This window comes from Netta rufina, assembly GCF_964035555.1.
Source record: "Netta rufina genome assembly, chromosome: 2".
NCBI classification, from domain to species: Eukaryota; Metazoa; Chordata; class Aves; order Anseriformes; family Anatidae; genus Netta; species Netta rufina.
In genome coordinates this window covers 116,138,811-116,427,168 of record NC_140124.1, presented here as the reverse complement: position 1 = coordinate 116,427,168, position 288,358 = coordinate 116,138,811, and the positions used below count along the sequence as shown (strand labels likewise).

General features: G+C 39.2%; 1 protein-coding gene across 1 annotated transcript; it reads right to left on the bottom strand.

Annotated features, from left to right (window-relative positions):
• Window positions 1-107,192: 107,192 nt before the first annotated feature.
• CDH2 (cadherin 2) lies at window positions 107,193-226,143 on the bottom strand (the record flags this gene model as incomplete). Its single annotated transcript, XM_084306887.1, has 16 exons — window positions 107,193-107,399; window positions 114,666-114,830; window positions 125,451-125,590; window positions 127,306-127,539; window positions 127,842-128,075; window positions 129,298-129,440; window positions 130,912-131,168; window positions 133,412-133,597; window positions 133,961-134,098; window positions 138,965-139,137; window positions 140,192-140,336; window positions 142,052-142,207; window positions 143,276-143,422; window positions 145,275-145,501; window positions 215,445-215,556; window positions 226,069-226,143. 16 exons carry the CDS (start codon window positions 226,141-226,143, stop codon window positions 107,193-107,195), a joined length of 2,739 nt encoding a protein of 912 aa, XP_084163013.1.
• Between the last annotated feature and the right edge of the window lie 62,215 nt (window positions 226,144-288,358).

Sequence of the window (288,358 nt, the reverse complement as noted above, 5' to 3'; positions counted from 1 at the left end):
AAATTCTTGGCAATGACATCAGCTGAAAAGAACATGTATTAACTTGAATCTTTTCCCCTTCTCAACACCTCATTAAGCCTTATATTTTCAATTGGGCTTGACAAAAATCCAAGATAAAACAAGGTATCTGACTCTTTAAAACTACAATAAAACAACACAGCAGAAGCCCACAGTAGCAGTAAAAGCCCATATTCCTCTAAATCCAAGTTCTAGTACATGAGACACAGCAGTTCAGGGACGAAGGAGAGAAATACAGATAAATATGTACTGTATCTCAACAAAGACAACAGTAGGTGTTTATAAATCATTTGCAAGGTCTCCAACTCCTCCAGTCCCCTATGACTTGAGTTTAAAGACCATTTTAATTCAGTTCCAGGATCTAGAATGATAAGAGTCTATGACAGAAGTGAAAAGAAATACATTATTAAAAATATTCATGTGTGTCACTTATCTGTAAAAAATACAGTTAGTATCAGAGGTAATCTGTATTGCTGTTGCATCCAGCTATGATTGATGCCCATAAAGCAGAGGAGAGAGGGATACCAGGGAGGCCCAGTAAACCAAATGCAGTGCCAAATCATTTTACATCCTGCCTGATGAAGTTCTCTATTTCTCTATTCTAAGATACTCAGTTGATACGTAACTGGGTTAGTCAGGTACCCATAAACAGCCCCTGTCACAATTCTGTGCCCCAGGATCTTCAAAGATCTGATTGCTACAAAGAGGGGAAAGACTATGTCACAGCACTTCTTGCTTTGAGGCTGGTACCACTTTCATATCCAAAGGATGTGAAACGGTACATTTTTACAAATAGAAATAAGGAACAATTCTGAAAATAATAATATATGTCACAGATTTATATTATATAAATAGTCCCGGTGACATCATTGAAAAATGCACAGTTAATGCCCAGTCACTGCTGGAAAGCAGATGTAAAGGTAAACCCTTATACTAGCTTGGGATTGATCTATGCTCATACGTCAAAGGGCAAACAGAATGAAAGTAGCAATTTCATTACTGTGTCTGTCAAAATAATGTTTTAATTGATCCAAATTCTTTATTGTCTTTAATGGACTGAGCTGCCAAAGAGAGTTAATGCCTCACATATTTGGGTGAATTATAGGTTAGGATGCTCAAGAACTTGTCAGAAGAAAAATGATACCTTCACAGTGAAAGTGGTGGCTAAGGGTAGCTCCTTCAAGTGCTAAAAAGAGATAATGCTATAGGAATATTTTTAAAACAAAGATGTGTTTAAAACAAAACAAATCAAAACAAAAAGAGCAAAACAAAAATGCTTTTCTCCTTTCAAATCTTTATTTAAATACAGTTTCTTCAAATGTAAAAATTCCTTGCACAAACATTCAAAGAGCAATTGTTCTTTGAGCAATTGTTCTACCAATTGTAGAATGGTATTTGAAGGAAAGATGTCTTCTGCATGTACTAGAAGAGTGCACAACTAAACATACAGTTACTCACACTGAGCTTTCCCATTATTTTCTTACAAAATAAGAAAATTCCGTGCTTAGAAATAGTACCTCTCTATGGTCAAATCCAGTAGAAACTGAGAACACACATGTTCATAGTGAAAGATGACACTGACTGATCCTATGTATGGACATAAGAATAACTTTTTGTGTGTGGTTCAGAGTTTGAGCTTCTCACAAATTCACAATACTAATGAATGCTCAAGGACAGGCAGAGAACATGTCTGGTAAAGTGGGGAGTGCATGGATGCAGTGTGTGAATCTTTCATAACAAATGCTATTTTCTATATAACTACTACTATCTGCTTCTGCAATGCTGTCGTTATAAAGGCTTTCTTTGATTGCCTTTCCTATTCTGCTGTCTCGTGCTTGTGGCAGGACTTGCTTTATTTTGTTTTGTTTGTTTGTTTTGTGTTTTGTGGTTGTTGTTTATTTGTTTGTATTTTGGACACAGAGAGAAAAAAAAAAAAAAAAAAAAAAAAAGCCAAAGAGAATTGGGTCTGAAATGCAAATATGCTTTTGATGTGTAGTGTTATTTGTCACTCTTCCCTCAAAACAGCACAAGTCTAGAAAATTTCAGATGTCTGGAAAACATTTTCTCACCTCCTAACTGAAAGTGCTTATGATGCATGACCTGCCAGCAAGTTAGATTTTGGTGTAAAAAAGGTCATGCAGAAACCAAACATTTTTATTTAGCAACAAAGATTCATCGCTAGAGTCAGCTAGCTGCTCTCCTTTATGCAACTAGTTTCTAATTGGAATTACACCAATGATCAGAAGTTATACTTTCCTCTGTGAAATACCTGCCCATGGGAAATTGCAACAGAGCTTGTTCAGTTGAGATTTCTGAACCACAGAGGAAAATGCAAGCAGGAAGTCCCTGAACTGTAATTTCCATGCTATAAAGCAATAAATAAATAAATAAATAAAGGTAAATAAATAAATAAAAGATACCTGAATCCAAGTCTTCAAATTGGCAAAAATCAAACTTTTCAGTCAATTATTTATAAATTTTGCAGACTGCAGTCAGTATTTACACACATTCATTTCAATTAGTTGTTGTCACCACTAGAAATGTTATCAAAGGCAGTGTTGATGGAAAACATCTGTTGATTCTTGTCCATCTTCTCTCAGACTTCTCTTGACAGAGGACTTTGGCTTTGTAGATGTGCAGTGGTAACACCCTGATCTTGTCATCTCCCTGCAGTCACTCTTAAGGCACGAGAGCATGAAGACTGGCAGGGTGGAAAAGCAGCAACAGTGGTTCCCAGGAAGGAAAACCATGCCAGCTGCCTTTGTTCCTTCCAGGATGGGGTGGTCTGGGATGATGCATGCACCCTGACAGTCACTGATAGTTTGTTTCTTTCATAACTGGAGGTCTGGAGTTTTCAGGAGTTCCTGGACCAAAACAACTTATTGCTTGCATGTGAACTTCTCAAGCACTATGCATAACTAACAAACTCTTTACACTTGCCCTAAACTTACAAGCTCATTGAACTCCTCGCATTATTTCACACTACCTTACATACTGTTAAATAGGTAAAGATTGTCACTTGAAACCGTTTCCATACGTTAGCAGTCTCTTAGAGGGGCTGACATTGAGTAATGGATGTCACATCTTGCCCTGTGTTCACAGTGTCAACTTGAATTTTTGAAGACAAATTCAGTTTTGTCCACAGGCATTCAGAATGGGTGAATCCAGTATGGTTCCTGGTCACTGACACAAAAATCCACAGGAAAACAGGTGGACACTGATATCCCCAAGACCTGTTCTGTTCCTGGATTCAAAACTGAAGAAAACCATGTTCAGTCTAAGCAGAAACTACAGCGGGTGCCAAGAAAAGCAAAGGAGAAGCGGACTGATAGCTCTCCTAGCTGCCTTGTTTGGAAGATATGCAGCTGCATCATAGACCAGCTAAGCTTTCACAGGGGTTATTTTGGTATATCCAAGGAGAAAGGATTGCAATAATCCATATCACAGAAAACCAAAACTTGGATTACAGAGTCTTGGTTCACCTCCAAAGCTGTGTTTCTTTACTATCCACAGTCATTCCTTACAGTGACTATAATAAACATCCAAAAATGGAGCAAAACTTGAGGCAGAATCCAGTACTATAACTTAAACAGGGAATAAGAGCAGTCTACCTATGAGGCGATGCCTGCAGCTTTTCCTTTTCATCAAAGTAGTTCCCTTTTTAAAAAAATTACAACTCTTATTTCTTAGCTTTGAACCAGGCCCTTTTCATCTCAAATCCCATTTTTCACTGCATTAGGGATCACTCGTATTTGACATTTAAGACACTACAAATGGACATCATTTTCTGTAAAACAGTATTACATATATGCTCACTGAGATGGAGAACAGTGGCATTTAACAGAAGTTTTCCAGGTGAGAGCTACTGGGCGAGGAGGTGGAGGAAGCTCCTACTAAACAGCTTCAGACTTGCAGAGAGAAATGAAAGAAGGCATTTTGAAAGGACAAGATCTCCCCACTCTCCCAAGTCTTTCAGTAAGTCAACTGCCTCAAATGCCAGGTAAGCTAAAACTGTGATAACACTGAGGTCTCATCTGCCTGTAGTTGTAAACTACAGTGGCAAAGGGCTCTCTTTACATCTAAACCAACATGATGCTTCACCAGCACTCAGCGAAGTCAAATGTTGCAAAACCTAGCCTGCCACCAGCTAGCTACTCATTGGTGATGTAAAGCAAGACATGTCTGGGGCTGTGGAGGGCACTGGTGTCTTCTTAATTAGAAGCTGGAGTTATCAGTTAGCAACTGGGAAAATCACCAAGGAAGAAAAGAAAGCAAGGAAAAACATGAATGGTTCCAAGACTGCTGACTGATCTACTGGTTTTTCTGTGAAGCTGAGAAGACCTGAGGCAAATGAAAAAAAAAAAAAAAAAAAAAAAAAAAAAAAAAAAAAAAGCAGGAAATCTTATCTTAATAGGGTAGCTACAAGAAATATGCCAGTGAAACAATGTCTTGGAGGAGTAGTAGATGTCCAAGTTTTCAAAGTGACAATGAGAACTCATTCACCCAACAAGAAAACACATGCCCCAACCACTGAATTACTCTGTCTTTATTCAATAGCATTTCTAATTATCAACTCTGTCCTGAGTTTAAAACTCAACTGTAAATCTTAAAGTAGTGACTGAATCTAGTACAGCCTCTAATTATTAAAAACTCTTTGTGAATTAGATCTGCAAGTATTGAAAGCCAAAGCCTAGATATCTTATCAATGACTTTGCAGATTCAGCTTCTGGAAAAGTGGTTGACCCATGTCAGACAGTCATTTTCAACTTTCATGCTTAGAAAAGTGCTAAAAGTGAATTAGTACTAATGCTTTTCCAAGGTTTGTTAACCTTGCTTGCTCAACAGCTGCTCTCTGTTCATTATAAGTCTAAAAAGGACCTGTAATGGCCTTGGCATTGCCAGAATTTGGGGAGCAGTGCTCTAAAAGCTTCCGAACAATTTTCCCCTTGGAGAAAGATGATTGGCAAACATTGGCAGTCTGAGGACTTTTACATCATGCGATGATGAATGCCACAGACGTACAGTAAATAGGGCTGCTGCGAAATTTAATGGCTGCTTTAGATGCTTCATTTCTTATTAGAAAAGGTCACCCATTGTCCTAGCTCACATGATTAATGTGAGCTCCTGTATCTTTATAGGATATTTCTACAATATGTGCTTTGCAAGTAACTGTTTGTTCGTCATTTCAGACTATACCAACGTTTGCTACTCAACGTGAATTTAGATTTGTTGTTGAATACAAGCATTTTTCTGGTAGGCTTGTGTAAGCTGTCCTACTGGGAAGAGGCTTATGACTGGGGCCTAAACAATGCATGTAGCCCACTTTAGTACAATTTGCTCCAGCAGGATTGCTGAAATTCATGTTTGCAGTGCCATTTTAAATAAACAAATTACGAAATCCATGCAGCACTTCTTTACCTATTCTGTAAATTTGATACAGGATTTGTTATTTTTTTTTTAATCATCATTATTTCCCTGAGCCTGGGTGGCTTATTGCCATCCATACAAACAGAAAACATTAACAAGTTCTAGTTTCCTTATTCCAAAGTTTTTCATCTTACACCTATGAGCCCAGTGCTTCACAACAGGTCTTGTTACTTATTAGGGATATCTGGCATCGAAAGGCAGACCTTTCTTCTGTCATGAAACAGCAAATGCCTTTGACAAAGACTGGGACAGACTTATAGACAAAATCACATTTGATTTAGGAATCCCAGGACGTGTATATCAGTCAAATGTAGTTCATTCTTGATCTTAAGTATTTAGTCTCACTATCCTTTACTCAGAAGCCCAAAAGTGGACAGCCAAATGGGGATTCAGAAAAATAGGAGCAATAGATCATTCAAAAAGGGAAAAGAACAGTGAAATTAAAAGGCATGAGATCACTAAATGGGCTGAATTTCCTGAACAATTCATATTCCATAAGTTATTCCCTCTTTTATATTTCATATAAGGTCTATCCTTCCGACAGCCCCTAATTCTGTAATTGTTACTAGCATTTTCCTGTATGTTTCAGTTTTTTAAGAGGGAAGGCATTAAACAAAGAATCCTAAATAATTGAGCTAAATATCTACAGCAGATGTTATCCTATATATATGAGGTATATGCAATACAGCTACATGCATAGGATAAAATGTACCAATTTTACAACAAGCTAATGCCACTGACAGGCTATCCTCTCAAACACCTGAATTATTAATAGATATGCCAAACCCATGAGGACTTCTAAAAGGTAAGCATTTATATAACAATTTTCAGATTATTAGGAAATAAAAATAGAAACAGGCATGAGACATTTCATCTATATTAAATATGACTCAGAACCTAAGAATCTGTAGCTGGATTTTGCTTCTGAGTTTCAACCTCCAAGCTTTGTTTAGCCTTCATTTATTGCTGTAGCTGTCCATATACCCAGACCAGCACAAGCATTAAAGCAAAAGAAATGTCTGTCAGCAATTGAAGGCTTTTACCCAATATTCTGCAAGGTTTTACAACTACATCTTCCATTAAAATAAGATTAGCTTATGTTGGTATACTAAACTGCTGAATATGGAGAGCAATTATTTACCACAATTTAAAGACATTAAGAACTTGTCAGAATCAAATCAATTCTTGGTTAAGTAAGGTACATTAATAATTGCCAGTTGATGAAACTAATATGGATTTTATTTTAAACTGAGAGAGAAAGAAAATATTCATCATCCTTGTCATTTTTATGGAGTTATTCAGAGAATGAATTATTGATTATAGGCACGGGATGAGTGAATAGACTGTAGATGTTTAGGTACTTGTCAAATTAAGAAGTATGATTACAACAAAATGCAGAATTATGACAAAAATAGGTGCAGTGTCTGACAGTTCTGTACCAGTGAAGAACAGGTACAGCTGATTTGTATAGAATCAGGCAAAAAGAGAAAGGTCCAAGATCCCTCACTGTTCAAGAACATAAAAATCTCTAAAGCTAACCTCAAAATATTACAAAAAATACATATGTACCCTCCTCTGTCTTTCATTAATTCTGGGGTAACTTACAATGCCTCCATTTTACACACTTGTGCCTTGACCTCTATACTAGGGAAAACGTCACACCTCCTCACACAGGACAACTGGGCACCCCAGAGGATGCAGTGCAACCTGCATTGCCGCAGTAAGAAAAGACCTCAGTCACAGTTGGGGCCCCAGTGTCGTGTACCAACACTGAGCTTCTTACCTCCACACAGCAAGTAGACAAGGGCAGGGAGAAGGCAGAGCCTAGGGGGCCATGTGCTCTGAAGCTTTGTTTTGACACTGCAGTGTTTTGACGAGTAGCTCTGCATGTGAGTGAGCTGGCAGCTTCTCCTGGGAGGGAAGGCATGCAGGCATGCACTTGCATTGCTGCAGGACAGTGTATACGGATTAGGGATCGATCATTATACTTTGTGCAAGTACTTTTCTTCTTCTTTTTTTTTTTTTTTTTTGATTAATTATATATGAGGGAATTTCAGTATTAGAAATAATTTACCTTCAAATGTTTCCTTTCTATCAAAAGCCTTCTGAAAGCCAGGTTCTCTGCCTTTTTGGTTATATGTTGGTAGTCAAGGTCTTTCTTTATAAGACAGCCTCCCCAGCTAATTTTATCTTTCAGCTCTGCTTTATAATAGTCACATGCTGGTGTGATTTAGACAATAAAATGATGATAAAATATATTATTACTTTTGATTAATGTTATAATTTGTTGGTGCGGTTAAGCTTGTCTGACTCAGTCCACTGTGTTCAGAATGTTGTATAACAAACATAACCTTTGGTCATTTTATATACTAAAAAAGATCATAATATTGACATTTTATCTGGAACATTTTCATGGGGTTACAAAAAATAGCATACAAACTGCTCTTTGAAAGGTCTTATATATATATATATATGTATTGATTTAATATTTAGTGATGCTTTCAACAATCAAGAGACACGGGATTCTGTAGGTTTCCTTTTAAAGCTCCACATGGGTTACTTTTAGAACTGCAAGTACTGTGTTCACAATGCTAAATAAAAATTGTGACTTTATTTTAATTACATATTTGCCCTTTAAGAAATATTGAGCATTAGGAAGAAATTCAGGCTCTTTTTTATTTATTTATTTTTTTTAATGAATTTTAGTAGCTAGACTACAAGTCCACTTTTGGCCACTGATTGAGTTAAGTGAGTCATATTTTACTGTGAAGAATGTACACCACAAATAATGTGTTATATTCCCAATATATTTCAGACCACTGAACTGAGTTTCTTTAAGCTGACTCTACAGATATACAACTGTATTCATTTGAAAGTTTAAGAGATGATTTCATAGGAGTTTACCATATAATGAGGAAGCTTTTAAAATTTCATTCACACAAATACCGTCAAAATGAGATAGTAGATGCTTGTCAGTTACAAGTAAATAAATCCTAATCCTTGAGGGGAAAATGGGCATTGGATTATCCACTGCTATAGCTCACTTGTCAGCCCTTTGGATAAACTAATGATTAAGGAAAAGCACTTTGTAATGCGTGGTTTAACCCTGCTGATTTCATTATAATGATCTGAATGAGACATGTATGATGAAGTGATTAAGATCCATGAATCTCTAGACTGAATGGAGAACACAGACTCTAAAAGGGGCCCTGGTGAGACATCCCTCATAGTTTTGTTATGGAAGAAAGTGCTAAGTTCTGGAGTCTAAAGAAGTCTTCATTGTCATAGCAGTGATGTTACATTGTTTAACTTGTGCTTGGCCCTTCAAGCCTAGTCCACAAATCTAACTTCAATGACAACACAATACATAGGGAAAACGGGTGCCCAAGAACAAGGTTCACAAAAAACCTCCCACTCAGTTCAAAATCCCTGCATGAAATTCCTCCTCTTCTTTTTAAAAGTCCAGAAGAAAACCATTTTATTACTCTCTTGTGTGCTAATGTTAATCAGATCCTGTTGCAAGAGTGCACCAGCCTCTATCCAAACCCCTTTGAGCTGGGAGAAAGAACTGGTCCTGTCCAGTTCTGGGTATGCTCTGGGCTCTGTACTGCTTGACCCCATCTCCTACATGTTCTGGTTATACTCAAAAGCAGATCCTTATTCATGGGGAGCCTGCAGCTGCAATTTTCCATTTAGAAACATAAGTTATGCCACTTTTGAGATCTACATCTAAGTTTCTTTCTGAGATTTTCTCTCCAGCATCCATATAACTGGAGGGTTTTTAACCTCTGTAAAAAGGCCACTGTGGGGAGAAATAGCAGAATCTGCCCAGGGAATGGAGACATGGATGAAAGAAGGGGCATAGCTGGCAGGGGACATGGGCTGCAGTACATCTTAAGACTGTAATATGACTTGAGGCTGCAGTAGTATCATTGCCAGTTGGCTGTGTTTCCATACCAGTCTTCAGCTGGCACAGTCTTTCTCTTTGTAAGCTCCACAGAGGTAAAGTGTAAGTAAGCATCCTTCCCTCATCTGACCCATCCACTGACATCACATACCACCCTCATTCAAATGTCTCTGGGTGCAAACCATCATCTGTCACAGGGTGTGTATCTACCTGCAACATATTTTTCATGGGAGGAGAAGAGAATTTGCACATGGATACATTTATTTGGGTATGTATCTTGTAGGGTAAAGTCTAGGCCAAAAAAAAATGTATATTATTCCCTTCCTTTATATGCACTTTTAGTATTTCAAAACCTGTCCACCTTCCCTACTTTTTATGGCTGTTTTTCATGTAACTTTTAATTAACAATAACTTTTCACATTAAAATTTAATTAATTTTTCCCCCATAGTGAATCATTGGTCAACAATTCACAGCAAGTCTTATTAAAATCCGATGTAATTACTCTCTACACATCCTGAGAACATTACAAACATTTAGTTCTTATGGTCACAATGATTAAAGAATTGAATTTGCTGAACATTATTGTTAGAGCTTATACATCCACAGAGTCAAATGTATTGGTGCTTTGTGCTAGACTTGTAAAACTATACTTTACCCAGCCAAGCTACTCAGCTAAATCCTTTTTATCAGATTGGAATTGGAAAGGACTGCAGAGTTTGTAGGAAAATTTGTAAGTGCCATTCTTCTTTTTGTTCTTAGTGCTTGGATTGCTGATTGCATTCTCCCCTGGCTGCCTCACTGGATTTTCCACCAGGGATTTACAATAGCTCACCGTATAAAGAAGGAAATAACAAAATTATTAATGACCCATTGACGCCTGCCAATTTTGAAGAGGTTTTTTACCTGGGGCTTTCAAGTATTTCATAATTATTTGACACTACTGACTGCTTTTGCCAAGTCCACATATTTCCTTAAGGCTGCTGCAGAGTGCACAAATACATTCCAGGGTTCCAATTATGCACCAGCTCAGCCCAACATGTAGCTCTTCCACTCAATTTACGATGCTCACAGGTGTTCCTTAGGATTCAGCATACACTGCACCACTCATCACATACCTGCCATCACTTCTTGAGTGTCAAAGGCTCATTTTGCCTCCTTTATCCCTCCTCACTCTCTCTACTCACACATAAATCACTCCTATGTTAGCAGTGCACAAATAATCTGCAAGATTTTTGTCATGATACTTCACAGAGGCTACTTCTCAATGAGTTTAGAAAATTAACAGGTTGAAAATTGATTATTTAACATGCAGAAAACCTCTGATCAATGTTTCTAGGCACTGTCCTACATTTACAAAGTGAAAGCCCTATTTAGCAAAACAGGATTAAATGCACAAGAGATATTTTTGGCATTTGTTTACTAGATAGCTTTTGAGACAGAAGAAGCCCCACACTGTCACATGAGGATCAGTGACTTCCCAAGTCTGAAGGCAGATTGCATTTCTTCTCTTTTCCCTATAAATCACAGGTGTTGCAGACACTTCATACCCACCCACCACTGGGCAGGTATTGACAGTAAACCCTGGTCTCCATTCCAGATGGGCTTGATTTGGGTTGACTGTAACCTCCACAGCAGCAGTGAAGGTGCCCCTTTGGGTGTTAGTGCAGGTGATGAGGACAGCTGAAACCCAGTTTTACAGAAATGTGGATATACAATCTCATCTCCTTTCTCAAGTTAGTAGTGAATCTCAGATCTATTTGCACTCCACTATTCTGACAACAGCATATTATATTCCAAGGAGATATCTGATAGGAAAAAAAAAAATACATCAAGACTGTCACACTACTAAAGAAAAAGGAAATTAATATATGTTTACCTTACAGGACTAGTGACCTGTTTCGGGATTTGAGTTCAAAGATATAATGCAAGGACCTACTTGTTTGTTCAAACAATTCTGAAAAGTGGCCGGCCAAGAAGTAATAATATCCTTGACATCTGTAGCTCTTTAATGCAGGAATTACATTAGAATAACTGACAAGCCTTTGCACACACACAGCTTCCCATATGCTAGGTGTTTCTTTTAAAGTAAAGAAAAATCATTTTCCAATTTTTATCTAACTGCCACTTCAACAGGCAGGTTTTCTAGGACAAAATTAGAGTGCATTTATCAAAAGATGACTAAAAGATGAAGGAAAAAAAAAAAAAAAAAAAAAAAAAGAACTGCTAAGTCACACAGCTACAAAGCTTTCTTGCAGTCAAGGTCTCACAGAATGTACAAAACAAGCTGCCATGGGAAACCTTTAGAGCCAGGTTGCGTGCTTCTTGGTGTTGTTTTCCTTCTCACCAGTGCTTCAGCTACCACTAATGAGACTGTTCCTGACACAGCAGCGTAACCAGGAGCTGTATTTGGACAGAGCACAAAGAAGTGGAAATGCAGCAGGGGAGGACAGGAACAGTTCATAATACCAGGACAATTTTGCACAGTGGTGCTCTTTGGATCAAGGGAGTAAAGACTGTGGGGAGGACAAGGAGTTGAAAAGGGAATTATATTAAGTATCACATGACAAATCAGTTGCTACCAGAACCTTAAATTAACAAATTTGTCCCTTCTTTTTTACTGCTGAAAGGTATTGCATATTTCTTCTAAATCCAAAAATTGGCTCACTTGTTGGCAGGAATTTTTACTCACAAAAAGAAGAACAAGATCTTTTCTAAATCACAGCCAGTATCTAGCATATACATTTGCTGATAAACAGAAGAACTTGCACTTCCTTTGAGGACGGACAGAAAAGTGAGATGACAAAAGCTGTGTGAAACTTGAAAACAACAACAGCTACAGTCTGTGTGACTGAAGCAAGAGTTTTAAGCTGCAGATTTAGTTTTGAAAGTTACACGGCAAAAATTACAACCTTCAGCTGTGAATGAGAATTCACAAAGACACTGTGAGGCCACAGCAAACTTTCTGATGTAGAAAATCTACTCTTCCAAATCTACTAAGCTAGACTTACAAACAGCAAGCAAAACACATTCCAGCTGATTAGGTCCTCCATCACGTGTTTTTTGGCACAGGCACTCGTGCTTCCTTATAAATACTTTCACAGTTAATTTTAATGCCTGTCACATAAAGTATTAATAGCAGGACTCCAAAATGGTGCCAGCACAGCTAGTCATAAGCCACATGATTATATTGCTAAATACTAAGTGTAAATATGAAAATGTGATTGGAACCTGCCTGGCTCAGTGTTGCTTAACACTGAGTTTGAATTCTCTTCTTCAGAAGCCATGTAACACGTTTTTCTTTTCATGCTACTCTTTGCTCATGCTTCTTTGATAGGTAGGTAAATGCACTCTCTAGCACTGACGAAACAGGTGTTTGTGTAATATCCTCAGGAGGGCCACCACAATGTTTTTCAGAGGGGAATAAATGACAGCAGTGGCAACTGCAAAACAAACATGAGTTGACTACTGCAGTATTGTCACGGCAAGGATTAGTCTTTATGAAGTCTATTGTGGTTTGTCATGTTAGTGACTAGGCAGCTGTGGAAATCCTACACAGGGTTTCCATTTCTTGCCAGCTCACAAAAACAAAGCAGTGTGGCACAGGGAAAGGGGGGCACAACATAAGTGATGTGGTAAAGCTTAGCAAGCGTATTCAATATTATGGCATACTGCGTGAGGGAGAAGCTCCAGAGGTTTGTGGTTATCCAGTTCTCCAAGGTGACTAGGTTGGACATCATTCTCTGCTCCACTGAGGGAGCTCTTCTTTTAACATTTACAAGCTGGAGAGCTGGAGTGATTTCAGCATGCAAACTCCCAGAGCCCTTCTTCATCTAAAAGCTGGGTGGCACCTATTGCTCATTCCAGATTCACAGCATGACCCAGACCCATCTCTCACTTCTTGTTTCATGGGCTGGAAATGCTGGTTGTGTGCAGATGGTCAGCGAGTGGCTCGAGCACGTGGTTATTCTCACTTCCCTTCTGTGCCTTCCCCACTAATCTCACCACTACTTTGATTGCCTGGTGTGGCTGCTGAAGAAAATCAGCAGATGGAGACAAGCTAAACGAGTCTTCTTGAAGATAGGTATGAGAATTTCACTGCAGTGCCTTCATCCCTATTTTCAGCCTTGAGGGAGCAGCAACCCAAGAAGAAAAGCACAAGGTGAATCAGGATGGAGGGAAAAAGTGGTCACTGTTGACTACAGACAGCCTTTAGTTCTCTGATTTCCCACAAATATCTACAATTCCCCCTCCCCTTGTAATGTGTGTACAGATATCTACCGACCTACAAAACCATATGATTTTACTAATGCAGCTCAAAAAATGCCCAACAGTAATTCTTGTGGATTTTGTTTCATTTTGTTGTTGTTGTTTTGTCTTCCTTCCTTCCTCTATCTTTCTTTCTCCCTCTCTCTCTCGTTTCTTCTTTTTCTTTCTCCCTCTCTCTCTCATTTCTTCTTTTTCTTTCTTTCTTTCTTTCTTTCTTTCTTTCTTTCTTTCTTTCTTTCTTTCTTTCTTTCTTTCTTTCTTTCTTTCTTTTCTCTCTCTCTCTCTCTCTCTCTCTCTCTCTCTCTCTCTCTCTTTCCTATGGATGGACTTTCTCAGGAGCTTATTTGAATGGGTTTCCCAAGGAAATACAGACAGCCATGATACCTGGCACCTTCATTTCTCCCATAAGAAGTGTACAGTAGCTTGTGTTCAAGTGATAAAACCAAACAAAAAGGAGAGACTACTGTCCATGCTTTTCTGCAGAAGAACAAAACAAATAGATGACAGATGGTAAACACATTGCTTAGGCAATGTGGGAAGCTGCTCACAGGCCAAGGTTGTAAATGAAAAATAAGACTCTGTGGAATAGAAAATAGAATTAGAGGCTGATGATTGTTCTGGGGTGTTGTTGATTTTTAGTTGTTTTTAGGAAATTGGAGTCATGTTCCCAATATTGAATTCATTAAATGGCTTCATTTTTCCCTTTTCTTCTGTTGACAATGAACCTGAAACCTATTTGTATGGGTTTGTTTTATTTTATTGTATTTTCCTGATTTCAAGACATTCCTGATTTCAGGACAGGTGGCAGAAAATCTAACCAACATAGCCTTAGATGATCGTACGATGTCCTGAAGTACCACTGAGCTACTGTGCATTTGCTACTTTCTTTTAATGAAGTCACTGCAACATGGCGTTCTCTCATCCAGAGAAGCAAAAGCCTCATTACATGCTGAAATAATTTGGCTATTTATTTTTAGAGTTAATATATTCCCTCTCTCTCTCTTTTGTTGTTGTTCTGCTTCTTCTGTTTGGTCATGGTGAGTGTCTACATTAGTAATTTAGTTCAGTTGTTTCACTCCACAGATCTGTTCCTACTGGGCTGTGCTCCCTGACAAATCAGCAGTACCCAGCACCAACTGTTAGATTTGTCCCAGTTGTTTTATTGAGCTTGCCCTGATACTCTATGGCAGATTATGTTCTGCAATACATTGCCTATTTTTCACATCTGTTCAATGTATCATGGATCTTGCCTACTTTGGTTTTGCAGGAGACCCTATTATTAGTGGGACTGGTTTACATATTTTTTCCACATATGTTACAGACTATAAAGCAGTTACAACAAATATGCCAGTGAAAGCTGTTCCCTGATCAGTCCTTTTCTCTGCTAAAGACAAGAAAGTCTTTTTTAAGGATGTTTTCACTCAAGCAAGGAAAACAGTGAGCAAAAGGTTAGATCAGAAAAAATAAGTATCAAATAGAACATAGCAGAGGACTACAGATAAATTACAGAATAATTGCTGCTAATAACATATTATTCATTTTATTCTTGCCAATCTAACGGATTTTCATTGTATAATATTGAGATAAGAGATTACTGTTGGGAATTGCAAGAATGAAGACAGGAAGGATAACATCCAGCTAGCCAGACTGTAAATTGTCTCAAAGTCAGGCTGCATTAGCAATAACCTGACAGTGGAACCACATTAGATTATACTAAGATGGTGAGAGCAGTATAGAATGCCCTGAATCAATCCTATGTACCTGTCTACCCAACTGGAGGCTAAACAGTGACAGATGTAGGGCAAGGACACATCAGTCTCCCTCAGCATCTCCCAGACTGCAAACAAACCTACCTAACCACAGACAGCAAATAAGGTATTTCCAGATCAGAAAGCTGCTGGGAGATGTGCATCCCAACCCTCCTCATGCATATTACAGAGTCATGCAGCAGTGAAAACTGACAAAAGATAGAAGTAAAGCTCTACGTAAACTTCCTGGTATCAAAAGGAGGTGTGGATTTCTGACCAGTCCGTATCACAGATGACTATCGCTACTGTCTGGCAGACCAGCTTGCTTGCAGATTTTGCCCCGTCTGTGACCCTTTGTGTGATGTTAAGCCTAATCATATGACATGCAGGCAAGATCAGACCCAGAGCACCCTGGATTCAACGAAGGCTTTTTGACTTTCAGGGAATGCATGAACTTTAATACAGTTCTGCTAGGAAAAATAAAAATAAACAGAACCACACTACTATTTGTTTTTAAAACAAGCAAGGAAGCAAACAAACATCTGTGCTCTTCGCATCTCTGAAGCAGTGGTGAAGAAATGATGTGCATTTGGCAGGTTGTGCACACGCTCTCCACAAGAAGGCAGATACCCCAGCAATGCATCTGCCTCCACAAACCTGGGGGCTTTTAAGGAAGCTGAAGCTGTCATCCAGCCATGCCATCCTCCCCAGAAATGGTCACAAACCACCCCATGGTGGTTGGGATGGGTGGGTGGGATGTTTTATATGGGCTTTATGCAAAGGTGCAGATACATCACATGAAAAATTCTTACTGCAGTGTCTTGGGTTAGCAGAGTACATTAAACCTCAGACTTCCATGAAAACTACCAGTGTTCCAGTTCCCCTCCTGATGAATCCACCAGCATTAATTCAGCAAGTAATTGCTGAAGGCTACCTGGCTTTGAAAATTCATACAGCCACAGTAACAGTCAAGTGTTGTGTAGGAACTTCAAATGCCAACTTCAGATTGGGGTCCATGTTGTGCACCAACAGAAGATAACCACCAGGGTGAGATGTAGGCTCAAAAATGTTAAACTCGCTGCATAACATGCAGATAAACTATAAGACCCGAGCACAAAACTGGTTGAAAAAATGTGTCCAAGGGAGTTACTAATAGCACCAGTATGCTCCGTGAGGATTTCACTTGTGTACAACACCTTTCAGTATACCTATTAATAGACTGGATAAAGGAAAATATAGTATTTCCTAAATCTACAAGTTTTACCAACACGGAAAAGATGAATAGGAAGAAATTCTTACAAACTGGGAACACAAACTGGAAAAAAAGAAAAAAAAAGAAAGAAAAAAAAAAAAGAAAAAGATCAATTTCATTAAAAGCAAATAGAATTTTCTAAATTAGGCAGAAACAATCACCTGTATCGCAGCTAGTGAACATCTGGACAGGTAGGTGTTCTACAGAAAAGAACCTGGGTCGTATGCCACATGAATAAATAATATTGGGCTGTTGCCAATAGTAATAACACATATACATGTTATATATGTGTGTGTATAATATCTAATGTATAGTACATTATATATAATGAAATACAATTAAATAAACAGGAGCAAAACCTGCAATAACAGGACATTTTTCTTTTCTGTTCAGTAATTCTAAAGATTCCAATGAAATACTGTTTTCAATTTAGGTACTGGGTTAGAAAAAGGAAAAAAAAAAAAATACAAATACTAATAGACCCAACTTGCAACATGAGAGAATTAGCATAGACATCAGGGGAAAACTTTCTAGTGGTAAGTATACCAAGGCACAGGAACAGATTGCCTGGGAAGCCTTCCTTAATAGGTTGGCATCTGTCAGCTAATGATGTAAGTATAGTTGATCCTGCTGTGGGTAAAGGGATCGATGGGATGATCTCTTGATTTCTCTAATTTTGACAAAACACGGTATTAAACATACATTTAAGCAGAAGCAAAAAAATATTTGATGACCCAGGGGCCTCCCTGGTGCCTCATGTCTCTCTGTTAGCAGCTACGTTACCTCCTGCGTTGGCACAGCAGCAGTCTTCCTGCAACTTTTATTATTATTATTATTGTCATTTAAAGGAAAAAAAAAAACAAGCACAATGAGATATTAGCATTTAAATGAGTCCAGCTGTGTACTGAAGCTCACGTCTTGCAGGGAATAAGCAAGGTCCACTCTCTGATTACTAATGTTTGCATGAAGACAATTTATCTGTGCACTTGCCTGTAATCTCACAATGAAAGAAAACCAATGGAATATGAAGAATAATGGAGAACAAAGTGCTGAAGACAAGTGTCTTCCTTCACTTTTTTTTTTTTTTTTTTTTTTTTTTTCAGATAGAGGAAGGTCTGTCTGTGTGTATGTGAAAAAAAAAAAAAAAAAAAAAATCAGCAGTTTTATGCATATGCCCATGAATAGATACAGTCACATTGTATCAAAGCTGTGTTTTATTGTTATGTTATGTTTTGTTCTGGTTTTGGTGGTGGTGGTGGTTGTTGTTTCTTTGTTTTGTGTGTATGTCTGTCTGTGTTTAATGATTTTAAAGGACTCAGGCTTTACACCTTCACACTGGTTTAAGCAGCTGATCCCAGTTTGAGTGCGGTGGCCCCAATACCAGCCTCTCATCCACACAGGCAGAGAAAATTTTTACAGAGATGGCTGCAAGTGATTCTTTGTAGGGAGTTACAATCTAAGCAGAACACTCACTGAGTACACACAGAGGTGGTCTTATTTTAAGCCTTCTTCCTTCATCTCCAGCCAAAGAAATCTTTAGCAATTGCTATATCCAGGCCAAGCTTTCATCTTCAGCTTGTTGTGCAATATTAAAGTGCTAGAAAAACATAGGCAGAATATTTGGATAATGGATTATATTTTTCAACCTGAGGTAATTCAGAAGGTTGGAGGGATTTTGCTCAACATTACATCCAGTAAACAGGCTATCACCTTTCAACACAGCCAAGAATGGAAATGTTCAGCTGAAAATGTAAACATGTTAGTAAGTTATGAATGTGAAGAGAGGAAATTATACTGCTTTGCTATAAAGATTCAAAATAACCACTGAAATTACTTTAAGCAAGCCTCAGATCTTCCAGTGACATACCATTCTCAGTGTTTCTTATTTAGTTTGCCATTAGGAATAAAAAAGGAAACAGATTTTTATATGAAATCACTTCTCTCTTTCAGGAAGATTCCAAAATGTTTTATAGGCTCATACATAGCAATCAAAACAGCCATGGAGTGAAGCCACAGTTTCACAAGTGTACAGACTGCATGTGCCAATTTTTCTGAAAGTTTAACCAAAAAATGAAGTAATAAATCCAATAATGGCACAGGTTATCACAAGGGGGCCTGGAAGAACATTCTGTTACTGCAACACACAGCTACCGGCTCCAGGGTAGTGGCAGGTCTTGGTTTCAAATCGTGTCAAGGATCCCTTGATTAAGAAAATAGTCAGGCCATGAGATCATTTCAAATTCCCCCAACCCTTCTGGTATTTAAGATTTCACATAACACAAACCTGAGCCAGGGTGTAGGTCTTGCAAGCCATTCTACAGATATGCCTGCAGCCATTAACTGATAATGCCTTTAAAAATGGTGATTTTTGAGTGCTCTCTTGATGGCAGTTTATTACACGATAAGCTGACAGCTGGTTCCTGCTCCTACACCACTCACTAACACGTCTGCTCATGTAGGTTCCTCCCATGTGTGTGCACAGAGCCAGGGAGATGTCTGCTGGAAGGTAGCTCTGGAGGTCATTTAACCCTACTGCTTGCACAGAGCATGGTCCTGGCCAATCCTAGGTCAATACAATGACCTAAGATAATAACAAGTCATTACACAGTTGCTGTAATTTTCCTTCCTACTTTGTCTCAGATGGGCTTCTGAGGTGGCCAGGAACTTCATGACTACTCAGACCTGCAAAAACACATGCATGGTTTTCTGCACCACACACTGCAGCCTGTATACAGAGTTATCACAGAGCCATCTATGTGAATAAATGAAAGGGCAATACATTTCGTTATTAGGTATGTATGCATGGCTGCTCAGGTACGCAGAAGAGAGTGGAAATTTTCACACTTGGACCTACAGGGCTGTCAAAGTGACCTCTTAATAGACTGGCAGGGTCTGTAAATATCATTCATTCATTTTATCAGCTTATTTGTTAGAGCTTTCTGATATGTTTGCCTAGACCCAATTTTCAAAGGTCATTTTGGCTAGTATGAATCATATTCATGATTCACAGAATTACAGTCCCCTGTAACACTGCCAAGAAAGCAAGCTGAAGCACTGTATAACAACCCTAACACTAACATTTACTCTTTACCAGTTATTTGGGGGGCTATCTCTAATGCTGCCTGAATAAAACACTTGCTACCGTGAGTAACAGGGAGATTCAAATTCTGGTGAGCAAGCTCTCTGAGCAAGCTTGAGCAGTTGCTGTTGTTCATCCATTAACCGTAGGTCTAGCTCATACTGTCCCTTCATGCTTACTGAGTTTTGATTGCTTTGGCTGGGTGTAACAGAGAGATTGTGGCTGTTATCAGCAAACACTGCCGATCAGCTTATTTGTTGACTTTGGTGCAGAAATTCACTGACTTGGCTTTGTACTACATACACAGCCCTGGTAGTGCATCACTCTGTAAAACAAATGTGTTCCTCCATATTTTTCCTTTTTGCTGCCAAATCTCATCGATACTGAAACAGTGTCCTGGTCTATGGTGATAGAAAGCACTACACAGGCAACACATTTAATCGACAGTATTTTGTTTCTTCATTTTCAGTTTACTACCAGCTGTTTCCAAGTGATGGATCTATCAGTGTTTACCTTCAAATTAAATGCAACCACTCTTATTGTAGGAATGTGCAATAACTGCTTGGAATTTCACCACTAGATATGAAAGCCCTGTAGTAAATATACTGCCTTTGGATATGAAGTTTAATAAGCTAAGTGCAATTGCTTTGTACCATTAGGGATTAACTTGAATACTGCCATATTTCTAGATATAGAAACATTTGTCCACTAATTGCCTGTTTAACATTATGTATTAAAAACATTTACTGAAGCCTGGCATTAAGGTAAGTAAATACTATTTTCCCCTCCTCAATGCAGTTACCAAACAGCACATTTCATTAGCTTGCTAAAGACACCCTGACTGTGGCCACATAGCTCAGCTCGCCGAGCATCCCACAGCCTCATGCAAGTGATAAGCATCAAAGAGGTGGGGGCTCTGATTTGGAAACTGCCACAGAAGCATGGATACCCAGCCTCTCCCCTCTGCTGTGAGACTCAGTGCTCATCGTGACCATAGTGTTCCCTGCTTGGTATGACATACTGTTTAAACATTCCTATTTTTCCTTTTAATGTTAGCCAGGATGCTGCACAATGTTATTATTCCTGAGTGTATCCCTCTTTTCCAGGCATGCCTGGCTGCCTGCAGACACATTCCTTGGGAATGTTAAGTGCCAATGAACTGTATTTTTTTGTTCCTAATGGCCCACTCAGACAGGCCACAGTGGAATTAAGAATCAGTGTGGTGATATAATTGGCCAGCTTGCTTTATTTTCTGGACACGGACAATTTTTTCCTCCATCTGCTTTCATGGGACTCAAAGCGATAGTCCTTACACAGAGGACTCAGGCTGAAATTGGTGCATTTTACTAGCAACATTGCTGAGTATAAATGGAAAAGCCAGTTCCTGAAGAATATTAGTTCTAGGTGTTTCTCAGTGATTCAGGATGAGTGCTGTGAAATGTTTTTCTCTTTCTTACTTTGCCACAAGCCAGGAATGCGTATTCTTCAATCAAACTGCACATGGTGGCATCTAAACCTGGGTGTAAACCCCCCTTGCCTGATTCAGAGAAGCTCCTGAGCTCTTTTACCATGTCTACCAGTGTTACTCCTTCAAACTCCTTTTCCACATTTGCAAGGCCACAGAACCCCAAGGTTTGCTGGCAATTTACAGTGCTAATATTTAGTAGTACCTTCAGCAATAAGAAAGTATAGAATTTTGCTAGATCCCTTCCCAGCTATGTTTAATGATAGCTAAGCCTACATTTCAATACTCAAAGCATATTCTAACATCAAAGCATGTCAGAACTGAGGGCAGAAATTGGTTTAATCACATGGAACATTTTATATGAAGAAATAGTCCAATGCTACTTTGACTAAGCCAAGATAGCATTAAATCAGAGATGTTATCTTCATGTAGAGCTAATCAGGTCTATTAAAATCCTGTTTTATATAAATTATCTTTTTCTATGGCAAAATATCTACTGTTAGACTAGTTCAATTTTATTCTCCAGTCAGAAAAAAAGAACTATGTCTGGATTGATCGAGAACATTTCCAGTTTGAACCGCATTACTTAGCAGACATTGATTTTATTAGTCACATGGTGTTGTTCCTATTACCCAGCTGAGTGCATATTCAAGCTCCTTGAGTAACAGTGCTTGTCTGGGCAAAATATAATATTTGGTTTCCAAGGACATTTTTAAATAAATTGCTAAAATTGCTTTTGTATGAATGTGGAGGACAAAATCCTTTTCTCTTGAATGTTCACAGAAAGCAAGAACAAAGGGGCAGGAACAAACACTGTTGCTTTTAAACCTCCTCTGCCTTAGAGTGAGTGAACAGAAAATGTTTTTACTGTCTCAAAGTCCAAGATTTTAAATATCTCCTCTTTATGTATTAGGAGAGGAAGAAGACATCAAACTAGAAAAAGAGGCCTGAGTGAATGGTGGTGAGGTTCTCTGGTTTTGGAAGTCTCAGTTACCAGTTTGTTAGCTCTACAAAACAGAAGTACTACAGGAGGAAATGAGTGAACATTATCACAGACAGAGACAGAGTTATGTTACTGATTTGAATTAGTAACTTAAATCCTGAAGCTTTTAGTCCCTGGTCCTTGTCCTAGCATAGCATTATTGCTTATCCTGGAACATATGCCTTGTTCTTCCCGGAAACACCTACTTCCATTAGAAGAAGAAAAAAAAAAAAAAAGTCTAAAAGAATTACAAAATCCTGATAAAAGATAGTTTTGACAGATAGTTCCTTGAGGGGCCACTCAGGAATAAAACAGCCTTTGGCCACCTTATTGAGGCTGCCATCCTTTCAAATCCCACAACCTAAGTAGAATGAGGCTTGGGAAATATGTAGATAAGAGACATTTGGTTAAGTCTTGCTTCAGAAAGTAGATCATCTAACAGATCTGACAGTCAGAGTTACAACTCTTTAAATTTATACTAAACCCTTGTCCTGGCATGGTGCTGAAGTGCTGAAATGACATGTTTTCTACAAGGTGCAAACCTAAGGGTTCTTAAGAGGTAAAAAGAGAAGAAGTATAAGACTAACCATACTACTACCCTCATTAGTTATTACATTTCATTTAGTTATTTCCCAGTTGCTTAAACTTTCCTGGAGGTTTTTGCTGGGGTCTGTGTTCCCCATATCTGCTCTGAACAGATGTGTCCTCTGCCTCCAGAGCTGCTATATTCTGGTCCAGAAGAGCTCTGAGATGGAGGGGCAGCAGTCAACAGCAAGGTGGATAATAAATACACTACACATGTATGAGCATTTAAATATCCTTAAATGTAAGGATGTTATTCTAAAAAGAAGAGACTGTGTACTGTGTGCAGACCACCTTCTTATACCCAATCTCAAGTTTTTTAGTGGATTTTGCCATTCAATTCTGAATGAATGTAAGCATGGCACAAAAAGTTCCTTCTCAGAGGAGGACAAACAGCATTTTAAATTGTGTTAAATACAGATGGCTGACTCTATCAGGATGATTCTTCACCTTAGAGACTGCATAAATTCAGCCTCTCTAGGACTCAAACTTTCTATTCATCCAAAGGGAAAAGACTACAACTGGTATAAATTAGAAGGGAAGTCCTCAACACAGCAACCACAGTACAAATACATTTTCTTTTTTAATTCTGAGTATCTCTAAGCATTGCTATTTAACAGATGAAACCTCTTCAGATGCAAGGCTTTGCACAGAAAACAGGCACCATTAATAAAACGTGTGTCATTTGGTATATCAGGAAACTTCTGGACATATTAATCAATAGGGAGCAATCACTTCAAAAAGTCCATGTTTCTGACTAAATACAGTGTGCTGAAATTAATGCAAATGGATAATAAAATATTTTCACACTGTACTGACAAGTAATGGTAGAAATCATTACCCTAATGGCTTATGAACTTTTTATATTAGAGAGTGATATACATTGGCAATATTATGATTAGTAGCAGACTTTCTATTCTGCACTTGACATAATAAAGTAGTAGAAATTATTAATGCACAGCATTTCACTTCTGTGTATATTTTATGTTAACTCCAGAGAAAATACAAATCAAGTTCTGTATCTCAGCAAGTCTTAACCTCAAACCTTCATCTGCACTAGTGTAACAGTCTTTCTAGCTACAACGGAATAAAACCAGCACACCTTCTCTAAAGTGGATGCAGTCAAATTGTTCAGACCAGTAGAGCTGTTCCCACATGAGGAAAAGAATAAATTGGTTTTGTATCTTATCCATGTCCACAGCTGTGCATAACAACACAGCCTTCATTTATTGGTATGTGTAATGTGATTGGCATTTATAGTATATATGAACACTTTCTCTGTTTGGATCAAAATCAGTTTATAAATTGACATCAGTATTTCTCCACCACCACCTTCTTCTCCTATGAAGAAAGGCTGAGAGAGCAGGGGATGTTGAGCCTGGAGAAGGGAAGGGCCCAAGTTAATCTCACTGCAGCTTTTCAATACTTAAAGGGGGCTTATAAAAAGAGGGAGAGAAATTTTTCTTAGGAAGACAATGACAGAAAAATGGAACCCAGTATCACTACAACTTTCACCACTTCTGCTCAAGCTGGTACTGCTAGTAAAACCCTAACACAGCCTAATAACCTTGCCACTGCAGCTTAGGCTGTTCTGCTACTTCACCAGAATGACCTACTCATTATGTAGGACTAAGTTGTAGTCATAGATGTATACCATAGATACACAAATTAGATAGAGTTGAACCTTTATATTCATAGATCTGCACTCATATTTTTGGGGAAGGGGAACCCTTATACAAGCAGAGTTAAAGTCAGGTAGAGGAATATGATTTTATGGTCCATAAAATAAAATATTTTGGAGCCAACTGCCTCAAAGTAAGGAATAGGAGGGATCTGAATTGTCCAGCACTTTCCTAGCTGCTTACAAATAAATTCTTGAGCAATTGCAACACTTCAGTTAGACTGAGCTACTACTGAAAGGAAAAAAGTTTGGCATTCAGAGCCTCTCTTCCAAACAGGATCCTCACTGGCATGTCCTTTCAGACAGGTCATGGAACGGATGGGTCAGGAAAGCTCTGGTGCTGCTTGCAAGGGCCTGCTCCCAGCTGCCAGAAGACAGAGGGGAAATCACCTCTGAGGGTGCTGACAGAAACAGACGTTTGCATTTAGGGTTTTGTTCTTATCAGCATGAAGACGCCTTTGAGGAATAAAGCATAGATTACACAAAAACATAAAAGCAAATCTCTCTTTTCTGTCTGTGGGTACTTTCATTAAAACAGTTAGGGCCTGCTGCTTGCAGAAGCCTCTGCATAAATGAGTCTGCCCTCACACACCTGTGGCAGAAGAAAGGAATCTCAAAGCAGAAGTTAACATGCCAGTTTTAAAGCTCCTTGCAAAGGCCATAAGGATAGCAAAAACCATGTGCAAGACATTTGTTCCCCTCGTGTACGTACACACATACACTGCATGTGCAGCTTGCTGAGCCCGTGCTCTGCCCGGGGCAGCCACAACTACATTCCAGTGACAAAGGCATGCAGCAGTGCTAGCCTGGCACCACAGGCAGATGGACAAAAATTTAATGGATTGCATGGCTTTCATGTGAGGGTTGACTCACACCCAGCTTACTCAGAGCACAGTATGCTTCCTGCACTTAGCTTTGTTAATGGATCCTCAATGACACTGCTATTATAAACAAGTAAATACAGATAAATAACTTTCTTTTTTGAACTTCTCTTCCTCCCCTCATAGCAGAGTTCTTTTGCCCCATCAAACCCCCATGTCTTTTTGTCTATTCCTCAGCAGGCAGGAGAGAGTAAAGTTAGATTCTCTTAAGGACAGACTAGAATGAACACATACATAGTACTTCAGAGGAAATAATAAAAAAAAACTTTTCAGCTCACATAAAATCAGATTTTTAGTTAAATACATATCCTCCACAGTTATCACTGCCTACTGTTTCATCTGACTCAGCTATTGCCTATAAATCTAACTGTTGCTAATGGCTGCCCAGTATCAGGAATGGCCACTGAACTCGGAAAAAGGATGGAGTCTTGCAAAAACATGACCAGAAATACAGCAGCATTTAACAGAATATAAGGAAGAAACAAAGCAGTGACTTAGTGTCCAAAGACTTCCCAGGTAGTAAGCTACCAAGTGCAGCTCCATTCACTGAAAGAAGAAAATCTGCTGTGTATTACACAATTTGAAGAACAGGACAACAGTTCTTTTTTTTTTTTTTTTTTTTTTTTTTTTTTCATTTTCTTTAGCTATATAACAATATTGGACAGATCAGTGATGTGACCAATATATCTCAGATTTTCCCTGAACTGGTGCCTTGACAGTTGAGTCACCTGACTAACGCAGGAGGGCAGTAGATAGTGATGCTGCTCTATTTTACAGTGAGAGCAGACAGGCAAAGATGATATAATGCCTTCAGGAATCTGACATGATTGATATCTGCCCCTATTCCTGAGTGTAACAGTGCAAAATAAAAAGACAAGGAAGTAAGCTCTGATCAGAGTGTACCGTAAGCACAGCAGAGCTAGCTACATCCCTGCTTTGTGAAGGCAGGGGGGATTGGCTAATGCACAAGTGGGCATGCTGCTACCTAGCTAGCACAAACAAACCCTGCAAATGATGTCATTAAAGAAAAGTAAAAAACACAGCTAAACAGTCTGTCAAAGTACTATCAAGAGAAGAGAAACATCGAGTCAGTGTCAGTCTGGTTGCCACCAGGCATGGCTTGATGTTTGTGGAGAGTGACATTGTGAAATGCTCCTGAGAAATCTCCCTTTGGCATCGGGGAGAGTTTTCACATTTACCCTAGAACCACTTACTGAGCTATTTGCACTCACTGCCACAAGAGTTTCTGTCAAGAGGACAGCTGGGAGCTTTGGCAGGAAAATGTTTCTTAGGGTGCCATTCACTAAGAAATACATGATACAAATAATCCAACTTTTCTGAGTTGTTTCAACCATAATGCAAGCACTACCCATTCTGAAAACACAAAGATGTTCTGGATGGAAAACAGAATTTTGATGAGGCCAAAGGGGAATCCAAACTACCGTATGGCAGGAGAAAAATGTGTCCCTTTTGTCTTGCAAGGCAAGGATGCTTCAAGAGGCTCTCTCTATTCTACAGTTCCAAATTGTAACAGAAAGGGAGATAAAAATATTTTGGTGAAGGTGAAGAGGAAAGAGAAGCCTCATTTTCCTATTGTTTCAAAAAATTAACTCTTTGGAAAAAAAAAAAAAAGAAAAAAAAAGAAGCAAGATGATGAAGGGAGCATATACAGAAACATTGTTTTAGAGACAAATAATCTACTGCTTGGTTTTCATAGATCCCAATATCTCATCATGTTTCACTAATGCTCTAAATCTGGGAAAACATAATTAATAATAATAAATAGTGAAGGTAATTACTGGGTGGTGTTTGGCAACATAATCTCATCAACCTTATCACACTTGAGAAAGTTATGTGTGCCTTGTTTTCCTAGGCTTTTAACTATAGAACCATCAAGGTAGCTCTTCTTGCAGAAATATATATGTTTAAGCATTGTAATTTATAGCCCAACTGATGTGCTGAAATGTTAAACACCTACTTAAATATTTCTGCTCAACTAGGTCATGCTGGATTGTTAGCCAGCATGTTATCTGACTACACCAAATTTCATCCTCTGAGTAGCAAACCTTCCCATACCTTTGGATGCAGAATCAAGCTTTCAGATCAAATTGCACATCTTCTGCAAAATTATTCTGCAGAAGTGGGAGGATTGCAGCTCGGCATGTTAGACAATGCCTTGCATTTCAATGCTCCCTCTCTTTCAGAGTTCCCTTTTCTTTTTTTCTTTAAGGAACAAAATTATCTACAAAACACGCTTTCTTTTCATTAAGACAATGATTTTGGCCCTGCTGCCCTCCCTGCTTCATTTACACGAACTATTGAAAGTTGCTCAGCTAATGCTAATCACATAGTGCCTTGTTGACAATACAGCTAATCTGATTTGCTGCTCAAGTAACGCACTTGGGTTGTAAAAACCCTAGATTTCAAACGTCTAGCGCATAATTCAGCAGTACCTGCAAGCTATTATTCACTAGTCTGAGTGCCTCATCAGTACAAGGTATTAGTTAACTTTTTAGAGATTGTCCTATCAAAAGAGCATCAGGTGATTGCTCTTTTGAGGCACTCATCCCAAATCCTGGCTATACATTTCACATGCCTACTGCATACGCTGTCTGGATTATAAAAGGAAAAGCATTAGGGTGTATTTGCAGTTCTATAACAGTGGGAATTAAATGCATAAATCCTATCACTGTGCAGAGGAGCTATGTAACTTAGTCCCTGTTAAGTATATGGAAAATTTGAACTAATCAGGCCATCACAAAGAGGTACTATTTGCAGGGGGCCACTCAGTATAAAATGTGTTAAGACTTTTCAGGTTCATTCCCTCTTCCATGAATTTTAGACTTTTTGCCTTAGTTTGACCCTATCCAGCTATTTAAAGGATGTTAAATGCTTTGTTCATTTCAATTCTCAGTCCATAGCTCCTATCTTTACTTTCATCTCTGAAAAGAAAGACAAGAAAAAAGGGGAAAAAAAAACCCTCTCTGTCCTCTGTACAGTCATGTGGCTGATGCTAACGCTTTTTACAGAAGTGTCTCACCTGGGATGTTCTACTTGCTCCCCTTCAACTTATGTTATTAAAGGTCTTTGGAGATACTTTTGTTTCATCCTTCTGTTCTAGTTTAGCAAGGGTGATGACATACCAACTGAAATGTCTGGAGGCTTGTTAGCAAAAACCCTGTCACTGGGAGGAATCAAAGTGTTTTTGTGCAGAGTCCTTAGGGCACTGATCCTGGCAATACAGCTGGACTCAGATGCGGCCTCCACATGGTCTAACGTGACAAGCAGCTGGATCCTCAAGCCAACAGACAGGGAGTTGTTTTCTTAGGATGAAAAGTATTTCCCAAAACCAAGGGGTGAAATGAGCACCAGTGCCAGAAAAACTTGCTTAATTTCTTCCAGCATTTTTTAACTTTCAAAGAGGGCAAAAAAAAAAAATAGATTAACTAGGAAGAAGAAACTGGTTCTTCTCACTGCAAAAAAATCAGAATGAGCACTGGAGCAAACTCATCGCTGCAGATCAAATTTTGAACAAGATGGGAGTTGGGAACAATTCCTTTTAGTTAGGCCAGCCCTCTGTACAGATAAGCAATCGTTTTAAGCTGAAAATAAGCCTGAGAGTGCCTGTCAGATGTATATGTAATCATTTGCAGTCTAGCTGGAGGATGACCCACAAATACAAGCTGGCTATACATCAGTAATCAAATAATTGACTGGCTGACAACTCAGCCCAGTGCTTGGCTTGATGCCCCTGACTAGACAGGAAATGGCATTTCCTGCGTCTTGATAAAGCAGATGTCACTTGGTCCCTCCAGCAAAATACATGGCACTGAGGGTATCTTTAGAAAAGGTTCCTTCCCACGCATGTAATATTGGCCAGTTTAAAAATATGCTCCATCCCCCATGAAGCTTTATCAGGCAGTAGCTTTTAAGAAGCTGAGAATTTAGGGGAAAAACTTCTACAAAAGATGATGCCTTTATAACTGTGTAAGTCTGCTGCCATGCTGCTTTCCCTAGCTGGTGTTCCTTCTCTTATTTAGGCAGTGTCCTTCCCTGAGGACACACTCCCTTCCTGCCCAGAAATGCAGCAAGAAAGTAAGCACAAGACATGGACTCGTGGGATTGGAATGACTTGCAAGTGAGCAGCATCTTGGACACTCATAGTCTCAAGCAAGTTGTTTTGCTGCCTGTCTCAGTTTCCATTAATTTAACTTAAGAGGGGTCATTCTTTTTGTGGTTTGCAGGTATACAAACAGTAGCTGTTACTGCACTAAATAACATGTGATCGATGTTTTCCGAGTTTGATCTTGTATTTGTGAGTAACGTGACTTTATCTGGCAGTTTACTATGTAGATATGGATTTAACTTAAATCACTAAGCCATCTTGCATGTTGTTTACTTCATTGCCCAACACTCCAGAAAGTAGCAGAGACAATAAAGTTGGCTTCCCTGGAGGCTGTCAGAAACTGTGAGGAAGCAACATACAATGTGTGAAAACATCAAACTCCTCCATTTCTATCATTAGTTTTCAGCTGGTTTAAAGCCTGGGACAGCTCACCTCAAAATCACATGAACGCCAGCATGGAGGGAAAGACTGAATGTGAAGAAGGGACAAGGGAACAACAGCACTCTCAGCCTGTAGCTGTCTCTGTGACCAAAAGATCAGGCTCCCAGCAGACCTGTCTTTATAGCCTTTCCCAAGAGAAAAGGGGGGGTAGTTTAGCTCTGTCCCCTGGGACAAATCACAGTATTGCCACCTTGCCAGAGCTAGGTGCTGCCAGTCTGCTTTGCCAGGATGCATTTGGGACTGCAGAGGAGATGCTCCCTTGATTAAATATCAAGAATTTGCATTACCAGATTATTGCCCTAATCCATCCAGCTCCATTTTCTGTCCCTGACAGCAGCCAGCACCAGCTTCTTCAGAGACCAGAGTAAAGTCCTCATTATAGGCAATTTTACAGTTAATAAAAACCTAAAAGCCTGTACGCAGACAAATCCCTGTGGTTTTCACATTAGGAGTTTGCCAGAGTTAAAACTGAGAACTGACCATAGGATTTGGTGTAGCAGAAAATGTCAAACCCCTGTTATCCGCAGAGCTTATGCTACTAATAAACAGTGAAAACACAAGAGCAGAACTGGAGTTATCTGCACAATAACAAAGCCCTATCCTTAAATAATATAGCCCTTAGAATCACATTTTAGAGGAAAGAAGGGTATATCTGCAGAGGCTGCCTTTTCCTGACACCCCAAGTGCAGATTTCTGCAATCACCTCTCCAGACTGAGTGCTGCATGCAGAAGTCAGGATGCAAAACCTAACTCCCGTGTAATCCTTCAGGCTGGTTACAGTGCTTGGTATGCTGCAAAGATAGCCAGACTGAACTTAAGGAGGCAAAAATCAATTCATAAACAACTTTTAGATTTGATAACTGTCCAAACGTTCACCGCTTGGGTGAAGATAATTGTACTTGCATGCATTTCTGAAATCTATGGCCAGGATGAAAATGGGTATCATTCAATAACTCATCTCTCAACAGTGCCTGTAAATACACTGGCTGATCTATAAAGGTGGTTTGGATTATTTGTTTTGTATTGCTTCCTCCACTAGTTCTCCATTACCTCCTGTTTCTGTTACTCTCCACATCTCCTTGTAATTAGTTTTAATTTACCCAGTCCCTGTAATACAAGCTTGTCATACGTTTATACCACAGCCCGTTACCACCCAACATGATGAATATGAAAGGCTCAAGCTTGTTACAAGCATTAACACATGCAGGCAACACCAAATATTGTGTGATTAGTGCTCTGGAAGGTGGAGACAAGGTCTAGGAGGCTTTTCATTCCAGATCAATAGGACTGATAGAGATTTCTAGGCAAGTCTTTGGGCTAGACAGTTGTTTAGGCATAGTCTGTAAGCAAGGGCTGTGTACAGATCACTTCAGCAGGGCCAGGAGCAACACAAAGCTCAGAATACTTAATAATGCTGTGATTCCTCAGCGGGTGAGGTTGACCCAAGTCATCTTTGCCCCAACCCAACCTTGCACTCAGCAACTCTGCCCCTAGCTGTATTCTTGCCCCCTCCCTTGCACAAGGATTGATCCCTACACAGCTGCATGTAGAGCACTTTTGGGGAGGTGAAATTATCTATAAAACTATAAAAAATGTTGTGAGTACATTACTTGTTTCAGATCATATGTCATGATCTTGCAAGCAGCAGCAAGAAAAGGAAAGGCAAGATCATAGAACTGGGAGTAGAAGTGATGGAGGAACCAGAGCAGCCTTGTTTTAGGCTAGTTTATGTGGCATAACATTACGTTCTCACTTACTTCAGTGACTTACAGCACTTGTGGGGGGCAAAGAGATTTCATCATACACCCTTGAGTCTCAATACCTCAGCACATTTGGGTCCCACTTGCCTCCAAGGGAAAAACAAAATGTGCATCATTGAGGGAGGAATCTGGCTTGGACTTGGGCTTCTGGTAACTCTGAGAAGACAGAAGGGGTCTGGGGGTTTTGGTGCCCCCAGTCTTGGAGGGGAGGTATAGCTGGAAGTACAGAAAGGCGTCTTCACTGTCTGACTGTGCATCCCTGCTCCTGCAGTTCTCCTTGTCTGTGTGTACCTAACATACTGCACATACTTAATTACTCTATATATTTGTTTATAAATTCTCTCCACAACTTTTACTGACCCATCCATTAAAGCAATTTGCAATCCATGATCTGCAGAAACCTGGCAGTCTGCATCACCTAACAATAGTCCACAAAGCAATTGTGGCACTATGGCTTAAGTCAGCATAACCTTATATCCCTTCCAGCTAATTACTATGACAGCAGATCTGCCCACTTGGCCTTCTCATTCCCATCCCCATGTCATTTCTTCTTTTGCATGGGCAGCAAGAAAGGATATGGTGCAGAGGCAGGACCAAACACTGCTTTATATGGTAATGGTTCTGAAATTGCACTGTCTGCAAGCATACATGAAACAATAGCATAATAAAGCAGGCATATTGCTGGAAGCTTAAATTTGCTGTTGGAGGACCTCCTGCCCCTCTGAAAATGTTGTCTGTGGGTTCTCAGAATAGAGAAGGCTGTAATGGCATGGCATTACACTATTCTGTGTGTATCAGAGCTGCTCCAAAGAGGAGGAGAACTGCCATCTGACACAATGCAATCAGACCTCTGGCTTCTCCTCCATGCCTTTGGGATTTAAGGTCTTTTTCTTTTTTTTAACCTTCAGTCCTCCTGCAAACCTAATCTCTCTCTTATCCTACACAACCATGTAAAGGTTAAGCTTGAGTGACACGGAGTTCATGGAGAGGCAAGCATCTATTATGACTTCTAAACACCAAAAGTCAACTTACTTCTCTACTATCCTCATGTTAACGTTTCACCTTTGCTTAACACAAAAGAGTTCTGCAAGGCAGCACAAAACACATGGTAGGGGCAAGGAGTATATGCTGAAGCAGGTGTATTCACTGCTATCTTCTTGTACTGCATGTAAGGTACAAGCAAAATGTTGTGTCGTTTTGTTCATTAACCTGATTTGTAGTGGTATGAGTGACTATGTGGGAAAAAAATTATTTGGGGGGGAGAAGAAATACAGAGATGCATTCCTTACCTGTTCCTCTCCAACCTGCAGGCTGATGAACAGCAATAGCACAGTGTTGTATTACTGACAAGAGACTGCCTAAATCCTGGATTAAACAATCATGGACTGGATTGCTGACTCTGTAACATTCCTGTGCAGCCCTGTACCAAAGATACCCATCCTGTAGTCACTTCTGTTTAATGAAAAAAGCCCTTTCTGCTTTGTATTTTGCTAGATTAAAAAAAAAAAAAAAAAAAAAAAAAAGAACATTGTGGGTGCAAAGTCAACTGTTCAAAGGTTAGGAAATGACAGGTTTAAGATTTCCTGCCTCCCTTCCATTTACAATACAGCCCTCAATTATAAGACCACATGCTATTTTTTCTGATGAAACACTGTGGCTTTCTCAGTGCAATAGATGGTGCCAATGCACAGCTGTGCAACATGTTGCTTCATTCCCTTCACCTACCATGTAGTTTCAGGCTCTGCTTAACTGTACGCTAACCAAATCTCTTCCCTCTGTATAAAATAATTTATCTCTTCATGGGCTCTCCTGTGGTGTTCCTCAATATGCCACTTGAATGCCTCGGAAGCAGAAGTTAATTTATCTCTAAATTAGAGAGGAGTTTATATTCCCTCCATTTTCAAGATGGGAAGCTGTAGCTGCAGTGAGGCTGCACCTAGAAAGCACAGCAACCCATCAAAATGTGCCCTTGCACCCACGGTGTCCCATCAGCCACCCGGCACCCAGGCTGGAGTGCATGCCACCCTCATGGTCTGCATGCAGGGTGGGTGCACACCTTCCCACGGCCCTCTTTCTTTGTGGATGCCTGTCCCTAGAAACTTTGGGAAGGCAGGCTTTTCCACTGCATCCCTCTGTAACTAGATCAGCAGCAGAAAACACCCATCTCCTCAGTTTTCAGTGTGTTTTTTGTTTGTTTGTTTGTTTGTTTGTTTGTTTGTTTGTTTTTTGGGGGGGAGGAAAGGGAAGGTTGAACCAGGACACAGCTTCCTGTGCCCGGACGCTTTCATTTCACCCTCAGGTTTCAGAGCAGTCTCTCCTATTGCCTCACTGGCTCCTTCCGAAAGCTCTTCCCTTTCTGCTGTTCCTCTCCCATCCCTAACAAGCTTTGTCCTCTCAGTCCCTGTGAGCCCATCTCAGGCTTTCCACCTCCCTGTACCCACCTCCTCCTTGTTCCCAAGTTTCATCCTGTGCTGGTGAGCAGCAGGGAGGCTGCTGCCCTCTCCCTCTCTGCAGGGGTGCTCCGCAGGTGATTCTCTCCAGCCTTTAGTGAATTTATTTGTCATTTAGTTTTACATTCTCTGTCCTCCTTTTAACTTCCCATGCTCCTAACGCTAATGTTTGGGCACATTTTCATGTACTCCCCAGATGAAGGCTGCTTTTCTCAGTTCTGAATCAGTTCTCTTTTTTCAAATTATATATATATGTACATATATGTATATACATCCATCATACTGCTGAAATGAAAACACCCTTGTTTTGCATCACCCAAAACCAAAACATGCAGCTAGCAACCTCCCCAAAAGGAACCAAAGTGCCCGATGAAGGCATCCCCTTCCCTTTGCCCATAGTTACTTTTAACCCCACAGAGCAACCTGTTTCCTTTCAGTCCCCAGTTGCTGCCGAGGCAGCTGCACTGTGGCATGGCAGGACCCAGGGAAATTTTTTTGCATGGGGCTTGAATGTAACCCGCAGCTGTGTGTACAGCCCGGCACAGGTGGACAGCAGGGCTCTGCACCTCCTCTTCCTGCTGTAAGCTCAGGTTGCTTGAGGGCCAACAGAGAGCAGGATAAAGTTTTTTTTTTGCTGGTAAGGGCTCAAGAAGAGAGGAGAAGAGAGAGGAAGCAACTGATGAAGGAAGGGAGAGAGAGGTAGGATTTTGGGTCCAGAGGCAGTGGTGGAAGGAAATAAAGATAAAGCTCACCCCAAAATTTCTAAATAGTGCCATACCCATCCTCCTACCCCCAAGCCCAGCTTATTCCCTACCACAGCAGCTAATAGTTTCACCAGAGTGATCAAGAAGGTAAAGGGGAGAAAAGATGGAAAGCTAGAAGAAAAAAGTGTGCATAACCTTGCGCTTCTCTCATATGTTGCCTGCCACTGGTGCTTTAAGATAACCTTCCCCCCTTCTATTTATGCAGAAACTGCCTAATCCAGTCACTTCATCATATGGAGCAGGCTGTGACACCCCCACACTCCCCAGTGTGAATATTTTGCCTTCCTCCTTCACGTGGCAGCAGCAGGATCTCAAAGTATTCACATAGTCCCCAGCTCTCCACCCAGGGCTCAAAAGTCATATTTCACTGTATCAAATACTAAACATTGGATGACATTTAATTTTCAGCACAGGTTATATACCATTGCAGAGCACTCATCTATAGAGCTAACACCCTGATATGTGCTATATACCTGTGCAGCATATAGCCAGGCATTTAGAGGAATATCATTAACCAGCCATCCAGCTATTTAAAATGAATTAAAAGCAGCCTCAATTTTCACATCTGCTCCCAAACGTCCTTGTCAATTTGCAACCTCAGTTTCCATAGACACTTTTTTTTATTATTATTATTCCTTCTCACAGATATCACCTTTCTTGGAGTACAAAAGTTGCAAGTTAACAAATTAGAACTGATTATTCAGAGAGAAGCTGTGTGAGTGATCATTCTCACACATACCTGGCACTGGCTGTCCTACCTTTTGACGGGACACAGCCCGTACAAAATCGTTTGGGTCTCACCTTACTACATCTGGCAGATTTGAAGACTTCAGAGTCCAAACAGAAGCCAAACCTCACCCTAGCTTAAAAAATGCCCATTCCGGGGGTGCAGTCCATCTACATATTTGAGTCTCTTAGTGCATATTCCCTTCCCTCCACCCCCAAAAGGTTAATCCTAATCTTTCTGGCCTCGGACTCCTTAATTCTGTTGATTTATGCAGAGGCATCCAAGGAACTCTCAACGGTCAGCTCTTGCATGTTTTTTCTGCTCCTGAGCTGCCGCACTAATGGTTTGAACCCTTACAAAGAGCACCACAACAGCCGTGCTTGGGTCAGATCAAAAGTCCAGCAAGTCTCGTACCCCATCTTTAACAGGAGGCAATAGCAGATGCTCATTATAAGCTGCTATCAGTTTACATTAATATGCCAGGCTGCACAAATCACAGCTGAAGCCTCTGATTCATCATCTATCTTGGATGGAGATGCCCTTGTTACAACCCCCACTCCTGCACTGAGGAGTAGTTGTGGTAGGGAGAAGGTAATCTGTTTAGCTGCAGCTATGTATTAGGGAAAGTGAATCAGAGCCTACAGATTCTTCCACATGTTTTCAGTGTGTGCTCTCCCCTTTCAGTCATAAACTGCACCAAGTCTACAAATTGATACAGATATCTGCCTACCCTCATTCCCCTTTCCCTGTCCCCCAAAATGAAAGTATTTACTCTAAAGCTTTTTGTGCACTGTATATTTGACTGGAGAAAAAAATGTGGCTGGACACATAAAATAAACCATAGAAATAATAAAAAAAAAGGTTTGTTTCTATATATTTGACAGTCTGAGCACGTAGGTATTTCTTGCAGTAATAAGAGGTGGAAAAATCTTAGGTCAAGGTGACGTTTAAATTGGAAGGTGTCCCTTAGATCTCTCCCCCTTAGAGGACAATTTTACACATTTGAAGAGCTATTAAATCCCATCGAAATCCTCATGGATTGCGACCAGTGGAGAAGGCCATGGATGTACAGCTTCTTGTAGGACTGGCATTTTCATTTGGAAATGCATCAGGACAGGTAATTTAGACCAGTGTTTTCTATTGGAATGGAATAGAAATAGCTTGATTATTAGCAAATGGCAGGACAGGCTAATATTTTGACTTCAAATTCATAAACTTTATGGCAAATAGTGTATCTTTAGTGCTGGGCCTGAAAACATCATTATTTTGTTCTTAGTTCAGACTGATGGAAAACTACAGAAGAAAAACACTAGTGAAAATGTGAATGCAGTATTAGACAGAAAGATGAGTTTTCAGTTAAAATCACATGTTTGCAGAAAGTACCTAGACTTTTGTAATTTGTTTTTCATCATCAAAATACTGAGTGCTTGGACAAATGCAAAACTCTCTCCATTTATCTCCGAAAACTGTTCCTTCTCCTACCCTCCTTTCCCCAGCAGAAAAGCCCCACATTTTTCCAAGCATGGAACCTAGTTTTCTAACCAAACTCTCTAATAAATCAAAAATTTTTACTACTACACTTTGCATATGTGTAGACAGCAGTGTGAAGTAATGAAGACAGGGGCTGAGGGACTTTTGTGTACTCTGATTTTTCAAACCCATTATCCTCCATGGTTGCAGCATTTTATTCTGTATACTCCTTACATTATTCTGTATATTCTGTATACCTCTTTTTGCTACTCTGCAAACACAGAAAAATACTTGAAGACAAAATTCATAACAATAATAGATTGGAACTACTGCCAGGTTTTAAAAACCATTGTTTAATTGAAAAGTTATAAAGTAAAAGCAAGTACATGAATAGTTGAAATTGTCTGCATGAAACATTTATAGTGAAAAGCCCTATTCCATGAAGATAGATGGAAGGACATCTCTTATATGCAAAAATAAAACAGTTTATTTGTCTGCAAAGCTGGCATCTTGTAAGCTTGCCTCTGGAGAACAAACTGGAACACACAGCTGCGGAAAAATGCAAACCTTACTTGCTGAAGCATTCCTGCATCCACGAGTGACCTATGGGAGGGGATGGGGAGCCAAGGGTGGCACTGAAATGTAATGAATTAACCTGCCTCCTCCCATGTGAAGAAGTGTAAATAAAAATCAAAGGGATCTTTATCCCACTGACAATATGGTATGCAAGGTCACATGGCCTAATATTTTAAGAGGATTAGAGCTAAATCTCCACAAACTTTGAAACGGCCCAACCAAGCCTGTGAGCTTTTCAATTTAAATGGGTGCACAGCATGACTTCTACGATCAGCTGGAATTTGGCAGGAAGAGATATAGTGAAGTGGACTCTGAAACAACTCAGTCCTGCAGTGATAGATTTTACAGGGAATCTATTAATTTGTAGCTATGCAGGAGGTGGAAACAAAGCAGGTCATCAAAAGAGCTCAATACTTAATTGTGTACAAAATTAATCGTGAAAATAGGGGAAAATACCCTTTTTATTTATTATTCACCAAATCAGGAGCACCATTTCTGTAGTTGTGTTTCATTTCTAGGAGAAATGCAAGGACCACAGTCTAGCTGAAGCATCACGAACCACTTAAACAGCACTTCCATCGATCCGAAAAACCATAGTTCCCTGAAAACATGCAAAACATGCAGGAGAAAGCCCTGTTCTGGATAGTGAAGAACAGCCTTTCACCAAAACATCTCTATTTGAGTCTCAGACATTATCACATGCAAGATGCATGCGGAGTAAATCTATTCAGCAGATGGGGAAAATTGCTAATTGTCCAGCAGAATCCAGCCACCAGCTGGCAGGCAGCTACCATCACATGAACAAGAAGCAATCCCAATAACCGCACATAAAAATAGCATAACAACATGCATTCAACCTGAACCATCAATTGTCGTTAGGGGCACAGCTGACAAAAGAAAAAAAAAATACATCTGCTCAGGAAGCAAAGTGTGTGAATTCGTGTGCTTGTGTTTCAGGAGCACTGGAAAATGTTTCCGTGCTAAAAGCAGCGGTAGTAAAGCAGCTGGGGAGCTCCATTCCCCGTAATGCTGATGGTTGCCCTTTGGAGTTCAGACTTGATCCTCCGCATATGGAGAGATGTAAACATTTGCTTCCCAGAGCAGTGCTCTTCAAATACTTATGCCTAGGCAGTACCTGCAATTACCCAGGGACGGGACTGCTTCTGCTTGGCCAGAAAGATTGGAAATATCCAACAGTTTTAGTGGGAGCATGGATTTTACTAGACCTCAATGTATTATTTAAAATAATAATAATAATAAATTTAAATTATTTGTGGAAAATAAGCAGCTGATGAGCTCTGTTTAGCTCTATACCTGTCATCCCTTGTTGCAGAAGTGCTGATGCGGAGATTCAGCTTTCCCTTTTCTTTGCCACAAACAATGTTTTTTTTACAGCTCTGTCATGTCCACTTTCTTCTAGCCTTCCTGTTGCTTCTACTAAATGAAGTCGTGAGTTAGCCAAAAGGCCCTTGGGTGAAATGGAAAACTCTGTGGTAGAGACAATGAATTTTTCAGTAGAAAACATAAAGAGTTTTTAACCAACCACAAGACCTGCTCGGAAGGCAATGTTCGGTGCATGTGGACTTAGATTCTCTCAGTAACCTTTAAGAAAACAAAAAAGATGCTGCTTCAAAGGTTTTTGTTGTTGTTTTTTAAATGTTCAGTGCCAGTGCGTTCCCAGATGCTTCCCCTGCAAAACACATACAAGACAGCAGGACTGGGAACTGCACTGTAGGCTCAGAGTTCTCCAGCTGCAGTTCATTAAATCAGACTCTCCCCCATACACCTGTGTGTCCCTGAGAGGTCAAAACAGAATTGGTTTGGTTTATTTTTTTTTTAAGTAAAAAAAAAAAAAAAAAAGCACTCAGGAAAACTGCATTTTTAGAAGGCAATAAGTAAGCAAGATTCTACATAATAACCCAGTTTTAAGCACCTATCTGAAGATCTTAATTAGCCCATTCTACTGCTAATTTCACATATCCCCTCATTGCCTTCAGTATCTTTCTGGAACAATTTACAGGCAACTGAATCTATGTTTAAACCCGTATCCATCTAGGCAGGATATGATTATGATTATTTATGATTAGTTCTTCAAGCATTCCCACTTGATCAGCATATGAACACTGAGAAGTTAACTCCCTGCATACTTGCCCCTAAGTAAGCCCAAGCACCCTACAAAAATAATGAACAGTTCAACAAACCATTTCTGTGTGTTTGTTTTGTTTGTTTGTTGTTTTTTTTTTTCTTTATTTCTGATATATTTTTCTGATATATTTCTGATATTTTTTTTTTCAGATTTTTACAGAACATTCTCAACTATGCTTTTATTTGGAAGATCATTACTATCTTATTCTTAGATATTCCTGGGTCCTCTTGGCAACAGTCTAGACCCCTGTGTTATGGTCAGAAAAGGTTTGGTTTATTCTTCTGCTCCAGCTGCGATGACCACATGCAGATACACACAGGCTGCTTACTGGATTTTGTACATTATTATTCCTTTTCCCATTTTTGATCCTCTCTTCTGCTACCCTCATACATCCCTTTGACCACACCATCACAGTCTCCTCACAAATAAATAACTGCTCTTTTTTTTGTTTTGTTTTGTTTTGTTTTTTGTTTTTTTTTTTTTTTTCTTTCCCATGGGTGCCGGTTTTACTACATCTGCCCCCAAATAAAGTATTACTGATACAGTTACTGAGGTACTGCTGTCCTTGCAGGACTGCTGCAGGAGAAGTCCTCAGCACTCCCATTACATGCCAAGCATGGCCACTTCTCACACAACTCCCTCTTAACCACCTGTGAAATCCAACTGTCCCTCATAGCTCTGTCTCTAACTTTTGTCGGCTCTTTACATGGCTGCCTGTCACATCCATCAATTTCTCATGTTATGTCCTGTACTTTTCCCCTGAACACTCTGATCCATTGGCTCAGCTGCAGCATGGGTCCCAGGTATCATTTGCCTGCAGCCTCAAAAATCAGGAGAGGAGATTCCAACGTCTGAGCTATTTGTCTCTCCCAGAATGAAGCATCCTTTTGTGCACAAAAGATACTGTAAACTCGTGTTCAGCATTTCCTGACCAGTCCTTCCCCAAAGGCCATTCGTAAGGCATGCTGTGGTGTGATGCAGCACATTTGGCAGTCTATTTTCAAATTAGATATTTTCCTTTACCTAGTGCTTGAGTACTTTTCTGGCCTCTGGCTTATAGCTCCTTTTTCTGGGCCATAACTGAGAAAATACACTGCACTCTTTGGCAGAGTTACTTTCTGCCAACAAGCTTAACAGCAATGTGCTTGTGTGAAATGGGTCACGTGAAAATAAGAGGCCTTTCATATCTTGAACATTGCATACCTATGGAGCAGTCTGTCTGAAGGTCAGCTGCTCAATGAAACAAGTATAAAATGAAGTCCCACATTACAGATAAGCCAATTGAACAGATTCTGAAAATACAGTCCCTGTTCTTCTCTGCTTCCCTACAATCTCTCCTCCTTGCATCAGCTTTGCTGTCCATCTGACCCCACATCAGGCTGTAGCAAGTGGGAAATTAGAGCAAGAAGCTCTTTAACAGTATAGGTAGCAATTCACTAATGCAAGCTTAGTTGAGGCTCAGTTCATTTTTGACTTAAATCACAGTTGGAGACGCCTCTTCACAGTAAATGCAATCTGGAAGATGCAGACTTCTGCACCCACTCTGGCAATCAGTGTGCAAAGCCAGAGGAAACACCACCTGTCCCAAGTGTGGAAGACCTCTCTCACCAAATGGACACTTCCACAAAACTCAGTTCTTCACGTGTGGCCACCGCTGCTAGATGACTTCTCTTTGTGGAAAACAGATGTGGCATTTTGTCTCTCAGCTGCTCAGCTGGTTTTTGCTTTTCCATAAGTAAGGACAAAAGCTCTACCTTTCCAAAAAAAAAAAAAAAAAAAAAAAACTGGCTGCCTCCTAGATTTCTCTGGTTAGTTACCTCAAAAATGAATGCACTGAGGGGAAAAATATAGTCATTTCTGAAAGGACCTGATATATATGTTTATTTTAGAACTATATATATATTTGTTGGACAGCACAACAAAATAACATCTAAAGGAAGCCAATATATTTTCAACACTGAAAAGGCACAATACTTCATACTAAAATTACAATATATTGAATTTGCTGCCATTGGCTTTTTCATTCATAACCATTTGAAGCACTGTCTTCTGCTGTGGATGTCCAGACGGTATCTTTATAGAGCAGAAAACGTTTTGTCTTGTAAATTTACATGATATCAACATAATCCTACCTAACAAAATGCAAGGGGAGGAAAATAAAAGCTGTGAAATTAGTTTTTCTGGTATCAGAACTGCATTATGGGTAGCAATTAGAAAATGCCTGCATTAACCATGAACCAAGTGAGCAGATTTAGCGCATCACAGTAATTAATGAGTCTGCATGTAAAAGATGATAGCAACTCTTTCCTTGACACTACCTCCTTGTTGGCAGCACAGCAAATGCAATTTAAGTTATTGAGGCCACAGAGACAGTTCTCCCTGAAATGTGGAGGGAGATGAATGCAGGTGCCATGTTCCTTAATGCAAGGGCTGCAAGAGGACCCTCTGCCCTAACTTGCTCTGACTTTCTTCAGCTTGACCTCTCTTGTCAAGGGGATCCTAGATACAGATCCTGTATGTTTTAAGTGCTATATTCCAAGCAAGATATCTTATGTATGATGAAATTCCTTTCATGCCATGGTTCTCCCTTCCTTATCTTAATGGCATTTCTGGGTAAGTTCTTTCTCTACTGAAAATAATAATAATAATAATAATAATAATAATAATAATAATAATAATAATAATAATAATAATAATAATAATAATAATAATAATAATTAATAATAATAATGAAGTTGGAAATGGACTAGCAAAAGGAATGAAAACAGAAAGCTGAAAAATAAGACAAAGCACAGCTCGCCTTTGTGTCATCAGGATTCCCATGCTGGTTTATTTCCAGCCAATATTGAAGCTCCCCAGGCCACATTCACATGCTAGAGATAGTCTGCTGGGAATAAACAGCCCATCTCCTCACTGAGAAGCTGCCACAGGGCCCAGAAAACAATCAAGCACAAGAGAGTGGGATAAAGTGATGAGAAGAGGGTAGGGATCGCAGCATTAATAGAAACACTGAAACAAGAGAAAACAGAGGAGTCTGGAGCATCATCACCCCTTCTGGAAGGAACCCAAAGGGAGAGGGCTAACAATGCCCAAGGGAAAAGCCTCTGCTTGGATGCTCAGCACAGGCTGGGGCATGAGGTAGGTCCCTGACACAAAGCAACTGCTTTTCAAGTTACTTTTCTCTAATCAAGCAATTGGCCCTCTTTCTTGGTAGGAAGAAGAAGCTGAGGAGTGCCAAAAAGGGTTAGTACAGAGAAAATGAAAGCAGAAATTAAACAGCCAGAAGTCCATGACTTAACGTACTGAAAAAAAAAAAAAAAGAAAAAAAAAAAAAAAGCACACAATCCTGGTTGTTATCTCCCATCAAAGAGACAAATGTCCAGGGAATAAGAAAATTTCATCATATTGGTGCCCAGGTCTTGTTACAAAGAGGAGGTACAAGGTCAAGAGTCTGCCTGAAGAGTGGTGAGTGGAACACTGCTCTGAATAGAAATATGTAAGTATATTTAAGAATTAAGATTCATTAAAGGAAGTTTCTCCTTTTTCTTCTTGTTCTGTTATCTCCAATGTCACTGTAGTTCTGTTGTGAGAGGATGTGTTTCTAAGGGCCTTTTTCCACAGGGATTCTCTTTCTTTCTCAATGTGGCCTTTTCTCATTAATCACTCCCAGGCTCTCCTCTCTGTCCTCTAGATGTCTTGCTCCAACTGATTGCCTTCTCCCTTCTCAAACAGTGGCTCCCTCAGCTCACGCTGCGTTCACACCTTTCCCCATCTCCTGCAGCCTGCACAACTATGCCCTGCCGCTCCAATCACTCAAATCCTTCACACCCACAGCAGTCGTCTTTCTTCAGGGCGACACCCAACCGCACCGTGCAGAACTGTGAAATCCAGGAATTAAACACGATATTCTGCAAGCAAGAGATTAGAAGAGGACTGGATGTTCATCCCAAATAGGACTGATCGCAGTAATGTACCGTTCAAACAAGGAAAGGTGACGGCAGGGATGTGTGCACTAAACATATTGTCATGGGGATTGGAGCCCCCCTTTTTAAAAGCCTTAGTACTCAAGAACAGTTGAGTAGCTTTCTTCGCCTCTGACAGAGTCTGCTGCTTGTCTGCCAGCTGTCATATTGTCCCTATCTGCTTTTGGGAGCTTTTATACTTGGAGCTCATAAGATATACTTCTGAGGAGCGCTCTTTGCCTTTATAACGAGACAGATTATACTATGCTGCAGATATTTTCAGACATGTTCTCAAAGAAGAAATAAATCCAACACTCCAGAGAGAAGCTTCACCTTCAAACTGAAGCTGGATATCTTTTTGCCAGAATTTTGTAGTGCAGTTCTGCAGCAAAGTATTTTCTGGTCAGTCTTTAACAGTTGATTTTGTGTCCATAACTATGGGAGAGGTGTATGTGTTTTGCTTAAGAGAAGAAAAATACTTTAGCAGTTCCCCTGTCTCTGGTACCCAAATACTTTATTTATACTGAACATATACCACTAGTGTAGCATGACATGTTTGTAAGAGGCTCTGGTATGACAGAATCTCATCACCAAAATGTACAACCCATGTACTGTTACAAGCCATGAAACACATCGTGCACTAAAACTGTGCTCTTACCAAAGCAAGTGGAGGGATGAAACTGTTAAAGTATTTGCTATCCAGTAGCTACAGCAGGGCAACTATACCTATTTTTAACACCTCCACACTTGAAAGATAGCTAAGGGGAAATAAATAAATAAATGAATGAATAAATAAATATGCATATAATTGTAAATAAGGACAAATTATATCAGTTTAAAAACTTACACAAACAACAGCTCTCACTTAACTGCATCTCACATAAAAAAGAAACTCATCCAAAAGTTGGTCCCAGACTTTTACTCTGTACAGATTGCAGGAAGCACAAACAAAGCTACTGAGGCCTACAGAGGAGAACCACATCAAATCATGTGTCCACCCATTCCTCCAAGCAGCTCCGTAGGCAAAGCCTAACCAGTGCTGTATTGACTTGCCATAAGACAAATCATGAAGACTACAACCACACAGCAGGAGAAGGGGAATAAGATTGTCTCCAGCTTCCCCTTCCACCAAAAACACCCCCCAGGCCGGGTTCAAGTTAGAAATGAAAAAAACAATAGCAAGAAAAGTACCGTTTTACAATTATTTATGACTGTGGTGAGAAGAAAAGCAGAGTTATGATGCTACTTGTGCTATTAAATAATTCCCAAAAGCATATCTATTCTATTCTCACAATCAGAAACCCCAAAAGCTCCTTTCCCAGCCATTTGCCTTGTTCTCTGAGTAAGCAGTCACACTTGCCCGAGAAATCATTATTTTTTTTTTCAACAGAAGAGGCAGAATATTACCCTTAAAATGCTCTGTTTGTTGAGGTGCTCTTGCAAGATGTAGGCATATGAAGTCACTGACTCTTCAGAAGGGCAGTGCACAGGGGCATCTGATCTCTTGTGTAGATGCAGTCACCACTATGTAATCGTATAATACTGAGGGGGCACTCAAAAACTCAATGCTTTTTAGAATATTTTGCCAGAGTCACTAATGGCAAATGTGAAGAGCAGGTGCATCAAGGAAGTGGCCACAAAACTCCCACATTCGTAGTTCTGAACAAATTTAGGTGGGAGATAACTGCTGAAGTACTTTTACAATGACAGTATGGCAGAAGCTCTGGGAGAGAACAGAGCAAACTTCATCACTGCAGTCATATTTGAGTTCTCAGATTCCCAGGTCCCAGAGCACTTTCCTAGCAGCAAGTGCCTTCCAATCACAGAAATACACTGGCAATCAGATGGAAAAGCTGATTTGTCTGGACAATCAGGGAGCTTTATCCTGAGGGTGAGATCCAGCATGTTAGTTGGGATGTGGCACTGGCGAACTTTACACAAGAAAACCTAACTACCTTCAATTTTTCAATTGCAGAATGGGACAGACTTTAGACAGATTTTTTTTTTTTCTTTTCTAGTCTTAGAACAAGTCTTTCTGTGGACTTGTGTTTTTGTCATGTAGCTATCTGGTCCTGTATAAAAGAGGGTATTTCTGACATTCCTTCATCCCTTCCAGTGCCTTGGACAGTGTCCAAAGACAGGTCACAAGTCTTGTCAAACCTTACCTCACACTTGCCCAGGCAGACCCTCCTGGCCAGATGGTGTGGACAGGCAGACAGCTGGGTCTTCACCTTCTAAAAGGAAGCAGTAGACTTTTAATACCTGGCAGACTATTTGCTTGGGCTCAATCCTTTGATCTGCTGTACAGTTTTATAACTTTGAAGCTTTTTGTAGATGTAAATGAAAAGGAAGGTAAATGAAGCTGCTGTAGTCCCACTGCTGTGCGCTGGAAAGGTGTAATGTTCAGCAACTGAACAGCTCAGGATAAGCTGGCAAAGGGTCCACAGGCTAGCCAGATAGTAGTTGAAGCTCTTGCTTTGATTTTCTGGGCACTTGATGGGATAGGCCCCAAGCCATCTAAAAAGATACTCAAACTACCTGGAATGAGTAAGCCTGTGTTAGCCCACAGTAAAATACAAGATAAAGGGATGGGTAAATATTTCAGCAGTTACACTGCTGGCTGTACCTTTGGTGAGTTAGTTTAAGGCCATCTTACATTTCTTTACATAAGTACAGACCTATCCCGCACTACCAGCAACAACTCATAGTAATTAGCATCCATGTTCATTTTAATTATCTATACATATTTTGAAAGTTTTACCATGGAAAGATAGAACCTGCTGGAGAAAGCTCTTTCCACCAGATAGTGCTGATACTCATGAACTACTGGTTTGCAGATGCAAGAAGCTTGAATGTATATATGTATATTTGACATAATTTCATATACACATATATTTATGCCTATATATGATCCATGTAAGGTAATAACCAGCCTGACACACTCTCTCCCTCCAGATAATTTGATTTTCACTTAACTGAAAAGCACTTGCATAGGGCAGACAGGGGCCAAAGCTCACTCCAAATGTCTTGCTCTTGTGCCACTGACTGCCACAATGATTGTACCTTTTTTTCTCCAAATCAAGTTGTAGAAGACTACTCACAGTCAGTTTATTCACATAAGTTTCTGTCTCCTTGCTCAGATTCCAGTCAACTGTGGTACAATTAAAAAGATGAAATAACAGACTTTTCTCTTGACAATGCTAAAATACTAGCTACTGGAAAGGAACACCGTTTTAAAGAAATTCATGACAAAAGCAATGCTGCTGATCTATATCAGCAGAAAGACATATCATGCCAAGTTTTATTTGTGTATGTTTTTGTATTTTTTTTTCTACTGTTCTGTCAAGTACCCTGCAGCACAGTTCAGTGATAGCGGGTAGTATTTGAATGAGTGGGTAGTGGATGTCAAACTGAGTGTACAAAAATGAAAGCATTGGCCTCATCTATGGAAGGTCTGTTCAATTTTAAAAGCTAATTCAATGATACAAGCTTTCATTCAGCTAGTTTGCTGAAAGTATGCAAGCAGACATTTTCTCTTCTTTTTTCCCTTTTTTTTTTTTTTTTTTTTTTTTTTTTTTAAATGTCTGGTGCAGGCCCCATGCATCTGTTCACAAGCTATCTCTTTTCTACCACATAGAAAAAGCTTCTCAACGACCTGAAAAAACAGCTAGGACACCATGCTATTCCAATTACCTGTGAAAGAGTTTTCTTGCTTCCTTTTAGATCCTAGCAAGCCTTTTTGTCTGCCCCAAGTCTCCTAAGCCTCCCTCAGCTACATTGCCTCAGGACACAGCTTGGTACAGCACCATGTGGGATGCTTGGCGTTTGCCTCTGATCAGTGCTGGTCCTCTGTGAGCTGGCTGCTGTGCAGCGGGGAGGACAAGGCGGGTGCAAGGCAGAGAGGAGAAGTCTGGCTGCTCTGGGATGGAGCCCATCACCTCCTCATTAGTCTTGCTTCCAGCCCGCTGGCCTGCAGAATGACAGTCTGGAGGTCACTGGCTGGTCTGGATCTCCAGCTGGGCTCGTCATGACACCTAGTCAGGAGCTGGTGCTGTCTTGTCCTGTTATAATTGGATCAGTCTTCTGGCTTGTCTGGGCAATGGAGGAGTTCTGTAACATTTTCATGAATATTCTGATACCGTCTGTACTTATTTATCTTGTCACAAGTAAAGTGACTTAGTCACAAAAGAAGAAAGGAAAAAAATAAATCCTTCAGAACCTGCAGGATAAAAATGGCCTCCTTGAATCAATCTTCATCTGACGGTAGTGTAATTATGGATTATTTACCAAGATCCAGTCTCCTACTCAGAGCACAAAAATTGCCAAGGTGCCTGGTGCTAGTAAATTAGATAACACACAGGGTGATTTGTCATTATTACAGATCATTAGTTCTTTTCATGTTTAAACTTGCCCTTTCCAAAGACAGACTTTTTTTGGGTGTCTGGAAGATACAATATGCTTCAATCATGACTCAACTGGTATGTTAATCATTGCACTGCATTGATTCTGCACTCCCCCAGAAAAGAAAACAGCATTAAAAGCTTTATAAAGTGAGAGCAAAGAAAGGAAGGCACAAATGAACAAATATGACTTTGCTAATAGAGACAGTGAGGGCAGGAACTTTATCTGCAGCCACAATGTGAAAGTTACTGCTCCTTCAGCTAGTCCTGTGGCTGGCACTGTCCCCATCCTTTGCTTCTCAGGCCTTCAAGTAAAGAGCTCTCTTAATGAGAATGAAATGCTTGGAGGTGTGACAGAAGCCTGAACTGGGCCACTTGGAGTTGATGGCATCCTAAAATCCTTTTCTTCGCAGGTGGGAAAGTGTTACTGTGCTGCCCTCTAACGCTCACAGCCTTGCATGTGCTCACGGATGGCAAGGTTTAAGGTTAAAACTGCTGAACAGGCACAGCACCGTTTTGCCGTCTGCTCTCATTACATGAAATTGGAAAAGCAAGACTTTATACTACAGTCAGTGTCGCTTTCCCTGTGCAAGCACACTTGTTATTACTTAGTGAAAGCATGAATTACTGAGCGCTTTGGGGCTGTAATCCAATTTGTGGATATTTCATTTAAAGTGTGCCATGAGTGAATTGTCCCACATTGATGTATTGATAGGCCGTAGGCTGATATTGTCACTGAGAAGTAAAATAAGGCAACTCAGCATGACTGGAAAAGATAGGGGAACTTTACTTGAATGAAATTGTGGTGTGACATGTTGGGTTCCTGTTCCTTTAAATTTTAGACCGTACAAATATGATGCTTCCTGGTCTGTTATAGCTTGCAGAACCATTTCACAGGATCACTTAAATCTTTTTCAGGAGCTTCCCTGCCCTGAGTTTCTTATTGTTCTCCTTCTGCATCACCTAAAACCCTGTCAAAACTTAAAACCGCTCTCCTAATCCAAGATTGACCGCCTGAGCTTTGGGCTTCTGTACATCCTGTTTTGCACTTAAATAGGCACCAGCAGCTCCCCCCTCTCTCTTCTTCCCTGTAAAGAGGTACAGAAGGGGGTGTATGTGCTCAGCAGCGTGCAACCTGCTTGACCTTGGAGCTTGGGAGCTGCGGCAGAAGCTGCACAACTGCTGCCAGGCTCGGGGCAGGAAGAAGAGGAGGGAGGGGAGGGCTGCAGTGGAGGAAACATGTCCATGGAAACCCAGGGCTGGGGTCTAAATGGGCTTATCAAGCTGCATAAATATTAATCGCGTCGTTTAAGCCGACATTCTGCCCCATCTGCAGAGCTTCACTGTAAGAGGTTTCTCTAATAGGGCATGATGTCTCCAAGCTCCTTTTATTAATAATTAAAATGTATCTCGAATTACCACCCAGTTCATGGAAGATAACGCTGTGTCGGCAGTGTCAGTCGGGGAGATCCCAGTGCATAATGCCGAGGTGAAGGGGTTAGGTATGCAGCCTCCTGCCTTTCTCTTCATTATTTACATTTCAGTGCTTCCTAAAAGCCGTGAGATCATGCCCTTCATGTGCTAGGCTCCTACTCTCTACCTCTTTTCCTCATCTATAAAATGATAACGTGTTCACTTGTCAAGCACTTTGAGGCCTACCAATGGAAAGCATCGTGTACGAGCTGGCCTGAAAAAGGATGTGTATGCACAAAAGCTTGTTTGTCAGAATATACCAGCGGGGTTATTCTATGCCAGTACTGATAAATCTTCTCTGTTTCCTTAGTCTATCACAGGCAAGCTCTCTCCAGACACATATTAAGAGGTGGTTCTGGAAAAAGAAAATAGATATTTAGGGATGATGAGTGCCCTTCTGGCAAGGAGGGGCAGACGACAAACACAGCAGAGTGATTCAGCAGTGCTACAGCCAGGAGAGCTGAAGGGCACCAATGAGAGATGAGTGGTGATAATAGGGGAGTGTCAGTGCTTTGGACCAGCCAGAAGAGTGGAAGGGTAAAGCACTGTCTCGTCATCTGCCTTTTGGCACGTGGAGATGTATGTGTGACCTGCCAACAACCCTCCTTCAAGGATCTCAGCTACAGGGAGCAGCAGAAGAGTCATAATTTAAAGGGAAGATGTAATCAATCCAGATACAAAATATTTAAAATGTGAGTTTGTTCTGGTTTTCTTCGGAGGCCAATTTCCATCTGGCAACAGGCATTAAAGCCTGTGCAAAGGCACGTCTGTGGCTACTGGTCTGCCATAGTGATAAAGCGCAGGGAATGAAGTAGAAATAGCACAGGCAGGACTCAGCCCACACAATGCAAACCAGAGCCTGGCAAAAAGACATCTCAGATGATGACAATCCAAGCATTAATGTTTACATGTTATAACTCATACTGTAACAAGATTATAAGTTTTGGTCTGGAGGTGTAGCTTGAGCAATCAGGGCTGTTGGGTTGTGACATTAGAGGACCCTAGGCTCAGGGTGACATCCCACTGGACATCTTGGGTGTCCCTGGATCACCCTGTGCTCTGCTTTGGGTCCAGAATGGGCAGAGTAACTGAACTGGGCACCTGTGACCGGGTACATCCTTTCAGGTCTCAGGGTTTACATCAGTGCAAGCAGGGCTTACATAAAGCTGTGTTTGAAATCCCTTGCTTCAGAAATCTCTTGTTGTGCCCAAGAGTGGTATAAAAGGCTTTCAGAACTGAGCTCACATTACTTACAAACTAATGTCTTCCACGTTTTTAATTACTATACAGATCTATTTTACATGTGGAAACAAAAAAATGACACCAATGGGAGTTGAAGTATCCAGTGAAGATTTGAATGCACTACGAGATTTCTCTAGACATGGAACACTACTTGTTCTCATCTTCTCTAGCCGTAAAATTGCATTAATTCTAAAAGGAACCTGTATGCCGCACTTATTAGTCAAGAAACCTGAAAGAAGAAGAAAAAAAGAAAACAAGAGGATACTGATGAAAATGTATAGAAAAAAAGCATTGTTTAGTATTAAAGAGCAGACAGTACAACAAGGCAGTCGCATGAAAGGAGCTAAACCTTTCTATTTCATTTTTGTTAACTATTTGAGCACCCACTGACACCTTCTCTCCTTTCTTTTTGTGCTCCTTTTTGTCATTGTTATCTAATTCCTTGTTCTCAGGATAGCTGGTTCACAGGAGGCTCTTAATCTTTTGGCTAGGTGTTGTAATTGTTTGAAAACAAATTAGATTGCTAAACTGAGAGACAAGAGAATTAAGAGACACATCTGAGGTCACACAATAGGTTAATGGCTAATCACAGTTTGAATCCAGGAACTTCTAATTATTAGACTTTTTCTGTAATCGACTGTGTTGTCTTCTGCAACTCTGGAGTGCTATAATATCACTTGGAAATTGATGTAAGGGTTGCATAGGTGAAAATTAAAAATGTGGTCAGGAGACAAAAAATTGAGCTATCAGGAATCACTAACGAGCATCCAGCACTGATCACTTCTTAGACAAACAGACTGGACTCTGCAGAGATATTTTTGATACCCCCAGAACAATTAATCAACTCTCAGATGTGGCAAGTGTCAGTAATAATAACTTACCTGCAAATCACTGAATACCCGGTGAAGATGGTGCTTGTGATAAAATCACTCTGTCTTTTGTTTCCTCTGCAGAATTTGCTGGCACTTACTACCCTGCTGGGAATGTTATGTGGAAGAAATTCTGGAAGAAGGCAGAGTACTGCTCTCCTTCACCTGTCTCCTTCCAATTAAACCTCCATGGATTTACGTCTTAATAAAAAGGCAGTTATACTTTTTTTTTTTTTTTTATTCCAATTCATCTTTGCTGTTAAAAACCACTGCTCCAAATATAATAGGTATTGTCTGCAATTGCTTAAATTGGGCATAAACATTTATTGCCTCCCCAGCTAATGAAAGCAACCTTGCTGTTCTTAGGAATGAGGAAAATTCCACTCAAGGTCAAGTGACCTGATGTTTTCAGGCAGCCTCATTACCCACATTAGCACTATAGAAGATGAAGCAGAACATCTGGTAGTGTCATAAAAAACGATAGAAATGTATGTATATCTATCTGCTTTAGCTCTTGTGCCAACATTCAGCCTGTGCTCCCATTTTGGGTCAACACTCTGAAGAAGTCACATTGTTTAAGGTTTAGCTCAAAAACATTTTTGGTCTCTGTAATTCCCTATGTCAAAATAAATAAATTAATAAATAACACAGGGACACAAAAATTAACATTCCTTGCTCCTTGTCTATGCTATTGGATTTCAGGCAGAGATGATTTAGCCAATCTGATATGCATTTCGTCTCATGTGTCTGACATCTGGGAGGTAGTTGTTTATTATAGAGCTGTCAGTATTCCTCTGCTGTCATGTCTGTCACAGAAGTTTGTTCACCACTACAAAAATGAGTTACAAAACTGGAAAAAGAAAGGATGCTTGGCAGCACGAGAAATTCTGTGCTTCTCTGACGTTACACTCAAATGAGTCGCTGCCCCAGTGGCATTACAGTATGCCATTCAGTCCTTGGAGGTCATAGAAGGGCAGCAGCATCTCACCAAACCCCTGCAGGAGGAATCTCTCTGCCCACAAAAGCTCATTGTAGTTGCACAAGTGGAGTTTACACAGATCCTCAATTTTCTGCCTGACTCCAGCCCTGATGAGAGTAGTTCTGGGTCCATTTTGCATCAGCAGGTTATGATCACACACTGACAGCTGAAAGACTTTGCTTTCTGGCTTTGCTTTCTTCCTGAAGTCTGACACATCTGAGGTATGGAAGGAGAGAAGTGCAAGATCTGGCTTTCCAGCTCCTTGTCATATGGAAACGCTGCTGCTCAGAGTATCTTTAGTACAGAATTTAAGGGAGCTTTCCCTCCCTTCAAAGCAGGGGAGCACTAGAAAAGGGTGGTACAGGGCTAAAAAGTTGCCTGAAAGGCATGTATGGCACGGTCCATTTACACGGTATGACTGCTTTGTATCTCATTAAGCACTCCTGCTCATTTCAGTACAGTACAAATGACTATACTCAGGATTTAGGAACTCCTGCTGCAGGTGCCACAACAGTCAAAAACTGGATTTTTATGGTCCAAGGATCCCAGAAACCCAGTCACTCCCCAAAGCTCCAGAACCAAAGATAATGAAAACAAAAGGATATCTACCAAAGTGACGCTGTAGTGTATGTTGTGTCCGTCTGGACGTGTAATGTAGCCAGGAAAACAGAGAAGATCCTGGAGAGAAGTGTCAGACTCTTTCATGAAGCTGGTCCTTTCCCACTCCCCCCCTTTCCTTCCTGACCTGCATGTTTTCATCTGAACTGCAAAAGAGACAGCAAGGTTATCCTCCAGTGAAAATTTTTCAGCCTTAGTCATCATTACTGTTGCGGCCAAGGATAATAAAACAGGCTCTGTGCACTCCTGGTGACCAGTTGGAAACTGCTGCAGACAACAGAGCATAGGAACAACACTGTGTTTAACAGGGGACAAGGCTGCTCTTTCCAAGCTAGCCTTAGAGGAGTTTCATGCAAAGATGTGAAACCGAGATAATCAAAACCCACCACCTCACTCAGTATGCTGTATTGCCTTAGTACACTTCCCTGCCTCTATTTTAAAGTGCTCGCAATTCAGAGTAATTTAAAACCTCATCAGAACTCACTTGAGGGTTGGGGTTTAGAACCTCAGTCAATTAAGTCCATGTAGATGAGTAATAGGAGTAAAACTCACAGTTTTCAGCGCAGAAAAAGAAAGGAAAAAGAGGGGGAAAAAAAAAAAAAAAAAAAAAAAAAAACTAGCCTAGCTATTCAAAAGCAATTATATTTTTAGTTACATAGAGAGACATTTTCAGACTACTAATTGCTCCAAATCTGTCTGCTAAAGAGTCATTACATTCCATTTTAACCCCTCTCTGACACCAGGAACTAATGTTGTAATTGAACTGTGTCACTAGTGATCTCAGTTCAAAATCATTAGTAAAGTTGGGTTTTTTTGTGTGTGTGTGTTGTGTTTTTTTTTTTTTCATATTTCCTCTAACATCACTGTTCATTGTCTACAGGTGGGGGGTCAGATTTGCTGGTAACACATGTGGGTACAACACCACTGAGGCTGGTGATGTTGCGTCCAACTAGGTCTGCAATGAGGTTGGCCCTACGTGCTACAAGCCACAATTAACCAATATATTTCCATTGCAGATTGTGTCCCGTTCACTCAGCAACATCCTTTTGTGCCCATGACAATGAAGTAGAATAAAACTCAGTAATATCATGCTATTGAGTCCTCCCTAGCTGTTCTATATCATAACGCCATTTCATAACCCCTCGCATGATTCTGATTTCAAATGTGGACTAGAAAGGAATGATTCATTTAAATAATTTTGGCTGTAGTGTGCTCTCAGAATTGTAACACTTCTTGATATTACTGTATGCATGTAAATAAAACTGGGATCACCTCCTTTCTCTCCATATACAATCTGAAGAATGAAAAAGCCTGAGTCAGAACATCACAATAAAAGTATTAATAAGGTTACATGTAGTTTCCATATCAAATTAAAATACAGGTTTTGTCTTTCTCATAAAAAAATAAGAAACATTAAACATAGAGGATGTTGCTAAAGGCAGGCTTAGAAAGCGATATTTAACCATACAGCATAATAGTTATTGGCAAGTGATAATGTGAGTCCTGTAGCAATTCTGTAATTAAGATTCTACCCACATTTCTACTTTAAACCCTGCCATAAAAATATGCTTTGAACTGTAATTTGGCAGAGGTCTTAGCACAGCAGTATTTTTTGTTGTTGTTGTTGTTTTATTTTTTAATTCCAAAAAATCATTCAGCCATTTTACAGCAGAGAAAGATAAAGAGTAAGCTGGAAGTTTCCAAGCTCTCTGTTATGATCTTGCACAATTCATCTGAGCCCAAGATTAATGCTCACAAAAGCAATAACTCAATCTCATTCTCATGGCATGAGACAGCTCAGAGCCCAGCATTTAGCCAGCAGGTAGTGGAAGAGCTTGCTCATGCCAGTGTCTATCAAAGCAGTTGATTCATAACCTGCCTTACCACTCTGAGCACCTGTTGGCCAGATAGATGCAGTTATTGATGGCCTACCCCTGCTTGTTCTCCCCGTTGATGGAGCTTACATCATTTAGTTGTGTTAGCACATGCTGCAGAGCTCTTGTCAGCACAACTTACTGCGCTGAGCACTATCATGCAACTGACCTTTACAGGACCATCAGCTGGCTTGTACCTCATTAGCTCAAAGGACAGGAGAAAGCAGTGGTGACCATCTGCATATGACTATGCAGACAGCACCTGAGGAGAAGCTGCTTTCTGGGACACACTGTGGCCCGTGACCTGTTAGAAGGGTTACACTGAGACAAACAGCCACATTTCCATTTTTACCGACCTCATATTGAAACCAGGCTCTCTGGGGACAAAAAACTGAGCTTGTATCTGGGCCAAGATCATGGTAAACTAGGTCACCACCATGACTCTGCCACATGAGTCAGCTCAGCTCTCAGGGGAAGAGCAAATGCCTTGTGGCAGGAGCCACGGCTTCGCACAGGCTTCAAACAAAACTGCCAAGAAACAGTCTTGATCAACCTGATCTCCAGCAGCCAGAGGTTGAATGGCTATTTGTGTGCTCTGTGGTACCTTCCTACTGATGGGAATATCAGTTAGTGAAGACATACAGTGGTATGTGGTGGAGAACCGATCCTGGATAAAACTAACCCAGAAAGAGAGGGAGAGGTGAGTTAGTTTTAACCTTCTTGTGACTAGAGTGACCAGAGCATGGGAGCTGTGGGTCAGTAGCATTACTGCTGCTAAAGGTAATTTAAAGTGTATAGGAAAATATAGCTTTAAAATTCAAGCACAGAGACTAAATGACAACCAGAATCTCTCCCAAACACTGTGAAAATCCCATGTCTGTTTTGAGAATCCAGTTTTTGAGTCAAGTTTTCATACTTCTGAGGAAATAATAGTGTTAGAAACAACTAACATCCTGACCCTTTGGACTAGCTCAACATATGCTTCTTTCTCTGAAGCTTAATAAGAGAGTTTTTACATCATTATTGCACCATTTTATCTAAATTTACATCAATATTGTTATTATATTCCTACCAAATTGACTATATGATCTATTTCAGTATTCACTTAGCATAATAAAAACTTCAATTTAACTAAGAACAAAATTAAAACAAATTCCCCAAGCACAAAGCCAATTAGCAGACCATAAAGACTACACATCCGAGGTCCTTTTACTTTAGCCAGATGTTAGAATGAGCTTTTCTAAAACACTTCGTACTGCTTTGGCTTAGCTCCCCAATCTCAGAGACTACTCATGAAAATATCCTTGGCCTTTCCATGACAAATGGAGGGAGGCTTTATGAAGTGCTCCTACCAGCACTCCTCTACAGCATGGCACAGAACTGCTTTTCCCCCGCTTTCCTCATTCTTCCAAAAGGTAACTTCACTTCAGTGGTAATCGGTGTATCCAGATCATACAGGAGGCAAGACACTAATATAAATGCCGATTATTCTTATTAACTTTTGGTGAATAATCATTATCATTACGTTTCCAAAATTAGGTTCTACATTAATTTCTTCCTGTGGTGCCCTTTATATTAAACCATGGAGGTTTAATCTGCAACTACAATTTTTCTTGCTTCTGTGGGATTATTTTATTGCCTTAATGTTCCTCTAATAGATGGTATTTTGGGCATGTGAAATGATGACTGTGTATTGCAAACCAATTAGGTTTTATTTAAAAAAACAAACAAACAAACAAACAAAACAAAACAAAAAAACACTTGTGATTGGCAATGGAAAGATATAAAGTACTGAGAAATGTTTGAATTTCTTGATCCTGTCTCAGAAACTGTGCTGTTTAGCCGATCTGCTAAACCATTGGAACAGTTTTATTTTTAGACTGCATGGCTCCAGTGCTAACATTTTCCTTTGCTCCACAGAACTAATTATCATCCCGTACATTATTGTGCATACCTTCAGTTGAAATCAGAAGTTAGATTTATTCAGTGATTCTTTCTAAAGCAACATGAGATGCGTGCCCTCAAACTAATTTTATCCTGTGGAAAATTTAATTTTACCTACCATCATATTTTAAAGAGTTAATTTCCATTTTGACTGTGTTTTATTAATAGGCCACTGGAAGCTTATAAACACTTCAAGGCTTTTAAGACTGTGTTTTTGAGAAAATGATTAATTATGCAGTGTTATGGATTATGATGCCCTCCTTTTCTGTGGTTTCCGGACTTCTTGCTTGTTGTCATGTAGCTCCAACAGTCTGATGAACACAAGAATATTTTTCCACTATTTGTTCTAAAAGAAAGTGTGGTTCTTTATAAAGGATGTATTGCCAATTGAGAATCTGCCACTCACACAGTTACGCTGTCCTGTAGTGCATATCATATACAACTACTCAACACATTTGAAGACTAGTTTAGTATTTGTGCAAAACCCCAGACTATGAGCCGTGGAGATGGACAAGCTTAAAGCTAGCAGAGACAAAGGCAGTCATCAAGACTGATTTCCCACTCAATACAGACCATATACTTTCCATCACTAATTCTTCCAAAAGAGAGAATTATTGTTCCTGGAACACCAGAGCTATTTGATCTATGAGACAGCAAAGGGACAGTGTCACCTTCTACTGTATTGCCTCAGTTTTTGATGAAAAAATGTCTGAATAGTTTCTTTACAAAAGTAATTCTTGGATTCTTTATGGATTGTGTGAAGTGGAGCCGAGTAAATCTTGAAACAAGGATCTCTACTGGAGAGTATCAATTTCATTTCTTAATTAATATAGACAGTGTGTCCCAGGCCTCCCTCCTAACATAGAAGTACTTTTTCTACTATCTTCCTTAGAATATCACAGTGAATGACTTTATTCCCAGGAATATTAGTGCTTTCCTCAATACACAGACACTGCAGAGAGATTGCACTTATGAATTAATCACTTCAGAAACCTGATCTAGCAGGTCTAGTTTACTCTGCTTGGAGGTCACCCCCACATTACAATGGAAGGGGTTTTCAAAAGCAGACAGTGACCAACTGATATGGCAAGAATTCTGTCCCAATTTTGTCTCTCTGTAAGGTGGCCTGATGGCCAAGTGCATTCAGGAGCAATGGGGCTGCTTCATTATGAGGCATGAACAGCAGGTTGTGATGATCCTGAAGAATTACATTCTGACCTGGCCTGTCCATCCAAGTAGGGAAGCATGGTGGGGAGGTAGGGAAACTTTCCGTTCCCCCAGGGGCTTGTCTTGTTACAGGAGACCAAGTATCAGAAAATGATGAACTTCCCAGGAACCAGCAATCTATGACTTGTGCAGTAAACAGGTGATAATTCCTCTTGTCCCTAATAAAACAGCAAGCCCACCGAGCTTGCAGGGACAAGAAAACAGATCAGCCTAGAAGGCAAAAATGACCTATCTCCTCACTAGTCAGGGAGTGGGGGTGAAAGGGGCTGCCGTGACCTACAGCTTGGTGTGCACTCTGCATGCACAGCTGGAAAGACATGCAAAGCCTTTCCTCAAGGCACAATGGGAGATGGCAATTTTTATCTGCCATGAACAGTTAGCATGGAAACAAACCATTTACTTATTTCATGGGCTAAAATATAGTAGTTATTTTCCCATAGCTAAAATGTAGCAGTTACGCCCACCATCACTTCTCTGTTAGGATCTGATATAACAATTTATAATTATGCTTTACCTTTTCTTTGTGATTTCCACCCTTAAATTTTGGAGTACTTCATGCACATTGATGAAGTCTGCTTTGCATGAAGCATGTGAAACCTTATCAACTCCGTGTTACAGAAGGAAGGGGCAAAGAATGCTGATCAAAAGACTGTGGACATGTATCATTTACCTACACCTAGGTGGACAGGAGGAGATCCTGCAGCCTACCCGGTGCCCAGGGTTAATCATCGCTCTCCCAGCAGAAGCTCCACTTCTCCTGGCTGCCTCTGCTGCCCAGGGCAGAGCTCCCCAATCCATTTTGGCCTTAACAAGTGGGTCTTGCTTAAGAGGGGGGTGAGTAAATCTCTGCTAACCCAGCTGGATTCAAGTGCATTCACAAAAGCAGCTCAGGCTGGGTTGCCTCTGGCAAGAATGGGTAGCTAGGAGGCAGGGTCTGGCTGGTAACCTTTTCAGCTGGCATTGCTGCAGCTGGAAAAAGGATGTGTGCTCACACAGTGACTTGCCCAGGGTCAGACTGTGGCGTAAACAGACTTACAGTTGCTTAACTTAATAAGCAGAAGATAAGCATGGGGAAGACAGGAGAAAGTTCACAGCAGAAATTCTACAGTGCAGTAAAAAGAGAAGATACAAGAAAAGCCAAAGGGAGCAACAATTTCTTTGTTAGAACAAGGTCCATTTTTCAATATTAGAAGAAAGAAACTTTTCTGTGATTCTTCACTTTTTGCTACAAAGTCTTTATACAAACAACTTCTAGTTTTATGAGGCAGCAACTAAACAATCCTTCTCCAAAACTGTCAGACAGTGATAATTAAAGCCGCTATTCAGGAGACTGGATTTGAGCCACTGCTTGACAGGGAAGAGAGTGTTATGGAATATCCTGCACTCCCTCAGCTTTGCACAGCCTTTCCTTTGCTATGAACTCATGAAAAAATGAAAGTTAAATCACATCAGACAAATGCATAATGAGCTTGTGCTGCAATGTTTAATAAGTTAATCAAGTATGTTAATGATACATATTTACAAGAAAGGGATTTGACTTGAAATCAAGTCAGGAAACAACAAAGGCTGGTAATAAGAACAGCTTTGCATTGACAAAGTCCAGATGAATATGAGATAATTTGGGAATCAAAAAGAGAACACAGAAACTGGTAATAGATGGAGCTATGAAGAAGAGCTGAATTTCACAGCCTATCCAATTACAAAAGTCATTACTGATGGGAATAGCAAAACAACTTGTCTATACAGGATATGAGTAGAATTCAGTGGGCTAAATTGTCTAAATCTGTGCAACATTTCATATTTATTTTTAAAAATTTGCTTGATACTGTGGAATTTGAATCTGAATTCCAAAGTGTTAGAACATCTGGAATGTGTCAGGTTTTTGGTTGGTTCATTAGAAGTAAGACAGTTGGGAGGTTGGGGATTCAGACTTTTCAAACTCTACAACATAAAGCACACTTGGAGTTGCCTAGGTTAAGGTTTCTGTTTTTCTGGTCATTTCTCATTTCTTCAGAAATAAAATGACTGCAGTAGAATCAGTCCACTATAAAAGCCCCAGTTTCAGATAAGAAATGGCACCCTCTCTTTGATCTCCTCAAAACTGTGAGACTCGTGGAGATGGCTGAAAATGAAAGAACAAAGTTCATCCCAAACTGAGGCTTAGCAACATGCCCTTCACTGAAGAGACTTTTGTAATGGATAGAAAACCAATTTTCTTTCTATTTTCTTCCTTTTAGAGAGGAAAATTATTTTCCCTGTCTGTGTTTAGAGTTTAGAGTTTCTAATTTCCAAAGGGGGAGAGAAAAAAAAAAAAAAAAAGCTCCATTGCATATGTGTTTTTTTGTTTGTTTGTTTTTTGTTTTTCCCCATGACATAAGTTCAGTGGGCTGATGAAGGGTGAACCTGGAAATACCACAAGGCACAGTGACCTCCCTTGTTATTGCATTGCTGTGCTGCACTGGTACCCCGTCAGCCCCTGTTGATTCAAGGAGGCATGTTCACAGGGTACAGTGTCACCCTGTGTGAATAGCTGGGATCAGAAAGCTGGATAGCTGTGCCAGTCCACAGAGTGTATTTGCCTGCATTCCATGAGATACTAACACAGAAATATTGTTTCCAGTTCTGGTGCTAGCTTGAAGTAAGCTCACACAAAGCATCTCTGAGCTCAGCTGTAGACCTATTATACTGTATAACCCATTTATTTGTGTGCATTATGTTCCTTCCCTTCCCATACCTAAAGCGTTTGTAGCCCCTCAGCAACGTGTAATGTCTATTAATGTTTAATGTCAATCTGGCTAGCTCTGGTTGCACCCACTTTGTTCAAAGGCATGCTCCCTGGTGTCAGCTGGAACTGGACTTTAAAGATTTAAAGAATCTACATTCTTTTTCTTTAGATATTTTGCCTTATATATTCTAAGTTACTTAGATTGATTCTTAATGGTGGCAATTCAAACAAAGAACTCAGTAGTTCTCAACCATTGAGAATTTTTACATTTATTTATATCTACTTACAGAAATACATGTATTTTAATTTAGAAACATAATTTTATTTTGCAACACTTGTTGTCCGTAAATATTTATTGACCATCTTGTATGAGCACTTCCCAGAATGTGGGCTGATCTCGAACAATGTGGTCTTGGTTATTTGATCTTTGCAAATGGGTAACTGAATGACGCAGTCTGTTTCTGCTCATTTATTGGAGGGAAGTGATGTTGCAGTCTGGGTAGTAAAGAATGAGAGAGCTCCTTGGATAACCAAAATTATTTATGTGCGTTATTTTTTTTTCAAGATTAACTCTTTAATACAGTGTGAGTACTGCCTGATATTACATTTCTGAAATTGGACTTTGCTTGTATCAGGGGTCACACTAACAGCTTCTAGCCCTTTATCAGAAAGATGAACAACTCACTGAAGGACAGAAGATGGTGTGACAGAGGTTAATAATGCTTTAATCTTGTAAACTTCATAACCTAAATAAATTAAAACCACTTGGAGCTCTAAATGATGACTTTTTAACTCATCATGTCTCATTGTGAGTGGCTTTCAAATGATGGCTTCATAAAATCCCACCTAAGCCCAACAGCCAGTAGGATAAATCGTGTGATGTCCCTGAAAGGGTATGGCTAGGCTCCTTTGATGGCCTCAGACCCGGGCAGTGGGGGAGGCTGCGAGCTACTGTCTGTACAAAGGAACAAAAGGTTTCCTAGTGCTGCTTCCCTCTTCCTTTGTTTCTTTTCCATTCTTATCTCAAGGGCTACTTTCGCTTGGCCTTTCTGACAGTTGCACTTTTGCCTCCCAGTTCCTCTCTCATCAGCCCCACTTTTGTTCCACTTTTAAAGTGAAATACATAGATGAGGTGGCAAGAAGCTGTTTTATGGTCTTCAGTGAACATTTTTTTTTCCTTCAGGGTTAACCTCATTGCACATGTTGAGACTTTCCTGCACTGTCCTTGGCTTCTCTTTTTACTTTCTCTACAGTGAAAAGCTTAGCCTCAAACTGCATATTTCTCTCAACCCTTGTAGCAGGAAAAAGGCAGCTGTGCTGCAGCTTTATTTTTTAAATTTCTTACAGCTGTTGGAGAGACTATTTCTTTTCTGCTAGACTGGCTGTCTAAGTCTAGCTAGGAAATAACTGATAATAATAATAATAAAGCAGTGTAGCACAATTGAATGTTTGTGTGAGGCACTTTCTTCATCCTGAGCCTTTTCTCCTCTTCATAGGCTTCTGTTTAGTCCCCATTATTGTTCACTCAGCATTTTATAATGACAGGCGTATAAACATTATAGAGCCATGCAGCTGGAGCACGCCTGAATGCAAATTACCTCACACAGGAAATTGTGTAATGCATTCAGTACCTGAAAATAAAGACCCAGATAATGAAAATGGAGATAGTTCTGTGGATGTGAGTGGAATCATGCTAATTTACGGCAGCTAAGGATTTGCCTATGCAGATGCCCCAATAAGCAGGTGAAAAACAGTCTGTCCTATTCATAATTGGCACCTTTGTTGGCACTGCCTTCCCCAACCCGCCAGAACTGCATGCAAATTGCTCCCCTTCCCTCAGGACTGAAATACTGGGGGTTGGGAGATTTGAATTGTACATGGTTTAGGTATAAGGCATTTTTAAGTGCACAGACATGTCAATGCAGCACAAAGCTTAAATTTCCACAGGGAGAGAAAGCTCTGCACTCCTGTCCCTTGCCTTGAACTGAAATGTCCTGCAGAGAAATGCCACAGAGTTCAGGGTATAAGGACCAAGGGCAGATCATAGTAATGAAGGGAATACATGCTTTGGCAAGCAGCTGATGCAAGGTAGCTACTGGAGAACGCAAGTCAATGGGCTATGGTGACAGAAACAGAGTCCTTCTCGATAATTCCTTTCTCTGCCTGTCCTGTGCAAAATTTAGAAGGGTTTACTATGTTCTCTGGATACAACAGGAAAAGAAAAAAAAGAAAAAAAAAAAAAAAAAGACCTAAAATTAATTAGTTTTCAGCATCCTTTCACAGAGCAATCAAGTTTTGCATCAAATAGCCCCCAACAGTTTCTGTTTTAGAAGAGGCAAATGGCAGTAACAAATAAAGTAGCGAGAATTTCTTGGGCTAAAGTTCCCAGATGAAGATTTTGCTTGTATTGAGTGTGTGCTTCAGTTTAATTGCTGCTTTATGAAAAAATCCAGTTAGCTCTCCTATCATACAAGCCTTAAGGAGGGTTTCATAGTGTTTCTTGCCTTTCAGCTTCCCTCGTGGAAAATGTTGATCCATCTGCCTGAAGGGCCATTGAGGTTCTAAATCAATGTGAGGAAGGAAAGAGAATACCCAGCATCTTACATCTTGAGTGGCTATTTACACCTCAACAGAAGCAGGCTAAATCAAAACGACACTCTTTGATACTCTGCACTATGCAAATTGTTCCACAAGGGGTATTACCAGCACAGAATGAGGTCCAGAAACCCACAGGAAAAGACTTGCACAGTAATTAGATGCAAGTTGAGTGAAAGGCTGATGGTAATTCATAGGGCAAAGGGCTAAATGTCTTCATTTTGCAGCATGTGGAGGAACACTAAGGAACAAGACAGTCACTTACAGCAAAACACAGACTTCACAGAAGCCTTTAAAGACATTGTGCAGGCACTTGCAATGAAAGAACCATATAATAGCAGAAGACACCATTCTATCATCGCACAAAAAAATCCTCACACCTTTAACATTATATGAGTGGAGATGTCTCTAATTGATAGACATGCATTCTTCTGTACAAAATTGCCCAGTGTAGTCTCCCTTGCCTCACCATGACAGCAATAAAACCCTGTTGTATGCAAACTAATGCACATACCAAGTTCTAATGGACGTTGGGAAACATGGTACCTGACAGAATAAGTACAGCTTAACACCCCCCATACTTGTCCCTACTCTAATATAATTTTCATCATTTTTGTGCAAAACCATAAATCGATCCAAAGTCTAAGAAACAGCTTGCATGTAAAGAAAACAGAGCTAAGCTTAGAAACCACATGATACTACAGACAACCAGTAATCAAGCAGGATCGCATCTGTACCAAAACAGAAGAAGACCAATTAGAAAAAATATCAAACTAGTGTACCTCAAAACTTTAAGTAATTTTCAGCATCTCATAAATAATATTCAGTCATAGCGTTCCTCAATCTGACCTGAAAAAAAATAACTGCCTGAAGGTTTAGCTGGACTTGTCTTTTATTATTCAAAGCCAGTGTTATTCTTTCTCCACACTCCCCCAGATAAAGCAGACTTGAAATAAAAGAGCTAGAGGAAGGGAAGGGAAGGGAAGGGAAGGGAAGGGAAGGGAAGGGAAGGGAAGGGAAGGGAAGGGAAGGGAAGGGAAGGGAAGGGAAGGGAAGGGAAGGGAAGGGAAGGGAAGGGAAGGGAAGGGAAGGGAAGGGAAGGGAAGGGAAGGGAAGGGAAGGGAAGGGAAGGGAAGGGAAGGGAAGGGAAGGGAAGGGAAGGGAAGGGAAGGGAAGGGAAGGGAAGGGAAGGGAAGGGAAGGGAAGGAAGCCTACATAATTGTGCTCTGTCTGTCTGGGTTTCTTGGTATCTTGATAATGTGACATCAGTGTTATGAGCTTGCTGGTTTGAAATTGTGTCTATGCTCATCAAGCAAGTGCAGAAGGGTCAGGGTAGCACAAAGATAATACTGGTTCTACTATTATTTTTGTCCTTATTAGCTTCCTAACAGTAAGAAACTGCTACCTCAGCCTCACTGAAAAGCAAGAGAGGAGCAGGGCATCTTTCTGAGCTTGTGCTCCCTGACACATTCATCATTTTAGTTTATTTCAGAAGACTCTTTTAGTTATACTGCACTAGACACCAAGACTCTTCAAGTGGCTTTTGGGGTGAACTTTCTATTATATTATACTCTATTGTAGTGTATTGAAAAGTTTGGGTATTTCAAGGCGGACAGCAGAGGAAGGCATTATTAAAAAGATTTGAAGAATGGTATGAAAAGCATGACATGTTCCAAGGTTCTGCTACAGTCCTGTATACTTTAAAATTTATGCACAAATGAGGTATGATAAGCAAGAGAAGTTGGCTATGGCGAAGGGGAGACCACTGGGAAACAACATAGGCATCAAGTCCCATTGTAAGACGAAAGCTAATGTCCCTCCATTGGAAGGGAACTCTGAGGGATGTGAAGTCTGAAATTTGAATATGGGATTTTTCTCCTGGGTCCCATCAAATTCCTGTTCTGTTTCACTTGATTGAATGGGATCTGCATCAGGGATTTCCTATATTCCTGCCTAATCAGGTGAAAACACAGTGAAAGATATGACTAGCCGTCTGTAGGGAACGATTTCTGGCCAACAGACAGGAGCACACATTTGCTGTGCTATAAACTGATTCAGCCCAGGATTCATCATCTGCCCTGAGGCCTGGCTCCAAAATTCACCATGATAGATTATATATGCCATTACCAGAAACATCTGAGAATGTCTCTGTGGGCTACATTTATCAGCACAAATGCAAGCATCCATTGTTATGATGGATCTCACACCTGGTCCAGACTAGAAGTAAGGGTGATTGGTACATCATCTCAGTTTTCACAGAGGCAATAGAAAGAAGTTCTGGGTTGGAAGTTTATTGTAGTTTTTATTTTTACGTTGGGAAAGGAGGCATAGGGCAGTGACAACAGATATCCCATGAGATCAGGTATTAAATGAGCCCAACTCAATCAGTCACAGAATGGTTACTCCAGATGGTGGAAAGAATGGGCGTAAAAGATCTACCACCCACTGTGGAGCAATATAGGAAGAGAAAAGAGAGGAAAGTAGCCCAGTAGGTGCAAAGAATAGGTTGAATTTGAGGGGAAGGAGATCTCACTGTGACTTAACTGGGCAAGATAAAAGGTTTTGATTGACTGGAAGATTAAGTGATGTGCAGAAGTTCTCAAGCAGTAGCTTTCCACATAAAGTACAGATTTTGTTTTCTCCTGTGATTTGTGCTGAGGATACAGGTACCTTGTCGGTCAGCATAACTTGTGAAATAACACTGCAAGACAGCATACAATGAGACTGAACAAAACTTTCAAGATATCAACCCAACTGTAAATAGCTCCTTTTTTCCTTGTATTCAAAATAAGTGTCTTCTTTTGCCATCAGCACAGCTTATGATGTGACATCTGTGACCAATTTTTACAAAAGAAGACTTACAGTCATCTTTTTTTTTTTTGTTTAAAGTCCCTGCGATAGGGTTGGAAGATGTAGCAACTTGTAGAATCCCAGCAGTGAGTTTATGAATGATGCATGAAAAGAAATTTCTCTGCCTGGTGCTCAGAGGGAACATCAAGCAGGGTTGTGAGACCACTGCTGGGCTGGGCTGCTTGATGCAATATTCAGCTCAGACACAGCCAAGAAAGTCCACCAAACACACTAGTCTCAAAGTAAATGCATAAAAATACAATGAGAGGGAAAAAAAGATATAATAATTTTAAGTTGTTAGGCACAGTGTTTTTTTTTTCCTTTTCCTTCCTCTCCCTTGTTGCCATTTGCTTTCCCAAAGCAGCTGCCTTCACAGATTGTGCAAAAGTAAAGAATGTTTTTATCACTCCCTAAATACATCCTGTAGAAACATATCTTAGTGAAGTAAGTCTATCACATTTCCAAGGGAGATCTTTTACTTAAAAACACTGGTCTGTGACCTTTCTAATAATGTAATTTCTTTCCATACTGCTAACACTATTAGAGGGATCTGAGAAACACTAGGAGTTTTTTGTTGTTGTTGTTTGTGTGTGTGTGTGTGTGTGTGTGTGGTATAAGAATATATCTATCTTTAAACTTAATTTTATCTACAAAATCTAGCTCAGGAATTTGAGCTGCTATTATTACATTAGTAATATATATATTTTTTTTTTTCAAGCTATATATTTCAGCATAGGAAATCATTAGTTATCAAAGCCTGTTACTGGTTAATAGGAATTTGCAATAGCAAAATTTTGTTGTTCTTTCCAGTGAAGAGATGTATATGAGACTTAAACACCTGGCAGTTCCAGGAAAGATGATGAATAAGCTGGCAGAGTAAGTCATCTTCCTACTCACATAAAAAAAAGTCAGATATGGAAATGTATGTTCTTGATATTGATGCTCCATCAGAAACTCCACATTAAAGTATCTGAAATAAATTCCCTTTATTCCCTGCTTTCAACTTCTCCACAGCAATCATCTTCAGTGTTAAGACTGACTACCTTCTCCTGCATTTTCTTACAACAAAAGTTGTAAGAACTTTTTTTCTTTTACTAGAATTACTGAATAATTAGGGAGAGAAAGAAAGAAAGTACAAACTTTGGCATTCTTTTACTAGGTCTGATGAGAAGGATCACATTAAAGAGAAAGCTAAAAACAAATTAGATGTATTTACTTATAGCTTAATCTAACTTTGCTAATTGCTTAGATCACATGAGAGGAAAGCACTGAAAGAGCAGTGACACACACTAGCAGGGAGAGCTGACAGACCTTATGCCTTTATGGAACAGACAGAAAAAGAAGCCATGCATGTCTATAAGAACAGAGTTAGATGACAAATTGCAATGACAAATAATGCAATATCTTCATTATGTCCCTTTTTAGTATCCAGAAAAGTTACAGATTTTAATTGTAAACTCATTATTTGAAGGGATTTGTAGATCTCCTTTGAGGTTTGCTACTGAGAAGCCAGAATAGCTTTGTGAAAAATGCTAGAACTGAATATTTCTATCCTTTATTGATTATCTGCAAAAGGTCATGTTTCTGCATACTGATTATTCATTTTCACGAGAGCACTGGCTGCATAGGATACCACTTTTCAAGTACAGTATGTATTAAAGCAGAAGATTTTGATGAGTTTATTTATGGAAATAGTCTAGATATATACATTGTATGATCCTGGGAAGATTTGGGTCCATTTATTATGCATTAAGGTGTAGAAAGTTTTCACGAGGTTACTGAAGATGGGTGTTATTTGAAAAGCAGAAATGAAGTTTCTGGAAAATTGTATTTACATGCATTATTTCTAAGGATTTAGTGCATTTCTGAACAGTCCTGGTCTGAGACAATTTCTGGCAACTGAGCATTGTATTTAAATACTATTTAAGTAATAGTCTGTTCAAATACATTATATTTTTCTTTGGAAAAGTCATGTTTGGGTTAAATTCACCTTTAAATTGGTTATTGTGAAAGAAAGCATTCTCATAAGAGTAAACACATCAGGAGCTGACAGTCTATTTATCACAGCATATTTGGCCTACTGTGGATCATTCTGGTTTTACCTTCCCAAATCCCTGCACCAGCTGACTCTTTTTTCTTCCCGTTTTACATACCGTTTCGAGCCTGTCATCCCTCTTCACTGAGGATAATATCTTGTCCTTTTCCTCGACTTATCTCTTCTCCTCTATTCACACTACACTTATGATTCCACCCTCCAGAAAAAAAAAAAAAAAAAAAAAAAAAAAAGTTGGGGGTGTGGGGGTGAGGGAGAATTGAACTGTTCTCTTAAATCTGTCAACAAATATCTACAAATGGGGTGTGGTGTGTGTGTGCATGCAAACAATAACAGAAGAATTATCAGATGTTGTTCAGGGAGCACACCCAAGCCTGACCACTATCTGCAGTCCATTCCCTCATGCTCTTAAGCTTCCACAGTTGTTGCTGCATCAGATGTCAGAGGGTGTATCTCTGCCTGTTGTCATAGCATATTCTTGTGGACTTGTGGTCCACAAGCTAGCTTCACCCTTTTCTGAATTCATTGAAAATATCTGGCTCCACATCTCTGACAACAAATTTCAGAATGTTGTTATCACTGCATAAAAATGTTTTATAGAAGAATTCTTTTATGAAAGCAAAAAAATATTTTATCTGTCCAAAGCTCATGTCCTACTAACCTTCAATGACTGTTCCTTGGTTCAAATATTGAATGTTTGGCCAGTAGGAATTCTACATTCTTCTTACTCACAGCCAGTGTGATTCGTTCATCTATTCATTCTTCCCCTGTCCCATTTCTGCTGTACAGTGCAGAATGCAATGAGTGTATCTAACAACAGCCAGGTAGAGCTGTGGTTGGAAATAAATTATATTGACAGATAAAAACAGTACACTCCCTGCTTTCATATATCAGTGCACAGTTCCATTTGAAGATTAGGCCTTCAGTGAGAGCTGGATACCTTTTTTTTTTTTTTTTTTTTTTTTGAATTATTTCAAGGGAACAGCTGTTCATTCCTTTGTCTGTGGAATGTCTGTCATGTTTGAGGCACTGAAGCAACACAAATAATTTTAATTCAGAGGTGCAAGTGCTGACCTAAAAGCAAGATGAAGGCAGGAAATCGTGGGGCAGCTCCTATACCACAGTGTTCACAGGATGCCCTCCAAGCCTGCTATTACTTGCTTGGAGAAGTAAGAAAAACCAAAGCTAAATACTATATTGTCCCTACCTATTCAGCATATTTCCCTGGAGTGAAGTGAGCTGCTACCTCTGGCAACCCAGCATTTACCACATCTTACACAGGATAGCAAATTAGCTAGCTGCTTCCAGCTCATGGTGTCACTGCCCAGGAGAGAGGGAGAAAGGAGGTGGCTGTGCTCAGGAGGACCTGCTGAGATAAAGACCAAAAAGATGAGGACAATTAACCTCTGACATACAATATAACGTATTATGGTCACCACCAGCTTAATTGACTATAGTGGCTGCATCAGGAATATGCTCTTACACATGCATAAGTCTTGTAAGGTTCATTTGCAAAATGCCATGTATTTGCATTGTCTGGGAGTAATTTGTGTTTCAGTTCCCTGACTATTTTCAGACAGGTGAATGTTAAAGAAGTTCCCCAGGTAACAAAGTACTGAGAAGATTTAACGTAAGAAAATAAATAAATAAATAAAGTTAAGATCATCTAATAATGAGGATGTAATTCTTATCAGTTCTTAGGAAAGAATTCCTGATGGGACTTTCCAGTGACCAGTACAAGCAATCACGTAGCATCGCAGCGTGGAGCCCGAAGACCCAGGTCCTCTTTCCAGGTCTACCAATTGCTTCATCTTGTGGGGCAGGTTGTTTTGCTGTTTGTCCTGGGGATAGGGAGGAAAGCTGTACACACACCGATATTTTGTACCTGAGCACACACAAGCTCTATAAAGATGACAGACACAGAACATGCTTTAGCAAGCAGGGAAGAGTGGGTTATTTGGTGCAAGGTGGCACAAAAAACAAAAAAACAAAAACAAAAACAAAAACAAAAACAAAAACAAAAACAAAAAAAGGATGTACTCAGGATACCTGAGTAGGTATTTCTGGTATTTCTTGGTTAAAGCACCACAAAATGTTTGGGATTGCTGTAATTGTCCATTTTAATGGAGTGGCCTGCCACCTGCTTCCCTGCTCATGTGTATGGGCTGTTGTTGCTCCATACTTAAGCACACATTCATTCAATAGAAGAACGTTGGTATGGCAGGCAGCTAGGACTCTATTGTATGGGTCTTTACAAACATTCCACTCTGTTTTCTCAGGCATTTTTAAAACCATCTCCAAACAGATCATCTTGCCTGTGTGTGTTTGGTTTTGTTTTCTGCTTTTGCCAAAGAAAAAAAAAATCTCACACCTTAATGAGACACTAACTATATTTTCCAAATGCAGATGTGCACACACAGACATATTTGATATTTGCATTTACATGTATGTATATCCACGTATAAAAGTGCAGTGACAGAGAGATGGGATGAATATCAGCTTTGGAATGAGACCCTGCTGTAATGTTGACTACAGAGAAAGACTTGTGGGGCAATTAAATGTTATTTTTGCTGACAAAACTGCCTTGGGAAGTTTCTCTGCACTACCCTAACCCAGTTGCTGCCCCTCTGCAGGAGCTTGCTATCTCCTTGACAGTGGCAACACAATTCTTTGTGGAATGCTCCGTGTCTGAGGCCCTTAAGACAGTCCAGGGCAAAAAGAAAACCTCCAGGAAAAACAAAACAAAACAAAACAAAACAAAACAAAACAAAAAGGCATTTGGGGGTTTTGTAATTGTTTGTTTGTTTGTTTGCTTGCCTGCTTGCTTGCATTTTAATGCAGATCACCTCGCTAATCTGTTCCACGAAATGATCCCACTAGCGGTTGTGCTGGCACATATAAATGAGTGTGGGAGCAGGCAAAAAGGGCTGAAGGGCAGTGGAGGGAGGTCAGGCACATATGAAGCTAATTTCGCCACCAAGGAACATGTACCATGCAACTAATCCTAACAGCTCTCTGCAGTGCTGTACCAGAACTTCAACTTCTCTAAAGTGTTTACTGTACTTGATTCATGTATTTCACTCGCTAGATATTCTAGGTGTGGGTGTATTGTTTAAAAAAATGCATGTCTTTTTTTTTCACTAAAGCATACTGACAAGCAACTATTTATTTCTTCCAAAATAGAGTGTCAGACAGTGAAATGCAGCTTTAAGCTAAAAGATTTTTTTTTTTTTTTATGTAACATCTTTCTTGTCAGTGGAATAAACAACCAGCATGTATTTCCAGCTGGTGCTCAATTCTTCTTCATATCTGAGAAGAAGATATGTACATCATTATATGAGTGCTATTGTTGCTGTTTAAAGTATGTGGATTGTTGGGTATTTGTTTCCTCAATGAAGCAATTTTTTTTTTCCCCTGAGATAAATAATTGTGCATATTTTATTTATGGAAAGTGCAGTACTGAACATGCTCACACCAGTTCAGCAAAGAATATTAGTGTCTGCTTTACTCCAGGAGAATAATTTCTGCTGCACTCATCAGGGACACTATTTACCTGCTGGGAGCAAAGCATGCATCTTGCTGGATTATATCCAGAATGTTCAGAACCCCACAGAACTGAGCTCATTGTTAATTGAAGTTACTACATACTCTTCAGCTGGTGTTAGCCACTGAAATACCATCAGAGATCTGGCCTAAAGTTCTCCTTGGAATCCTACTAATCCCCTTTTTAAATCATGCTTTACAGTAGTCCATACACAGCTGAATCTTATTTATGCTTCTAAAAGCATCCTTTTAACAGTTTTAATTTTGTTTCCTTTTAACTGGTAATTCATGGTCGGACTTGGTGATCTTGAAGGTCTTTTCCAATCTAGACGATTCTACGATTCTATAACTTCATGGTGTCTCTGCATTTTTCTATTATGGAAGCAAACGAATGCTTCCTTCTGACCTTCTCTGTTCTAGTCAGTGTTGGACCATAATTTATTTGTTTTTCTCTAAAGCACTCACCTTTATAATCACCATGAATACTGTAGACATCTTGCTCTTCTGTTCCTCTGATATTTTTTCTTGCCCTTCTCTAGATCTACTCACTTTCTAGTTTTATCCTTTTCAAATTGTTGTGACCAGAATTGTAAACAGCATTCAAGGTGAAGGTACACTCTCTGTTTACATTATGATACATTCCTAACAGCATTCATTTCCTTTCTTAATACAGATTCTTGTTTATTTAACTTGAATCCCAGCTTCCGTTAACAGGTGGTTTTCATCAAGGAGACTAGGAAACCTCTATTTTTTTTTATTTTTTTTTTTTCTCCTGCAGGCACATCAATTTAGAACTGATCAATCTATTGTCAGTTCAGTATTTGCTGTCAGTCTGTTTCACTTCATATTCTTTGACTACCACCTTTTTGACTCAGGTTTAAATGTCTCCTCTCAGGCCCTTACCAAAACAAGGGTTCAAATGTGGAGAAGCACTGGTACTACACCACACAGCAAATCAGTGTTGATTTACCGTCAAATTTATCATTCTCTGCATACACATCCATCTGAGGTGGTGATCCTATTGAAAGTACAGGTAACTCCCTTTCCTCTTCCATTCCTTACACAGTGCATATAGATAAACAAACTAGTGGAAGTCCTACAGATAAAGCCCTCCACATCCCCACTTTCCTGCAATGCTCCAAGAGGAAGTTCCCCTACCAAGGAGTAAGGGGCTGCCTCGTTCAGACACACGGCACAGTTTGTGCTCCTGAAACAGTTCTTTTGTCTTGCTGTAATAATGCTATTTTGTATTGTTTGCAGGCTTTGCACCTTCACTTTTTTACACAGATATTGATGAATATACTGGACCCTCCCAGTCAGAGGTGTTTTTTGGCTTATTTTGCAAATCAACCCCAGGCCAAGCTGAAAACAAACTGCTTACTATAGTCAATGTTGCTGACAACTGAGCAGTTTCTAATCAATTATATGACCCTTCTTTCTCACCCCACAACTGTGTAGCTGCCCTTATGGTCTCCCCAGGGACATTGTCAGGAAATGCACAGCAGGTGGGAGATCTCATGTGTCATCTCCTACAAACGAAGGCTGAGCAACTCCTTAACCAAGCCCAATTGCAGATAAGTACCCTAAAATTAACTGGGCATTTGGCAGCAGCAGCTGTACGTAGTAATGCACTGCAGCCCAGGCAGTGGCAAAGCATGGAAACAGATGGCATTGCAGAAAATATGGGTGTTGTGTTTGCTGTCTTGAGGCCTCCCCACTGCCTTACTTCATCATCTTTGCTGACTTTATTGTGGATAAAATGGGATTCCCTTTCTGCCCCTCTTACTGCTGCTTTTAGTCAGCTTTTCTAGAACTTCTCTCAGTTTATAATTTGTCTCTTCTGCTTCTTTTTCTGATTTTGACCTTCTTTCTACTAGAGCCTTTTCCTTCACCCTGTACTCATATATTTTTGACCCATCTCCACAACATTCACTTTATATGGTAATAACCAACACAAAAGTACTCTTCCTACAGGTTTTTGTTTTTCATGAGGGAGGGGAGTGTATGTATTAACATTTACCTCAAAGGAGTCATCAGAAAAAAAAATAAAAATTTATGTCAAAGAACATGCATGGATATATGTTCTGCAACAGCAATGTTAGCAATCTCAGAATACCTGGGGGGGAAATATTTATTTATTTATTTATTTGTCCCCAGTGAAAACCAGCAGGCCAATGTGAGACCAGTAAATTTATTGAAGTTTACATCTAGTTCTTTCAAAATCATAGAATTTTTTGCTTGAGAATTCCTTAACATGTGTCCCTAAGCTCTTTCAGACACAGGTATCTCTGGATTCATGACACCCGTTGATTTTCTTCAGCAACAGTATTGCTGAGGTCAACTGCATGAAGTTTAACAAGGCCAAGTGCCGGGTCCTGCACCTGGGGCGCAATAACCCCAAGCAGAGCTACAGGCTGGGAGATGAGTGGTTGGAGAGCTGCCAGGCAGAGAAGGACCTGGGAGTGATGGTTGATAGTCGGCTGAATATGAGCCAGCAGTGTGCTCAGGTGGCCAAGAAGGCCAACGGCATCCTGGCTTGTATCAGAAACAGTGTGGCCAGCAGGGCTAGGGAGGTGATCGTCCCCCTGTACTCGGCTCTAGTGAGGCCGCACCTCGAGTACTGTGTTCAGTTTTGGGCCCCTCGCTACAAGAAGGACATCGAGGTGCTTGAGCGGGTGCAGAGAAGGGCGACGAAGCTGGTGAGGGGTCTGGAGAACAAGTCCTACGAGGAGCGGCTGAGGGAGCTGGGCTTGTTCAGCCTGGAGAAGAGGAGGCTCAGGGGCAACCTTATCGTTCTCTATAGGTACCTCAAGGGAGGCTGTAGCGAGGTGGGGGTTGGTTTGTTCTCCCACGTGCCTGGTGACAGGACGAGGGGGAATGGGCTAAAGTTGCGCCAGGGGTGTTTTAGGTTAGATGTTAGGAAGAAGTTCTTTACTGAAAGGGTTGTTGGACACTGGAACAGGCTGCCCAGGGAAGTGGTGGAGTCACCATCCCTGGACGTCTTTAAAAGACGTTTAGACGTAGAGCTTAGGGATATGGTTTAGTGGGGATTGTTAGCGTTAGGTAGAGGTTGGACTCGATGATCTTGAGGTCTCTTCCAACCTAGAAATTCTGTGAAATTCTGTGATTCTGTAAAGCACTTCTTGGGGAAGAAAATTAAAAGTAGAAGATTCTGGTGATTAAAGCTACCAATTAAAAAGCAGATTAAGTGGAAGTATCTAATGTGTCTCAAGGTGTAATGGAACTGTGGTATACTCTGAGGTAAGTGCTCTGTAGACTTCCAGGATACATGGGAATTTGTTGCTGTTTCAAGGAACATACCAGCACAACTTTCAGGGAGACCAAAGTAGGCATTTCAGCCAACGGCCTACCACAGCTCTACTGAAATTTAGACACTTATCACATCCAAAGAGTTGGTGGTCTTACCTCAGCATAAGCCCTCTCCTCAGGAAGCCTCACTGTGGTGCCACAGCTAAATATTCTCTGGGACCTTTTTCATCTCCACCCTACCCAGTACAGTTTCCTCCACTGCTATTCACATCTTGTCCTTCCATAGAAGTCTCCTCACCCTTCTTAAGAGTGTCACCACATGGCACAGGTTTGTAAAGCCTCTCTGATCTACTGGCCCTACTCTCAGCGGAGGTGCTTCACAGCTCCTTTATCAACCCTCCTTCTTTTGAAGTGTTTGCTTCTGCAAAGCACAAAAGTTATCAGGTTCACCCATGGGGGACCCAGATCGAGACAGGGACGCTCAGAAAGCCTGTCAGGAAAACCACTGAGCAGCAAAGGGCAGCAGAAAAGCATTATGCAAACATCCCCATCTCCTGTGCTGCCCATAACCTCACCAGAGTATAAAGGTAATTTGAGACCAGGAATAGATACTTGCATAAGTGTTCATATATCATTTTTTCCCCTTTATGATCTTAAATTTATGTTTATTGGTAATAAATTCATTAAAATTCCCCCACTTGATACTGTTTTGCTGGGGACACCCTTTCAATTCATTCTGGGGCCTCCAGTTTACCAATGCAAAAGTGTATAGACAAAGGCAGGGGACACACTCTTATCTTCATGCCTTAGCTTTCCCTAAGTATTTTAACCTATAATAGCTATGGATACAAGCCCTGTACACTTGTAAACTAGATGACAAACTGAACAGTGCTTGTGCTCATACTCCTGACAAACACAAACCACAAAATCCCCAGGCATTCACCAGCCTGCTGAAAATTGTTATGACCTTCACTCTGACATGGGATAGAGTGGCTGGGGGCAGAAAGTAGTTGCTGATCTGTGATTGCTTTTGAGGCAGTGAATCATAGTCATGTTATCCCAGGACAACAGGGTTGCATATCTTCCAAATCACTGAAAATTTCAATTTCAGTCCATGGGTCATGTTGCATGGCCTGGTTTGAAAAGAGTTTCTACCTGTCTTTCATCTATTGGAAATAATTGAACTGCAAACATTAGACCCTTTGTGGTTTTCCTTTGTAGTTTCTGCATTCTTTACTTTTAATTAAAACCTGGAAAAAAGATTTACATTGCATTCCAGGATCTTGAGCATAGAGATGTCATGTATGAAGCTGTATGCAACCAAGCATAAACACTAGGGACTGCAGCAATGAGGCACTGTTTTCTTGTGAAAAGCAACTCTGGCAAAGTTTGGGGAAGAAATTTAAAAGTGTTTTCTTCCTGTTTAATTTAGAAGAAAAAATGAGAATTGTTACCTCTCAGGAAATGTTAGGGGTGACACTATTTGCTAATGCTGTGGCATAAATAAAGCAAAAATTTCCATCTTTCCCAATATCTGCCAGAGTACACAATGAGCGGAGAGATGAAGTATACTTAAATTTATAAGCATAGGCACACCTTAAGGAATAGGATATCAAGGTATAAATGCTTTCTGCTCCTTAGGAAAAAATATTGGTGCAATCATAGGCTGCGGGAACTAGCAGTTATTCTGAAACTTAAAAGAAACTTGCTTTTTGGCTGTAAAATATGTATTATTCATTTTGCCCAGGTTAACTTTATTTTTCTTTTAAAGGAGCTTTGACACTTGAAACTGGCATTCATGAATTTACTGTAAATCTCAGCAATATTAACTAGGTGACAAGCTGGTTGTAGAAAATGAAAAATACGACCTATGGAATAGCCCATTTAAACAGAAGCATGAGGAGCTAGGGTTCAGTCTACTTGCAAGCACTAAATAAGGTGCTCAGACACCTTTGCACTGCCTGTCTACAGACGTTGCTCAGTCCCAGTGTCACAGTAGTTTTTGAGTAGGTATTAAAATATTTTCTATATAAATGCAGTTATTTCCTTAATATTTTTTTCTATCTCTTTCCTAAGAAACTAGATTGAAAATTAGAAGTACCAAGTATAAATTTCCTGAGGATAATCATTTGAATACAAAACTGAATTAGATCTAGACATGTTATAACCCACTTTGTCTTTCACATGCCTTTAAGCAAGTACATTTTGCTAACATAAGTGCTCAAGAAAAGTTTCAAAATTTGCAGTAGAGCCAGTGTATTTTAAGGCATTTGATGTTGTTTATGCAGAAAGCCTCTGACCTTCCAAAATCCTTTCACACATCCTTAGCACAGAGACCAGGCAATGATTCAGGAAATGTTTTGGCCACACCTTCTGGTAATTAGGAGTGCAGATGCAGCCATATTACCAGAGAGTTAATATGTTCACTGCAAAGTTAATTTGGGGAATTAGCATCAGAAGGAATGAGTATGAAAAGCAGCCAGGTTGAAAAGCCAGATCATGTCACTGTCTCTACTGGTGATACACTTGCATTATTGTTTCTGGATCATACACATTATTTCTTAACACTGCTGAAAGTGAAGTGGCTCTGTGATTCCTTTGCTGTGAAATGCTGGAGAACCTGGCCATCTTTTTGGACAAGTCTCTGGAAGATGTCAATTTAGCAGTTTAGAGTTGGCTTTGTAGAGGTTTTCCAATAAGGGCACTACAGATGTACCAACAATACAGTCACAGGGTGGGGAAATACAAAGGACACCAATGAATCCAGTTGCTGCTCTTTCTTAGTTGCAGTAGAACCATTTACTACTCAGATAAAACATGTCTTACTTTCCAACCATAACACAGATCTCTCTGCTTCCCCACAGAAATTGCAAGATGGGGCCACTCAGAATGAGTCTGGCTGGTTTTGAGTGGAAGTACCTGTGAAACAACATACGGGGAAACACAAATCCACCTCTTTTTTATTTTTGTAGTAGAAATGTGACCTGGAAAAAAATCAAGAGTTTGACAATGAGTGTTGGCTGAAAGCTGCTTTGAGCTGGAAGCAAATAGTTTGCCTCCCAGTGTTTAATTCTTTCTGTGTTAAGGGCTGCATGAGTAAAAAGGGATTACCTCAGAGATACCTCTGTCAACCCATTTTTACCCCTAACATAGAACTCCGAGGCCTATGAATCTTGGCAGACAGCAAAGGTCAAGAGTCTTTTCATATACTGGTTGCAAAGTAAATGTAAATGAGAAAAGGCAAAGGAAGACAGATTTCAAATGGTGAGAGTAATAACCGTGAGTGGGTGAAATTGTCCACCCAAGCAGTTAAAACTATAAGGAAGTCTCAGGAAACACTGAGCAAGCCAGACAGAATATTTCAGTGCACATCAGCACAAGATTAAAAAAAAAAAAGGTTCCAGTGGAGAAAAGCTGAAAAGCTGAGCTCACACTGTGAAGGAGAATGGGATTAACATAATTCATTCACCTTTGAACTTGCAGAGAGTGCACAAAATGAATGTTGCAATGAAAATATTAGAAGATTGTTGCACCCATATGAAAACTATGTATGTGGGCACCATGTGTTCAACAGTTGGGGAAAAAAAAAAAAAAAAAAAAAAAAAGCAAAGCATCTGATTGCTCTGCAACAGCCTTTCAAATATCTTTCATATCGATGTTGAAACATTTTGTAGAGGGAATAATTTGTAATGGAATTACAGATGGTTTTAAAAGTGAGGAGACTAAGGCAGTGATCGCACGCACCAGAGCAGCTATAATCTCCATAAAGTGCATGGAGGCACACCAGACAAAGAAAAATCTGTGTATGGCACAAGAAAAAATGCAAAGTCTGACATAAGATTGAACAGTAAGCTCTGTTTAAAAAGAAATTTTGTGATAGCAGATCAAGGAAATAAATGCATTCTGGTATTCAAGAAAGAGAATGAGCTTAGGCAAAAGTCCCCAACAAATCTTAGAGCTGTAAGCAGCTAGCAAAATCCTCATAGATGACAGCTTTGAAGAAAAATCATTTTGCAGGAAAAGCACTGGGCTGAGCCTCAGGAGGTTGGTGTCCTCATTGCTACACTGTTGCACATGCTCTCTGGGACTCTGGAGGGGAAAAAAGATTCACTAAAGATTTTCTTTATAAAATGGAGATAATATTTTCCTTCCTGACATCCCCTGCCTCATCTATTTATGAGGCAATAACATCTTTCTATTTACTCTCAGCTGAACCTGTCAGGTGTTACTGTGGTAAACAGTGTTCCAGGGACACCCTGAAGAACAAACCAGTGTACCAAGAGAGATGTTCTGCAAACCTGCAGGTTCAGAAGCAGAATATGAGGCCACTTACACAGAGGATGTCTTTCATGGGCCGGCAGGGAGGGTGAATTCACTTAGCTCCTTTCTTGTCAATCTAGATCATTTTATACTCTTCATGTTGTCAGCAGGTAAATGTTACAACTAAATCCAGGGTTTGGGGGTTTTGTCTGAAGGCCATTGGCAAATATTCAGGGCCAGTAAAGCAATCAGACCTTTGAGGACCTTATCCAGACCTTTAATGGTCCCTTTGACCCTGCCCTGAGCAGACTAGAAGCCCCCCAAGGTCTGTTCCAACCCAGCTGATTCAGTGACTCTGTTGTTCTATGAAATGTTCAAACTAAAGAATAAACAAAATTAATGGCATTATTTCTGTCCGGTGCATGGGCATGATTAGGGCCCAGTTTTATGATACAGCTTGAGACAAAGTAATAGCTTAGTGCTGCTGAAGGAACAGGTCCAGCCTCAATCCCCAATATCCCCACCACTCCTGCTCCTAGCCATGCCCTTCCACTGTTCACTTTCTCATGCTCCTGTGAGTCACACAGCAAGCCACAGCAACCCATAAGAAGGCAAAAAGGGGATGAGATGAAGCAATTTCATCTAATATCTCATGAGCCATTGTAAAGGAAACAGAAGTGATAGCTCATGCTTGGGGACAGAGATGGGAAGGGACAAGACAGAAGATGGGGATGGGAAGAGTGATAACAAGAAAGAATAGCACAGTTTCCTCCTATTTTCAGTGGTAACCTTGCATGTTAGCTTTGCCATATGGTGAAAACATATCTTAAAAACAGGAGTAATTTAGAATTGCTGTTGATCTTAAAATTATCCCACACCACCCATATCCTGTCAATACATTGGCTGATGTATAAGTACAACAAGCAAAAGCTTCAGCAGAACTTTAAGCACAGGAATAAAGTAATAATAATAATAATAATAATAATAATAATGCCTTACGCAGCACAGAAAAAGATAATGCTCTTGTGCATGGTATGCTGCCATGATGCAATATGGTGAAGGAGGGGCGGTGAAAATGAGAATGGCAGCAAAAACATGGTCTGAAAGGCTTGATCCTTTATAATGCAAGTGTGGAGCTATAAGCAAGGATGGAGGAGAAACAGACCTTCACATTCAACAGCAGGACAGCTCTGTGCCTGAGGACTGACTTGGCTCAGTGTGTCAGCAGCAGAGGCACACATCGTCAGTAGGGCAGGGCAGGACAGACAAGTGAGGCCTTACAGAACAGGCAGGTGTTGACATGGGGGAAGCAAACGCTGTTCCCACCTTTACCTCTTCTCTGCCTTCTTCTGTAGTGCCATGCCCAGCTATCTCTGTGCAAAGCCACCCTGTCTGTCATGGCCTACTACTCCAGATCAGAGGTGTATTTACCTCCACAGCCCCTTGTCCAGCCAGAGATGCTGCTTTTGTGCTCAGCCCCTTCTGAGGCTTGCTCTGCTTAATTTTTGTCTGAAGCCAGGCAAATCCATTCCTACCAAGTAAGAAAAGTAAATCTGAAAAGGAGAGCACGCTCCTACTCTACACATTCTGCAAGGCTTTCCAGCATCAGTTTCTACACACAGCCATGTGAATACACACAGTGCTCCTAATTACACACTTTGCTCTCTGATTTATTCTGAACAGGGTAGCATGATGACCGCAATGCAGTGCTCCCTCATAAAAGGATATGTTTCTCCTCAATGACCTGCCTGTTGCAGGCAAACAACTCTTTGTTATATATGTCTTTGTTCCCAAGGCTCTAGAGCAAAAAAACACAACCCCAAAATGTACTATAAGGGCAATAAATGGAAAACAACAAGCCTTTGACGTAGGAAAATTACACACTCAGACAAAAGCTCAGGATAATCTAGGGCTGGTGAAATGATGAGTGCTACAAAAATATCGGTGATAACGGGCACAGAGATTGCTACACAGAAGAACACAGGCTATGTAGCAATGGCCTTATGAGTGAATGGCATTTAGGGACAACCAAACCACAGATACAAAGTTTGAAAGCAATAAGAAGTGATTGCATTGCAAGAAAATACTTCCCAGACAGAATAATCCCAGAGCTGCAAGTATATAGCTTGTATTATTAAGTAAAATTGAATCCCAAGGAACTGAAAAAGACTCATTCCAAAATAAAAGGGGTAGCTTTAGATCATTGTGCTTGCTTCTAAATTTGAAGGCCTTCATAGTTTAAGATCATGCTTTCATGATCTCCTTTACAATATAAAGGTTACAGTTTAACACTGTGTTAAACAGCAGCAGACGCTGGCTCATCCTAGCTTTTGAATAGAGAAAAATTTGCTGATTGTCTTCAAATTCTTCTCCCTAGTCTGAGTATGTGGGATAACTAATGCTTGGCAGGAGTCCAAACCTTCTCTTGGTTTTGCAGGCCTCCTTTACTGTATTCTAGCTGATTTGCTTTCTTCACTGTTCCCCAGTATCAACAACTGTTGCAAACACAAAAGAACAAGCTCATGGTTGGCATCCCCATAGCTTTGGGAAGGTTCAGTAGATGAACTTGGACTAGTTTTACTGGGAGGGTGGGGGTGGGAAAACAGTGGCTCCCGTTACTCACCCTGCCCTCCAGCTGTCCACCAGCAGGCCTCAGAGAACATTCCTTCTGCCTCAGTGGCACCCGCTTCATAGTTCAACATGCTCATCTATCCACTGGAGAGGAAAGTCTGGATTGCTGGAGAAAACTGGAGTATCAACACGTGGTCCCTTCTATTTGGAGCTGAAAGTCCACAGTGGATGGGTTGCCATAAGCCACAAGTGCTTTCTCGCTGAGTCAATGAGCCCAATATGTATGGGAGAGAAGGACAGGGTTGCTACTTGAGCAAGTGATTTCTGCAGAAGAGTTCTGCAGTATATTCTTGCCAAGAAAAAAACACTAATGTGACTTTGTAAAGTTTTTCCCACCTCATGTCAACTCAGAGAAGTGTTCAGCAAGCCCAGAGCTGTATTTTCTCTGGATGAACAGCTACCCTAAATTGTTAGTGAGGTGCAATTTAAAAGAGCTGGTAATAGATTTGCCAAAGTCTTCTCTGTAGAATCGATATTAGCGTGTACTCATAATAGCATTTCAAACCACTGTGTGTTGAAGTCCTGACCATCTGGGCCAGGAAATGGCAAGGGGAATTAGCATTTCTCCTCTGCTAGCCCCCAGTATGCTACCCTGTGGCTATTACAGCCCTCTTTTTTTGCATTCTGGTTCCCCTGTGATATTGACAACAAACAGTAAACAGTGCACTTGGTAATAACTTCTCCAAAGGAAAACAAAAAATACTCAACAAAAAACCATAATGTAGACACACTCTGTAGGAGTTTCCAAGATGGTTTGCAGCAGCTACTCAGGCATCAATGCCAAACAAAATTATCTGAGTGGTAGAAAAAAGTCCCCAAACAGCTGCCACCAGCTGCAGCAGGCCAAGTTGGAAATAATGAAAGGGAGAGATTTATTTATTTATTTATTTTTTCCTGAGCATTAATAGAAACGGGAGCAGAACTACATAGAGTGTCTGCACCTCCTAAAGAGTGTTTTGTTGTACACAATCCTTACAGCAATTTACATATGTTACTGTCTGCTGGTACCCTCTGTTACTGCATTAAAACATTATATTACTCTATAACTTTTATAAAATGTTTCATAAAATTCCATTGACTGTATTTAGAAAAGAGTAGATTGAAGGTGTCAGTGTAATGAAAATGGCTGAACCCTTATGAAATCAACAGAACTTGAGGTAAGTTTGCAAAGCTCAGTACATGTTTTACCTAAAGAATCACACACGTTGTTTTGGAGAGCAATGCCTAGAAATAGGGAAAGGGACTACCACCTGGAGTGACTTGATAGAAGACAATATAGGGACTGTATTGATTGTATTGACTATAGGGAGTATGAACACTAAAATAGAAAGTCTGTATCTGATCAATTTATTACATTGCAAGCTGAACTATTAGACCAATAAACTGGACAGAAATTAAGAAATGTTTTTAAAACACTGACATATCCTACATAAGGCCTACAAATATACCACACAGCTCTCAATTCGCTACATGCAATAATTTTGCTAAAAATGCCTTATGGCAGCTTTGCCATGTTGCATGCATAGGCTTGATAAGTCCATCTACTTCAGGGCTTCTCTTCATAGCCAAAAAGGCAGCATTTCTAACGGCAGGGAAGCAAATACAGACGAGCTATCCTGAGGTAAAAAATGCAGTGAGGGCAAGTTGTGTTATATTTCCTTCCATTTAAATTTACTCCAAGTTTAACCTCAAGTGGGGAATGACGTTGATCTCTGTGAAATTACCCTGAAACTTTAGTATGCTGTTTTCATTATGCTCGTTCTTTGGGACAGGTGCTGATGCTTCTTAGCTCAACGTAGAAACACCCCTTATTTAGCAATGAAGACCAGACCTCAGCGAAGAACATTGAAAGGATAAAATATCAAAAATACACCATAACTGCTTGGTTTTGCCATTTTCTTCATCTTCTGCTATTGCCACCTCCTCTTTTTTATCTGTGTTTTTTTTGTTTGTTTGCTTGTTTACAAGGTTGGTAATTGCTTATGTTCCTGGCAATACTTATCGAGGTTTTAGACTCTGAAGTATAACTGAATTAAAGAGGCATAGGTTCTGTGCTTTTAATAACATATTAAATAAGAACGCTTTTTAGTAGGAGTGCTTTAAATGTGAATCTTTCCCCAAGCATAACTGAACTATTATTTGGGACAAGCCTTGACTCTTCACTGCAGGTGCCACTGTTCCTAGCATTAATGTATGAGCTTACAGCATTGCTGGGGGTTTACCACCACCTCTGACATGCACAACAAGGAGATTCTCACTAATAAAAAAGGAATTTAGAGATTATTCTTTGGTAGCTACCTGTGGGTTTAGATGGAATTTCCAGGCTGCTGTTCCAGACTTCTACTTTCAGCTGTTGAAAACTGCAACTTTGAATCACCTATTTACTTAAATCTTCAGTTTATAGACATTAGATTGTCTCCTTCCATGTTTCTTTCTATGTATTTTATTTGGACAATGTTATTTTATCTTTTTATAGTCCTTTACATTCAGGAGACATGCTCTAAGCTCCAGTTAAGATTCAGAAGAGAGAAGAGTTAAATGCTGTATTTCATTTTAAGGAATAAGTCACGTTTGATAAACAGCTTTATCTGGAAAGGAATTTGAATTTTTTTATTTTTCTTTTTAGCTTATCATGTTTCTGTTTTATTCAGGCAAAATGTCACACATTGGCATCTATAGGGGAGCTATTGTCAGTGACCTTTACGCTACCTTGAAAAAGCAACAGAAACTGCTTTTTTGCCATTTGCTCAAGGAAAGAGGAGGGGAAACGACTGAACTCTTTCATTAGCAGCTAAATCTTCACTTTTCAACAACACACCTCAGAGCAGGTAACATGGATCCTAGTCGATAGAAACAACCTAAATAAATCTAATGAATTCTGAGAAAACTTTAGAGTAAAACTGCATTGTTCTAGGCATAGAAAGACCCAAGTATTTGCAAGCTTTGTTATTTATTTTTTTTCCTTCACGAGTCTCTGACTGCACATAGGGAGACATAAACGTGAGTGCTCCGCTGTTTAAAACAAAAATTAAGACCAGTTTGCACAGCATTGTAGATTAAACAAGAGAAAATGTTAGGTAATTAAATGCTAATGATTCAAGCTGGGTGCTTATGTTTTGGATTACTTGCCTAATAATGTTAGCATTTAAATGGTCAGCTTTGAAGTTAAGAAACAGCCCATTAAGATGCAACAGGGGAATTGTGGGTTCTTTGGGTGCCATTGTTTCAGTCTGCCCGGCTGCAGACTCAACAAAACAGCAGTGATGGGATTTACATAGCGAGGAGTATTTTTGCAATTGGAAGGGCTAAAAGTTTTTATTTATTTATTTTATTTAGTGAAAGCTCATATTATTGAGAACACAGCATGTGGGAAAAGCCTAAATCTACTCATTTCTTCTGAGCTCTGGGATTTCTATTGTCCCCGCTGACTGCTTAAATACAAATCATTTGGTTCCCAAGCAGTGGCTCTGCGCAGTGATCATCCTATTGCAGTCAACAAAACCCTACCAGATTGTTCAGTCCTAGGCAGTATTGTGGGGTACTTGCAAGGGTTAATATAAAAATCCACTCCTAGTGAAAGTTGAAGGAGCCTCAGTGATGAAAATTGCACCACATAATGAAAAATCCTCAAAGTAGAGGCTACTCAAAGGACAGAAATAATTAAGACGTAATTATCAATGGAACAGAATATTCTCCAGGATAATGGGCTCCTGCAGATGCAAGAAGAGCACGGCAAAGCCAAAGCATTTATGGAAAATAAATGGTAGGGTGCAACTCGGATTCTTTCTTCTTCAAAGCACACAACTCTGATCCTGTGACAATAGTCTGTCATTCCAAATAATTGATGTAGACTTAATTATTTTATCTAATGGAGGTTGGCACAGGAGTTACTTACTGTGCCACTGTAGACCTAGTGCATTTCGAGTGCCTCTGAAGAGAAAGGCACTGTGGATTTCAGTGCCTGGATTTCATAAAACGTTTTGTTATAACTACTGTGACTGCTATTCCCTGTACTTACCATGTGGTGTTAACCAAGGAGAACTAGTTTTTGTATTATCAAAAGGGGAACGCTGTGAGAGTTTGATGTTTCTTGGAGGCAAGTGTAAATATTGACATTTCAGCGACTACCGCAGTGGGAACTTGGTGCAACTTAATAAAGGTAATGAGGCTTTTTAACAGAATTTAGAAAGAATCATTTTAGGCCCTGTTTGGTGCATTAGGAGGAGGAGGAGAACTAGTCTTAAGATGGCTTTGTTTTCTCATGTCTTCTACATGACATATAAATGACAGAACTAAATTATTTTACATGTTTTTTTTTTGATCTTTTGTGGTATGTTGCAGGATTTATTAAAATTGCCACAAATATGTACTGCTAGGTCTCAGATCTTAACCAAAGAAATAGGTGATATGGATATTTAACAAAAAATTCCTTATGCCAAAAATGCAAAATAGTTCTTAGCTAGAAATATAAATCTGTTGGACTAAAACAATTTCTTCCAGTTATTCACTTGCCATCTTCATTTCTGTGATGTCATTTCTGTAATTAAATTTATATATATATATATTATTTTTATTTTTTTTTCCTCAGAAATATTAGATAGAACTTATCTATTTATTTTGATCTTCAGTTTCATCCTGTGTAAACTTAGAGACAACACCCTTTAAGTCAGGGGATATTTCTGCATCCTACTGCCCACAGATGATGTGGACAATAAGGTGATGTCCATTTTGATGTTGCATGGGGAGTCTGTAGCTGTACAAAAGAGCACAGCCTTGGACCTCTGTCTTTCATGCAAAGGCTGAATGAGGTAACTTTACAGGCTGAATTTAAAAACAAAACAAAAAAAAAAGAGACAAAATGGAGTCTAAAATACACACAGAGAGAGAGAGAGAGAGAGAGAGAGAGAGAGAGAGAAAGTGAGTCCAAAATACAATAATGACATAGATAAAGAGAGATCAATAGAATGATTAAAGTACTAGGATTACAATGAATTTTTTTTTCCAAGTGTCTACAGCTGTTAGGGTGAACGTCTGATGATTTTATAACTACTCCAGTTTTAATTGGGTAGGTGTCTGAGAAAGTGATGTAAAGACTGCCTTTCCTTCTGCCTTCATTTTTGTTGCAATGACATTAACAACATGTGATAAGTTCTAAGACCTAATACATCTCTCACTTTAAACTTACCAAAAGCAGGGACAGTCAGCAAGGTCCTCTTACCTCTGCCAAATCTTTCTAGCCATCTAGTCTGAGCAAATTATATTCTTCACAGATATTCCCATCCTGACACTCAGGTAATTAGGCAATCACTACAAATCATGTGTGATTTTTATGCTAAAACATATTTTTTTGTTATTCTTGAAGGCTTTGAGCCTTCTGTTACTGTAATAAGAATGTCCATAAACATTGCTTAGGAGTACAGAGAAGTTTGATATATCTAGCAAAAGCGCTATATGTGAATTTATCTGTTGACCTTAGTTAAGATTATTCCACCTGAATCCTGGATTTAGCCTAGATTGCTCCTAGAGAGGCTGATGACCACTTTTTAGTGCAACCTGTTTTCTTTTCACCATATATGCATTTTTGTCTATGTCTGAGATTTAAGAATATGTGGCTGTTAAATTTGAACAATTTGCCAAGTCTGTCGTGTTTGCTGCAATTTCTGTGGCCTTGCGAGTGGCCATTGTATGGATGACACAAGCAGTACGGATTAATGTAGCTTTGCCATACTTAAGATTTATTAGTATGTGTTACAGCATCTTAGAATAGCAGTCACAGTCGGGGGTCTATCTCTGAGTGTCAAGAAAGGCCTGTTACAAACTAGCTCTCACTGTCTCCCTGCTAAAACCAGGTGATGTATTTCACACTGAGGCTGGAAACAACCTCACTGCCTCTCATAACCTTTTGTCCTGAGCGTGCTTCATTCCCAAGTCTGCAGCCCAAAGATGCAACTTCTTTGTGTTGCTAAAGTGCTTTGTGAGGAGCTGCAGACCACCTGAGTAGCTCTATTTTTCTTAGGACTCTTTCCAGACAGATAATTTTCAATGCACTCCACTGCTGACACATTTATCCACTGAATGACTAGTGTGCTCCACACCGCCTCTTCTTCTGGTCCTTTTGCCTGCTCTGGAATGGCAGACTGTAGGATTTACACAGCTGCTGGGAGGAGGTGATAAAACAACACTCCAAAGAGCAGCTTTCAGGTGGGAAGGTATAGGCAGTCTGTCAGAGTGTGGCTGCACGGCATGCAGAAGTTTCTTTTGCTAAATTTGGTGTTGAACACACTCTTGGATGTGTACCTCACTGCTGCTGATGCCATGCTACATCTACAGAATTTATGGTACTTTTTGGAAAAGAAACCCTGCTGTCATTCCTGTGCCTGAAAGTCCCACTTTGACCATGTCCCATGCTCTCTCCAAGGTTAGTCTTTGATTTCTAGCTTTGTGTGGTTAGGAGTGAGTTTACACACAGTATCTGGAGTTGTTTCAGAGCTCCCTATCAGCTGACAGACTCTCTGTGCCATTGTTTCTGCCCGCTGCATTTATGTGGCCATCTGAGCTTGCCACTCTCCATCACAAGTGACAATGGCCCATAACTCACGAAATTTTAGCTGTGCTCCAGAGAGGGTGGATTCTGCATCACAAGGCTGCAATCTATCACCTCCAAGCCAAGAAAGAGTCAATCTAAGGTAGTATGGCTCCACACGAGCCCCATTACCAAGCTGTTAAATATTCAAACCTTGGAGAATGACCAGTATTGCTTATGGTGGTACAGAGAAGCTGGTTCCAGTTAACATTTGTCACATACATATAAACAAACTATTGTCTATGGCAACTATCGACTGTTCACCATCAACATCTATGGATAAAAACTGTATATAACTATGGCTTCATTTCCTCGTACTACTTAAAGAAGCATGAAACAATTCATATATAATCAGAACTTGCCAAAACCTTTGCCCCCAAACCTGCAATAACCACATTTTTTTAAAGCAAATTTTAAAATATTTCATCATTTCTATATTCTGTTTTATTAAAGGCAGAGAAATGATACCAAATTCTGTGGATGTTTTATCAGTGACCTAAAAAGAAGGTAGTCATTAGTCTCTTACCAGAAACTAGCAATGCTTCAGTTTTAGGCAATTCCAACACAAAAAAAGATGTAAATAAAAACTGTATATCCACAAAACATATATATATATATATATAACCAAAATTAAGTGTTTCAAAGTGTTACATTCTGGGATAAGATCTGTACTCAGTATCAACCCAGCTGTACTCACACTGGAAGCAATGGAATTGTTAATGTTGGCAGCAGTGGAAACAGTCTAGGATATCTAACAGTTGCTGCAGTAGGTACAACAGGTTAAAATCAGCCCAGAAAGCAGCAGACTGGAATTTATTTTTTTTCCACAGCTCTACTTCCAGTGCTTTTACCTCCTCAGCCAGTTCTCACCCTGGTTCCACCTTTTGCTTCCCCCTTCTATTGCTATATCTGCACCACGTCCCTGCAACAGGCTCAATCCCAAGGTGCTATTAGTTTAGAATCACCAGTTAGTTAAGTTTAAAAGAGAAACCTTAGGAACAGCTCATTTTCCAATTTAGTAAGATGGAGTTAAAATGGGAGAGGCCATGGGCCTGGAGGAGAGCTGTGGACCTTGGAAGACCCCTGTTACTGATGTTATAGATGCCTGCAGTGGAGGAGAGCTCCTCACTGTCGTGTGTGATAGCTGAGTAGGAAACCAGCTGTGTCTGTGACATTAGGGCCCATCTACAGCTGAGTAAAGTTATCAAAGTGCTCCATCAGATTCTGTAAAGCAGAACTACTTGAAGCAAATTCACTTTGGTGCTGCTGCTCTGTTTTGATTGATACGAACAAGCTTTATCTTCAAAAATATGTATAGCTAACATGACTATTTCTATAATCACTTCAGATTGCATCTTAGAAAGGAAGACAATTTTGCCTTCTCCCTGCTCCTCCTCCTCTCTCTCATTCCCTCTACTCTGGAAAAGTCTTATGCATGGTTAAGACATATGTTAAATGTGGGAGGAAAAAAATGTACCTTCCAAATTTTCATTTCATGTTCTGTGTATATTCCTCTTCTTTAAGGGTACAAATTAGAACTGAAGAAATGCTACTCCAAAACCTCTTACTATTTGACAGATCTTTTAGTGTGTGGTGGCTATGGTTGTCAGCAGTAGTTTGTTAAGGATCTCAGAGTGTCTGATACTGGAGTGAAAGACCATCGTTTTTTTTCCTTAAAGATGGGGAAGCCCAGGAAGAAAATGACAGTGTTGGTCATGCATAGTTATGTCAAGGTATTAGTTTGACTCATCCAATCCTGCAACCCTTATTCATGGATCTTGCAGACTTTAAAAGGCAGAGCTTGGCATTCAAGAACGAAATTCCTTATCTCTATCAATCTCAGTACAGAGACTCAACTGTTGGTCCAGATAGGGAGACAGTGTTAGAGGAAGAGAGTATGAAAAGAAATCCCCCCTCCCAACATATGTTGAATGTTGCTGTTACTATACAAAGGATGGAATCCAGACCTGTAGTTTTTGAATAGGTATTAGATTAATTATTAAGAGAGTATAAGATGTTGTTTTTAAAAGCTGATTTGCTAAAAGAAAAAAAAAAATAAAATCCCTCAAACCCTAAATATCAGAAGCTGGCTACAAAAGCTTTGGGAAGAACAAAACAAGAGATCCATAGCCACAGGTGGACAGAAATGTGCAGCAGATTTTGATAAAAGAAAAAAAAAAAAAAAAGGATAAGTGTATTTAAAACTGAGGAAGAAGAAAGTGGGCAGAGAAATAAAGAGAACTGACTCTAGGTTAGAGCCAATTCAAACAGGTTGACCAACCATAATCAATTGCCCTGTTGGTGGTCTTTAAATAAAGGTCAGACAAAATTGTATCAAAAGCCACATGGGGATTATTTAAGTGCCTATTTAAGACAGTGGGATGCCTGTGGGAGGCAGTGTTCGGTGGTAGTTTCACTGTATTTCTAATAGCATTTAATTAGTTTATTGTTGTATTTGGAATGACTCCTTTCTAAAGGACTTTAAAGTCTTTCTGTAGTGTTCAAACTCTCCTCCATCCTCACTTTTTCCTAGAGCTGCAACAGAATCATAAACATTTCTTTCCAAATTCTGCATCTTCATCTTTGCATCTAATCAACAACACCCTTGCAGTGGGACTGTGGAAACACAATAAAGACCACACCTAAAACAAAAGAGTTCTCAGGTCTCACCAAAAATTTCCTATGTTACTATCTTCTCTGTCTACCTAATCCCCCATGATCAATCAGAATATCACCCTGTCCTCCATTTGTCAATGCTCTTCTTCTGCCCCAGTCATTGAAGCAGCATGCCACGAACTCCATGCACTTGAGAACCTTGTCATTGCAAGATTGATGATGAAATCATGGCTGTTTACCCTTTGGCAAGCTTAGTTATCAGGCACGAGGTGACAAAAATATTTATCTAGAATGGTCTGCTGACCTTCTGTTCCCACAGAAGTTTGGTAATTGGAAAACATGTGCAGTGACATATTCTGTATGGTTGCACAGGCAGCAGAAGTCTGTACAACTTCTGAATGTAACCTACATAGATTGAAAAAAATTTTTTGGAGCAGGGACAGCATTGTTGTATATACTCCTTGTTTCTGTTACACACTACAACGCTTTAAATCATGTACACAAGCGTGCAGTTTTCCCAGTGGCTTAGAAGGCACAGTATCCCTTTGCTGAAATATCTTTACCCACCCAAGGATGAAACTGAAATCTTCCAAAAGACAGTCCTGTGTGTGAGTTTTGCAAAGCCAAAAAGCATTTTATTTTTTTTCAAGTTTTGCAATTCAGGCCTGCCTAAGACCTTGTAGCTGGACCATTTTAATCCTCTAGATATAATATGTGAGCATAATAGCTCTGTGAAGGGTGTGGGTTGAAAAAGCCTTACTCCTTACAGCAAGCTGCTTAATACCAGTTGGTTTTGAGACTCAGAAGGAACCTGTGAGTAGCCACACAGGTCCCTTTGAGAAACTTGTTCTCATGTTTATTAGGAAGCCTTCTGTTAGAGTAAACACTTCACTGCAGCACTCTCACCACCTAGGAGCACTTTGCAGCACACATCCCTGTCAGCTGAGTTGCCAGCTCTGTGCTGTGCTTTTGTGGTGGGTTAACTTTGGCTGGCACCAAGAGGGCTGGAAGGAGCACTGGCACAGGTTGCCCAGAGGGGTTGTGGGGTATCCTTCTTGGAGACCTTCAGAAACCACCCATGCATGGGCCTGGGCAACCTGCTCTGCGTGGCCCTGCTCGGGCAGAGGGTTGGTCCAAGTGACCCCCACCAAACTCATCCAATCTGTGATTCTGTGAAGGCACTGCTGAGCAGCTGCTGTCCCTGCCAGTCCGACAGCAGGAAAACATGGGGGAAGTAACACTACCCCAGGGACACAGCTAGCTGCTTCTGGGCTGACTGCCACCCAGCTTCCTCACTGTGGTGTCCAGTGTCAGGCTGCGTACAGGATTTGAGGGCCTTGAAGGAAGCATGTTGTTTAAGACAGTACATCTTTTCCTCTTTAGAGGCTGAATTCTAGCTAAAGGTGCCACAGTTTCCTTCATGATTACCTGTGATACCAAGGAGAAGAAGGTATTTTTTAGGAGTGTTGGTGTGGAAAATAATCGCCATCTCATGGAGCAGAAAAGCAGACTGACCAGCACTCTAGCTACAAGGAGATGGTGCCTAGACCCGCTGAGAGTTAGGTGCTTGCTTGAACTTGTGCATGTATTACAGGGTCCCACTGGGACTTTCAACATAAAAATTCTCCAGATATGAACAATCCACTCTCCTTTAAGATTACTGTGAGTTTAATCCTAATTTTACATAGGGTCTGAAATGGGAACGCTGTGGCATCCTTTTACAGCTCACTGTGATATGAATATATAAGTAGCACAGCAATGTACTACTTTAGGATTGAAACTACTCTGAAAAGTGTCCTTTAAGGCAAAATTGATTTCATAATACGTGAGTGCTGTAGGGAACATGTTCCACTCTCTTTTATGGAGAGTGTGCAAGTTGGTCTCTATCTTGCACGAAATGGTATCTGATATGAACTATTATTAGCTGAAAAAAAGATAATCTCTTCAGTGAAACATGTTCATTTTCTGGTTTTAAATTGTTTCTGCTCCTTAAAAGCACCAATCCCACAGTAATTCAGAATACAGGCTCTGCTAACATTATGTTTGACGCACATATTTATCAATCTGATAATTATGCTTAAAATAAGGGAGGAAAATAAAAAAAGGCTGACTGAGAATTCTGATCGAGTGCTAGAGGCAGACACTGTTCATGTCTGCTAGCACAGAGGTTTACAAGAAAACAGAAAGAAAAAATGCAATTTCACATTTTATTCAGTGCTGTTTATTCAGCTCTTTTTCCCTAAGAATCATTATCAATATTCTGTAGTTATTTATGCTTCCATTTCTGATGGAACTTGGGTCAGCAAATCTTTTCTACAATAAAGTATTCTTTCTATTTTATATCTGCTCACAGATGTTTTAGGATGAGATATTGATTATCCTGTAAATGGACAAGAAAGCAGTTGTTTTTGAACCAGAGGCTTGTTTTCCTCACTGCAGATCTAAACCACTTGCTGTTTTTTACACTTATTCAGTCCCCTGATTCTGTTTCATCAGCTTCCTTTTGTTTTTGTTTGCTTTTTTTTTTTTTTTTTTGTTTGGCTTCTCTCAAATCCTCGAGGTTGCAAAATTCCTAGGATATTTCACTGTTCACAGTGCATTGAAATGAAAAAAAAAAAAAAAAAACCAACAAAAAAAAAAAAAAAAAAAAAAAAAAAAAAAAAACTAAGAGGCCAGCCTGAGAGTGTGTGTCTGTGTTTCTATACATGCTTTGAAAATGTAGCAATGCAGCGATGCTGCCACTCAAATAGTGTTGGTGCTGTGCCTTTTGTGGTGGGTTAACCTTGGCTGGCTGCCACACCCCCACCCAGCTGCTCTTTCAGTTCCCCTCCTCAGCAAGACAGGGGAAGAAAGTAAGAAAAAAAAAAAAAAAAACAAACAACTTGTGGGTCAAGATAAGGACAGGGAGATCATTTACAAATTACTGCCATGGGCAAAACAGATTTGCAAATTGAATTTATTGCCAATTAAAAATAGGGTAGGATAGTGAGAAACAAAAACTAAGCTCAAACACCTTCCTTCCACCCCCTCCTTCCCAGTCTCAGCTTCACTCCTTTATTCCAGACTCTTCCACCTCCTCCCCCCAAGCGATGCCGGGGAATGGGGAATGGAGGCTGCAGCCAGTCCCTAATGCTTCATCTCTGCCATTCTTTCATGGTCCCTCTCTGCCCCTGCTCCCCGTGGGGTCCCTCCCACAGGATGCCGTCCTTCCTGAACTGAGCCTGCGGGGCCTGCCCACAGGCAGCAGCTCTTCAAGCACTGCTCCCACACGGCTCCATACCATGGGGTCCATCCATCCCCCAGGAGCAAACTGCTCCAGCACGGGTCCCCAACGGGTGGGCGGCAGCTCCCCCCCAGACTCCCTGCTCCTGCGTGGGCTCCTCTCCATGGGCTGCTCCGGCCCGGGGCCTGCTCCTGTGGGGGCTCTCCATGGGCCGCAGCCTCCTCCAGGCCACATCCACCTACTCCACTGGGGGCTCCTCCACGGGCTGCAGCGTGGAGATCTGCTCCATGTGGGACCCATGGGCTGCAGGGGGACAGCCTGCTCCACCAGGGGCCTCTCCACAGGTGAGAGGTCATCTGTTCCCATGTTTTGTGAAACCTGAAATCCTCCAAATACATTCAAATTGGTCCATTTTGAGATTTATAATAAGGTTAGAACAGAATGCTGTGATAGTATTCTGGTTATACAAATGTGTACACACACACAAACATATATAATATACTCTACTATTCAATATTTCATATACTGGGGCAGATTCCCCTGTTTTGGGTTACTGTTGTTGTCTTTCATGGACAGTCATTGGCTCAATTTTTGCCTTGCAGTAATAAGCATTAATAGCAAGGCCTGTGAAGTTACATTTGCGTAAAAACTGTGTGGCTAGAGGTTGTCATTTCAGAAGTGATGAATGGAATGACAATAATCTTTAAAAAGATTCTTGAATGGAGCTTGAGGCATAGCATCTCCTAAAGTCAGCACTTGTTGAAATGACACCCTTAATGAATACATGACAAAAGCATTTTGTATCACCCACGTTAAAGAAAAGGCATTTTACACCCTTTTGCCTCTTCTGTGAACTAAACCAATAGTTTTCAATCACAATATTCTGCCACGTGCTTCCAGTCAGTGAGAATAAAGCACAGTCCAGCTCGTATTCTGAACCACAGCACCTCGCCAGGGTGCAGTGTGGAGGGCTGCTTCCTCTCCTGACAAGTGTTACCTGAGAGGCAGCACCCAGCAGCCTGTATAGCTTTATCCCTCGTCCCTTTCCTTCTCTGCTAACAGTGGGTTCGTAACTGACCCCTGCTGTTCGTAACTGACCCCTGCTCCTTTCCCTTCCTGAAAGCGACTGAACAGCTTTCAGGCTCTGGTGGGATCATCTCCTTGCCGGGCTGACACTCTCTGTGACAGAACACTTCACACACATACACTGGAATAATGTAAAGAATTTGACCAGGAACAGATGATTGGTGTGGTTAAGCTTTTAAGCTGGGAATTTTAGTGATTTGTGGTTCACTAAAGTGCTGCTTGGGAGCTTTGGGGCTATTCCATGCCCAATGCAAGGAAAAAAAAAAAAAAAAAAAAAAAAAAAAAAAAAAAAAAAAAAAAGATTCATATCCATTTCCCTGTTATTTCCCTGTTTCTTGAGGTGTGTTCCAGGCTGAGCAGTCAGTGTGACACTGTAAGACAAAGACTTCTCAGGGGAACATCATACTGTGCAGCTGGGATTCATTTGCTCTTTTAAGGAAGCACATTCTCAATTGGGCAGTTAAAGAAGAGCCATCAGGTGATTTATTATATTTTCTCCTTTCTTTTCCTGGAATGTTCTGAAGGTCTGGAAAGCACCTTGTGATTTGGGGTGCCCATGGGTGTTTGGAGGGGCAGTCAACCTTTGCTGTGAGTGCCAACTACCTGAGTACCATTGTTCTGCGGCTGGAGTCAGTTACCATCGTGACCCTTCTACAATCCCACTAAAACCACACTACTAATTAACAGCACTACTAATTGATACTTGTAAATATTAAGCAAGTGAAATAAATCAACGGCTCAGTAGTCTATATTAGCCTAGCCTGAATGGTCTCAAACAAGAGATAGGGGAATCTGACCCAAAATATGAAATATAAGACTATGTTATGTTTGTGTGTACACATAATCAGAGTGCTATCCCAGCATTATGTTCTGACCTTTTTAAACTCAACCTCAGAGTGGCCCAAGTTGATTGTATTTTGAAGATTCCAGTTGTTACAATACAGGGAAGAACTTGTAGTTAATGCAAGATGTTGTATCTCAGCATTACTCTTTACTAACTAAGGCAAGTAGTCCATGTGGCTGCTATTTGGAGCTGAATGGGACCAGGTCTGAGGCTGCGTGACACCAGGGTGTGCCTCTGACCAGAGGGACCATTCAGAGGCAGTGCAATTGGAAATAACATGCCATTTTCTGACACAAGTGATACAGTACTTTGGGCACCAAAAGACAGAAGAGATGGGGTTTTACCCAGAACTTTTATCCTTTCTCTCAGAACTTTCAATAATTGTTTTTTTTTTTTAAAAAAAAGATTCCTCCCAGCTACTGAATTACTCTTGCTTTTAAAACCTTCTTTTCCCTTTAGCTTCTGATGATTGACTTTCCCTGTAAACTGCTTTGTAATACTCTGTATGGAGGACAGTATATAAAAATAAATTGCATTGAGCTTGATCCAAACATCATTTGACTCAAAATTACACTCAGGTTTTGTTATTTTATTTCTCCTTCTCCATTTCTAGCTCTGACTGGCAAACCAAATCATTTCTATTTGCTATCATAAAAGATAAATAAAAAGGCAAACAACTCATTGCTGTTTCAATGAATTTCATGTTATTTCTACAGGAAGTTTTCCTGTATTGCCCCCTTAACCCTCCCCCTTTCAATCCTCCCCCACAAAGCCAGCTGGGTCACTTATACATTAGCATATCACCAAGCCTGCAGAAATTATGGGATCAATTTATACCTCATTTGGTAGACCTGATCACTGAAGAAAGACTGGGACCACTGGAAAATTAGTGTTTATTTACAACACTTCCGACAGTGCAAAGATCCCAGCTTCTTGCTACTGTACTGAAGTTGTTACCTTCCTTGTAGTAAATCTCAGGACACCCAATTAAAGTTAACTTGCAGCTTGCAAGCAGCCTGTGAAGTCTGCTGGAAAGAGCTGCCATATTGTCATTCAAAGTACTTCATACTAAACAGCGTAAGACAGTGACAAAACATCTAATTATCTGATTACGCTGCAATAATAGTTCCCTACATATACTGAATTTTGCATACTATCAATGAATACAGACTCTGTTCATCAGTGACTCATATAAACAAAATCCAAACAAAAATAAGATAGAACATTGGGTTTCAACTATTATTGTTCCCAAACAATTTCACATTTTCCTACCCCTGGAGGGGCCAATACACAGATTTCTGTGGTGTGAATGGGGGTGGGGATTAGCAGTAAGGAAGTTGCACTGTTTTCCCACCAGCTTTTCTCTTCTGCTGATTGCATTTACCAAGGCTGGCACGCAAGCCAATTGCACAGACAATACATCTGGTACTCCATATGCAAAACTAAATATGGGTAAGGTACTCTAATTTCTTTTACTACAGTTTGGGGCAAGACAGAGGGAGAAAAAGGGGTTGTTGGATACCTCGTGACAAAAACAATTTCAGCGCAGGAGGTTTTTTAGTGTGCCTCTACTGCACTGAGAGTATTCTCACATCAGCCATAATGTGGTCCTGCTTCTTCACAGTCCCAACTGTCACACTGTTAAACATAAATCTTGGCCTCAAGGGACCCTCTTTTGCAGAAGGGAGAAGCAATTTAGCCTCCGTAACATATCAGTCTCCAGCTTGTCCTGAAAAGGCTGTCAATTGTGGTGAATTATGTATAAAATCAATGCGAGGTGCTGTCTGCCAGAGATGGGTTGACATTACCAATTTCATTTTCACTGAGGGGGGTCACAAGTCCCAGATCTTCATGAACACAGAAGAAGTGCCCATTCCTTCCCTGCTTCTCTGGTTCCAAATTGATACCCCTTTTGTTGCATGTTTAGAATTTTAAAAAAGTTCAGGGCAAGATGTTGCTGTCATGAAGCATCTCTTTAATTGTCTACAATGGGCAAATTTAAATAGTGATGTTGATGGGGTACCTTTATAACTTGCCCTCCTTTTATTCTTATTTCATTATAGTCTCTATTAAACGCACATTCACAAACACTTTTTTTTTTCTTTCTTCCTTTTTTTTTTTTTTTTTTTTTTTTTTTTTTAAATTTTTGTGTTGGTGGTGTCCCCACAGTATTTTATCCAAGCAACAAAAATCAGCATGCGTAGGACTCGCAGTAATTTTCAGTAACGGAGAAAAAGTCCTCTGTAGCACGATGCCTTAATATGTGTATGTACAACATATTCATGTGAACTGGGAGGGACAAGTAACCTTGTGTTGATCTTCAGGGAAGCCTGATGCTGTATTCTGCTCTGATTATGAATCCTGTCCTTGTAAACTCACTGTCACTCTGCAGCTGAATGATTACGGCCTGTGGCCCACAGACCTACAATAAATACGTACGCAGCACATAGCTTGTGACCCAGCCCTGTTTTACCATATGCTTTTTTACTACTCTTCATATGGCTGGAGCAATTCTGAAATCCAGTCTCACGAAGTGGTCTTTGCTGTATCCTCTAGAATGGCAGCTGATCTTGTATTCCTGTGACCTACCAGGTGTCTGAGTGCCTAATGCTCTTTGAGACCATCAACCAACAAAATCACCATCAAAATTCTTTTAAAAATACATTTCTGAAATACATTCCTGTAAAAGCTCATTTGAACAGGGTCACCCGGCATTACAGCATGTGTCAGAGCTCAGCAAACATAGTACCTCACTGAATACAATGAGTCATAATAAACGTAAAGTCATTAAAGGACATTTCTCAAAAAGAAGCCAATTGACAACTCATAAGCACTTGGAATTGTTATATCAGTCTATATTTTCCAAAACAAATGTAATCAAGCTTATATTACTGGATATTCAAGGCCGTTTACCTTTTTGTAACATCATACATGGCTGCAGGAATATTACAGCCATAAATGTTTTTCTGAGCTGAATGCTGCTTTGAGGGCATCCACAATAATCATGGGTGCATCTCTATTGACTCAGGAGCTTTGTATCTGAAACTCGTTTGAAGGGCTTTATTCTGCCACACTGACATCATGCATTCCTCCAGTAGACATGTTGACACTACTGAGTGGCAAAATTTTTCATGAGAACTTGACCTGAGGGACTGCTATTCAGAAAAGAACTGTCTTCCAGTCCCTTGAAGGTTGTTCTCAAAATGTTTCTTTGTGGTCCTTGTCCCATATCAAAACCTTATTGCCATCATTATCTTGCCTTTGAGAAGTTGCAGGCTAAATGGGAAGGCACTGTAAAAAACCCTGGTCTAGCACAGTCCAGAAAACAATTTATTTTTGTGAATAAACACAAAACATTTATGATAATTGGGATAAACACAAAGCATTTATGATCTATTTCCATTGGGATAAAATCTAGAATGTTCCAAACATTTTCATGGGCATTTTCAACACAGTGGGCAGGGCATTCACTCAATATATAAAATACCAAGGGACAATTCTTTGTTCCTGAGCATGGACTGGAGAGTTTTTTACACCCCAAACAGTAGTTTAGGCTGTAACATCTTTTTTTCAAGAAGAGCAAACATTTAATTAGCCCTACCAACAGAGAACAATAGGAAATGCCAAAGCAACTAACTCAAAGTTAGAGCTTGGATTCAGACGCTCTGCAGGCAGATTATTCAGGCACTAGTCAGCACAAATGCTTTCCACATAAAAAATGGGAAGATCAAGAAATGAGGCAATAGCCTGGAATTCTTCTGTTATGAGACACAACAGCATAACAGGTCTTTGAAGTTGCCTCTCCCAATTTGCAATGAGTTTTTAAGTGTTGGTTTTACTCTTTTCTGGTCATTTTTCTTGATTGACTTCTTTCTGCCCAAATGAGGAAAAATAAGTTCTCAAAAAAGATAGGGCACTGAATATTGTTTCCTGACTAGGTTAGGTAAATAATTCATTTTTTGTTTATTTCTCAGTTTATCTTAAAATAACCTTGCTGAGCAAACTTCTCCTCAACTTGAAGTCAAAACATACCAGCAATGATTCTATGTTTTTAGTGTAATTCCCTGTAATCATCCTAGCACAAAAACTCCGCTTGTTTTTATATCTGCTTTATACAATGCCACCAGTAATGAATGTTCTAGAATTGGAACATAATTTTGATTATCTGGCCATTACTTTTGATTTATGGAGCACAGAGACAGCTGGGTTTTTATAAGCTCACCCTGCAGTACTGCAGATAACAAATGTAATATAATAATCAAACTTCAGTAACAAGGAACACAGAAGGGGTGGGCCCACAGATCTGTCTGTCTTTATCCACGCATACTACATCAACAAATTTTATCTTCAGAAGCAGAAGTATAAAAGTAATTTGCACAATGCTGCTATTTATTATTCATACCCAGAGCAAAATATGTTGCTTTCAGAACCAGTTTTTAGACTCTGCAGGAGAGTGTGAACCACTTGGAGGTGGTTTCAGTAAATTGCATAAATGCATACCATCATGAGGTTTACAAATGCATCAGTGTATTAAAAGAAAGCCTCTCAAAAGAAATATATTTTTGAAATAGTCATAAATATAAGCTATTATGAACAATGCAAAATCCTTTTTTTTTTTTTTTTTTCTGGGTGCCATGAAGAAAAATATGAAGTCAACAGGAATGTTTGCCCAAGAAAGAAAGAAAGAAAGAAAGAAAGAAAGAAAGAAAGAAAGAAAGACACCTGCTTAAACGAAGAAGAGTTTGACCATTTATTTTAGCTACAGGGGGTGGATCAAAGGTCTGAAAAGAGCAGCAAAAGATCTGGTTACAGAAACTGAAAGGGGGAAAGGAGAATACAAAATTATTCTCTCAGGCTTGTCAAGAGAGCTAGAAAAGCAGAATTTGTTAATGAAAACCAAAAGGACTTTATAAATATACTAGATACACTAGGAGTGGGGAATAGCAGCAAGCAACAATGGTAATTCATGAACCAAACCAATTATCCTAAATACTTCATATAAAAAAATAGGAGGACCAGGGAGAGGGAGGGAGCACATTAGAAGAAAGATAAAAGCAATGAGAAAATAATGGGCATTTCTTCTCCAGGTAGTGTCTGATTATAAAGGTGATAAGGGAATGCTGAGGAGGAAAGAGATGAGACATGGGTGTCCAGGAGCTCCATTTATGCTTTATGTTTTGGGGGTCGTATGTGGGTGGCTTGCATGTACTCAGGGAAGAGGGGAAAGAGAGCTGTGACTACACCTAAATCTGAGCAGCATCTGTTCATCACACACGCACACATATATATGCAATCTCTACAGCTAGAACTGCACAGAGAACAGTTCAGAGAGCACATGCCCACCACCTCACCCTGATTAATCTTTCCAAAGAGCTCCATGGGGACTGCAACCTCCCGTTGTCATATTAGTGTTTGCCATTCTGTGACAGAAAAATCAAGACCATGCAAACATATTTATCTACTACACTACTGGCAATTGCTACAGTTTTAGATGTCTTAGAAATCCCCAGCGGTTTCAGGGGATACTAACATTCCAAAAGGAGACTAGTCCTCCCAGCTATTGCTACATTGAGAACAGATCCTGACATCTACAGCAAAACCACCAAACCAAAACAAGACCAAAGCCTTGATTCTGTGAGGCTGCCAGTTGAAGAATATGCAGTCTGATTTGAGTGAGTTTTGGCACTGCTTAATTATCTTGCTGAATTGAGTGGGAAAATCAGGTGAAATGTGGTGAAACATACCCCAGAATGAAAGAAGCAACATTACACTGGGAGCTCCAGAGAAGAGGCATCTGCAGGTTCTCCATTACACTGGAAACAGCAGCTTGGCCATTCCAAGAGCAGCAGGGTGGTTGGAGAGGACCTTATGTTGGTTGATCAAAGGGGATGATACTCTTTCCCTGCCTGTATTCAACAAAAGTACCTTGAATCCATGGAAGTGCTTAGCGTGTTTTACTTTAGCCATTCTCATCCTTTTCTGTTTCCCATCTGGGCTTTGTTATTACATGGAAAATTCATCATTATCGATGAACTCATTATTCCTGTTTTTTTTTTTTTTTTTTTTTTTTTTTTTCCTGTGGCATATATTAAGCAAAGAGCAATTATCCCATGCTTTAGAGAAACTCCTAGGAAAGATCCTTGCTAGAGTAAATAAAAAGAAGAAAAGCTTACTTAAAAGAAATGAAAAAAGGGCATTGTATGAATGTAGACCATCTCTGGCTGAATGAGGAAAACCATGTGTATAAAACATACCGTTGTGGATTGTGTATTAATGCATTTAAGTGACTGCAGCATCTTATTTGAATAATTAATATTGACTGAGGTAACAGCAGGCAGGTACTCCGCTTTCACATTCCTGACCCAGAAAAGTGAATTTGTTAAAAACATGCTACTTCTGCTAGAAGGAAGGCTCCTAAGGAAGCTGGGAGTAGCTGTCTAAGATAAGAACAGGCAGTAGCTCACCTGTGACATCTTGAACGACTACTGACAGATTTGAGAGACCCTTTTGGCAATTTGTGTCCCATCCCTTATCAGAAAACACTTTACCTTGTGTGTTAAGGTGAATGGGGCCAAGGCGGAGTAAATAGAAACCCTCTTCAGCATGAGGAACTTGGTAGGGTTCCAGAAATGATACGTACCAAAAAGCAGAACTCCCAAGAAGCAGTCTTCACGTGGTTTTTAAAGCAAACTTTGCTAATTTGGCACCAAAAGAAAGTAAGTGGCTGTCTAAAATGTTTTTGTTTGCAACTGAGAAACATTGTCTGTCTGCAAAGCAGTGCAATTCAGACACTAAATTAAACATCTTACATTTAAAATTTACATGAATTTATAAACATTTTATATAGCAGAGTCAAGAAAGACAAAATAACATGGAGTAATGGAAGAAGGCAGTGCTTATTGTCTGCCTTATCAAACTGATTTATGTGGGTCTTTTGTAATTCAGAAAGATCACAGTGAGTTTTACAGCCAGCTTGTAACAGTGCTACAGCACAGCCAGAGCGGGCATCAACACCAATAAAATCACCAGTTGAAAACTCAAGTACTACTTAGTTCAGCTACTTGAAGGAAGTGTAAACATGGTTTAGACTGTTGTGGGATGTGTATTAACATCCGTCACCAGTACTTGGGAATCCCTGAAGAAACACAGGAAGCTAGTTCTACTTGTATCTGAGGTCTTCTGTGTCCATTTAAGACATTCATTCCCAACAAAGACCTTTCTCCTCCTCCTCTTTACAGACCCAAAGTTCAGAAGAACATAGTCTACAAGGGACTATCCTTGAAAGGAAATAGAAACTGGAAAAACTGAGATGGAAAATCTTCTGCAGCTTTACTTCTTGCCAATAACTTCCCTTGGATACAGCGTCTACAAGGCAGAAACAGTACATATTACCGCTCAAGGCAGCCAGAATTTCCCCAGACAACTGCAGGGTCACAGGTTGGCCATCCTCTTCCTCTCAGTGTAGCCCTCTGAGCATATTAGACTAAACCTGTTTCCACATTTCTGTAATAGCAACAAACCTGAAGCTCAATGAACGAGGGTCAGTTCAAACATTTTATTTTTCCTTGTAAACGTATGAGATACAAAAAATGATTTCATTCTATTCTATTATTTCATAATTATTTCATTCTTCATTCTGTTTAGCAGATCTAACGCTGACCTAACGCTAGGTTTGAGAACCACTGCTAGAATTGCAAAGCTGCTGTAGACAGAGTTGTAAGCTTGTCTGATCAAGACAGAGATAAATGGATATATTAATACTCAAAATGCATGAGCTCCTATTGCTGTCCAAAAGAGCTGAGTATTCACAAAAAATGACATCTACTGCATTTAAACAAAATAATGGGCTATAGTAAAAACTGGAAGTCTTTCACAGACCTTTCTGCCTCCTTATCTTTTAGCATTCAATCTCAATTAAGTTCGTCTAGCATTTCCAATTTTTTGGTTCCAAATACCAAAACCAACAGAATTATTATGCTTAAAATACATTTTTGTATAAATTACAGAATATGGAAAAAAAAAAAAACAACATGCTAAACGTGGCTTTTTGCTTAACATGAATTCACAATTTAAATCCTGCCTTTTATAAAATTTTCCTTACTTAACTACGCATAGTCAGATTTTCAATTATGCATCCCACTCTATTTTTTTCCCCACACCACTAATTAATATGGAAATAGCTTAAAGAAGCTCATTGATAATTTTGACACGTTACTGAAAAAATACTTTTTTTTTCAGCATCAAGCTAATGCATGAGGTAAGTAATAGCCAGGTATGCAGACACTAAAGGGATGTATTCCAATCTGAGAGGACTGCTGTCCCTAAGCACATTCACTGGCATCATCAGGAATAAGAGAAAGAAAGGAAACATTCCTATGAAAAGCTCAGTGAGGAAGAGATACCACGCTTTGTAATTATCGTCATATGCAGTATATAATGCACTCTGACTCATATTTCAGGATTCACCTCTGGAAATCACAGTCACATTATGTAAATGAGGGTTGGAGTGCTGAGAAAGCACTGAAGTGGCATCATGCTGAAGAGCATCACCCACAGACCAACTGCCTTCCAAGCCTTCCCAGCGCAGAAGGCTGCTGCACTACTCCTGGGGCCTGGATCCCTTCCCGCTGCTCCAATTCTCTCAACAGCCTGTGGAAATGTGGTGTTTCTGCTGAGTTTGGGCTTCACACTGTTCACAATTAGGCCCTTAACGAGCGTAAATGTAGACATTAAACCTGAGCAGATTGTTGCAAGTGAATGAAGGCAGAATTGCTGCACCTACTGTGCTTGCTTTGTTTGCAAATATATCATTTTAACAGGTTAGAAACATGACTAGTGATGACTAATCTCCTAAAAGGACTTTATGATAAAGTTCCATGACTGCAAGCATTCTCCTTGAAGGACATGCTGTGACCTGCACAGAAGTTAACAGGGGATTTGCCTTTACTTCAGCATGAGAAAGTTCAGGTAGCAGATGACTGCCAGGACCTCTAATTTATTTGTTTATGCAACCAGCAGCATAATCATAAAATCATTAAACTGTCAATCGAGAAATGAGACAAAAATGATGCAAGCTTTGTTATTTAGATAATATACATTAAAGTTAGTCATCTAGATGGATCTGAAAGTTTTGAATTACCAGAAATGGCACAGATCACTTGGCTTCATCTGAGAACCTGCCTTCCAATTTTGTGCCAAACTTTCTCCTGTATGCAGCTTATTTGTAGTCCAGCAGTATTACATGCTAAAGAAATGCACATCTCACACAATTCTAATGTGCTTTGTGTATGTTTTATTTACTATAGTCAGGGCTGCCCAGGTAGGGAAAAAAAAAAAAAAAAAAAAAAAGCCAAACCAAGCACCAGATCCAAAATTAGCATTTTATTCAGAACGTTGGGGTCAGAGGTGTATCATTCATATTCTGGTACACAATACAGAGGCAAAGCTGTTCTCAGAAGTCTCTCCAGTTTGAAAGCTCCTTCCCCCTTCCCTCCCCACCCCCAAAACATACTGTATATTTACTCGTGCCACCAGTATTAGGCCAACTCCCCTCCCCCCTTTTTTGGTACAAATTATGTAAAACTTTTGTGCTAAGAACTTTTCTCCCTCCCCAAACAAACAAAAAAAATAATAAAAATAAAAATAAAAAAAATATTGAGTACTCTAACTACAGTTCAACAATTGAATCAATGTCACTTGTTTTCAACTTGTTTTGTAAATACTTTATCCATAACGAAAGATATAAACATGCAAAAACCTGAATCCATAGTCCAAATAATACATACACATGTTCTGAAGTTTCTGCACTTCTCCACAGACTATGCCAATAAAACATTATGTACACATACCATTTTTACAGTGAAGTGGGAAAAAGTACTAGAAATTAAAAAAAAAAAAAAAAAAGAAAAAAAGTGTACATGGATTAAGACCGAAATGTGTCTAACATTCTAGCGTAAGGAAAAAAAAATCAATTCTGCTACAAACTGGTGATATGAAAACTCCCTTTATTTGCAACCAGCTGCATAAGTTTTAGAATTTTAGTGAAAAAAATCCCCTAACATCTAAAACTAGAAGTAATGTACATTGTTCCACCTCATGGTCTTCTCTCCCAAATAATAAAATTGTTCCACGAGGATTTTTTTTTTTAAGTTTTAATCTCCTTATTTTAATAAAAGCAATGCGATGTAACAAAAGCATGTTGAAGCATATTGTGATTCACCTTACTCCTCCCCACCCCAACATATTTTGTCTCTTTAATGCATCATTTCATAAATCAGTACCATTAAAGCCTTAAACATAAAACTAATTCCGATCTGAAAAAGGTACAAAAAGGCACATAAAATCCCAGTGCTTCTGTACTGTAAAATTCAAGTGTAACTGAGCTCAATATTTTTTTCCAAACAGCATTGGATCACTGATATTCCACGGAGCCCAAATTGGTTTGCAGCCTATGCCAAAGCCTTCAGCAAGCACTTGTGCTAGTAGACTACAAAGTTAAAGCCTAGCTTCTGTATGCTTTTGGGGAATATCAGTTGAAATGTTTGTACTTGTCCAAAAACAAAGTTCACTTTGAAGTTCAGTCATCACCTCCACCGTACATATCAGCAAGTTTCTTGAAACGTGGGCCCCAGTCATTTAGGTAGTCATAGTCTTGCTCACCACCACTACTTGAGGAGTTAAGAGAGCTCAAGGATCCAGCAGTGGAGCCACTTCCTTCATAGTCAAAGACTAAGAGGGAGTCATATGGTGGGGCTGTAGGGTCATTGTCGGCTGCTTTAAGTCCCTGTAATCATGAAAGGGAGAAAAGAAAGAAGTAAGCTCTGTATCAGAGAGAGGCAGCAAGTAACTGGAACATCGCAGTGCAGTTATCTACCAACCACCGCCTGAGAAAACCAAGTTCTTGTTTGTCTGTGGTTCATGTCAAGCAGAACAGGATTCACTGACGGGTTTCCAGCATTAAGCACTGGACATTTTGAATGTAACTGTACATGCAGCTCTAACAAAACTGTAAGAGAACATTACTACACAAGGAAACAATGCTAATAAATATACACTTTCAGAGCTACACAGCTCACAACCTGAGGCATGAGCAATATGGGACTGGTTAAACAGACAGATGGGATAGGAAAAATATGCATGTTTGCAAAGATTTGCTTTAACAGCCATCTCACATGGCCAATAACATATCCACTGACATCGCTGGCCTGCAGGTCCATCTGTGTGTGCCAAAAGCCATATTTAGTCAGTTCTGCAAAATTAATGTACCTCTGTAGACTGCTGTGTGAAAAAGATACAATATGTTGGCTTAAGCCGTATGTGTTTTGCCACCCATAAGATTCTATCTGCTCTTCATAAAACACACACAAGAAAAGACATCAAAGCCAAATACATCACTAAAACCATTTCTGTTTCTTTGTTTCAAAGCAGTCATGTTATCAACGCACAAATACTGGGTCTTCAGTAATTTTAAACTTCTACTCTCTATGGCTGAATAACCTAAACTAAAACCAAAATAAATTAACAAGGGACAAGTAGGGAAAGAATGACACTTCTTCTAAAGAAGATACTTTTCCCTGTTTTCTTACATAGGTGCAAACCTAAACAATAAATTTAATTTTAGTATATGCAGCAATTGCTCTGTGGCGAGAGACATTTATTCTGGGAAGTTACAAGTTGAATATAATGGGCTGCAGCCTGAAGTTAAAAGTGAAAGCAAGCTCTCTTGTGTTTTGGATTTTTCAACGTCACAGTTTCTTCCACAGGATTAGCAATGATTCTTCAAGATCTTCTGCACTTTCAAGATGATCTACTCTGGCAGACACCAATGAGGAATAGTATGACTGCCAAAATTCTTGAAGACTTAGATAAGACTCTATGTTGCTCACTGTTAAAATAATTTTAACCAGTGCTATTTGTGCCAATTTTCTTTTCAATTTTTAATGGTTGTCTATTTCTTTAAAGAAACACATTCTTACATTCATTTTTTGAAGGATTAATGCGCATCCTTTTAATTATTTAACATTTTCATTAAAAAAAAGGATGTTTTTCTCTCAATCACGAACTGTTTAGTCTGAAAGTGATGTAATGGAAATAGCTGTTTTTCTTCCTAGATATATGCTAAAATAATACCATTAATTAAAGCATATAGTATTAATAAGAGAATCCTCATTTCTATCACCTAAAATAATTTAGAAGCGTGAAAAATGTACTAATTTTGCAAATCAATGCTGGAAAGGCCCAGCATATTTATCAAGCTAGCAACCTCCATTCAAGAACATACTTTGGACTTAAAATGATCATTTCACACATATAACAACATCAAGCAGGCTATCAATAGCCTGCACAAGAAGGATAATTTTGAATTATCTGATAAACGTAATTCACGATACTCATTATCTTTCTCTTTGGATTTTTTCCATCGTGATGGCCACAGTATGGACAAATAATTCAAGATTCCTAAAATGCAACAGCAAGCAAGCATTCTTCCCCTGTTCAGCTTCAAAGCTTGAAATAGTTCTAAGGCTTTCTCTCCGTTTCTGCTGCTGAAGCAGAAATGCAACTAAACTTCTCAGGCACTAGCTGGCCTTGCAATATTTGTACCTTCCCTTTAGCTTGGTTGGGGTGATGGAGTCCCATGCTTTTCGAACACAGGTGACAGGGAAGGAGAATAAGCTTGAGCTTAAGGAGTGCTGCAGTATGAATCTCAGGTGTCTGTGTGTGAAAAGTCATTTACAAAGGTGGTTTGGAGAGGAAATATTATTTCCCTGATATTCTGCCTAGGAACAGCCAGCTAAACATTGGATTCTAATTTATTAAAATCAGTGAACAAAGTATTTTCCTATGTGACTGCAGAAATTCTCATGCCTGTCAGCCATCCACACCAAGAAGGTAGGCAACATCCTTCTGCCTTTTCTTTCCACAGGGAATGTTGGCTTTTTGCAATTTGCTGCCAGGATTATGATAGCATTTAAAATTAAAACTGGTTTTGAGCTACTGACTTACGAGATAGTACCCCACTGACAAATGCACTGTTTCAAAGGTTGCTCTTACTGTGTAACCCATTTTCTTCAGAGAGCTACGGGCCGTGCTATGGAAGTACTGACTCAACTCCACAGCCCAAGTTACAATGATAGTTGCCCCTATCTTTTGGCCAAAAATTCCTCAGACTCACAGTATAACAACTGAACTTAGTCTTTAACTCTTCAAAAGACAACCAAGTTCTCTGCCATATTTGTATGGGAAGTTACACGGTAAGATAGTGAAGGAATACCGTAGTGGTGTTTTTTTACATTCCTCTCTCCTAAGCATACTCTCTGAACCTACTCAGTGCACTGCTTTGCTCCACTGCTGGGTTCTACAGCATGTCTGAAGCTGGAGATGCTCAATGTTACCTTAGGCAATGAAATCGACTTATGAAGCTCCCTGTGGTTTCAGTATTGCCACCTTTCTGCTTCCCTTTCAACAGGTGGTACCACAACGTGCTGTATTGGCACGACTGAGAAGGCAAAAAATGGTTGCCAAGAACTTCTCATTTTACTGAAATGGCATTGTCAACCACTTCTCAAAAAAAAATCCCTCAGTCTTTCCCAGATGTGCTCAAGAATCTCAGAACAGTGGATTTCTTGTATTTATTTAGAATACAAGTTCCTGATCTGAAAACCCAAAACTTTTATTATAAAGAGCAGATTATTCAACAGCTGAATTGCTGAGACACATGCTTAGTTCTCCATCTTTCAGGAGGATCAAGTCACATTTCTTTGCATTTGTTATACTTGCAATGCACAAAAGCAGACACAAGAACAGCTGATGTGAAAACCAGTAATGCCGTGACAATACAAAGGAGAGCTTGAGACCTAGAACAGACTGAGTAGCAACCTCACTTTTTCCTCTTCCTCCTTTACACATTTTGCAGAGGAATAGGAAAGACTACAGCAGTGTCTTGACTGAGGAACAATGGTAACCTTAAATTATGCTTGCTTGGTATGTGCAGCATTCTTAATTTGTCTCAAATCAAGGGAAAAAAGAACCCACAAAATCTCAAACTAACATGAAACTTTACAAAATCAGAGATCTAGCACTTCTATTTTCATTAATCCTACTACTTAATCGGGTTCAACTAACTTTTGATGAGAATAGAAGAATAGAGCCTTACCAGGAAATATGAAAGACTGATTCAATATGTTTTTCACTTGACAAGAGAAAACAGAAAACATACAGCGACTTTTACTCTGCTTAGAGGTGCACTGTATCAATAACCATTTACTAAGAATGAATTGAGGGTCCTCCATGTCCTCATGGGATGAGACCTTTAGTTTGTAATTTAAATTTAATTTACCTCAGGCTATGTCCTCTATTGATTATAAATATATTCTTAGCCACAAACTCTGCACCACAACATAATTTGTTTAAGATTTCTAAGGACAGCATAGGTGGTTTTTGAAAACAGGTTTAACAAAGCTTCTGCAAACAGGTCTGATTGATACTGTCCTGCAAATCCCGACTCTTCTAAGCATTAATTATGCTCCACACTCTGTAGGTTATGTTTTAAAAAGCTCAAAATGGAAAAAAAAGTCTACAGAGGATTCTTAATAACACATGACTTATTTCCCTGACTTGTTTGTACACTGAACTGGAAGAAAAGAAGGTTTTTCCCTCCCCCCTTAAATTAGAGATTCATCTATCCATTGAAATAGACAAAACAAGAAAGTCCCCGAGGTCATTTAGCTTATGCCTGCAAAACATATTTTGATTATAAAGGCACCTTTGGAACGTTCTTATTTTGGAAATTTCATAGCTCTGTATGTGTTATCTTAACTTTATAAGTGTTATAAAAATAATTCAAAGTTTTATCATACTTGTAACTTGTTTTTCAACTGAGAAGTCATTAGAACACTACAAAATACTTATACTTACATACTTCTCATTGAGTTAAGTAGATTTAATACAACTGATGACAGCTAGAAAGTAATATACTACAAAAACAAATTAAGTACTTCCGAAGGGAAAGAAACAAAATGACTCACTAGGTCTTTTTCACATTTTGTTTCTATGACTGTGTAATAGAAGTAAGAGGAAAAAAACACCCCATGCTTTCTCAGGTGATGGTAGCTAAACCCTCTAGCATCTGAAATGAATGACTATGGTTCTTTTTTGTCAGAAGCTGGAGTAATTCAGTGGCCAATCTGAACAATACTAGCTCTGTGTCTGAGTTACTGGTGAGCATAGCATTCAACAGACTAAATTAATTCCCACACGTGGGCCAGCATCCCAAAGGATCAGACTGATCAGCTACTCTGGGAACAGAGCCAAGTCCTCCAAAAGACTGGACTGATCTCCACAAAGCCTTGTAATCTTTTCAAGCCAATGGGGCAAATGCAGACTTCGTTACCGAGGTACTGGCAACTGAAAGGAAGCCTCTCTCTGTTCAGTTAGCAACTGGGCTAGTTTTGCACATGGTATGGGTTATGGCTGACCAAGGAAAAAATTATGGCGCGACTGGTAGTTACAGAAGAAGTAAGCTTTTTGCCTAATCATGTTAAATTTGGATGCAGAGGTAATGAACTTGCCCTTTCTTATCTTGCTATTTTGTTTTCATAGCTTGGCACAACTTCTGTCTGAGCTGTCCTAAGAAATGTCTGGCACAGGTTTTACCAAAGGTATTTCTTTAATTTACTCTATGTAAAACAGAAGAATTACCTTTTTTTGTTTTGTTTTGTTTTTTTCCCTACTGAATTACCACGTTGGGTATATCTTGCAAGGGTTGCTGACAATGAGCTGCAGGTGGAATTGTCTGAAGGGAGGTTGAAAACCTGTGCAGCCTGAATGTTTATGCTCCAGACACTGGTAATTTGGAATGTTAATTGTAATAGTAACTACTATAGTAAAATGCCAGATTTTTTTTTCTCCCAATAGACTTCTTAGAATCACATTTGCCACAGGAAATTTTAATATAACACAAATTAAGATAAAACTGTTGTGAGGAAATAAAATCTTAATTTTGCTGGGGCTTCTGGCAAAACTGAGCATGAAGAAACCTTGGCTGCAACTGTCTGCTTCAGAGTGAGTTAGGTGGAATGCCCCATAGTAAAATGAAACTGAAATCCTAAGAAAGAAATACCTTATGATATACATAAGCTAAATATATAATGGTTGAAACATAGAATATGCCTCAGATAGTTCCTTCCAATCAGAGGATATAATTAACTCACAGCTAACTTGAAGATAAGAAAATTGCCATGCTTTCTTTAATTTTATATATAATTATAGGGTTAATTTTATTTTAGAGTCAATGATATTATTTACGTTATTTTATTATATAAGAGTAGCTCGAAGAAGCCTTCTCTTTTAGGTGATGGGCAAAAGGAAACACAAAGAAAGGTATTGACCTAATACAAAAGAAGAACGTAAGAAAATGATTCTCAGCTTGTCAGTACTGTGATTATAAACATACTGAGTTAAATCAGGACAGCACCTACTGTTTCTACATCTCCATGTACACATTGATGCTAGATTCTTCAGAACTGACAACATACTGAGAAGCAGCATTGCAAGAAAAGTTTGCTGAGTAATTTATAAGTCACAGGAGGTTGGACAAACCTCTGCCCCTTTTCTGGCTTTCCAGAATTACTCTCATTCCTTGTCTAGGCTCTGTAAGAGTGAACTCTGCTGCATGGAAAAGGAAAATCAAGATATTGAGGTGTGTTCTTCGGGATATTGAGGTTAGTGTTCTTCCCCCCTACTTGCCTGGTCACACTCATGTAAGTATAGGATGGGAAAATGATCATCTGGAAGAAGATAGGCACAAGGAAGTTCTGGTGTGTACATTGTCTTGGTCAGCAACTGAGGTTTCTTATTCTCCCATGTGTCCACTGTTTTCCAGAAGCCAATAATAATTGTTGTATTTAGAAGTAAAAGGCATGCAAAATCCTCTTTGTTGAGCCACTTCTTTCTAATACAAGTCTTCCACAAACCCGGATACTTTTAAAAACACATTTAACTGGAATAGCTTTCTGCTGGTTATCTCCCTGTAGATACTTTAAAATTGCTTCGCTGTATACCTTATTAGGAGCAAACTCAATTTTCTGCAGCTTTACTAACACAGAAGAAAGTGTATTAGCCTGATTTTTCTTTAACACAAACAAGAATAAACATGTTTGCAAAAACAGTTCTCTACAATACTTGCCCAGCTGTAACTGCCGAAGAAGATACGTGAAAATTAGCATAATTAACTACTACTACTCATCTACAGAATACAGAATTATTAAACGATAATTTACAACTTAAAAATAATCTAAATATTTGTTTTCCTGCAATTAATGAGAACAAGAAATGAACTCTACTATCTCAAGTTTCACAAAACCAATGATTTAAGAATGACCAGTAATTAAAATAATGAAACAAATATTTGTAGTAGCATTTCTTTTACAACTGTGAGCAATCTGTATAATCTGAATCTAACATTTATCTTTATTAATTTGAAGAATCAAAGGTAACACAGAGACTTTTAAAGCTCTGTGACAAGTATTAAAAACACTTACATAACATTTAATTTAGCTGCCCTGCTCACTAATCGTATCTGATCGAATTCTTTTGGTCTTATTGAAGGTACAGAACTTCCACTGTTAATCTAGATTCAAAGGGTAATGTACAAGGAAAATGAGTATGAACTTCCTCCATTATTAAATTACTCTGAATTAATAAATGAATTTAGGCTAAACTATAATTTTGTTAGTCTATTTATTACTCGGAACCCACAGAATAATCCTGCTTGGAGATACTGTGGTTGCAGCTGATAACGTATTATGAATGTAATTAATACAAATATACAGAAGTTAATTGATGTATCTTCTCTTTCTGTTTGAATGAGTTAATTAAATTTGCCCACACTTCAAAAGAACATATTTACTTAAATCTAGCAAGACAATTTTAATTGTTTAAGTAAGTTTTAAAAAGTTATCATGTTCAAACATAACAGCTACTCGTGCAGAGCACAATTAACAAAATATAAAAGCTTATCTTATCTTAGGAGTAAACCCTTTCTTTCCTTTACCTCATTAATGAAGTCCCCAATGTCCCCAGGATGAGGAGCAGCTGATCTGACCGGATACTGAGGTTCTGCATGGATTGGCCTTTCATCAAGACGTCTGATTCCAACAGGTTTGATGGCATCTGGTTCCACAGTGTCAGGCTGTTGGAGCTGGCTCAAGTCATAATCCTGCAAAATATGAAGCAAAGAGAGTACATTAGGAGAATTTTAAACAATATCTGTCAGGGGAAACATGAAAAAAAAAAAAAAAAAAAAAAAAAAAAAGAAAATACAAGGAATCATTTCACCACAAGTTCTATTTTCAGGATTGTAACACTGAGAGTAAGTCTAAAACATTGTTATTTGCATACCAACAGGATGTTATTTGATTTATACTCCCTGAACCTACTGTTTTGATTCTATTCCATCAGATTTGTAGAGCTTCTCATAAATTTTCCATTGAGAAGGAAGGATTTGAGTAGTACTATTAAGAGACTAAACACTTTGCCTAGTAATGCTGATTTACTGCACAGAGCAAAGATGCCAAATCCAACTCTTATTTTTCTAAGCAAATAAATGCCAGACATTCTTATTCTGAGAAAGATGCAAGCGCACTGCTCTGAAGCGTTTTTGTAATACATTCAAAGAATGAGTTTAAGACTCCTTGCTGATTTCATGTGGCTTCCATAATATGAAAGCCAAAGGGGGAAAAATGTCATAAGAAGTACAAAGCTCCTCAGATTTGGTCTTAATTCTAAGCATTTTCTACAGATTACTTGTGGATCTGTTCATTAAGTACTTGATGCTGCAGTTTCAGACTCTGGCAGACTGATGAAGCTAGCATAGCAGTATGAATTTCAATAAGCAATATGTATGTATATAAAATTTTTAATTAGAATGTTTATGCGTTTAAGATAGGTATGTCTGAATACTTTTTGCACAGTGTGATGCACTTCAGCATTGTAATTCACCTCACTGTTGTCATGTCTAGAAGGTAGTCACGATCAAAGACGCTTTTGCACAAGGCACCGGTAAAAATGCCGAACAAGGAACTGGGCTCAAAGGCTTAAACTAAAGCCATCCACGAGCTACCCAGTAGACTGGGGCTCATGCCAACTCAACTGTATGCCTGACACCTTGCCCCACATATAACCCAAGCAGTTGAGGGGCACTCTAAATAAGCTATCCTGTCTTCAGTTTCTATTTTTCATCAGTGATTTCCTGGTAAAAATCATATTTGTAATCTCATTTTGCTGGAAACTGTGCAGAGAATTACGTTTTTATTGGTTCCTAAGTGACTCCTAAGGAAGAAATGCAAGTACATGCTTCTGCTGTCGCTTCATGGGATGTAGGTCCTTTTGAGAGTATTACCTACCATGACCCCCAAAACCAGACTTTTCAAAAGGAGGAGAGGTCTGTTGACAGCAGTGAAGGGTAGCTTGTTGGGTGCACTTTAACGATTAAATCACTACAACTTCTAATTTGTTACTCAGGTCCTCAGCTGACTGCACACACATATATATTCAAAAAGGTGGAACAACTTCACTGAGATCTGAGAAAACAGCTTTATATATTTTAATTAAATTACAAATTCCTTGGGGCAGAACTGCAACTTCAACCCTTCAGTTCGTCATGCACCAAACAGGGTAAGTGATTTCCATGAAGCAGTATGGATTGGAGAAAAGTAAACAGAACTCCTTACCTTTTCCCTTTTTATTATGTAAAATAAATCAAAACAGTTTAGAAACACACTATCAGAAAATACTATCGAAGAGAGAAGAATGTACTTTTTAGAATTTATAAATACGTAGCGAGTGCTTTTCATATCCTCCCTAAAGATAAAGGTCCAAAACACGAATGGGGATAATTGATTGATTTTTTTTTATTTTTTATTTTTTTAATACTAGGCATTTTTATATGGATGAATTTAAACTGGTATGGTCAAAGAAAAATACATTAAAACCAGGAGAGCCTCTGGTCATTTCAGTTTTATAACGATTAGATGTTTTCTTTTTCACCCATTCCAGTATGCAAACAGCTCTCTCTCTGATTAGTGGTCATACAGAAACTAAACAAGTTTCTAAACAGTACTAAACAAATCTGACAGAACCTTCCACATCTAAGGCCATTCTCCTGTATATATGCAGTTTGAGACATCTCCAGGCTTTATAGCTACAAAGACAGCAAAGATTGCCATCCTCAAGGCAACAGTGGTGCAGAATGTCTCCTTATGTGGACTCCCACTTTGGATTTCCTTTCTAGGGTAATTTATGGCACTGCCTTCCAGACTTCTATCAGAGGAAATTTATTCTGCAGGTCTATTAGTGTCTGGACAGGAAGAAAAGATCCATTCTGCTTATTACGACAGACTCTCAATTCTCTTGTATCATTAAAATCAATACCAACTGTACATCAGTCAGGTATGGCAAGTCATCCACCATCTCCCCAAACTGGCTTAATGCTGTACAAACACAGCATCGTGCAATGTCTCCAGCTGTTTCAACATTCTGTCTGAAGTCAACTCTACTCAATTACTGCAAAGAAAAAGAAAGAAATATGTTTCAAAAGAGCCAGGGCGTAAGCTATTTAGGACTGCTGAAATTCCATTTCTTTGCTCAATGTTGCATTCACTGCTAGATAAATAGGAAAACTTTTCCTGTATTTTCTAAAGCTCCTGAACAGACTTTCAGGTTTGTCTCAAGCTGAGTTTAACATAGTTAACTGCAGAAGTGACAGCTTAAAGGAAAACTGTGCTGTATCAGAGAGAAAACAAAACATGGTGGGTTAAGTTGGGACAGCTAGCCTGGAGCAATGGGTCATTATTTCTACTCTTATTTCAAGATCACAAGTCAACACTGTTTTGTCTTAGCTCCTGCCTTCTTCCATACAACCTGCTCATCATTTAAATCCGTTGAGGGACTGAGGAAGGAGATTAGGCCCTCTGTTGGAAACATACCTGAGCAAAGTCTGACAGCATCCAGTTCATATGGCTGCCAACTTTTGTCAAAGGCATTTATTTACTTGCTTCTGTTGTTTAGCCCTAACTTCATTAATTTTAGAATATCTTTCCCTTCCTTCAGTTTGAATTTGAGCAAATTCATTCAGAGGGTTTGATTTTTTTTTCTTCAAACTTCTGGATAAGCTCAGTTTGTTGATGGAAAGAAGCAGCTAATACTAGATTCTCTCTGTTGGAACATAGCTAAAACCTGTCCATCTCTGGCATCACTATTTTACTTCTTGCTGAAATAAATCCCATCATCTGTACTGAAGCAGAAAACCTTCTTGTTTTGATTTGCTTTTGGTTTATAGAAAGGAACTAACATCAAGATGTGCTAAAAGAGCATTTTATCAGAAGTTACAACTTCTGATGAAATTTACTGATAAAATTATATAATATATATCAATCAATATCTATCTATATATCAATATGCATCAATATAATTAATCTCTCAAATCTCCCCTACCCCAAAACCAGCCCAATTATAAATACTGACCTTATTAACTATTCACTTGGTTTAGACAGCTTTAAGCAGAGACTTATACCATTACTAGCTCTGATCTTGTATTCCTGAAATGTGAGATCCAAGGCAGACAAGAGACAGTACTAAATATCAAAACCAGCTAGCTAAGCCCTACAGACTAACAACCTTACCAGATGTGTAGACAGAAGGGTCCAAAACTTCTAAAAGCTTTTCTTTAAAACCTTTACACAGTAACTGGAAGCATAGTCCAAGTATTTCAACTTGAACAGAAGAAATGTCCAGAATAGAAGAAAATGCAATTGAAAATCTAATTTTATATTCCCGGTAATCACTGATTTACAAAGAAAAAGAAAATGCAGTCTTCAAAGTCGTTCTCCTTAAACAACTTCCTCTTGTGCAAGGCAGCTATTCATTTAACAATGCTTGAGTAATAATCCCTCATGCAGCAGTCATCAGCTATGGCCGTAGGAGAGAGATACCTTAAAAGAAGTACCTCACTTCCTGACTGTTACCAGAGTCTACAATCTCTGGAAAGAGAAGAGGGGAAAAAAAAAAAAAAAAAAAAAAAAAAGAGAGATTATCCAGGAAATTGAATTAGTCATAAGTTTCTAGTTAACTTTTTTTTTTTCCCCTCCTTCCTGGATTAGCTGTTTCGATTATGTTTAAATTTTAGAAGTTTATGGCAAAAGCTTAAAGTGTATTATGCTAACTAGACCTGCTCAATATGAATACTCACTGAAACTTAAAGAAGAATTCCAAACAACAGATTCAAATTTAATAAAACCATATTTTTTTTATGCATATATGAGATTGATCCCCCTCCCAAGACATCATATCCATCCCCGTATCCCCATGGAAGAAATCATCAATTTAATTGTCACTAGGTTCACTTACTTTGACTATGACAGCTGTGAGTGACATTCACTGGACAAAACCAGCTGTAGTGGTCTAACCACATGTAAAAATGCTGCTTTACATTATCAGAAGTTTTCATTTCATGCATCCATTTTACAGGATGATACGTTAGCATAAACTCAATTTTATTATTGTGTTAGGGGAACAGAGGAAACTATGACTTGAAGTACCAACAGATAAAACACACATTCTGCTTATCCTCTGTGTTGCAAAGACAATTTCTGTCTACTCCAGTACAGAATTGGGGTGGAAGGAAGAAGGGAGGCAGTATTTTATACAGGTAAGCGTTCCACCTTTAAAGGTCTTTTAAAAACAAATAAAAGGAAGTAAAAAACAATCTTGCTACATGTAACCATCCTACTCCAAAACCACCAAACGTGGTCCTAAGGCAATATTGCCTGAGTTCTGCAAAATGCTCCAAACCCCCTAAATCTTACATCTGCTGAAATAACAGGACTTCCAGAAAGGCAAAGCACACAGGTCTGACTAGATGCAGACTGCAAGTGGAAGACTGGTTAAAATGCCTGCGCTAACAGTTGTTCTTTATTTGCAATTCATTTTTTGATTACTTTCTGCCGTAGTGCTTTTCCTATTTGTTTTTATTACAGACACATCTGGAGCATTACAAGTTAATCATTTTTAAGGTAACCAAGAAGCTCGCTTGTCTTTTTTAATAATAAAGAAGGTGGAAGTTAAACTTGAGCTGCAGATAAAACACAGTAACAGGCGCAGGTTATAGGTAGGATAAAATAAAATAAAAAACAATTTTGTAATGGCATTATGGAAACATTTCTTTTCCTATGATGAGATAAAGATTCACCAAGGAATGATAATAATTCCTCCACAGGAGCACTGCATGAGTCAGTCATTCAAAAAAAATAAACTCAATGTCTTACTAAGCAAACACTATTCTCAAAATAACTTCCTCCTAATTATAATATTGCAGATGCCTAGGGATATCTTAACAACAGTTATTTCTTTCATTATCATAAAATATTTTCCAATCTTATTGTAATGCAAAATAAAGGTTAAGAAGTGAGTGTAAATGATCTGAACACTCAGGATGGTAAAAATAAAATACAGTCATATGGATTTATAACATTGATTGAGTAGTTCAGAAATATTGTCGTTTTTACAATAGGTTGTGGCAAGATCCAGCATACAAAGCTAATGTAATTGTAAGATGCAAGAATCTAGAAAGTTACAATAAGAAAAGGAAAAACTAGCACCACCTACCAACAAAAATCCAACAAAGTCCAATGGATTATTCAATTTGTTTTTATCAATGACTCACAAATGCTAGAACAAAACTATCTTTTTTACATGTCAGCAATCCCTGTTTGAATTTAATCCATTCACACATAAAAATAGTCCATTACGTATTCATGCTATTATCATCTTTAAAATAACTATTGCTATTTTATTTCTCTCTATATATAAGGTGAAATAAAACATGACAAAAAGCAAAATATTGACTCATGTCTGAACAGACTGTAAGGAAAGGCAATTTAGGAAGAAGCAAGCAGAGCTCTTACTAAGAAAAATACTTTGAATAATAGTAAAATTACTGTTTTAGAAACTCTTGTACTAAAGAGGTGTGATGGTCGGATTAAAATACCCATTCAGAACAGCTGATCTGCAACAGTTTCAAGGCATACCACTTGCTCTGGCAACTTGCTTCAACAGGACCGCTTGCATAACCAAGTACTACTAAAATTCAGGAAACACCACAGAAACGGGCTTAAAGGAAATGTGAGGAGCACATTCTGTAATTTACTACAAAAGATATATACAAAAACAGTTAAATGGAAGAAAAATGCATGTGAGTTATCAGGCTGACATAAGCAGTAAGCATCCCCAGTTGAGCACCAGCTGCCTCCACGTAAATCACATAAACGGCCTGAGACGTGGTAAAATGAATTAGTGATGTTTATGGGTTGTGATCTGCTATCCTCGTGAACTCTGCAGCAGACATGGGCTAAGTGCTTTAACACTCAGACAACATAAGGTTTTGGTATTTTGAACTGACAATAGTGTCACTAGTAGAGTGCACATCGTGTCAGGGGGAGAATATAAGTTGTTCGTCTCTCACACTTCCCGTTTGCTAACAACTACAGGCTCCAAATCGTGTGGCCCATTAATAATCAAGACTGTCACTCCCAGCTTCTGAAGGTGTACTTACACTTGATGTATCTATCCATTTCAGAATATAGCAAACTGCAATGCCCCCACCCCAAATTGCTGGGTTAAACATTCGGATGGAATTAAAAACACAAACCCTCCCCCCAAACAACAGGAAAACCAGTCCCACTGACTCCTGTGGAGTGGTGATGACTCAAAGCCACTCACAGTCTAGCTCCTATAGTAGTCAGGTAGCCAGATTGTTAGAACTGGAAAATATTAAACAAAATCCTGGGAAGAATCACAGACTTTCTGAAGCATTTTTTCTCCCTCTCATTCCTCCCTGGTCTGCCCCCCCTCCCACCTCCTTTCAGCTGTTACAAAAGTGATCTTTCCTGGTACCAGGAAAAAATGTTCTTGTCTGGAACAGAATGTGTGCTATACAGCTGTCAGAGACAATTTTTCAATCCACATTTCCAAGAAACAGAATTTTAGGTGAAAGAAGTCCAGAAAACAACTATTTTTGACATTGCTCTGCAGCGGTGCAGTGGGGAGTAGGCTACCATCAGTTCTGACAGACAGCTGTAGAGCTTTTCTGGCTTAGGGAATTAAAAGCATTTTTCTCAACTGTGGTGGAAATCGCATAACACTGTATAGATCATTCCAGGCTCGAGGAAGACAACGAATCATTCCAGAACATCAATTTTCTTTACAACCATTCAGCTTGTCAGTGAGAAAAACAGGCTAAGAAGGCCTCAGATCAGATTAACATGAGACTTTCAAAGACAGAGTAAGTGGATCTTTTATGACAAACTTTGTATCAGAATTTCTTCAGAATTCTAGCTTAAGGGAAAACGAAAAAGAAAAAGCACACAAAAAACACAAGCAGGAATTCCACTTTGCTTCTGACAGCAGCTACGACTCAGAGGAACAAGCTGGAATTTGGAACTCATCAAATTTGTTACTGGATACACTGTTCTGATTGCATGGACAAAGTGTTTGAAAGGTACATGCTGAGCATGCTTTAGGAGTTTCTCAGTCTGTCGTGATAGTTCAAAAACCTATATAAAAAGTATAACTTCCTTAAAAAAAAACAAACAAACAAGACAAACAAACAAACAAAAAAAACCCTCTAAGCAAAACCAGAAGTCTAAAAGTAATTTGGTTTATGATTCTGAGAGTCTTAAGTTTATCACTTATCTTGGGGCATTAACAAACTGTCTTCCAGTCACCTAAACATGTGGCATAAAGAAGATGATGGTGAAGCCACACTATGTAATGTATAATCATCTTCACATATTCATTCAGAAAAGGAGCTGGTTTTGAAAAGGTCTAAGTAATTTGCTTGTTATAAACAGTAAAAGGAATTTTAAGAGGTAAAGATTATGAAAATATCAGAACTTAACATATTCTTTGCTTTCACTAAGACTCACAAGAAGCTTTGAGCATACCCTTTTGTTTTGCTGCATGATAAGACCCTGTGCTCCTGAGTCACCCTAGGCAATGCCTTCCACCAGAGCTGCTTGTTCAATCAGTGCTGATGGTTTTGGGAACAGCGCACCAAAAAAAGTTAATATTGACAGAGCATTTTACTCTGTCATTTGCTGATGCCTTGTGGATGCAAGGTTGACGTGAAGCAATTTTTCTTGATTTTAATAGAACAGTAGCCCTATGAGGCCTCATTCTGAAAATAGATTTTGATGTAAGTCTTATATGCTTTTTTGGGAACACTTAGCTTTGACACTTTAACACATATTTTAACTTTGACAAAAATGCAAAGGTCTTGATAGCCAATGCCTACTGTCTGCAGTGTTCTACATACAGCTTTCCTTGTACACAATTTTGCTAAGAAAAAATGAGATTATTACTTGTAAGGAACTTGTTGATACACTCAGTTTAATATACAATATACTTAGTACTTAAATTTCATATAAAATTATGTGCAAAACCAAATTAATCTAAATTTTACATTGCAAAATGTCAAACCAAAATAAAGTTAAAGCAGCTCCCTGAAAAGAATATATTGCCCATCATCTACTGTAGATAGAAAATTAGGTGCCTATGAAAAGTTTGTGCTCTCTATTCACCCACAGGAATAAATTCCTAATTTTTGAGCTTTGAGAGAAGCTTATCCATTTTTTGCCTACACAATTGTCTTAAAACATAAGTGGTTATAAAAGCGTGCTACATTTTGTGGGTACTCTTACTTTCTGTTCCTGTGACATCTCTTACGTTTGAGTGTACAAAGGCTTTTTTAGCTCCTCAGACACTAACATTCTACTGCTCAGTGGATCAGGATAGGGACCAGTGTACTTGAACTATGTGGCTGATAGCTATGATAATTTGCAAGAACAGCTTTAAAAATTATCTAAAGAAAGCAAGCAGAGGTTTTGTGGCTAAAAATCCTTCTATTTTTATGAAGTCCTTAAACTTCCTCTTGTCTAGGTACTTCATCACCTCATTTTGAGAGGAAATACTTCTCATTTCCCATTTCCCATTTTTTTACCACTTTATTGCTTCTCCACCCATTGACAGTTCTTCCTGCATGCACTATGCTCATTCATAGCTGCGAAAGGCTGCATTTATGGACGGTTTATACCCTGCTAAATCTTTACTGCGTTCACACGTTATCTCCTGCTGTGTTCCCTTGACTAATTCTCTCATGGAGACAGCACATTCACTTCAGAGGAGCACAGTGCACAATGGATGGAGGAGAGACTTGAGCACTATTTCTAAACTATTAAGTATTTTTCCCTTCTCTGTGCTGTTGCTACAAGTCTTCAGATTTCTGATCTGCAACACAACTTCTCCCAGCACTCTTAAAGCATAACCTGTATCTTCCTAATGAACAGTATACGCTCTGAAAACTGCTGACTCTGTCCTGAGGACCGTGTGGTCAATAACTAAAAACATAACCACATGAAAATTTCTAAGCAGATACTCCAGGAAATTGTGTGTGGACAAGAGCTGGAGATGTGAACTGGAAAATTAGTTCTCACAGGTCTGAATTTTCTTAATTCTTTTTCATCTTGTAACTCTTCTGTGCGGGAACAGATGCGCAAACTGGGTACAGTTCTTGTACTCAAACCGTATGCAAACAACTGGAATACACGCAGTCTCACAGGGTTGCCTTTAATTTGTTAACATAAATGATTTTCAAAAACTGCGTAAGCTGAAGTTTCCTTTGCTAACTGCTTAGAATGCAGTTAAACTGCAGTTAAACTTAGAATGCAGTTTACTATGCAGAAAATCCAGGAAGTAGGAACAGTACCTGGGGAAATGCAGGAAGCCTGGAAGTTGTAAGGAGAACACCAATTTCAGACAAACAAACAAAGGAGAAAAGAGAAGCTATACATGTGTGTATCAGTGAAGGGAGACACTTTTCAGAAAACTGAAGCACTGGATGGATGTGACTCAGGTTATGTGGAAGAATTATACTTAATTTTTCAAGGCTTTTTACTGGAAAATTTCTTAGGCTGTATTATATGCACTGTTCCCTTCGTAATTGTTACACTTACTTTTACCACTAATAACATGCAGAAATCTACTATTTGTCATGCTCATAAAACACTTAATAAACCTCCTCTGAAGGAAAGAAACCACACTGCTTGGAAATTCACTAACTCAGAGAGAGAGGAAAAAAGTTTTTCTTAGCATACACACATCACTCCTAGTTCTCCAACATATCAACAGTGGTTCAAACAGAGGTGATGCGAGAGTAAATGCATATGGCACCTGCCTGGAAAGGTATTTGAATAGACACAGATGTGCAGTGACAGCTACTTGAAACATAAATACTTTCCAAGCTGAAATCAGCCAATCTGTCAATAGCCAACATTACCATACATACAGAAAGGCATTCACCCAGGACTAAAGAAAGGTCACATATGGAACAGACTATTATATTAGACACTCTGCACTAGTGATTCTGTACAAAAGGATCCCCGACAAAGAATGAAGAAGGTTTACAGACTGCAATCTGAGGAAATTTTAATTGTCATTTAAATATAACTGCCTTAGTTGGAATATGGCCAAAATACCATGACTCTTTTACAGCGTGTAAGTGGGCAATACACTAGTTTTACAATATTACCCAAAAGACAGGCAATTCCTACCTCTGGAACTCCAAAAATGACATGAGAAAAATGTTTTATGTCATGCTTTTAAAATACTACTTGTCTTTGATGTTTAATGCGCAAATTAGCTACTTATTACAATCCGTCAATGGAAACAAAATAAAGTGCAGAGTGAAGCATGAACCTATACGTAAAAAACATTCATCATTTCTCACCTGATCTTCTTCTCCACCACCTTCTTCATCGTATTTCAAAATGTTGTCCCTCACATCATCTTCTGGATCAATCAAGAGCTGCTTGGCCTGACGTTCCTTATCACGGCGCTTCATCCATACCACGAACATTAAAACTAAAACTATGTGGCAAAAAGGGAAGACACAAAAACACACTCTGATTCTGAAGCACAGCCATGGAAAAATGTGCAAATTTAAACCACACTACTACTACTGTTTTTGACTGTTCTCAACAACACATTTCAATAATACAGGATGGATTTTTATTTTTAAATTTTAAAGAATGAAGTTTAAGGAAGAGATGTTTAAACTTAAGCTACTGTAAGCAACTTGATTTGGAAATCGGTCAATCACATATTCCTTCCCTATGTCAAAAACACCTGCCAAACAAACTTGTCATAAAAGGAAGTAAAAAAAAAAACAAGCTTCACAAACCACTGAATTCAGAGAGAATCTCTCTAGTAGTAACAGAACTTCTAGAAGACTATACTACTTTTATTTTTTTCTACTATGTCTGAAGAATATAGGGCACTTCACATAGCTTAAGTACTTCTGATAACTGAGTATCACTAAGCTTTAGACCATTTGGGCAGATGAGCCAGCAGCCCACCAGAATGAACCATAACTGTTGCTTAATTCTTTATGTAAGCTCAGAAGCAGTAAGAATTATGGTCGAGGAAAATACAGTGGCATTTGGAACTATACATTTTTAATCATTTATTCTCAATAAATTTTCAGTTAGACTGTTTGTTTACACACCAAAGCTGTTAAAGAAAGCAGAATGAGAAACACAATAGAATAAATTTGAGTAAATGAATCTCTACATACAGTAGGTTTGTTTCCAATTACAACCACCTTCATGGAAAGAAATTTCAATTCATCTAGAATGTAAATATATGAAGAGTATCTTAAAAGGTAAGGAGAATATCCTAAAAGATTTGGTAGTTTCAATAAGGCTCTGTTAACCCAATACAAGGCACTCTTAAAACGTTAGGTTATCAGGAAAATCATTATACAGAGCTGTGCTTTGCCAGACCCAAAGAATACCCTAACTCCCCCCCTCCAATCCTCTCGTTTTGTACGCCCTGTGCTAGTGCACAGTATACTCTGAACAGATAAATTCCTCCCTTATGTTGCACCACAGTCAGAAATCAGTTAACCGTAATGTGTAGGAGAGCTGGCATCTAATTGACTACACTGGACAGATACTTAGTCGTGATGTTTAGTCACTTCCCTTATTGAATGCACTCAACACAAAAATAAAATACGAGCACAGCTTTGTGTAGTACTTAAACAAACACACAGATTTCTGTTCCTGCATGGCTGCTTGCTTGCTGGGCCTTATATGTTGGGCTGTGATGCATTACTTTCCAAAATCATAAAATAGCCTACTTAAATTAATCTGACACATAATAGTAATAACACCAGTGCATTCCTGAGAGGCTGTGTAACCCACTGCGGGTTGTGTCAAATCACAGACTACCAACAGTACCAGAGACTAGATGTCTGAGGGCTGATCATATCGTCATCCTGGTCACTCACTGATGTAACGTAACATGTACCCTTGGGCACAGATGAAAAACCTCTTTCATAAGCCCAGTGCGGGGACTGTGCTCTTGACTGCCAAGTATGCATGCAAGTGCTAGTTATGATACGTCTCGCAGACTCCTAATTCATCAAAGTTTTCATACTTGTCCAAGACATTAACCTAAGCAGTAACAATTCTTGTATTTGAGTCATTAATCCCTTTTTGGTCTTTGTCAAGGTACATCGGACTAAAACATAAAATGACAGTATGGTATAATAAGAGTCAGTATTAAGGAATTCATCTACTTACTGAGCAAGATGATGATACAAAGCAGAATTGCAATGATGGCACCAGTGCCCAGTCCTGCGCCAACAATCCGGTCAACGTCAGTACAATCCCCATTTATGTCGCACTGGCAAACTTTGACTTTCAGCACAGAAGTGCTAGATGCATGTGGATTTCCAGAATCTGTAATTACTATGGGGACATCATAGATACCAGCCTCCAGAAACCTGATCCTTAAAGAGAGCTGAGCATGATCACCTGTGGGTGAAATAAGGCACTAGGTTTACAGAAGACAGAAATGGCATAAAATGGCTCATCTTTGAGCTTTGCATCAACACAACACATAGCCCACTGACTACAAGACACTCAGGACAAAAGATCTCCTTTTTACTGTGGACTTCTTTCTTAAGATTTCTTGTTCTTTAGGGAACTTGTACTGAGGTGCTTTCCTATTCATGTTTACCAGATTAACGTATATTGTGAAGTCATACCGAAGTAAAACACAGAAAACAACATGCAATTTCCTTTAACGTGATTATAATTTCTGTAATGTTAATTACCACTGATTCGAACAATGGTCCAATTCCTCTTAATACTAGGAGGTGTATCAGGCAGCTCAAAGGCAAATGGTCCCGCATTTGGATCAATGTCAGGGTCTACAGCAGTGATGTTAATAGCATTAGGCTGCAGCGTTTCACATGTTGTGGCTTCTTTTGGGTTCACTTGGGGAGCATTATCATTGATGTCCAGCAAATGTATTTGAAGTGTGCCAGTTCCACTCATCGGAGGAATTCCTTAGGAGAAAACAAAAAATGTACAGAGCGTGTTTCCAGTTGTAAAGTTACTTAAATGAGCTCGTACCAACCAGCTCAATTACCACATACACACATTCACTGCTGTTCTGGAATTTTGTTTTTTCCAAGCCAATCTAACACTGTCACTGTTCCTACAAACACATAAATTCTCATATAATCTGCCTTCTGAAAACTGTCCTACTCAACAAAATTCAACTCATAACTGCTGATCCATGGATCAGGAAGACTTCATCACTTTACTCGATCAGACCTTTTCCAGCGAAGGTCTACATGAAACACTTCAGAGGAAAAGGTACAGAATTTGGATTCTTTAGTTCTCCCTTGCAGAAATTCTTTCATAACTTGGAAAACTTATGATCAACTTTCACCACAAGCATGCTACTTCAATTCTTTCTAATACTTACTTTCAGCATGCAGATTCATACTTCCAGAAATTCCCGTTATCTATATTGAATGTGTGATCCTTCCTTAAACCTTGCTAAAGTCACACATTTATGAGAACATGTGGCACTGAATTTCTCAGTATAATTAGCAATGGTTTTCATTCCTCCCTCTGTCCCCATATAATCTCCTTCCAGTTCCATTTACTTTTATTCTCCAGATCAGGGCCAAAAGGATAGAAATAGCTGACCTAGCTTTGTTATACTGTAATAGTTTGTATAATTTTACCATTTGTCTTCTCTCCAAGGTAAATAGCTTTAGTGTTTCAGCTTACCCTTCTAATGTGAAAATGTTGCTGAACACACCTGTCCATCTTTCTGATATTGTCTATAAACAGCACAGCATTCTAGCCTATTTTAAGGGACTAATTTCTGAGCAGAAAACTTCATTAAACTGCCAATGAAAACACACTTTTCCCTCTACGCTTCTGTAGTCGGAATATGGAAAAATATAATCCATGCCACCTCTTCAACATGCTACTCCCCATAAAGTCATCATCCACTCCTGCTGTGCATTTGTTCAGCCTAGCACAGTCTTGTGTAGACTTATTTTTCAGTTTAATGTAGTTTAAGTAATGTAACAAATACGGTGTCCTCCAAACTCAGTGGCTTATTGTTCAGCTACTTCCTGAGTGGCTGGGAAATATAAAAATTCTTTTACTTTCATAGGCTTCTGACTGGATATCTAAGTTTTTTGCTCCAGTAAAATACAACGACATTCAACCACATTTCAAAAAAAAAAATACAATGCTGATACATACCATTATCAGAGGCAAGAAAAGTTGCATTATACACATTGTTTTGCACATATATTGACTCTCTGTCCAAAACTGCTGTAGTTGTTATTTGTCCATTGATGGGGTCAATTTTCAGCCAATTTGCAGGATCTGAAAGTTTTGAGTACCTGTGCATTTGAACACAAGATGTGTCATTTATCTGCCAACACAAATATTGACAACCTAGACAACAGACAATTTAATTTGTATTCTGAACACACTTTTGTAATTTGGAGTCAATACTTTACAAATTTCCATTTATTAAGCTTTGTTGCTAAAATTCTTGAAAATGCATATTCAAGAATCTAAACATTAGACTGTTTTCAAGTGCCCCGCCATGCAAATTACCATGTAACTTGAGTAAACCATACAATTACCATAAACTAAATAACATCCATATTCAGACTCAATTAAAATATTTAACTCGGGATCCCTCTTGCTTGTTCTATACCTACAGAGCTGTTGATGTCAACTTTTACGTTATCAGAGCACTGAAAGCAGGAGAGATGCGGAGAAGTAAGAACATATAAAGAGCATTTAACAGCACTAACTCATATTATTCTCACGCTTTCAGTATCACTCAAACTTAATTTTCTACAGAGGCACAGATTTTATTGCATGTTTCTGATGTTCATTTGAAAGAAGAATGTCTTTCAAAATCATCCTTCTATCTGGCAAATTTGTCCTTTGACATTAATCAAGTGAAAGCTATCTTAGCTCATTAAAAATGTATATATCCTTAGAGTCTTCATGCTATCATGTCTATGCAGTGCTTATGTCCAGAAATGAGCAAAATATAGCCTACAGCTAACCAACATTAAGCGAAAATAAAATTCTAACACCCTTGGAGCCTTCCTTTCTGTGGAAGGAAAGTGAGAAAGAAGTTCTGGAGTTTTATCTACATGAGCTAATAAACTGAATAAGCTAGGAAAGTGAGTCCTGACCCAAGGCTAGTCACTGTGCCTCAGCTTTGCAGCCAGTGACCGTGTTTAAATGAGGTATGCAAAAGCATGCTTAAGACTTCCATGATTTTGTTTTATCCTCTTCACTTTTCTAATTTAGATTATCTTCAGACATTAGGCAAATTATGAACAAATTACAATCACAGCTATCAGTACAAGAGTTCACAGATGGACAACAACAGTACTGTGTATTGCTGGAAAATTAAAAAAAAAAAAAAAAAAAACAACCTCCTTAAGATTTGGTCCTCAGTCAGACATCTTTTTGCTACAGCACCAAAATTATTGGTTAATTTAAATTGCAAATGCCTTTAGTTCACACACACAAGTCTGTGTCTGCTCTAACTGAACTCACTAGGCTACCATGTATTGCTTAACACATGACTTCATTTTACCTTGATGAAGTAACACTTTACTTTAGAAGATGATCTCATTTACAAATCTATGAATGCTGTTCAGGTCACTTTTTCTCTACAGCCAAAATTCACTTTGGAGAATGTTGCAAAAGATCTAAAGGAGGTATTGGTATATATGTGTGCCATGGTACACAGAGTCACTTACACAGTCTCTTTGTTCCCCACCCACTCTACAAGGATATTGCATCTGAACTGCTAAGTAACCATAATATATTTATATAGACCTTAGAGAGGTTTGCTGCATGTAACGATCTGGGTCCTGAGCTGTGAAAGTTGTCAACATGCTACCAGCAAGCAGCCCTTCTTCTTGACGTACAAGCTTGGGGTTTGGAACAAAATATGGACTCTCATTCACATCGATGACCGTAATCGAAACAGTTGCTGTTGACTGAGGAGGATGCTGAATCCCCTTAGCCAAAGGCACTTGATTTTCCGCAGCTACAGTAAGTACGAACATTCTGTTTTTCTCGAAGTCAATAGGCTGTGAAAAGTAAAGAGCGGGAAGTCTTAACATTTGCCCACAATAGTGATGGCCACAGAAAAACATTTTTACTTTAAAGCACATTTTTAAACATTACTTCTACTGCTTTTCTGAAAAACAAGCAAAGAGATGAAAGAGAATATGATTAACATAATACCTCAACATGTGATTGGGTTGGGATCATCATTTGTACTATTACTACTGATAGAAACCTTGGCAAAATTTAATTTGCTCAGGTACAGCCACTGGTTACAACAGCGGAAACATTTTCATCAGACTATTATGTTGGAACTCCCAGCTTTGTGCCAGGCACTCATTTGAGCAGATACAACTTCTGAGAAACTCCCCAAAAAGAGAAAGGCTGGGAGAGATCTGCCTTTCTATGTTACGAGAACAAAGGTTTCCTAAACAAGATCATGATCATAAGTAGCCCCCTAGATGAGGGATTCCCACGTCCTTGTATTTTAGTAGAAAGACTCTCTGTAACCCCAGCTAACCCCATTGCTGGTATTCCTACAGCTCCCGTTTTCACAGTCCAGACACCCTTCAGTCTGGGGACGTTCTCAGTAATTCAGAAGTCCAACTTAAGGAGGAGCAGGAACAGTTTGAGACTAGAGCTCCTTTGTCCTGCTGCATATGGCTGAGGCATTTCTCAAGACCTGATTCTCATCAGTGCTATGCACTGAATTGCTCACACTGATTCTAGACTTGAAGGAGCCCTGTACCTTACAGGGGTAATAGGCATGTAACAGTGTGAAGTCAGTGACAACAGACAACCCAATCTTCATTACAGGTTGACAGATCAACTCACTGCACCTCAAGCTACTCTTTCTGTGTCTTTCTGCTTAAAGTAGTGCTGCTGGCTAGACTGCAGAACTGCAATTCACCACCTGAAGCAGAATTTCCCATGCTATTTAAAAGGCTCTGATTTCATATGGTGCATCTGACCCCCTTCTGAAAAGACCCATCGTTCCCTTGCATTTGTAGGAATAAGTTCCTTTTCCAAATTAGGCTCCCACATGCTGCTATTCTGTTGTTAAACCAGGTCAGACGTGGCAAAGCACTGAGATACTCTGGCAATAGAGGGGATTCAAATTTATTTTTAACAAACTCTCAGTGCGCACAGCTATGTCAAACACATTAGAGACTTGGAAGCTTAGGTTTACTTCTCTTTATGTTACTTGTTTAATCTGAGCATTTTTTAGATTCACTTTTCCAGGGGCTTCTAGTTTGACACTATTCCTAGACCTGAGAAAGATGCTCATGTGCCTAATTACAAAGCACAGACACTCATGTAATTTTTGCTGGAAGACTGTAATATAAGAATTGGTACCCCTGGGGAAGTGCAGTTATAGAACAGAAGACAGTTCTTCGTAGTGTGAATTATCACTCTAGCTGTACAAAAATTCTATCTTTTTCTCACCTAGATACTGACATGATTAAAAAAAAAAAAAAAAAAAAAAAAAAAAAAAAAAACAGAAGAAGAATGAATAAAAAGTGAATGCTTTAATTTCCAAATGGGAACACTGACATCTCACACTTCATAAGTGGATGGACCAAAAGCAGAACGGGCCAGCTCAGAGAAGAGACACTTATCAGAGAGCCATGAGGAAAGGTGGCTACTGCTTGGCATGTTTAATTATAGAACAGCACTGTTATTATCACTTAAATAAGTCACCCCTCAACACAGAGCTGTGTTGGCTACAGAAGGAGCATAGACGGGTTATTCCATAAAAGGTATTTAAAAGAGGTTTTAAAAATAGCCAGTCTTTAAAAGCCTCTTGCAAGTAGCCTCCCACCTATCACTTTTCCCTCTCTGATTGTGCCTTGACTTTTTAATTTGTATCTGTTCCTTAACAGGAACATGTTGACATAATACTAGCAGACAACAAGCGTGACTACTAATGGAGGCCAAGAGGTAGGAAGCTGTTCCTTCAGACTAGCAATGAATGCTAAGCAGATGCTTTTTCACAGACTAATTCCTATCTTTTGGCAAATAAAGCTTCAAAATCTGTCATTTTCAACAACCTAACCTGCTTTTTAAAACTGATCACTTAGAATACTACTGATAGCATAAGCAAGGAAATGCTCCAGGAGATTAATGGCTTACTTCCACAAGACAGACAGTGCCCATTCATTTTACTTTCAAGACTTGTGCTGGCCTCAGGAAGTCACATTTATTTTCAGTGTTCTCCCACTTATTTGATCTCTGCTTAACTCACTGAATTGCAGGCATCTCTTACCTTCACAACAGTTACCAACCCATCATTGCTATTTGGATCAGTCAGGATAGTAAATAGACCTTCTGGGTCTCCTCCGGTCATTCGGTACATCGCATTCCATGCAGGCGTGTGTGGCTGATCTTTATCTGTTACTGTTAGGTTAGCTACTATAACATCGACTCTGTTTTCCGGTACTTCGCCATAGAACTGCAAAAAGAACAAAGCCCTTCACCATGCTGGCAAAAGCAGGCAAGAGGCACACTATAGTGAACAGGCTTGTACCCACCTCGTTTAATGCTAGGGAGTGCATCTCATGTCACCAAAGCTCTGACAGCTTATCTAATGAATTTTTACCTGAGGCCACCCAGAAAACTTATGGTTTGACTCCCCAGTCAACTTGGCCTAAGCAGAATACCGTATCTGATGGGCATATTCTGCACATATTTAAGTTCTACCTGCCAGTATGCTATTTAATAAGTGATAAATATTTACAGTCTGTGAATATAATGAGAAAATTGGGGAATGGGTATAAATATGCACATCCTCCAGTTAGTCCTACCCCATACTTACAGTCATAGCAGTGAACTCGGGAGGATTGTCATTGACATCTGTCACAGTGATGACAGCAGTTGCTGTGTTTGAAAGACCATATGTTGGGTTTCCTTCCATGTCCGTAGCTTGAATTATTAATGTATATTGTTGTACTTTCTAAAACACAAAATGACATCAACATAAGTTTTAGACAAAACTGACATTATTTGTAGGACAGCAGGTGTTTCTGAAATTCCACTTCGCTATGCACTGAGCTTATCATACTGTTTATCCCAGTTAGCATCACTTGAAATGACAGGAGCAAAGTGTACCACGGAAATACAGCACCAGGTTGCATCTAACTCTGTTGAACACCACTGCTCAACATTTTTCAAATACCACTGAGATGAGGGCAGACTGCTTTCCACCTACTTTCGAAATCAAAAATACTTTATACAGTTGAAGCCGTTATCGCAGGCCTAACAACGCTTTTCCAATGTGGGAAAAAACAGAGCAGTTTATTGGGATAACAGGGTAAGTCTTCAAAAGCATTCGAGAGGACTGAGCCAAGGAATGTTTGTTGGCCAAGCCACCACAACTGCCAAGGCTTTGTTTCAGCCAGGCCTAAGCATACAACTGCAGTTGCAACGCCTGGGGATTGCTATGGAAACCAATGGTGTCAGGGCTAACAGAGACCAGCAAGGAGGAAAGGGGAGGGAGCAACCCAACGGACTACTTCCATAAAGGTTAAACACCCCGCAGAAGATGGCTGCCACCTCCTCCTCCCTGCCTGCAGCCTTACTACCGGCCCTGCGAGCCGGGGGAGCCCCGCTCTCCAGGCAGGGCTGGATGCTCGCCAGAGCACAGGCCTCCTTTTCTGTGAAAAAGAAATGCCCCGCTGAGAGCTGGCCTCAGACTGGCTGGCTTTGTAACACGGAGCTGAAGCGGTTGTAGCTAAAAATAAGAATTAAAATAAATAAATAAATAATAAAATTAGAAACTCTGTGTAGTTGCTCAGAAGTTGCTTTTAACTCTTCAACAGTTTCTACCGTGAAATGCAAATGTTATGTATACTTTATTGTTTTTCATAAAGAGCTGCGTGTTATCATCCTAAATTCAGTTCTTTTCCAAAAGAAACCCCACAAACTTAAATTGCTATTATTTGAAAACACCACTTTCATGAATGGTTTACTAACGCAGGCAGAAACTTTTTAGGAAAACAGAAATAAAAAAGCATAGTTTTTCATTTGCTGACAATTTCCCCCATAATTTGAAGACTGGGCTATACGACATATTATTTTTCATGGAAATAATTTACAAGATAGGACTGTGGATACTGATACTAAAAATAAGCAAGGACAGTGACATTAATAATGTCTTTCTTTCAAATTTTGGCCAGACACTGCTACAGATATGAGAGATGCAAAGGGTATGCATGCTTCCAAGCAGCAAATATGAGCCATTGAATAAAGAGAAGTTTTTAAAACAAGTTGAAACAAGTATAAATCTTTATCTGTCACTGAAGATAATTTATGTACGTCCTCTTTCACAATGGAATCCCTACAACACACTCCAAATGCATATTACTGTATATGAATCTCACAGTTCTTTAAAAAAAGCAACACTAATATTATTTACAGAGAAATGTAATATAAACATTTAATAGTGCATTTGTATACAAATACTTCTTTGGAAAATATACTTGCAAAGTGGCCTTCAAAAGCCTTAAATAAACATTCTAAAGGTTTCCTTCATGACAACAACATGAAAAGCAGTCAGGAGGGAATCGAAGAAATACTTTCACTGCTTCCACCCAGGAAAAAAAAAATACTTATTGTGAAGCAATAAAATCTAGAGCAGTATTGAAGCAAATCTTGCAGCCAGATGACTCTGTGTTATTGAAACAGCAGGTGCTTCTGATTCATCTGGGTCTTAGCACATTGATCCCAAGCAGCAAATTTCATTAAGGAAACTCCATTATTATTACACGGAGACTCAACTTTCACACAACCTTCTTATTTAATTCCAACAGAAGAAGCGCATGGGAAATTCTCACCAAAGTGCCCCCAAAGCCAGTACTTATATGTTGTGTTTTTTTTTCCCCCTTCCAGCACTCGCATACAGAAGATCAGCCGCTGGGGCTGATATTTCAGGAAAATCAACTAGCACAGAACTTTTACAAACACAGGGAAATTAGGGGAAGTTGCTCTCCTCTTTTTACTGAGGGTTGAGAAGCAGCCAGAAGTAAGCCGTTGAGCATGTGTCAGCAGCCTGCACAGAGACTTTGCAGCAACACATCCAAAGACGAACTGGCAGCTTCAAGAAAGAACACAGACCTCATCAGGTCAAATCTTTCCACTTCAACACAGGCCAAATAAAAAGAGCACTTCACTGAATTAACCTCACGTGAGACAGGAATGCCTGTGTGTAAATTTAAGTACCATGCCTGACTTCTACTGCACCTCCAGCAGTAAGGCAGATGTTTTAATGCTGTAGTGGATTCTTCCACAGATGTTTTAACACTGTAGATTCTTCCACAGCAATATTGGAAGAAATGAGACCAGCTGGAACTCGTGAAAGAGCAACATCTGGGAGAGCAAATGAAAGATTTCTACTCTGTCCCTTAACTAAGCAACTCTGCTCCTGTGCATGTTCATATGGACAATGCATTGTATGTGAAAACTTAAAATACCAGCAGACTATTAGAAGTTAATATCCTTTAATTTCTGGTTAGACTTTAAGATGCCAGGCAGTTACACTAGAAGATCTTTGTAGGTTCCAACTGAATTATTCTATTCTGTTCAATTCTGTTCTATTTGAAATCCTATCAAAAGAACCACTTTTTTTTTTTTTTTTTAATAGAATCATAGAACAGCTTAGGCTGGAAGGGACATTAAAGAACATCTGGTTCCAATTCCCCTGGCCAGGGGCAGGGATGCCACCCTCTAGATCAGGTTGCCCAGGACCTCATTCAACCTCGTCTTGAACACCTCCAGGGATGGGGCATCCACCACCTCTCTGTACAAATGAATTTTTTGAATGCCTACAACACATATGCTCACATAAATGTCACAATCTAAAATCGTGTCTAGTATTCAGTGAGCCTAATTAGAGAACAAAGGAGATCAAGACTTAGAGAACAGGAAAGATTTTGGTAGCCCAGTGGAGGCTCATGGACACTACCTCTGCATCGAAACCTGAGCGCAACATGACATTCCCCGGAGCAATGTCGGAAGACCTGCCTGATTCAGATCTGGCTGTCTAGTCTCCTTGTTGTTTTAATTAAATTGACTTTCACAAAACTCAGGAAATGAAGGAAGCAAAGCAATGGCTTGGGAAGGAAATAATTTTATCTTATATTAGTCTAATTTGATATTTGAATGCTTTAATATTAATCATTAATATTCAACACGTGCAAGAAATGTTTATAAATACTCATTTGGGTATCAGTACAGTGATCCATTGGGAAGACTGATGGCAAATGACAACTCTTCGGCAACTGTTAACATGAGGGTCTAAGCTGCAAAGACAGCTGGTTCCTTTTGAGTTAAATCTCTCCAGTATAGCCAGTCGCTAAGCAATAAAACTCAGTTATCACTATGTCCTTCTGAAAGTTCACCTGCCAAAGATGACCAGAGGATTTTAAAAGCAAGGGCAAAACCACCCATCATTCTTTTAACTTAATAGTGCAATACTGTAAAGTTCATGGTTTTCCTTTCCTCAAATCCTTCCTTTTCAAAAACATCTTTAACAGAATCAATGTTAATAAAATTTTAAAAATTAACTGCAATATCTGACAGTCTGTTTAGCTTTTCAAATATTCTGATTGGCACTTTCATACTGCAAAATGCAGCAGAATATTAATAGCCTACCCAGAACATCCTTTTGTTCTCCATTTTAACTAAGTATAAGCAAACAGCTGAAAGCCAAACTGCAAATTCAGTTTAAAAAATCCCCCAAATCCTTCAGATTTAATAAGCTAAAATGAGGTTAGTAAAACAGAAGTGGAAACAAGATGTGTTGAATTAAGATTTGTTTGGATTTTATAGTTTGTTTATAAAATAATGCTTATCTCCTGTGAAGTTTAAAGTGGTTCAAAAACATAGTTAGTCCATGTGTCAGATCTGAAGTTGGGAGGGAAATATTTTTATTCCCACCTCACAGATGGGTGAACCACAGCAGAGGATCTGGCACTCTCCCTCTCCAGTGAAGATCTGCCTGGACAGAATGGGACTTGCCCAAGATGTGGCAGGGAATTACTGACAGTCAGATTTTTTTTTCCTTAAGGTTTTGAACATGTATCCAGGCCTTGAGATAAGCCTTTTTCTATATAATTTCAAAAACAGGCTGATTTACTTCTTAGAGACATCTACATTTGAAATTTTAAAATCAGTGATGTTTTCCTGGTTTATTTTCACCAGCAAAGTTCTGATCAGGGAATTACTGCACATTTATCAATACAACAACCAGGAGATTTAAAATCACACCTCTCTGTGAAGAGCTAGGAAGAGCAGAGAGAGCAGAGAGAGAGAAGAGGAGGACACGAGCTCCTCTCCTGTAGCTTCTAAGATAAATGAAACACATCCAATTCAGTTTTCCATCTATTCCACATCCGATTCAGTTTTCCATCTACTCTTTGCCTACAGAGCTCAGTAAAGAGGACAGAGCTAGAGATGAGGAATACCTTCCGTTTCAGCACCCAAGCTGAGCACCTGAAGCCTTATCTGCACTGCTCTTCTTTAGTGCATACCCATTACTCAAAAGCAATCAGGCTTTTGAGATGAGATTCTTTCCCAAACCCAATGGGCTTGAGAGTGACTATAAATACCAAGTATCTGGGTCTAATTTTCATCTGGATGCTAATTGTTCTTTTATTTATTTATTTATTTAAATGCTCTGGACCTAGTATAATAACTAGTGTCAAATGGGTGATAAAAGGGAGAAAGTTCGAGGTGGAGGGGAGTATTTGCAAATTACAAGCAAAACCTGTGCATCTACACACACTCTACACAACCTAGCCTATGGGATTAAGATTTGCCATACCTCTCTGTCAAGCCCAGCTGCTACGGTGATAATGTCACCAGTCTCATTGTTGATTGTAAACATATTGGGAGAGGGACTGCTTGGGGCCTGTGACAAGATCCTGTATCTCAGCATCCCGTTCTGTGCATTGGGATCGTCGGCATCGATGGCAGTAACAGTCATCACATAGGTTCCTAGCAGCAGAATAAATAATTGATTTTATATAAACAGTTTACTCAGATTACATGAGATCACTTACAAGCAATGGTCAAAGTATATATTTCTTTTGGTAAACTCTGTACATTCCTTCTCTTACTTAAAACAAACTGATTAAACCCAAGACTCACCAACAGAGTAATTAAAATACATAAGAGGAGATAAAAATACTTTTTGTTTATAAAATATCAGGTTTGTTTATAACCAAAGAAGCTCCATAAACAGTGAAATCCTACAGTTCTGCCATAAATAATATTTCTGTAACAACACAGCTTCTCAATGTTTAGATTAAAATATTATTAATTGGGCCAAAGGAAATATACTTAATTTTCAGAATTGGTGCACATACTGATAGTGGTTGAAAATCAGTGTAAATAATACTTTTTCAAAGGTCTTTGAGATGCATGTTCTTTCCAATTCAAATGCCAAGTCAATACTGTGAAGTGAGAAAATGTATTTCTTGTGCTAACCCTTCTAATAATTTCATTTTGCACTACTGACAAATTAAGGAAGTAGTTTCAGCCATAGTGCAAACTTAAATATGAGCTGATTAGAATTTTAATGAGATGTGAACAACGTTTAGGATTTTCTCAAGAATTCAAATGAAAGTGTTTGATTTCAAATCCCTGTATTTCCAAGTCTCTGAGATTTGGAACTAAAGCTGGATCTGTTGGTATGTTGGAAGACTTTTAAACCCTCTGATGTTAACTAAATGAATGTCAATTGCTATTATGAATATAACTGGAAGAACTGCAACATTATAAATAGGACTTTCAAAAACGGAAACCTGAAAGTAATATTCTTAAATCCCTCTGTTTTAGTTCATATATATTTTCCTTCTTTGAAATTAATCCTAACATGCTATGAAGTGAGTTAAAAGTAAGGTGAAACAGTGAGACAGTATATGAGATTTTGCTCATCACATTTTTAAGACACCTTTGACAGCATTGCAGTTTGAAGATGCGTTTTGAAGATGATGAAGGGGGTAACTGCATACCTTTTTCCCCCCAGCTTAGAAAGCCCCCATCTTACCTGGCTTTGACCCTTCAGGGACTGTCCCATTCCAAACCTGGTGCAAAAACTCAGGTCTATTGTCATTCATATCAATGACATTAATGACAATGTCAATAGGATTTTCCACTTGGTTTCCATTTACATCCACTGCATGCGCTCTCAGCTGCAAAAAATATCAGAAAAATGTTAGAATTTGCACAACATACAAGCATAAACAGATGCCACTAACAGTGGCATTAAATTACAGACCAGACAATTTTAGCTCAATGTACTTTATCTGCCACTGCTTCCCCATACTAAGCAACCTGAAAACTTGTATGATAATGGAACTGCTGTTCAGGCAACAAAAGAAAAAAAAAAGACAACAAACTATTTTAAGTTTACATACTTTCTTCTTTGATTTGCTGAGAATAGTTTTGAATCATACAATTTTGATTAATACCAATGCTACAGTCAAATATAATTCTGTTTTTAATAATCACTGTTGGAAAACACTCTCTAAAAACACGCGTATTTATATTTAGCAGATGAAAACTTTAAAAGATATGTCATTAGCAATCCAAATGGAATGGACACTGGGATAATTTTCAGAAATTTTTATCTGATGTTATCTATTTGTGTTACCTAGAACACCAAGGTAAAATTTGTGATAAATTACTGTCAGTAAACACAACAAAATCTGTCCAGGCTAAAATTAAGCTAAAGTTTATGGACTGAGTTTCAAAGATGCCAAGACATTTAAACTTAATACTCTGATTGTCAAAAGTGTCTGAGTAACTACCTTTGACAGCCAAACTTACCTAAATCATCTTAAATTGGACAGCCAAAAAAAAAAAAAAGGAACGCAGTACTTTCTGAAAATGTAAACCTATGTATCTAGGCCACAGCCTAGCAATTGCTAGGCAAAAAGCAACTTCCTCCTGTAAGCAGTCCTGCTGAAAACCATTATATATCTACCTTCTGGCTACAAACCTACTAGAAAAGAGCAAGGGGGCATGAATAACTCACTACTCTGGAAATGCCTCATATAAATGTAAATTCCTAAGTCAGTTAACCTTAAACTGCCAATGCCAAACTCAGTAAAATCTCGTGGATGCTGAAGTTGCTGTGCACTTACAAGAGGCAGGCCCTATACACAAATGCCACCTGCTATGTCCTCCATTCAGGAGTAGCACTCGAATGGCTTCCCAGAGAGACAGACGTGGAATGTTTTAATTCACAACATGCTTGAAGCTTTCTCTAGGACCTGAGTGACTTCAGTAACAATTCTAGTGTGGTCTCTCAGCAGCAGAGACAACTCTAAGTCAAAGCTCAGTCTCCTCTCTTCCTTCAACACTTTCTTTTCGACTAATACTGGAATCCATGGTCTACTCCGTCAATTTCTTTAGAGCAAAGAATATCATTTTCGTAAGCTGACAGACCCAATTTACAATTCAATTAAAATGCTTAGATTTGCCCCTGAAAATGAAAATTGGTAGGTTATTCTTCCTATCCATTTCTCAAATCACAGCTGCTGCAATTCTAATAGCAGTCACCCTAATTTAAGTTGCTAAATTAAAAGTAAACTTTTGAAAAATATACAATAGTGGAGGCGACTGTGATCAATGATCTGCATTTGAAATATAAGCTACAGTATCCATATTTCAATCTTTTAAAATTACTTTATATAAATACATTTAATCACTGTTTATGTATGTTAATGCATTTAAGCTGCTTAGACATAGTAAGAGTTAGCCTTAAGTACAATAAATATAAATCTGCTACAAACTCTTCAAATCATATCTCATAGAAAACTAAATGCCGGCTGCTCAAGTCATGTTTGAAGCAGATGTTAATCTTCAATTTGATAATCTGATTTATGGTGAATTAAACTCTTACATGAAAAGAAGCAATCTGCTCACGATCTAAAGGTTTTGTCACAGACAGCTGTCCTGAGATGGGGTTGATGATGAAGATTCCTGTTGGAGGCTGGTCAGCTCCTGGGCCAGTCACGCTGTACCGTAGCGAAAGGCTTTTATCACGATCAGACCTAATCTATGTATCAAAAAGAGAACATTTACATTAACAACCAACAACCAACGGATGGGACTGCTGCTGAGACAGTAGCACATCTTTTGCCTTTTTTTAGTCTTTAAGCTAAGCTTGTGAAAATAACTGAATAAATTGTTCTGGAAATAGTATAAAGTTAGTATAAAAACTGAGGTTTTCAATTCCACTCTTTCATTTGTCAGAAAGCTGGTCAATAGATTTCCAGGATCATGAAAATATCCTTGATTATTTCTCATAATGAGATGAATTGTACTAAACAAAGCACACAAGTACGCTTACCTTAAACAGAATTGCTTAGATCCTAGGGAAGACAAACATACATCCCATCACGAAACTATTTATTGTTTAAAAACTCTGTATTTTTCCCCTCTTCTATCTTTCTGGACCAAAACTACTGACTCTCATCTGCTACTGGCAATACTACAGCCCTTTAGAAACTTACTAGTTTTGTTTTAAGTCTGAACTTTAGTTTCATCTTCTAAGGAAAAACTAAAGGGCAGTCTGTCTGTGATGAGTGAGTGATTCAGTAGCAGCACATTCACAGAGCAGAGCAATGCTTCAACCCATTCCCATTGTGCCAATACTCAGCTGAATTCAACAATTCCTTGTAGAAGTAGATCATGACCAACCAGTACAGAATGGAAGCCCTCCTGTGCTGGACTTTTGGCAATGCCAAGTCTGTGCTGCAGTCCTGTGAAGCAGCCTGCATCCCTTACCCCCATCACATCCTGTTTCCTCCTGCCAACTTCCATACAATTCCTCAACTGGAAAACTCCAGTGCAGCTAACTGGAGACCTGGACCTACAGAGATCCTCCTCAACCAGCAGGAAGGCCTCAGGTTACTTACCACCTGAACCTAGGCCACTTTCTACCAGTACAGGAGCATAGGGACAACTAGCAGCCCCCTTGCCTGCTATGCACAGAGGTAGCAAAAGCAATCAGCCCAAAACACTCTGATAAAGATCTGGACTATGGACAAGACATCATTCACACAAAGTCTCTTCCAGAATTATCCAAGGGCCACTGAAATCACATATCTATTAAATTCCTTACCCTAACTAATTCTTGAGGGAAAGGTCCTCTGGAATTTTCTGGTAGGTTGATTGGAGGGATAACCCAGTCTCTCTTCTGTCTCTTCAGATGGCTGCTGTGCTTATATTGTTGCCATGGAAATATGATCTCTTCAGTTTTCTTTTGGTCCTTTCCCAGGTACATGGTAAAATTAAGCACATGTTAGGAGGAGAATTGCTAGTAGATGTTATAAAATAATTTGTATATAATTGCACAATCAACTGAAAGGCTGTCTTTCATCTGCGTTAACAGAACTGTTTTATTTGCATTAACAATGGCATATGAAAATAGTCATTATTATTTACTACTGTACTACAGAATTTTAAAAATTCTGTTTCTTTTTTCCTCATTCATGTTGCAGGAGAAATGAAATTATAAACCATTTATAACATGGCACTATTGTGTAAACTATTTTCCACTTTCAGGAAAGTAGTTAATATTTTGCAGACTTTAATAGTATGCCTTTATGTATTTCTCATTAGCTGGAACTTCAGTCCAGGTAATGTGTTACTGTACATTAAATTTAGATCTGGGTGTTCTAAAATATAATTTGAGTTCCAAGAGAAGTTTAATACATAGTGGTAAGGAATGTCTCAAATATTTATGACCCTATTAAATCCCATAGAATTAATGCTGTAATTATTTTAAACCTATGTCAGCCATGATGGATGCTGTAGATGACCCACTTTACACACTGGGCATTAATCTCTGCCGGGTGTCAACATTCCTCGCCTATTCCCTTCTATAGCTGCAGTCATTTCAGCCTTTGGATGCCACACATATAACCACGCTAGCTTGCTTAAGGGCGGAGACAGGGAGACAAAAACATTTTCCCAATCTTTTAAGAGAAAATCTCTCCCCCTACCACCCCTTCCCTTTCTCATTAATCTAATCAAATGTGTCACAGACTAAAAACAGATGCCAACTGAAGGCCAAATTCGACTACTCTGTATTCTACTGATGTTAGGGATGCCTGAACTGGATCTTTGGAAAGAACAGTGCATGCCATTGCATATCTATCCGCTCTTTTACTAGACAGACAAAATGACAGTATTTCCTTTGTTAAAAACGTGCCTTAAAAAGGTTTAAAAACAATCAGCAAATTGGCCAAAAAAAAAAAAAAGATGATGACACAGCTTTGATTTTTAAAGTGTTTTCAGAAAAACGTCCTGCATAATCACACCATCTATTTTGAAATTATGCTTAAATCTTTAATGCGTATCCATAACAGGCATATTAATCCATGAATAATTTTGTTCCTTACTTGTAAATTAAGCGCTTTATAAGAGAAGGTAAGAAGCAGCAGGCAGCAAGTAATATTACAGACAAACATACTAGGCCTAATACTGTTTTCCTAAAGTAAATACATTATGTTATTTGTATATTGATAGGTGTGATTTCTGTTACAGTACATGGTTTATCCTATGGCAGCTTCCAGCAGAGGGAGACTATCTTCCTTACCAAGTACTGCTGGAATCATGAATAATTTACAGTCTCCAATTCGATTATGAAGGGACAAGACAAAGCCAATATTCCCTGCCAGAAATGCTTTCCTACTACTGCTGCAAATCTACAGCTCCCATCTAATAAACTTGACTGATGCACTGTAGCACAGATTTGTTTATTTTGCGGTTATATTTAACTGCTTGAATAAATACTGCAATACTCTCAAGCAATTTAAAATAAAGAAATGACCACGTCTGACTTAAATTCAGGTATAAATCTCAAACTATACAAACAAAAAGCTCAAACATAAATGAATTCTACATACTTAAACAGACATGCCTTTCCATGCCTTAGCAAAGCTACAGAATAACAATAGAAAAGCTCTTTCTAAGGCTCCAGCTTCACGATTATACATGCAGTACTTGCCCATTAGTAGAATATCTCATGGAGAAGTGCATGACAGCCAGAATCAAAACTCTATTTTTAAGCCTGTTTCCGGGGATACGTTCATACAGATGGCATTTGGTTGTTTTACCTTTTCTGTGGCCCCTGTGAATGCTGGCTCAGGGGTTAGCTTCACCCTCATTTGCCATTCTTCCCGGGTTTCCTTGTCTTGAGCAGACACTACAAACTCTGTAGGCTCTGCTGAAAGTTGAAAGCTTCTCTCTGCGTATACCACACCGTCTTCATCTATTCTAAAATCTTCTGGCTCACTGCTTCCAAAGTGTATTTTTTTGTTTCCATCACAGCTTTGAAACCTCACTGTAAAACACACATACAAAATGAAGAACAAAAAAAATGAAAAAGCAGCCCATTTGAACTGTGTGTGATATAAAATGAATATAAAATTAAGAACAAATATTCAGAAACAGAAAAAAGTAACTAATTGCTATTACAATATGGCAAACATGTAATTGTGAGTTTTACGGTTTAGGGAGTCAGTGATGTAACATCGATATTCTTCTGAGAAATACAAGGTAAAAAGAAAATTTTTAACACTAGATACACTGCCTGCCTCCTAAAGCTCCCTCAAACAAGAAAACATTTCCCTCCATATCCCACACTGCATTTCAGTTTGTTTCTAGCAAGCATCTCTAGGGATTTGCACCTCAAGCCTCACAAAAAGATCGAGTCACATCAAAATCATCACAAGCTGAGAAATCCTCAATGGATTTAATTGCACTGCAACCATAATCACAAACACAATTGTACTTCCAGTGCTTTCTCTCACAATGACGGTAAGTCAGAAACCTCCAAGTCAGTTAAGAGATTACCCGCTATGTCTTGTTTAACCCATGATTCAGTTCCAATATCTCAGGTACATCACTTATGAGCTCTTGGCTTAATTTTCCTCAGTCCTCATCCATAAGACAGAAGCAGCAGTAAATAATTACCTCACAGTGAAAATCTAAGTTAAGGACTTGACATTTATGTTTTATTTATTTATTTTTCTTTCTTTTGAGAACTACTTCATGTACCATGCACATCCACACATCCACTTAGGAATTACCCGTTTTTTTATTTAATGGTAACCTAGCCCTGGTTCCTTTTGTGCCATCTGAAAGATGCTCACTGGAACAAAAAGTCAGCAAAACTAATTGTATAGGTAACGATGGGAAGAGCACAGAACAGGTTACTGCTTTTTTTACCCAATTGCTTTGACTACCACTTACCTTCTGGGCTACTGCAAATAATAGTAGGTAAAAAACGGATGTGTGGTTTTAAAGCCAATGATCATCCTTTAATGTTTCCAAAGCATTGTGAAATATTTTGATCGTATGGGCAACAGAAGTTCAAAACATCATTATGAAGGTTGTGCTGAAATGCACATAGTGAAGATGAAATGAGACTTTATGCCTCATTTCAGTTATTGGACTTTTTATATTGTGCTAAACCATGCACAAACTATTTAGCTTCAAAACCTAAAGGTCCCTCTCAAGAAAAATCACGACTAAATGCCATGCATCATATGCTTTCTTCTGTAATGCACTGGTTACAGGAAGATACTGAGAAGTAATCCTATCTTTTCTTCTTTGAACTTCAAGGACCAAGCTGATGTTCAGATGACATATATTTTTTGTTTCTTTTGAATTTGTTTCTTTATTATACCCTTTCAATTATCTGGAATCCTCCATTTGCCCCCTCTTGACAGAACAGATTTTATAAAATACTTCTTAAAATGGGTCTAGCACGTACTAAAGTGAGACAAAGTACAGCACCCCTCAAAACAAATGATAAAAACATTTTTTTGTACTTCCCAGTACTGAGCTTGCTCAGTACTTCCCAGTACTGAGCTTGCTGGGCTGTGCAGGGACACTGCTCTTTCCAGACATCTCACATGGTTTGAAAGGCTTCCTCTGGGAAATGCCTGCCTCTTCCTGGGGAGATGACCTTACACACCACATGCCACAAAGCACAGAATCCAGGAAGAACACACCTCCCTTGGTATAAAGCATCACTGCTAGGGCTCCTCGTATGGCTCCTTGTAGATGCTGCCTCAGGTCTTCCTCATTAGCAGTGGGAGTGCTTCACTGCAATGTTAATAAACACTTAGCCCTCAGCTTAATTTTTTTATAGATAGTGCTCACTAAGGCTTGTTCCTCCTCAGCCCATAAAGTGCAACTTCCTTTCCTACAGATTTTACAAAGGTCTGCAAGTCTTGGAGAAGATAACAGAGCCTCTGATTTGTGATTCATATAGGAGGACAAAATTCACAAGCAGAAAAGATCCAGCTCCAAGATGTCGACTATAGCCGTCATCTCCGTCTCTTTTTAGCACTGAGCCTCATCACTTGAATCAGCTTACCATGACGGTATGCTGAAATGCAACAGCTAAGTGAGAAAATGCATGACCCAAAACCGAGGATATAAAGTTACTGGTTAAAATGAACGTACTAGCATCCCAAAATCCTTACCACTGTCCTAAGGATGTAACTCTGACTAGCTGGCCCTCACAACTGTATATTCTGTATCGGTAAGTACAAAACCAGAGAGATGTCCACTAAGAGTTTACTCAAAAGTCACTATGTCTCATATTTTAAGAAGTTAACCATTGAGACTGGAGAACTGAACAACGCTGCTCGTACGCTGCTCGTTCAGATGCACAGACCACCCACACCCCAAGAAAGCTGAAGAGAAAGTTGGGCTTCCGCCAAGCGTAATCCCCGTTGACAAACAAAACTTTCAGTTAGGAACAATTTGCATTAGGAAGCCAAAGGGGAGGGAGAAAAAATGAGCCATATAACCTATAGTTCTGTGCCTCTGTTGGCCTCTAATCTCAGCTATGGCTGCTCTCTGAACCTGCTCTTCAAAAGACTGTCTTGACCAAAAGGATGAAGACAGAGTAAGATTCACCTCTGGCTCTTCTCAAGACTAACTTCTGAGAAGAACCAAGTTGAAAAGAGAATGAATATTAATCCAAACTTTGATCATCACTGGTTTTGATAAAGGTGAAATTTAAAAGGATTGCTACAGTCATTATGGTCCTTGAGACAAAGATACTACAACATTTTATAAAGATTTATTTTCAAGTACCACACAGTAACGTAATATATTATTTTTTTGAATATTTAAACTCATGAAGAATAGGACCTCACCCTTGCCCCCCATCTTCTTACATACAGACTCTAGCACAGAGGGGAAAAACAAAAACAACCAACAACCAACATGCTCCTAGCCACTTCACTGATATTCCTCCTCCAGGCAACTCTACATTAGGAAATTCAACGAAAACCCCTTTCCTTTGACAGCATCCTGGTAAAACTGTTAAAAACTGCCAATGCTTTGTGAGAATTATTCTCCCTTTACAAGGAACATACGTTAACAAATTATACTCAAGTATAACCATCCATAATTAAATTACCTTGACAGAGTACAGGTTGTACAGTAGCTACTCTCCCCACAACTGTATGGTTATCAGTCTTGTAAATTTGATTTAGATCACTTTGCCTCATTTTTCAGTGTTCAACTGGTACAAACAAAGAGGGATTTCTGACTGTAGGTTTTTAATCAAAGATTTTTTTGCCAAAATGCTAGAGGATTTTTTTTTTTTTTTGGTCACTGAAAATAATGACTATTTACATGAGTCATATATGTGCTAACAACCACACTGAAGGGGGACATGCTTTCCGAAAGTCCCTTCAAGTTGGCAAATCAATCGTATGGATTCTTTTCATTTTAAAAAGGGTTAACCAGATACATTATACAGCATTCAGTCACTTTATATGCAGTAAAAAGAGTAATCAAATACCTAATTTTACTACTTAAAAACACTACTTGCATAAATGATTAGATGCAAATATCCCACAATCTGTAAAAACAACTCAGATTTAAAAGATATTTCCCTACTGAGTATCTTGGGCATCTTCTGAGAAGTATCTGCTTTTTAAAAGATTCCTAAGTGCCTTATCTGAAAACATGAGGAACTGTTCGGTCATGATCTGAAATATAACCATTTCGGTTTTAAAGAAAAAATACCTTAAATCATATCACAAGAATAATAAGGACACCTACCTTGAAGCATGGCAGTAAATGCAATTAATTCACATGCACAAAATGAGACCATGCACAAAGATTTACAAAAACAGAATCTTTAATCAGAATAAAAAATCTATCTCATTTTGGCACTTGAATATTATTAATCATTAGACCCTACAGAGAAAAGGTCATTGCTATCCTACTTTGGGAGACTTTTCCTGCACAAAAACAATCATTTAGAAAAAAAAAAAAAGAGAGAGAGAGAGAGAGAGAGAGAAAGAGAGAACCTCTCTGACTGCAGCATTCTTAGAAGAAAATCTACACCTCTGTTGTATTAAAACAAGCCCTCAAGCTAACTCCTCTTTTGCATGGAAGTAATTACAACATATGTATAAACGTGCACTGTAAAAAGAATTAAGAACTAAACACGCAAATTCATTTAAAGTGCACTAGAGAGCTACACCACTCTTACTCATGTCTAATGAGATGAATGATTCATAATATCTGTAAAATAAATGTCTAACCTCATGTACCTTACTAGTAATCTTCAATTACCTAGAATCATTTCTCAGACAACAAAAACCTTTTTTAAGCTACTCATGTTGGTTTCCACTCTCTGACAATTTTCTTCTGCTGTCTTAGGAAAATAATGCAAAAACTATTTGACACAAGGACTGAGCACAGAATTGAATAATGTGCTATAATGTTAACATTATTTTTTAAATGCAAATATTCATGTACAATACGGAGTTTTAATACAGAATTCTTGTTACTTGTTTTTACCCTGAGATAGTTACGTTGAGTTTGCCATTTGGATTTTTACATGTGGAAAATATCCAATTCATTTCTAGATAAAATTCAGATACATATAAATAAAAAAGTGTATTTTCATTCCATAAATGTGATGGAACAATATTACTTGTCTTGAAAGTTATTCTCTGTGCCTAAGCTTCAACCTCAAGGCTAAGGCTCACTTAGAGGACATTGTGGAAATTGCAACAAATTCCAAATGCTAACAACATATGCGCTCGAGCAATACAGTTAAAAGTGGGTATCATAAAATGGAAAAAACCAGGTATATTTAATTCACTCAGGATCACTCTGCAGCAGATAAAATAAATAGGATAAGAAAGTAGCTTACATACAACCACCTGCCAGATATCACTTTTACCTTTGACAGTATGAGAAATTTTATGGAAACATTCTGCTTCAACTGTTTAGCTATCTGCATGCTTAATATCTGAACACTACCTTCTCAAGAACATTCCATATTTAACAAACCTTCCTATTTTTGCAGAGAGAGAAACCCAGAGAAAACCACACTCCAATAAACAACAAGAACAACAACAACAACAAAAAAAACGCTTTATATAAATTAGTAATTTATTCATACTGGCTACTCCTCTATCTGTAAGGTGATCTATTAGTCCTACTAACAGAGTGCAGATGCTCATATTTCAGCTCATGGCTTGCCAGAGTGGCATGTGAAATGCCCATGAGAAATTCCTTACTACAATTATAGATAACCTTCAAGTTTATATATAAAGTCAGAGAAGTGGGTTTTTTACGTCACGGCAGACCATTATAATTCCAAAGAACTGAACTACATTCTAACTTGCTTTTTCCAACACTAATAGCACTTTTAAAGTGTGTCTGATTTGAGTTCAGCTTAAAAACGTTATTTAATTTTTGATTTTTTGACACGAGTGGTCTCTAACCATCAGGAAAATGTCTTGTTCTCACCTCTAAGCTGAGAAAATTAGATACAGAAGTTACTGATGCAAAATAAATGCAGAATTTAATCAGGTTATTTTAGACAATGGCATTTTTCTAACTGTATTATAATTGAATTTGTCATTATATCCCTTAGAGATACTTAATACACTAGCATTGTTTCTAATAGGTTCTTCTAGTCTGTTTTCTAATCCCCTTTTCCTTTGTCCTTTTACTTTCATGCACTGTAGATCATCCTATTCTTCAGATCATCCAGAAAAATCTCAAAAAAGCTACTCATTTTGAGCCTTTTTGGGGTAACCAGCCTGTGACATTTCAAAAGACAGTCTGACTGTCAAAAGGCAGCTGCTTACCACCTTCCGAAAAGCAAGCCTGCTAATTCAGTAATTGCTTCTGAAAATCTCCAACCCTCCACCCTCGTGCTGAGCACTGCACTCTCCCACTCTCACCCATGGTGAGCAGAAGGCTGCTTGTGTGGATGGCAGGAAATGAACTGGAGTTTTGCCACTTACTAAGGGCCAAATTTGGGCCATTTGCTTCTAATTCCCATTTTCACTTGACTTCACAAGCTTTACAGCCTGGTGCCAAGGGGAAGACAAAGAAACTCACAAAAAGGAAAAAAATTGATCGCACTTAAAAGTCTCAACAGAGATGAAACTGGGGATACATTTAAGCAATTTACCAACTTTACTTGTTTCATGATCTGACTCTTAGCAGCTTAACTTTCCCCATTTCCATGCTGTACTGTTTGCTTAATCATCTGTCTATTCAGTTAGGAAAACAATAATTAAAAGGAAAAATGATTTGCAACAGTTATGGTTTAATTCATACTGTACGCTTATTTCATTAACTGAAAGCAGTTCCAGAAGAGTGATCTGCAGCAGGCAATAGGTAAAGTCTAGCTAGTATTAATATATGACTTTACTCTATGGTATTAAGATGCTTGTAGTAAGTCATGTACTGCGGAAAAGCTGTTAAGTTGTATGAGAAGTTGTACAAAAAGTTGTACAATACACTGGTAAAAATAATTTGTGCTGGTAACTGCAACGAATGATCATTCGGTGCAATTCCTTTCCCTGCCCCACTCTCCAGACTACTACTTCTAGACAGAAGAAAGAATACATGTATTTCCTAAAACACACTTTCAAAGCAAAGTAGTCTACACAATGGCAGGTGGGTGGAAACTATTTCTGCAGCATGTATTTTTCACTCTTAATTTGTACAATTGCCTTTTTTTCCTTTTTCTTTTTTAAAGTCGTGCACTGCAAAGTGCAAATGGGAAATGTCAAAGCACAGAGCATACTCAGTTCTACATCAGAGGCCTGCTTCCTCATTAACCCAACCAACTCAGTCACTGGGGGCTATTTTTAAAGTATTTTCTTTCATAGGTAGTTATCACAAAACTGCCCAATTCTAACATTTGTAGTGAAAGACTTGCACAGCTCTTTAATAAAATCCGGTTTCCAGTTCCCATAATCCTCTTTGTTTACAGAACAAAGTCATAATAGGCATACCAGAATGAAAACAGGGATAATGTTCTTTCTATTCGATAGAAATGCCTCTGCAGCTTTTCAGAATGGGAATGCCAGCCATCAGCAAAACACAGAACTGGTATCTCAAACTGAGTCCAAATTATATCTGATTCACTGATCCTTTTCAGTTCTTGCCTCTACCACTCACTGACACAAAGATCTTCTGCGCTTTGACACCCCTTTTGTCTTTATTTAAAAAAAAAATACAGAAAAAGAGAATAAGCATCTTTGGGGAGGGGAAGTACTTCTATTTCAACAACTGCTTTTGTTTTAAAACACAAAAAGGTTTCTTTCTCTTTTCCTCCACTCTGTATTGCTTAACGAACTTTTGCTATAGATGAGCCTGTAGGCTCCTGCAGAGTTCTGCTAGAGCTTTTTCCTAGAGGATGCTAACTGAAAGAAAATTCGGTAATAAATGTCATTTCTGTACTCTGGAGTATGCAATGCACCTTTAATACTTCCCCAAGTATACCATTCTACACAGTAATAAAAAGAAGGATTAAACACTAATCTCTTATACCCATAATGCATCAACTGACTACACCTGCTAAAATCCAATTTGGTAATTAAAAAATATCTACCGAACAGTCAAACTGAGAGACTAAAGGGAAAGTCCTGTCTTTAGAGATAGCTAGCAGAAAACAGCTTCAAAATTCAGGCACTTAGCACAAACCTATTTTTACCTCTATTCATTTTTATGTGACCTTAAACAGTGTAAGAAACAAATACCTACAATTATGGTATAGCAATTACAGGGCAGTTTTATTGCTACATTAATGACTTAAATATTAAATATCTAGTAAAAACTAGATAAGCAGCATTGCCTTTTGTTCTGTCTTAAGAAAACACCATTTTTTTTTCTTTAGCAATAAGGAGAGAGAGACGCTTTTATATATTCTCTTTGTTAACTGCTCCTGGCTCTAACCTCCTTCCAGGCTTCAAGTTTCTTTTTTTTTCCTAGCATTTCTTTATTCTCCATTCTTCCTATCTCTAGGTGTTCAATTTTCTTAATTTTTGAAACTTTTTTTCTTATTTACTTTGCTCCCCAACTCTCTCAATTTTTCCTGCCCCCTCATTCAACTGTGCTCCTGATGGAGGTAAAGAGGTGTTGAAGCTTTTCTCATTTCAGGCTGGCAACTCAGGGTTCAAGCACACCTAGGTGGGAAGAGGCTGTCACTGGAGGGCTGCCCTTAAAAAAAAAATAAACTAAATAAAAATGCAGGCTTCTGGAGTTCCTGTAAAGATCCAGGATGTGCTGATATATCAAATGGGCACATGCATACTTTCAAACAAACTGATGATCTGTTTCACTCATGCAACAGGTCAGCTGTTTTCAGTGGTAGCTTAAGCCCCCACACTTCAAAGGAGTTTAAAAACAACAACAGAACATAAGGGAGAAGTATGCATACATCACAGTTAGGGTATATTTCACTTCTTACTGTGAAAAAAAGTAAAATAAAATTATTCTTTTCTCCTTAATTACTGAGCAGCCTGGCAGAAACAAGTGTTGTATTTGCACAGTATTACAACCAGAATTCCCTGCTTTGGCAAAATGGCAGTGATCCGGCCAATAATCCCATTTCCAATGAAAAAATGATTCTTGAAACAGATGCGGGACTGTTTATTATTCATAACTCTGACAGGGACCCCAGGATATCACCTGTTGCTTGACAGCACATTTTACAGTCCCTCCCAGGTGGCTCAGTGGACAGGGACAGATGCATGGCCACCTGGATGCGCCTCCTTGGACACACTGAGCTGCTAGAGATGCCACAAGAAGAAGGACATTTTCCCTAAAGCTGATTTTCAGCTTCACAAAACAGCACACATCTGAGAGTGAAGAAATCCGATAGAAGACTCATAGGCTTCTTCATATGCCACCCTGTAATGTCATGCCAGGACAAGAGGCAATGGAGAAAAGCTGGAACACAGGAGGTTCCCTCTGAACATCAGGAAGCACCTTCTCTACTGTCCAGGTAACTTAGCAGTGGCATATGATGCCCAGAGGGAGTGCAGATGGAGATCCCTTGAGATCTTCGAAAGCCACCTGGACAACATGCTCTCGGTGTTGCTGCTTGAGGTGATTGTACCAGATGGCCTCCAGAGGGCCCTTCCCACCTCAGCCATTTTGAGACTCTGTGGTAACGAATGGGTGCTCATTATCTTAGCAAAGAGATAAGCACCCATTTTGCTTGAACACTGCTTTTACAACAAAAAAGCACAGGAAACTGAACAGTTACCAAATAGGATGGAAGCAGAGACAGCCTAGCATTATTTACACTGATGTGTTAGATAGCAATAAAAATCATAAATCCCAGGGATTATACTATCACTGGATCATGTCCAGTAGGCCTCGGGCAGAAAACTGGTTGCCATGGCAGCTTAGTGTTATCTATTCAGACCTGAAGATTTATTAATAATAATAATAAACAGATATCTACCCTTAAAAATCAAAAAAAAAAGTATCTTGTGACTTGAACAGGCCACAGCAGTACTTTCTGTAACAAAGTGGAAGACAAAAAGCTACGGTAACATGGCTCTCTTGTTGGAAAGATGTGTGCATGTGTGTGAAAGTAACATGTAAATGGGTATTCTTAAAATGGCAAAAGTAGCATGCTAATGATTGATTATTTAATTAATAATTTTGGATGGGGAAATACCAGGATAACTGCCAGGAATTTGTCTAACTGCATATACTCAAAAGTACTTCCATCATCTGGGTTTTTCACTGGAACTGGTTACATTTCCTCTGAATGCATGTCACATCCTGGTCAGATGGAATAAATGCATGTAGATACCTAAAAATTAACAAAGAAGCACTATTATCAGTGCTTCCTATTTAAATGAATTATAAAGATGTAGGAAATCTCTGAGCATTGCCAAACATGGAAATTCACCTGAAATGTTTTATCATCAAAGTGAACCCTTAAAGTTGTATTCAGTTCTACACATAGAGCAAAGAGAACTTTCTGCCCCCTCTTGAATGAAAATGTGCCCAAGGATCAGAAAAAAAAAATAACAATAATCCAGTGCTGGAATACTCTTCAGTGACTGGAACACAGCAAATGCTTCGGATGATTAATAATTACTTTTATCCTCTTGATTGATTACCTAACTCATATTCTCAGTGAGATGAAACATCATTGCAACATTAACGAATCTCATCACCCCAAAAGGCAAACCAAGGAGGAAGAGAAATATGATTTCTTAGGATAAATAACTACAGACTCAGGACTTCAGACCTGAGTCTCTTTCCAAATCACCTTATCATTTAACAGAAAGCTCACCTGGCTCTAGGTAAGTTAGAGAAACACTGGTTGCATGCAGAAAAGCATCATCACATCTGACTACACTACATAGTGGTAACTCGATCAACGTGAGGTCACTTCTGTACAGCTGACATAGTTTAAGTCAAAATTCAAGTGGCGCTATTTGATTTCACAAACATTTATGATTCTTTGCACACCTTGTTCTAGGGATTACAAAATTATGAGGCTCAAATAATCCACTTAAATTTAAATTGACAGGAATAAGGAAGGTATTATGCTTGGAAAAAACATGTATAAAAACTGTTTTCTTCTCAAAATGCAGACAAGCATAACTGCAGCACAACATGGCACCTGGGATAATCCAGGAAGAAAAATAAAAGAATCCTTGGACACAGAATGCAGACTAATGAGAAGGATACAGACAGGCTTCACTCAAGAAGCAACTTTCAATACAACCATAGAAAAATTAAGACATACTTTAGGATCCTATGCCAAGACAATGCTGTGCAAATTTATGCAGTTTATTCCAGGTAACAGCCTTCTTGGGGAACAGGCAGACACAGACCTGGCTGAACAGCTTCTCATTTAACAATCATGATTCAGTCTAGCCACAGCAGAACAGAAAAGAAAACGAACAGCAGACGTTAAGGATATGTTTCCTATGATAAATGCGGCTTTTTTTTTTCTTTTTTCTTTTTTCTTTTTTTGTCTAGACTTTCCTGTGGGCCTTGTGAGTGCAAAACACAAGATACTTGATATTCAAATTGTGTTAGATTGGAATAATGCCTGAAGATGGCAGGGGCTTCATTGATTGTACTAGAACTAAAATCCTACTTTTAGAAAGGCCTAAGGACTGGAGCAGGATATTACCTTTCTGAACCCTTCTGCTGGGTGAACAGTTCCATGAGCTTTGAGACCAAAGATTAATGTTATAAATATCACAATGAAAATTCCTCCATGTGATGATGATTCCTGAAGGGAGTCATCATTAGGATTCATTTGTAGATGTGGCAATTAACCTATTACCGTCTGTGTCAAGACTATTTTGTTGAGTAGCAGTGAGGTATTGTTCTCTGTGCAGCCTTGATTTTTCAATTATTAGCCATGACATTCTAAATTTCTTAGTACAGATTATGCAGCATCACCCTCCAAATGCTAAGAATGCAAAGTCCCCAGGGATTATCTGTACAGTGATCGGTATAATGGGACTGTTTCTCGACTGAGAGTCCTTGGTACTAGATAAAAATAGTAATAATTTCAAATATTTACATGAATCAAACGTGGTTCAAGCACCTGGATAATGGAAACATTCGTTCAGTAGTAACTTGCAGAATTGATGCATCACAAAACTGAAACTAAATTTGCTTGTAGAAGCTAAATACTGTCTTACTCTAATAGGAAAACTTGCCTCATTTTACTTACCAGAATACTAAATATTCTGTTTCAAAAGCAATCTGAGTGGAAAAGCCCCAGTACAGTAAACATTTCAATATTTCAATGGCTATTTCAAATTACCATCTGTATTTCTCTCAATATTCTTCAAATGTTTGAGCTTCCAGAAAAGGCACCTGTGGTATTCAGTCATGTGAACAAACATCTCTTTTCACTTCCTCTCCCTCAAAACAATACCAGTTTGCAAATGGAATAAAAAAAACCATGCTGCATTACCACAGACTTCAGGAAATACTGCCCAGTATGTCCTACAATAATGACCACTGATGAGGAAGTTGCTGCACTGTTAGTTTTCCTAAAGATATGATAGATATCATTACAAACATCTTGTACAACGATTACTGAAATGCTGCACTACGATAGCTAAAATAAGCAGATTCATGATTGATCTAAATGACTACTCAAATTGCTCATGGCTAAATTCTTTCTTCTCCTGGTGCATGAAGTGCTGTTCCTCTCCAATAAATCTCAGACACTTACTGTAACCAGGATGTGCCTTTATATGCATATGAAAATGCTTTTGGTCCATAAACGCAATAGTTTCACCTACTGGGAGAAGACAAAGTCATTCAGCGAGACGACATACTGAATTTCTGTTGAAACAAAACTGTGGAGTGTGAAATAGCAACCTGTCATCAGATGTTGGGAGTCTGATGTTCATCAGTGGCAGCTGAAAATCACTCTCTTCCCCCCCACATATGTTTGAGGCAATCAACAGCCATCAGCATGCAAGTCTGGCCAGTCCCCATCTTGCAAGCAAAGACTAGAGTTAAATTGTGCAACGCTGTTTAAGATCTATTTCACTGTGCTTTAGGGCTGTGTTTTAAGAAGTTGGAAAACAAAAACATGAAATAAGCATCCACCCTGAAAAACAAAACAAAAGAAAAACAAGGCTCCATTTTTTTTTCCTATTAATTTCAGGTAACTTCAATGCAGGTGCTCTCCACTGCAATCTACTTCCTCTTAATATGCATAACATTTTTTTGGAGAATGGAGCCAAATCCACATCGTTCTACTTAATGTCATATTGAAGATGATGAATTCTGGAAGGTAAGCAAGAGCAGTTGCCCGCAACATGATCTTCCCAATGAGTAGAGAGAGCCTGCAGATGTACTTGGCAGTTGTCTGAAATGTGCTACCCAGAACACGTGGTGAAAGGCTTCGTTTGGACAGGCTGCTCACAGGGATGGCACTGCAGACTTTCCTGCAGGCTGCTTTTCTGACCAGTGGAGAGCACTCACCCAGCTGGTGCATAACACTCTGATGAGGTAACCAGACATGTAAGCAAGAAATATAATCTATTAGAGCAGCCATCTCAGCTGAGCACTCTCGAGTCTGAAATAATGCTTACTAAGTTGGACAATACCACCGGTAAATGAGGGATGCATTATTTTCATTTACTTCTCAGGACTAAAATTATGGTATCTAAAGCTCACCTTCCCCCATGAGAAATGGGTTTCTGAAAACTAAAAGCAGCCTCTCTGGCAGCAGCAGAAAGCAGCACGTGAAATTTAACAGCGATGACCTTACAATAAACATCTGAGCTACATTTTAAAATACTGGCACTGAGACATTATTACTTTGCTTTGATATACTGCCAAGAGAAAGCAAAGATCCATTGAAAATTGAACTCTATTTAGAAATCACATCAATTTTTCAGTAATCTTTGTATTCTGTATATGGAACTTCAAGATGTTACAAAAGACAACAGACTATGATATCATAAGATAATAATATTAATGTGAAGGTCTCAACAGTTCCATGCTTACTATTGTCATATATCAGAAAAATCACTAAGGAACATATAAATTATGCCACAGATGAATTATAGAGTAACTTGTGTATGGAGAAAGGCATTTGAGTTAAATTACAAATACTTCTGGCTCACAAGCATGCAATACGGCTGCTGTTTCTTAGAAATAACTTTTTGATTAAATTCACTACAGCATTAGTTTTTCTTTTAGAATGCGCAGATACCACTTTAAATGTGCCACTGTTGGCATTTTGCCCATTGTAAACATAATTAATCATTTTCTAAAAACTGCTATCACTAACTAATCAGAAGTACTAATCTACAAGCAAGTTTACTTTTTGTTCAAGTCCTTTGTTGCTGTATGTTTTCAATACCACAGTGTAACTTTTTCTTTGTAGACCAAGGAAACAGAATAACTTGACACATCTGATATTTTAGCCATGCAATAGTGTTTAATCTGTGGTACTCAACAAGCCCTCGAGATAAAAATTGGCAACTGCATTCAATCTACCTACAAATCACATTCAGCTTTCTTATGTACAGCTGCGTAGCTTTGCTTTAACTTTAGCTTATGTTCACTTCTGATAGATTTCTGCTCTTTTGCTAAGTATTGCTATGCTGTTTAAATGTTATCTCTCCCCTCCTTTAATACACCCTGTCTCCATCATGCCTTTTCTTAAGCTGCCTTCTACATATGGCACAACCTGATTCTCTGCCTTCGTGTTTTCTACCTAGATGTCTCCAAGCAGTACTTTCCACAAAACGCGTCCTTGTTGCTCAGGGCAATACTACTGCCACGTAGGTCCTTGTCTCTTAGGTGTCAGTAAGATGTCTCTTATTCTCCCAAGCTTAAGGGAGAGAATAAAAAAAAAACAAACCTCAAGCTCCAAAGGTAACAGACTTAGATGGTCTTCCCAAAATCTTGATTCAGTGAAGCAGAGCCAAGAGAAACAGCAGTGTCTTAGGACATGGCTGTTCCTCACCTATGATAGCTTATGGCATATTAGGTATTTTGGGAGAGAAGGGACACATCCTTTCTTTCCACTGTTCTGTCAACTGAGTCTTCCCCACCACAACTGCAGATGCTCTTACGTAATGACAGCTGACAAGTGAATGTAACTCACATCATTTTTACAAAAGTTTCACAAACAATTCTGAAAGCCATTCTAACAAGCAGGTGAGACCTAAGTCCAGAAAACTTTCACACAGGAATCAGAAAGCATCACTGAAGTGAGCGCTCTTCCCTTTGACCCAGCTGACCCTTACCACACCAGTACCCTGCACAAAACAGTCTAGGGGAACATGATGAATCTTCTAGGGTTAGTCGGATAGCACTCCTTCCCAGTGGTTGTGTGTTTACTAGAAATGAGGCCTTAAAATCCAAAAAATGTTGATGCTGTAAAGCCACACATCACCAGTTCCAATAATATAGCTAATCCAACGTGAGTTACTTATAAATGCAAATACGTGAAAGGGAACATGTTCTATTGATGTTTACTCCATCCACCACAGGACTGCACAAGCATACTAGCAAAACGAAAGGTACGTGTGTAAAACTACTGATAGGGACATCTCTCTTGACACTACTATATATATATAGTAGCATATCTTGGTTATGTCCCTCTGTCCACATATGGATAGAAATACCGAAGGTCTGTAAAGAAAAGTTGGAAAATAAAACTGAGTAATGCAAAAATGAATGATGACAAAACCAACCCACACTGTCCTGAAAACCTGTCACCACTTAACTACTTAAAATAATCTTTTTCTTCCTATTTAAAAAAAATAAAATAAGTGAGTATGATTCATGTAAATGCTTCCTCTCCTGTCAAACAGGAACATTCTGTCTTGGTAGCCTCATCAGGACAAAAGCGTAGTTGAGCCTGTGATACTCATTGACCTGACAGGAAAAAGGAATTTTTAAGAAAAGAAAGCAATGTCCTTCCTCTAGATAGAAATGGAAAGGATTTATCTTTCCCTAAGCGTCTTTTAAATCAGGTAGTAGCTCTGATCTAAAAAATATTTATTAATAGCATTTCATGCTTTTCTTGGTTGTGGTCATGATCTGGAGAAGGCTTTTTTTGTTGTTGTTGTTTTGTTCCTATAGAAAGAAGCCATTCTTCTGTACATTTTTCATTTGAGTCTCAAATACATTCAACGAGGCCTTGTCAACAAACGTGTAACTTTGAATTAGAGGACTGGTTCATCAAAACTAAACATGGTTTCAATTCTGTTTAATGCAGGGCTGTAAAACATTGCTGCATTCCAAAATTAAATTTACCATATATTTTAAAAGGCATATTTATGTTCCTGCAACAATATTTTATTACATTTCACTTACTGGACCAATAGCCAAGTCTACATTTCTTGTCTCCTCATAAACACAGTACATAGGTAGTAACGATTTGACCATTTCCTCTCCTTACAGTGACTAAGGAGATGATAAATTCAGCAAAGGATAAGAAATAACATTATTGCTGGCTTCAGACACACCTACTACAGAACATGATCTGAAGTAAATATCCAGTGAAGGAGAACTGGATGTAACATCTCTTGCTGCCCCTGTTAGTGCTGCCTTACTGCGTGACCCATAGGAACATCCCTCCCTGGTGGACCTGAAGATGTTTCCCAACCCCTGCAGAAGGAGAGACAGGAGGGAGCAATTGCTGCCCCTACCAGGCTGAGCCCCAGCAGCTGCACAGGGCAAGAGCTGAGCCTCGGTGATAAGCAAAACTCCTGCTCCTCCTGTAATCCTTACAGACCTCTGTCTTCCCAGGCGCAAGAAGTGATCTCAGCCTCTCCTCCGAGCAGGAGGTAACGCTTTGACACAGGGACACACAGCTCGAGAACAAAATGCGAAATGACATGGGGACCAGGGAGCTGCTGCAGGAGCAGCTCCGCCACATCGGCGGAACGAGAGGTCGTGCAGGTCAGCAAAATATCAAGGGCAGCAAATTGTTTAGCGACTATTTTGTTTACTGCGCAAGTGGCTTTGGACTGGGAGGGGCGGTAATTCTTTCCAGCCTGCCTTGGGCTGTGAGAGCTATAAAAGCGTTTGTACTTGACTGGTGTCTGGGGAAATCAGACTGAGCTCTGGGGCTGTTCACTTATCAAGTTTGGCAAGTGTTATGCTATGTGTGGCACACTTAAGATTTTTCTCTCTCCCCCTCCCCATTACTCCATGTAACATGCCAGAAAAAGTATTAAGCATGCCAGTCCAAAAACCAAACAAAGAGCAGGCAAACAAATCCTTCCACCACTGTTTAGCAAGCTGCTTTTGCTATGGTTTACCGTTTTAACAAGAATTTGCCTTAATCTTCATAGAAAAACATGATGCCTCATAGATGCCTGGTGAGCAAATCTCTCTGAGGCTAAACATTTGTATGAGAAGCTGAAGGAAGCTATAAATTGCTGAAAAAGAATTTCGTTTACAGCTTAGCAGAACTTAAGTGACAGTGCCCACTAGCAGGCATTAACAACAACAGCAACAGAAACATGGATTTTTTGAATTTATTTATGGGCCATTAATGTAGTTTATGTTGCTCTGCTATCATGTGTTAAATACGAAATTATAACACAGCTGGGGACTACAGGGAATTTCAGTAATAACCCTGAACAACCATTTTATCTCTAGCTCCAACCCTTATCTAGGCAAAGCGCATTTTTGTTAAAATTGCTAGAACTAAAGTCAACTGTAAAATATTACATTTTTGAAGAATAAGGTGACTTGGGTTAACACTAAACCATCTACATGGAGGAACAATCCACCTTTCAAAATGAAAATGTTCATTTAACATGAAACACAGAAATGATTAATTTAACAGATTATAAATTGTGACTATTAAGTGCAACTACCAACATTAATTCTGAGAAAAGACTTTGTTTTGTCCTTTAGGTTTTGATAGTGCACAGTAGATTAAAACTAATTATAATTTCAATATCTTCATCATTAAGTAACTCTGCTCACATCAGCCAATTTACTAAAAACATTACATGGACGCTAAACAAATGATATATTGTTCAACTGAATAACTAAAACCAGGCAGGCGCAATATTAGGGTGAATTTAGGCAAGACCTGAAAAGCTTGTTCCAATGGAACCAATCAGCCATAGCTTGTTAATGGAGTAAGTCCAATCAAATCAATCTGGAGTTCTTACAAGTCTATATAAAACTCTAAAAACCTGTAAAATCTGTAATAAGCCTCTTCCCTGACTTCCAGGCATTACTTACTGCACTGGTCTGTTAAATTTATTGGATGGCCTCTACTGGATATTTGAGTTCATGCTGTTTTCAACAAACAAACAAACAATCATTAATCTTATTTTTCCTTGTTTAAAATTAAGAGGAAAAAAAAAAAAGAGGAGACAGCTAACAGAAAAACAAATTAAAAGCACAGATTTTAATTTCTGATGATTTCATTTGAATGTTGAACAAATACATGTCTGGACAGGACAGACATCTCAAATTGATACTTAATAAATAAAACATCAACAACCAAAGACCAGCTTTTTCGTAGTAAAGTCACCGTATTTGCGCAGAAAGTGCTGAAGGGAAACAAGTAGACACCAGAAACCTCTTTGTACTGTATACTTGTATTGATTTGGAAGAGTTTGGTATGCATGAGGACTACAACACTGCATCTTAAGGAAATAAAAAGGAGCTACAACTCCCTTTGTACTGCCTGGATCTTTCCATCAAATGGTAGTTTTTCCTAACGTTTCATCAGTAACAGAAAAGGAGGGAAAATAAAGGCTGGCAAAGCATTACGACGCATTGGTCTCCCCACTCCTTGCTAGCAAATCCCCCTGCCCCTCAATTAGGCTGTTCTGCACAGACCCAGTGCAGTCAGCAGAAAAACAGAGCAAGTGTTTCTCAACAGAGACTGCTAAGGAAATACACAACTGAGTCTCAGTACCCACATGTGGGGATGGAGGAAATGCATCTGCCAAGTTAGTTATGGCCCTGATCATGCATATCAGGTTACTCTCCTTCATTCTGCTATAGGCTGCAGTTCCGCTAATATTGACATCTTACCAGTCCTTTCTTACTATCTCTAGGCAAGTCCGTCCTTATCCTTTCAACTATACCAGAACTGTGTTTACAGAAGTCAATTTATCTTCAGGATGCTGGATTCTGAAATTAATGGTCTACAACGAAAGCTAAATCAATATAACATCTTCAGGATATGAGATGGATTTGAAAGCATAGATAAGATAAGCAAAATTGACGGAAGATCTTTAATTCAGATTTCCCAACATATACAAATATGCCAAATTAAGATTTCCCAACATATTTTATGTATTTATACATGTTGGGAAATCTTAATTTAGCTATGTATTTTTGTAGTACATTGGGGTTGCCAATGGAACAAAATTGCAGCCACTCAGGCTGAAATTTGCCATGAGAGAAATTTCATTTTTATCTCAGCAAATGGGTCTTATTTTCTGACAATCAGCAGGAAAAACAGCTGCTTTACTCCTACAGATGTCCATGCTAACCACCTTGACAAGGCCCACTGCAGGGATGGGATGCTGTTCTCAACTGTTGCAGTTACATGACAATGTTAAACCTAAACCCCAGAAATTATTAGGTATCTTTAACTACTCTTCCCTTTAACTACAAGGTACCAGTCTTGGATCCAACTTCTCCTAGCCAATTTTAAAAAACCAGAGCAACTGTAATTCCCAAAGCTCCTGGCCTCACCACAGACAACACGTGCTGCTCTTGAAAATGCTTTTTCATTTGTAGTTTTCTCTACACAAAATGGCAGAGAAGTACCTTACACAAAAAGGGCTACAGAGGCCACAGTTCTGGGCAGAAAAATGCTGGGAGAGGATTATAACGTTACTGCTCAGAGAACACGTACCACCAGTGCTTTCCCTCCACCCAAATCTGAAAACTGTGGCACGGAACTGCAGAGAAATCCTAAAACTGTAAGTATTATTTTGACTGTCTCTACTTAAATTTTCAACGAGCAATCATTCATGAGAAAGGCACACAGGGGCAACAAAGAGCAGGCAGAACAGCAGACTCAGTACATCTTTATTCAGCGGCAGGAAGGCACTATTATCTGATGCAGAATGGGCCTGACATGCAAAGAAAGCCGGCATTGTTGCAGGCCGCACTGAGAACACCCCAACTGCTCACTGCCATATTCACAAAAAGATGAGCTGGGACGACCCAAAGTAATGCCTCTAAAACCTATAATCTCAATTCTCAATTCTTGTAATAAAGCTAAAGCCCAAGCAGGCAGGTGAACTACATACTGCCCAGAAAACCCAGGGAAAACAAGTGTCTGGAGACCGGCCTTCACAGCCCGTCTCGGCAAGCACGCTACAGAGCGGCAGTAAAAGATGCAGTCAGCCTTCTAGACATGGTTGTCTTGGAGACACCAGAACACACTGCACCGATGACAAAGGAAACAAAAAGCTGGATGCACTTTCTAAGGCTTTTAGTCCGCTCTCTTTCATCTAGAGTTTATGGAGGAGGGCCTCCCTGGGATGGGTATGTGAGGAATGCTGGCATCCCCACCAGCTCCCTGGGGTAGAAATCCATGCTGGCTGCGGACAGCATTTTGCACAGCCCTCCTCCTCCTCGGTTAGGGACACCACAGCACGGCACAGCACCTCGAGCACACAGGACTGAAGTTTCGAATGAAGGCATAGCTCTGCACCAGCATTAAACCCTTCCACCTAAGGATATTTAGCTCACAGATGCCGAGTGGTTCGATAAGAAAGGGGGTTAACTTCATAAGCCTCGCATTAGCTTCTCCTGACACCAGACACTTGTGAATGGGGGGTTTTAGCTGCAATTAGTCTTTTATGAAGCTGATGATCAGTAACTGCAGAGAGCTGGGTCTGCTTTTAAAATGATTATGGAAAGCCAGAAGAGCTGCCAAGTGAACTCTTATAAAAGCAGTCTGTGACCCAGAGAGAGAAATAAAGCACGCCGTGTCTCCTGGCTTGTGCAAGGGCCTGGGAGCCGTGCTGGGGATTATTTCCACTTAACCAAGCAGTCTGCTGAGAGATTCCTTCCAAACTATAGGCAAAAATTCAGAAATGTACTTCAAGGTAACAGAGTTTCCAGCAACTACCAGAGGAACAGCTAATGGCATTTAGGCAGTAACTGAGAACAACTTCCATCTCACTGTAATTGAGATACGCATGAAAAAATCTCAGCAAAAGCTTTATTTTTTAAATAGATGATGGACTCAACAGCAAATCTTTCCTATTCCAATTACTGAATAACTCCTGTAACTCTCGACTTCCCTGCTTGAACTCTATCAGATCCTAGTTTTGTGAGAATGTAGAAAAAGCATGTCATTTTTGTCCCCCTTTAGCCTGCTCGGGAAGAAAGACTATTACCAGGAATCAGCAGTCAGCCTGAATGGGCTTCATCTGCACTGAACTACAATATGCGCATCGTGCACAAGGATCTTTTCAATTTGCAGTACTTTTCATTGATAATGGGATTCAGAGCTACATCAGAGGATGCCATGACAACAATAGTAATTACTGGCTGTAGATATACGCTCCCACATGCACCCATCATTCTTCGAATTTAGCACTAACACTTAGGTCTGGCTGGGTAGCCTGGTAACACATGCCCAAATACATTATGCTGCAAGGACTCTGGCCTTGTCTCCACATCTGTATCTTTTGTGGGACAGATGTGATACTGATGGCTATTTGCAAATAGTGTGTAGGGGTTTTATCTATTTCACACCAAAAAAAAAACGGAACTTCTCACCCCGCCACAGGTCACCCGCTTGCATGAATGTTTATAAATTTCTTGATTTCATGGACTGCTGACTTTTATATGCCCACTTTCAAATTCTGTGAGTACACCAAAACTTGTGCATGATATATGAACATTTAGTTCTGACTGACAGTAGGATGGGTGAAGATGAGATGAACAGGGAAAAAATGGTAATTTTCCACATCATAACCTCCTCTTCTTTCATGCTGCTCCACTCTTTTGCCTGTACAGTCAATTGAAAAGGAGAGAAGGAATGAACCTACACAAAGATACAGGTTAACTCCTCGCCTCCTGAGTCTGTTTTGAAAGGTTATAAAATGGATGGGTAATAGGTACCTCACAAGGGGATACTGGAATAATCAGTATCACCACCTCATGCTTTACAAGACCTCTGAACAACTGTAAATAAAACCACACATGTGGTTTTATTTATTTATTTCTTTAGATGATTGCTATCCTCTCAGAAGTACGACCAGCAATAGCAGAAAATCCGTGTCAAATGATGTGAAAGACATTCATACCTGATGGGATCATCAGCTGTTAGGGGTTTCTGAATCAGATCTAAGTCATAATGCAGCACTGAAACTACTGTCTCTCTTAACTTTGGTCCATTTGTCTTGACAGCAGCTGTACTTGTATTTGGGACTGCTAAAAATCCAACTATTTATAGGCACCAAAATACATTACTTGGGAACCTCATTTCAGTCATTGCATGGCTTATGCATATCCAAACTTTGTTAAATGTCATAAAATTCTCAGACTTGGAGAGCCCATGATTTTAGGCAAAGTTTAAAAAAAAATAAAATCCCATCTCCTTGTAAAATTCACCTCAAATACTCCCCAGGACACTGAGCAACTGTGACCCTTGCTGGGCTCAATCTGTGGTGCTTGCTTTTCTGTTAAAGCTTCAGTATCCTCCAGCAATGTCTTCTAGCAAAGGCATAGGATGGATAGGAAGGACAACCTGCTGTCCATATTGGCTCTATCCCTTTACACTTACAGCATCAAGCTTACTTAAATGGCTAAGGCAGACAAATCCCTTAACGTATGTCTGTATGTGAAACAAAGAAGATCACGTTATCAAAAAGTATCACGGCTTTTTCTTAGGTATAAGACAGAAGTCCAAGGAATTTGGGTTGAGCACTTATGACTGCGGCATCCTAATGACCAGTGCTTGGCCATTCTTTCTGAAGTGCAGCCTTTGACTTGTCAATCATCCACAAGTTGAAGGGGTGCATACTGTGTACATGTATTACATAGCATGCAAATCTGTAACTACTGCCTTAAAAACAAATTCAGCAGTAAAAGTAGAAACTTAAAAACTGATAGTTTGCTAGGCTAGGCCAATCTGGCAGAATATAAATACCTCTTTGATGCATCATTTCGAATTCCTTCTATGATGAGTGAATCGATATGCACCTGGCAGAGATGACCCATTCCTTGATGCAGGTACCTACTGTAGCTGAAGCATCCACAACAGTGCAATTCAGTAGGATTTCTAAGAAATACTGAAAACGCAACTATCCAGAATGATTAGGGGAATACCAGTAGTACAAAAGTAGTACAGAAGTACCCTGCTTCTCACAGAGAGGTTCTCTAAGACAGATACAGGTGAATTTCACACTCATGGTATCGCGATTCCTGCTGTGAAGTTTATAGGAACTAAATAATCCAGCTGTGCGACCACCATTTTGTACTGAAATCCCAACAGTAAAGACCAGGCTCAGAAAACACAGGAGTATGTCAACGATGCAGCATGAAGCAGAATGTGCTATACAACATTATACAACATTGTTTTTCCAACTACTTCTTTTTTGTAAATAAAAGAAGTGTTACTCAGGACTCACACAGACAGCATTTGTGTCCATTTTGTTATGTTGCACTAGAGACACATACTAATAGGAAGGCATAGCGACCGAAAGATTAACAAGCTTGATACTTGCATACACTTTTGCATCAAAATCAATTTCCATGTTTGATGCCCACCCACAACCTACCTCATTATTTTAGAGGATGCTCTCAAAGGCTGTTCAGAATTAGGACATGAGATGTTCTTACACATTAAGTCCATGGGTATTTGGTAAAACAATTACACAAGGCTGTAACATACAGCCATGCTAAGGAAAGTTTCAGCAAGCCCTTTAATCTTTCCAAGATCCAATTAAAATATCTCCAAATCATATACAAAGGTCTCCTCTTGACTCCCAGTAAAATTTGAAAGTTCTAATCCCTCTTTTTATATAAATTGTAATTAAAATCTTCTGCCACATCTCAGGTACAGCTAAAAAGATGACAAATGTTTGCTGATAGCTGAATTGCTCCATTTTGCCCATGTCGTATCAGCCGTCTATTAAGTTTCACCATAGCAAAGCTATGAAATAAATTAGAGGTTGCTTACTTCCAGAGAGCATTCCCCTCTGCCCCAACAGAAAAAAACGCAGCGGACTGTAAAAAAATGCAGCCAGGAATATTTTTTTCCTTCTTTCTTTTCTCATAGGAGAAAATGAAACTGTACACTTACTAGCGTCTAGAAAATAATCCTGTACATGTTTTCTGTATCAGCAGTCATCAGCCAGTTGACTAAATTTTCACAAAAATTGATGCCCAAAATAAATATTTGCAAACTAACATAATGAAACTTCAATTACAGTAAGCAAAACAGGTCTTCTCACTCTTTGTAGCAGATGCCAGTTGTTTCCACTACTCTGTTTTATGGGAATTGGGATCCTTATTTAGACTTTAACGTTACACAGCGCATATTTTATGGATACAATTCTAAATCCAGGTCAGTTTCAAATTCTCCAAATCTCCATCCTTAACAGCTGAAGTCAGAAGCACAGGAACAAGGGAAGATCATACAGAAATGACACGTTACATGTTTGTAATGTAAACAGACAGTATGACACCACACAACAAAAAGCAAATTTTGCAGCCTTAGCTAATGCAAATCACAATGAAGTAGTCATCTATATGATTTGCCACACTGAATGGAAAGCAAAGTCTGAATCTGCCAAGTCATTTTTGTATTGATACATTCTCAGTAAACGTGGACAGGGCTACTTATATGCTTTGAACTGGTCATATGTAAATTCCTTGTGGAGATGCAGTTCTGGATACAAATCTCTGTATTAATACAGTAGCTGAAGTACTGGAGTTTTACACTCCTGCTGCTAGGATCACCTTTATAGTTTTAAAGGATACTTAAATCAGTGTTGTTCCTGTGGTAGAAAATAACAGGACCAAAATTTATTGCTAGGTGATACAGATAAAAAGGTATCTATAGCTATCAGTTTTATTTAGTTTATCTGCATTGAAAAATTGCTAATACATACATAAATCAATGTATCACTTTAAAACCATCAGAAGCAGACTCTTAATACCATACCTGAACATTATTTCCTCTAGCTCATTTACCCCTTCCTTTTAAAATCTGTATATTACACCCCACCCCCCATTTCCTCCAGTAATCCCTTTTCTATTGTGCAGATGCAAACAACAGAAAAAAAAAAAAAAAAAGCAAAACGAGCCCACATTCCTGCTGCGGGATTGTGCCACAGAAGCAGAGTTAAGTTTGCTAGAATTATATACTGTCAGCTCTGCTCTACCCCCAACAACACTCACAGAGTCTTGCTGCACAGGAGGGAATGTAGACGCTAAGCTCTAGCATACAGAAAATATGTACGGAGGGAGAAAAGCAAAATAGGAATGCTGGCGTATAATAAATATCACAGACACTATGACTGTGTGCATAACAGCTTGCTAAGCAGAAGCAACAGGAATGCTAGTTCTACAATCAACAGAAAGTATCACATGCTTTTAAATTATAGGTGTGTGGATCATGTAGTAGGGATAAATCAGTGTTTAAACTCAGTATTATCAAATAAACTATAGATTAATAATTAAGTGTGTTCTCCCCCCCCCCCCCCCCCATGCAATATTCATAATATCAAACTTGACAAGCTTCTTTTCAGCTAAGGATACAGGTAAGTATACTTCACATAGAAGAGAGATGGTTGCCTGCGAAGCTGTTAAAAAGAACCACTTCAGCTCTCACAGAAGAGTCATTCAAGTTTCTGATGGACAGGAATCTTACTTTCAAAATAATTTCAACATTTAAGACTTCAAAATATGTAGGTTATTTCTGCATTTATTCCAAAGCAGTCAAATTCCACCATGAGAAATTCTCTGTCAAACAGTCAAAGACTGCTAATAGCACAGCTAAAAAACTTTGGTTTTCAAAGACAGTCTCTGTAATTGATATTAAAGACTCCATTTCTATTTTGAGAGAGGAATGGAATTATAAAAAAAAAACAACAATGAATTGAAACTTTTTCTAATAACCTGTTTCCATTAAAAAAATGCTTTCTTTGGCCTTTATCCAAAGACGAGTATTAGATATATGAGAGAATACATCATTAACAAACATTTTCAGAATAACAAGTTACATCTAACAAGATTGAGACTTGGTATTTGGGGATACAGAAGAATACAGAATGTACTCAATGTTAAAGAATTGGTTATTCTACATCTTAGGACATTTGCATTGTCTGTATATATACACATGCTCTAAATGCACACAGCAGTAAATATGTATCGATGCATACCAATGCCTTAGGACACTGAGAGATATTTATCCCAGCCCTAAGGGAACAGTATATTAAATTCTTGATATGGGGACACTGTTGATGTTGTAGTATTTGTGGAAAGGCTTCTTTCCTCTGTTGATCCTCCAGAGATACAGGCTTCCAGAAAATATCTGACATTATCTTTTACCTGATCCTCTGCTCAAGTTTTATAAATAAATGTAAATATTTTAAAGATCACAGAATCACAGAATCACAGAATTTCAAGGTTGGAAGAGACCTCAAGGTCATCGAGTCCAACCTCCAACCTAACGCTAACAGCCCTCCACTAAACCATATCCCTAAGCTCTACATCTAAACGTCTTTTGAAGACTTCCAGGGATGGTGACTCCACCACTTCCCTGGGCAGCCTGTTCCAATGTCTAACAACCCTTTCAGTGAAGAAATTCTTCCTAACATCTAACCTAAAACTCCCCTGGCTCAACTTAAGCCCATTCCCCCTCGTCCTGTCACCAGGCACGTGGGAGAACAGGCCAACCCCCACCTCGCTACAGCCTCCCTTGAGGTACCTAAAAAGAGCGATAAGGTCACCCCTGAGCCTCCTCTTCTCCAGGCTGAACAAGCCCAGCTCCCTCAGCCGCTCCTCGTAGGACTTGTTCTCCAGGCCCCTCACCAGCTTCGTCGCCCTTCTCTGCACCTGCTCAAGCACCTCGATGTCCTTCTTGTAGCGAGGGGCCCAAAACTGAACACAGTACTCGAGGTGCGGCCTCACCAGAGCTGAGTACAGGGGGACGATCACCTCCCTCGCCCTGCTGGTCACGCTGTTCCTGATACAAGCCAGGATGCCGTTGGCCTTCTTGGCCACCTGAGCACACTGCTGGCTCATATTCAGCTGACTATCCACCATCACTCCCAGGTCCTTCTCTGCCTGGCAGCTCTCCAACCATTCCTCTCCCAGTCTGTAGCTCTGCTTGGGGTTATTGCGCCCCAGGTGCAGGACCCGGCACTTGGCCTTGTTGAACTTCATGCAGTTGACCTCAGCCCATCGGTGCAGCCTATCCAGATCCTCCTGCAGAGCTTTCCTACCCTCGAGCAGATCGACACACGCACCTAACTTGGTGTCATCTGCGAACTTACTGAGGGTGCACTCAATGCCCTCGTCCAGATCATCAATGAAGATATTAAAGAGGACCGGCCCCAGCACCGAGCCCTGGGGGACGCCACTAGTGACTGGCCTCCAACTGGACTTGGCTCCATTCACCACGACTCTTTGGGCCCGGCTATCCAGCCAGTTTCTAACCCAGCGAAGCGTGCGCCAGTCCAAGCCTAGAGCAGCCAGTTTCTTGAGGAGAATGCTGTGGGAGACGGTGTCAAAAGCCTTGCTGAAGTCAAGGTAGACCACATCCACAGCCTTTCCCTCATCTACCCAGCGCGTCACTCTGTCATAGAAGGAGATCAGGTTCGTCAGGCATGACCTGCCTTTCATAAAGCCATGCTGACTGGGCCTGATCGCCTGCTTCCCCTGCAATTGCTGCGTGATGACTCTCAGGAGGATCTGCTCCATGAGCTTTCCTGGCACTGAGGTCAAACTGACAGGCCTGTAGTTTCCCGGGTCTGTCCTCCGGCCCTTCTTGTAGATGGGCGTCACGTTTGCTAGCCGCCAGTCGATTGGGACCTCCCCTGATAGCCAGGACTGTTGATAAATGATGGAAAGTGGCTTGGCCAGCTCCTCTGCCAGTTCCCTCAGTACCCTTGGGTGGATCCCATCCGGCCCCATCGACTTGTGCACATCTAAGTGCCGTAGCAGGTCACCAACCAGTTCTTCATGGATAATGAGGGCCACATCCTGTTCCCCATCCCCTTCCACCAGCTCAGGGTACTGAGTATCCAGAGAACATCCGGTATTGCCGCTAAAGACTGAGGCAAAGAAGGCATTGAGCACCTCCGCCTTTTCCTCATCTCTTGTAACTAAGTTTCCCCCCGCATCCAGTAAAGGATGGAGATTCTCCTTAGTCCTCCTTTTTGTGTTGATGTATTTATAGAAACGTTTTTTGTTATCTTTAACGGCAGTAGCCAGATTGAGCTCCAGATGAGCTTTGGCCTTCCTAATTTTGTCCCTGCACAGCCTCGCTACTTCTTTAAAGTCCTCCTTAGTGGCCTGCCCACTTTTCCAAAGCTTATAAACCCTCTTTTTCCTCCTAAGATCAAGCCACAATTCTCTGTTGAGCCAGGCCGGTCTTCTTCCCCGCCAGCTCGTCTTTGGGCACGTGGGGACAGACCGTTCCTGCGCCATTAAGACTTCCCTCTTGAAGAGCGCCCAGCCTTCCTGGACCCCTCTGCCCTTCAGAACCACCTCCCAAGGGACTCCACCAACCAGTGTCCTGAGCAGCTCAAAGTCAGCCCTTCGAAAGTCCAATACAGCGGTTTTACTGGTCCCCTTCCTGGCCTCGCCAAGAATAGTGAACTCCACCATTGCGTGGTCACTCTGCCCAAGACAGCTCCCGACGATCACGTCCTCCACCAGTCCTTCTCTGTTTGTGAAGAGAAGGTCTAGCGGGGCACCACCCCTGGTAGGTTCACTAACCAGCTGCGTCAGGAAGCTATCTTCCACGCTCTCCAGAAAGATGACATTGACTAGCTGAAAATGGTTTGAAAATTCATCTGAAATGGTTGAAAATTCATTTCAACCAGCTGTGGTGAGCCCAAATGCCTAATCATCTGACCACTTTCTGTATTCAACTGAAAGACAAATTGCTTTCCTAAAGGGTTAAGACAGGCTGGACAAACTGCCATCTAAAAATAACTCCCCCTCCATTAGAGACTACAGAAGCCCAGATGACTGACACCAGACGTCTAACAATGAAGGACAAGTTTTGTATAAAGAATTATCTTGAATTAGGCCAACTCACATCATTTAAAAAATGACAAATTTTGGGTCACATAAACCCTTTTTTGGTTGTTTTAAAATCCTTCCAGTGTTATTCTCAGGTGGGCACGTATTCCTACTTTGCAGCTAAGGAATGACAACTGTACAAAGTCAAAAGATTCGCCCAGGGCTACAATGGAAACTAACGGCAAACCAGGATCAAAGATCAAGTGGTTCTGGATGTTCCAGGAACTCATTCCCTAGCTAACATCACTTCTCTAATGTATCTGGAGTGCTTGCACTGAACAAAAACAGACTTGCAAAACTGCCTGAAGTGAGTTGTGGCAGGGCACATTCAAGCCATGAAAGCACTTTGGGGTGATCCACCAAATGAACGAATACATTGGCTACTCCAGACAAAAGAAACCAATTCAAGTCACAAGAAAACCCCAGACCCCACTAATGCTATATATGTCTTTTAAAATGGTCTAATTCATCTACACAAGTATTTCCACAAAGTCAGAAAACAGCCATCGGCAAGGAGGAAAAAAATATACGTATTATTTTTTTATGATAACCTCACACTGAAACAGACTTGTTCTTAATAAGGTTATGTGGTCTAAAACAACAGCCTGTTTTTAGGCAGCATTTCTGACAAGGAGAGAGTGAGTCAGTACAGATCAGAAGCAGTTTATACATACAGATATCCACAGGGAAAAATTAATGAAAAATTTGTTTACAGTTCTGATGTTGAGACTGCCTACAGGTAAGTAGTCCGGATTAGAGCTACTGTCTAAGGGTGATGGGTGCTTCAGAAGTCTCTGGTTTGATATAACCCTTCTAGCGAACTACAGCTAGATTTCTATGTACTTGCCCCTCAGGGACTCACTCACACACAAACCCTGATCCTGAATGAGTACCAGCTGACCTGGCACAGGCTCCTGCCACCAGATCCCAAATAGCCTTAATGATACACCCAATGTGGGTTGCGATTAGCATTGCCAGTTGACAAGGAGCAATGACTTCTCTAGTTTGTGTTGCAGTTCATGGGCACAAACAAAAAGCTTCCCATAAATTGTTGAACGGTACCCAACTGAGCAGGAAGAATCCGGAGGGAAGCTTTAATAGGCTATTGAAGAACACTGTGATGAGCTAAGTATGAAACAGCAATAGAAATAATAGCGGAGGATTGCAAAACAAGGGCATAAGGCCTAATATATGTGAAGACGTGCCAGTTAGAGGCAGGAAGGAACTAACGCTGGAAAAGGGATCTCACAAAGCAATTCTTGAGTAATGAGTCGGATAAAAATATACCTTACTAGGTTCTCATTGCATTTATCCTGTGATGTATTTAGCTTCATTGCCTATCTAGGAATATTGCCCTGCTATTTTAACTGTGCTACTTACCTCATTCTCAACAGATGGCAGCACCTTCTGCCACCAGTTCTTGCTCCCCTTCCCATAAAAGCACCCCACAAACCGGTGCTGAAACTTGTACAGCCTCGCACAGAGGCAGACATCTGGCTGCTTTACCTTTTCTTTCTCTTTCTGTAACCTATAAACTACACTGCTAAAATATTTAGCACCCCCACTCCCTCAGTAAACAAAGAAATGAGTACAGAGAGAAAATCAACTAATCAAGTGATGAGAGGAATCAAGTAATCAAGTATGATGTGAAAAAGATGCAATAAACTATTTTCTAATTGTCTGAACCTTTGGATGCATTTCCTCACTCTGCTTTGGTAATACCTTGAGTATCTATGGAAGTTAGTGAAAACATGTCATTTCCCTCAAAATGCCAAAGCAGTCAACCAAAGCATGGTTTGGACTGTAACAAAGATACTTCCCAATCAGGGCCTATCAAGGTTTAAAAGGAGAACTAGCTGTTCAATACCAGCTAATAAAGATACACCATTTGGCACGGCTAGAAGCCCCGTATATATTCAAAGTCAGCCTTAAAGAAAGATACTTCTTTCTCTAGGCTTTATTCCCTTTGAAAATTTCTGGAATTCGGGGCAAGAGACGCATGCAGGCAGAAAGATGAAGAAAAAAAGCTGGAAGCTGAGCCCTTTGGACAAGCTGGCAGAAGAGATCATGTACTTGTTTTTAACGAACCACTAACTGCAGAAGATGCCCTAAGCTTAGGAGGTCTGCCCAAGTTATATGAGAGAGACTTCCCTGCTACCTGTGCTTAAAGATAATGAAAGAAAACATGTATTTCTGAATCCTTTCATATTAATTCTATTCACGTTTTTAATAACTTTGACTCAACCTCTTCAAAAGTCATTCCTCCACTGATTAAAACAAGGATGAGAAACACATGCCAGGGCACTGGAATATGCAACAGGCATAACTGAAGTGCATAAAACACAAGGCTAGTTAAGTAAATTAGTATCAGATGATACAGAAGGTGGGACTTGCAGGATACAAGCTGATGCAGTGAGGCTCCTAGATCTGCATCAGGATTTGCTTCTAAAACAATTTATAAGAGTTCTTATCTAATAAGCATTTCACTAAATGCCCTGCATGGTAAATTGATTGACCAGAAAGAATCTGTGCAGAATTCTGACCTGCATAATACAAGAATTGCATCAATTACATGTATAAAATTAGTCTCAGTTGGCAATATTGCAGTGAGAGAAAAATCTGTGCTTTGTATCTGTGCAAAGCATTATTGCAATTTGGATATATGAAATAGTAAAGATACAAATACTGATAGGAACATAAATATCCACTATTCCTTCAGCATTTAGGAACGACCTTTAGTGGTAACCATTGTGCCCTTCCACCTACGGGGACAAACTTTCTGCCTCTAACAAAGGACCACTGCAACGATGATTTACAGTAACCACATTTAATGATTAAGATGTTACAGTAAAGAGTGCAAAGTTTCCCTACCAACTTGCTGAAGTAACTGAAGAGGCTGAAAAGGGGATTTACAAACCAAACAGTTTGAGATAAGAACAAAAGAATTCACTCTGTTCAAAGAAATCACGGTGGTTTTTTTTTTTGTTTTTTTTTTTAAAAAGACAATTCAGAACAAGATTTTACAGTTCTACAACAGCATAAACACAAGACAGCTGTTTTAAGAGTAAACTTTAACACTTCCAGTAGTGAAAATGCCTAGGAGACAAGTTAGGTGCCTGTGGTGTGACTTGCCCCTTGAGTACAAAAGTTTGTGAAACTATTTCTGTCTATTTTAGGTTATTACTTCAAATGGTACCTTAAGGGTTAGAAAATGAGTAGTAATTAAAAATAAATACAGCAGTAATTCTTATGAATGGAGGACATGATACTTCTGCTTTAATAACAGTCTCTGTAGAAATACCATATTTTATGTTTTTTAGGTTTCCTGCATTTCAAACAGTGATAATCCAACTGCGAGCCTTTTTATTTAAGTACTATGTATTAGATTACGTGTAGGTTGCCCAAACCTACAATTCCGTAAGTTTTTACACCCTGTCCTTCACACGCATCACCTCCCCCTTCAAGAAAGCCTTGAACCTTTACAATGTCACTCATATTCACTTGCAAGCCCTTCTCTGGCCGCCCGGTACCTCCCCCATTTCAGTGGCTTTTCAGTGGTGCTGGGCAGCCTGCTGTTCTGTTCCTTCATTCACACTTCAATGGCTTTTTGCTGAACAGACGACATCTAAAAGTGAGGAGGCAAGACCACAAATCCCAGTTTCTCTATGGACATCCAGCCTGGTTATATAATCACTTCACTACCTTAAAAACAAAACAAAAAAAAACTATTATTGGAGAAATTGTTTAGATGGTAGAAAAGTATTTTCTATTTGGCCCTGAAAAGCATTCAGGTGAATGGTCAAACAGATAAGACAGCAACAAACAAATATTCACCACATCCACCTTCTATGGGTAAATCATTTCTTATTACTTCTCTACAACCAGCTTTTGCTCAGCAGATACTAATGTTCAAAAACAAATCAAAAGCTACTTTAAATACTCCCATTTCTTTCAGTCTCTCAAGAACGACTATTCCATTGTCTTGCCTTTGATGATTTAGACATTACACTAATGCATTATTTCTGAATCCATCAGAAAAGAGTGGGACAAACCTACAAAGACTGTTTAGTGCACAAGACAGAGGCTTGTTAGAGCTACCATTTGACAAAATCCTGGAGAAGAAGGAAGACTGTGGTTATTGTTATCCATTATTAAGGCAGACAAGAAACATTTCCATGTTTATAGTAAGGTGAAAAAATCCTTTTTTTTTTTTTTTTTTTTTGAGGGGGGGTTGTAGCCAACAAGCAAAACTGCAAAATGTTTTTTTTTTTCAAATCCTTTTTAGTAGATTAAAGCATCTTTTAAGTCATACATTTTATACATGATTAATTTTGCAAGCAATGGATAAAATAACAGCATTTAATGCAAGGATTGCTTGCTTAAACTGAAATTATTCCCCTTTCTTGAACAGAGATACAGGCATACTCATTTATTTCTTTAAAGCTTTTACACTTCTGCTTCTAAATGCATCTAAAACAGAATTTTAAGGATAATGTATGCTGGATGATACATAATAGACATATTTCATCCATATACATGACAAAGACATGCAAATTACTATGAGAAGCCCAGGGCTTTCCTAGGACCATGAGAAGTCAGGAAATATTTTTGGTTCTCCCTTTGAGCTTTTAAGAATTAAAGGCCTTTTTATTATTTTATTTTTTAAATGATTGCTTAAAGCTTCCTGTGCTAGATAAAGTAAGTCTTTATTGGACGAACCGTGTCTGTTCATCACACCATTTAAAGGCAGTCGCACCGATCATCTTGGTAATTACACGTAACGAATATGCGAGGTTAAAAAGGGATTATTCCGACTTCGGTTCTTGCACACGCAGTCTCCAGTGTGAACCAGGGAGGTTCAATGGGGCCTTGTGCTCCCACCCTTCCTAGCCCATGCTCTCAGCTCATTAGAATTTCTGCATCCTCTGGTCCTGCAGAACTCCCATTACCTTCTTTTGTGCTAGGGCACTAAAGACAGTAATTTACGTCTAATTAACGGAACTGAGTCATAATGAGCTTCTTTCTTCCAGACATGGCTTGAATGTGAAATGTCCAAAATAACCAGCGAAACCGGGCTTTTTAGTCCTGCTCCACGTTAAGTTCCTGTAACACAATGCTCTTATTCAGGCTCCCTTGCTTTGCATACAGTCGGAGGGCTGGAGGTTATTCGCAGTGAAGAAGTCTTAAGACTGTGCTCCCAAAGTGACTTGCCACCAGCTTTAATATTTCAGCTGAGCAGCCATGTTGAGACAGCCTCTCGTCCTCCCAGGATCTGTAGATTTTGTCCTCCCGCCACCTTTGAAATGGCACCGGCACTCCTCAGGAGGGATCGATTTCCATGCAAGAGGGACAAAAGGCAGGATGAAAGTTGGGAGGGAAGGACACAAAGGGCTGTGCATCCGTGTAAAGTAAAGCACGATAAAAGCAGTTCTTCTATGAGCCACCAAGATGTAATGAGGTTAAATCAAGCTTGTCAAAGAAACAAAGTGGAGTGGGAAGAAAACCACGCACAGAAGGAAAGGAGCTGTGCTGGCCATCCAAAGAAAGAGAAAACCTGCTTATCTAGTGCATCTAACCACAATAATATGAAACAAATGTGCAGAATGTTTTAAGATACTGACTCACCATCTGAAAAGCCAGCCTAGGTTCTTTTCCTGAACCACTGTATTTCCATCACTGTTTTCAGTTACATAGACAGTTGTGATGGTGCATGTATCACACACATACCAATACGCTACTGTAAGCAGGAAGACAAAAAACACCCTCAGCAGGATGAGGTCCACCAGCAAACCATAGCCTTATAAAGCTATGGTTTGCTTATAAAGCTTATAAAGCTTCCCCTCTTCCATGCCCAGGGGAAGGAGCAGAGCTCTGGAGCATGAGCATCCAAACAGAGCCTTCCACCTGCACAAATCTTTGGTGCATGGGCATCCCATCCCCTATGCCGCTTTGTAGGCTTGAGCTTCCCCATTTCATTCTAAAGAAAGCTACAAAGATAGGCTTTCTCTATCAGAAGGCTTTTTTTGTGGGTTACGAAATACAAAACTACTTTAAGTAATTCTGCATTAAAATAATTGTGTGTTACTTGTAACATGCGATATACAAATTATTTTTTTAAACTAATTTTAAGTAGAACACCTTCCTTTATATTAAACTATCATCCCTGATGTCAAGTGACATGTAAATAGTTACACAACCACCTACTCATTTTTATCTGTAGTTGACAATGTACCAAGCTGTGACAGCACAATAAAATCTCAGACTAAATTTATTAACACTAAAATCATGTTAGTATGGAAGTACTCAGAAATTTACTTTTCTCTGGGTACGATCACCTTACTGCAACAACCTGCTTTTCCATACATACTGTTAGCTCTAACTTAAAACCCACCCTCTCCAGAAATTTCATGGGGCACAGACAGCTTAAATAGACACAGCCTTTGGTTTTCAGCTGTTCTGATTTACCTTCCCACTCCTACACCATTATATTTAGGCAAACTTGTGCTTGCGACATAACATGATAGCTTTTATACTATGAATGAGACATGACTTAGCCTATAAACTTTCAGCTTGCTTTGTTAACAGCAGAGTGAATATATTAAATAAGCACTACAAGGCTTCCCCCCTATACCTTACCTTGTACAGGCCAAAATAACTGATGCATATTAAAGCTAATAATCTAGTTGCTTGTTAAAATACTTTAATTGCATAATAGAACAAAGAAGTTACTATTTATCAATTGATTAAAAGCACCATTTGCTAAAGCTGAATTACACTAAGAGAACTTTCAATGTTACAATTATGTGAAAAGAAAAAACAATATACATTTAAAAATTCTATTTGTCAAACATTCATTTTGTTAATGTACTAGTCGTCTATGTTAATGACTTATTAAATGTCGTTTTCAAAAAATTTACCATATAAAGAAAACAATTTAAGTGCATCACACTATATTAAAACTTATCTTCATAACAATACTGGTAATGAAATGAATTCGTAAGTGGAATTGCTTTCAGAAGCCAGAGTTCTCAATCATTTAAAGAATCAGTTAATCAAACATGGAAATTCTTAGCAAAATTACTGTAGCCTCTTTAAATGCAAGCACAGAAAGAGACGTAGTTTTCAATTTTCCCCAGATATTATTTTTCTTCATACAAAACAGACGCCCACAAAAAAAAAAAAAAAAAAAAAAAAAAAAAAAAAAAAGAAATCAAGACCGGAGTATCATGACAATCAGTCCAGTTCTATTCCTTTGAACTGAGTCAAATGGATTTGCAAAGGTTGATTATCATCATTTGCATGTAAAATGCATTTTCACTGGAGGAGTACGGGGCAGATAAAAAGACAAGGGGGAGGGCAATTGCTAATAAAAGCATACACCAAACACGAAAAATTATTTCCATAATCATTTTCCCCCAGTAATCCAGATGAGCACACAACTAAAGCACTGAACTGGCAATATGCTGCTGAGACCACTTCGTTTGCTAATGGCATAAGGTTCAGACTGATACGTACTGCATTTTTGCAGAAGGTCTTACAGCAGAATTGCCTGTAAGAGTTATTTTTAAAATAGCATATGAAGTGTTTCTAGCCACAAAGCACAATGCAAGGTGCCTCACAAATTTCCTGAATCTTTCCCTGAATATGTAATTTTCTACTTCACTATTTTCATGGGACTTTAATAATATCCAATTTTGTTTATTTGGCATTCGTCCTACCTGCATTGTTTCCTAACTCTTCTATTTTAACAATTTGTTTAACACTGTGCGAAGAAACTTAATTATGAAGAAAACCTTGTTTGGCCGACAACATATCAATGGATTGTGTTGCTGTGCAAAGCTCGGACTGGTGCACCATGTGGTGTTTTAGCTCAGAGATCTTCTTGCCTTCTCCTCCACTATGAAAAGCAAATGTAAAACGTTGCTTCCACATGCAGATAAAAGTTTAAGTGGGTATAATAAGAATTTACTCCTAAAATTTAGCAGTGGTGCTCAATGAAATTTTAATGCTAGACAAAGACTCCAGACAGGATTCATTTCTACAATTTAACTCTCAAATTATTTAATTTATGTGGCAATGCAGTCATCCATTTAACAGCCTGTCAAACCAAGCTAGCAAATCTACAGGAAATGTAATTTCAAGACAAGGATAAAGACCACCAGAGCACTTCTGCTGTATTAGTGTATGTGCCCATGCGTGCACGCTGTGTCTTGTTTTATTTATCCATTTCTCCCAGCGGGAAGCCCCTTCTTCTGGCTCTTCCAAACACCAGATTCTCAGGTAGTGCTTTCACCTTGTTTGGTGAAAATATTTCCTGGCCCTAAGATAAAAGCCCTTTTGTTCCTATTCCTGTATGGACAAGCAAGGACAACGGTGACAAAACTCAGACCGGTGAAAACCAGCTTTGGACCCCATCTGTACATAGGGCCCACTGAAAACAGTCACTTGGGTTTTTCTTTTGGTTTGTGTTTGTGCACCCATGCAGCTGTGCTGATGCCAGGCTCACAGAAACAACATTTGACACCAGCACAAGACATTCATCCCTACTGCTTTGGCACTACAGAAGGACAGGATTTGCAGTGGAAATGTCCGTGTCATTTCTCACACTCTTAATGCCCATAGCTGCAAGCCTGAGTTATGCTTCTAGCACTTGTCTTTACAAGGCTTCTGTTTAGGAAACACAAGTCATTTCAAGTATATTAAATTACGTGTTTAACAAATGGCTGTTTTTTTCCCTTTTTTTTTTTTTTCTCCCCTCTTTTCGGGTGGTACTGGGAGTTTATATTTACATATTTACATAATGCAGTTTCAGCAGAGAAGGTGCAAATGTGTTGGAGAGCAAAAACTCTATGCCTTATGCATTTTTCCCATTTCTGGAAACAAGTAAAACCACCCTCTTCCTATAAACAGCCAGAGAATATCTTGTAGCTCTTTACGCAGTCATATAATAAAGAGGCAATACCCATAGCTGGAGCCAACTTTAAAACATTAACTATCCTTGAACTGAGAGGTAAACAGGAATAAATACACACCAAAAGTAGTTTGCCATCACAGCTGCCCTTAAAAAAAATAAATAAATAAGCACAGACTTTTTGCCAACATGAGCCCCACATATTGCTTTTAAGACATTCATCTCAGGCTTTTATAAGGTCATAATGACAACCACTGAGCCATCCAACCTCCTCTTCTTTGGATGGGGCTCCAACTTAAAAATGGTAAAAGTCTGAAATACACACTGTATAAAGGCATTTAAAAAATACATTATTTCAGCACCTTGGGACATGGTGAATTGAAGGGCTGTCTTTTCGCTCTCTTTTCATTTATGAATAATTATGCGAACAGAGACATGCAAAACGGGTTTTCAGAAAGGCAATGTATTATTCAACTCAGAGCAGAATTCACATTCCAGGACACACTTCTCAACAAGTGCAGTACTCCCATGAATAACATTTTCACAGCACTGAAGACCACAGTATAAATCCTGGGTCACAATTAACCATAGCTTCATCACAATAGCTGAAATTCCTCATGTGACCTAGCATAATGCAGTACTGGTATGTGCTGAAGAGACAGCTAGGGCAGTAATATTGCATATGGCTGAGGCTGAGAAATACACTGTGTAATACATTGCTCTGTCTGGTGTTCATTTCCTAAGTTTCCCCTAACCTTAGTCTCCCCAAGAAAAAAATTATGACCATAATCAATCACGACTTCTGCCAGCATGAAAGTGAAAAGCGAGAGAATGTAATAAACTATTTACAAAACTCCTCTGCTAAAAGCTGTTGTTGGTCTTTTTTTTTTTTTTTTTTCAAGTAACTCAGCATGCTGATTTCATTAGCTGAGTGAATTTGTCTTGCTGTAAAGTAGACAAGAATTTGGTCTTCAAAATGCAGATAAAAGTCTAAGACTTCTGCTCTGGGGGTTTCTACCTCTTCAGCTCTCCAGTTCCCCATATATAACACCACCTCCTTTGTAGAAAATAAGAACTATAGTTTTGAAAACACTCAAGGTAAATTTAACTACAAACTTTCAGAGAAACTGTATTGATTTATGTGGTCCAGCACTTGTCAGTTTTCTTTTCCCCAGTATATAAATTATTTCCCTAAGTATCAAGTGTTTTGTGTATGGACACATACATTACATACAGTAGCCAAGGTTTATGACCAAAATAATTTTGAATCTAACCAGTCAGCTTCTTGCTGTAATGGATCATTCTGTTTTACATGCAGTAGTCAATGAAATGTTGATGACTTCCAGAAGAAAATACTCAAGCTGGATGATGTCAAAACATGGCAAATGAGCTGTATATGAAATATTCTCCATGTACAGAAAATGCATGTGCCTGTGAATAAGTCTTTGCTACCCTGAATAGTTTTTGTTGAACCATATCTATAAGGATTATTGAAATAAATCTCCAGCATTTGATGCTTCAGCAGTTTTTCCCCAAGTGTAGGGAAAAATATCTCAGATAAAGACTGTGGTATCTGTTGATTTATACTAAAAACATCAATGCTTTAATGATGAACACAACGCTTAAAACCATACTGCCAATAGGCTTGTAAAGTATTACACCACCCACTTGTACTTGTCAATGATTATACGTTCTCAAATACCTCTTTCAAGTTAAAAGAAAGGAAGCACAGAATTTGGAAGAGGGCAGTAATTTCAGGAAGGAAGCTAAAATTCATAAAGAGTACCCAGAATGCTGACTGTTTTTACTATCCAAAAACACGTTTCCAAAGGGAAAAAAAAAATAGGCAAAGCCGTAATCTCTCATCAGCAAAACCAAAAAGAGCTAGAAATATAACAGCAGCATGTGGTTGTGGGAAACTTCTATCTTTTTTGTTGACGTCTACATCATTTTCCACTGGACGGGTACATCCTACACAAATAGAAGCTGGACTCTGTAATCCTTGCGGGTCCCTTCCAACTTGGGATATTCTATGATTCTGTGGTTTCCATCTAACAATCTCAGGCCTACTGATAGCAGAACGGCTTTTCTTTAGTACACCTTCGAAGATCTACAATTAGCAGACTTAAACCACAGTGATTAAATAGCTCTCTTCATTAACAGAGAGATCTAGAACAGTCACAAAGCAGCTGGACGTCTGCTACAGGCAAGTAAGTCACAGTTGCCCAATGCATTTTAAATCCTATGAAATTTGTTGCTTTACTCTAACATAAGATATTTAGGAATAAGTCTGCTATGCCAGAAAACAATTTGATATTGAGGGATTTTACCTATTTGATAACACTGGAGGGTAATGATCCTTTCTTTTATTTCCTTCAGTCTGAAGCTAGGACAATTTTGGAGATTGGTCTTTCCTCACTGGTGCTTATTTTCACCCAGTGGGGCAATGAAACTCAAACACATATTTCTTAAAAGGCTGCTGTTAAATCTGGAAAAGCATTCATTATTTTGGGGAAAGAAAAGATCATTCTTGCTTGCAGTTTTCTCTTACAGACAGCTGCCAGATGGGACAATTCCCCAGACTGATCTGGTTTCTGATCCTGTTTCAGATACCTAACTTTCCTAAACAACTTTAACTGTCTGACATAAAATGTCTGGCAATAAGTCGTGCATTTTTTCTGTATCTTGCTATAAAAATTCTACTAGTTCTCACTAGAATAAGAGCTGTTACCATTTATATGCATAACAAGTCCATCCTTCCTGTCAATTGCTCCTTGATTTTTGTTTAAAAAACACCATTCAAACATACAGGGTAACCAGGGCAAGGAAATAAAACTAAAAAGGACTACAAACCTAAGTCCTCTCATAACCACAGCATGGTTAGATGCTATACTTCTTTTAAATTATTTTTCCTTCATCCACAAACACCTTACATTCATTGCATCTTTCTGCTTGACACTGATGCTCCCATCTAAGCCAATGTAATTGTACTCGAGATGCCTTTCCTCCTCTAATGACCTACAAGAGAAAAGGCATATGGCATACACTGTTTGTGATCGCATCATCCAAGATGCCTAGAGACAGCATAACTAGTGATAAAATCTCCATCCACTCTATCTCCTCTTACTTGTCCTCCAGAGCCTTTGTTTTTCCAAGCTTGGGAAAAAAAAAAAAGAAAAAAAAAGGAGAGAGAATAAAGACAAACCAAGGGAAGTTAAGCAAGTAAGAAGGAGCCTGGCAAGAGCAATTCATACTGGAAGATTAAAGAGCTAAACATATTGTGTATCTCGCCTAAGCAACAAATGAGGGAGTCGTGATAATAATCTGCAAAATATTTGAAGGACACAGAGTAGGGAGGAAGAGGAATTCTGTAAGGCAGCATAACCCATGAGGGTACGGAGAGAACACCAGGCTGGTTAGATAAGGGAAATGGAAGCAGAGTATCAGGGTAAGTCTTGAATAAGAATCACTTGCTATGCAGTTGCATTAAAAAAAAAAAAAAATAAAAAAAAAAAAAAACAAACACAAAACTCCACCACATGGAAATTGTTAAAACAGAAAGGAAAAAAGAAAACTCAACAATCACATTGCAGTGGTTATAAAAAGAGACCCTTTTTCCCCCGACTCTTGTTTTCTTATACTCTGTACCATCTCTTTCTAAACAGCTTTTGGAGTAGGAACAGTTCTTGGCTTTTTGCAAGATACGTGACAATGGACAGTCTATGTCATTCACCTGCAGAATTTGTTTTCTTCTTTGCAGTTTTACTGTTTTCACATATGGGCTTTGGCTGGTATGTCTGGAATGATAAAACATGGATTTAGAGTACTATCGCTGGACAAACAAGAGATGATATTAAATCGAGGATTTTTTTTTTTTTAATAAAAACCACACAAAGGAATAGCAAAGCAAAAAAGCCTACAGTGAATCCTTCCAAAGCAAGAAAAACAAACCTTGGAATACAAAACAAACAAACAAAAAACCCCTGATTACTTCCTCAAAAAAAACCCTGAAGGTAACATTCTGACATGCTCCAGGAGCAAACACCTTGCCGTAGATGATGGGGTGAGAAAAAAAAAAAAAAAAAAAAAAAAAAAAGCAGCATATCCCTTTTTCAGGCATTGAAAAAGATCTACTAAATCTTAGCTCTTTTTTTTTTTGTTGTTGTTGTTTTGTTGCATCATCACTCTAAAAAGCATTCATAAAACTGTTTTAAGACCCACTTTCCAGAGACAGTGCTGAACAGCTAAAGGCAAAACAGCAGGATTACTGGACCTCTATATTCATGCACACATCAACCAGCCCAACACAGAACTAATGACAGAAAGAAGCCTCCCTTCAAGAAAAAGTTCAAGGAAGAAATCAAAGAAAGTATTTTAAAATTGCTTCTGTAATTACTCGACAAACCACCCTTCACATTATTTTTGGGAACAGTTGATTCCTGGACAGAGCACTGACCAATGGTACAGTCAAAGAGTAACAGCTTCAAATTGTTCATGTAATTCTATGTATAAGATCCTTTGTTTCTTTTTTTTTTTTTTTTTTTTTTTTTGAGCTGATACCAGTTTAGTACAACTATCACAGCAGAAAGGTTTCTTTTTAAAAAAAAGTATCTTTTAGGCCTTGGGAAAACTGTAAACAATTCCACAGGATCAAGGAGGAAGTGTCTGCCGAGGTTCAAGGTTAGCAACACCGATCTTCAAGAAGAGCAAAGATGGCAAAATCGCATGTAGTCTTTGAAAGGGTCTGTGGTTCTCGCATTTTCTGAACTGAGCGGGAAATGCAAAAATAAGTTTATCAAAAATATTTGGCAATAAGAAAAGCTATTTAATTAGCACAGGGGGGAAAAAAAGAACACTAAAAAAACACAAATGTAACATACTTCATAGGGTTGAAGGAGATAATGCCTTTCCTTTTTTGTCTATGAGAGCATAGCTTCCTTTCTAGAAAGATGCTCTCCTGAAAAAAGAAATGCATTGATTATAAAGTGTGATCCCAACACAAAAAGCCAATACATCTATGAGAGGGTAAGTACAATTATTTTTGGAGAGTGAGGGGGTGGTTTGACCAATTAGAGGAGTAAGCCATTGCATTAAGTAGTGACTACCTATGAATAATAAAGCTGCACCAGTATTGCTAGACAAACTTTCCAGAACCAGAGTTACACAAATAAAGGCTTGGATGAATCTGCTTTTTTTTTTTTTTTTTTTTTAGATACTGGATTAAAGGAAAAATGCAGTTGGACCTTAGGTTCCAAACTGAAAATGAAAGGCTAGCAATTAGAGGGAACACAGTTAAACTTGTAAAATATGTCTATTTGATGTAGATCTCATTGACAAACAATACACTAGGAAATACAATGCCATTTTTACAGACACAGAATGTATCCAGAATCCAGGAATCCAGAATGTATACACTTTAAGGTGAGAACAGTGTTCTGATTTTGTTAGCTCACTGTGAACCCTGCATGCATCACAACTTCAAATTTAATTTCCAGGATGAGTCCTATTCTATAAAAATGTTACTGTGCTTATGATAGCCTTCCATTTTATCTAAAGACCATTATATTACAAGATTTCTCTCCGCATTTTTTAACTGCATTTAAGAATACACCCCTCAGATATGGCACATCCTCCAAATTAGTTACAGCTAGTCAGTATATCCTGAAGAGTTTTCTGACACGTGACCTCTGATGTTTGCTGCTTAAAGGAATTACCCTCTAAAAGCAGAAGGATACCTTTATTTTCCATTAAAGGTGATAGCTACCTGTTAATAGCAGGAAGTACAAGTTAGGGCACCCCAATAATCTCAGATTTGTGTGACGCTCTTTCCTCAGAGAGATTTTTCTCTAAAGCCAATTTTGTTTTAACACAACATGACGGTTTTAGCCTATTGCTTTTAGAACAGGGTGCAACCCACACCAAGGGGCTCCTCCTGCAGCCCTGCCATCAGCCTGCTCTTCTCTCCAGTATTTCACTGTAACTTACGCGCCATTCGCAGAATTTACAGTTCCCTTCTTGGAGTCTAATTTTAAAGCTTTATTCAATATAGTGTCCCTTGGCTCCGCACACCAGATAGCAATTCGATTTTGTCCTGTTTGAGGGATAGCAATTAGATTATGTGACTCCTCTCTTTAGTTTGTCTGCTGCCCCCTTAAATAACCATGTTTTTAAGCCCAAACCACACTATTTTGCTTTTCTTTCCATTAGCTAAGCAGTTTGTAGTTTTGGGTTTTGAATGCTAAGAGAAAGAAATGCCCTCTAGGTTATCTGATCCCCAAATTCTGGACAGGCTGTAAAGTAAGATCCTTGCTTCGTTGCCCTCTTACACTGTGTCAAGATGACATGCCATTATTTTACCCTCCCACATCACACCAACCTACCTTTGGCAGAGGTTGTGAAGTCTTAAATGGGTCATCCATATGGAGTGAATTTCATCCACAAATTATTGCCACTCAGTATTTATAATATTTTTGCGGATGAATGTTTTATATAGTTTATGCAGTCAGTTCCAAAGTGTTCATTAGATGAATCTGCACATTTTATCTACTTATATTACCAAACCCTGGATGCTACCAGAAATGAGATCACCTGGGCTGCAAGAAAGAAGGGAGAAGGGAGAAAGGATAGAAGTGTTGCTGTTCAAACAGACCCATGCTTTTCTCAGTTAACATTACGTACATTAATTGTTCTCTTCTAAAACTAGAGTAAAAGAAATAATTGCAATATTACATAGCACAGCATTTTGGCTACCTCCTTTTTGGATTACTAAGCTTCTGCTTTAAAGTGATTAGCATCTCCAAACCTCATGGAAACCAAGAAGCTTTACCATATGCCAAAACAGTTGATATACATGATTGGGAAGCAAGTCACCATCACAGAATCTAAATGAAACTTCAATTAAATAACAAAAACCATTCACAAACAATTTTTTCACATAAAAGCCATTAGAGAACTGATAAACCTCTACCATTTCTCACAAACATATACCTGTTAAAGATAACTTAGAAAAGAAACACAATAGGAATGCCTATTTTGGGGCTTTTTAAGGTTTTACAAATGCATAAGGAAATTCAGTTTAATAATGTGATCATTTACTGTACTTGAAATCATGTTTGTTTTAAGTCTTTAAGTCTGGGGTGCATATAAAAATGTGCCATAAACAATTATATATGTACACTGATAAATTTACGATTCCAAAACCGCACATAACCTATTGTTTCTTTAGCCCACTTGCACAAAGAAGAAAAAAGGAAAAAGAATATTTGCAAATACCTCATTCCTGGGGAATGCTTTCTGGAAAAGAATAAGCAAAAACATTCTTCATACATTTTAATTAGCCAGCTTGCAAAACAGAAATGATATGAAGACTAACAATTAAGATCTTCTGCAGCTAGCACTTTGTTGTCGACCAGAAGAAAACCCTCCCACTTTGGGCTTTCAAAGACTGCTGTTCATTTAGTACCCTTCCGGTAGCTACTGACAAGATTTATGTTAGGAGAACTGCTTGTTTACAATACAGATACTATTCTGCCACAAATTAAAGCTAATTATCCAGAGTTTTTAATCGAAATTGTTTAAAAATCCATGAGTACCATTTTGCTAGACAAACAAAACAATAATCTAGCTACTGGGGTGAGGAGGTGGGGGGGAATGATGAGTTTTGAAAAGTTGGGAAGTACTGAGGGAGAGATGGCCTGTAAGCCAGTTAATTAAAACAAAATCTGGGTGTTCAGTGAGCATGATAAATGGTAAAAAGATAAACAGACTCATTTTTTAATGCTTAATCTTGGCATTTGACCAAAAGGTTCCTTCCCAGCACAGAAATAAAGTAGTGGAAGCTACCAACCGCTCAAAATATCCGTACGTGTAAACTTCTTTTGGACATTTATTCATTCTTAACATATGCCCTCATTACTGTTTCCTTCTAACTGCCATCTAAGCCAGTGTACTTTTTGTTTTATTTATTTATTGTAGCCACCACTGCAGGCCAAGCCAGGAGCGCCCAGATAAGTAGGCCCAGCTGCTGTGAGAGCAGGCATACAGATGATCCGCCATGACAGGCCCAAGGGGTGGCTGCTGTGTGGCTTTCAGCACAGGGCTGGAGTCCGCTTTGGCAGAAAAGCTAAACAGGGTTACTAAAAAAAAAATTAAAAAAAAAAATAATAACTCATGTCAAGTGTGCTCTGAACACTTAAAGTGCCTTACAAGCCAAAAAACTTCTCTGCACTTCCATTTTTGCTCTAAAAAGGGTACAGTGCTTGTGCTACAAAAGCTTTCTATGGAACAGTCTCCACCAGCCTCTCCCTTCTCTCTGAATTTCCAGTAGCTGTTTCTGAAGGATCAAATTACTTTATTATGTTCTCAAAAATCTCATCCAAGCTGGCACTAGTTCCATTCAACTGACTTCTTCCTCCCCAGGCCTTGCCCTATTTCTTTTAAACCAACATTTATATAATGCTTTTATGTGCTTTTGTTAACAGCTTAGGGGAGCAAATGTCGTTGTCCTCCTCCTCAAAATTTGGAAAATGAGGGATTCAAAAAAAAAAAAAAAAAAAGCAAGAGGTCATGAAATGCTTCTGGATAGAGGGAGCTGCATTTCTGTGAATGCCATGATTTGCACTTGAAAATGATATATTCATTATTCCAGCTGGTACCACCTAGGTTTTGCATTGCACCAGGGATTTTGATCACAAAAACAATCAACCACAGCAAGAAGAGGTCTGTGACCAAAACAATGCTTTTATTTTTCTGCATGCAGAGGGGAGGAAGCAATGGCAGTTCTGTAGAACGGCTCTTACCATCCTTCTCCTCATTCCTCAAAAACATGGGTGAGTTAGGCAATCAGCTGAAATGCAATAGGCCCAAGTGTGTTTGTTTTGATTGAAATGCATCCAGGCAAACCATGCAATATCCTGGTCTTCTCTGAAATCTCTGTAGTAAAATTGCCAGACACACTTTCCTCCCTCAACAAATCACTAAGTTAAAACATAGCTGACTTCAAAGTCTAGCTAGCCCTATGTTGCTACCAAAAATGTTAGGGAGCGAGCTTCATTCCTTCTTTTATTTTACACTGACACTACCTTTCTCCACCCTGTAATCTTTCTTTGAGGATGAATACAGCCCTCCAAATACAGCATCTTGTGGAAAGACTTCCTATAAAGTAAAACCACAAACATTTAAGTAACTTGACAGATTAGGGGTTTTTATGGCAAAATAAGTTAACTTCAGTCTTCCACCACATCCCAAGAGAGCAAAAGACAACTGCAGCATAACTTTTCTCACCATTCTTTCAGAGCTATTTATGCCTCTGTTGTGTACCCTCTCTACTTCTGCTCTTATATTACACTCTCAAGAATGCACTCCACCTCCTGTCAAGAACAGTTCTACTTTTGAACATATAATTTAACTTGGGCATCTTGAAGAAAAAAAAAAAAAAAAAACAGTTCCTGCTCCACAACATGCATTCACAAGCCTTCTGAGACGATCACTTCTTAGTACACAACCCTTAGGTGGGCCTGTTAAGTCTTAGCTCTCAACATTGGTCTCTCATACAGGAAAACAGGAGGCCGCACAAGAAACGAAAGGTCTATCTGCAGCTGGAACCAGTAAGAACTAACAACAGGACTAGCAAAATCTGCCTTACAAGCTGTAACGTTTTTGGGGTACACTAGCAATGGTGACTTTAGCTTTCTGCTGCTTGGAAGTGCCATGGTTTAAGCACATGAATGAGACTACCAGCTGCTAAGCTACAGTCAACTGCTCCTGTAGGAAAACACCACTCCTACAATGCTGAAGCAACGGTGCATCTGCTTCTTGATGGATGCACTGAAAATGTAAGGCCTCTCTGGTTTGTCAGGTTGGGAACACAGAGGAGGACATCAGGAATGGTGGCAAGAGCAATGCTGGGGTCTGCATTTGGAAAAGCAGGAAGAAAACATGCAGAAGGTCAGGGTTGGGTACCATTTTTAGGGAGGCAGGAATATAATGGGAGTAAAGACCTATCTTGGAGTCTTCAATTAACTCCAGAGCTTGTTACTACACAGCACAAGCTTAAGTCAAAAGTCAATTTAGCCTATGCACAACTGCTCTGAAACTGGACTATGTGAGGTCCAATGAACAGTGAAGCAAAAAAAGAGGCTCTATCAAACAAGTCTGGGGTTATTTTTGTAACATAATCATTAGTTCTTGCATGAAGAAAACCCTAGAGAATGTCTTCCAAACTTTGCTGTGAAGTAAAACCAGATTTTTAAAAACAATTCAGCTAACTATTAAACAGGATTGAATGAACTTTATGTGGTATTTCACCAGCCCTGTCCTGTCAGAAAATTACAGACATAACAAAATATACATGCTGTTCAACGGTTAGACCACGGATAGATATAATTATAGCCTGTACTACGCAAGGCTTTGCATCATCAGTGGGTTTTGCAAATGAACAACAACAAAAAAAAAACAACCAGCAACATAACCACAAAGGTTCTCTGTGACAAAATTCTGCCTGGAAAAACACAAGAGCTTTAAAACCTCAACATCTTCCTCCCAACTAACCTCCATGGCCTTATCCCTCTTCAGACTTCAGTTGACAATTAGATGTTCCAACTCCAGTCTCTTCACTCATAAGGAAGCACAGAAGACAACAGAAGACCATCTTGCCTTAGCACACTCATTCTCCCATTTATTAATTCTGTATCAAATCTCTGAAACACACTTGCCAACATATTCACAGGACTAACACTGCAAAACTGAGGGTTCAAGTCATCTTTCATGGCAGAGACCAAGTAGTTCCGTAGAATTACCAGTGTACAGCTGCTATAAGAAGCAACTTGATAAAGCCCATCCCCTCTAAGGGAGTATGTTTCAGCAGTAACCTGGATGTGTAAAACAAACAAAAGCAAACCTTACAGAGTCTGTGCTGGTAGAGAAACAAATGACTACTCCACACAGCATGGCAGGATTTGACACTAATCCTTCCTTTTTCATTATAAAAGGTGCCACAGAATTGCAAGACAAAAGTCAACTGTGTTAGTAAAAGTATTCAGCATTTAAATTTGAATCGTTTCCATTGATGTCTTAATTTTTGCTTCACTTTTAACTGAAATTTTCACTTTTACATTTTAACTATACCTAAAGCATGAAACAATGGCCATCAACTAATAATAGACCCAGTAGAAAAGGCTATCACTATCTGTATACTGAAGTTTAAAGAAAACCTTGTCACCTGTAGATAACTTCTTAAATCACACCCACTACAGGCTCCTCGAGGCATGCAGCCTTTTTTATTTCCTATCTCTGTTCTATGAGGAGACAAAGTCATTGGTCTAAAATAAACCCCAGCCTTCTGCTGTTATCGTCCTGGAGGCTGTCTGGTGATCCTGCCCTTAAGAACGCCCTGTGGCAAGCAAAATGCACTGAGGTGCATTCAGAGCCCAGCCTTGGCATAGCTGCGGCATGACGACAGCTGGAAATGTTTCACGTGCACACCGCTTCCACTGCAACTGACACAGAGGTGATGGCTAGAGATAAAGCATTAATTCACTGGTACATGTTTTGTGTAATTTGCTTGAGATAGCCCTGGTATCTGTAGCATTCAGAGAAAATTTTGATGCATGCGCCTTTTTCTCTTCTCACTCTGAATTTTGCTCAATTACTTTTAAGTCACTGAGAAAACAGAGAAAGAAAGGAGGAAGTCTAAAAAACAGAGTAACTTGATTTCTCTTACTTGCAGGCACTAACTGGTGGTAACAAAAAACCCTTCTTCTCCAAAGCAGAACACTACATTAACAAAGGCTAAAAAATGAGGGAGGGCAGGGAGTTCAACAGTCATCTGCAGCTTTCTTCATGCTAAAATACCAAAAGCAGAAAGTCAGCAGTTACTGAAATCTGTGTTCTATGAGAAGTTCAGCTCTGAGCCTCTGATGAGGTGAGGGGCTTTTCCCCGTTTCTCTCACTTCTTTTTCTTTAACAAAGAACTATTTCAGCTGAACATGTAAGAAGATTTTATATTAAGATTTCTTACACTGTCTCTTATGCTGCAATGGGTGAGACAGAGCATCTCTCCAAGACTTTTTTTTTTCCCTCTAAGCCTATTGTACTTGAGATTGTATCTGGGAGCTTATTCTATAGCTAGACCCTTCTTAAATAGGAAGATTATCTTCTTTGACACTTTGCCTTTTTTCTTTTTTTAAAATGTACTGCTAAGACACACACCTCAAGTCACCCAAGACTTTGAAGACTATGACCGAGCCTTCGTTCCCAGCACAAGGGTGGAGCACAGGTCTAAGCTCCTTAGACAGAGATTAGCCTTGCTTGGTAGAAGGGGTGGCACGCTATACCTCAGTAAATCCAGCTGCCTACTGCCCACCTGCCCTCCTTTCCGTAGGCACACAGCAAACTAGCGAGTGTGACTGCTCAAAACTAGTTGACCACAGTATGTTCCTTTCCAAATGCACCATGCAAAGATTTCTAGACTAGCCCACCACAGTCCTAGTAAACTCAGATGGACCACTGCTGCAACACAGGTTATAGTACTCTATACCTAACCCTGTGGCAGGAAAGGGTAAGAGAGAAATTCACTTTCACTGCACCGAGTTTTTTTCCTCTCATTTGTTTCAAAGTATGACCCTACATTTTTTTCTTCCATGTCACTTTTCATTCCACAGTTATGAGCTGCAGTAACACAGTGCTGGTAAGACAGAAAACCAGTGTAACGCAGAAGCTGTGATGAGCTGGCATGATACAAGCATTAAGACATACAGTAGGACAAAAAGGAAGTTACAACATTTAAGGAGAAAATACTTTGCTTCAGGCTACCAAATGACCTCCAACTAGCCTTACACCTACTGCATTTGAGCTATATATATCTTTCATCCATGTGGTAGTCTCCTGTATGCACGATGATATCCTTTTAACAGCAAAGGCTGCACTGTGAAGGATGACAAACTGGACGAGGTGTCCAAAAGCTGTTCTTACATACTGGGGTCATCAATGAAGAATGACAAAACAGAAGACAGAGGCTGTACATCAGATTAGGTTAAAAAAAGGGTTTTGTTTAGCTTTAAACCAAAGCCTTTAATACATGGCAGATTTACTGCATTATTGAAATGTCCTACTAGAAGTATTGAGAGGCTGGTGGAAGTTTTTAGAGTACAACTGCTCTGCACCTGAAACCCATGAACAAAGCTCTACATGTTTGATATTAGTCATTCTGAGCATCCAGTGCTAGAAATTCTGTTCTTCTGAGCTCTTTAAAGTTGTGTTTAACCTTCCAGGCCAATGGCATACAGCTTTAAAAGTGTTCCCAAATATAAAACAATACTGCTTCTGAAATTTAGGTAGCAATTTAAGCCCACACCCAAGTATAAAGACAGACGGTGTTAATAGCCATCCTGGACTTTTGTGACAGAGGGGAAGAAATACGAATACTTCATTTTATTTGTTGTTGGTTTTGGTTATCCAGTTATGAATGACATACATCTTAATGGTCAAGTGACCTCTGACAAGGACAGAGGTAGTGACAGCACTGCCTGTGAGTCCTGCAAAACCCACAGATTGTATATAGACTCACTGAGGATCTAAAATCATCAGGGCCTGGCTTTTCAGCGGTCCTTGGATGTACCTGGCTTTGAAGGAAGCGATAACGTAGGAGGGGTAGAAAAAAAGGCAGCTATTGGCCCTCCTTTTTGGGGAGATGGAGAAAGCAGACAGGAAACATTCCCTAAAGAATGGGGTGACTGAACAAAGGAGGACTTTCTGGCAGCTGCCATCCCCCAGCTAAGCTACCCTATAGTAAGCACATCATACTCTGACTCCCAATCACCAGCAACCTTTTGAAATTCCTTCCAACACACAAAAGGGTGCAGGCACTTGCTCTGAAGAGCAACAGCGACCGTGTCTTTCTGGGAAGAGAAGGGATTACCAGAAGGTAGAGTGACATTCCCTACAGTTTAATGTAGCTCCTACACTGGATCAGCTCCCACAACACTCTGCTCTGTCAAGAGCAGCAGCTTCATCTGTACAGTAATGGAGTGGTGAAGCCATGATCAACACTGTCAGTCTTCTGCTACAAAGGAACTGTATGATGAACCTTGTCTAGGCTAGAAACAACATCCTACATGACTAGTTTGGGATGCTGCTTCCCGAGGAACAAAGAACCATCCAACTTCACTATGTTTCAATCTAACAGGAAGACACACTGGAAAAAAAAAAAAAAAAAAAAGATGTAAGCTCTGTTGTTTAATGTTTTTCTAGAAGATGCTCCGTAAGGGGAATAGAATATAGCAGAATGAATTTAAGAAAGTAAAACAAAGATTTCGAGCACTGTGGTAATAGCTTGCAACCCACAGGGACACTGAATAAAAGATTAATCAGAGCAACGTCTGATACCTGCCTGAAAAGATGATCATTATTTTCAATAGCTCTAATTTTTAAATGCATATGTAAGGTACCAGCAAAATTGACTGTGACCCATATTGCAACACAGCTGGCTATTCTTTGGACAGCACTCTGAAGACGAAAGTCGTATCAGGACTCAGACATATCAGTCTCCGAACAACGCTGGAGCACAAAGCATTACTTCGGTGTCAAGAGAAGGAAAAAAATTGTATGTAACGATTCATCTTCAATGTTAACCACATATTTCTACAAAATAAATTCATTTTAAGATTTGATTGCAACTTCCGCACAGAACGTAAATGATGAAATTTCACTATTTTCTGCTGCTTGGAAAATGTAAACGAAAAAACAAAGCAATGCATCTAATGAAAGCTGAGCCTATACAACTTAATTACCACTGAGGGTACTGCATTTATCTTTTGAGAAAAAGAGGCCCACCTTGTTTTCAGATCTATTGCAGCTTGACAGAAATATGAAAAATTACAAAACTAACATGTAACTATCAGTCCTAACTTGTAACGATAAGTGCAAAGGAAATTGCAAAGTTCTGTATTTTGCCTTGCATAGAATTTTCCAACTTGAGATTTAGAATTAGAAGACAGATCCATTGTGAAGTTCATCAAAGAATTGAGGCTTTTGCTACCAAATCTAATTTTCCTCATGGTTTCCTCTTCCTTTCCCAGAATACCTGTAGTAAGACTGAGATGCATGTTAGCTATCATGAACTATTTATTAATCACTTTGTGTACCAACAGGTACAAAAATTCAAGTATGTCAAACTTGAGCATTCCTTTTAAACCGAAACCTTAAATTTTTGTCATCTTTGCATAATCACATTCACTTCTCTGTACAGGATTCCAGAAACCTTGAATATTACCAACTTTCTAGTACTCCTTGAAATGTCTCTACTTTTTCTAGTACTACAGTCTACTGTAATAGATGAGGAAGTTATTCTGCAATATTTCTGTCTAAATACTGCAGATGCATTATCTCAGTGTTCTCATAAAATCACAAAATATTTCTAACATGGAAGAAACAAGGTAATAAAAAAGAACATCACTTTCAATAATTTTAGGTCTCAACAATGAAAACATCCCTCCTTCCCCCCCCCTTTTTTAAAAAAAAATCTGCTTAGGAAATTAAAGTTATTGGCAAAGCTGCACTATATTGCATTGAAGAGCCCCCTCTGGCCACAGCTGTCAGCTTTTAGTTTCAGAATCAGGATCTGCCCATAGGCACTGAGATAGCTCGTAGCTAATAGACTCATTAGAAGTCAAGGACAAAAAAAATAATCCATGGAAACCAATATGAAACGCTAATGTAACTTTGGATGTTTAGATTATGCAGTTGCACATCAGTATTCTGATTGTACTTTCTTTTTTTTTCAATTAAACATCCATCTTTCATTTAAGTGAAAACCCACACTAAGAAACCATTTAAATCATAAAAGCAGCAAGCAGAATAATTCCTGGCCACTGGTTCAGACTAAAATAATATCAGCTATCATGAAATCTTTATCTGAAGAAACATATCTATGCCATTAGATATATTCTGGTCTTCAGCATACAGAAAACTGTGTTAATTACTAGTCTCTGGAGACATCTTATTCCTATTCATCTCTGAACAGGAAGCCAGCACGACTGTCATTCACTATAACTGCCAAATAACATACATAAAAATAACCTCCATATCTTTTCCAGAATGTAAGATCTACAGAACTTTTTTTTTTCTTTTTTTTTTTTTTTTTTTTCCCCAGTAGAGGTATTCTGAAAAAGCAAAAATCTGAATACCAGAATCCCAGAATGGCTGAGGTTGGAAGGAGATCATCCAGTCCAACCCCTCTGCCAAGCAGGGTCACCTGGAGCACATTGCAAAGGATTGCATCCAGGCTGATTTTGAGTATTTCTACGGAAAGAGACTCCACAGCCTCCTTGGGCAACTTGTGTCAGAGCTCTGTCACCCTCACAGTAAAGAAGTGTTTTCTCATATTCAGCTGGAACTTCCTGGGTTTCTGTTTGTGCTTGTTGCCTCTCATCCTGTCCCTGGGGACCACTGAAGAGTCTGGCCCCATCCTAGAAACTTACAAATTTGGCACTGATTTTAAACTACTAACCAAATTTGCACTGGATTTCAGTATTCTCCGAAATTCTGGAACTAACTTTCCTGTCTTATACTACATTTATACTTATGTAAACCAACCAGTTTTGATGAATTACTTTTATGCTGACCACTAATTTGAGAGGAGAAGCAGAGCGTACTATATGAAGTTCTCTGGAGTAAATAATTTGAAAGGGAAGCTTCAAAAATGCTGTCACAAAAACAAGTCATGGTCTTCAGCTTAAATAGAAGCATTCCAGTTGTTTTCAATTCAAACTTAATTATTACATGGATATATTTAAAACTCCCCTTTCCCCCCTCCCCCCCTTGCCACAGTAGAAACACTAGGAATAAGACTTCAACCTTAGTTCTGACCATTTTGTGCCTGAAGAGCTCCAAGCCCTGCCACCACAGGAATGCATTGCAGAAAACAGCTGTGGACCAGTTCTGAAGACTGCCTTAGAAGTCCTTATGACCATAATGGAGAACTCTGGGGTTTTTCTGCCTCCCCCCCCATGCTACCATCCTCAGCCACCTACCTTGCCCCTCTGCTGCCAACGGTGTTTTGTGAGACCTGACAAAAGGAAACAATCTTGTCTCAGCCACCCTGGTTCTTATGGCACTGGCTTGGCTTTAGCACATCCTTATCAATAGTTCACAAAAGGCTTTGACCCACGGGGGCTCAGCCGAGGCACACAGCCTGTGATCAACCTTGCTGCAGGATGGCAGCCTCCAGCAGAGAGCTGGCACAGTACGTGGGGGCAGCGGCACCTTCAGTGACCACAGAAGGCTCCAGCAGAGCCAACCATCAAAACTCTTTCCAGAGGAAAGCCCTTGGAGCAGCCCAGGTGGACTGTTATATTTTACATGGTCCTAGGTGGCTGAAGAAGCAGTTCAAGATTGGGTGCATACAGAAGTGTTTTACAGCTGTGGTAGTCAGCCTTGCTTACTTCATTCTGCTTTGTGTATTTGCAGTAAGACTTAAAACTCTTCTGGTCTGAACAGGCTGACATTTGTTTAGGGGGTCACTAGTGGATTGACACAGCAGAGGGAAAGAGAATGGACAGGAGAAAGATTAAAACGCTGCACATCGTTCTCATATTTCACAGAAGGGCTTCAGTTAACAGTGGAATATCCATGATTTATATATTCATTAAAAAAAAAAGTAATCACAGCAGAAAGGTCATGTCATTTGCATATTAGATGCTCAAGTCAACCACCCTGGTTTTGCAGATCTATTGTACCTAAAACGAGAACAAAGCAATACTGTTAGCCAGTAAGAGATGTAGGATGAAGACCGATGTAGAGGATGAGGGATATTTATAAACACAGCTAAGATGCACTTTCGGTATTATGGTTATAATGAGGAAAGGCTGCCAAAGGAGGTGGCCTGGCAGTCCACAAACCCTTGGAAGCTGCTGCAGCAGTCGTAGGACAAAGCAACCCAATGAAACAGCAGTTGTCTCCTGCTTCAGGGTAAGTTGCCTGTCTGATCAGCCTCATACCGAGGCTGCACAAGTGCTATATCCAGTGCAAGAGAAGCATTAGGACCTCAAGGTAGAGCTAGGAAGAGATGTGACTACCCTTTTCAATAGCAACTTACTCTTAGGTCACCATAACTGTAATACTTCACCTTGGATGTAAGATGTCTGCCTAAGCCCCTCTATCATCACTGAAGATGCAGTAGGGTTGTCTTCTTCTCTCAAGTGTGACTCATATCAGAAAGCAGTGCCATTCAGTCAGTCCCTTATCACCAGAGCACGATTTTCTCCTTCCCTCTACCAGTCCCCCAACTTTGGTCCTGCTACCTTTTACTGAACCACAACAGAGGCCAAGGTTTAATTTAGCCACCTCATCCATAACCACGTAAGTATATCTGCACCAACCCTCTTGATTCATTCAGATCTAAGAGACTGATGGACAGGCCAGACTAGTATCAGCAAATTTTATTTTACTCTACATCTGTTTTGGTCCTTCACTAGCAAAATACGCTTTGCTATTTGTGAACTGCTGCTGCTGCTCTGCAATCCTTATATACACTAGACTAGGGGAAATAGACTCTCACTGTAAGGGAGCTTGAGGCAATCAATCTCCTAAATTGGTCTCCTAATCTTCCCAGCCTTTGCCAATAAACCCACATCAGCATCTTTTAAGTCTTTCAATCATAGACAAGTGATCATTTGATCAGAACTAAGCTGGTACACTATGAAACAATCCAAAAGCACTTGCCTGTCCCTTATTGAGTATGACAGACTTCACCATCCTCTTGGTATCTCCAGCTCTTTCTAAAGACTTAACACTAATATTTTGTTAACAGAACATTTTACCTTTTGTTGCTGGCAAAGTCAACAAAGTTAACAAACTATGTGATGTACCATGAATAATGGTAACAACACAGCTTGCATTTATCACACAAAGGTGACCTTTTTCCTTTCTTAGTTTATGGGCATGGTAGTCTCAAAATTCAATTTATCCTGTAGCAGATCAGTGCATGGCTAGCAAGAATTTTAAAATGAAAGACAGCAAGATTCTTACTAAAGCAATAAAACAAACAGAGACTTGAAAACTATACAACCAAATAAAGACAAAGACCTCTAAGCAAACAAACCATGTTTTGACCTTCAGTGATATTTTTACACTATGTATAGCCTGGAAAATTATCTGTACCATAAATACCTGTGGCTCATGACAGACATTATTAATAGAGTTGTGTAACAGCTTCTCAAACCCTTTTATCCATCTCTGTACATTCTACAAAGCAATGCTCTTCAAGAAGATACTGCAATTAAAAAGAATGCGTAGGGAACTCCACAGAACCCTCACCAGACCCTGATCATTGTTTGCAAGCTAAAAACATGGACTCTGACCCAGAGCAACAAATACAAACCACCTCCAACAACAATCAGGAAACAAACTGACAACAAAGTATCCCCAAACTCCTTTAGATTTCTTTGCTTTTAAACATTAAAGCAGTCATAAACTTATTTCATTGTATTTTTGAAAAGAAAATATCACAGAAAACATGTACCATCCAATTCAGAGGTAACTCAGAAGTTCACCTTCCAGGATTTTCAGAATTTGTAGAGGAAAATAATTCAATTCCTGAGAGTGGTGGAAAAAAAATAAAGTCTCCAAGCATCATTTTCATCCTCTGCAGTGATTCTTACCAGGGAGCTGTAGTGCAGGCGCACTGACCTCCCTGCACACACGGAGGTCCTGAATCCATTGAGCAGCTCCAGCTGAACCCATATGGGTTGCAAAGCCATGTGTGGCGGGCAGCTGCAGATCAGGGAATGGGGTAAGCAATGCAACATGTTCCTCTCCCTCACCAAACCCAACGAGAGCATTCTTGTACAGTATTTAACAGAATTTACGAAGCAGCCCTTCAGCAAATAGCAGGCAGGCTTAAAACCCAGCTTTTTCTAAGCTCTTATTTGGTGACCTCTACAAAAAGGGTAAGTGAAAGTTTGCAGTCCCTGCAAGGAACACAAACGTTCAGAGCTCACTCATTCAATTGGTTATTGATGAACTATGTTATAAAAGTGCCTTCAAAAATTAAGAAGCAGCTTTGTGCTAAATCACTTATTTAAGCAGAACATACACCTCAATGACTTCACTTATAATTTAAGATCAGCTGGAATATAGAAAACACTGATCCACAGACTGCCATCGCCTCAAGCAAGGCTTCAGCACCATGCAGACCAGAGTGGACACATGAAACTACTGCAGAATTGGTCCCAAGGCCAGGAGCACCTGTGTTTTGCCAGTCTTTGCTTCCTTTGGATAATGAACCCATAGAAGGCTAACAAAATTCTCCACGTTAGTGTCTGACAGCACTTATTTTTTGGTTGCTCAGCATCCTTAGGATACAGAGTCCTTGCTGCAACAAATTAGGAGGAAATAAGTAACAGATCATTTGCACTTCTAACAATTAACTAAGAAAAAAAAATTACCTTCTCTGAGGACAAAGTGATCCATTTTTATAAATAGTGACATGTATCACTGTCAAATATTTAATTTCCATAGAAGCAAATGACAAGATTTGAATTAAATGAGATTTAACGTGGTCGAAGTGCAGACAGTGACAGGCAGCGTTACGAACAAGGGTTTTTCTCTTCTTTGTTTGTTTGTTCTGGATTTCAAAATGATATGCATTGCAGGTGCCAGGAAACACACAGAATCAGACCTAGGTAGGCAAAACCACCTCTGACACCCAAAACTACCAGATGGACAGCTTCAAGCTGTCTAAACTCCTACCCAAATGTATCTTAACATTGCATATAAGCACTCCAGTAACTAAAATTTCACTCCATTTCATAGCTCCTCTGTTCTAGACCTCTAATATTGCTACAGTATTGACCTACTCCTGCTACCTTCATACACACAAACACTCCCCACACACTTTCTACTAATTTCAGCATTTTTTCTACTTTTATGTAATAGGTAGGTTTTTAACATAAACTGCTGCAAAAGAAGCTACCAGCCTACCAAGAAGCTATTGGTTAGCAGCTACTGCAGACAGAAGAAAGACTGAATCTCACCTGGTGACCTCAAAAGGACCTATGCTCCCCCATCAGCCATACCCCAAGAACTAAATTAATCGACTTTTATAAAAGTGCATACGTGCACTAAAGCACAGTAAAAGAAAATTGTGGTTATATGAACAGAAAAACACATACTGAATAAAAAGTTATTTTTATGGCTAAGAAGTATACCAGGTGCTTTACAGAAAGCTACTAAAACAAGGTGTTTGGTTTTTTTTTTTTCCTCTTTTTCCTGGGAAAAACTACAGCCAACACTGAAGACTGATTCTAAGCAAACAAAAACAACGATTAGATTTAATGAAAGAATCGTGATAAGGACACAGCTTAGAGAAACCCGTTCCAAACAACTTCTGGCATAAAAGCCAGAGCTAAATAGCAAACACTATGTATAGGACAGAAAGAATACACAGAGACTATAAAATGCATCACTGACTCACTGATATAGTCATATGTTCACCTGATCAACAAATGATACACTTACAGAGGCTATCCAGCAAAATATCAGCACATAAATGACAGAAATGTTTCATAGATTAGGTAATTGTTTTATAGATTAGAGAATGAAGGGTCAAAAAGAAAAGCACCTTTAAACGCGACTTTTATTTACCATTCCCTAACAGTTCTTATGCACCAGTTTTGTTGCATGGTTCTCCTTCATAGGAAAGTACATTTACAAACTACCTAAGTCAGGCATGAAGTTAAATTTAAGATTTAAAAGCCTGTGCAGCAGAAAGCCTCAAAACACAAACACCAAGAACATTTTATGCATCCAGTTTCTGTCACAAGACTTAAGAGTTAATATATAAATGGGTGTACTGCACAGCAATTATTCTATTAATGAACATAAACACAATCCAAATCCAGGAAAGTCAGAGTAATTCCCACTGATCTGAGCTATGCATCAAATCCTATGTGCACAGCTAGTTGACAAAACCTGAAATAAAAGACTGAAAAACCCTCATAAATGCTCAGTATTTATTATCTGCTACTAATGTTTAAAAGCCACTCGCTTGTGGAAGAAAAGGTTTTTTCTCCCCCCTCTCTGTTCGTATGCTTGAACCAAAACATTGACCTAACGCAACCAGTCACCCACCATTAATAAAAGCTCTGTGCTGAAAAACAACCCCGAGCAAGCCCTATGTGCACACATAATTTTGATACAGGTATGCTAAATGCAGAAACCAAAAGTCTATTTACATAGATGTTTTGCTTGTATTTGATTGCCAGTTTACTTGTATTTGAATATCAATTTGCAAGCTAATTAGAGAACATTGCTGAGCCCATTACAGAAAAATAGTGCTCCACCATTAACTGCAGTGCTATCTAACTAATTCCTTTAAAGACTGGCTTCAAACACCATCTTCATCTCCATTCAAAACAATTAGTGTACATTTATTTCACATTTTAAACTGCAGAGAATCAAATTTTTAAACACTTTAACAGATTGCACTGCTATTTTGATAGCTTTTATGTTACAAATTATGCTTTTAGGGATTCGTAACTTTCCTATTTAGGGGAATGTTAAACTGGAACTCACAGAGGGGCTTAAATAATTCCTCTTTCTCTACAACCTGAGAGCCATGTGCTATTAACTTTCAAAAACAAACAAAACCTACTTCTTGAAAGGCAGCACAGCATGGAGGAAAGAAGTTGCTCCTGGAGGCGAGCAGGCAGACCATAATTTCTGATGCTGCCCACAACTCAGCCAAAGTTCAATGGACAGTAAAACGGAGTGGGAAGAACTCAAACCATGGTGCCCCGGTGCTGTGGGACTACTGGCGGCAGGACGAGTCAGTTAAAGGCATCGGCCGGGGCAGATGGGCAGTCCTGCCCTGGGGTAAATTAAAACAGCAGAAAAAAAAAAGCTCTCAGTTACAGTGCTGGGAGGAAAAAAAAAAAACAAAAACAGAAACAGGCACTAACAGACTCCAGCGCTGCCGAGTCTCATTCAGCTCTGACCTCCTTTTCTCGCATTACCCGTCGCAGAGCTCTTTTCCTCCCTAACTCACCTCCCTTTCTTCTCTCGTTCACCTGTACCAGTGCCAAGCTGCACAAACCTTCACAGGAAACAGAAATGCTGGAAAAGCTGGAAAAGGCCAAAGGAAAACATGCACAGAGCATCACTGCTACTTCTGTCCACTTCGTGCCAGCTGATGAATTTTCAGACGCAGAAGGACGTCTCCATGGGAAATGTACAGCTTGTTTTAATTTCACTGTTATCACACCGAGGGAAGGAATGGCAGCCCACATCTCTGTTGGCCAGCTACAGCACTATTCAGACTGCCTAACATTTGGATCCCTGGAAGATGTTGCTTACCAGAGGCACAGCATGGAGAGAGAACCAGATCCATCTACCTACCCGTTTGGTAGTGACAGAGAAGGTGATATGAACAGCTGTATTGTGGTTTCTCTCTGAAGATCTAGCACAGCAGTCTTAAGCCCAAAGACTGTTCTTAAGGTCCATCACTGCTTCCATTAAGTCCAAACTATCTAGTGGCAACGTACTAAATCCCATGGGAGAATCAGTCCACCACAGGAAGCTGGAATAGCTTTGTGTCAGGTGAGCTTGCTGATCCAACTCATTCACCCCACAGCCACACCACTGCAATGTACTTATGACAAGTGAAGAAAGCTGCATTCTTATCTCCTAGCTTTACTGAAGGCTGGTATTTTCACATACATTTAAACTACACACCTATAAAAAAAACAAGCCTGTAAATCTGAAAAAAAAAATCCAACACTGTTACTGGTAGCAATTCACCTGTAGTATGAATCAGTGTTCATCCACACTGCTCCATAGACAGGGATGGATTCCCAGAGCTCAAACCCCAGTGCAGCCTCTAGAAAGAGACGAGGAGCCATAGAGTGCAGCTATGGGTATTTCTTTAGTGGAGCTCATATCCTGGCTATAAGATCAGTTTAACTTCAAAAGGCTCTTCCTTGTGCCACAATCTCTTCTCCCCTCCTGAGTTTCATCCCCCTCATCATCCTCCTTCCCTTCTGGGAAACAAATGACCCAGCTGAAGCATATACAGAGGGCTGGAACACCAGCTGCACTGTGTTAAATTGGAAGGCTTTAATGGGTACTAAAGGCCAGTTCCTCCTCCTTACAGCCTAATTAGAAGATAACAGCAATTCCAGCCATTTCCCTTCCTTCTGCAATCTGATGCTGTTTCCTTGCACTCTCTTCTGTCCATCCTATATCCTCAGTTCAGCAGGGCTGACTGATGCCTAGGTTTGGGGAACTCTTCTGAAAGTTACTATCTCTTGCTTAACACATATGCTTGTGACTATCACACATTCAGCCAAAAAGCAATGAATCTTTCTCACTGCATTCAACCAAAATGAAAGCACTTCAAACTGTATCTGGATTTATTGATTGACATTAAAGCCAGAAACAGAGTAGTATTTGATTTAACACAGTCATCAAGTGTTTAAGTACTACTGGAATTTTTCTCTATTTAGTATGTTAATATGTTCTGTAAAATAAGGGCATTTCCCTATAACATCAGTTCAATGGGATGCTCTGGTAACTTTGTCTTCTGGATTGTCAGAAAGATGACAAGTCAACAATAGATCTTAAGTGATCATTTGAATGCATAATTATACATACCACGTGTCCTACGTTATGCTGACACAGGCGGCTTCACCCAAGGTTTTACTCCTTGTGTTAGACATACTCATTTCTATATATATAATTCTTAATGGTGCTGTTGCTGGGTGATGATAAACTTGTCTCCCATCACTGAATAAATCTGCTATCCTTCCGGGCACCTTTGTTTGCTCGGGAGAGCCTCTCACAGAGCTCTGTAACCACCATTCCCCTCAGCCTCCCCTGGAGCACGGGTCAGCCTTGGAGAAGGCTCCAACTACAGCAACTCCAGGAGAAATAACAGCCCCTTGGGAACCAAGGCCAGATGGCATAGTTTGAAGCAAGAGCTAAGGCTATGCTAAGCAGTGTTAGAAACAGTATGAAACTAGAGCCAGCTTCAGAGGCAGAAACAAACATCTACTTTGCCATCTCCCGTTGAGCCATGCCCAGAGCTTACTGAGGCAGCTGACTCGGCTCTCCTAATTCGTATTTCTGCACGGAGAAGGGACATTGCATTTGAGATCCTCATAAGTAACCAGCTGAATATAGGAAAAGGGAATAAATACTAATTAATTCAGTGCATTCCAAGTAAATGCACCATAAACAGAAATGAGTATCAGAGCTGGACTAATTAACCAAGACAGTAATTTACACATCCCAGAGCACTGCAACAATTCAGGTTCCATATAATTTCTCCATCAGTATACTTTTCTCTTTATCAAGATTTATTTGCAAGAACCTACAGTAGAAACAGAAATAGAATTCTTTTTGTAGGGAATAATGGTGAGTCAAGTTCCTTCTCTGGGAAAAAATGGACAGAATAGTTCATTTAGTTTTCTTGTTTTTCCATTATTATTATTAACACAAAGAACACACCTTTAATATATGTATTACCAACCTAATTGAAATATTCCATAAGAGGAAAGCATTTTGATTAGTATGTTTGCAGGTTTCTTTCAGAATGGCTTCTTCTCTAGAACGCAAATGATAAATTCTCTGATACTGGATATACAAATTGATCCAGATGCTATATTCCATAACAGCTTTAGGGCCCACTGAGGGATAATGGAATTTCATTTCTGAAATTAGATGTTTGTCGTCTGTGCACATCCAATACATTGTTGAATTCCATTACTTACATTTATTGTTTATATACATAACGTTTAGCATACAAACTTGTAATGAGAAAATACCAACGTTTATCAGTAGCTCAATCCTGAAGAGTAAAATTGGATATCACATACAGATCGCATACAGAATTTTACAGAAGTAAAAGAAAGAAAAAAAGTAGTCACCATTCAAGTAAATATTTTATCACTGTACAGTAAGGTGAGCGTATGTTTTGTGTATACTCCACAATGTATCCTATATTTAACTAAGAATTGGAGAAAAGGGAGTAGGAAAACTCTCTCTTGCTTCAGCAAGAGCAAGATCTGTTTTTCAGGGAACAAGTACCTAAGAATAAGTTAAGAGCTTGGTGGATAAACAGACAACAAAAATCATAAAACAGGCACTGTGCTGGTGTAGTAAAAGCAAATAGAGAAAGCTCTACCAGTCCGGGATAGTAAGCTCAACACTGACACAAGAGAATTTAAGAGCTATGGGGAACAAAAAAAGGACAAACAGAAGAGCTGTTTGAGAAAAGAAGAGAAAAAGGATTTAAAAGGCATGAGAGTGAGAACTGGAATACAACTCTAACATAAAATAGAACAATAGGAAAAGCAACACCGAATAGCGGCACTGAAATTTGCTCTGCCTCACAAGTGAAAGGCCAAAAACAAACCTACTAAATGTTAAGCAGGACTGCTGAGAAAAACAAATATATCCCCAACATAAGCTTCTTAAAAAAAAATTCACAGTTCCACTAGGGCCTGGAAGTGTAACTTGAAGGGTGTTTTTTTGTTTGTTGAGCAGAGGTTTTTTTGTGAGGTGGGGCAGCGGGATGGGTACGGGTAGGTTGTGCAAAAAGAGAATTTAAAAAAAAAAAAAAAAAAAAAGTCATTTGGGAAAAATTGAAACAATTTCTTTCAGTTTGCCAGCAATTCACAGAGAGACCCCATCCATCTGAGATTCTTTGGCTGTCTGCCTGGAAGGAACATGTCAACTTGTCTTTTTGCTTAAGGCAAGTAGACTTCAAACAAAGCAGTTACCATTTTATTTTTTTATTATTCATTGAAGAAAGTAACAAAAAAACAACCCACAAACATTTTTTTTTGTGGTGAAATAATAATTTCCCTCTTGGAAAATATGATTCTGCTAAAAACAATTTCCCTAGCTGTATGGTTAATGTGCACTGGAATATCAAAGAAGCCAGCGTACACTAGCATGGGAAGAATACAATTGTATTAAAGTTGTTTTTTTTAAAGCAAGGAATAAAATGTCAGCCCTAAAAGAAGCACCGTTGCTTTGTTTTAAGTATGATGACTTTTGGAAGTAATTATGTTCTTCACTGAAGATGGACTGAATCAGAGCACACAGGTTCTACCCACACAGCTGCATGGGGACGCACCTGCAGATGGCACCACAGGTGACAGGACACAGGGAGACACCAAATGCTGAGGGGAACCAAAGATGCTGACCAACACTGCAGAAAATGTGCTAACAAGGGGGAAATTCCTCTCCCAAGCCTCACATTCCCAACAACAGGTTTCAGGATCGTTTTAGAGTAAGTGTTATTTTCAGTTGTAAGCTATAGAGTCAGCCATTGGGAACGTCAAAATCAAATTCTGTCACCAAATATCAAAGCATCAAAACAAACATTATTTACTTTGAGGTTCACTGCTAGAAGGGAAAAAGCAGCAAGGATACCACGGCTCTGTTAAATCTACAAGATCTTTCAGCAAAGACCCGTGGAAGAGGAGTGTGAGTTTTACCCCAGGTCAGCTGGCCAACCCCATTCAATTCATGGTTTCATGAACACTTGGGACCAGCCTCAGAAAGGAGAAAAGGTATAAGGTCTCTTGACTCCTGTCAGCTTACATCAGTCATGGAATCGAGGTGTTACCCATAATCACTGCTCATCTCAGTGACCAATGCCAAGATATTTTTCCTCTACTACTATGCAACTTGAGAGAACTTAGAAATATTTTGTAGCTACACAGTGCTCAAACAATACATATAAGGATCTTGCCTACACAGCAGATTTGGTTAGCAGAGAACTAAAATCATTAATTTAGTAGCAGGACAAATATGAATATAAATTATGTGAAAGAAAAAAAAATAATGAAATAGATTATTGGATTAAAAATCTGGAAGTTTAAGATATGATTCTGCAAATAACCATTCATGTAACCTCACTAGGTAGATGATTTTAGTAGAAATGCATTGTTTTTATCTTGGAATTTACAGGATGTAGAACAAAGATTAGATATACATGGCTCGATATGCATATCAAACAGCCTTACTTTTATTTTTTTTTTAACTGCATGAACTACAAAACTGTGATAAAACCATCTGAAGCAAAGACATTTATTATATTAAATGGAACTCCCTCTGACTTAACCTCTTCTTCTCCAAATACTGAATCCTCCAAGCATTAATTATATTTTATTTAAAGAAACAAGGCAGAAGTAGCATGTTTGTAAATTTGGGTTAGATATCTACTTCTAAGAGGTGAAGCCTGGGAAGTTACTTGCATAGGATTTTTTTATTTAATATTGGACTTTTAATCTTATAATACTTAAAGCATATCAAAGTCTAGAAGAAGTAGGGGCCCAAAAAACTCCACAGCTTTATGAGTAAGACAGACTTTTTAGATGTATGTGTTTCTTTTAATTTTGTTTCAGAGACTATTCCTTTTTCCCCCCCACCTCCCTTGAAGGTGTTGGTTCTGAGCTCACCTTGGTGAAGTCACCATAATTCCTCTGGAGTGACCAATGCCAGGTGAAACAACATGTAGAACTTGATAAATTCAGAACTAAACCTACTGTACTTCCTCACATGTGTTTACTGACTCGAGCACGTTGTACGTTGACTTGCCACAAATTTCAATGAGAAATAGGAAATAACAGATGAGATAGGGCATTTTCTTGTCTTATAAGAAGCACAAGGCAAAGCTTAAGAAAGCAGCTTTGAAGAGTCTCTAAGGCTGGAAGAGGGGAAAATGGGAGCACCAGACACCAGTGACACACTGCCAGAAGAACAGGACGCATACCATACTGTAGGATATTTCCTACACAGCTCAGTTATCACCTGCTGAAGGAGACGATTCCAGCTTCCTTTGCCAAGTCTTCCAACTAGCTGTACCTTGTCCATTCAACAGGTTCCCAGTTCTTCCTTAAACCAAGGACAGCTATCTTCTTTTCCCTCTTTCCTTCACTCTACCGAGTTAGTAAGCATTACCCTCCCACATTATCCCTTTTCTAATTTCTATTATTCTGAATATATTCCTCCACCAATTTTCCACATTCAATGACAACTGAATGCATGGATATCAGCTGAACATATGTGCTCATGCATAGAAGGACAAACTAGCAGAGGATGACATATCCTAGCCATATGTATAAATGGAGAAAGTCATTATCAGTTAAAAAGATGTATTTTTAACGTAATAGCAACAAGAGTCTGACCCTCCGTAGGAGTACAAAACCATTTGAATATAGGAATAGAAAAAGAACCCCATCCAGAAAATGTAGACTATCACATCTTGTGTGATAAAATGCTGACCCATACTCTCATATGGGAATGTTTCCTATAATAATACTTAAAAAAAAACAGATATCCCAGATTACTGTAATAACTCAAAGTCACGGATCGACAAGTCATATGATGATTCTAATCTTATTTACATTTTGGTGAAAGAGATGGAAATTGAAGGCCTTAGAGAAGGCTTGTCCCCCAGTGGTCAAGATAAAAGCATATAAACATGAGAGATATTAAGCATCTTGTCATTTTCTTGGTCAATATTTTAAGAAATAACATGTCAAGAAAACATCAAGTCAGACTGAGATTATTCTGCAGTTGGCTGAGATCATAAAGCTTATACGCTTGTTGTATCAATGCACAAATTCAAAGGAAATTAAAGCTTTCATTTCTAAAACATATAGGAAACCTATAGTTATACATGTGTCACTTCTGAATTTATACTAGTATAAGCATGCAGTTAGATATACATGAGGCCACTGAGATCAGAATCAGGCCCATGGTTATACTTAAGAAGCAAATGTCATGCAACTATACATAACTTCTAGCGTCATCTGAATCTAGTTTAATAACCAGAAAACAGGCTTTTGACAACAATAGTATTTCAAAATGACAGTGTAATTAAATTTAAGTCAAAGCTATGCAATGATGGACCGTATGTTTATGTGTAACCAGCAAATTATATGCTTTTAAGCATGTCAGAATTTTCAAAAGAATAAACCACTGCAGTAATTCAACTGAGGAAATGGTAGCAGGAAACAAACTCCCCCAGGTCATTTCAAAATCGGTTGATACGATGTGATATACACTGTATGCTCTGCAAGGTTTTTCTTATTCCTACTTCCCTAAAATGCTATGCATTTTAATACCATTCAAGGACAAATCAATGGTATGCTTCACTCACATCAAAATTTTAAAAAGCAACAGGAGGGACTGTGTGACTGTGATGAGTAATGAAAAAGGAAGTCAGTTTTCCATCGGTATGTTACTAGTTCAAAAACAGCTAAGGCTGGTCAGTCATTATCATTGGATTCGTATGAGTAATGCTAAGAAGGAATTAGCTGGCAGTTCACTGCAGTTCCCAGCTAGTAGAAAAAAAATGAAAGAAACTGCAGAAAGGGTCGATTCCATGAAGAGCAAAGACAGCTTTCATGTGACAAGGTAGATCTCAATACTGTGTCATCTCCATTTGATGATTAATCAACAGCATAACTTATCAGTAACAAACAGTGGTTTCAAGACAGCACCTTTGGAAAGCAGGTGCCTTTTGAGCTACCTGTTGCTGCTTCTGCCCCTTGCTCCAGGTTTGTGTATCAACTACCAAAGGAGTTCTCAGTGCCAATGGCTACTGCAGAGCCTTATATTAACTCCTGCTTGGCAGAACAGTGAGGTAAATTCTTTCTTTTTCATTATTTTCTCAATTGGCAGAAAGTGTAACTTAATGCATGAATTTCTAAGCTATTCTTCAAAAAAGCAAATGTCTATGGTGGTAAAATACAATTTCTTGAAACTGAAAAGAAAAAACTTTAATAACTTAAATTTAGATAGACTAAAGCTAATCAATTAATCCTGCATTCAAGTTTCCACTACTCAAAAGCACAACACAGGTCTGTAAAAATATAATTGAGGAGAAAAAATATAATTAAAAATATAATTAAGGAGAAATACTGATACATGCAGCATGTAAAATCGAGACTATAGCTTTGTTTGCTTCTTTTGTAGACTCATTAGAATTTTTTCATTTAAGTGTCTTGATCTGTGTAACCATATTTATTTGCGAGAGAAAAATTAAATTAGTCCTTAAGATGTGTTTGAAACTGTCTAAAACTGATGTTCTTAGTTCCACAATTTCAGAATTAGATGGAAGAAAGCTACAACATTGATGCTAGCATTTTATAAAACAGTTAAATTAACACATTTTTAAAAACATTATTCTTCCATAAAATTTTATGCTGAAACTTAGCTGCTTGGGAAGTCTAAGAAAGGTTCAGAGCACATGCCTCTATGTTACACAGATGACTACTCTACCCCTGAAGGAAAGAGACATAAAAAGGGCAGTGAACCCAATTCTCCACCTGGACGACTCCTGGGCACATGGACAGACCTACTGACTTCAGTGCATCTCGCACAGAGGCGAGGGCTTGCACTGGTGGAGCTTGCTGCTAGCTGGGGACTTGGCTAGCCTTGTTCTGGGCACGGTGCCATTCAGACACAGATACGTGCCAGGGTGAAGCAGCAGCGCTCTGTCCAAGAGATAGCACTGGCATTACCCTGCGCCTCTTGGCAGGGCTCCTCACCGAGCCCTGAGAGCAGTGGTCACTGAGCAGGGCTCACAGACAACCACGCTCGGTGTTGCTCCCCATCCCGTGTCTTGCTTTCCAAAGGTGCCTCTCCTCAGGTCACCAGGAAAAAGCAATCAACGTATGCTGTTGTCTTTATTAAAGTATCCGCTCCGGTGCTGTTGCCTGTGGTTGTTTCCCCCATCTTATGCAGGTACATAAGGAGCATAATCACTTAATTCTCTACATGTGGTCAGAGACTTGCCGCCTCCTGTCCAACAAATACATATGGAGAGGCAGGGTTGTGGCCATTACCCTCCTGTGGGAACTCCAGTCTCATTAAGACTGCTGCCCAGGACAGTTCCCTAGTAAAGGAACCATCCCCACATTAATTTGAGAACTAAGGCTGGGCATAACTGCAGTGCTTCTATGGGAACTATAAAGCAGAAGAGAAACTTTCTTCACCTTTTTGTCACTCATACATGGGTTCTAATTATAGGCTGATGACATATGAGTTTAGCATTTGTAATAGGAAGTATCAGTGGCAACACTATTCTGAGAAAGATTAGTGCACTATCACGGGGAGGCTTGCAATACAGTATTTACAGTCAATATAGGTGCATGTGTTACCATTAATGCCAACAGATTTTCTAAGTCCTATGATAATAATCAAAAAATAAACACAGAAGAGCAGATGTTCCCTCCTGAAAGCGTTTGCATCCTAAGAATGAAAATGCTACAGACTGATTTATGGTGAATATTCTAGGAAATAAAATCCAAAACATCTTTTCTAACAGTACCATTAAGTAGAGGCTGTCCTCCATGTACGCTCCTCGACACGACGGCACTGTGAACATCTTCAGGAAATCCCGTCTTGCACAACATGTCTTCACAAGCTGCTTTTATTGGTGCCTGAAATGCAAAATAAAATTTATGTAATATTGCAACCCTCATTCACCAGAGAAACATTCCAGTTGGCACATACTCCGTTTTGCTGCTATCTTGTACAAACAGCATCTTTGTTTCTAAACGACTGCAATTAGAAGTCCAAGGGCAAAGGGTTAATCTCTCTGATAACTGGAATGGAAGGAACAAGTCCCACTTGTCTGGTAAGATCTAAATAATACACAATCTTGATTCTTCTGACAACTGAACATTTCAACTAAATCAGCCATTGAGACCGAAGTGGAAACGTAGGGGGAACAAAAACATTCTTTCCTCTGGAAATAAATGTTACACAAAACCAAACAGCAACTTTTTCCACCGCCAGATAGATTTGACAGGAAAGACTTCAGCTACTGATTTAAAATGCTTTATTTAGAGTACTTCCATGTGAGGTTGCACCAGTACCAGTAACTTAAGATAGAGTGCTACATTTGCAGTAACTTAACAGAACTTACATTTATGTTAGTATTTAAACAGATACCATAGGAAGTCAAACGTTTAAAACGCAATCCCCATCAATCCCCATCTATTTCAAAGGAACGTTAAGTTAGAAAGAGAGCAGCTCATTATTAAATTTGCACAACAAGGCTAAAGACAAGCCATTGAAACTGTTTGTTCTCTCACTTGTAAGAAAGTTTCCCTTCAACTCACATTCTCAAAAGTTTCATCAGTGACTTTTTATTAAGAACTATAATACAACAGCATGTGGAAACTTTTTTTTTTGTTGTTCTCTGGAGTTCCACGTTCAAAAGATCATTCTGATTGCTAAGTTAGTTTCAGGACATTTTGCTGCTAAATGAAAAAAAAAAAAAAAATCCAGTTTTCTGTGGCAAAAGTTAAAGATCTCTTTTCAGTGGATTGTTTTTGTCTCATTTTAGTGCTGCACAAAACAACAGTCAAGCTTCCATGTGCCTAAATGACCAAGTACAGCAAAACCCCTTCAGACCACACAAGGCCCCACACCAGACTATGCCGATCTCTATCACAGACATCCTAAAACCCCTTGCAAAACCTGACGAACGCCCCCATGCTAAATAAAAGCCTATCCATGTGCACGGCGAGATGTAGTACGTGGTCTTTGACAACACGAGCGACTGTGCTGCGATTTCATACCTAAATCTGATCAAGACTTTTAATTAGATTTTCCTTTTTACTTTCCCAGATGGGTTTCCATCAATCGATCTGCTCAGGGCCATGTAAGCATGCTTGCATACATTTAGCAAAGAAAGCCCAACAGGAAAGAGGGAGGGGAGGAAAAAAAAAAAAAAAAAAAAAAAAAAGGAGAGAGAAAGAGGAGATGATGGTGCTACACCCATTTACCACCTTCCTGAGCACTCATTCAGGGTATTAGACACTGAAATCCTAAGCTCAAGGATCGTGCGCTTCCCACGCAGTGGAGGAAGAGCACTCATCACCTCTTGCGGTGGTTGTGCCACCTGTTTGGAGGGCAAGATTCACTGGGCCTGGAGGTCGAGCACTGCAATTTTACATTACTGCTGCGCTCTTGGCTCCAGACATGCTTGGTAAGAGGGCTGCAGCCCACGATCTGCAGTCTGCCTACGGGTTTATCAGCACTTTTAACTGGAATTTTTCAAGCACGCAGCTATCTGCGACTGCTCTGTGTCTTAGCACAATCAAAATTTTTGAGATTAGCTTCCACGCGTTTAACTGCGTGCTGTCTATAAACCAAATCCCTTTTTGACAGAGGCACGCTTATCCAGACCATTACGTGGCAAACCCAAAAAGGCAGTCCGCTGTGGTATGCAGCAGGACAGCCAACTGGTGGCACTCCAGGAGTGGAAGCTTTCTTCATCAGAAGCTGTCAACAAGGCTGTCTTCCAGGGAAGAGGAATCCAGCAGAAATGCGTCCTCTCCACTGACACGTGAGGCCAAGCTCAGCATGCCAACTCCTATTAGGATAATTTTACCACTAATACGAGGAGGGATTCATAGCACAGTCAGATGCACTTACACCTACATGATCCTAACCAAGCAGCTCAACACTTACACTAGCAATAAAAATTAACATTAACTGCTCACTTCCAAGTTAGTATGCTACCTAGGTAAGCACACAGGACGAGAACTTGTAATTAATTACCAGGCGTCCAGTTAACTTCAATTGTGACATGGGTTTCTCTCTGACTTACACACTACACAGGTTGCTCACCCGTATAGAGTTACATAAGTACTTTTAAGTTTTTATATGGTTAAAGAGAAACCAAACACACAAATACTGAAAGAAAGGAACGAGGCTTAAATGACCAGGAGACTGTGTCAGCTGTAAAGCTGGAACCTAGCCCTTTCAAACGCTGATGTTTTTAAAGATGAAAACACAGTAAATCAAAAATAATTGCGACTCCAGCTGCTAGTTTCCTCAGCTTTAGAACTCAAATCACATGTTTTGTAAAGTTTCTATAATTTGAAAGAAAAAGAGTAAGACTTGTTTAAACTACTGCATAAAAGGTGACCTCAAAGCAAATGTGATAGAGAAGAAAAAATAGCCTTTCATCATATCCTTGAAACAAAAAAGGTCCTGGGTGGGCAGCTGAGAAGATAACAGGATTTTATAACAAGTCTGCACTGATGCGCCTGGGAATCTTTCAGCCTTTCCAACAATCTATATGTACTAAACAACTCTTATAAACTGAAACAATGCCCACTGAAACAAAGACGTGGGGACATGAATAGAGAGCCTTCTTTATTCTTTCATTTTCAGCCATCAATTTTATCCGGAGACAAAAGACTGTACTCTACTCTCCGAAAACAGTCCTTTGTAAAGATTGTTTGAGAATAAAAACACAAGGGAAGGAAGAATTCAAATTTTCAGCAATTCTTTATCGCCCTCTGTTAAGCATTTGGAATTAAGTAGAAGTTGTAGCTTCAGACAGACTGGGTCATATCAAGTTCAGCCTAAGAGTACTGCGAGACTTAAACCATTTTAACTCTAAGCAAACAATGATGCTGAAATATTTTTATCCCCTTATCTGGGGCAAAAGGGAAAAGCTAGTGAAGATTATGGGGGCACATTACTGTAATTTACAGGATTTTGTGTGATTAGTACAATTCCCAAGACTATTTTGAACATAAGATAATATTACTTGTACGTTCATCTACAGAAGGACGCTACTGAAAAACTATCTTTTATGATGGAAAGTAATTACCTTAGCTTCTGCCCATATAAAACCTACTTAATGGAGCTACAAAGCTTTGAACAAGCTCAGCACTTGGAAAATTCTTCCCTCAAGTACTAATGGACTTTGCTAAAGCAAAATAGAGTTACCATTGAAAAACTAGTTTGCTTTCCTGATCACCTCTAGCTTATTTAGTCACTTTTAACTGCAAAATGAGTAACAAACATCATTATCTCCAGATACTGAACACCTACTCAACCTTGGTGCAAGAACTCACAAACTCAAGTAGTGTGGTACTCAAGTACAAACTCACTACTGTAGATCTCAGATCAAATGCAAACTGCAAACTGCAATCACAAATCAACATGACATAAATTAGAAGTCTTATGTCAAAGTTACTTTTCAATCAACTGAACATTCTAGTATAGTTGGTAAGCCTGCCATTTTTGTACCCTACTCCTCAGTTACATTAACATCATATCTAAATACTTGGGTATCTAGAAACCTGTGGCTTAATTTCCAGGTAGTATTCCAGCTCAATTAGAAAACAAAACAGAACAAAACAAACAAACTGATGACAATCTCAACTGCATAACTGTAATGGAATCATGTTTATATGTGTTCTTCTGAACATCATCACTAAGATTCTTCCAACAATACTGTCTTCACACTTGTGTAAAGACTGTAAATTGAAACAGTACAGAAGTACAGAAAGATAGGATTGTTTCATTAGCATTGATGGTTTTGGACTACTATGTCTCTCCAATTTTCATACTTTCTAGGATGTAGACACACTTAGAATGCAGTTCTGTAAAAAAACGCTCCAACTATTTCAAAATGCAAGCTCACCACATGACTACAGAAGCGACTTCATATCACAACACGCATCCTACATTTGCAGAACTGGGCTCTTAAACACTGCTTTCAAACAGGGCTGGTCTTGTTCCTTGTGCACATACCGTACACCACTGGAGCTCAGCAGAATCTATTTATCTGAAATATCAAAGTGTCTGCTTTTGCACTGTTTGCATTTGCGTGTACTACGACATCAGATTTCTTAATATTGATTGTAACAGAACACAAGGGAAGTTGTTCCTGAAAGACTTCTTTCTTTTATGCTCAATATAGCTAACTCCTATAGGAAAATAAGCCTACATAGTCAAATAAGAAATGGAAGGGTATGCATCAGAGAAAATATCATCCTATACACTTATAATTGGATGCATTACAGCTGCTAGTTGCCAAGTCCAGCCAATTCAAAGGGCATTATCGTGTGAAGCTCAAAACAAAGTCTTACTAATTATACGTATGACAGAGCAGGAACTGGGTATTTGAGCTCTCTCTCCTTAATAAGCAACATTAATTTGCAATTGTGACAGTAATGTTAAACTTGAGCACAGATCACAAAAACATCTGTGACTGTGTTTAGAGACTGGGTGTTTCTTCATTAATCTAAAGGCCAAAATTATACCCAGCATTCATTTACAACTTACCTAACTCTAGAGATTGTTTTACCCGTTTTAAGTTTTGTCTTAATACATCATCTGACATGATGCAATATGCTATACCAGGTGGATCTTAGGATGAGGTTTTACTAACCATCAAAACATAACAAGACATATGAAAGACCACAGGAGGATCATAGCCACATCTCTGATGTGCTTGGGGTGCAAAACTTCAAAACAGTTCATTATCCCTCCCATAATCTGATTTATTGCAAAGAGCTGCAACAGTTTATACCTCCACAGTACTTAAGACAGTTGCACAGTACTCCAGAAAATATAGTCAAGTACAATTTGTTTTCAACTGTGGATTGCAACTGGAGAGAAAGAAAAGTGCCTTTCATTCAAACTGTTCTGGAAGCCAACAGCTTCCAGAGTCAGTGCCAGACCAAGTTCTCCCAGAGGTCATTGAGTTACCCGTTTTTCAGCAACCCCAGAAATCCAGCTTCTTGAACCAATTCTCAAGACTCTTAAACACTTTCCCTAAACAACAGAACCTACAACTTCTACTATATAATTTGTTTTAAAATGGCCTTAGGCCACCACCGTTTACCATAGATTACTGGACATTTGCAACTTTGAGAGTCTCACAAACCATGACGCCCACAGTCTCTTCTGTTAGCCTTAATTGAGAAACAAAGACTCACTTCATTTGCTTTACTAGATGTGAAGACATCTATGGGCATATCTGATACAAAGCTGAAATCTGGTTTGGAGTTTTCCACCTTCCCTCAACTAGGAGCAGTGCACCTTCTAAAATGAGATTCTCCAGACAAGCAGTGTTGCTAGCAGAGGAAAAAAATATCTTAAAAATTCAGCTGGAAGACTAAAACCAAACGGAATTTCTGTTAAGTCTAAGTCACACTTCTGTACTGCATAAATAAATAAATAAAATCGGGCCTATGATTGACTACACATCCTCATTTCTTCAAAAAACAGAAGTTCCTCCCTTTGATAGAGGTTGCACATGTTCAGCACCTCTGCCCATGAAAACTGCTGGTGATGTACACAGGAGGACTCTGGGTTTTTCTGACCTTCAGGGGAGGCCTTACAAGGCTTATCTGGAAGAACTCTTTTGGGGGAATCACAAAATTTTAACTATGTCTTCAGCTGCTGGGTGATAATTATATGCTAATTATAAGGAATGGAGAAGTCCCTAGAGGAGTCTGTTGGTAAAAATATATTTTTAAATATGTCAAGGAGTGCCTAGAGGAGAGGATAAACGCACCTTCTGGATATACGATACTTAATTAAATACATGAATACTGACTAAAACCAAATAGTTTAAGTGAAATGTTGAAAAGACTTGGCAGTGATGTACCTTCCATCTTGGAAGCTGCAGATCCTGTATCTGTTTTCAAAAGCCAATTAAAAATAGAAAGCCTAATTTTCCTTCTTTATTCAGACAGAGCTCCCATGATCTTTCAGAGAGAACTGCAGGATCAAATCAAATTATCAAATCATGAATCACGCAGATTAGGTCATATAGCGATCTGCTGCTGCCACAAGAAAGCACAAGAAACTGGAACACAGTCCAGCACCCAGATGAAAAAAGTCCTTTGATCAGTCACGAACTACAAAATGCTCTTTAACAAAATACAAATCCTCCTGAAACTCATCCCACATGAATGCATAACACCTTTTTTGTGAAGTTCTCTCAAGGCTCACCTCTGCCAATATTAACTTGACCAACCAGTCTCAGTTCAGTGGTAGGTTAGGAAAATTGTTATTAAAATGATCATTTTTAGTGCAGAATACGTTAAGTATTCTTTCCACCTTCATCAATCATCTGTGATTTGTCCCATTATATCTTGTATACAACTAGCATCACTGAGTTAGCAGACGTACAAAATGTATTAAGTAAGGACACTACATGTTCCTCCTATGTTTTATAACAAACAAACAAAAAAATAAAAATAAGTAATTTTTTTTACATAGGAACTTCAGAGGTTCTGATTCTTACTGGAACAAACTGATGTTTTGCATGTGCACATTGTTTAAAGTAAATAAAATGCTTATCCTGTCGGGTGTCACTGCTAGCTGGTAAAATATTGGAAGGTTTTGTTTGTTTGTTTTTCAATTAAAAAGCATTCACAAAAAAAAAAAAAACAGTGACAGAAAGTTTTACTATCAAATGATCCTCTTATTCATGCAATAAAAGCCATTCAACAGTTCCTGCTCCCTACCACATGACAAAAAGTCCCTTACGCAAGACTGTCTGTAATGAGTAAAAATAACTTTACTCACAACTTCCTCAAGCTATTTTTAAATATACTCACTACACTACTACCACATAAATTTTCTTATGTATTACAGTGTTCAGTTATTAAAAAAATTAATAATTGGAATTACTGACATAAAAGTGTCATCAAAAATAATTAAGATGGGACATGACAGGACTCTTCTAATGATGTTTCTGGGAGTTCCTCCAATTTCTGGGAGCAGAAAGAAAAAAAATAAGTGGTAAGGTTTTGAATTACATGTTCTCAACTAGATGTAGTTCAACAATACAGTAATTTAGGGCAATATTTTAAAACAGGTATAATAAAAATTACAAATTTGTCTTTAATTGACTTCTCCTTATATTAAATTGCATGCCTAGGTAGCAATACAACACACAAAGGGAGAGAGCAGAAGGCTTTCTAGAAAACATATGATTTACTAATTTGAAAATACATAAGTTGACAATACAAGAGAATGTATACTTTATGTTACTTAAGTATAATATACATTTATGACCTTGCTATAATCTGTTTAGAGAATAAGAACCGTTTAATATAGAAAATGATCTCCTGTTTTGTCAACCATTGATTTCAATTCCAAAAATTCATTGTCTACTGAATCAACGTGTCCTATAATAGATACAAAAAGCACTTAAAAAAAAGAAGCCATTTCTCAAATATGTATTTTAAAGTAATGCATCCAGTCTAATATCTAAAGAGAGATTTCTAAAAAGTACATGTGTTTTCTACAATTATTGGAATTTTGAGGATGTGTCAGAGGCATCACTATCACCTAGTCCAGACAGACAAGGAGGAGAGAGCTCTTTGCTGCAATATCCTGCCAAATTTAACTTTTCAGATGGAGTCTTTGAAGATGAAGCAAAAACAGAACAGAAAGATACACATCCAAAAAGGCTGAGCCACTCATATACATATTCCGTTCTGGAATTTATGAAAAGTGTTATAAAATGCACTCAATTCACTTTCAAAGGAGTAATGATGTTTGAGTCCGACTCATTAATAGAGAGACACCCTTGAACTCATTTTTGTGGTTATACAATCACGTATTTACTATACTACTTAAAATAGACCGATTAAAAGAAATAAAATCTAAGCCACGTGTATGATGAGAGACAGAAGATGCATCCAGAATAAAAGATCTCACTGCTACTTCTGCGCAAAACTGCGTTAATATGCCTCACCCTTGGTTCTGCCAGAGACAAGTGCTAGAGGTAAGAGGGTGGTTTGGCTGACAAGAAATTCAATCACTGGATTCACAGCTGAGGCAGCTTAACAGTAGTGTCATTTAGGGTAGTAGTTTTATCACCTGGATACATTTGCTAAGACCTGGAATAAGAACAAAACTGCCTGCAGAGAGTAATAACTTACATCCTCTGTCATCCTAATTCGAATTCAAACCAGTCTCCTACATGCAAAGGGCTCAGTAACTGCATTGTTATTTGTTTCTGATTAAGAAATGGACAACACCCACAGAGTGACCCCATCACCTTGTACATAAAAACAGACTATTCCCTTTTTGAGCACTTAAGTTCTGTTTTATTTTCCAGTTGATTTCTAACTGACCTTAGTTTCATTCCTGTAAACCTCCCAGGCTAGCTTTCCCAGTACTTCTCCCATCTTGTTGTTATCCCTGTTCCAAGAACAGCTGATGTTTTGGACAGAAAAGCACATCTCACTCCTTTTATCCTCCCTTCTGTCAGGTTTTTCACATAGTACTTCCAGACTCATACTGATCTAGTTAATCAGCAAAATAAAGTGCAGTTGACATTCTCTTGCATCCCATGCACGTTACGCGTTGCCAAAAACCTAAAGCCCTATTTCCTGAACAGCAACAGAACCCACGGATCTGACTTAAAGTGTGCCTCCAGTTATGATCAAGCAATTCCATGACTGCTTTTCTACAGCACTGATGAATGCCACAGTGATCAATAACTTCAGAAAATAAAGGTAGAGAGCTCTTTTGTTGTAAAGGTTTGGAGACAGAAAAATAAAAAGTAGAAAGGTCCAACCTTTCAGAAGAATCATATGTCAACAACCCCGTACAAACCAAAAGTAGCAGGTATCAAGGCAGAAGAAAAAAAAAAGTTACTGCTGCATCTTGCTTTTAAGGGTTCTTGGCAGTATGCATGAAAGAAAAAAAAAAAAAAAAAAAGCTTTTAAATGAAAGCGTTGTACAGACACAGGTCTATAAATCTGATTTCATACCCAAGTTCCAATTTTGTAACACACTATTAAAAATCAACCCTAACCTGATTTAATGGATACCCAAACAAGGGGGAAATTGGATTCCCCAACCGTAACATGCCAGTGACACTGAGTGATACATAAAAGCAGTGAGTCTAGTTCCTGTCCTTAATTCATAGCTTGTGCTTTAATTTCAAACCTGCCCTGGGTAGGAAAGTAAATAAATAAATAAAAAAGATGGACTAAAAGCTAACTGCAGAATTTGTGCTTTAAAGATTTATTGAGATAGGAAAACTAAACAGAAGTGGAAGCGCATATGATAAACAACACATGAGGACTTGTGAAAAAAAAAAAAAAAAGCAGCAGCATGAAGGGAAAAAATAAACCCAATCAAAAGCCGTCTGTACTGAAGGTTTTGGGTACTGAGGAGAGAAAAAAAAAAAAAAAAAGGAAAGAAAAAAACAATCCTGAAGTAGGCACATCACAAGTTTTCGAGCAGGGTGGCTGCTTTCACGTGGGAGACGCGGAGGGCCAGCCGGACACTCCTCCGCCACGCCAGACGGACAGACGGACAGCCACGGGTCCCCAACAGACGAGGGAGAAAACCCCGGGCCGCCGCGTTTCAGCATTTCAGCACCTCGCCGCCCGGAGCGAGCAGAAGCCGGGGCCCCCCCTCAGGGAGCGGAGGGACAGCGGGGTCGCTGCCGGCCCGGCGCTCACCATGGACAGGGGCCGCCCCCCCCCGGGGGCCCTTTCCCCCCTCCCCAGCCCGGCAGAAATGCCCCGGCCGTCGGTGCCGTTAAGAGGCGCTGATCTGCGCCATCTGTCCCTCAGATTTACCGCCCCCTCCGCCCAGCCCCGACAGCACAAAGCCGCCGGGGGGGGACACGCCGGCCACCGGGACCCCTTCGGCCACCCCCTTCCAAGCAGCCCGGAGCTGGCGGGGAGCCGGGACTCGCCCCCCGCGTTCAGCACTTCGCAGCCCGGGCCCGTCCCGCTGGAAATCCCCCCTCCACTCCCCCCCTTCCCCGTGCGGGCTGATTAAATTCTCGCCGGGAAGGGATTAGCGGGGCACGGCGGAGCGCCCCCCTCCCCAGCCCGACGAGGGTCTCGGGACCCGCCGCCGCCCCGTTCCCCACGCGGGGCGCGATCCGCTACTTTGTCCCCCGCGGCGACAAAGCGGGAGCCGGACCCCCCCCCACCACCACCACCACCACCACCACCACGGCACCTGCTGTCCCCAAACCGATGGGGGCACCCCGCGGACCCCCTCCCTCCCCTCTCCCCGCAGCTGCCCCCCGAGCAGGTGTCCGGCACGACGGCGGCTGCCGCCTTCCCCGCGGTCCCCCGCCACCTCTCCCCGCTCCCCCCCCGGTCCCCCGGCGGGGAACAAAGGATCCGCAGCCCGGCCGCGCTTACCTGCTGCAGGGCCGCCAGCAGCAGCAGCGCCAGCGGCGGCAGGATCCGCGGCGGCGCTCCCGCTGCCCGGCACATGGAGGCGAGGAGGGGCGGCGGCGGCAGGGCGGCCCCCGGCAGTCCCGGGAGCGCGGCTGGAGCCCGGCGGAGCGGGGCGAGGGGTGCAGCGGGGAAGGGTCGGGCACCGGCTGTGTGCCCCCGCCTGCCTGCCTGCCTGCCCGAGCCGGCTGCCGCGGCGCTGAGCTGCCGCCTGCCGCTCTAGCTCATGGGCAGCGATGCGGCGGGGGATAGAGATAGAGAGAGAGAGAGAGAGAGAGAGGAGAGGAGAGAGGAGGCGGAGGGTGGGTGAAACTCAGCTCTGGGTCAGGCTGCTTTTCTCTCCCCGCTGTGCAGAGGGTGGGCAGGGAGGAGGAGGAGGATGGGCGAACAAAAGGCTGGGAGATAAGAAAGAAGTAGTCGCTGCTGCTGCTGCTGCGAGGAGGAGGAGGAGGAGGAGGCCGGTGCGGCGGCTGTGCCCGGCTCCGTGCCCCCGCCCGGATCGTGCCCGCCTCTCTCCTCCCCGCCGCGCTCAGCGCCTGAGCCCGGGCGTGCCGGCACCGCCGCTGCTCCGGCCCCAGCCCTGCTGCATGCTCTCCTCTCTCTCCCCCTTCACTTTCCTCTCTCCCTCTTTCTTCTCCTCCCTCCACCCCTCCCCCTGCACGCACAGCCCTCCGCCGAAGCGCAGCGATAACAATACCGAGCAGCCTCTGCCTGCCGTGAGTGTGCGTGTGTCTCTGTGCGTGTGTGTGTGTGTGTGTGTGCGTGTGCTCGCCCGGTGCCTGCCTCCCTGCCTCCTGCTGCTGCTGCTGCTGCTGGCAGCTCCCCCTCCGCCTCCCGTCGCTCCCTGCCGGCCGCACGGCCGATGCAGCACCGTGCGCTGCCCTTCCTCGCTCCCTGGGCCCTGCCGGCCTCGGGGGAAAATAATAATAATTAGAAAATTAAAAAAAAAAAAAAAATCGCGACCCGCTAACTTAGTGTGCTGCAATTGGAGGGCACAACTTGCTGGGGAGGGAGAGCCCGGCCCTGCGGTGCCCCTCGGGGGATGCTGGATGCAGGGCGAAGCCCACCGGGGGGCTCCGGGACGCCACCAGCTGCCCCCCGGCTGCTGCCGGCGCCGCAAGTTTCTCGCAACTGCTACGGCTTCACGGGGTGCTTTGGTTTTTTATTGTTATTTTTTAATTCCCTCCTGTTATTAACCCCCCCATCCCCGCTCTCTGTTTTATTCCCAGCTACCTGCTGAATTTATCAGCGAGTGTTTTCAAAGGCTCCTTGGCCGGCGCCGCAGTCCGCGGGGCCAAAAATGTGAGCGTGCATAGCGGAAAGAAACCGGGAGCCTTGCTGGGCGAGCACTTACAGGAGCAGGGATCAGTGCTGGGTCATTTGCAGGGCTGGCAAAGATCTCCCCTCGCCCACAGGTCACTGAGCAAAGTTGTTTTGTGTCCATGCACCAGAGCTCCCAGCCCGGGACATAATAAGGGGAGGATCTGGCTTGATTGTCTGATCTCATGAAGTGTCGATTTTAAATGGTATGTTATTTATTCTAAAGCATCTTATTTTACACTTGAGCTTGCAAGTAAAATACTTTCAATCTCTGCTTTTTTTTTTCTTTCTTTTTTTTTTTTTCCTTCTTTCTCTGCTTTAGAAAATAACGCAAAACGCCATGCTCGGGGCTTTGCAAGAAAACACCGGATTTGCTTTTATGTTTTGTCGGGGACAGGCGGGGTAAGTACAGGCTTGCACGATGCCGGTTTCATTAGCTTCGAAATTGAAAATAACCGGTCGCTTGCGAGCTGCCATGCAGCTGTTCACCCAAGTCAGGGAGAGGCAGAAAAAGCCAGCAGCGGCGGGGGAGCTGCGCGCAGCCGGTGCCGAGCCGTGCCGTGCCGAGCCGCGCCGCGGCAGCAGCCGGGCCGGGGGCGAGCCAGGAGCGAGCCAGGAGCCACCCGAGGGCATCGAAAGGCAGAGGAGAATCAAGCGAGGAGACAGCCCGGAATAGAAAAACAGCCCCCTCATCCCATCCCATCCCATCCCATCCCATGCCATGCCATGCCATGCCATGCCATGCCATGCCATCCCATCCCATCCCATCCCATCCCATCCCATCCCATTCCCCTGCCTTTTTTTTTTTTTTCAAGTTGTAGCCCATGAAATTGTAGCGGACCAAGAGTTGCGACGAGCAATAAATGATGGAAATGAAGTCTGGTAATGAGGCTCTGGATTAAAATTCAGCCTGGGACTAGGACAAAGTGAGCAGGAACAGCGCTGCTGATGCTTATATCCTGTTACGAGGATGAGTTTCCCGAGTTGGCACCTGCTGGATCAGCATGTGCTCTGTCATGTCTAAGGCCTTACCCTGGGATTGTGCTTGTGTCTGCTGATGAAATGTTCACTTTCCTCAAGTAACAGATTTCTATTTGTGTTTTCTGGTAGGTAGACATACTAGTAACATTTGTTAATTACTCTGTTTGAGCATTTATTCACTTTTACAAGTGCTCTACAAAATGCAAGGCATACAATATAAACACCTCCATAAACCAACTGTCTGACGAGAGTAATTACCTAGCACGGAGAGGAGCCTGGCCCCTCATATTCCCTCAACCCATCCATCCCTACAGGCCTGAAAAAATAAAAGGCTCTGCAGCATATCTGGAAGGTTACCAGATCTGAGCTCTGGCTGATGCCTCTTAACAGTTCTGCTGCTGCCTTTAAATTACTTAGCAGAAATAGTAACGCTGGCAGAAAAATTGCTCTCACCAACACTGTTTTACTGAATCTTTTAGTCTTGAACATGTTTCTATCAAGCAGGTGGCTTCCCTCATTTACACAGCTGTAACCAAAAGTGCCCTCCGGCTCATGGAGTTTCCCAGTTCTGGGTGCTGTGATCAAGAGAAACTAATTGAGCAGGGGTGGCTTATACTTTTTGAGGCAGAATCTCTGCACTGAATCTTTTTGTGGGTGAGAGGCATATGTCTGGGAGAGCGCAGCAGAGGAGAAACTTGAGAGTTTCTTTTCTTGGGAGACATGGATGGCTCCTCGGGGCTTCTGCTATTGATCTGTAGGATGAGCCCCAGAAAACAGCTTCTTACAGAAATAATCTGACAATAATTGGGCATAGCTGGAGATTCAGAGTTAGAACTGATACTAAATTGAGATCATCAGCCCTTTTTGCATATATCATGCAAAAGTCATCAAATGGTGACGATTTCTGGCCAATATTCAAACAAGTGATTTAGAGCTCGAAGGGTTTATCTCATAACTCAGCCACAGATTGCATTTGTGAGTGTATTCTAAGTAGTATAAAAATAATGGACATACATTAATGTTCAACCTAGGAGATCTCAAGGGCTTCCAGAAAAAAAAAACTTGTTAAAATTCCATGATTAAGTTGAAGAGAGGATTAGGGTAATTCCCATGTTAGTCATGGAGTTGAGTCTCTCTTTCAACTTGTCCAAATTAATTTTCATTCCTAGGGTTCATAAAAATTCTGTAAAAAATGAATGTTTTCAATTTGGAACATACTAGTGTGCTCACAGCTTCAAATATTTTGAAAAATAAAAGAACTTCTCCCGTGTGGGCCTATCCTTATGTTTAATCTGCCAGGTACTGCCACTACCACTGTCCTCGATTCAAATTATGCAAATTAAGCACTTTACTGACAATTTAGGCCTTGATCTGACAAACATTTATACAGGAGATCTCAGCAGATTCAGTCACACTACACGCTGCATACCACTGTTCATAGGCCTAAATATTTACAAGATGGAGGCCATACTCCATTATTTAGAATTAATAATGGAGGGATAAAGATAATGAGCAAAAGTACTTAAGGGCATATTAGTTTACCCACTTTTATTGCTTTCTTCATTACATCTCACGAAATATCTGTCGTTGATAAACAAAATAAAACACCTAATTAATAGCTTGTTCATTCCCTGCAATCTCCTTTTCTTTCCGAGGACATTCAGTTCTTAATAAGGTTTTTTATCACAGTAATGGCAAAAATAGTATTTTTTTCTTCCTACTTCACACATCCAAAATTCCCAAGGGTGGAGATTTTTTGAATTATAAGATTGTTTATCATTGGCAACACTTGAAAATAATTGTTTTAGGAAGTAGATAATCATGCATGGCCAGGGAGAATGCAGTTTTGTATAGATAGTGTCAAGTGAGAAAGAAAAACTGAGTGGCGTAGATGCCAAAACAGCTTAAATATTTTTCAAATTGGGGTAATAAGAACTTTGCTGCTAGAGCTGCTTTCTCTTACTTCAGTAAAAAAAAAAAAAGTGACCCATTACGTGTTCTGAGTGCTTTTCTTAATTTACAATTTCATGTTTATCACCTATGAGAACTGAAAATAAAAGTTCTAATTGTTCTTTATTTAGGCAAATAGTCTTCAGAAAAAAAAAAAAAAAGTCCTAGAAGTAGGTAATATTTACTCGAATGTGTCTTTTAATTCATTACAGAACTTCACGGGCTTAACTTACCTTCATGGGCTTTCCTGGCGCTATCATTACCTAACATGCAACTTTCTTCAGTCTGCTTCTTAGGTCGAGACAATGCAGGGCATGGAAAGGTAACTAAAGCTGCAGCAGTTTGTGAGCTATTGTGCTCAACTTTGAAAACCAGCTAGGTTAGGATGAAAAAAATGTTGTATATAGCAGTTCTCTTTCTGCTTTAGCAACCCTCATCAGCATTAATCACTTTCTATCCTATATATGTTAAAATATATACATATGATGTGGAAGAGGATGGTTTTTTTGCTTTTTCTGATAAATCATATCTGCCACCACTTACATTTCTGTTAATTGCTAGTACATTTTGCAAAGGATTTCTCTATAGAGAAGATGCTGAGCATATGCAGTACAGCTGTGATACAACATATTTGCATATTGTGTAATTTGCTTTATGTCTATATCCTATGTTTGGTGATTTAAAAATCAACGTAGTGAAGCTTAGTGTGTTCTTCTAGAGGGTCTCATTCAGCATTACTGCCCAGTGATTTAAAACTGTTTGGTCTGGAGATTTTCTGTTGAAAATCAAGACAGAGGAAAAGATCTGGTCAGCAAAGCATCTCTATTCAGAGTCATATATCTTCAACAACAACAAAATATTACCTTCCAGAACAAGACCCTAATCATATGGTGTGACTGAAAGGATGAAAGCTTGGAACAAGGGCCTATGATAATTTCTAATCACCACAGAAGAAAGTTTTACAGTTTCATAGAACCATTTCATTAGCGAGTAGGCCAATAGAAAGAATTGGGCTTGCCTCTTAAAAAGCTAGTTTTACTAAATGAAACCTTTTTTTTTTAATTGCTGGTATTTTTATTTATTTGAAGTGAAGTACTTCCTTTTTCTTGATCTCACTGAAATCTAGTAACCATGTTATTGTCTTGGGATCAGAAGTCTTATCTTTTTCAGACTAATGCAGTCTGCAGAGATCCTCTTTAGCCATAGCCAAATTTTACTGGCATGATACCTGTTAGTTTCTCTAAAAATTATGTAACACCTTGAAAAAGGAAATGTTGTAAATTTCCACATCAATCTTATTACTCATAACTTCTAGGTAATAAAAATTATGAAACTGGAACTCTAGTTATTTATGGTAAACCACCATAGATAATAATTTGCTTTAATTAAATTGTAAAAGGGAGCTGCCATATGGATTGCCCCTTCTACTGTTAAACAGAGATTTTAACAACATCTGTAGTTAAATTTGCCTAATATTTTTATACCAAAATCTTATTTTCATTTACTATTCCCCTCCCTTTTTTTTTTTTTTTTTTTTTTTTTATTAGTTAACAAGATGAAATTCTCTGTGCTGGCCAGCTGTTTTGAGCCAAGTGCTTCATGAAAACTTGAGAAAATTTTGTTTGTCCTTTTTGAAGAATGAGATTAAGGAAAATATTTTATTTTTGTTATAACATTATTATTGCCATCCCATTGAGGGATTTCACTCCCAGACTCCGGAGCTTAGACTTTCTGACCTTGGAAGAAGTACAGTTCTTACATTGAGGTTGTGTCTTTCTCAGTCACTGATAAGGTTGACCAGATCTGTCATTGTTATTGATCTGAACATTAGGTTTTTGTATTTCAGAGGAGTTTCATAGCTATATACCCTGAAGAATCCGTCTGCATCTAATATACCTCTTATTCCTCCAATAGCTTCTGTATTGCAAAAATTCTGTATACAAACCATCTTCATTAAACAAATGATGTACCCTATTTGGAGACTGCAGGAGCTGCTCTGGTGTTTCCAAGAGTCTCTGGTATATTAAGCTGCGGAGAGATGCTAGGGAGAGATGTCTATTTTCATGTCCTCATTGCCTCTCTTGAAAGGCCCCAACAGCATGGAGGAGGAGCTGGGTCTGACTGATGTCTCAAAGGGTAAACTGAAGGAGAGGACTGAGACAATATTTCTCTTGGAAATAAAATTGCAGTGCATTAAGATTTACTTGTTCACAGGCCGACAGAAACATATGGCTTCCGTCAGTGAAAAAACTGTTGTCAGTATAAGCTGTAGTTGCACTTCATAGATACCTCCCTTTGTAGTGGATTATAATAGTGATAATTATGTTTTCCATAGGAAAATGTGAAGGTAGAATATAAAGTGGCCCAGCATGATAATATAATTGGTATCCTGTTGATACCATTTTCTGGTTCAAGGAAAGAAAATGCAATTACAAAAAGTGAGCTTTAGATCACAGTCAATGTTCCCAAAAGTTGCAGATTAAAATATACATTTTACATGGTTTGTTCCAAGGATGCAAGAAGTTCAGAGACTTTAGAAAATGAGGACATTTTGGATTCAAGCACCTGAAAATTTGTTTTTATTTGATAACTAGATTGATAATATTAGTATTCTTATTCAAAGTGTTTGCAACCTGGCTGCAGAAATTCACTCCAAGTTAAAATTTGACACACAGTGAAATACCCATGCTTCAATATTTTACATACTTTCAGAGGAATTGAAAAAAAAATCATCTGAAATGATAAAAAAAATCATCTGATTAAAAAAAAACTTCCTTGTTTTGAATCATTTTCACATTAGTAGGACTTCAAAATGGCTTTCTTTTCTGAGGCGATCTTCTGTCTGTTTTGCAATAATGCACATCTAAAATATCCCTAAATGCTGTATGAATTTATGTAACTTGGTCATAATCTAAACTTTGGAAAGTCTCTAAGCATTGATTCATGGAGAAAGAATACCCTCCTTTAAGGGAACTGTGTTAAAGCAGCCTGGATCCCTGGAAGCATGGAGATTTGGGGTTTGGGCCTCATGACGCCAGGCCCTTCCTGCAGACAGCTAGCAACTCAACACGTTTGAGAGGGATGGTGGGAAGACCGATCTCTGCAGACACAGCTGTGTCTGAAACTGGGCTCTTTCAAACAAAAGGAGCTGTTCCTCTGGCACTGTGATTTATTAGCCTTCACAGCTGTCCATTTTGTCTCTTCCAAGAGGCCTCCATCTCTGGAGCTGAGGGGAACACGCTTATACCCCTCCTCACCAGTATGCAGTCCGACATGTTAGGTCAAATAGGAGCTAAACTGCTGAAAAGTGCCCCAGAAAGCTACCTGCAGATGATTTAAAAACAACAACAAGAGAAAAGCATTGTTACTGTGAGACCAAGAGGTAGGAGGGCTGCTTGGACTGAGGTGTTAACTGCCCCAGCAAGATGAGCTCCTAAATCTGCACCAGTCGTCCTTATCAACCTTGCTGTGCTGCTTCTCACCTTTAGCACCCTTGGGAGCTGCTGAGTGCTCATCATACTTGAAAATTTGTCCCATTTTTAACAGAGCTTTGACAGAAGCATTTGGGAGTTGAAATGTAGAATATGTATGTTATTTTAAATGTAGTCCCCAATTTGTTTCCGTGTTGAGGAGCACTATTCAGTACGTATGCCAAAAATAAAAACAAAAATCTAGGACTCTTTGGCTTTAAAATAAACTCTATTACCTTTTCTCCACTGCTAATGGATCACATCCACTGTTTATATATTCTAAAGTCAGAGGGGACCGTTTTCATCATTTATTTTGACCTCACTGTAACACAGGCTCAAGAATATTGCCTGGTAATTTTCCCAACAGGGCCAATAACTTGCGCAGAGGCAGGGCATGTTTTTAAGGCAGAGATGGAGGTTTGTTTTAAAGTGACAGAACCCACCACAAGTCTTGTGTGTTGCAGTTAATTTTTCCCAGTGAATATTGTTCTTCAGTGAAAACTCTCACTTCACAAGTCAGTGACAGACGCATTTTCAGCCACGCCTGGGCCTTTCTTTGAACCACTTCAGAGAGGGTGCAACATCAGCTGCTGCTATAGGGGAAGCTGCTCACAGCTCCAGAACTGCAGGCAACAGCAGGGAGCTCAGCAGGGGCTAAACACCCGAACATTCGCTTTGATTCACAGAAAGAGTTTGCATCCAGCATTGAGCTGCGTGCTGCTGCTACCTGGACTGATGCTACCCCAGTGGTATCTCTGTTACACAGTAGTTATTCTACCGCCAAGAAAAGCTTTTTTTTTTTGAGAAAAAACAAATAAACATTGAAATTGCTTATACTCCTCACAAGGTTTTTCAGGAATTCTTTATGCGTGTTTGTGATTTACTTTAAAATCATTTGAATGGAAATGTTAGATATCCTAGATTAAATGAATGAAAGTCTATAGGCTATGTAATATTGGTTATAAAATACTGCTGAAATAATTGCTGCCTGAACTAGGTACTTTTAAAAAAATCAACTTTAATTGAAAAACTACTGATGTTGGAGAATCTAATGTTACATGTAGTAGCAAGTTGTGCTGTTAGATGATTACCCTTTCCTTTAAAAATATCTATGTCATGACTAGACTGCATTTATCCAACTTGTCTAATTTCCAGACAATAACTCTTGTTATTTCTTTCAGCAATAAGCTGAAGAGTTGCTTTTTCATGTTTCTGTTCCTGGTATTGGAACTATAGACCAGTTACATTTAATAAGTCTGCACTTTTCCTCATTAAGCTAACTGAAGCAAAGTCTTTGAGTATTTAATTAAAACTCATAGGTTTCCAATCGTTTAATAAATGTTCATGACCCTCTAATTTTAAAAATGCTGCTTGAAATACCTGTACTAGCACTGCACAGTGTATTTCACTAGTAGCTGTAGTCATTTGAAAGACCAAAATAATGCATGTACCAGATTCCTGTTCAATGATTCCGTGTCAACAAATACAATGATCACATTAATCCTTTTGTCACACCGTTTCTTTGGTTATCAGTTGGCTCCCCAGTCAGAATCACAGCTTACCAAAATAGCATTTCTCTCTCTGAAACACACCCTGCAGTATTTGTTCCCAGGCATCTGACTTTTACAGGAAGAACCCTCATTTTCCTTTGCACTGAAGCTTTTGTAAATACATTCTTTGCAGCTCCAGTTCTGGCAGTCTTCCACTTCCATCCCACACTGATCACTTTACATCTCTCTGTATTCTCTCCTCACACTTACTTGGAGTCATCATGACCAGACTGCCTCTACAAGTAAGTGCCCTTGGGAAGCTGGGAGTGCCCCACTTCTCTAAGTAACTGAGTTTCTGTATCTATTAAAGCATACATGTCCCCTTTTGATTCTGCCTGAACATGCTCTGGTCTTCTGAAGAGTGGCATGTGTAGTCCCACCTTGAGATGAGTCAATAAGTGGTAAACATGTACCATATTTTAAGAACTAACAAATAAATGTCTCTAAATTTTGGCCGCATGTCAATTTCTAAAAAGTTGCAGCAGAGGAACTGAAGGACAAGGGGATCAGAACAGGACTGATAATATTGGATGTGCCACCATTTTGAGGAGCTGGAACAAACATCAAACCAAAGAATTGTGTTGTTTAGTTTTCCCACCAAAGTAAGCAAGCAAACAAAAAACCCTCCCTCCCTTCCACCCAAACAAACAACAAAACAAAAACAACCAAATGAAAAACAAATAAACAAAAACAATCAAACAAAAACACAAATTATGTGTTTCATTGTGATTCATTGCTGTGCCTTTCCATTGTAAGGGCTAAATGCCAGGCCTTGGGTTGATTTGGAGTTTTCTCTGTGAATATTACTCTCTCTCACAGCTATTCCTTTCTGGTACTGTTAACTCCATAGAGTCACAGTGCTGTGTAATCTCCATAAACTTCAGTCTGAACTGGATGACCCTGCTGAGCAGCTTTTAATAGTTTTGAAAAGGGTTCATTCTTTTGGCAGACTCTGCACATTTCACATACATATCCATACCATGACTCAGTTCCTAGAATCACAATACCAGCTCTTTTTGAGAAAAAGAAATCTTACAATTATTGCTGTCAAAGACAGTGTCCTGCTGCATGATGGCCAGAAGCAAACTCCAGACCATTGCTTGCAAATGCAGAGGTGAGATTTTCTCCCTCCCATATTCCTTGAGAGTTTAAATATTTTAGGGTTTTAACTGCTCTGTTTTTCATTGACATCAACTTCATATTGCAGGTAAACTCAGCCATTCATTAGCCCTTTCAACTCAAGTGAACAAATAGTATGAATGAATACAAGTCTGTAAAAGGTATAATATCCATGCACAGAATCTTCCCCCCAAATATCTTAACTCTTCTGCCAAAAAAAAAAAAAAAAAAAAAAAAAGTGGTGTATCATTTAGCAGGTGCTGATTTAGAAGTAATTCCTAAATTTATTCTCTTCCTGGTATCATATGTCCAATAAAGGCATGGAACCTAATAATCCTGTATGAGAAGTTTTCAACGTATCTTCTCCCTAACAGGTTGGTATGACTCGAGTAACAAGAGCCTCTCAACGACATAGCAATTTGCTCAGATTAATTCCTGTGAGAGACCCTTTCAAAGGCTGCAGGTTTCTGATATCTGGTCTCCTGGTCATCACTGCTCCTACAGAGAATGAGCAAATGGGATTTACATGTGCTGAAGTGTCACTTCAGTATGGAGATGGGATGTGGCTACAGCTCACACCTAGAATTGGGGCATTTAAAGCATTTGTAAATTCTTCACTTTTCCTCCAAAAAAAAAGTTGATAAAATAGGACTTTGGGAGGAAAAGACAACCAAGCATGTGATGCTTTGCATAGCAGGGATGCTTAGTGTAGTTACAGTGGCAGCATGAAAAACAGTGAGAGAGCATTGGCTTCTGCTTTCATTAGTACACTCAGCTTTTACTGCTATCGAGATTTCATAACATAAGTGGCCAAAATCACATTACAGAGACATTTCAAACTTCAATAGAGATTTTTAAGACATTACAAACTACTTGCTCTTAAATGGTTACTGCAGAATGCTATTAATTTTGCAGTATATTTTATACTTATTTGTAGGTGTAATAAAAAACCCTGAAAGCTGAGGTGCACAAACTTCAAGGAAGAGAAGCTCTACTGTGCCTGCCCAGATAGCTAGCATTTCTCTTTACTATTTCAGCAGCTGGAGTGCTTGTATGGTTGGGAGTAAGAAGAGGAAAAGCTCTTGATAAAGAGCACCCTTGTGCATCTTTTGGGTTGGCCTATTGCCTGTTTTGAATAAGATCCTTCTATACCCCAGGAAAGTCTTGTCTCTTGGTAGCATCCTTCAAAGTAAGAATAGCTTTGATGAAAGCAGAATGCGATTAGCAACCATCTAATTCCTCTTCTCTTTTCTACTACCCCTCCAAAAACAACAACAACAACAAAAAATAATAAAACAAAACAAAACAAAAAACTAACATTGCTGGTCAAACATGAAGTTACTATCACAGAAGCTTTATGTAGGAGAAAATAGCTGCAAATACAGCTCAGCCTCTCAAAGGAAGTCCAAAGAAATCCCAAGGTAGAAGAGTAGCTGGAAATAGTATCCCAAAACTGGGGGGCTGGGGGGAGAGGGGAAAGGGCTGTAGGGGGAGGGAAAGGCTTGTATTTTTGTTAGCACTGATATTATGATGAGGAGGACACTAAGTGCCTGGAATATTTCTATCATGATGCAGCTTGTATAATAGAGGTAGCTCTCCTCCACTGAGATGCAAACAGATCTGCATGTGAAAAAAAGAAGAAAAGATCTGCTTTGGGGATTTTTGAAATTACTCTAACAGAGGGCCATGAAGAGACAGCTGAGAAGCAAATAGTCTCTTATGCCAAGACCAAGGGGCCGAAACAGAACATTCTGACTCCTTCCAAAGCCAGAAGGAAGAAAGTGAAAGGAAACATGATGTAAATGGACATCTTCAGCAAAAGGATGAGTAGCATGGCCCGAGTTCTACCACCATCAGTGCAAGGAACACCATTTCAGGTAATGGCTGTAGGACCTTTCCACAGTGATCACTCTCTCTTCGTTTAACCTCTGCAGAATAAAACAGGTCCTTTCCACACATGCTTGGGAAAAATGCAACATTTAACCATAAGTGGTCCAAAAGCACTTTCCATTTTAAGACTAAGCAAAACGAAGCCAAAGTATTCTTTCTTCTGCCTGAAAAACGTAGGGAAAGCACCATATGCCAGGGAACTGGAAAGAAACCAGATCTTTCCTACTGAGGTGTGAAATCTTAACACCGTTAATATCCAGATTACACAGGGAGCATATTTGCCTTTGGGCACCACTGGAAATGAACTCCAGATCTTGGCAACATTGATGTTTCCATATTAATATTAGTGAACCTTCCTTAATAATTGATGAGGCCTTGCAGCAACATGAAAAAAAATAAAAAATAAAAATTCCTGTCCTGTAGGATTTGGGGTTGCTACCTTGCTGAAGATTAGACAAGTACAGCCTGCTGAGAGTCCTAATGAATCAAGAATGCAACTGTACAGCACCATTCGTAGGCCTCTCCAAACAGCCAAAGTTACCGGTATGACACAACAGTACTGCTCCTTAGTGCACTTCTGCTCTTCACTATTGTTGGTCCCCTGGGATCTGCTCAAATAGTTCAAGACAAGCAATTAGCAGGTGAAGGGAGCTTTCTGATGGTGATGAGACATCGGAACATCTTCCCTATACATATACATAGAAAACCAGCCTTTGTTGTCCTGAATTTTGACTGCTGCTGTAGTGTATTCCACTTTTGCATTATTTCTTTGGTCCTTGTCACTGCAGGTACCTTATCTCAGAAGCAGAAGGCAACTAGTAAAAGCTGCACCATGCTCAGCCTGTTACTAAGCCAGATGACCATGATGTCTGAAGCTGTGCAATGCCGCAGAATGACATCCATCTGCTATAAAATTCCAGTTGCATAGGCACCATCCTATTTGTATTAATAAGATTTATATTCCCAGCATTAATGAAGATTCCTTCAAGCATCCTGACAGCAGTTCAAAAACAACTGGCAAAAGTAATGGGTGTCACAAAAGCAATGATGAGAGTGTTAGTCTCAGCTGCAGTTTGAAATTCCTGTCTTCAGGGACTATTCTGCACTGTGGGGAAAAAAATAGAAAGAAAAGCTGTAGATGGTCGGGGTGCATGAAGGAATGTTGCACCATAGGGCAGCTTCCCAGACTGCTAAGGGGCACATTTGAAAAAATCTGGTAATGTGCATATGCAATTACATTACATTAAAGATGAGGCTGCTGTAAGCTGCTGTTGCAAAGTGATATGGATGCACTTGTGTTTGATATTCCTAAAGTGCTGAGCTTAGAGTGAACTGGTTCATCTTATGTATGGCTATTTAGAAGTGCAGCCTCAGAAAGGTGTATGTGAAGTATTTCCTCAGCTGGTCTTACTTGATACTCTCTGTTTAAACCTATAATTAATTAAGAATGAAAGAATTAAGAATTAAGAATGACACTAAACTCAGTGCGACTTAGTGAGACCGTAGGAACAAACAGTCAACATGTTTTTGCACCACATTGTCACAAGACAAATTCTGGTTGAAAAGAGTTACGTCAGTGTTTAGATCAAAATAATCTACATTTTCCTAACTGTATGAAATCATGATAGAGTATAGTGCCAATGCATATTAAGAGCTCTGCACAATCTTAGCTAAAATTTAAACATTGCCAGTGTGAATCGAAGGACAACATTAATTTTCTTCATGTCATTCTGTGTTTGAAAAAAAACGTCTAACCCAACATATTGAATATAATGTCAATGAAAGATTTTGTTTGTTTGTTTCAGAAAAGAAATGGTAAATGAAATAATAATCCTGTTACAACAAAGCTCTCCACCCAGATAAAGATTCAACTACATCCAAACAAAAACAAACAAACAAACAAACAAAAAAAAAAAAAAGTAAGGGAAACTCACACATGTACTATAGATTTATAGATCTCTAAGCATCTTAGAATCAGTTCTTTCATTCTTTATTTGTGGAGAGGCATGCAGAAAATATATAAGGGATATCTCCTTAGTTGTTATAGAGCAAATAAGTCCTAAAATAATTTCCCAAACAAACAAAAACTTTTTATTTGTGTCTATATTCAAGGCATTGTCAAGTATCCTGCCAACAGTTCAAACACAGAACTGTCAAGGCTTCTCCTGTAGTCCCACTGACTTCAGCTGATTTTCTGATAACATTAAAGCTAGGAAGACCTCAGAGGCTTGGATAAAGGAGTCTGCACTTGGTTTACAGCGTTGCCTTTATGGCTTTTTTTTTTTTTTTTTTTTTTTTCTGTTACTGATAATTCTGTGTTATGAAAACTTTAAGTTTCCATAACGATTAAATCAAGCCCTGTGCAGACAAATAAAAAAAAGTCAGAAGTTTTAGACCCAATAGAAATTAAATATTTGGGTAGCAGTTTGCTTTGACTCACTGAAGAAGCTGTTAGGATGGACTTGCTAATAAGATCCAGAGATCAAAGGGAAAAAAAAAAAAAAAAAAAAAGTGAACATTTTGAGTGTATACTAAGCGGTCACATTTGAACCCAGAGTTTTCCTCGCTGAAGCACTCCTGCTGCTAGGAGTGAGTCCCTTGACTTCACTTGTCTTTAAATTTGGCCCAGTCTGATATTCTGTACTTCCTTTACCTCCTACTGAAGAGATTGAACACTATGCGCTCTCCTGTATTGTTCTTTATTTAACCATCTGTTTTTTTTTTTTTTTTTTCACTTGCTCTGATCCTATATGCCTAAGATCTATCCCAATTCCTTGAATTCAAGTTAATTTCCATAGAACGCCATTGATTTCACCTTTTAGATTCTGAGAAAATGTTCCATAAGACATTGGCTAGTACATTATTAAACAAATACAGACAAGTTGACAGCTGGCAGGTGTTGAAATCCTTCTTTTAAAGATTCCTATGGTTGTGTGTTTTTTGTTTTTTTTTTTTTTTTTTTTAAATCAACCTAGAAGTGGCATATTGATAGGTAATAGGATGCACGGGTAATCAATGCATTTACAGAAGATACAGAATCTCTAATATTCGTTATTCAGTGCTCCAGCTACTTAAATGTGTGTATATGAATTATGTGTAGTATTACTGAAACAAAAAAGTACAATATGAGGCAATTTTCAAGGACTGATGATGATGACAGTATATACCCTTTTAACTGAAGATTATTTTTTATTTCAGGTCTCTTCAGTAAGAGGATAACTTCTGTGAAATAACAAAGTTAATTGTAGTTAGCTCTGAAATGATAAATAAAAGATTTGACTCTCTACAGGAGGCTATTTTTTCAACTGATAAAAGGGGAAAGATGTCTGACAGAATAATGGGATTAATTTTAAAAACGTGTTTAGCTTTCGACATTATGTCCAAAGGCAATTGCATGATTACTGTTGCCTTTAAAGAAAATACAAAAATTTAATTTTAGGGAAAACACTGGAAATGCTAAGACAGTAGGCATTTGATTGGCTTTGAGGACTTAATAGACAGTTTAGTTACCTTTCAAATTGCTGGCTGACAAACCAAAGGGTACATTTCAAACAAGTTGTCTGTTCAAAATCTCAGGTACTACTGGTTTTATTGGAAATAATACTGTTAATATATTTGGTAATAAGTCTACATTTTTTTTTGAGCCAATTGTTTTTGTACCACTAACTTTTCCTATGAAGCAATGTAGTCAGGAAACACTCAGACACATTCTTCTGCATATTAAAGAAAAAAATTGTTCACATTTTCTGAAGATTTTCTTGGAAAGTGAGATCCTCACCACCTTGAAATTAATTTATTTTCAAACAATGTAAAGAGTATTTTGTCACATGAACACACAGCTGTTTGCAAAGAAACATTTGCATGTTCACACGTTGGAGCAGAGTAAAGATATTATAGGAAACTATTCTGAATTTCCTGACCTTCACAGAACTAAGGTTTCAACTTTAATCAGTGCTAACATAGTTTCTCTCCCCACCCATCTTTTCACAATACAATAAAATTTTATTTGAATATTGTTGAGTGTGTTGTAAAGTCCCAGAAAATTGAAGTGGCAACTCTCCAGGACCTGACTGTGCTAAGGGAAGAGGTAAATTATCTTTCTTGTAGGAGTGAGAGATGGCTTCATGTTTAAAACCTCTCTTCTATTACAAATGAAACACAATCACTTGGATTTTGCACTGTGACCTCCCTTCAATGTCCATGAAGAGAATCACATAAATGTCAACTAAAGCAGGCTATCACATAGGACGGGCTTTGTAAAGAGTCTCAGAGAGTGGAGGCTTTGCTATCTTAAAAACAAAGCAAACAAACAGAAAAAAAAAAAAAAAAAAAGAAAAAAAAAAGAAAAAAAAAAAGAAAAAAAACATTGTCAAAAGACTTTTTTTTGGGGGACAGGTGTATTATTATTCATTGCAGCAACTCAACTCTTCCAAGTTTTGTTGTTTTAAGCAAAAGAAATGTTAGGAACATTTTAGATTAATATTAATATAACTTCTAGCTCCAAAACAGAGGGCATTCATAATATTTTTTTAAAAAATGAATAAAGTATGCTTTGAAAATTATTCTTGTCATACCAGAAATATAGTTTTATACCAGACACATACGTGCCCTGCAGAATTTGTCTGTCTTTCCGTATGTAATAACAGAGTTCTAACATTAATAAACTGAAACCCAGGTAATATAAGCACCTTTACACAGAACATTAACTGCAATGCTAGCATTCCTTTTCATTGTTAAATTTTAAATCCAAATACATGAGACAAAATAAATCATTCTATATAGCTGCAGAAACCTTTCTCCCCCAGATTCTTTTCTTCCCCCCCCCCCCCCCCCAAGACTTTTTCATGCTGTTTTAGTGGTAACATAACATGTTAATTTATTTTTGCTGCAGTTTGCTGATAGGAAGTTTTATTGTACATATTAATATAGGAAAGCTACAAGGAAGTTGCTTGATCTTCTTCCAAGTTTTAAATACCAATTTTAAGCAGCAATAGTCTCATTCACTAATTACTGTTTATTTCTTACATGCTGCTGTATTTTTCCTTTTCTTATTTTCTCTCTCTACCGCAGCTGAGTGTCTTTAATTGCAGCATGATTTTTCATTCTGTTCAGGTCAATTTTATTTCCCTACTCCCCTCAAATTTAGCATTATTTATAGAGAAAAATACAGATTGCTCTGTTATTTTTGGCTTTTGAAAAAAGTAGGCAATCTATCCTGGTATTGTGATAAAAGTAAGGGTAAGGTTGAAAAACATTATAAAGAAGGTATGGACCAAAACTGTAAAAGCTGCTTAGCTATTTTTTTTTCCTTTTTTTTTTTTTTTTTTTTTCTAAGAGGTCTTCTTCCCATTCAAGCAATAATTCTCAGTGATGGAAAGTTTGGATCTCATTGCTAAAGCAAAAAACAAACAACAAAACAACAACAAACAAACAAAATAACAATAAATATCCATTCTATTAACAGGCTAAATAAAAAGGAAAGAGGGGGGCAAAATATCCTTTTTTTTTTTTTTCCTGCTTCTCAAGAGGATCTACTCTTGTTCTAGATGCTTTAAATATGAAACTTTCATAGTGTTCTACTTCCACATATTCTTCTCTTGTCTTCTCTGCCGGTTGGTCCTCTGACTTGAGCCTCCAACCTTACCCCCAACTTTACCTCTAAAGTCGAGAAATGGAAATGGAACCATTAATGAAGTTTTTGCTTCTATTGGCCAGACTCATGGTCTCTTCAGGCATCCTTGTGGCTTTTCTAGCACAGTTTAATGCTTCAAGGGAAAAGAATAAGCTTCCTTGTAGTTTTGGTGTCAACGGACTGAACTTTAATTACTCTGTACATTCTTCAGGGAAAGAAGCCCTCTCTCGTGTACTTCTATATCTGCCTATGTGTTCAAATGACATCCAGCAAAATAGAATCTTAACCCAGAACTGAATCTAAAAATTGGTCACGCTACAAACTCGTGTTCGTTATATGTTCTGTGTTCATTCCCTCTCATAACTTTCCTCTCTGAATAGTTTTTTTCCCCACCTCTTTCTGTTTCTTTCGCTGTATTCATAATGCAATGAAGTCTCAAGGTATTTAAACCAAAATATTTAATAAACCAGTATTTAATAAAACATTTACTAAGTCCTCCTCACCCCCTTTTTATATATCTAAAAGATATTAATGATAGTAATACGACACTACTGAGAATTCGCATGGAAAGTAGAACATAAGTGCAACATAATAATGAGCCTCTTAGCAAAACTTCTTTTGACATGTTTATATTATTGACACTGCATTCCAGGTTCCTACTGAGTTTAGGACCTTTTTGTTCTGAGCACTAAGCAAGCAAAGAAGAAAAATAATTCCTAAGATAATGAGGCTAGTTTTAGACTTGGCAGAGGGAGTAAAAGGAGGAATTTATTCTTCATCTTGAAGTAGGATGGTGAAAAAGGATTGTGTATTCTTGAGAGTGTCTTTATCCTGATAAGACTTGGCTTATGATAATGATACTACAAAAGATGTTACAGTTGAATAAACCTGTTAAGAAAACCAAGAAAAGAAGGCTCTGTAAATTGAGTATACGCTGTCCTGTGTGTACTTAAATTTAAAAAATCCCCAAATTTAGAGAAGTCAGTAACTAAGACAGGACTTTTCAGCAATACACTATTACATAGTACTTGAAGCTTAATAAACATTGACTTATGCTCTTAGAGATCTGATAAGTACTTAAATTACAGTTATTGTTGGAACACTCTGCTGAGGTTGTTATAAAAATAGACAACTTGTAACTGCCAAAGAAAGTTCTCTTGAAAAAAAATAGTTACACATAAATTTCACGTAAAAGATTTTTGGTAGCTGACTGAGTAAAACTGCAGAACACCCATTAAGAAGCTTGAAAACCTCTGCTAGAGTTTTATATTAATTTGTTGTAACATTTATGTTAAGTAAGCCTCTTTAATCTTAGCTCTTTAAAAGACTCTCAAGCCAGTTAGATCTTCAGTTCCTTTTCCATCTTCACAAGAATACTGAGAACTTAGAGAAGCTTATTGCAAGTGTAAAAGATTTGGAAATTCATACTTTCCTCTCCTCATAAGGCTGCAATAGGACAGGTTTACATCATGGGAGAAGAAAGAACTTGTACAATGGCAAAACAATTAAATTTAGTCTCACAATCTGACTGAAATCTATCTTTTTCTAATTGAAAAGCTAACAGTAAATATTAGTCCTTTCCAAGCAGTAGTTTCTCTTTGAATCATTCTTCCCAACTCATCACCTGATGTGTCAGGGATTTTTGTTGGCAAATGCAATAAACAGAAGAAATGCTTAAACTAACGCTATGGTGTGGAAAGCATTGACTGAAGGAGATAGGTGTAGCTGCTAGAAATTTTTGTCTATTTGTGTCACTTTCAAAAGCTATCAAAGCAATTAATTCACAGGATTTGTCTTAACAATAAAAATAAAAAATAAAAATAAACCAATACTGCCACTATACAAGCTCAGATTCCCAAGTCTCTTCTAGATACATGTAGGCATTTTTCTGTTACCCAGTACAGCTTTACAATAAAAATTAGGAGTAAACAGCAAACATGGGATCAAAAACAGATATATTTTCCTTCTAAGGTTGAGGTAGAATAAGCAGCAAAATTATTCTCCTTTCCATATTGTCCATAGTGTGATCAGAAGTATTCCTTTCTCTTAAAGTTTCACAACTCTGTTGATTTTCAATTCAAAAATCAATTTTTAACTCAGCAGCAATATGGTTTCCTCTTCAATAAGTATTAAATCCAAAGATTTTCCTTGAGTTGTGGATTCTTTAATGTTTGAACTGAATAATTATAAGTCCTAGATGATTTATTTGGTTACAGAGTTTTTCATCATCATTGCTTCAATGGCTATTTTGCTATTCCGGCTGCTGCAGATGTGTTAGAGATGTTTCTGTAATCTCTATCCAGTCACATGCTGTTCAACCCTTGCCAAAATTGTCTTCACATTTTCCACTAATAAAATCACAGTATAGAGAAATTGTCACATTTATAGCGTTACTATAAATAATAATCCCTTAAGACTTAATATACTGAAAGGGCGAATAAAACAATGGCTTTCAAGATGGTTGAGGCTGTGAAACTTATCTTTAAAGACTATTTTTTTTCTTTTCATTGCTATTCTCACAGACTTTGCCATCTATTCATCCTGTGTGAAGAAAACATAAACTGCTCAACAACAAAGTAAAATTAAGGAGATTTTCTAACTCCTAAAAGAGATTAAAGCATATTCAATCTCAAGAACATTAGTTAGGAAGCCTGCTTTACTCACATCTTTTTCATCCTTCCACCCACAAATGGAATGGTAAAAACTGAATTGTATAGACACTCTATTACTTTGAGGAAAAAAAGAAAAAAAAAATGCATTTGGAGATTAGGTAGGTGTGCACAATAACTTTCTCTATACCGTTTTTTTTTTTTTTTTAAAGGACTAATACGGTAACATCCCCTAAAATGTAGTAATATTACATAAAGAAAAGAGACTTGAGGAGGTCTGTAATTTATTCTCAGTGGGAAACATAAAATGTACATTTTCTAGGGAAGATTGCTGAAAGAACACTGTTTCTGCCATTAAACAGGCTTGTTGTATGTACCAAGCACAGAGTGGAGCATGGCTCCTCTACCAGATAGATAGTTTTCTCCTGTACACTACCCAGTGATGCTTTGTGCTGCGTGCAGCTCTGAATCTGGGCTGTGATGATACTGCTGTCGTATCACACCAGCATCACTCCACCATGAAGGTCTTTGCAAAACACAACCAGCTGTCTGAAAATATTTTTGCAGTTTCCACAAAGTATAAAAAGGGCATGTTTAAATTTTATGGACTGGGTACAAACTAGTCCATGTTCCTTTTAAGTATCTGGTACAGAAGATCCACATGTGTTGCTATGGTTGAAGGACACACCATGCTTTAGATCCTGCTTGGTTGTCTTTAGGACATTTGTCAAGGGACAAGCTTAGTTTCTTTTACCCCTCACAAAACATGAAGTCTGTATTAGCTCTGTATTCTTAGCATTATGAGCACAGTCACACCTGGTTCAAGCAAGCCCTTCAGCATACGGAATAAAAATAATTCGATGTGAAGTATTCATTCGTTTGAAGAACAAAGAAAATCAGGAAATAGAAACAAAAAGATAAACACACACACACATATAATAATAACCTCTTAACTACATCTTAATTTTTACTTTCAAATCTCAGTAAGTCAATTTCAACCCTGTTCTGTTCTGGTAAAAATACATTAAGCTTCTGCAGTGTGTTTCATTGAGCTAGTGGTACATTTCTCATACATGCTCACTTTGAGATTGGTACATGCTCATTAAGCACAGTGATACAATCTCGGCCTTAGGTCAAGAGGATTAAACTGAGTGACACTTAGAGCTGTTCAACATACTGTTTCATCCAGTTAGTGGATGTACATGTGTCTACCTTTAAATCTTAGAAAAAATAGGACAGAAGGACATCAGAAACCACTCCTAGAGATCCCAAGCTTGATTTTTAAATAAATGATAATAGTAATAGGATTTCTATTGCACAGAATCAGTTCTGTGCAACCTTTTTCTCATTTAAACACTCTGAAATTTAGATATATAATGGAAAAATAAAGGAAAAGGAAAAGGAAAGGGAAAGGGAAAGGGAGAGGGAAAGGGAAAGGGAAAGGGAAAGGGAAAGGGAAAGGGAAAGGGAAAGGGAAAGGGAAAGGGAAAGGGAAAGGGAAAGGAAAGGGAAAGGGAGAGGGAGAGGGAGAGGGAAAGGGAGAGGGAGAGGGAGAGGGAGAGGGAGAGGGAGAGGGAGAGGGAGAGGGAGAGGGAAAGGGAAAGGGAAAGGGAAAGGGAAAGGGAAAGGGAAAGGGAAAGGGAAAGGGAAAGGGAAAGGGAAAGGGAAAGGGAAAGGGAAAGGGAAAGGGAAAGGGAAAGGGAAAGGGAAAGGGAGAGGGAAAGGGAGAGGGAAAGGGAGAGGGAGAGGGAGAGGGAGAGGGAGAGGGAGAGGGAGAGGGAGAGGGAGAGGGAGAGGGAGAGGGAGAGGGAGAGGGAAAGAAAAAGAGAAAGAAAAAGAGAAAGAAAGAGAAAGAAAAAGAGAAAGAAAAAAAAAAGAAAAAGAAAAAGAAAAAGAAAAAGAAAAAGAAAAAGAAAAAGAAAAAGAAAAAGAAAAAGAAAAAGAAAAAGAAAAAGAAAAAGAAAAAGAAAAAGAAAAAGAAAAAGAAAAAGAAAAAAAAAGAAAAAAAAAAAGAAAAAGAAGTATTCTATGAATTTGATGAGCAGAAAAATTGCAACATTTAAAATGAAACTAAGATACTAGATGGTGGACTGAGTGTAGTTCTAGATGTTAAACTATGTGGACTAGCTGAAAGTAGAATGAGAATAATTCAGAATTTAGAAAATCTGACATGCTTAGGAAGACTACAAAATCATGAGATGTTTTTCATAAAGAAGAGAGACAAGGTAAGGACATGATCATGAACTCAAAATATGTAAAGAGCTGCTCGGAGATGAAATTGTTCTCCACACTTGGAGAGCAATGTAGCGTAAGAAACAAATGAATGCGTACGGCATAGGCAAGAAATGAAGTGCTCTCAGGCCTCCCAGGTATTCATGTCAGCAAGGCCTGGTGAAAGGCAGTTACTACCCAGAATACAGGAAGATCACATTAAGGGCTATCTAGATAAGCTCGATTTATGGGACTGTGTGTGATATTTCAGAGGGTATTAAGAGACCTGGCCACCATTAGACTTCTATTTATCATCTCTGAAATTGTGTCTTACCAGCATTCCCATTTGCAGGTGCAATGAGACCTTCGCTGTTTCATAACTTGAAATCAAAGCTAGGGCACAATTATTGCTATCCATTAAGTTGTCTAATGCCTAACATGTTAAAGTCTAAGAATTTCTCCACTTAGATTCCTGTAATTACTTTAAGTTGACACGATGCTATTTGTGAATATTAACATGATACTACTTATGAATATTCACATGCTGCTACTTATGAATATTTGCATTATAGTAAAATGTGCAGTAAATATATTACCAGATGAGTGTTTTTTTTTTCCCATCCCTCATGCCCAGAACTGGTTTGCTGACCTCTTTCGGTTCACAGCTGAGGGGCAACAAAAGAGAGCATTTCCTGTCCTCTTGTCTTTGTTTTTGAGTTTTCCAAAGATGAGTCAGTCTGGTCTAGAGTTGTACCTGAAGCAGTAGGCTGAAAGGCAGGGTATATTAGCTGTCTGCTAATTTGCCTCTCTGGCTGCTGAGCCAAAGCACACTCACAGCTTCCTAGCTTGGAGTTCAGCCAAAATGAATCTGTGACTACACTTATCCGAGCAGATACACACTTCAACATTTAATTCCTTTTTATGAACATCGTTCTAAAAACCTTTCCTCTTTTAGCATAGGAAGCCACTGTCTTTATACATGGCTTAGCATCAGTGTTGCTGAAGGCAATGGGAAACAGAAGCCATTTTGAAAGAGCACTAGTCTTTGTGTTTTGCTGGAGAAAATGTGTGCACCAGCTTCTAATGAAAGTAAGTTTCATCCCTGTCTTTTTATTATTTTCAAAGGCTACCCATGTGCTTACTTTACAGCGTCTATTCTAAACAGAGGCAAGGAGGGTGGAATAAAGAAGGGTGAGTATGTGAATGTGTATTTAAATGGAGAATTGCACAGGAGAGCAAGTGTCGGCTGTATGGTCCTATAGTGGAGGTCAGGGAGCTGTGAGGAAGCCCAGGATGGACACCTCAATCATGTGGGCTCCTGTGCCACTAAAAAGAGAAAGATGCTTTCATTTGTCTTTAAGAATCATGCCTTCTAATAAATTTTCCTCTGAATGTGAAAATCCAGACAGATGCCTGAGGTTATTCCATGATTTCACCAGACATCAGGCATTAGAGATGAGGTCAGTTGTGTTCCTTGGTCATGCAGAGCTATTCCTTAATTTTTAGGTTTGACTTCTAGCATTTTTATTTGTATATATTTACACATTTAAGCTATATTTTGATTATATTATGTATAAGGTTTTGGGGCAGATAAATACAACAGTGTTGTTCTAACAATTTTTAATGGGATTTTCCATCAGAATCCCTTCCTGTGGAAGATGGAGTTTTGAAAAGAATTTGACAGTTTCAGAAACTCTAAATCAAGGTTCTTTGTCTAGAAAACAATAAAATCAATTATTTTATGATTCAAAAGTATGTTTCAATTACAAGTTCAAGTTAATTAAATACAATCTTAAATGAATGGCTGAAATTGGATTGTTGACTGAATTGTTTAAAATGAGCTAGATTGTACCCAATATTCTTGAGATCTCATTTTTTTCTTGATTTGGGTGAGAAAAGATGAGAAAATCTTAACCTTTCTTCATGATGATTAAACTGTTTCCCATACAGCTTTAATTTCTAACAGTTATGAGTATATGTTTTAGTATAGATTTCAGATATACACTGTCAACCTTAACTGTGTTTTATTGTAGGCTTCTATGGCAAATTTATTAACTGACACCAATACATTAAAACTTAAAAGGAGGCCATATTGTAAGCTAACCACTTATATAGACAAATTGAGGCTTATATTCCGTCCCAGCTCCTCTTCCTTCTTTCACCTTCCAGCACTTCATTAAATGAAATGATTAACATCGATCATATGCAGCTGAAGAAAGTGGCAAGATTTGTAAAGGACATTGTTTCATGTGGTAGCTTACATCATAGTCTCACAGCCACTCCTAAAATCATAGAAACATACAATATCCTGAGTTGGAAGGGACCCACAAGGATCACAGAATCACGGAATCATCTAGGTTGGAAGAAACCGCCAAGATCATCTAGTCCAACCTCTGACCTAACACTACAAAATCCTTCACTAAACCTTATCACTAAGCTCTACATCTAAATGTGTTTTAAAGACCTCCAGGGATGGTGATTCCACCACTTCCCTGGGCAGCCCATTCCAATGTCTAACAACCCTTTAAGTAAAGAAGTTTTTCCTAATATCCAACCTAAACCTCCCCTGGTGCAACTTGAGCCCATTTCCCTTCATCCCGTCGCCAGGCACATGGGAGAATAGACCAACCCCCACCTCGCTACAGCCTCCTTTAAGGTACCTAGAGAGTGCGTTAAGGTCACTCCCGAGCCTCCTCTTCTCCAGGCTGAACAAACCCAGCTCCCTCAGCTGCTCCTCGTAAGATTTGTTCTCCAGACCTCCCACCAGCTTCGTTGCCCTTCTCTGTACTCTCTCGACCTCGATGTCCTTCTTGTAGTGAGGGGCCCAAAACTGAACACAGTACTCGAGATGCAGCCTCACCAGAGCTGAGTAAAGGGAGACAATCACTTTCGTAGCTCTGCTGGCCACATGCAAGCCAGGATGCTGCTAGCTGCTTCTTATGCAAGCCAGGATGCTGTTGGCCGCCTTGGCCACCTGAGCACACTGCTGTCTCCTATTCAGCTGACTATCCACCAATACTCCCAGGTCCTTCTCCGCCTGGCAGCTTTCCACCCACTCATCTCCCAGCTTGTAGCGGTGTTTGGGGTTGTTGTGCCCCAGGTGCTGGACCTGGCACTTGGCCTTGTTGAACCTCATGCATTGAGTCCAGCTCCTGGTGCCACACAGGACCATCCAAAAATCAGACCCTGTGCCTGAGAGCATAGTCCAAATGATTCTTGAACTCCAGCTGGCTTAGTGCCATGACCAGTGCCCTGGGGAGCCTGTTCCAGTACCCATCCACCCTCTCGGTGAAGAATCTTTTCCTAATATTCAACCTGAACCTCCCTTGTTGCAGCTTCATGCCATTCCTTGGGTTCTAATATATACATATTTATATAAACATATATATCATGACAAAGTACACTCCACAAAGTATATTCTGTTTACCTGCATGGCTTTTGCCATACTTAGATTCACCTTCGTTTGACTATGCTTCATTCATGAGATGATCTGATTGCCATTCTAGTGATTACAGATGAAGATGAAGTAGAGCTAAATGTTTACTTGAAAAATCAGCTTTATCTCTGCATTTCTTGATTTCACCATAATGCTGATATTTTCAATGCAGCTTTTCTCAATAGTAGTTTTTGTTAGAAATTGTATTCCTTTGCCACTGGAAAAACAACCACTAACTGAACATGTCCATTGTGTGATATAACTCTATGTACAGAATACTCACTTATGCTATAGACAAATATCAAGAATCATCACACTGTATTTCCCATTATAAATTGTAAAGATTAATGGTTTGACAGAATTCAGACACGGCAAAGGGGAGAGTTAATGAAATATAGGTGAGCAAATAGGAGAGAGAGGAAAAGGTTAGAAAATGACGCAGATAATCTTAACACAGATGAAGCAGTGTGGGGCAGCAGTCATTTGGTGCTAGTAAACTGTTTTTTCTCGATGTGGAAGGACATTTCAAAGAGATAACAGCATAGCTGTGTAAGGGATATACGTTTTTGACACTACTTGATTAGGACTATACTTGAGAACAGTTTACATGAGTCCAAATGTATACGTGTAGTCATCCACTGGTGTATATTATGCATATGCATAATACATATGTATATATATATATACACACACATATATATACATATACATGTAGGAATATATATAGGGAGAGGTATGTAACATGTAGTTAACTATATATTTAGTATGGAACATTGTTCAACTTGCCAGAGTAAATATGACCATTTTAATCACTTCACGTCATCTATCTATATGTGTAACATACTAGGAAAAAAAAATAATATATATATATATAAATAAATAAATAAATAAATATATATTTTAATCTGAATAGTGAGTGAGATATACTTTGTTCTGATTCATTCCGTGTCAGTACAAATATGGCCTGTATTTTAGCTGGAGAATTTTTACTGTGAGTGGATGGAAAATGGTGTATGGAACAGAGAAAAACATAGTTTAATTTTTTATTATTTTTTTTTTAAGTCACAAGCAGAACAGGGAACATAGACTGTTGGATAAAAAAAGCAGTTAAAAAAGTCTCTTTTGATTTGTAAACTGAGCAGATTTAATCTGGAAATCACCAAGGGAAAATAAATACAGTGCATGATAGATGGAATTTTTATAGTGTCATTTTTTTCTGACCAGAGTTACAGTTTAGCAGTTCTGCTGACAAGATAGACGTTCCAGAGGACTCTTACGCCTCACAGAATTTTAACTGCAAGCCTATATACTTAACACGTATCTCCTAAGGCAATAAGACACATTGCAATCAACACTAACATCATTTAAACCTGCGTCAGCCAGAAACTACAAGTCTGTGTCAGTTATGATTGCTGTCCATTAATGCTATCCTTCATTATTATACTACCTATTATTTTATCACTTGTTATTATACCACCTATCTCTAGGTGGTATGAATGCAGTTTGCATTATCCAGTAGATGTAAAATGAAATTATATGCTCATAGAAGTGTTATTATTATCGTTTCAAAGTCATGCAAACTTGTTTTAGTAATTAGTCCCATATGGGAAAGGAGACTAGCAATGGTAACTAGAGATTTGTAGGACATGCATTTGCTGCAGTAAGGCAACTAGAATAAGGGGAGAGCCTGAGGGGTGATATTTTTTAGAGGAAGAGTACAGCATAAGAAATGACAGTAGGAAAGTAAAAGAACAGAAAAAGAGAGAAAAATAAAAGTGCAAAGTGAATACTGGCACTAAATCCAGCAGAAAGTGGTAGAGGAAAAAAGCACATATCCAAGGGAGTGAATAAGCCTTTAGTTATCCATAAGTGGTCCCATTACCAATTTAGAATTCATTACAAGCATTAGCATGGCAGCCATCAGCATCGTTTCTGGAACCTCCCTAAATGCTTTCTTTCATCCTTGTGAAAACCTCCAAAGCATAGCAATACAGTGTGACTGGCACGAAGCCAATTCAGAGCTTCTCAGCTGCATAATAAAAACAAAGTTATACTACCAGAGGGCTGAAAAAGTGGGACCAGGCCAGGTTCCTCTCCTGTCGCTGGAACAGGCAAAGATGAGATGCGAAAGAGCCACGGGGAAGGAAACTCATTCCTGCTTTGGATGACAGGACAGACTTGTGCTCCTCTGGAAGGACTTTCATCCCAGACCTCCTGCTGGCACCTTGTCAGCAGGAGCAGCAGCAATGATCAGGAAGATCTCCAGGGCTTTGGCACAGCAGCTTGCTTCACTAAGAATCTACTGTTATCCCAACTGCACTACGTCTGGATTCCCTCCACTGCCAGCTGAAGATCAAGAGGGACCAACAGAATTGCTTGATATTTTGGGCATCTCTGGTTTCATAATATCTGTTAACGTGTGTTTTGGTGTTTACAGTGATGACAGCTGAGGAAGCAACAATGGAGTTATGTTGAGTTGAGAATGCTTTTTTTTTAAATAATCTTTGTTGGAAAATGAATGATTTGAGTACAGCTAAACCTTTGCAGAAAAATGTGCTGAATTTTCCATACAATTTTAGTTGATAAAGATTGCAACATTTTAATGTTTTATAAATATGTTTATTTAGCTTTGACCCAAATACTTGATTTAAAATTTCAATTAAGACCAGTAACGTAAAAAGTAATAAGTAAAAATGTCCAAACCAAAATGAAACCCTTCTTTTTAAGTTTGACAAAATGCTTCCTTTCAAAAGAAATTCCTTTTTTTTTTTTTTTTTTTTTTTAATGTCAGCAGTAAATGTGGGAGAAATTAAAGACAAATAGATCCTAAAATGAGAACTATGCCTGTAGCTTCTCTGAGGCTGCTACTCTTTGATGTGCCCTTGGAAGACATTTGTGTGATCCTTCAGTAATTGAGACAACACTGGTTTGGCATTTTGTTTTTCTGAGGCAATGGGTCCACTTTGCCGATAACTGAGGTAACTGGGAATTTGTGCAGCATAGCTGGCTTGTATTCCATCATCATGTTAACAACTGTTTGACTGAGTTGGGGTTATTCAGCCCAGAGGACAGAAGGCTCTCAGGAGACCTTATAATAACCTTCCAGTACCTAGAGGGGGCCCACAGGAAAGCCGAGGAAGGACACTTTATCAGGAGATATAGTGATAGGACAAGGGAAAATGGCTTTAAACTGAAAGAGGGCAGAGTTAGGTTAGATATTAGGAAGAAATTCTTTACTATGAGGGTAGTGCAGCACTGGCACAGGTTGCCCAGAGAAGCTGTGGATGCCCCATCCCTGGAAGTGTTCAAGGCCAGGCTGTATGGGGCTTGGGGCAACCTGATCTGGTGGGAGGTGTCCCTGTACATGGCAGGGGGTTAGAACCAGATTACCTTTAAGGTCCCTTCCAACCCAACTGTTCAATAATACTATGATATTGCATCATATAACGGTAGGGCTAATTTCCCTTTTGAGCTCAGATATGAGGGCATGCTGTCTGATCCCCATGTCAGATTTACATAGCTAGATTCCATGACACTGTGAATGTTGAAGTATCTTCTGTTTTGATTATGATTCCTTCTCTTTCACCTGTAACTTTAGATTAATAATGTAAATTATCTTTTATTATGCTGAGTTGGTAGTGTTGCAAGCCACTCAGTTCACAGAGGAGAGAAGATTCCTCAGAAACCTTCCAATATACCGAGCTCAGGGTGGTTACTAGTCAGTAACAAAAGAGGATAAAGGGAAGAAAGTCAGTAAAACTGGCGTGTGGTGTGGTGAGGTCACGGCACCCTGTAGTTTACATGGTGTTCATCATGAGTAGGTATCCTCATTGCCCGAGTCCATGTGTCAGCAGAAAAGTGGGAGGACTTAAATGAACAAGGTGGCTCCAAGGAGAATCCTGCACAGACGTGGCATGTGTTTATAGTATTATGGAAAGCACGGTGAAAATAATGGGAGGTCTGGCATACTGTAGCTGATATTACTTATTGAGTGTAGGTGGTGGCCAAAGACTGAAGTCAAGTAAAAATGCAAAGCAGAGCTAGGGATAAATGTAGCAGAAATGGGAGGCTAACACATTCAACCAGAGATGTTTAAAACACTGGTCAGTAAGTACGATTTCAGCAGTAACATCCTCCTATGCAAATGGAAGCAACATGGACTCTAGTCAGATCAGAAAAAAATGTGATTACAGCAGTTAAACCTGGAAATGTGAAACCTACTTGAGACTATTATTATTGTTATGGCCATTAGTATTATTTTTATTTACCTGAACAGACAAAAATGAGGAGGTGCTATGTATGTAGGGAACAGAGAAGCAAGATTTAGATTTGACAGCCAGGAGGCAAAGGAGCAAAACATAGTTCCTATGTACATTTTTAAATACCGCAGCAGCCCTTCTTTTTGGGTTGTATTAGTATCTTATTGTATACAGAATGAGTCTCTAAGGTGCCACATACTTGTTAGCTCACAATCAGAGCATATTTCCAGCTTGTCCCATCAGTATTTTATGTGGAAGAGTTATGTCTGTTGTAGAAAGTGAAAGCCTATTTCAAGCCTGTCCTTTTTCTTTTTAGCTATTAAATTGCTCCAGTTCAGTGTAAGGGTTTGAGGCTTTTCCTGGTTAATTTGCAATAGAGGAATTTTACAAGAGAAAAAATCCACATATAAATCATCCTCCTGTTTGGAAAAAAATCATTACCTATGACGTACAAATATCCCATGCAACTAATGCACGTGGCAGGGAGCACAGGGTTTGTCAACTGTGTAGAGGTGTCCCCTGCCACCAGTCAGGACTTTGGCAAGTCTTTCTTGTGCAGAAGGGCAAGGGACAGTACTTTCGGAGACAGTGAGAGTGCTCAGGGTCATTGAGAGCCTGGGAGGAGAGGCTCATCTGAGAAAGGGAGCATAAGGAAGAGGAAGAAGAAAGTTTTCCTTGAGGGATGGTTCTTTCAACTAGCAAACAACCTGCTAGGTCAGCAGGCCTTGTTTAAAATGTTGCAGGAAAGAACAAAAAAGCTGGAAAGCCCCTTACTATGTCCCAGCTGCTGGTAAGGTGAGGATGTCCTGTGCCCTCAGGCAGGGCTGCTGAGTAGGGTTGGCCAAAACCCAATGGTTTCCCTTTGTGAAAAATCTCAAGGTTGTTTTTGATGTCAGCATATACAAGACTGAGACATTCTGATAGTTATCATGGAAAGACTAAGATGAATCTATTAGCCAGGGAAATAAGCCTTTTGCAGGGGAGCAACCTGTTCATCTACAACAGAGTGAAAATGTGAATCTGACTCTCCGTGTAAGTGTACTGTGTGTGTGTAGTGTGTGGGTGAGTGTATCAAGCAGTGTACTGGATACCTCTGAAAGGGCATTATCTCCCTTTTCACATCTTTTAAGAAATTTTTGCTAAACATCAGTGTTGTCCACAGAGAATAAATAGGCCCCAGGGGCCCTTCCAGCTCTGCCTGTCCCTGCCCACCTCTCCTGGGCATCCCCCAACCCTGCTCAGGGCCAAGGATCTCCTCGCAGCCCTCCTGGGACCCCATTTCAGAGCCCTTCCCCACTGCTCTCACAAATGGTGCTCATTATCACTCACTTGTTTTGAACAAGTGAGTGACAGAGGGTTTTGCCCAGTGAGGAATTTGTGTCTCCCACAGGTGATGTGGAGGAGAGGAAGAACAGAGGAGGAGGGAAAATGGCTATCTTTTGCTTTTTTTGCACTGCTTTTTACCCCAAATCTCTCTAATTGAACCCAGTTCCTTCCCCCACTGGGATCCCTCTATTTCACTTTGAAAATCTGCTCCTCGTTAGGTTAAATCAGGATTCTCTGTGCTGTGCCTAATGTGTTATATAGGGAATTTAGTAATAACGCTTAAAATCCCTTCCAATTTAAGTTTAAATCCTTGTCTACAATTGAATCTTACTTCCCTGACAAAATTATTCTAGATTCTTTTTAAACAATCAGATTTGCTGTGGACACGTTTGCCTTGATATGCTAAGCTTCACACTCCTTTCCCCACCTCAGAGTGACTGAGAGCCTGCACACACTCCTTGTCCCTAGAGGGAACGTTTCAAGGACAGAAATTGTCAAGTGACAGGAACAAAGCACAGGGAAGTGCTGCTCCTCCTCGCTCTCCCACCCAGTCCCTAATAAAGAAAGCTCATAATGCCCATTTTAGGTAGTCTGCTCCTACAACTCAAATCTCATTATTTCAGCAAAGCAGTGTAAACTGCCAGCTGTATCTTTTATACCTCCAGTCCCACTTTGCAGAGAAACTCTTCACTTCTATTCTGAAAGTCAGTCTCCTTCCCCACTCTCTCCCCGCCCCCCCCCCCCCCTTTTTTTTTTCATGCTGCTTTGCTAGATCCTGATCGAAAAGAGTGTAGGGATAGCTCTGCATGCAAGCCTGAGGAGAACAGGCAGGGTAGGTGGGAAGAGCAGCATCAGTCCTTTCTACCACCTGTGTCATTTTCTCACTTCCTTGGTAATACCTTGATAATTAGAGGGGTTCTCATTCAGCTTATCCTGGTTCCTTGGTTTAAATGCAAACTATTTGTTACATCCTGCTGACTCTTACTCTGAATAAGAGCATTTCTTCTTGCATCAGCTAACGTTTCCCCAAAGCAAAAGTGCAAAACCATTTGGGCAACCATCTCCAGATTCTCAGCCAAGCACTCACAGAGGGTGAATTTGACGAACATGCAGAGTGCCTCTGTAGGGCTGCAGCACCAGTGCTGAGCCCTATCTCCTCTAGTGCTGTCCCTACTGGCCTCCAGCCAACTTTAGCCCTTGCTGAACACAAGAAAAATCCAAGTGTTTTTTGGCAGAAATACAAACCACTTGGAACACTTTGGCGTATGGATGTGAAGTGTTTTACAAGCACCCTTAGAAGCCCAGCACAGCTCTTTGTGTCATAAATTTGTGTAGCAAGGACAAGACTTGAAAAAACACCTAGGAGAGGAATGGGAGGCAACTGATGGCATAATTACTGATCTGGAGAAAAAGGAGGCCAGAAATGGAGGGGAGAGGAGGGACTTGTTGATTGGACAAAAGTTTAATAGTGCATTTTGACTAGGCTGGAAATCAGGAAGGAACTGAACACAACATTTTCATTTTGAGGTTTGCTTATTTTCCCAACTTAGAAAAAAATTAACAACAGTTAAAATCAAAATAATTTAATTTAATTAAACAGAACATTTGTGTTTACTAGAAACCAGGTTTTCCAAATTTCATTTTGGAATTAGGATTATTACATTACCCTTATTTTACTGTTACTACCATACCACATACTCCCCCAGCGTCACTTTAATTTACATGGGGACCAAAAGAGATTTCTGCAGAGACTACATTGTACTTCTGTCTATACAAAGCCTGTGCATCATTGTATTCTTCAGCATGCTAATGTTGATACTATTATTTTTTCCCTGCATGAATTTCCACATTTTTATTTTTCATTCGTTTCTTTAGATGCAGACCACAATTACATTTCATCAGAAGTGATGACAAATGTTCTTTGGTAAAACTAAAAGATGATATCAGAATACACTTTGTGTGCAGCACACTCATAAGTACATCAACAACCTATTTTTCTTACCCATTTAACTGATGAGGAAGAAGAAAAATACCTGCATTAGAAACATCTAAAAAGAAAGTGACACCACTGACTTAAATCCTTGTCTCTTTGTCACTGTTATGGTTCTGGAGGAAAAAAAAATATTGTAGTCATGTCATCTGTTTTGTCTCCCTCATCTTTATCATTTTAAGACTCACTGGCTAGTTAAGCTTCAATAGCTATGGGCAGGGACACATCTGTGAAGCTGCTTGAAGATTAGTGGATGGTCAAAACAATAAAACAGTGATAGAATGATGCCAGTTAGCAGTTTTTATCTTGGCAAGGAACTTATTCCCTTCTGCCTTAATGAGCTTGAAAGTAAAATAAGCAGAAGCTGTCAAGGTCTTGGGAGGTGTGGACTCCTGAGTGTTAGTAGCACAGTAACACTTTTCTGTGGAGACTTGGAAAACTGAAGGTCTCTGCTTAACTCTGTTTCCACTATTGCATTCAGACCATGCCAGTCATGTCCCACCAGTAATTCACATGACACAGTGTCCTGGTTTCAGTTAGAACAGAGTTAATTTTCTTCCTAGTAGCTGGTAGAATGCTATGTTTTGGCTTAGGATGAGAAGAGTGCTGATAACACCCCGATGTTTTAATTGTTACAGAGCAGTGCTTATACTAAGCCAAGGACGTCTCAGCTTCTTGCTCTGTCCTGCCAACGGGCAGGCTGGGGGTGCAGCAAGAGCTGGGAGGGGACAGACTCAGGACAGGTGACCCAAACTAGCCAAAGGGGTATTCCATACCATCTGACGTCATGCTAAACAATATATAGGGGTGGCTAGCCGGGGGAGGGGGGATGGACTGCTCGGGGTTAGGCTGGGCATCGGTCAGCGGGTGGTGAGCAATTGCATTGTGCATCATTTGTTTGTACACATTATTAGTAGTAGTGCTATTATCATCATTGTATTATTATTATTATTATTATTGTTATTGTTATTGTTATTGATATTGTTATTGTTATTATTGTTATTATTATTTTCCTGTTTTATTAAACTGTCTTTATCTCAACTCACAGGCTTCACTTTCCATTTCTCTCCCCCGTCCCAGAGAGGGAGGGGGAAGGGTGAGCGAATGTCTGTGTGGTGTTTAGCTGCTGGCCGGGTTAAATCATGACACACAGAATTACAATCCAAACTAAAATGAATCAGTAAGCAGCTTCATATCCGTTGCTAGTCATAACCTAGAACATGGGTCAGAAGACACTGAGAAGTATTCTGCCTCCAGTAAGCCTCTGCAGAATATATATGCTACCACATCTCTTTGTAGGATAAAATTCTCCCTCCCTGTGTGCTGCTCTTCCAATAGTGCATAGAGATACAGGTTTACTGAACTAAATCATGAACTAAATCATGTTTCCTACTTACATCTCCTTGATATATACTTGATATCTCTTTTGTGGAGAGGACAGACCATCCCCTGTGCAGGACTTCACAGCTAGTTATTGCTTTCTTACATCTTTCAAAGGCAAATAAAATCTTGTTTCCCATAGCAAACTGTGTGCCTCCAGTTAGAAAATGATCCTGTGATGTTACAATTTTTGGAGGAAATGAGTATGAGTATGCATGAGTAACAGTTATTCAGGGGAAAAACAAACAAACAAAAAAAAAACAACCAACCAACCAACCAACCAAAAACAAACAAACAAACAAACAAAAAAACAAACAACAACAACAAAAAAAACACATTACATGTATTTTCCTAGCATGACAGCACCAGGAAATGCGTTGCAGAAGGTATGGATGTTTCTCCTCTGAATAAGAGGAGATCTTCAGTTTTTAATCTGGATGACTGCCAATAAGTCTTCAGAAAAGGAGAAAGAAAAGCGGTCTACTTCTGAAAAAAGAACAAGCTCCCTGAAGTGGGACAGAATTCTGACTAAAAGAACTGTCATTGTGGGGAGAAGTCACACTGCTGAGCCTCCTGTTCTCTGCTCCTCCCTGTGACAGCCACTCAGCAGCAGCAGGTTACTCCAGGGGCTACTTCTTCCAGGACTGCTGGCCTCTAGCAGCCAGACAGAGCTGGCATGCCTTCCTCCTTTTACCAGCTTTTACCAGCCTGGAATATTCAGACTGCAGCTGGTTAAGGAACGCTCATACAAGCATTTTATCTACCAGATCTGAAGGATCAGCAGTCTCCAAGAGACACTGCGCTCTCTCAAGGAAGAAGCATCTTCACCTAGCTCAACTGTTTTTGGAAGAATGTGATCATGTACAATTGTAACCACCATTTAAAATTACACAGCTAGAAATTTTAGTATGGTGTAAGAAAAAATATTAAGGCAGCAACAAGAGAGAAAACTACAAGTCGTTCTCTTCAGTTATTCACAACCTGTGTAATCTGTATGGGGAATTCATTGATATACAAGAACAGGATTCAGGCTGCAGCTGGTAATGAAAAAAGGTGTTCTTGATTGCTTCACCTTCAGCAAGTAAGGCAGGAAACAGTAAGGCAAATGGGGACATCCCTCCACGTGGTAAACAGCCAAATATCAAACATCAACTAAAGATTAAAAGTAATTGTCATTTATACTTAGTCTTTGTGCTTTGATATAGACTAAGAAGAAGGCAATTTAATCAATTTGTTATGCTCTATGTGATATGCATGTCTCAGAAGTTTGTTTTGAAGCTGGTCTTGAAAAAAAAAAAAAAAGAAAAGAAAAAAAGGAAAGGAGATTTTATCTACAGATAATATGCTAAAAGTGGTTATCAAAATGGCCTAGAAATAGATATTAGTAAGCGGAGGGTAATGTGGTTTAAAGTAATAAGACCAAAGGTTAACAAGATAATGAAGTTTGGCCACACAGGTGTGCAGGAGGCCTTTCGCTACATGATGTGACTATGTACCAATCCTGTTTCCTCCAAAAGGTTTTCTGTACAGTTTTTGAATTGTTCGTGTGAGAATATCTGGACCAATATTAGCTTGTCCTTACTCTTTTTCTTTTTTCTTTTCTTTTCTTTTCTTTTCTTTTCTTTTCTTTTCTTTTCTTTTCTTTTCTTTTCTTTTCTTTTCTTTTCTTTTCTTTTCTTTTCTTTTCTTTTCTTTTCTCTTTAAATTGTCCTTTCTTACTGATACTTTTTTTTTTTTTTAAATTGCTTTATTAAAAAAAAGAAAAATTGTTAATATACAGTAAGTCAGGCCTTGTATAAAATCCATGTTGAGTGTTAGTGAGATATCAAGCTACAAGTGAGATATTAAGCTATAAAATCTGCCACACGAATATAAGAAAACGTCTATAGTTTGCTATTATAAAAATATGGTCAGCTACAGTTCACAGCCACAGCAAAAGAAAAGCTGATGCTGAAAATTGGCACATTGAGATATTCTCAGTGTTCAAGTCCAATTATCTCCTTGGTAACAAGTTCTTTCATTCATTACATATTGTATTGTCAGAACAAACCATGTAATAGCACTGTATCTGGGTCTGTTCTGCTCCTGCAAATATGGAACATGGAAGCATAAATAGGCAAGCTGCTAACTGGTTTCTTATGTTTGCTGGAAAATTAATCACCAAATATCTCGGTGAATCCACATCTGCCAGATTCTTTTACTCTTCATTTTTTCCATATAACTTTCCTTCTAAATACAAGTAACCAGCAGCTAATGAACACCAAGTTATTCATTGGATTGTGAAAGGAAAAAATACATTTGGCCATGTTTAAAAATCCACCTCTGTAAACACTGTGATTTCACCATACTGAATATGTTTTGTACATTTCATGTTTTCACAGACATTGAATGGACTTTACACTGAAGCACAGGTGAAATGCTGAGGTGATTTACACAACAGCTCAGACTCAATTTATGTGTTTACAGCTCCATGTGATGAAGGTTGAACATTTTCATATTGTTGATTTTTTTTGTTGTTGTTTTGGTGGGATTTTTGTGTACTGATGCCAGTTTAACAGGAATTAAGATAATGGTTGCCAGGGGCTGAGTGAAAGTGGCCATTCATTCAATAATTATCAGATCTCATGTCAAGGAAACTGTTTAGTGTGAAAAAGAACAACACAGAGCAAGGCTATTAGAGCCTTGTGTACTCTGCTATCTATTTTGGGCCAAGATCCAAAAGCATTTCATGGTTTAAAACAGTATCCAGTGATTTTAGCTGGGATAGGAGCCTGTTTCTCTTTATTGCACATGTACACAAGAAGAGATGTCCTGCCACCGAAGATTTTGCAGTGTTGCTAAAAAAACATACAGAAATGGAGATGGGATGAGATGGTATGGGATGGGGTGGGATTGGAAGGATGAAGGCAATGGAACTGAAGTAGGGTTTATATAGAGATATTTTGCTTAACCAATTTCAGTGATTTTCAGCCTCATTTTTTGGTTAAATGTGAGACCTACACAAGAAATTGTCTTTGTAGTCCCTAGTGCCTGAACTTAACTTAAGGAAAGTATAATAAGAATATTTGAGTGAATACTGTCCAGGGAGTGCTAACTTCTGTTGAACAGTAAGTTGTACTTACTAGAAGTAATGGGAGTTATTACTACCAGGAGACAGCAGTAACAGAAGTGGATGATGGCAACCAGATCATATAGAGAATAATAGATAACCAATTTTTTAAAAAAAAACAAAACAACAAAACAAAAACAAACAAACAAACAAACAAACAAACAAAAAAAAAAACTCATCATAAGAGCACATTGTATCTGGATTTTAGTAAGAACTTCAGGAAAACATTATCTATAATTTTATAAGTGTCAACTAGAGTGCTATGCTGTGATAAAGACTAAAATGCTATCATAGAGACTATAAATGAAATAGCAAAGATCTGATAGTCTTTAAAATAAAGTGGAAACAATAACATTCCAGCTAAAGTGCCATAAGAACTATTGTTTGGGTGACCTCTTACATTTTAAACTGCTAATTTTTATAAAATGATATATCTTTTACATCATGAATAATGAAACTCATGAATATTTAGTTTTGTACTATGGATTCTCTTGTGAGGACATGGAAGCAGTGAAAGAGAATATCAGAATACTGACCGTTTGGCTGCTTCTTTCTGGACATTCAGAGGACCTGAAGTAACATTTATTGGGCAAAGGAAATGATATGCTGTAGTGCCAGTGTGGTTAAAAACCAAGAAGGAAGTGGTATAAGAATGATAGATGCAGCTCTCTTGAGTAGGAGAGAGTATTACCATTCATCATAGAAGGAGTTGCCTACGTTTTTGGTTATAGCCCTCCGGTCTGCTTACATTCTGCTGCTCAGTTATTGCTATTACTTTGGCATGGTCTGTCAGTCACTACCTACAATGTCAATCCTAAGCTTTTCTTGGTAGTAGCAGAAGTGCAAACATTAGGATGGGCAGCCCCATGAGAGCTGCTACGTTCAAGGTAAATAAGAAATGTTTTCCTCCTCTGGTAAAAGCCAGCCTCTGTTAGAAAGATTGCTGCTCCCACTGCTGCTGCCCATGGCACTGTCAAGCAGGGATGGGTGAGCTAAAGGAAACAACCTAATGCAGTCACAAATGCACAATGCTATGCATTTTCAGGTTGGTTAGGGAGATAGCAAATTGGGAAAGAAGCCAAGGATGAGATACTTAATACTATTAGGATTGACATAGCATTCCAAGCACCAAACACCTGAATATCCCAGAGACAGCAGTGTTCTACAAAGTCAGATGTAAACTGGAAACTAGTGTGCATGTGGTCCAGAAATGTATATGGAATCTAACTGTATCATCAGTTACATGTATGTGAACTCATATGCATGTTATGAGTTAATACAAAGCAGGTATTTCAGCAGGGTTCCTTACATCCATATTACATCCCACAGGTGAAGCATGTGTGCAGTGCTGCCCACCCACATCTGGATTTACACAGGCAAGCAGAGCTGTGTAGTTTTATTCAAAAACACTCAAGAATGTTCCTAGCATAAAAGCTCTTCTTCTACATTATATGTATATGCTGGCTGACAAACGCACGTTCTGGAGTGTGCTAATGGCTACTTAGGAGCAGTTGCACTTAGGCAACAGCTGGCATGTTGCCTGAACAAAGATCTTTGCGATTGCACAGACTGCCATGATTATGGACAGTAGGTTCATGAAAATGTTATTTTGATATTGGGCTCTTCAGAGGAAACTTCCACAATCAGCTGATCCGATTATGGACCTTCTGCCATTTTGGATATTTCTGTTTTATCATCTGACAAAAGGGGAAAAACCTACACTAGCAATGCTACTTTTCTGCTAACCCTTTCCAAGTCTAACATCAATGGGATTTGCTACAGTTTTTCATAAAGACATGAAGAGAGAAGAGTTTCTCACTTAGACATACTGGGAAACGGTTTTCTCTTATCACAGAGCAAAAAGGTGCAGCCTAAGGAATAGATGTGGAAAGGTCTGGGAAAAGTCTTCTGCAACTGGACATTAAAGCAATTTCTCATGAGAAAAAAAAATCACAACAAAACAAAAAAGAACAAAACCCAGTTCTGTAATGTCTTTTTTTTTTTCCCCTCATAGGACTTGATTGCTGAAGTTCTCTGTTTCAGTATTATGCATGTAATCACATGGAGAAGCAGCATGAAATCAGTATTTATGAAAGTGGCTCTAGTGATCTTTCAGATACCCCTCCCCACATAATATTAAATATTCAAAGGATGCCAGAAGATGACCATATTCTACCCACCAGAGTCTCAGTTAGATAAGAAACTGCTGATTGTGAAAAGAGGGATGTTTTCATTCCCCAAGGCAATGATAATGCCACTTAAAATACCACTATATTTCTGAGCTTTGAGCTAGCTGCTGTCCTCTGTAACTTCAGATGTGTTTTAGGATTACTAGTGTTGAATTTGGAAAGAACTTGAGGGTTTTAATACAAATATTAATGTCAAAAGAGAATTACAGATATGCATATTACAGGGTGCTTTCACAAGATTCTGATACTGGAAGCTAAACAGAAATTAAAGTACTTCCAAAAGGAATTTGAATAGGGAATAGGGATTTTCTAGCCCTATCACAAGTCTGCGCAATCTGTTTGATGTGTGTTTTAGAGGAGGACAGAGAGACCTATGTCTAAGTTTTAAAATAATAGAGACCCAAGTAAGGCACTATTGACCTTCCACATTCACTTTCTTAATTGGTGTTGGATCTCAGTGAATTTTATCCATGGGTGAGCCCTGTCTCCCACCATTAAACCACGTCAAAATTCTGATTCATAAAAATACTACATATCTACAGTGGGATTTACTACCAGGACTGTAAAATCAAGGCAGGTGGAAAATTATATCAGCTCAAAACAGTTTTTACAGGTATCTGTCATTGGCTTAGCTGGACACTTATGGTTCCTACTAAATTAAAGGCATTAGGGTTAATGCCCATCATTCCTGATGGGACTGAGATTAGGCTCTGAGGCTGACAGGAAAGGAGGCTATGGAGGTTTATCTCTTTGTTACTGGTGCTGTTTCATTACACATGGTCTTGTCCCCCTACATTGACATTTCTCCTGTACATTACTGCCATTGCTCTGGCATTCCTTTAGTTTCACCAGCAACAGGGTAGCAGTATAGATCTTAGTAGCTGACAATGTTTTAAACACAACAGTGTTTGATCAAAGCAGATATAGACTTTATAAATCTGCCATTATTGCTTACTCATTTTTTGCCTATACAGGGTGTTCCTTCTGCTTGTATGATAGGTTCTGATGATGAGTGGCATATGTATTATGCGTGTTTGTATGTTTATTTATTTAGGAATATAGAAAGCTTATTTGATTTGATACCTTATTTCCAAAGTAACCATAGCTTCGAAGTAGCCAGCATCTCTGTTGTGTTAGAAGTATCCTAAAATACTGAAACTACCCAGGGGTACCTGCAGAGGGATGGATGTGAGAGGAAAAGAACACAAAATCATCAGAAATCCAACTTCATGAGTCCTGCAGCTTATGGAATAACTATTATTATTATTATTATTATTATTATTATTATTATTAGTCTCCTAAGGACTGGAAATCCATTTCACTGTGATAGCCTTTTGTATGACAAATGCAATTAAAAGGAAGGAAGGAAGGAAGGAAGGAAGGAAGGAAGGAAGGAAGGAAGGAAGGAAGGAAGGAAGGGAGGGAGGGAGGGAGGGAGGGAGGGAGGGAGGGAGGGAGGAAGGAAGGAAGGAAGGAAGGAAGGAAGGAAGGAAGGAAGGAAGGAAGGAAGGAAGGAAGGAAGGAAGGAAGGAAGGAAGGAAGGAAGGAAGGAAGGAAGGAAGGAAGGAAGGAGGGAAGGAAGGAAGGAAGGAAAAGAAAGATGGTGACAGAGATTACATCCCCTGAAGCTGCGGATATTTCAGACAGTATTTCTTCCTCCCATCTCATTATCTGTGCAGCTCATTGTCCCAGAGCTGTGTCTCCCAGAGAGAGTTAAAAAGAGTGATAAACAAATAGATCTCAATTTAGCAGCAGATCCTTCTGGGAGACTATTTGTAAAGCTGGAATTTTTCTGTCTTCCAAATTTCCTGGTTATTTTGTATCTGAATGTTTTTCAGATATGAAAGTCTTTTCATATCAGCTTGACAGGAAGCAGTGCATACCACAGTACTGTAAAGCACCTAGAGTTTAAAATGAGAGATGAACAACCTGGCTTAGCAGGGGATACAGGAAGAATTGGTTCAGCCCTCAAGCCAAATCTCAAACCGACCCCAAACTAATTTGTGTCTGGCTGAATGTTGTCTTCGAATCTTATTTGTTCCAGGGTTCCCTGGAGAAAGAAGATAGCAGCGAATTCTGAGCTGCTTCTAATATAGGGAAGCCCCATAACTCATGAGATTTGAAAAGAGCATCTGGTAAAAGCCCAGCAAGGGGTTGAAAAGGATGCATAAAAGACAGAAATAGGGCCCAAGTTCCTTAGAAGTTGTTTATCCTGCCTGCTAAAATGTCTCTTTGGCTGTTTCTCTGAGTCATGCCATGATAATAACAACACTGCACTATAACAAGAGTGGTTGGTGAGAGAAGAGAAAAAATAAGGTAGTTCCCTTTGCTCTGAGGCACCCTAGGTGAGTAATACATACGAGTCTTCACATTCAATTCCAGCTATCTTCAATGAAAGAATTGTTTATTTGCCACAGGGTAGAAAAACAAAGGTAAACCAAAGAAGAAATAATCAGAAAATAAAAGTTAAGCAGACTGTAAGCACAATAGACCAGATTACTTCAGGGATACATTTGACCCAGCTAAATATATTATCAAAAAAAAAAAGTGTTCAGGCTGAGCATGAAAGCTGACATCTTAAAACTTGTTTAGTATCTAAATAGACACCTAAATCTAGATTGTGAGTGCTTAGAAGTAAGAAAAAAGAAAAAAGAAAAAAAAAGAAAATGTTTCCTGAAGTGGTCACATTCTTGCAGTTCTTACAAATGTGAGCAGTAGCACTTTCCAAATTCAGGCACTTCACTTTAGACAAACACAGAACTGTAGAGAAACTAGGGGGCATGATCCCACACAAGCACTTCTCTTTCCTGTCTTCTTGCCCATGGAAATGTTATGAAAATACAGTAAAAGACAGAAGCAAGCAGCTTTATATCTGCATTAAAGGTTTTTTTTTTTTTTTTTTTTTTTTTTTTTTTTTTTTTTACAGGAAATGGGTTTTTATAAGCACTTAACTCATGTTCTCACTGTGTTTTTTGATAGCTTGCAATGTTTTTGCTGTTAAATTGTAAACCGCCTTCTAGCTCCTAATATACAGCTTGTCTAAACATCCTAGCTTCTCTCTAGGAGCATGGGAATGTGCCACAGACAAGCAAGGACTGTGAAATATAAGATGTCCTCGCATTTTCTCTTGGGATATATCCATTGTTTTCATATCTGGAGAAAAAACTCCCAGGTCAACACCTTTTGTAGGAGGGATTCATTCAAATCCAACAAATTATACAGTATTCATATTCCTAGTTGACTTCAGTGGGAAATTAGGTAGGTAAATAAGAGTTAGGAATATGTTTCTGACCCTAGAGAACATGCTCAGTAATGCAATACATCTCTTCCAGTCAATCAGATGAAAGTTGTCTTTGATTTAGCATCAACAAAAACTTTTCTACTGTAAAATTGTGTTAACAGAAACTGTGGGAGCTGCATGATCTGACGTGTGTTTCAGACACTGAAGAACCTATTTTTCTCTCATTATATCATGTTAGGCTCTGGTTTACTCTCTCCTTGTGTTGTTTACAACAGTGATGATTTGCATTTAATCATATAATTCTGGTCCAGTTCCATTGTATAAATTGGTCCTCCAGGTGTTCACATAAAAACCCATTAGTGTGTTTTCTCTCAACACATCTTGGGATAGAATATCCCATTACTATGAAAATGGAAATAACCATATTCCCAGACAGGTTAAGTGTTGCATAGCATAGCTGCCATACTACTAAATATTAACACTCAGATTTTCTTACACAATATAATTTCTATGGGATATGCAGGACAGCAACTGTCACACATGATATGTACTGGTTATTTTTTAAGTTTTAGCAAAAATCAATCTAGCTGCATGAGTTGTGTGAGCAGGAACTCCCTCCCCCACCTCTTCCATATGTTCCAAATGAACTGTTACATTCACATGAGCAAAACCCAGCTGGAAATAGAAACCTGGGCCCAGATCCTCCTTTGGCATAAGCCAGTACAGTTACTCTAAAGCTAAAGGGCACCCACTGATGTAAACAAGTGAGGATACAGCCCTTAAAATTTAATTTATTTTGTTGTCTTAGGTGCTGAAAGAAAGGCATTCCTGCTTTACAAAACATAGGCCCACTGTTTTAAAGGATACAAATGAAGGTATCCTCTTTAGGTAGTGCAGTGTTATGCAGCTTCTGAAAAAACTCCTGGTGAAAAATTTAAGAAAATTTAAGACATTATTTTTTTAAGATCTTTATAGTTTTCTCTATGTCATTAAGCTAACTCAAGCTAGAATATTAGCTGTAGAAAATGAGGGATCTCAGTCGTCTTTGTCAAAGCCTGGCTGAGTTGAGGACACTGTGCTGCAGCAATAAAGAATACCAGACAGATGTCTGAAGACTGGGGACAACCAGAACAGAATTACCAAATGCAAACTGTGCTCGACCAGTCCAATTGTTTGGTGAAATCTCTGGCTCTGTGACTAGGTGGAAGTTTGCCTCATATTTAGTGAAGTTCTTGACATATTCTTGTAGAGTGGCAGTAGGTAATGACTTGAAATTTAACTTGCAGAGCCGTATGTTGTTCCTAGGGGGCTGATGCTGTTGCTGATCCTCTTCAACATCTTCATCAACAAGCTTGGTGATGGGATGGCATGAAAAAGCCCCTTCCTCTGCAGGTTTGAGGGTAATACCAGTTTGGGGTATATGGCCTGGTGTGTTGGAGGGCAGGACTGCCAAGGAAGGACCTCAGCAAGCTGGAAGAAAGGGCAGAGAGGAACATTACGAAGTTTCAACATGAAGCAAAAACAAATGCGAATTCCCATGCCTGAGATAGGATAACCCCATGCATGGACACTGGCTGGGGTCAACTGAGGAAGCAGCAGTACTACAGAAAAAGACCCTGACATCCTGGTGGTCAGTTAAATAAACCAGAGGTGTGTCTTTGTGGGGATGAAAACTAGCCCCTTCCTGGGCTGTGTTAGCAAGAAAATATCCAGCAAGTTAAACGAAGTGATTTTCACCTGTGCTCAGTACTCACAAGCTGCACTTGAATTTCTGTGTCTGGTCAAGGGGTACCTAAAAAGAGTTGTCAACAAACTGAAAGAAATCCACAGGAGAGCTGGTATGACACTGAGGAGAGTGGAGGATGTGACATATGAAGAAAGTCAAAGGGATTTTTGTATGTGAATGTCTAATTGCAGTCTTCTACTACCTAAAGAAGGGTTACAGAGAGCACGGAGCTCAAATCCTGTCTGATGTACACAGAAAAAGGATGAGAGACAGCACTGACAAATTGCAGAAAGGGAAATTCTTACCAGGCTCTTGCACGAAGGGTGCTGAGACAGGTTCAAATTCACAAAGACGTATTAACAAGGTCCATCCATAGTGTCCATGGTGTACATGAGTCCTTGTGATGAAAATTACTTTTTGGGGAAAATATAAGAAAAGGGCAACAAAAGAAACAGATTGAAGGAAGTTACAAGGGAAACTGCTCACAGGCCAGCTAGGAAGGGAAGTGATGAGTGTCTCCAGATGAACATTTCTCCCTATCCTACACAGCAGGGTTTCCCCACAGTAATTTTCCCACGGCCTCTGTAGTTTTCACCAGGTCTTGCACAAACTCCTTGCTGGTTTTTCCCACTGATTAGGCTGTTAGCACTGGCTGGAGCATGTTTTGATGAGAGGTGGGTGCTGCATACTGCTTGGTAGTGGGGCTTTCTGCATGCACATTGTAGGTCCCCTAATGTAATCCAAAAGCTTCAACTGGAGAAGAAAGGGGAGAAATAAGGAGTGATTATCACACCAGTAGCAGTCATTTCCCATGACAGACCACCACAACAGTGCCATCGGGGTTTGGGGTTGCATGAGAGAAACAGCATGAAAAAGCAGCGTGAGAGAAACAAGGGGAAGATATAGTGGAAGAGGCTCTGGAAAACTGCCCTGGCATATTGGGTGTGGAGCTGGGTGTGAAAAGACTGCCTATAACACTGCAGGCTGAATACCAAAGGTCTAAGCCATCTAAGACAGCATACAAAGAGGCTTAGGGGAAGAATCCTTCACTGGTTTGGAACTGGAACAGGAGCACAGAGAGTATTTGAAAACCCTCCTCAGAGATACCCAGAGCGTGACTGAGCAAGATCCTGAACAACCTGACTGAACCTTGAAAGCAGGCTTCCAGCTTACATTTTCCTCTGATTCTCTGTAAATCATGTTGGATACCATCAGCACTGTAAATATATTTCAAGTGTGATGTCTGAAAGACATAAAATCTTGTCTAGAAATTCCTACCAGGAAAGAAGATAGAGCTCATGCTCACAGTAGACATATTTTGATCTGCATAGGAAGATGATTAAAAAAAGATGATTTTAATTGCAGAGTGATTTCTGCCCTTGACATAATTTTTAAATATGGACTTCATCTTTTTTACTCTCTTTGGATTGTGACTTATGAAAAATGTAAAAGATGATTCAAACATAAGTACCAAACACACTGAAGGCTTTGCAGCTATATTTGATTCTATAGTGATTTCAAGGAAAGCTATAATAATGAAGCTTTCTTAATGTCACGAAATCTCCTTAATAGGACTGTTCATAAAAATAAGTGTTTGCTATTTGAGCTGAATCCCTTCCTAACATTAAAAAGTCATCTGCATGTATCAGTACTTCTATTTTCTTCCCTCGACTTTCCTATAGATACTTTTGGAGACATCAGCCTTGCCTAGGTTTATAAAAAGGAACACAAACAGGTGAATGAATTTATGTATACTGTGCATCTTCAGGGATTTATATAAATGAAATCTGAATTCTTTCTATTTGCTATAAATCAGAGTTCAGATAAATGAGGCCTTGTCCATATTGTGGTTGAATTCAGTCAATCCGTGTTAGGATCAAATTTGAAAACAGCTTCTAGCATAGCGACCAGCTACTGTGCAACCTAGCCAGCTATGTTAAAAAACAGTTTCATTAGAGTTACAGTTCCTAACCAGCATTTGAGAATGGCAGGGATTATTTTTATATGCCCTGGGAGGGAAAGCGAAAGGGTTATGGGATTGATGTCATTGTTGTATCAGTGAGTGAACTGAAAGACTTTAGTGAACTGGAAAGTCACAATGGTTTTACAGTTTTAGTCTATATTAGATGTTGGAGATTTTCCTATGCAGTGCTAGGTCCAGCTGTTGAGAAATATAAATTCATATTTTGCCTATTTATAGAAAAAAAATCATCTTGGCAGTGCAGCCTTAAAGAAAAAATGTCTATTTATTTATTTATTTATTTATTTATTTATTTATTTATTTATTTTTGGTTGCATTAGCTGATTGTTTCCATGGAACAGTTAAATGACTGATGGAGGTACAGACCACTGCAAAAGTTATCAGAACCATGCTGTTTTATGGTAAAGGAAATTATTCTGTAAAATTATTTATTTACAAGACAAAGGGTGGCAGTGGGATTTCCTACAAATAAACACAAGAGGTCCAGTCCAAACCATAGGATATCATGATTATGTTTTTCCCGTGTTTAGAAGTTAGCCCTGGGGACATTTATTCTGATGGACACTCAGCTGTGTACCTTTACCAGGGAGAATGGATGCAAAAATCTTTTAAAGTACTGTTGGAGACATATAGGCTGATCCTTGGGTCTAGATATACAATGGCTAGGCCCATCTACTTCTGTGATCACTGTGAAGTCTTTTTGTTTCTTGCCTTTTTTTTTTTTCTTTGTGAATTGGTTTTACTTATTCAATTTATTCAACCAATAAAGCTTCATAGGAAGGAAAGCTAAGACAAGAACCTGTGTATATCTAACACAGGATTCAGAGATAAAAATGGGGTAGTAAAAATATCTAGGCTGTTTTCCTTTACCATTCTGTCTTCTGGTCTGCTGCAAATTACATTAGAATAAATGGGACTATTTCACTGGCAGAAATTCACAAAATGCAACCCTTAGACAACCTGCAGTATTTCTGGACACACTGGAAGGGTGCCATGGTGTCTGCTGCCTCTACTCCACACTGCTTGGGAATCTGGAAGCATATAAATTTTCCTGAACATCAGGGAGACCCACTGCTAGAGAAAGTTTCCAGCAGACCATTGAGCAAGGATCCATAGATGTGAGATAAACATGTCATACAGCGTGAAGTGGGACTCCTCAAGTTTAATGAAACCTGCAAATAAATACGAAATGCTATGGGTGATATGATTGAGTTTCATATAAACCAAACAACATGGAAAAAAAATAAAATCAGAAGGGGAACTATGTTTGCAGCATTTTATCTTTGCACACCATTTTCTTCCTTACTACCTTGGCTTACATTCAGAAGTGGTAAAGGCACATAAGACACCATAGAAATCTAGACTGAAGCTCACCAGAGAAGGTATGTGTACATTAGGTACTGGCAGTGGGAAGCATGATGGGGCTGGTCACCGCCTTCTGGTGTGCTCTGAGGGATGTTCTGCAGACAACCTGCCTCAAGGCAATCTGCCTCAAGATCAGATTGCCTGTCTATCTGAACAGCAAATCTTCAAGTGTGGTCTCATGCACAAGATAAGGTTTCCTTTCAAATTTTACAGAATTCTGCCTGAGCGTGCCAGTAGGACAAATGAGCTTAACACACACACCACCAGGCACACCATCCAGCAGGTCTGCTAGGCCACCACAAGCTACATCACACATAATGGAAGAGAAGGTTGGAGAAAATCTGAAAAGATAGCTAGTTCTACCCCTTCTCCTTGATCTAAAGTTGAATTAGCCATCCTTGTCCCGAATACAAGGAGTCTGTTCTAATGATCCAATTTTTATTGTCAAATATTGCAAAACTGGGTGTGCTATAGTTACCACTGAGTGATTTCTTGCTTGTTGCTGCAGCAAATTTGATGAAAGAACTGAAAATGCAGGAACTGCCTGACACACAGAGACATGTTTTCCCCCAGTTTCTTCTTCATTCCAGAGATCAAGAGAGGACTAGCTAATGTATTCTATTGTTAATTTTCCTTTGTAAGATATTGCTCCCTGAGCCTTGAGATAGAAGGGTATATCTTCTGCTAATCCAACCCTCCAGAGGCATTTTAGCAACTAATCTGGTTGAATCAAATCATTCCTGCTGCATATGATTAATTTTGGGCCAATTTTAATTTTTATTAGTCATGGGTTTCAGTCACCTACACTTGCATGACTATAATTGCCCTTGAGCACATGGAATTTCTTTGTAAATTTGATTTGAAAATACATTGGGTAGCCCCGCCTCTGTTTCACCTATTTGTGTACTGCTAATCTTATTGTGCCTAGATTTGCACACTTTGAATATAGGTTGGTAAAATAAAATCTTCATGGCCAAAAACTGTAAGTCAATTTGCTTCCCTAATTGTAGGATTTCTCAAGTGAATTTAGTGCTTTAAGAATGTGGTGCCTATGGCACCCATGAAAGGATTAGTTTATGAAGGCCAGCTCTTAGAAACAGCCCAACAATAGTGCCTTATCCTCAGGATCACTTATCAGTCAATGGGAGTTTGTTCTCAGGAGGGCCAGAGCCAATGGGTAAACTCCTGTTTACGCTAGCCGAGGAGCTCTGTCTCAATGTTTGGATAAATTATCACTTTGTATCCTGTTGGAGGTAGAGTAGCACTGGGAGTCTAGAGGAGTCTTCAGATTTTGCTCATGTAGATTTGGGTCAGCTCGCTCCTGCCTGTGCAAGGGAAAAAATCTATTTTCATGCAGACAAGTATTGCCTTCTGCTTCACCTTTTCCATCCATAATTCCTCTCTGGTTACACCCATAAAGCAGAAGGGTTCCGAAGAAGTGCACGTGTCTTAGGAGACCTGGAAAAACTGGTACTTCACAATGAGGAGGGCAGTAATGGTTCTAATGGGTGCCAGCATGGATAATGATTTTTCTGCTATAGACTGTGGAGAGAAAGTGCCAACTCACTTGATAGAGGCAATGGTACCATTTTTGGCCGGCGCCAGCTAGTCCTGGTTTGTAGCTAACAACCTGGAAGACTCCCAGTACCATTACACCACCCTGCAGGCACCCAGCTGGCTTTTTGAGGGCTGGGCATCTTCATGTGGCTATGGACATCAGGTCCTGGATTGCTGTGTTGATGGATGTGGCAGGAAGGACTGCTTCATGTTTAATGGGGATAGTGTAGGAACAAATGAAGAGAAAGCCACACTATCTCTTCTAATAACATTCTCTCTTTACTAAAATCCCATAGAGATGTAGCAGACATCCGTGGTATTAATATTATGCGACTTAGCTGATACTAAGAAGCATTTGGGAAAACTTTGACTGACTGGCTCATGCAGTTGCTAATGAGGATATCTCACTTACAGGGATATGGCAGAGAAAAGAGGTTTATTTCTCAGTACGCTATTGCCCCATCTGAGAGATGAGAGAAACATTCATGCAAATAGGAGATGTGAGGGCTATAAACCTCTGGCCTGCCCCAGCCCTGATGACACAAGGCAGTTAATAATGGCCTTCTCTCTACCTAATGATGGCGTATGGACATGGAGATGCTGTGAGCTGCAGGGTGAATCTTTTCAAGTGGAGGTGAGCCCCAGGAGCAACAAGCAAGAGAGAACACAGCCAAGAACTACTTTCCTAGGCAGAGCTGGTTGACAGACAGATTTCCTCACAATTTGACGCACACAGCAGGGCTCTCTGTGCAAAACAGTCCCCCCCAGATGAAAACATAGAAGGATTGCTCAGTTTTGAGACACCAAAAGTTTCAGTATATAGCTCTGCCTTCCTCTGAGGAAGTGACTTGTCACCCTTACTACCCTTGAGACTTCTGTCTGATGTACGCTTCTTCCATTAGCCACCTACTTCTCTGCAGCTTCTCTGGGAGGAAATAGTTCTGCTTTTGTCAAAGCACAGGAAAAGGGATATATATATTTGTTTATATATATATATATATATATATATATATACATTTTTTTTTTTCCTGGGCTGTGCTTTTTTTCCTCTCACAATGGAGGTGGTTTGAATGTGTGACTAGAGATAATGTAGACAGATTGATCTGCACTAAATGAATCTTATGACAGCTTCTCTGAGAAACCTATTTGAAATGTCTTTATTATTTTACAAGAGAACTTCAGCCACAAGATTTTGCCATAGATAGAGTGACTTACTACGTTACAGAGTCCAATAAACTTTGGATTCCAAAATATGGTCACTCTGAAACCACATGCATGAATCTTTCAGAATTATTCCCAACCTTGGAATGTATTTGGAAATGTATAATTCTTAACATTGTGTCATTTAATACAGCTCAATTCTTATATTTTCATTGTGGGAACTAACATGACACCAGGTTTAGTCCTGCTGAAGTTAATCAAGCTCTTTGTGAGCTACCCAACATGATCAGAATGGTTTTTGTCCCACTGTAATGCTTAAATGTTGTAATAATTTCTTAGAATGTACATTTTTCATTGCATCTCCCTCAGGTGTTTCGAAAAACAGTGCTAAGTACCATCTTTAGGGATCTACATTTTTTTTTCAAGCCAAAATAAAAAACAACAACAATAGAAACCCATCTGTAAACTTCAGGGTTAAAACACTGCTGCAGTTCTGGTCATGTCCTTTGTGGTATCTTTCAGAAGGAGGGTAGGCATAACTGGAAACCCGTAAGTACAGTTTATATGCATTTTAATTGGGCTGAGCTAACATTCACTTCAATTGGAAGGAGTCCTGAATGCAAAGCAAAGCCTTCCCACACTGTAGAAATCCATATGTTAAAATACTTCCTTTTTTTAGAATTTCACAGTGCTATAGCCAAATGTTGCTAGAACAAGGTCCCTGTGCTGTCCTGTTTTGAAAATAAACAAATTGACAAATCTGTTCTTTGTGCTGCAGCCACCAGTTCCTCTGTATATTTGCAAATGCAGAAACATAAAGCTGAATAATCTGCTTCTCTCAAGACTGCACATTAGGCAATTAAGGGGGTATGTTTGCAGGAAGGCACACCGGGCATTAGGCACACAACTATTAACAATAATAAGAATTGGGCATTTAATTCCCTTCATAGGGATGAAAATGTATCTCCTCTGTTTAATGCAAGACAGTGTAGTATTATGTGATAAACACAGATCAATATAAAAGGATTTTTAAATTTAGAATGCCATTCCTCTACCACAGAATTGGCAATAGAGACTGTTTCCCAGTAATAGAACCAGTCTACCTCCACTGAAACAGGAGCAGAGTTATCTGAGGAAGTAGCAACAATGTCGTTTATTTTAATGAGGCTTACTCTCCAACAAATGCTGTTTCTGCACTCTCGGGAAGGTTCCAGTAATGCTATAAAAAAAAAAAAAAAAGGAGCCCTATCAAATTCTTGAATGCTTCTATGCCTCTCTGTTTATATAAGACCAGAGCATTGAAAATAGAAGGCCCTACAACCAGGTTATCTAACCAGGTGTGCCAGACATTATTATAATGTCTTCCCTTGTTGTGTGTGAATTCAGCTTTTTTAGCCCAGCTGATAAACTGATTGTCCTATATCTTTAGGTTTGCTGAATGCTAATAAATACAGATTTGTTTTTCTCTAGGTGGATATTAAAAAAATATTGCCTTTATGACATTAGGATTTCATTATCCTTGGTCTTTCTATCGTATTATGCTATACATCCTTTTGGCTTGCCAGTCCCAGCTCTGATTGGGGGGGGGGGAAACCCAATAAATTTGTTTTGCTGTGGGGTTTGCCAGTGCGAGTCCAGGGAGAAAACCAAGCTAAAACTGGCACACATGCTGCATTTACTTTAATGTACTTGAATGTTTTATTTCAGCTACCTAGCAAATCCAATAGGAAACTTAATTTCTAAACATGAACATTATTGAATTTCCAAAGCTATATTTAGGTCAATCTCTTCATGCCAAAATTATTAGACTTTACTAGGAAAAAATACATTACTGGATAGGAACATGTTAGCACTACTTGTTTTAAATGGAATAACTATATTTTAATGCACTTTTACCCAATTCTGAAGATCCACTGTCTACTTCTGACATTATGAAAAAACTGCGAAGCTTGTATCTGGATGTTTTACAAATATTTGCTTTATCAGGCAATCACTCAATCTGGTTTAGGCAGATATATCTTCTGGGGGAATGTTTTTACCATTTTTTTTCCTTTCCCTGTTCTGCTTCTTTCTTTGTGCTAGTGCAAGTGTTATGCTGAAGGAGAGCTTGTTCAAGAAACTGATCTGGGAAAAATACCATGCAAAAAAAGGTGAAGAGAATTTAGAGAATTTAAACATTTGGAAGCAGAAGAAAAAAAAAAAATTGCAATGCTACAGAACCAGTATAAGCATGTGGTGAAAATTTGATGTTCTTTTAGCAGGCATGTTTTTTTGAGCATGCTAGTTGGAGTTTCGTTTACCGCAATGAGTTATCATGTCTTGTCAGATACAAGACTGTGGGTTTATTATATACTCATGACATTTTTAACTTTCCTGAAGCAATTTTGAAATGCAAGTTAGAATAAAAGCCCAGATAGTGTTTTTTACCATTAAGTGGTAATTGATGAAAAAGGGTTTGATGAGTAAAAAAAGTTCTAGACCTTTCATTGTGGATTAAACCCTATTCATAAAGAAATTTCATGTTAGGCGGTTGGAATTGTCGTGCTTTATGATTCAGAAAGGCTGGGCAATGCTTGTAGCAGTGTGAAATGGAACTGCAGATCAGCAGCAAAATGCTGCCTTCTTGTACACCAGCCACACTCATGCTTAATGCCTCTAAGGAAGAAGCAACTTAAACTGGAAAAATCAGAAAGGCACAGACTTTTCATGCAAAATATAACAATTGACACCTGTTAATGTTTATATTTAATGTAGCAGTCAGTTTACTGTAGTGCAGAGTAAGGTTTATAATCTTTATAACATTTTTCTGGACTTCTATATTAGAAGAAACCATCCAAAATAAAAGATTATTGAAGAAATCTGTGGTAAATGTGGTTATCAGTTGACCTTTTACCTAGCCACTTCTCTATACTGAACTTCAAGAGAAGGTGATAAGATGTCTTTCTGGCAAAAATACTCCATTACTTCTGCCTTTTCATGATTAAACTCTTATATAAATGAAAGCCTTGCTAAATAGTAAGTCTCAATTGCACATGCTGCCATGTCAAAAAGCCTTTATATTCTGTTATGACACATGTTTGTAAAAGGTTGAACTAAAATGTTCTAAGTGTAATCTAAATATAATATATGGACAAAAAAGTGAAAAAAAAAGTATTAATATTTTTTTATTAAAAACATATCTTTATTGGACATTCTCAACCTGTATTTTTTTTTTTTTTTTTGAGATATACTATTATCCCATAGCACAGGTTAAGTTAAAGTTATCCATGTAGTATTGGCAGCTTATGCTGTCACTGTTTCCCGTGCTTCATAGCTAATACCATCGAGTATGAAATAGATAATTTTAAATATGTAGAATAAAATACTGATATCTTTGAAGTCAGCGGGAAATTTCTTAGAAAATATTAAGGCAGTAAAGATGCTACAAGGGATAGGCAAATTGTTTAGACGTTTAATAAGGGTCAGTGCCTTAATGCAGAAGCTATTCCTATTTCCCATAGCAAAGTAAGATAGTTTATTTCTACCACAGGCAGCATTACTAAGATAAGGTATCTGGTCAGACGTGTCAAGGGACACAGGATGTAAAACATGGGTCCTGCTGACATCAGGTGTCTGTGGCTCACTTCTGGCAATGCGTCTACTGCTGTGACATTACCAACAGGAACTGCAAAGTCCAAGCTTGTTGTCCTGAGCAGATGCTTATCTTAGACACTTTGGAAGTGGTTGGCGTAAGCTAGTTAATGCAACAAAATGAAGGAAATAATCCTTCAGAAATAAAGATCCGATCAGATTCTTCAAATGCTGTGAGTCTAAAAACAAATCTCTTACCCAAGCCTACAAATAGTCCTGCCTAATTTTATAATTCCTCTAAATTAGACTAGCCACATGCTTACTGTTAAGCTCAAATCTGTCTGCAGGATCAAACATATGTTAAATCATGTGTCTGATTCCTTGCAACCTATTCTGTAACTCAAAAACACACTAAAAAGCTGTCCTGAAATTTCTACATATCTACCGGCAATTGAAAATAAATCATGACTGTGTTGCTGAAATTTTTGTGACCCAGGAACATTTAGCAAGAAATGTATTTGGACAAAAATCCACCAAACCAAAAAAGGAGGGGAAATCTGTGCTTTCTGTGAATATTTTGCTCTTCTGCCAAAGGCAAAAGCTGTAATGGAAATCACTTTGTTCACCACAGAAATAGTCACCTCTGAATAATTATTTTTGGAAATTCCTTGTTATAGCTGTAATTGACAGACTGTAAAACATTGCTTCTTTTGAACGTGTTGAACCTTAGTCATTTCTTTTTTGGATTTTGTGAAAATACAAAATTAAGTGTGATTATTTAAGTATGTACTCCATTTGGAAGTAAGTGCTTTATGGCCTATTGAAGAAATAAAATTCAGGTCACACTGTGCTGATTTCTTTACAGATAACCAATTTCAGCATGTAGCATTAGGCACTCAGTTAATTTGCAACTTGAATTTTTACTCATGGCTTCTTGATTTAAGCAGCTTTGTTTCTCCTGGTTACAGTCGCACAAGGCTTGGTTGCTATAAAAGTGAGGAGGGAAAGCACTGCTATGATGCTGGTGAAGAACCCAAGTGAAATTCCCTGTAAACCATCTAGTGTACGCAGACTTACCAGCTACTTCTTTTCTATTTCTAATAGTTACTGCCTGCATCAGAATCAGAGAATCATAGAATATCCTGAGTTGGAAGGGACCCACAAGGACCCCTGAGTCCGATTCCCGGCACCACATAGGTCTACCCAAAAAATGTGTGGTGCCAGGACTCAAGCTAAAATGTGTGGTAACTCAGAGAAATCTCAGCCTTCAGACCTTAATTAGCCACTGTGCAGCCCTTGAGTTCATGAGTGTTAACTTCCCACACTGCCCTTCAAATCGACCTCGACATTGGACTCGTGGAGCAGAAACTGATAAGGGGTGGGTGGCAGTTCAGCTGCACACAAGCTCTGAGCAAGGTGATGGAGTCGCCCTGTTCCATGTGTGTTGCCTTCATCACTTGGGGTGATGCTGGCCCTGCTGCTGATGGTGGTGGTGACCTTCACAACGGAGTAGCTGACCAGACAGTGCCTATCTCTTTCAGTCCCTCCATGTGCTTCCACATGTCAGTGTTTTTATAAGGATGGGTAGCACAAATACTGTTTTTGACAGGGCCAATGCGAAAAAAAGTAAAAACAAACAAAAAAAAAGGTTAAAATAGAGCAAAGTCCCACCAAGTGTACTCCAGGGCAGAGTCACAGGGTGTCGACACTTACCCTCCCATTATCAACTGTTAGCTATCATCTCCCTACTTCGCTCGTTACTTCTCACCTTCTTAATCAACTTGGCATAAATAGGTCAGGAATGCTTGCTGCAGGTTTAATTCGACAACACCTCTTTATCTCTTCGTTGTCCTAAGTCCTATTCAATTCTCTCTTACTTTTCCATGTCCTCCATCCTCACCACAATCTATGTGATTAGCTCTACAGGGCCCTGATTGTAATTTCTTGCTGATGAGAAAACATTGTGACCTCAGACAATTCGTTCTGGACATGCATCCTGATACTTTTAGTTGCACAAATTATTCATTTACTCCAAGAGTAAAGAGTTAACAGAAATTGGTGAAATGAATTCTGGAATGATTTTCTATGTTACCTGATAGAATCCACAGGGTTTAGCCTATATATATATGTTTAACTCTTACCTCTGATAGAGTAGTGCCTTCTCTAGTGAGGTGTACCTTCGTTAATGACTGCGAGCTGCTCTGTGATGAGCTTTTCTGTGAACATGATAACTCTCTGACACTGCTCTGGTAAGTGCAAATAGGCTATTAACAATGTTATCTCATTAACGACAGACCGTGATCTTTTGGTTTCCTTATTTCAGCTGTGGTTTGGTTTTCACAGGCTGTGTGTATTCAATAGGATTTATCTTATGCCCTTAGTAAAACCCGTGTTTTATAATTGTAGGATTACACAGAATAATTGCAGGATTCCTTGCTGCCTCAAGGGAACTCGGCTGCTTTCCCCACTGGCTAAGAGAAGATGAGTTTTACAGTGGTGGACACACCAGCCTGGGAGCTGGGAGTCCAGAATTCAATCCCAGCTGTGTCAGTGACTTACTTAGGGATTTCTCCATGCCTCATTTTTACTAGAATAATGGTGTTATTTGCTGTTTGATAGGAGGGTTAGGAAAATCCCGGGATTGTTTGCTGCTTCAATTAAAGATTAAGTTGCTTCACACTTACCAAAGGCAGGTTGTCACTCAACTAATTCAGCAAGCAGTAACTAGCTAGAGACATAACACTTGCACAGAAAACAACAGCCTGTGTCTTTGTCCAGATAGGGGAGGGGAAAAGAAGAGGGGGAAAAAAAAAAGAAAAAAGGAAAAAGGAAGTTTTTTTCATTTTTTTTCCCTCCCTCCTGAGGCATTACACATGATGAGGGGATATTGTTTTTATTCAGCAGTGATATGGCAAAGCTAATTAATTCTTATTTTTTTTTTTCAACTCCCTGTACATATATATCATTAAGTGAAGGGTAGGCATACAATGCTTCATTTTCTATGGTGAGACTGCTTAGGTATATAATCATTAGTGTAATGCCTAAAGAGAGAAGATAGCTCCCCAAAATGCTTGGAAAATGCTTTTATATTTCAGGAGCTTTTAGTCCTATTAATATATATATATAATATGCATGCACTCATGTGCATATACATGCAAATACCTATAATCCCTCCATGCCTCCCCCTGTATCCTGAAAAGATACTGCAGTGCTCCTTTCACAAGCTATTTTATCTCACCAAGCATTCATGTCTGCAAATGACCAATTTTAATGAACATAACCCAGTCTTCTGACAAGGTACAATGACATAAGTATCACATGCTTCTTAATCGATCAAGCTAACAGGTTATACCTATGCTGCTCCACTGTGTATATTTACAGCACCACCTATTGCTTCTGCTGTTCCACTTTTTTTTTTTTTTTATTATTTTTATTTTTATTTTGCTTTTTTTTTACTCTGCAGCAGTTGCAGCTCAGATTGCAACAACCAGTGAATTTGGTTGGAATTGTGAAATACAAACTAACAAAACCTACAGTCTGGCTAGCTCTGTGGATGATATCCTGCAGCACCAGCCATTTCCTGCCCATGGCTGTGTCAGCTGAGCCATCCACAGTTCATTTTTTCAGTGGTGTTATTTTATTTATTTTTTTTCTTCAGTGCCTATGAAATCAGGAATTGAACACAGCATGCTTGGAATTTGGCCAGTATCCTGTTGAGTTAGTAGAATGGAAAGAAAATAAAAAGTACACTGACCCAATTTCTCCAACAAAATATACTGGACCATGACAATAAAAGCTACGAATGTGTTTATTCTTTGAATGATTTTTCAGGTGATGTGGCTTAGGATAATATATTATAACTGGAGCTGGAGATCAGGGACTAAAGCCTTCTCATCAGGCTGTCCATTAACTTCAAAGAGCCCTTTACATTCCAGGCATCAAAGATTTAACAGTAGTCTTTTTTTTTTTTTTTTTTTTTTTTTTTTTTTGTTAATTGTTTTTCTACCTAATTCCATTTTGCTGAAAGATTCCATGCACTTTATTATTATTATTATTATTACTATTACTATTATCATTATCATTATCATTATTATTATACATGTTTTTAATTAAAGGAATTTGAAATAATCATCAGTGAGTTTATTTTTCCTTTATGTGACAGGTAGCTACATCTAGGATTTAGGGAGACTATGCCCCATGTTCTCTGGTGTGAGCAGTAATGCATCTGGCTGCATCTGGAACTGGGAAGAAACATAATGACACAATCAGTTTGTTTTTCAGATGCAAAGTGGAGGATGCACTTAAAACCAGATAATCATCTAAATTGAACAGCTTATGCCTAACTTTGTCTCCCCACACCTGTGCCATTCATCGTGCTATGCCAGGTGATACTTTGTTCCAGCAGTGAGCACACTGCTGGCTGCTCTATTATTGGATCTGTGTCCCAAGAACGACTAAACAAACCCTGTGATCTCTGTCTCAGTTTCTTCATTTGTAAGCTGGGGACAATGATCTGCCTTTGCACAGCACCTGGATATATCTGAATGCAAAGTGCTAGGACAAAATGGAAGCCCAGCAGAACTGTTCTTGAGTGCCATATGGCCAACCAGGTTGCCAGCATGTGCAGCTAAAGCAGACAGAGAAACTTATAACCCCTTTTTTAAGAAAAAAGTCCCAAGGCAAAACAAAAAATAAAGGGTTAATTTAGTGCTAATAAATGAAACACATTTCAGCAATGACTAGCCAAACAAATGTTCCATGGCAGCTTCCCACCTGCTGGTACTGGCAGGATAATAATAGCACCTGCAGCATGGTGCACAGCTCCTCCTCCAATACTTTCCCACCTTTGTTGCCTTTTTCAGACCTAAAACATAAGGTCCCTATCTTATTGCTCTCCAGCTTTCCATTCCAAGATCCACCTGGCATGCTTAAAAAGTGTGGAAAGAATAGTGCCCTAGGAGGGGACAAAAGAAAAATATAGCTATGTCTACAAATTTGTATCTGACCTGGGCCTGAGCTTCATTCAAGTTGGGTCCTCAGCTTGTTCTTGGCAGCCTCTGTCCTCTTCATTGAAATCTTCCATCACGGGGGCCAAGACTTGAAGAGAGATGGCTACTCCTGAGCCCCCCCCACAGCCACCACACATGGAAGAAGAGTGAGTGACACAGAGAGCCAGCCTGAGGGGAGGGATCCAGCAGCCGGGTGAGGGTAAGAAGGGCATTTTGATCAAACTCGTAGATGTGCCAGCCCAGAAGAATTTTTATTTTCCTTTGATGTCAGGTGAGTGTGAGCCAAGGCGCTTTAAGGTATTCTGCTTGCCTTGGCACAGGAGTAAGGAAGAGCAGTGTCTCCAAAATGATGGCTTGGGGAATTGTGTGGACCAAAGCCCAGGCTAAACATATGGCTTGTGCATTGGTATTACTCCAAGGAGCCTGAATGCACAAAAGCAGTCATCCCAGAATCCCAGGAATTTATGGGTTAGAGCCTAGCTCTCCTTCAGGGTGCAGGCCCTCCATGCAATGGTTTCATGGGCAACATCTGTTTTATTCCTGCTAGTAGGGGTTGGGTGAGCAGAGCTAGCTGCATGATGGCACAAGATCTGGGCATCGGTTGCAGGCAAACACAGTTATTTTGCCTATTTTAGTTTTAGATGAGGGATTTTATTGTATGTGAACCCCCAACCAAAGTAAATTCGTGGCAAGAACTGACAGAAATAAAACTAGGGAAAGGAAAGCAGATGGCTGAAACATGCTGTTGAAAAAATCAATAGTCTTACATCTGATGCATCAATATTTGGGTGTGGACACATTCAGAATTGATGTTTAAATGTCAGCTAGGCCCAATTTGCAGCATTTCAAAGCCTTCTTTGTGTTTCAAATTCATCAGGACTGAAGGTCAAAAGTTTTGCTAAGTATTCGACACCAATGATACACTTACTGTACAAACATTTATTTTTGTTTGAAAATATATTCTTTCATCTTTTTCCATGGGTAGTTACCTAGTTGGAAGAACATAGAGCAGGCCTAAGTTGAAAGCTTGGTCAAATGACAATAGTTGCTTATGTTATCTTGACCCTTAAGTTCTCATTATTTCTTCTGAAAAACTAGATAATTGCAAGTCTGAATTTTGCCAGGGTAAAATTATGTTATGCCAACAAGATCTCTCTCTCTCTCTCTCTCTCTCTCTTTTTTTGTGGCCAATAAAACTCTTCACTGAGTTGGCTGTTTTTGATGTGTGCATCTTTTGTAGTAGAAAGAAGGCTGTGGGGCTATTTAATATAAAGTGGTTGATAGCACAGAAAAGAAGAACATAAAAGACATGTATTTCCTTTTTTAATGTTATATATTTAAATTACTAGAACTTCACTTAGTATAAAGTGTTGAAGCCTCTTTAAAACTAACAGGAATGTGCACTTACATTGTCTGAAGAGCTAGTTATGCATCTTAATATGTAGCAGAAAAAAGAACTACCTGAAATTGTGAAAAAAACTTGTCAGTATCTCAACACTAATATCAATAGAATAATTTGATTTTTAAATTAATTTAAAGAAGTTGTTTCATTACTTTGACATGGTTACTGAACAATATTTTGGACATGCAGAAATAAAAAATCAGTTGAATATTTCACAAACCTAAGCAAAACATTTGTTTCTGTTCATATAGAAGGGAGCTCATGAAGTAGTAATTGAAGTTCAAGCAAAAAGGACATTATAAGTAGGGTTTTACATTATCTTTAACTGAAACAGACATCAGTCAGTGCACTACAGGAAAATTTTACCAGGCACTACTACTGGTGGTGGCATTTGTTACGTGTTTTGCAAAAAGACACAATGAACAAGACCAGTTGGGATTGGGAAGTCAGGCTTCACAGCTGTTAATAGGCAACAGTTCCCTTGAAATTAGTAGGATTGGAGGGTGTTCAGAGTTTTTCAACAGAATTGCATTTATTTTCATCTCTGCTACATTACATACTATGAGTGACAGATATATGGCAAACAGAGTACTGAAATTTTACTTTGAGTTCTGAACTGTGACGACAGAACAATGCTTGTCATATTTCAAAGAGGCTACAAAGGAAAATTCTGAATAGTTAGTGGAGACACCAGAATGAAACAAAATAGTAGAACTTCAGAAAAAAATGAAAAAGCCACCTATATTTATAACTGCAAAAGAAGAAATCTTCAGAACTTTCTGAGTAATAGAGGAGAAGAATTATCTCAAAATCCCAGGCAG